Raw genomic sequence first — 215,397 nt, 5'->3', positions numbered from 1 at the left:
CAATTTCTAGCCATAGAATAATGGCGCGATCCCAAATCATTGAGGCCAATTTCTAGCCATGGAATAATGGCGCGAGTTAAAAAAAACTTAATTATTTTTCAACCATTAATATGTGGTAGCATTGTGCAGTTAATATCACTCACCTTGTAACCAATACAACAAATAAAAAGTCCCCCAAAACAATTAAGTTCTTGAGTGGCGACCCTAGATAAATAATACTAGGGGTGACAGAAACGTAAACAAAAATGGCGGATCCGTTGAGTTTACTGCGTCAATACAATGTTAATAAAAAGGAAATTATCAAACGAGATGGACAGATTATATTTGGCGAATTTTCGTGGCCCAAAAACGTTAAGACCAACTACCTTATGTGGGGGTATGTATTAAATGAGGTACGAAAAACGTAATATAGTAAACAACCTAACCTTATGTTTGCAGTTCTGGCAAAGATGGAACCCCAAAAGAATATTATACGCTGGAATGTTTGCTTTTTATATTGAAAAACGTGTCTCTCACGCATCCCGTGTATGTCAGACAAGCTGCTGCTGAAAATATACCAGTAGTGAGGAGGCCAGATCGTAAAGAGTTGCTAGCTTATTTAAATGGAGAAACGGCAAGTTGCCCTGCTATCGATAAGAGTGCACCTTTGGAAATACCTACACAGGTATATTCAAGTACCAGTTTTAAATTCGGACCTACCTTGTAAAACTCTGAAACTTTATAGGTCAAAAAGTCTGCCGATTACGATGGGCCTGAAAGTCTGGCTAAAAAGCCTCGCTTTGAGGATACACATGTACAGAAGGTGTGGGAGAAACTGGCTGCGAGGTTGGATGCACCTAAAGAAGCTTCCGTAACAGTAGATAATATTAAGTACGTAGTCCAATCTTTAAAATAACTGTTCTCCTTAATATATTATTTTTAGATCTCTCTCGGAAGCTATGTCTGCAGAAAAAATTGCAGCTATTAAAGCGAAACGTTTAGCCACAAAACGAACCACTATTAAGGGAAATGATGATATTGGTCAAGAGTATGATTTTAGAGCTATTTTAGACTTGGATGTTGACATTACAAAGGATATTATAAGTCGTGAGAGGCAATGGAGAACGAGGACAACAATTTTACAGTCAACGGGAAAGGTAAGTGACTTTGCAATACTCCACAATCATCAAAATAAAATAAGAGTGATATTTATCAGTTAAGTCTTCAATTATCTGATTTACCGATATTGTGAAAATATTTAAACTAAAATTTCCCCTTAATAGTTAAGAATGTGAACAAATTTCTATTTGTGTAAATTGAAATGTACCATATGTTTTCTTTATTACTTTACAGATGTGTTAAAATTTATATGAGTGTTCCAAGAATGTTACTAAAATGGTCAGGAATTTTTAAAATTACTTTTTATCATACAGAATTTTCTATATTTCAAAGCCTAATCAAGCTTAATTTTTAAAATGTAATGGTACTAATCAGAAAAATTTGGAATTATCAGGGAATATCATAACTGCAAGTATCAGAATTTTTCAAATTTTGATGGACTATTTTTTAAATTCTAATTGCAGTTGTTCACAAAGTACCATAGGATGTCACATCGGTAAAATATTTATCAGTATACCACTAAAAAACAATTTTTATTAATTCCTTATAGTTTTTTTATTGTAATAACAATTATTTCTTTTTAAATACAATCCAACGTCGTCCATAGAAAAAAAATATCTTCACAAAGGTATTGGTTAAAAAAAATTGATTAACTGCACCAGTAAAAAGCATACAAATAAATTACATAAGAATAGTTCATGAATTTTTTTTAGTTCTACTAATAATAATTGTCTCAAAAATGCTCATAAGTTTTTCATATTTTTCTAACAAAATTCTAAAATTTATGAAAATGGAAAGAAAAATAATTCCTGTGTTTCCAGGTGAATACATTACGGTTTTTTCGTGCTTGAACATTTGCCGATGTACTCAAGCACAAATTGAGAACATTCTCCCATTTATAACATTATTGTCAACACTTGACTCGTTTATAAAAGTTATCACTAAATGTGAGACAAAATGTTCATTAATATTTTTAATTTTAATTCCCATTTCATATTCTTTTAATTTATGTTTATTAAAAGTTTTCATAAAGTTTTATAATCAATATAAAACTAGATACATTTACAACAAAATTTAAAAAAAAAACATGAAAACAGCAAAGATTAGGAGCAGAAGATTAAGAAGAAATAAATTTTAGCATCAATACTGCAATACAATACAATAAATTTTAGCATCAATACTGCAATACAATACTTACAGGACCATCAAATATATTTTTTTTAATTTGAGGATGATCATTTTGTTACTATACTAATGCATTGCCAAAATTTGTTAAAAAGTACTTTAATTAAACTTGAAAGTAATGCCTAATCTAATTAAGTATAGTTTCTCCTAAAAACTGTGGTTTTGCATGATAACATAGAGGCTTATTTTTAATTTCTGTAGTGTATTCGTTCCAGTTAATACATTAATTTTTCTTAGACTTTTGCGAAAAATATTCTCGCCATGCTGCATAGCATAAAGGCTAGGGAAGAGGGCCGCCAAAGACCTCCTCCACAACCTGTCATGGTGACGCCCCGCCAAACACCTGTTAGACCTACCACACAACCGTCGGTATATAACAGATACGATCAAGAGAGATTCAATCGGCAAAAAGAAGGTAAATTCTGACATGTTCCAAAATGCACCATATGAAGGTTATTCACGAAACATCCTACTCCTTTTATCTTAGTTGCTTTCGTATTTAAAAAAAAATAGTAGCGGCAGTTGTAAAATTTCAAAACTGCTTAGAAAAACTATTTAATTATCATTTCGGATATACAGTAAGACCCCGCTTAACGCTGTTTCATTTAGCGTTGTTTCGGTTTAGCGCTCTTTTATTTCAACCCGGGGATTCCCCGAAATTGCTCGCAGCATTACGGGGATTCCCGGAAATTGTGTGCAGCGCTAGGTTTCCAAATATGTACATAACCTATCCGAAACAGTGTAGTTGTGTTTCTTGTTTGGTGCGGTGCTGTACAGACGCATTTTTATCTGTTGATAAACTATAACTGAAATTATGGACCAATTTGTTGAAAATGATCCAAATTTTGACAGGAGTTCAAAAGCAAGACGGGGGTGTTATAGATGCTTTATTCACTTATCAATAACTTCTAACAGAACGCAAGAGGAAAACGCAAACTACATTAGATGCCTTCTTAACAAAAAGGCAGAAAATTGGAAACACAGAATAGACTGAATGATCTGACTGACTTAGAATTTTATTTGTTTTTATAAGTAATATTCGTTTATATTGTTTTTATTTTTGTAAGAAATAAATGTTTGGTTTTATTTTTATTAAAAAAAACAATTATTAAATTTAATACCTAACCAATTTTCTGTCCATCTTCCCCTAACCCCATTATTTACATGTTAAGATAGCCTTGTTTAGCGCTGTTTCGCATTACGCTCTACTTTGATGGAACGTATCCTACTCGTTAAGCGGGGTCTTACTGTATTTATTATACCTGTGTTATAAACTAGGACTGTAAATTTTATTTTGAGGAATTTATTTAGTAAATTCAAGGCGAAAAATTGTGTACATTATTATTTTTCAAAGTATTGTCCATCGCTATTATTTTTCCACTATTCTTTCTGTCAGCATACGGATTCCGCGTCCAAAGAACAACTCGTCTATTGATACTATTCACCAATTGATCCAATTTTTTGTATCTTCGTAAGATTGGAAGCGCTGCTTAGCCAGGTTGTGACATGTGGTCGAGTGTTATCATGCCTTTCCTTGAATTGCAACCATTTTTCCTTCAGAGCTCGGCTCAAACGCATCAGTTATGTTCAGTAGCATTCATCAGTGATGATTTCATTTGGTTTAAGCAGCTCATAGAACACAACATCAAGCTAGTCCCACTAAATACAGAGCATGAGCTTCGAACTATGAATATTCGGCCTGGCCTTCGATGTTGATGCATGACTAGGCAACTCCACGATTTTCTACGCTTAGGATTAGCATATCCATTTTTCATTGCCAGTGATGATACGATCCAAAAAAGTCCTTTCTTTTTTGCTGTTGAAGCAATTGTTCATGTGAAAAATCACTGTTCGGCATCTCTCGGCTTCAACTCAATTTTCTTGCTTTTAAATCATCCTGAGTGCATTTTAACGTTTGGAAACTGTTGTATGAGCAACATTCAACGATTCATCAAGTTCATCTTGCGTTTGACATTAATCTTGGTCGAGTAATGCTTCCATTTCTTCGTCTTTAAACTCTTTCGGTTGACCAGGTCGTTCTTTGTCAACTGTATTGAAATCATCACTTCTCGAACATCAAAACCAATACTCATACATTTTTATCGATGGAGTATGATCACAGAAGGTATCCAACAGCACTCGATGACTTTCAGCAGTACTCTTTGAACTCGACAAGAAAAATAAAACTTCCTTTGACGTCTTTTAAGCTGAGAAAAAATATGTTATTTACACTTCAGTAAAATGACATATAATAAAAAGTAAAGCTTAATGACAGAGCTTTGACATGAATATGGCTACAGAAGTGTCCAATGAGATATAGCATAAGTTATGCCATCTATTGTAAATCCCTTAAAATTATTTCACAGTCCTAGTAAAATGTACAGGGCGTTCTGCCAAAAAAAATATTAAGTTCGTCTTGTACGTGTAACATTCAGTGATTTTTCTAAGTACAGTTTTTATATCTTTTTTTTTAAAGTAGGTAAAAAAGAGAAGAAGGTAGAATGTTTAGCGAATAACTCTTCACTTTGAAGTATCGCAGATTCTTAAGGTTGGAGTAAGTCGATTAAACCAAAATTACTTCGTTTAGCCACAACAATTCGTCAAAGTTGGATAAAAAAATTAATTTTTTCCGAGTCCTGTCCGAGCATAGAACTTACTTTTTTGAGATTGGGAGTACCACGAACAATTGTTCTAATTTTGCCCCCTAAATTAGCCGTTCGACAGATACCAGTTTGTGTTTGACATTTCCTAAATATTGCGTTGCAATTGTATCCTTTTTTTTAATTTAGTTCCTCTCAAAAGACTACAAATTTAATTGCCTTTCCTTTTTTCATAAAATTTAGTTACAATTTAAATAAGAAATGGGGCATTGTGTGTAAAATTTTTCGTAGATAGAGACGGACGAGAATAAAATTATTGTTTCAAAAATAAGTTTTCTTTTTTTTTATATTGACAATAGGGATTTCGCCCCAAAATGATGGGGTGATTGTAGTGATTGTAGTAATTGCTCATATTTGTTTACAACTTATCTGATCTTATTTTGCCAAAAATACTGGAGCTTTTTGCAATTGTTTTTAATGCTTATATAATTATTAATTATTTTATTAGTCATCACCTACGACCTACGCATAACCAACACATACCTGATTTATCTTATTAAATTTGATTTATTTGTTAATAAAAATTAAATAATGTAGGAATCTGTCTGCCTTTAAGATATATTTCTTATTTCTGCAAAATAAATGCAATTTTTAAGTAAGTGACATCTATACACAAGTACTGGCATACCAAATTTTATTTAAACCATACATCGATATGTAGTCACTTGAAAAATCCAAATTATTTTGCCGACTTTAGTCCCTTTAGCAATTAAATAAAGCAACTTTGAATATTGCTAGATTTAGTTAAATCGTCTTATTTTAACCCCAAGAATTTGTAACAGTTCCATGTATTTGGAATATAGAAACACCCTGTCTATGTAAATGCCACCTTACGTTGTCTAACTACTACTATTTTAAATTTTCCCACAGAGACTGAAGGATTCAAGATTGATACCATGGGCACATATCACGGTATGACCTTAAAATCTGTAACAGAAGGTTCCGCCAAGGTTAATAGACCTCAGCCGGCACAACCGCAGACTCCACTTCCGGTCAGTGCAGCAAGACCACCTCCGGGCGGACTCCAGAAGAGGGTATCACGCACTCCCATAATTATCATACCGGCCGGTACGAACTCGTTGATTTCGATGTACAATGCGAAGGAAATTCTTCAGGATTTAAGGTAGGCAATTCTGATGGAATTTTTTGTAGTAGTGTGTTATGCTGAGTGTAACATTATCTTATAATGGACATCTTCCATTTTATTGTCTATTTGGTAGCTAGAAAAATGGGTAGATGATGAAATATAGGATGTAATAATCTTTTATTTTTTTTGGAAGTTTTCTTTCTTTGAAAGTTGCACTCCGTCGAATTTTTTTTCTAGATTTGTTACTCAAGAACAGAAGAAAGCGGAGGGTGGAAAGAGGGACAACGAAGTTTTGATACAGAGGCAGAGAAACGGACAGACGGTTCCGTATCGGGTGGTCGATAATCCGGCAAAGTTAAGTCCCAGCGACTGGGACAGGGTGGTGGCGGTATGGGTCATGGGCCCCGCTTGGCAATTTAAAGGTTACCCCTGGGACACACCCGTTGAAATTTTTGATAAAGGTTCGCTGGTATTTTGACTTAACAGAAATTTATAAATTGACTTGTAATCGTTGTTACAGTTGCCGCTTTCCACTTGAAGTATGACGAAATGAAGACAGATCCGAATGTAGAGAAATGGGCCGTTACCGTTATACAGTTATCGAGAACTAAACGACATTTGGATCGGGCAGCTCTCATGATCTTCTGGGAGAGACTCGACAAGTGAGTTCTTTTTTAGTTGGCTCTTTATTTTTTAGTTGTTGTTTTTAATTTGTCCTTAGTATTTGATTTTGTTTAGTTTACATAACATAAAGAATTGCTCAAACTTCTCCAGCGCTAAAATAGTAGGCTGTGTCTCATTCTCGGCATGTGTGACTATGCAGTGTGTAAGGCGAGCGGAGAACGCGATTCCCAAGTTGTGTCATTTAATAAGATGTCTTTCTTACTTGTACGCTTATGACACACACAGACATCACATCATCTGGGAACTAAGATACGGTATTTAAAAACATCAAACGGTACAGTCTCATTTATTTCTTTTTGTACATGATTAGCAAAGGTAAACACTTGTAACAATATAAATGTACAGAAAATGCGCACACGCAAAATAAACGGCACATTACAAGGGCCAATGAATAAGTATAGTTGTTACGATATCAATTGGAACCTTTGAATCTTAAAGCACAAGACCGTCTGCACTTCTCTTGAAATTTCTTCATATGCTTTAGCCATGATGTGTCTCCTAATTTATACTCAAAGGTCGTCAAAGCAAACCTGTATTGGTCCACTAGGTCGTAAATAATTTTTTACATGGTATTCTATAATTAGTTTGGTGTCAAATGCGGTTTACTTGGCTTTGTCAGTACCATAGAGAGCAGTGCTTGGCGTGGTATATTTATTGTTGGTATAATACGTAAATCCCCTAATAGTCGAGCAGGTTTTTGTCCAAAGCGTCGAAACAAACTCGTAGTTTAAAAACAAAGATTTACATGTACTAAGTCAATGTATTATTTTAAATATATATGAATTATATGTTTGAAAAGAGAAACTAGTGAACAATGTGATAAAGAAATTAGGAAACAGATTAGCGAATTAACTGAGATATCAAAAACGTCAATTTATCGCGTAATTAAAGGAGACGTTATTAATCACGGTACAAAGAAGAAATGGAAAAATACAAAATTAAGGAATATTGACGATTTTACCGGAGATGTAATATGGCGCACAATTTATATGTACAGGGTGGCGCAATGGGTATTGACGATTTTTGAGACACCACTGTCCGAATATGAGTAAAGTGAAGGGGATATTCAACCACTTAAAATATTCTGCATGACATTTAGTAGCCATGGATACGTGGCCAGTGAACCAACGCAGCTTTTGCGTTGGGACGTATCACCGATCGGAGTCTGTTATTGAGGTGAAACGACAGTTTCGGTGTGGATATAACATTTCAAGGCGTGGTAGAATTTCTTCGCGCAAAACAATTTTGCGGTGGATTGCAAAGTTTCGTGATCATGGAAGTGTAAAAAATGAATTTGTCGTTTCTATCAAAACTGTGCATACACCGGAGAACGAGGAGCGAGTACAGCAAGCTGTAATAAGGAGTCCAGTTCGTTCAGCAAGGCGTCAAGCAGTAGCATTGAACATTACACGAAGAAGTTTGGGTCGAATTTTACACGAAGACCTACGATTTCATCCATACAAAATTCAAGTTGTTCATAAAATTTTACCTCAAGATTTACCAGCACGATTGCAATTTTGTAGAATATTTCTTGATGAACTGAACCCAAATNGAGTCTGTTTTTGAGGTGCAACGACAGTTTCGGTGTGAATATAATCCAAGGCGTGGTAGAATGTGGGTTGCAAAGTTTTGTGATCATGGAAGTGTAAAAAATGAATTTGTCAGTTCTATCAAAACTGTGCATACACGGGAGAATGTAGAGCGAGTACGGCTAGTTCGTTCAGCAAGGCGTTCAGCAGTAGCATTGAACATTACACGAAGAAGTTTGGGTCGAATTTTACACGAAGACCTATGATTTCATCCATACAAAATTCAAGTTGTTCATAAAATTTTACCGCAAGATTTACCAGCACGATTGCAATTTTGTAGAATATTTCTTGATGAACTGAACCCAAATATTTTAAATTTGATAATGTCTGATGAGGCGCATTTCCATTTATCAGGATATGTGAATAAACAAAATTTTCAATACTGGGCTGCTGAACAACCTCAACAAATTCACGAACAACCTCTGCATTCCGAAAAAGTATGGTGCGGTGTGTCTGCATTCGGAATACTAGGCCCGTATTTCAAAGCAAATGGGAGGAAAGTTTAATACCCTGGAAAGGTGGAGCCTAGTATGGTTTACAGATGGCTCCAGAATGACCAGAGGGATGGGTGCAGGAATATATGGACTCAGACCCAGATGGAGTGCAAGCTACAGTCTGGGGGAGTTCCCTACTGTATTCCAAGCAGAAATCTTCGCGATAATGGCGTGTCTGGCAGAGAATGTACGTAGAGGTTATAGACGTAAACTCATATATATATTCTCTGATAGTCAAGCTGCAATTAAAGCTTTAGCCGCACACAAGGTAAGTTCAAAACTGGTGTGGGATTGTTTACAAATGCTGACTGAACTGGCCACCAACAATACAGTCAGACTGTGTTGGGTGCCAGGGCACAAAGGCATTTGTGGAAATGAGAAAGCGGATGAACTTGCTAGGAAGGGATCCGAAACAGAGTTCATTGGCCCGGAGCCCTTCTGTGGCACATCTCCCAGTGTGGTCAGGCGGGCTCTGGGCAAATGGACTGAGACAGAACACAGGAAATACTGGACTTCAAGGCCAGGACACAGACATTCTAAGGAGCTCATGGAGTATCCTTCGAAGGAAAGAGCGAATGATTTACTGAGCTTGAACAGAATCCGGCTCAGGAGAGTGACAGGTCTCATAATGGGACACTGTCACTTTAGGAAACATCTACATAAGCTAAAGCTTGTAGACAGTCCGGTCTGCTGAGGATGTGAATCGGCGGAAACTTCTCTGCATATCCTGGGCGAGTGCCCAGCAAGGAAGCTTTTGGACTTTGTAAAAACGACAAATCTACTTGCTGAATAGGACTAGCAGTGGGACGCACAATAGGCCTAATCAGGCCGCAGTGCTATGGGACTTATTAGGACCAACCACTAGAAGAAGAAGAAGAAGAAGGCCTGTACTTTTTTGAAAAAAATGACCGTACAATGATTGTAACTTCTCAACGGTATTTAGAGATGCTTCAAAATTTTTTATCTGCTGAATTGCAACGACTGGGGGTAGAAAATAACGTCTTATGGTTCCAGCAGGATGGAGCAACAAACCATACTGCGTGAATTTGCATGGCTGGTCTAAGAAACATGTTTCCTGGACGACTTATATCCTGTCATGGTGATTTTAATTAGCCGCCAAGGTCACCAGATTTGACCAAACGCTACAAGCTTTAAAAGACAACATTGTAAAACTGCATTATATATGTAATAAAAATATATCTTCTTGACATTGGTCGTTTTATTGGTATATCCATAATAACACTATAAAAACCGTCAATACGCATTGCGCCACCCTGTATAAAGAAAATAAAGTTCCTACTTTAAATATGATTCGGGATAAATTAAGCGATTATCCTGATTATAATTATAAATCTTTAGATACTTTACCACATGTTTTATTACAATGCGGTTTTAAACAAAAAAAACTTGACAATCGTATGGTAATTATGGAATCATGACGTTTAGTTGCACTTCGGGAAGATTATTTACAAAAAATTTAAGAATATCGTCAACTAAATAGGAATATAGCTCGGAATATAGTATATCTAAACAAGACGGGACAAAAGTTTTCAGGACGTCTATGGATTCCGTAGAGTTTATGAGTTAAATGTTTTTATGCGGTTCCAACTGATATCGTAACAACTATACCCATGTTAGGAATGAAGAGGCAAGTTTTTCACATTTTCTTTTAAGTTTTTCAACAATAATTTAGATCGATATACATATTCCAACATTTCTGTCATTTATTTGACCTCTCTAAAAAATACAATTTGTCAAACTCTTCAAAATACGCTCATCTCAGCGAATTTTTATTTTTTTCCTCCCGTTCCATATTTTCATGCTGGCGAAGAAAAGTCGCAGGGTGATAGGTCGGGCGAGTACGGTGGGCACGGCAGCAGTTCATAGCGAAGTTCATGCAATTTAGCCACAACAATTGCGGATAAATGTGCTGGTGCGTAATTATGGTGAAGTAGCACATTTTTCTTAGACAAATGAGGCCATGTTCCTTCAATTTCGTATCGAATCGATCCAATAATTCACTGTAGTACTGCCCCTTACTTTCTGCAAAAAGCCCATGAGTATTATTTCCTTCAAATCCGAAAAAAACGTGGCTATGACCTTTCTGGCTGATGGCACTGTCTGTGCCTTCTTTGGAGCAGATTCACCCAGAAAAATCCATTGTTTTGACTGTTTTTCATTAATGATGACGACTCGACACAAAAACTCCTGTGAATTTTTGCTTAGAGAGGTCCAAACACTGCTTCGACCATTGACAGCCGTATCCGCTTGTTGTCCACCGTGAGCAATCAAGGCACCGCTCGAGCCGACAACTTTCTTACACTTGCCATGTAAAATGTTGTCACGAAAATATTGATGCAAAATTTTGATTTTTTTTTAGGCACATTGTGCAATTCAAGCCACATCTGAGATGGTAAGAAAAGTAGACTTTGGATTTTAAACGGTGGATGAGTAAACGGCGAAATTGATTGCTACATTTCGGTCAAAATTCAAATTGGACAAATAGGAAATGGATAAGCATAGGAATAGAAATTGTACAGAATTAGCTGTATGTTTATAGTTTAATTTCAGTGATCGTTATTTTTAAGGTTTTACTTGAAAAACTATTAACACGTAAGTTATATACAGAGCATAAAAAAGTAACACACAAATTCGATAGATCCAGGTAAGCAGAAATATACACTTTATTTTTAATGTATTTTTTATAATTTCACATATACAGGGTGAACCATGTCAGGGTATTAAAAATTGTTTTTTTTTCGTAGCCTTTCACTCAAAACTTTTTTTTTCTAATTTTAAGAAATTCGGTAGTTGTCTTGATTTCAATAACAGTTTTGATCCGGATGTGGTAATTTCAATGTGAGAGCGAATATTAACAAATAAAATTAGGTAATAAAAATAATTTATAATTTTATTAATCTATTAACAGATGGCAAAAATATATCGGAAACTGACTTCTTGGTGGAAGAGATCTTAATTTTTCAAATACAAGTTTAAAAAATATACATTTTGACCCCACCGAATTTTTTGGAAATTTGATTAGTTCATTTGGTTCCTAATAATTGTTTTTCAAAGGAAACAGATCTTTTGAATTTTATCTGACAAATGAACTGTTTTCAAATTACTATTTTTTACTTTTTAAGGATCAGTATCCCAAAAAAGTTAAATTGTAAATCTATTTATTCGTCTTTGTGGTACCTAAGCAATTTAAAATTAAAAAAATATAGAGCGACTTGTTTTACAAATAAAATAGAAGTGGCCTTCTTTTATTGAAATACAATTCAGAATCAAATGCACTTGCATTTCTAATTATATTTGTATATATATTCAATAACTTTTTTTTTACCTTCACTTGGTTAAGACCCTACATCAAGTTTCGTTTAATCTTAATTTTTGACAGATCATATGGGTAATAAAAAAAAATGTCGTTGATGATGCATTTGGGCCACCATGAACGCCCATATAAAGGCTATGCATTAAATGTTATTTTTTTTTGTCAAAAAAATTGCCCAAATCTATCGAATTTGTGTTATATGTAGACACTCTGTATATATGGAAACTATAAAAAAATATATCGCATGTATTTATAAGATTTATCTTGAGTTATTGTAATCATTTAGAATCATGTTTTGTAAATAAATTCTGCATATTTTAAACTACGGTTTTATTTCACCGTCACCTAGAAATGAGTAATAAAATTTTATCGCTGAAGAAATTCCACAATAATGTCAATCATAACTTTTTATTGAAAACTTGTTTGGAGAGTTTAAGGGTTAACATTTTCTCATTTTTCTTCCACTGCAAGTTCTAGTCACAGGCCAGTCTTTGAATATGCGACAGAATGCAGGGAGTCTGTAGGATTATAGAGAGGTGGTGCGAGGAGATGGGGCTCTCAGTCTACGAAAAGAAAACTGAGATGATCCTATTTACAAGGAGGAAAATAAGCGAATCCAGGGCCCCAAGCATGTCCGCGGAGACCCTAACTGTGGCTTGGAAAGTCAAATACTTGGGTGTAATCCTGGACACTAAATTGTCTTGGAGACAAGTCGAAAGGATCATCTGGAAATCGGTGGCAACCCTCTGGCAATTAAGGAAGATATTGGGCAAAAAACTGGGGACTCAATTCAAAAGTGCTTCATTGGGTGTACAAGTGGTGGTCAGACCAAGACGGCAGCCTTAGTCTGGTGGCCGGGTGACGGTAACCAGGAAGCTATCAGGGATCCAAAGGCTCGCCTGCTTAGGTATTACAAGTGTAATGAGGATGACTCCAATGACCGCACTAGAGGTCCTTCTGTGGTTGCCGACCCTCCCTACATGGATTGTGAGGGAGGCGATGGCGACATATCTAAGGATAAGGGACACAGGTGGTTGGAAAGCAGATGGATGGGTACAGGGTCATGTTACTATAGCCCGCAGGGCAGGGAGGGAAATTCCAATATCTGTCACAAGGGTCGCTTCAATGACCGGTTGACACTAGGAAGGAAGTACGTCACCACCTTCACTTTGAGAAAGCAGTGAGGATAGGAATATGATTACTACCACGACTACTACCTCTGCCATGACTACCACCACTACCACCACCACCACTACTACTACCACCACCACCACTACCAGAAATCAAAACATGGCTTGAGTGCAAACACCGAAATGTGGATTACCACATGACTCAGATCTTAACTGGGCATGGAAGGTTTGGTGTTTATGCAAAGAAGATGGGAAAAAGGGACAGTGATGAGTGCCGCTATTGCGGAGAACAAGACACAGCGGAACATACGTTTTTCATGTGCCCAAAGTGGGAGCAAGATAGGCAGCAATTGTATGTAGCCGTAGGGAAAAGGCTGATAGTAGAAAACCTTATCCAAACAATAGTGGAGCAGAAAAAGGCCTGGGACAAAACGAAAGAGCTTATGATTAAAATAATGAAGGAGAAGGAAAGAGAAGAACGAGTGGTTGGACAAGTTCAGGAACCACCAAATGTAAATGCACAGCGGGAAAATCCCTATAGAAATCGAACTCCTAATCCCTGTACTCGGGGGAGGGGAGAAGTAGATACATATAATAGATCAATATTAAAGACATCCATTCACCTTGATGTTATGTCCACGACGGTTCCAAGGTGTAAGGGAGAGGAGGAAAAAAAACTGCTACTCCTCCTCCTCCTCCTCCTACCCCTACCACTACTATGCCGCAAATTATCATAATTCTTGCCTTATTTTTTTTACTATTACTACAGTACTTATATCTGTAAGGTAGTTGTCTTTTAGATAGAATGCGATACAATAAATTTAAAATAATTCATTTCAGAGCATAGAGGGATGAGGAGAAGGATATATAAATAAAAAACACTTATTTGGATGTAATGTATATTAAATATTTCAATACATTTTTCTGTATATAGTCGATAGTAAAAAGTGAGTACAAAAAGTATTAGGGCTAAAGCCACATTGGATGCGGCTTTCGAAGGCCACCCCTTTAGTCTTAAGTTTTTTTTTTTTTGTATAAGGATTGACACTGGTATACATTGCAAATAAATTTAAACGATGTATAAATAACTCTGTGTATAAAAAAATTTTAGTACGAATTTCGAAAAAACAACCATTAATCCGATAACAAGGAAATATTCTTAAAAACGTCGCCATATAGCATTATAAAATTTAGATTTTTATCTCTTTCAAAAATAGCTTCAACACCCGACGTGCCTCGGCCAGATGTACAGGTGGTTCTCCATAAATATCACTATCTATTTTCTCCCCTACTCTCTGGCACAAGAAAAAAGTTGAAAGATAAAACTTGAGTGAACTCGTTGAATTTCCTTTTGCCCAAGCTGCGATAACAACTGAGCATCGTTTTACGGAGACACGTGCCTAACATAATTTTTTTAATTAAACACCCAGTATTTGAATTGAATAGAACGATTTCTTTCGATTATAGTTATATCCAAATGTGCAAAAATATACAATGTGTTCCCTTTAAAAAAATGCATGTTGAAAGTACTTTTCTGTTTATGATAAAAATGATCTAATTCCAAGAGCTAATTTACAGGGTGTCTGAATAAAAAAAATGCAGATGTCACTTTTGCACGACGCCCAAAATCTAGAGATTGCCCATCATTTCCTGGACACCCTCTATATTATATAACCGATGCTCGATTAATTTTGAAATTTGTATAGTAATCTAAAAAGTTCAGATACCTCGATATGTATGATGCAGAAGAAACAAAGTAACTGAAATTCGTTAAGACATGGCTTAAAAGGTTTCTATTACAGATAGGCAACCAGCAATACATTTTTATGGATTTTATTACACAGTTTGTCTAAATATGAGTTAATGCTCAAATAAGACTTTCTTCCATTCTAACACAGATTTTCCATAAAATGAAGTTAGTTTGAAACTGAAATTACTTTATGTTGTAAAGAAATTTGTAATTTGCCACTTTTGAACAAACGGCATCGTAAATTACAAATTTCTTTACACCAAAATGTAATGTAAGTTTCAAACTAAGTCCATTTTATAGAAAATTGTGTTAAAATCGGGGAAAGTCTGTTATTTGTGGATTAATTCATATTTAGACAAACTGTGTAAAAATGTATTGCTGGTTGCCTGTTTGCTACAGAACCCTCTTAAATAAATTGAATTTTAAAACGAAATGTAACCAAACATAGAGAAGACAATTGCGTTAAATTGAAAACGCAGAAATTGAGTCCAGTTTTTTCAATCCGACCGACTTCAAGGCATTAGTTCGTTCTTCACATTGCTGCCGTTATTCGACGTTTCCTATATCAACCATTTTATGTCCAAATTATCTGCCGAGGCACATCTGTGAGTAAAGCCCAGATGCATTTGAAAACCTTCACAATTTTTTGTATTTCATAAACCTGCAGCATGTAGTTTTTATAACGAAAAATCTAGAATGCTGCCCTTTCGTTTCGATACAGCTTTCACCGAATCCCATTCTAACGATCGGTGGTGGGGCTCGAGAGATGATGCTTTTAAAACAAATTTCGGCCCACTCCTCCAAATCCCAAAGGAAACAATCAAAACATTGGCACAATATAAAAATAAAGTTCTGATTTACACGATATTGAATAAATAAAAATCAATATTAGGACTATTTACAACAATAGTCCCCTTTCCGCCCCGCAAACATCAACAGGGTAGTTTTCAACTACCGACAACTCCAAATTAAAATCCAAGTAGAAAAAAACGGATTCCGATTCTTTCCCATGAAAAGCTGTAAGTTTCAACCACTGGAATGGTGCAAGATTTGTATAAAAAAACATAAAATTGCAAAAAGTGCCCATACTTGTATTGGATACAAGTGAACTATTGAGCATTAACCTACTCTAATACTAGTTAATACAAAGCGAACGCCCTTACCCACTTACTCCCCTTACGTATAAAAGAAATAAGTGGGTACGACCGAACACCGTACCTCATATAAAAAAAATGATCAACGTCTAGGCAATCTCATAAATAGCCTCAGTGTATAATAAAAAATATCAAAATAGAAACTTAACTTAAAAATATATGTACAAATCCGGTTGAAACAGTTTCTAATTCTAGTCTGGAATTTCCCAAAAACCCCCGAATTTAAAAACATGAAAAAATGAATTTTAACTGCTCGTTAACATTTACTAATTTCCAAACCTGCCAAATAGAGAGGGGGTCTGTGGAAAATTCCCTGCCATCGTTTTTTGTGTCCAGCACGGTTACTAAGTACGTAAAGTTTCACTTAAAGCTAAAAGAGTAATAAGCAATACTGTCTGTAGTATATGAGCCCACCACCAAAGCTATTTAAGGCACATTTCAGTGGTCCCCCCTCAGGAGCTCCATAAGGAGGTTGAAGCTAGGTCCGTCTCCGTCCTTCGATTTTATGGTCAGCATCTCTTTTCCGACCTACGGGCAAAACAACCGATATTAGCGAATTCATGTACGGCGTTGATGCAATTTTAAGAAAATGTTAATTTGCCAATTAAAATATATACCAAATGCATAAAACAAATCAAGTGATGGTGCTTATATCGGGTGTCCAAAATTCATGCAAGATTTGAATTTTGCACCATTTGTGCGGTAAAGTGTTGACAACCAAAAAAAAGACGTGTTTTCATTGTTGGGCAATATTTTAAAAATATGAAGGTTTGGTAGCTACAGATCACAATTTTCGTACAAAATATGGTCTGAATAGTGAAGAGATTAATTGAAAAATTCAGGGAGACCGAATCAATCAGTGGTCTTAAACACTCTGGCCGTCCTTCAACGAGTCGTTCAACACAAAACATAGAAGCAGGTCGTGAGAGTGTTACTGAGAGTCCAGAAACATCAATTTGGTACCATGGTCACGAATTGGACATTTCGAGAAGCTCTCTACAGCATATTCTCCGAAAGATTTGCATTTTTATGCTTACAAAGTCCAATTGAGTCAAGAATTGAAGTCTAGTGACCACAAAGAGCGAAGAGAGTTCGTTGAATAGATTGTGGAACAAATGGATGCAAAATTTTTAAACAAAATAATTTTCAGCGATGGGGCTCATTTTCATCTTGACGGCTTAGTTAATTGACAAAAATTGTCGCATTTTGGGTTCAGAAAATACATGAGTGATTGTTGAGAAACAAATGCATCTAAACGTGTCACTGTTTGGTGCGGATTTTGGGCTGGAGGCACCATTCTTAGAAAATGCAGTCAGTTAATAGTGCTCGCTATCATGACATGATAATCCACTTTTATGTGCCTAAATTGCAACATGTGGATGTAGACAACGTAGTTTCAACAAGACGATGTCACATATCATACAGCCCGGGAAATAATTCAATTACTGCATGTGTCATTTCCTGGTCATGTAATTCCCTGTTTTGGTGATCGGAATTGGCTGGCCAGATCATGCGATCATGCCGTTGGACTTTTTTTTCTTCGGGGTTATTTGAAATCTAGGGTTTACGCCAACAAGCCCACGACCGATCACGCATTAAAGAAAAAAATTGAGCACTATATCAAGGAAATTCAGCGGCATTTATGCAAAACGGTCATGAAAAATTTCAACAAAAGAGTACATACAGAAAAACCGTGGATGCCATTTACCCGATATGCTATTCCATACATAACTTTATACTGCATTCTTTATGAGTCAATGAAACATTTATAAGTTTTAATTAAAAACTTGTGTTTTCCATTTAAATTACTTCTTCTGTAAAATTTGGAACACCCTTTAAAAATTTAACATCTTGAAAACTACTGGAAATTGAAAATCAAATCAAATTGCTTTCTTTGTCCACTAGCTGGTGTTAAATTCAGCAAAACATTTTTAGTTTTTTACAAATATTTTATAATGCTCAGTACTTGAGTTTTGGTTATGTCACTTCTTGACATAACCAAAACTATTACAGTTACAGAAAAATACCCCCAACCTTAAGCCAACATTAAGAAACTACCCCTCAGGTTACAATACTGATTGGTCAATTAGAATAAAATATTTTTTTTACACAAGCAAAAATAAAATTTTTCAAAAATTGTTAAAAAATATGGCAGTACTATAATTTAAAATTAAGTAAGGGGATATATACAATTAGAAGGAGGAAAACGAGTAAATTTTTTGTAATTTTTTAAATTAAGAAATATTCATTCTACATTCATCGGACTGTAGGTGTTTTTTAATAGAATATTTAAGTATACAATTTTTTTTTTTAGTTCATTCATTGTCAAAATGGGGGAGCTGTGGTAGAGTTACAGCAAGGTTGCGGCATGACTTCCAAAACGGTGTACAGCCTAGTTCCCCGTGAAATTCAATCTTCAACAAAATAATAAAATTTTCTTATTTAAAACGTGTAGTTTCTATGTGACATTGAGAAAAATGGAAAAAATGCAAAATTGAAAAAACGGTACGCATTTAAAGATGAAAATCACATTTTCATGCGAAATTTTTGCAGAATTTGTCAAAAAATGTTTCCAATAAAAAAAAATTATCAAAATCTTCATTGACATACAAAAGTTCGATTAATTAAGGAATATTGACATAACTGCATACATAGAATACCACAAAATACAATGTTTATTTATTACTTTTTTGAACTTCTTTACGCTTAATTCTAAAAAATAATTAGCGTTGTAATAAATTTAAAATTCGATAAAATTCATATTGAGCAATGTGACAAAGGCGCGGCGGATAACACAAGGTACTAAGCTGTCAAGCAATATGCAATTCAGATGGTATCTGGAATTGGACCGTGTCTGAGTGTTTTTTGCATACCACTATTTCCTTTTGAGGTGTTTTCCAGCGAGGACGCATCGAAAATGGTGGTGGACATTTTGAGCATATGTTGTAGTTTGTTTTGTACTTGTGTGTTTAAAAATTACTGAATTTGCTTTTTAGTAAGTACCTAAATTGAATCTTTGGGTATTTTAATTACATATTTTTCAAATTCCTAATTTGATTAAAAGTTAAGTTCCTGTTTTAAGGGACTCATAATTACTAAAATTCGGGCTAACATTTAAGCACAACACTATCTTCGTACTACAAAATTGTCAAACAATTGTCTTGAAATTTATTAAATATTTCACAATAATAGTTGTTTACTCCCCAATATTAATACTCACTGTATTTTGAAAACCGTTAATCTTACGTCCCTGTAATATACAACTTTTTTGTTCATTTAGGATTACTACACCCTGTAGAAGGTAATAATGTCACCAACATTTCTACCAAGGGAGAACTCTATCGGTTCAATAGTTTTTGCGTAATCGTGTACACCACTTTCAGAAATGTAGTTTCAAGAAAAACAGTAAATCCCCCTTCCTATTCTATCCTTTGCAGACGGAGTCGTTCGACAAACAAGCGTCGCTGTGGACGAAGGGTAAAAGGGCAACTATAAACTGTAAACAAACTTAGGTGCCTATTTCCTGAAACTCGTCCGAAAACGATTAAATCTCCTACAAACTTCTGATCGACGAGTATACCTGTCCCTGTGCGCTCCGAACCCAAGAGGACATGAACAATGTTCACAGGCTGTAACTTCCGGAGTCTTTCGAATTTCTCTTTCAAACAGAATATCAGAACATATTCTTCACATACAGTTCTATCGTTTAATATAAAAAATCAATTTTCTCATCGTTGTAATTGTATACATCCCCTTAAGAAAACTTAATGACCTGAAGCAGAAGTTTGTTAACAACCTAGTATATTTTGCTTAAATTTTCAACTTTGATTTATTGACGAAATTGTAATTTTTAAATGAAAAATAAAATGCCCCCGCTAGTAAACTTTCAACAAACGTTAGATGCAACCCTTACCTGGCAGGTTCGTTGTAATTCAGGAATACGAAGCAGAAGCTCCCCAAATTTGGCAGGACTCTCGGGATAATGCGACAACGTATAATCCTGTAAAGCCTTCAAAGCTTTCTCTTGTGACATTCGCACTTTCTCAGCCTCTCTAAGTTCCGAAGTATCTACAAGGAAAATAAACAACGATAAAATGAACATCCGCGACACACTTTTTTCTTAAACTTACCAGACGTAAGCAGTACGATAACCTTCATGGCTATGTACTCGTACTGGTCCACCCTAAGTCTCCTAAGCTGCTCTGTGAAGTTCAACATCCTCTCTATACATGCTTGCATGCCCATTTCTCTGGCCTGCGCCAAGTTTATGCTCTTCCCCAGGGACACCCTTATCTCTCCCGGGGTCGACATGGATCGGAAACAGCACGAAAAGAGGAGGAGTTCACACCACGAGTTTATGAGCAAACATATTTGATCGTCAATCTGAAAAACGAACAAATTTTGTTGCATCGGGTAAGCAATTACTTGTACTTAATCTGAAAATAATAATTTTGTGTATTCTTTGCTTGGAAATTGTAATGTGTCGATTTGTCAGTTTCCAACTTAGGCGTTTCCTTTCATGTCATATGTGTGCAAGTGGGAAAAACCTGTTATTATTTTCAGTTTTGGATTGTTCAACTATTGCAATAAAATTTACTTTTAAAAAGTTTGCATATTTCCAGTTTCCGAGATCAAATTCGATACACTTTATATTAGTAAAACAAGTGCAAAAACATTTAAACTGACACTAACTGTGTCACATACTCACCGATATATTCTTAAATAACGGAAGACTTTTGCACCACTTCACGATCTTGTAAAGCCTGTGGTCCGCTATGTTGCAGAGGTTCGCCACAAAGTCGGGGTTCGTGTCTGTGGACCCAGCCAATGCGGTGCCGGCCAGTAACGGGTGAGTGGAAAGATTGTGCACAGCACCGCTGGAACCCTCCTTGCCCAGGTGACCCTCAGTGCTCAATTTGTTCAGTTCCATTTCGTTGTAATGCCACAGATGCTCCACATCCATTATTTCCTTAAAAATGGGAATAAATTAAAAAGCGTGTTACAAACTAGGGCCTTTATATTTCTCACTTGCAATAATGGAGGGACACCTTTCGATCCTGGCAGAGTATTTCTCTTGTGATGAGGAACTCCCGAATCGGGAGGTTCTAGCTTCACGGTAAGGCCGGGGTGGGTATCACCCATCCCCTGCCTTAGATCAGTCGAACTGGCCCTTAATTCTGCGTGGTTAGTCAAGGAGGGGGGCAGAGAGTAAGAACACTGGTACGTGGATCGACCTCCGCGGGTTCGGTCTTCTCTGATAGCTGGAAGTAAAGCGGAGAAATATTACCTTTACGTTCTTAATGATTACTGGCTACAATAAGTCTGGAAATTTAAACAAATATGTTTTCATGATGTCAACAGAAAAAATTAGTTTTGGTACTTGTTTTTTTAAGAATGAAATAAACTTTATCAAATCATGGAACGTTTGAACTACTTTTTGTCTAGTTCCTTGAGAAATACAAGATCTGCCAAAAGTGTGAAAATTGGTCCAGAACTGCCAGATTTATACACATTGCAATTTATATTAATGAACTAGAAAGGTAGGCAAGTCCGCTAACACGGACTTGGCCTTTCTCTCGGGCCTTCGGTCCTCAGACTGCCCTACAAACAAGACTATTAGAATAATCACTTTTTCTCTTACCCTCAAGTTTCATCCCGCACTGCAAGCACTTATCGAACCGACAAGCGGGACATTTCTTCCTAGTCGCCACCGTGACGGGGCACTGAGCCCCCCGCAGGCAAACGTAATTCTTCCTATTTTGCACGGTCCTCTTGAAAAAGCCTTTGCACGATTCACAGCTGAAGATGCCATAGTGGAACCCGGATATCTTGTCCCCGCATATCGGACAGGGGCTGTTGATGAGTTGCTGCCTCGATATTCCGGGCTGAGCTGGCAGTGACGAGTGTAGAAGGCCCGCCTTGTCTTCGGGTTCATCGAGAGCGTCGTGCTCTGTAGCATACTGGATTGTGGGGTCCTCCTGGAGGCTACGGTAGAGGATATTGTGATGTAGGGGGCTGCTGTGAATACTGTGCATGTGGCGTCCCTGGAGAAAACGAAATATGTAATTTCAAAGTTGTTGTTTGCAGATTTATTTCTGAAACGGTCAATTTAATTTTAAAAGGTACTACTGATGTTCTCGCTGAGACAAGCTTTACAAAAAAAAAATTTTGTACTGGAAATTATGTATAAAAACTATCACTTTTGATAGGATCGTTGGTAATGATAAACAGTTTAGGAGGGGTAAGTTACAAACACTACAGAAATATGGCAAATAAATTGACATTTTTATAAAATACCAGCAAAAAAACAAAGAATTGTTTTTAGTACTTATAACGCTTCTACAGCTAAAAATAAGAAATTGTTCATTTCTGTCTACCTCAAAAATTTTGTATCAATATCTAAAACGACAGTGTTAACTTAAAAAAAATAAATAAATAAATTATCTAGCGACGCCTGTAATTTTCAAGGAAGGAATTTGTGCTAAAGTAACAATATCAATCAGTTTATTTTCATCAAAGAAAGCTTCTCCAGAAGAATGCCTCGAATGTAGCTTCTAAACACAAAACAACCTTTTATCTTGTTTTTTATACCAAAATTAGTCTTATGTAATTCGCTTCGTTAATTTCTGAATTAGATAACACAAATTATTTTTCTAATAATTCAACTGTTAGTCAATTTAATCCTTGAAATTGTGGAGATAAATAAAGGCAAATTTGCATTAGAATGATGTAAACGATTTAAGATGAATGAATCACACGGCAATCTTGTTCCTAAGGAATTTGAAAAATTGACCATAATACATTATTTATTTTAAACGAATTCTTAAAGATGTTTGTAATTCGCCCAAACGAATTCAAAGAAATCTAAATATATATTTCTCATAAATATATCATAGGAAGCGCTCAAGGCTGCGCAGGTACAACAGAAAACAATAATAGAGGTCTCGGAGTGTTAAAAATGGAACATGCGTAACGTAATATCCAGGCCTCCGACAAATTAACCGACGTTAATTATTGAAATTAATGATAATTCAATGCAAATGTGGCTCAGTAAAAATCTTACCCAATAAAATCCTCCTAAACGGTTTTAGTGCTACAGAGCTTTCTCATTGTAGTAAACAAATACGCGTGGGCCAAAGTAAATTCGTTAAAAACGAGACAATAAACTGTGGCACATTTACATACGCATGTAGGCAATGCCCATGTACTAATTACTTAAGATTTCAAGTCGAAAGAAGTTATGGAGAAATGCTTAATGAATTCGTACATTATGAATCTTACACAAGAGGACTAACTCATGAGGTATACCACCATTACCACCTATATTGAAAGCATGTTTATAAATAAATATACAGAATTCATCTACGAAACGAAACAAGATCAACTACTTTAAAACAATATGTATTTCAAATACGGTAATCTAATACCAAAATGTACTTCATACAGAATACTTCTATATTTTTGCATAAGTACAGATTTAACAGAATGACTACCTACGGTTCGTTTACCACCTCTCAAAAAATTCAACTGTCAACGGATTAAACACCAGCATTAAAAGTTTAACGTCTGGGTAGGGACCACACCTGGAATAATCCCTTTCTGAGAATCAATTTACAAGTAAAATGTTTCTAACAGGAAAATAAATAGATGAATCTTATAAAACCAGTTGTACAAAAAAACAAAATTTTTATAATTCGGCGGTGGTGGTGCTGTGAATCAAAGGAAATGATAAAGTTACAATGCGGAAATGTAAATATAAAATATGATTGTAATGAGAATGAAAGACTTGGTAAATATTAAAAATTTGCCACTGGAAACTGTATGGAAAGTTATGTAGAGTCCCATTATTGAAACGAAAACAAAGGATTCTAAGATTGATGAAGATTTATATTATAGTTTCAATAATAATTGTTGATAATGAATTGATTGATTTTCTAAAAATCAACAACTTATTGAACTGATATACAGGGATAAGTATTTTTTGTTTGCTTTTTTCAGTGTCAGCAACAGGCAAACCTATTTTCATATAAATAACCTTTCGGAGAAAGGGTTTATTTCACTAATTTTAAATTTTTTTCACAGGTGGCAAAATACCTGAATAAAGAAAATTGGTACCAACATTGGATAATTTATTCGGCAGACTTGAAGGAGATAAAACGGAAATTACTTGTGGTAAAACAATGCTGTGAAAGCATTTTCAAATTAAAAAAGTTGATAAAAACCAAGTTATCATGGAATTGAAACATAATATACAGGCTGTTCGCTTCTCACTGCTGGGATCTTCGAAACAGTAAGAGATAAGAACCAGCTTAAATAGGGGCACAGTTGCGTAATCAGGGGACCAACATTATGCCCCTAAAAAATCAAGGCTAACATGATTAGTTTTTGAAATATTTGAAAAAATAACTAAATTTTCGAAATCCGTTTTCGTTTCATTTCAGCCTTGTTTGAAGTGATATTTAAAAAAGAACACTTTCTCATGGCAACTTTTTGTCCTCTATCGAATGGCATAATCAATTTTTATATGCAACTTTCCGTCTTTTCAGGACCATCATCAACTTTTTTTTTTAAATACGGCCCTGGTCATGACCCCCAATACTGTACTGCCTCAGACGTTTTGTCTCGAAAAATTCAACCTCAATGTAATCGTTCCAAATTTATCTAAATTTTTTTAAGTAATTTCTATATTTACTGAATTATCGTATGCTCTAAGTGTCGTTAGACCTGTAAAATCCACCTAGTTATTTGAACTATTATTACCACCACGTGTTACAATAAAACATTATTACAGTTTTAATCCCGTGCCCGTAGTTATTTCTAGGCTTCTCAAAATTCAAACAAATTCTAAATGTTTTACACTTATAGTTTACGATAATTCAATAAACATAGAAATCTAAATAAATATAAATTTACATAAATTTGGAACAAATACATTGAAGATAAATTTTTCGAGACAAAACGTCTGAATCAGGTTTGAGCCGAGGCAATTCAGTATTGGGGGTTATGGTCCTGTAAAGATGAAACGTTATATATAAGATTGATTATGCCATTCGATAGAGGGCAAAAAGTGGCCATGAGAAAGTGTTCTTCTTTTTTCAATATCACCTCAAACAATGCTGAAATGAAACAAAATCGGATTTCCATTTCTGTTTTTTTCAAATATTTTGAAATCTAATCAAGTTAGTCTTGATATTTTAGAAACATAATGTTGGTCCCCTGATTTACACAACTTTGGCCCCATTTAAGCTAGTTTGTATCTGTTACCATTTCTGAAATCCCTGTAGTGAGATGCGAATTTGTAACAGCCTGTATAGGAATGTACAATGTATTTTCCTTTTTTAAATACATTATCATTATAATTGTTTTTAAAAGAAATTTAATTATTGACAGGATACATCTAGTATTTTTAGTTGTACCCTTCTTTTAATAGATTAATTAAAACAGTCTAGTCATGATTGTTTGTCAAATTTTATATATATTTTTAAATTGACCGTTTAATAATGATTTCAAACAAAAATTAAAAAATGTGTCATGGTTTCTGTCCTATTATATTATTTTAAAGTAATATCTGAAAAGGTGGAAATTAGAAGCTGGTAAATCTATTAAAGCTATGAATGTACTTTACATAAAACTACTACTACTTAGTTTTTTTTTTCTAAATGACTGTGAAGTAAAGTTTAGAAATTATAATAAATGGACATCACTGTCAGAAATACATCATTCAATTTAAAAAAAAAATGTATTGCACTCATCTCATTGTCAGATCTTTTCAAATCTAAAAATTCTAACGAAATTTGAATGTCTGCGATTACTTTCTTTTAACTGAAAATTTTGATTTCCCAATAATTTTAATGAAACATGTTATCAAATAAATTAATGTTTTTACGAAAAATTAGATTTGTATCAAAAATCTGTTACTTTGGTAATGTTTCAAAACGAAACTAAACATCGGTTTTTTAGCACAATGAAAAAACGATGTGAACAATTAACAAGCGAATTCAATCAGCAGAAAAACTAGAAATTAATTAGTGTTTTTGTATGTTAACTAATACCGAAAGAAAAAAAGCAAAAAGTAGTGACATTCGCAAGGAGCAGTGCTAACGGCTGTGTTTACAAGAATTAATACGACTAGAAAATAACAGAGAATTGCAAAACTGTAATCACAACGAGGTACAGTTAAGAGCTTAACAGTTTTTTTTACACCCGTCTAATGACGGCAACAATTATAACTTCATTAAAGAATGCAAAATTCACCCAACTGTGTGATACCAAATTAATAGTTGCAATTTTTTATAGGAATAAAATTAATTATATAACATACAATAAATACTGACGTAGATTAGTATAAATCAGCAATCCTTGACAATTTATATTCATTGATTATACAGTTATTTTACCTTTCTAATTATCCTTAAACTGTTTCACAAATTAAATGTTTTATATAATTTATCATTTATCAGTACCTATTTTTTTTAAATTTATTTATAAAAAATAATATTGACTAGCCAAAATAAAGAAAAATTTGCCTTTCCCTAAAATTTAATGAAAAACAATAATTAATAGTAACAAAGAAATACTTCAAAATGAAAATAACTGATAGAAATAAAGAATTTTAACATTTCACGTAATTTTTATGGTGTTGCGTAAACAATACTGGTAAGATAAAATAAAAAAACGCACTAATGTAGAAATAAAGAAAAGTAACCTTTAGTGACAAACATATAGGGTGAATTGTCAGTGTTGCGAGAAACAACTACTCCGAGAGCTATATGCCCCTACCGGCATTGAATTATACTCTCAACACCTAGTGCAACAGCTAGGATTGTTCGTCAGTTTAACCCACCAGGCACAGACCGGTTTCAGACTTATAATTCAATGCCGGTAGGGGCATATAGCTCTGGGAGTAGTTGTTTCTCGCAACACTGACAATTCAAACATTGTGTTACGCCCTCTGTGGATGGCAGTAATGCAACAAAGTACCTGCAGTTAGCAGGTCGCTTCCTACTGTAGCCATTTGAATGGCACAGTTGGGAGTCCGCACGACAGACGGAGCCATTTGCGATCCCGCGTACAAACATATAGGGTGTTTATAAACTTATTAATTCATTTACAGTAGGAAATAGGTCTTGATAAAAGAAGCCGATTGCCAAAAATTTAGGTTCGTAAAGTTTGTTTAGAAATAGCAAAAAACCATATTTTTTTATAATATCCACTGATCGAGAACCGCTGACTTATTTAAAGTGTAACTGAATCTAGCAATGTGACCACTTGTTGCCAACTATTACTATTTTACGAATTAAGGCAAAATTCATAGTGCACTAACAGAAAAAATACATGTTTTATGTAATTTTTAGAAAAATAATGCTGATAAAATAACGAGAAACAAAATAATCGATACAGAAAACGAAAAAAAATGTCCATCTCTAAACCTTAATGAACAGCAACATAACTTCACTTCACTTCAATTGTCAGGAAGATTTCAAGAAAAACATAATCATTAGGAATAATTAAAAAAACAATAGGAATAACGTGATTTAATATAATCTTCAAAATAAATAGGTCGTTTTGCGTTTTACGCAATTTCTTACTTTGTAACTCAGAAAATACAATTAAAATAACTCACCTGTATGGGACTGTGAGTGGGAGAGAACTGCTGAGTCGGCGATACAGAGACCGACACGCTGCTGTAGCTGCAGCAGCTGGAATGCGACGCATCGCTGTTGTTCCTGCTCAGGTTTGGCGTGAGAGTAATGTGTCGTTGTGTCAAAGGGCTCTGATTTGGGGAGCTGAAGACGCTGTATGCTGAGTGGATGGCCGAGTCGGGGCTGGGGGTCGGAGGAACGTTTAAAGCCTTGTGCATGAGATCCTTATGGCTTATGATTGGCACTCCTGGAACAAGATGCGATAGGATGCAATTTCGCTAAATCACACATTTTTGCATATGTTTCACTAAGTGATAATATTTGAAATTGTTTTTCCTTATTACGTTAATGGACTGTACACCTATAAATTGGTAAATTATGCTTCCTATACTCCAATAACAAAATAGTAAGTAGTGACTCATTGACTCATGGGGTGTTGGGGGTCAGTTGTTGTTCCGCATTTGGAGACATTACATCTAACTGTGAATTTTAAGTTTTTTAATGCAGAGACTAGTTTGTGCATACGGGCACTAAAGCACGCCATTATTTGAGGTTACACTAGCTTGTCCAGCAGCGAGGTACGAAAATAACTAAAAAGAGGATAAAAATTAAGTTTTCACGGCGGAATTTGAAAAAATATACTATTGATATGTATTTCTAAAGGTCTGTATAAATATGAGCTCCACTCAAAGTTACACCCTATATACAGGGTGTTAGAAGTTTGACTGCCTCAATTTTATAAGAATATAATAAAATAAACAAAAAAACTTTATATGACATGGGTCCTAAACTCAAACAATTCCGAGAAAAGAATTATCAAAATCTCCAACTTGATGTACAAAAGTTGGATTAATTAAGGAATATTGACATAGCTGCGTCTAGAGAATACCATAAAATACAATGTTTACCACTTTTTCGAACATCGTTATGCTTAATTTTAAAAAATAATTAACATTGTAATAAATGTAAAATTCGATAAAATTCATATCGACCAATGTGGCAACGGCGCGGCGGATAACACGAGGTACTATGCTGTCCAGCATTACGCAATTCAGTTGGTATCTGGAATTGAACTGTGTCTGAGTGTTTTTGTGTACCATTACTATTTCCTTTTCTCGAGGTGTGTTCCAGCAAGTGCGCAAAAATTTGATTTGAAGGCGTCATGTGTGCATTGAAATTGGTGATGGACATTTTGAGCATATGTTGTAGTTTGTTTTGTACTTGTGCGTTTAAAAATTACTGAATTTTGCTTTTTGGTAAGTACTAAAATTATTTTTAATACATATGATTATTTGGATGACGTGAATCTTTGGGTATTTTAATTACATATTTTTCAAATTCACAACTTGTTTAAAAGTTAAGTTCCTGTTTTAAGAGACTCATAATTACTTAAATTTTCGTACTACAAAATCGATACATTTTATTTTATTTATTTAAAAACTGGAAAACAATTGACTTGAAATTTGCTAAATGTTTCACAATAATAGTTGTTCACATTTTTCCATAGGACAAGTCTGCTGCATGCACACGTAGTATGCATCAGCTGTGTAGCACTAGGTTAAACGTTGTTGTCATGTTGTGATGAAACTCCCCAGTATTAATACTCGCTGTATTTTGAAAGCTGTTAATCTTACGCCCCTGTAATATACAACTTTTTTTGTTCATTTATGATTACTCTATCTCATACTGAAGTAATGGCCGTCAAACTTCTTACACCCTTTATGTTTGGTTTAGACAATGAGTTTTAATTGTTGGTATATGAGATGATATATTGTTATTTTTTTCTACTGTTTTCATCGTACTATAATTTTGTTTTTTTCTATTAGCTTGGTTTTTCGATTTCGTCTTAAGTTGCGAAAGTTCTTTTAAACATTTTTTTTATTGGTTACATTTTATACTCAATTTTAAAGGTAAGATTTTTAAAAAATCTATCAATCTTCCTACAGATGGCATATTTAGTGTAATTTTCAATTTCAATTCTTTTCCTGTCACAGGTATTTCGCTTTTTTACACTTTCACCACTTTTAAACACATGGTGAACACTTCTGATGGACAGTTTTGTTAACAGACTGAACATTTCCACGGCATCACTCACTGACATATCTGCATTTTGTACTTGAATTCCCTTATACACATTGTTTATCATAAAATGTTCTTGACATGTTAAATTTAGTCATTTTGAACTGCCCTGATTACCAAATTGGCCACTAACACCCACACAGAATTATATTTTTTTGCAATTAATTAAATGTGAAAATAATTTCTTTCCATTTGTACGCTTATGACACACACTGACACGCTCGGCTAGAAACTGAGAGATTTCAAAAAGTCAAATCATGCAATCTTTCTTTTTGGACACGATAAGATAGAAATGGGCATTTCAAGTGTGAGAGTAATTTGAGCATATTATTGGAACACAATGCAAAAGGAACGGCACAATCAAATTTCTATGAGGAGAATACGCAAATTTATTTTATTATATAAAGAAAGAATAAAAATAGTAGTTTGATTTATTGAATTTACCTGAAACAAATCTGCAAAAGGTTGTAATTGTAAGGTGATAGAATTGCTACGTATGAAAGATTTTGTGTTTGCATATTTCCTTGTCCAGAATACTATAAAACAGTGTACGAGTAGAAAGTTAGAACTGGCGTTAGATTACCAAAACACCTACATTTTATTACGCCAATAAAATACAAGCACAATACATGGAACAATTGTATTGATAATTTAATGTCAATAAAAGTGCTTTTTCAAGTTTACGACACATTAGCTGTATTGCACAACGGATTTGAATTAAGTTTTGTAAATGTGACAAATTTGCAGTGAACCGTGAAGTCTAAAATGGATATAATGTCAAGAGATAAATCAATAGATAAATAAGCAACGAGCTATCACATTTCATAAGGTTTTTTTGTCGTGTACTGATAACTAACGAGAAAAAAATTTAACGAGCAGGTTACGTCATAAAATTTGCGTGTTATTAATAGAATTTTACTAAGAGATGACCTAATTTGTATCGGCACGCTAAAAAAACAATTAAGCAAAACAAATTCTTACTTGCGCTAGTCTTGGAAACTACTGAATTGGTTTAGAAATTTCTTCGATGAAGTGGATGAACTGAAAATTATATGAAGAAAGACCATTGGTCACTACGAAATGCTTACCTGTTACAGGATGACGTTGGCTAAGTAGTGGGGAATTGCTGGGTGTACTGTGAAGTGAGTAGTTACCCATAGGGGGTTGTTTCAGTCGCAGGATTGGACTCTCTTTCGAGTCCGACGTACAAGATTGCTTGGATTGTGATAGCGACAGGTTTTCGGGAACCTGTAATAAAAATAATGCGACATGTGGAAGTGTAGATAATAATCGCTACAATTTCAACTCACCTGACTCGAGACGCCTTCATCCACGCACATACCATCTCTCTCTCCGTCTGACAGCTCACCCTCCCAACTCATGGGCCTCGGTATGTCGTCGCGTTTTTTCTTGGACCTCATATTCACCGCCTGAAAGTCTATTCTGGCAACTTCGGCATCGGAACTATCCAGGATATCAGTGGACCCTGAATAAAAAAAATCTGAAATTGCCCTTTTAACAAAATAGTACAAAGATACAGGGTGCGAAACTAAAGGAAGATTCCGTAGCTCTGACAATATATTAACCTTACAGACTTAATAATACAAAAAAGTGTAAAATTTTCAAACATACTGGGAGTCCCATTTCTTCTGGATGTTACCGCATAATTTTTTCATAAGGAGCCTTCTGTATATTATTGTATTTTTTAATTTCTTTAATTTTCTAATAAACAAATATTACACCACAGTATAGTAGGTACTAATTTGAATATATATATATATATATATATAAACGAGTATATGTCTGTAACCTCTACGTACATTCTCTGCCAGACACGCCATTATCGCGAAGATTTCTGCTTGGAATACAGTAGNNNTTTATTTCAATATATATATATATATATATATATAACTATGGTTACCGATAACAATTTTATTAACATAGCCCTAATCCACTTCTTTAGAACAGGTATAAAGAAACATAATATCTAAGATATTAAACAATTCTATCACACTTGTAGATCACAGAACAGAGAAGGGTATACATACTTCCTTTTATAAAAACTGACTTGCTCAAGATCACAATTTTGTATTCCCTAGAAATATGTTTATAAAAAAGTGTATACAGTATGGGTATATCTTGTTCAAGATTTACAAATACAACTGGACAAATTAAAAAAAAATAACTTGGTACAACTATTTGATTGAGGCATTTTTTGTGTTACTCATATTATCAGAGCCATGGAAGAATCCGTTTCAAGTGGGACAACCTGTATAAAGTTTATATAATAAGTATTTTGAACATAAAACATTTTAGATAAGATTACACCGATTAAAAGAGACATACCATTTGTCATCAAGGCGGCTGGGTGGGGGGCACTCCTCGTTCTCTGTGGGGGTTCGCTAGGAGGGTGGTGGTCCCCATTGGAAAGGACCTGGGGCGGATAAGGCTCCATGTTAATTGGAGTAACGGATACGTTGGGTGACCTCATGTCTGCGGCCATGCTTAGCCTGAGATCAGCTCACCCCGATGGCCGGAATGGTGGTGGTTTTTGGCATTGTTTGAGGCGGTGGCGATTTAAGGGTGGCCGAGCATTCACTGGAAAAGAAAGAAGCGATAAGTTGCAAAATCATACAGTGAAAAAAGTTATTTTAATACGGTTGTCTCTCTTCCGGTTTAATTCAATGTTACTTTCAAAACATCAGGATAAAGATTTAGGAATTTCAAATTTTTTTAACCAATCAGAGACGTCAGCTTCTCCAGAAGGTATAACACTTTTTTTTGTGGGTAATAAGGAAATAACAAATTTTTTCAAGAAGCTGACATCATGTGCAGTGATGTAATGCGAAAATTAGACAATTTGCTTCATACGAATTATCGCAATGGTTTTAAACTGAGTCAATATATGATTGTGCGTCCTAGCAAACAAGTGTATTAAATAATGTGACGTATATGTCATATCATATGATTTTATAGCAATGTCTGATAACAAATTAGACTCCAGGTTATCTAATTTTTCAAAATTCCCATATTATTTTCAAAACGAAATGTTCTTCTTGAGGATGCAGCACCCATTATAGAAGTATTCTTTTTTAATCGACTATACAGATCTTTTGCATACCTACCTAGATTTTTAGTATCAAAGAACACTGTTTGACTTTATTTGATAAAATTTAAAGAAAAAATGTAAAATTTATTTGATTTAGCTCATAGAGTAAAAAATTCGACAGCAAATATTCTTAATTAGACTATTCAGTTTTTTCTCGTGTCTCAAAAACCGCTTAATTAATAGGAAGCTAAATCAGTTTTTAATGTTTGTTGTAATTTTCAAACAAATGACGAAAAAAGAAAAAAGGAAAATATACCATTACAGTTTTTGCGAAGTGTTTTTTTATATTGAAAATTTTCCTTTAAAAATTTGTACTTAGGAAAAAGAACTGAAAAAATTCTAGATTACTGGACTTTTTGAAGTCAATTACTAAAATCTCCTTTTAGTAGTGTTCGAGGAAATAAGACTATTTTTAAACAATAAAATTGGGCACGTTTATCTTCAAGTAACTGTAAATTTCGGAACTAAAAATATCTCCTACACAATCATGAAGAACTCATGTTTATTGATTAATAGCATAGATATAACTAAAAATAGAATTATCTAATGTCCTAGTCAATTGTTGGAAAAATTAAAATTCGCGATTTACAAGTACCTACTTAATAAAAATATGAATGAAATAGTACTTGATCCTGCTAAAATTTAAAGTAATAAATGTAATTTTAAGTCTAATCCAGATCTACAAACAATATTCACGTACAAATGTTTTTAAACAAATGTCCTGTGAGTACACATGTCCGCAAGTGGCCCATTTTAAGTATTACGTCAAGAGCGCCAGCCTGACGTAAGGACAAAGGGTTTCAGGAAAAGGTCCACCACAGATTGGCGCCAGAAACTGAATACATATACCTGCGAGCGACTCCACACAAGGACTCTTCAACGAACGCTCGCTCCGACAATATTTCTTCTCGCTAAACTTTGTTTTCAATAAAAATACTTTTATTTTACCATTTAGAGTTTTATTTAGCTGCATGCCGAAAGCAACCCTCAGTGCGTTACAAAAAAAAACATTAATTCTTGTTATTTGCCCCTCAACAAAAGTTTAAGAGCGGAAATAGTCCATATCAGAAAATAGTATTCATTCCATTTCAGTATTTCAAACCATATATGTTTCAAGAAAGTTAATTGAAAAGATCGGTCTATTTATGCGCATACAAAATATTTAGAATTGCAATATTCTGAATTTCCCGTCTTTGTAAACAAACATGTCCACACTATTTTTATGCGGGCAAATGTTTGTTTAAAACTTTCCATCCTCCACAGAAAACCAAAAACACAGACACATTAGCATAAATACTTACAAACACTTTTAAGTAAATAGTTTTTATAGATGTTTATGTATGATTACCGGAAAAAGTATGAAGTATGTAGATCTGGACTACGCTTTATAGACCAGGCGGGATCTGTTTTGGCGTAGATGTTTTATATGTATAGTATCGTTAATTTTTGCTTTAATAGCTCCAAAATGATATAACAAAACATAATTTCACTATGCGCGCGCTTCAAAACGTGTGCTAAACTTATTATTAAAAATATAGTGAAAAAAATTGGAAAAAAATCAATTTTTTTTGTTTCTTTTTTCAACACAGTTCAAAAACTATTCATTTAAGAGAAAAATTGAATAGGAAAAGATTCGTAATTAAATTTTACACAAGATATACCTATTTTCAAATAAAAAATACAACATAATTATTGCAAATATAGCAAAAACAACAAAAAAAGTGAAAAAAATTATAAATTTTTGCGATTTTTTAAAAGTACTTATATTATAAGTAGGATCTTCATACTTGGCCCAAATCTTTTTGATATAATAAAACATCACACCAATTTTCGTTAAAATCGGTCCGATAGTTTTAGAGTAATAATTTTGCAATCCAGATTTTTGAAAAAAAATGGAAATTTTTGCAAATTTAACCTCAACTTTAAAATGCGTCAAGAAAAATTGAAATCCGTTAATTAGAAGAGCCGTGGTAATTGTTTAAAGATATGCGTAATTTTTGCGCTTATAAACAAATAGAATAACTTTACAAATTCATTATAATAATTATTTTTTTAAATTATGCTTTCAAAGTTCTCGGAAAGACGCTACTTTAAAAAAAGAAACGTGGTGATTCGTTAATTGGTTCCAGAGTTATAGTTGATCAAAGTTGACCGGCATTTGTGGCCTAACTACGAGGTCTGGAGGGCTGTTTTTTAAACAAATACTTTTGTCATTCCGAGTACTTTCCTTGAGTGAATTTGCAAAACTTACGCCCTTGTGCAACCCATATAAAATGTCGATTTAAACTATTGGACCGAACATGAAATTCACGAAAAATTTATGAGAGGTAGTGGCGGGGGAAGTCAAGACATCGGCTACTCCGGCCGACTAGAAATTGAAATCGCGCTTTCAAAATAGCGGCGCACTTAAAAATTTTGATTATCGGCTTCTAGTGGTCCGATTTTGATGTTTTTTTTTTAAATCGATGTTTCACGAGCTGAAAAGTCAAAATATCGCATTTTCAAATGCGAATTATTGTTAATTATCGACCTATTAACATATTGATAATTACTACCTTTTAATTTGCTTTACTTTTCTCGTATTTTTCTTTATTCTATTAATGAATATTACTCAAATTTATGTAGTTCTTATCCATACATTGTATTCAATTTGTTTAAACATTCAAAATTTGATCAAGCAATAATTATAAACAAATTTTTAAAATCAAAATTATCTTAGAAAAAAAAGCATTATACTACATTTTTATTGAATATAAATTAATTTTAAGTGTTTATATACATTTTTAAAAATTAATCAATACTTTAATCAGTTAATAATTTCATTTTATTTTAAATATAAAGTTTTTAAAATAAAAAAATTTAAAAAATGGTTTTTGAAACAGATCCCGCCTGGTCTATTACGAAAACAAGAAAAATACATTAATATGGAACTTGTTTTAACACTATACTATAAAACAGTCAAAAATCAAATAATTTGCTAAATAAAACATTCACAGATCATTAGTGATGTGAGTGAAAATATATAACAAATTGATATATATCAATTTTTGATACATATCAGCTATTATATTTATGTTAATAGCTGATATATATCAATTTTCCCGCCATTTCATGAATAAAGCCAAATTTCAAACATAACCTTACATTTTAAAACTAAAAACGTGGTGTGGTAGGCTTGAGTTGGACTGTAGTAGCTCTTGGGTACCTGGAATATCTCCGTCAAAAATGAATATAAAAATCTGAAATTTTAGGGGTGTACTATAGATGGGAAGAACTAAGAGTGCACGTAATTTCAAGTCACCCCTTCCACCCTAGGGGGTGACGGGTGGTTTTTTTAGATGTACCCTACTCATTTTGCGAGTTTCGGATTCTATGCGTAAAACTACCCCCGAAAGCACGTTCTTGCCGAATTCGCACAAAAACCAAACCACCACCCTCATATGGATTTTGTCGTTTTTTCGATGAGCATTTTTCTCCTTCAAAAATAAATATAGAAATCTGAAATTTTAGGGGTGTACTATAAGTGGGGAGACCTAAGAGCGAACCTGATTTCAACTGGCCCTTTCCACCTTAGTAGGTGCAGAGGGGGTGAGGGGTGGTCTTTTAGACGTACCCCCAAGAACGCGTTTCTGGGGGTAGTTTTACGCCTACAATCCGAAAATCGCAGAATAAATAGGGTACGTCTAAAAAAAACCTTTACCCCACACCCTAGGGTGGAAGGGGTGAGTTGAAATTACGTGCGCTCTTAGGTATTTATAGTACACCCCTAAATTTTCAGATTTTTAAGTACTACTTTAAAGCAGTTTCTTTATTATCATAAGTTTTTGATAATTTTTATTTCAATTTTTATCTTTAATTTTTTTTAAGTACGTATTGTGATATACAAAGACTAAATTTTCTTGTTCTAGAAATTTCCCATTTTTTATTTCTGGGTTGATAAAACTAAATTGCTAATAAACAGCGTACTTGCTTATAAACAGTCAGTAGCACGCAACAAAAATTAGAAGTCAGTATGATAAAAAAAATATAAAATTCCAATCTAAATATGAAAAAAAATAAAGATCACTTGATAACTTTTCTTAAAGTTCATATATATGACATGTATTTGGTGTCAAATTAATCAGCAAGGCATTAGCAATATAAAAAAACTAATTTGAATATAGTTTTTTTTTAACAAAATTCATCTGATATATATAATGATATATATTTTGATATATATCACCCAAAACTAAATAGCATGCTATTTTACATCACTAGATCATAATAATTATGATATTGGGATATTAGCAACATAAAAATATCACTATGAATAAAATGCAAAACTCAAAACTGTGGTTATATTTGCTGGAATTTATAGCGTTGTTATCTTATAACGTAACTATATAGTACCTTTCCATTAAATAATGTAAATGCTCCTTTCATCAAGTATTTGAACACATTTTGAAAACATCCGCGTTCCACAGCGTGAGAAACAATACGTTTTTTGTACAAGCGAATTTTAATAATACGGTTCTGACACCATTCCATAAATAAAAAATAATAATCTATTGAAGAACAATGAAAACAACGATGGATGTCACATATGTAGCGTAGCAACTCTTTTGATAAAATTCCTTCTAAAGAATAAAAAATGTGCCATCACGAATCAAAATACAGGTCTTCGTTCCTTTCTCTAGCTCCACAAATCAAAAATTAAAAATATATATGAACTTAGATGCAAAAACCTTCCCTACAAAGTTATTTGCATATACATACTTATAACGTGCTTTTATTATTACTTACCATTCCAAAACAGACTATAAGTGACGACAGTACAGGCAGAAAGTTAAAGCACTAAACTGTAGTTAAAGCAAATAATTTCGACACCGAAATCGGTCCAATCGAAACATTAGTAAAAATGTTACGGGGGTTCTTTGGCACCAAATACAGCACAGCACATTATTCATTGTTGCAGAAAAAGCGAGTACAACCGTAAATCTAAAAATAGCGTTCCTACAGGCCACAATAATCCACCCACGAGTTTAAGTGCAAGGTAGATTAGCGATAACGGCGCCAGATCTGAATCAAAATATCACACGGTGTGTACTTAAGAATTTATTTAAGCGTGAGTCAAGCTTGTGGCAGTCACAATCGTCAGCCGAAATTTAAAAAATTTCACCTTCCGAACAAAAGACGACATAAAAAATCAATAAGTGATAAGGTCGTTGCTGGATTAGGGAATGTGCTAAGATTAGGTAGCTGTCACGATCGATCACACGAGATAAATGGCCTGTTTGCAGATAGAGCCGCGGCTAACAATAAAAGGATTAAAACGAATGCAATCAGACATTCTCCTGTCTCACGAAATATGCCAGACACAAAAAAGTTAATGAAACAATTTTAATTACACGAATTTTTTTCTAGTGGTAAATAAATTAAATGACGTTACAGACGGAAAAGAAAACGAATTTTTGTTTTTTTTTTTGTACAAGATAAGCTAGGTACTCGTATACAACAGAGTCGTTTCTCACTTTTTTATTGATTTGTTTTTCTAAGGATTTGCGAAAATGCAGGATAAGTTAGATTGTTCAGAAAATATCCGAACATTACTTTTTTAAAGTTTGCATGTTCAATTTTTCAGTCAAAATGTCATGGCATGTCCCAATTGAAATGCCAACCTCTTCTGCAATTTCTCAATCGGAGATTTGCACGCACCAGATCTTTGACTTTCTGAACGTGGGAGTCATCAGTTGAAGTCGGAAGAATTCAATAATTTGTGGTTACACCGGACGCAATGCTGTCAACAGCATATCCCCAACAGCGAGTAATTCAAAAAGTTTGGTTATTTTCTGAAGAGACCTCGTAGATATATATACTCTATTATGGAAGCGTGCTCAGTTCACGCATACTTAATTTTTAATTATAATGACTTTTTTAAATATAAGCACACGGAACTGATGTATAAAATAATTGACGACACGTTTTCGAGTTCGATTTTCAAGACAAACTCAACAGTTCAGATATTTAATATCTTAAGGTGGCCATATTCCTGGCCGAGAAATAGTGAAATTTCTGTCTTTTTTAGGTACTGAAATCTTTAAAAGTAAGACGTGTAGAACAAAAGTAAGCACAAAAATAAAATCCTTGATGTTTTGTTTATTCATTGTTACCATTTAAATTTACTCAAATAAAATAATAACTAAAAAAAAGCGTTTGTGAAACATGCGTTTGCTGTTATTCTAACCCCACATTGTAAGAATTATTTTCACGTACTTATAAATAAAAGTAAACAATTTTATATGTAGGACTAAGCAAGTAAATGTTATAAGAATATTTACATGTGGAATTATATATAAAAAAATTAGTATTTTCGTAGATTTCAGTACCTAAAATCTTGATGGTTTGATCGTTTTTTGCACCTGTTTATTCGTTTTACTGCGGCGTCTTTGAAAATACTCAGGTGGCCTGACATAACATTCCTATTATTTGATAAGCTTTAGATTATTCAGTTATTAAATGTTTGAAATTATTTGTCTTTGCGGAAAACACTATTTAAAGAATATGGGGCCCTTAAGTTGTTTTCAGTAACATGGCAATACTGATTTTTTAAGTATTTTGGTCAGTTCTGCTAGTTAATTAAAATTAAAGCAATAACCGCTTTATATCAACGTTTCTGTGCATAATCTATTAATGATCTTAATTATTTAGTATAGTATTTCCGAAGTCAGTTGAACATGTAAAAAACGCCTGGCAATGACTTACATAGGCCTCCCTAAGTTTTCAGCTAAAGGTAAAAAATTATAATAAGTTGTATATAATGTGTAGATTAGTAGAATTTCATTTGCCCAACATATTTAAATATGTTTGTCCTTAAACAATTTTATTATATAATTTTGTTTTGTTCCGTTTCAAAAGGTCTCCAAAATGCCATGTTGTAATAATATTATTTTTCCCTTTCGCAATTGTAATATCAATGATTAATAGAAGGTGCCTATAAAAAATTTAAATTACCTGAATCACACCAAATTCCGCACTGCTGCACTGCACTGCTGAGTAATTTGTCAACACTTATCAACAGCTGAGATTTATTACCCAGTGGCAAAATGCAGCTGTGTTAGATTTCGTTTGCCCGCGCTCGCATTCATCAACTGGGCGTATACATTTCTACCACCTCCACGATTAGTTGGACCAGATATAGGTATGGTTAAATAAATATGGTTGGAGTTGCTGCGTCTGCAACCGAACCTGGTACATACTCTCAACGTCTTGGTTTTTCACGATTATGAAAGTATGAAACAATTTTTTTAAGGCAAGTGTAGTTTTGCTACGATCTAATTTTTTTTCTGTTTTTTATTGATGCAATATGCCATAGATACTTCAACAAATATAGATAGCAGATACAAGATATTTTATACATAAATAGTTGGAATAGCCACGGCAAATGTTATATGTATATTTTTTTGCGATGACACATTTTCTTCTTTTCACTTTTGTGATTGTCGTATTCAGTTACTGTTAATTTCTATATATAGCAAAAAAAACATCTAATTAAAAAAGTTAAATACAGTAAGTTTGGGGGCTTATTCTACTATTTTAAAATTGAAGTATTTAAGTGCGTTTTCCCCAATTTAGCCTTAGTTACGTTACTATTTGCCCACAGAACTGACGCAAAATGTTAGAGAAATATTAAGCCAAATTAAAAAAACATAATTGTTTTAAAAATCTATAAATGTTTGAAGTACAGAGAGAATTGTATGAATCTGAAAATAAAAGCGTCTGCTTTTTTTCTAACTTAGTATGGGCGTAGGGCAACAACAACAAATCAGCTAAATAATAATCCATAATTCATTAAAGAAAATTATAAACAAATATCTCTTATAAGTTTCTTTGTTCCTTTTTTCTATATCTGTTTTCTGGTACGAATTTTATTGACAGGTTCTAACACTAACGACGCCTGATTATTTATTTTTGGGGTAATCACCCAACAACAAATTTTTTAAAATATACTATTTTATTTTTTATGCTTTCTCAACTTACGGACACTTGCAGACAACAATTGTTACCTTTCTTTTTGTCTTCATAGGATGGTATTATACGAAACAATTAGAAAATGAGGCTTACCGTTTGCTGATAACGATATTGTTTATATATGCCTGTTGTCGATTCAATATGCTAATTCCAAAATAGTTAACAGTACAAAGTTCAAGCAGAGTCAATAACACTTTGTAGCTCGCAGGTATGAATACCCGAGGAAGAATTACAAAAATTAGTTATTATCGCATATTCTGTTGGCGTAATATGTGCTATAAAACAAACATTAATGGCTACAAAACTACAAGTTCAGATGTTCAAATGCTATAAACGAGGTTTCCGCCACAAGCATACATTTATATTTCACTGAATTTACAATTCTTCTATAACTAAAGTGACATTAAATTCCTTGAAGTTAAGTAATAATACAATAAATGTATCGAAACAAAAGAATTACATTTCTATAAAATGTTTAATAATATACAGGGTGTTTTTAAAGGGTCTGTACAACGCTCCGCCAAATATAGTACGGCTCAAAATAAGTCGATTTAACTAAAATTGTCTTAGTCCAAAAATTGTTAATAACGGAGCTACAGGGTGTCAAAGTTGAAAAAATAAATAACATTTTCTTTAATATCTTTCGACTACTTGGAGTGAATTTCGTGAATTTCATATCCGGTGGTTTTTTGGGATGAGAAATTCGAATTTATCGGCGACTTCGTTTTATATTCTAGGGGGTGTCACAAGCGACGCATTTAAATCGTCAAAACTTTTTGTGCTACGATGTATTTCATTTAGGTCTTTTCTGCTTAAAAAAGGCATACCTTGCTAATATCTCTAAAGCCAACCGTTTCCAACAAAAAGGCATTTAAATGACCCCGCAGGTTCCTTATGGAAAATTGCTTCCAGCCGATAGTTCTGAAAATTTGGATTTGAATAGTTCTCGAAGCTTGGATAAAAAATTGTCATAGGCACTAAGCTGAGAAAATTATATTTTTAGGGGTTATAGTACCGCGAGGTATAAATTAAGGAAGACTCATTGTAAGGTCAAATGAAGAGAAGCCGTGCAATCTGTCCAAAACACATATTTCTTAGATTGTCAGGGTTACTGAATCCGAATCAGCCATACATTCGGGTATACAGATGCTATACAGGGTATACAGTATACAGAAGGTGCTTAGGGAAAATGATGATGAATTTCAATTGGATGAACATATAGATGAACCAGGACTTCTAAGAGTACGAATTTTCTCAAGATTACGAAATGTTCGGATTGAGTGACCCCGATAACGTAAAGAACATGTGTTTGAGACAGATTGCACTTCTTTTCATTTGACCTTACAAGCTAAGAGGCTTCTTTAATTTATACCTCGCCGTGCTATAACTCCTAGCTTTCATCGACTATATCTCGGAAAATATAATTTTCTCAGCTTAGTGCCTATGATAACTTTTTTTCTACGCTTCGAGAACTATTCAAATCCAAAGTTTAAAAACTATCGGCTGAAAGCCATTTTCCATAAGGAACCTGCGGGGTCCTTTGTAAATGCATAAAAAAATTTGTTTAAAAGTTCTTACATATTCATTGAAAAACATATCTTTTCAGACAGATCAATAAAAATAATTAGTCATTTTTTAGATCGTTTATTTTAGTTACATTGTTTAGATTGTGTTAGATTGATAGATTGTTTTTAGAAAGTATGTCATTTGCTCTGACAATTCTGTTTGCAGTAAAATTGTTAAATAAACGAAATTTAAAATTGTAATTGCAGTTTCCTTTAAAGGCATATTTCTTGCTAACCAACGATTGCTCCTAATTTCGTTTATCAGTGGAGTTGAAAATAACTTTTAAACAAATTTTTTTATGCATTTACAAATAAACTTTTTGTTGAAAACGGTTGGCTTTAGAGATATTAGCAAGGTATACATTTTTTAAGCAGAAAAGATGGGGGAAGATATTTTTCCAGCCCAAAGTGAACCGTGACACAAAAAAGTTTTGGCAGCTTAAATGAGTCCTAATTGCCGCCTGTGGCGTCCTCTAGAAAATACAACGAAATCGTCGATAAATTTGAATTTCTCATCCTAAAAAAAACCCTCGGATACGAAAATTCACGAAAGTCCAAGTAATCGAAAGATATTAAAGCCAATGTTATTTATTTTTTAAACTTTGACACCTTGTACCTACCTCGGTTATTATCAAAATTTTCTCGAATTTATCCAACTAAATTAATAAGTAACAGCTGTATAGAAGACTTCTTTGTTGTATCTTTTAACGCTTAGAAAACAAACCTAAAATGTCAACGTTCTACAAATTTCGAAAAAATATTTTTGTGAAAATTTCGTAGTGCGTTCTGCGCACGCCAATGCAACCGTGATTTTTCTTCCCGCAAGTTGAATTGTCACATAGTGGTCGCGACACAACTAAAGCAAAATGGCCATTGAATTCAAGGTGAACAGAGCTCTGGACTAAACAATGTCACCACTACGGGAATATTAATATTATGACGCCAGGCATCTGCCGTGTAGGAATCAGCATAGCTCCGTGCGTTTCAAAAACACATTTGTTTTCAGCAAATAATCCATAAAATTTATTGCCCTTTACACCCTGTACATGTATTCTTACTTATTATATTATTCGGAAATCGGGACCTCGTCTATAACATTTTTTTGTTAATCTTATCAAAATAAAGTCAAACAATGTTTTCTACATCAGAAATCTACGTATGCAAAAGATAACTAATCCCGCAAACAAAACTCCTAACTGCTGATATTACGGGAAAAAATAGATGGGCTACATGCACCCAACTAGCATTGAATACCACACCACGACAATGCCTAGTAAATTAACTCGGCTCAATCAAAAGAAATAATGCCAGGCAAATATTTTACTTTTTTTTTCAAAACTGCCCATAGGCTCAGAAAAAATTTTTCTGGCTTAATCAATGCCAGGGTCATTTAGCTTTATTACTCAGCTTTAATTTGTTCTGTACGATTATTTCTCTTTGAGATATCGGCTATTGAGTGAAGTCACCTTTTTTTTATCATCGATATCCCATGAACTAATGATCGTACATCCAACGGAAGGTGGATTTTGGAAACTTGAATCAATCCTCTTCGAGGGCCTTCTTCTATGTTTCAGATTTTTTTTTATACTCGGTATTAACTTGAAAAAGTGCAAAAAATTACTGTTTTGGAAAATCAACGACTACTTTGCGAATATTGTACCAATGTTTGTAGTTTTTTTTTTAGCTCAATACATGCCCATGAGGCCTATAAATTTTGAAATCGATTAGTCGAACCGTTTTCCTTTCTGAATCGTCAAATTTATATAAAAAAATTAAAGGAGCAGGTTTATTGTTCCTTAAACGTAGTTAGAGCCTTTGAAAAATCACTGAAAAAATTTGAAAATTAATAAATAATTATCCAAAATAGAAAACTAAAATTAATACATATATATCGCAATTTTAAAATATAAAAATAAAATTAATAAAAAAATAACAAAATTGTGAAATATATAGAAAAATTCAAAGGAATATCCTAATGACAGTCAGACAATGTTTCTCGATACCAGAAGTCAAACTTTGACCTCATTTGATAAGATTACATTAAAAAAAATTGAATTTAAGTTAGCTTAATATGGAGGACTTTCAGTGAAACACACTATATATAAAGTCATATTTTTTTTGTTTACTATGTTTCAGTCGAGATTATGTCATATTGGGGAATGGTCATTTCTATCTAAAAAATATTTGCAACCTTTTACAATTTTTCTTTTAAAAAATGCCTCTACATTTAGGATAGCGTTGGCCGATTTCCAAAATTCTTTTTTTTATGTAGTAGTACTCAAAAAGGCCTACTTTTTGATATTATATTTTTTGACATGTGATCTTTTCTACGGGTTACTATCATTAAGACCATCAAAATTATAAAACATGTTATTAGGCATTTTTTTAACAAAGAAATGGATAGCATTTTGGGTTCTAACTACAATTTGAAGCTATTCGAGGGACCTAACAACCCCAGTTTCCGGAACTAAAATAAATTTCTTCATTTCGGAGATATTGGCAGCGGGAATGTTAAATGGCACACCCTGTATATTGTGAGCATCCTCTATGAGTGAAATAAATGAAACTGCATGGATATACCTACGGTTAATACCTTGTAAATATATTCCACTGTTAATACAAGACACTCTACAATGAGTGAAATTTTTCGAAGATTGCACCTATTTTGTGAACACCCTGTAAAAGCTATAATAATGAAACACTTTGTATTTACGGTTTCGAGGAGTGATCAAATCGAAAATGCTATCCATTTCTTTCTTAAAAAATGCCTAATATGTTTTTTTAATTTCTGAGGGTCTTTTCTTAATGATAGAATGCCGTAGAAAAGATCACGTCAAAAAACAATAACATAATATCAAAAAGTAGGCCTTTTGAGTACTACCATATAAAAATAATAATTTTGGAAATCGGCCAACGCCATCCTAAATATGGAGTTGAAAACACTGTACATAATTTACATTTATTACATTTTATTCAGAATCTCGCTTATGCAAACGATCCCCTTTGGTACAAGAATAGAAAAGTACCCAATCTGATTTAAAGTAACTGATTTAAAGATAATAATATGCTATGCACTCATGCAACATGACCATAGCGACACTATTATCAACAACTTTGGAGGTTATCCAGTCCAGTTAAGAAACCAGCGTTGAGGAAATGGATTTTTTAAATTCACCTTGTCAGGTCTAACGTTACTCAGGCGGATACAATTCCGTAGTTGACATTCCTATTGACACGACAATCAGATAAATAATAATTTAATATTACACCAATAATTATCGAGGCAAAAGCGGTGTTTCACGAACTGTTAATTAAGCGTTCAGGAAGGCATTAAAATGTTGCAAGATCTGGAATTTCCTATTTTATTATGTAAAAGTTGAGTACACGAGTTCACTAAATAAAACCAAAGGCGAATTTTAGATAAAATGTTGAGTTGTTGGTACACAACCATGGTACAATATGATTAGAAATGGTGCTTGGTAAAATGCAAGTATTAAACTCCCTCTAAATAAACTCATATTAGATTTAGATTGCTTTAAACATTGGCTTTGCTTTGTTTGTAATTTCAGCAAGTTAAATACTGTCATAACGCATAAAATTGTTTGTAAAGTAAGTCTGTTAAATATCTCAAAATACTATTTTCAAAGTATCAGGTTCTTCCGGTTGTTATGCCGAAATCAATATCGGGGCGGGTTTAGAGATTCTGATAATTGACTCGCCCCCATAGAGCCTAGCTCGAGAACCAGAGCAGGTCAAAGCTTCCTGGCTAAGACTAAGAAAGTGCACTGTAAGTCTGTAAGATGTCGAGCACTTGGCCGAGGACATGACCATGGCATAGCAACCCGAAAAATCATGGTGCTTTTTAAATAACAGTACGGGTTATGACAATTTTCTGTCTGATGAATCAGTTTACTACGCAAAAAAATTTGAATTATACTGAAAATTGTTGTAAGGTACTTTTGTATTTTTCACAATGCGCGGAACTAAATTTTGTGTAGTGTATAATTACTAGTGCTAATTGTACTGGTCTTTGCTGTGGTATGGTATTAACGGTGAATAGTTGATGTATTTGTGTAGATTTGTTATTTTCGCGGGCGCTGTTTTTCTTTTAAATATATTTTTAGTATATTTCATTAATATATTTGTAACAAATATCAAGGAAAGGGGTTAAATCAACATGGAATCCCTCAGTAAAAGCTCAATATTATACAGGGTGGCCAAATGAAAACGAAACAGAGCCATTTTCAGAAACTGCGTCAAGATTGTAGAAAAACGCTCAGACCCGTCGATTTTAGACTAAAGGGGGACATTCTATGCTGGTATTTTTGACTCCGCCACTTTCACCCCCAAGCAAGGGTAAGCATCACCCCAAAATATTTAAATGGCATTGGGGGTTGAGTAATGTTTCTTTTGGAAGCTCTTACAATTCTCTTTACAATAGACTTTAAATTTTATAATTCCGTCCAATACTTTGAAAAAAATTTACATTTTAAAATTTAAATCATGTTTAGCTGCTTACTTACTACTTAGTTGATTAAATGTTCAAACTGATGAGGTATCCCCAAAAAAATAAATCAAGAGGCGATAAATCCGGTGATCGTGGAGGCCACTCAATGCTGCCTCTTCTCCCAATCCAATTCCATAGAAAACGTTGGTCCAAATACTGATGGACAATTAACGCATAATGCGGAGGAGCACCGTCCTGTTGAAAAATAAAATGATCTTCATCATACTCTGGAACATATTCAATAATATCAGTCAAGGCAGGGTCAATAGCGTCTTCCAGTTATTGCAAATACATTTGGCCAGTCAAATTACCAGGTAGAAAAAAAGGACCCACCAGCCGGTCACCGAAAATTCCAGCCCACACATTTAATTTTATGCACCTCGTGAAAAACTCTTGGGTTTGAATCGGACCAATAGCGGCAATTGTAATGATTTACCGTCCCGTTCAAGAAAAAACTGCATTCATCAGAAAAACAGATGTTAAAAAGGAACTGTGGATCGTTCCCTGAATCCCTGCTCGCTCACTCATTATTTCGCAAAATTGCAAACGGCGGTCATAATCATCCTCCATGAAGTTCCTGGACTAAATGTATTTTGTACGGATGGAATTTATTCTTCTTCAAAATGGTTTTTATGCTAGTTCAATTGATCCCAGACACAGATGCCAGCTGCCTCCTACTTAATGTAGGATCAAGATGAACTTGTCCCAAAACTGCAACTTCACTAGCTTCATTAACTTCATTAACACAATTTCTCGTTTTTTATTGGCTACGTTCCCTGTCTCTTGAAATTTTTTTACTAACTCTAGATCTAAAACATACTTCCTCCTGACATGTCGATCTTGATTTAAATAGCTGAGCTGTTCTATTCGCACATTTTTTGTTCATAAAGTAAAACGAAATGATATCTACCCTTTCCGGAATGGAATAAACCGTAGTGTTTAATTTTCAAAAACAATTAAATAAACTACCAACCAACACTTCCAAATAATACTAGAAAATAATTTGAAATACACTAATTTTACGTTCATTATGCGTGTATAACATTCATTTCTGTTTTTTACAATTGTGTTGTTTCTTACGAAAGTGGTAACAAATCGCCAAAAACCAATGTAGCGCAAAAAATATTAAATTTATACCATTGGCGTACTTAACTCAAATGACTGATATTTTTACCGTTACTAATTGTTTGTACATACATTTCAACTTTAAAATCAAAATTCTTAATAAGTATTGGGCGGAATTATAAAATTTAAAGTCTGTTGTAAAGAGAATTGTAAGAGTTTTCAAAAGAAATATTACTCAACCCCCAATGCCATTTAAATATTTTGGGGTGATGCTTACCCTTGTTTGAGGGCCGAGTCAAAAATACCAGCAAATAATGTCCCCCTTTAATCTAAAATCGACGGGTCTTAGCGTTTTTCTACAATCTTGACGCAGTTCCTGAAAATGGCTCTGTTACGTTTTCATTTGGCCACCCTGTATATTAGTTAGGATTTAAAAATTCTGGGTAACACCGGCAACACTGACCTGACAGGTATACCAGGGTAAATTTAATGAATGTTCCTAATTCTGCAGCTTTCACTAGATATCTTTATTCCCTCACATTAATATTATTTCGAGGAATTCTAATAAAACATAATAATCAAAAAGCTGCATATTAATTAACCAATGATTTGATGTTTACAATACTATTTATTCAACACATCTGAGCAAAGGGTATAGATTTGTCACCCTTATATGTAGTAGGCGTTTCAATTATATTTATAAAATGTATATTTTACTACACCACTGACTCTGGCCTTAGAAACATTCGGAGAAATCGCGAGTGCTGATTCAGCTCTGGGTGCTCATGCACCTACATCTCGGTTTTAAGTCTAATAGGTGTGTGCAGCATGCATACCTCACCAATTACTTACTCACACGATGAATTATTAATTACAAACAACCACCAAACTTGAATTTAGATAATTAGAATAATGACAATGACACAGTGCCAAGTTATGTTTACCTAATATTATTCGGAAGCCATGAATCAGTCCAATTAAAATCAAATGATACGTTCCACATCGAATAACACAACTGAGTATGAGTAGGTATGAGTCCAGGTGATTTTTTTCTTAGAAATCTATTATTTTCCTAAGGTTTCCATGATTAATTTAAAAAAGTGCTCATGCCACTTGAGAAAATAGGCATGTCTTCTAAAAAATATTTTTAAATTGGTAAAATTGGTAAACACCAAATATTCAGGAAATTTTCTTGTGGTCTCCAACAAATATGTAAAAAAACAATCGAAACCGAAAGATTTGAACATGTAATATACGTGTTTTTATAATTTGCGCAATAATTTGTTTTATTTATTTACCATAAGCAATGGATAATGCAAGATTGCCATGGAAACCGTGGGTATTTATACAATATTGTTTTTTTATGTATTTCTTTCAAATTACAAAAGAAAACCTAAAATTTTCCTCTTTACATTTCACAACTCCTAATGTGTAGCAGTGAGAAAATACTTATACGTCAGAGTTAATAGCAATAATTACTGACCCAATTACTTATCGTGACGGCACGTAATATTTACACAATTAGATAAGATGATTAATACCAAATCTTTATTTCATTAACAGATTTGAAATAATGCAGTGATGCCCCAATTTAACCCATTAATCCTCAAAATACGATTTTCGAGGGGGTATCTCTGAACCACAGGCACCACTGCATCCGGGCGAGGAACGAAATCAAACCTTCTAGACCTTATTTTGGTGCCCACAGAATTTGAAAAAATATATATTCATACCACGAAAACTTCCAAGTTGAAAAACACTGCAATTTTTTCATATTTTCAATGCTTATACCGTGTTTTGAAGACTTTATCGCTAAGGCACGTACCTAAAACCAATGGAAACGGTGCATAAAATCTGTCGACTTAAAGGATTCATGATAGGCGCATCGATTTAGTCACTTGATGAACCAAAATGGCGGCTGAACCAGAAAATAGTGCCGTTAGATTTTACGACGGTTTTATTCGAAACAGGCGGTTTTTCTTGGAAAATCTTAAAAGACAAAAAAGTCTGAGAGTAGGTCAAAGAAAACGTTGGAATTTTTTGGACCAAATTTCAAATTTTCGACTTGGCTAATTTGGACCAAATTGATCAAGTATCAGAAGAAAACGCGGAAACATTCTTCCAAATACGAAAATTTCGGATGGTGATAAAATTCCAAGAAAATCAGAAAATATTGTGACGTGACCATGTAGTAAACATGTTGCGGTTAGACAAAATGGAGTGGATACGACGGATGAGCGTGTTATAACTTTGAAAATTCATTATAATTACGAAGAGTGTGTAGCTAAGACTATGCGCAAATTATATGGAATTTTCGGTAGAAGGAACGCCCCGAATTAAACAACTGTGAAAAGATTAGTTGCCAAATTTGAATAAACAGGTTCGGTTGCAGACAATAAAAAAAATACTCAGGCCTCGAACTGGCTGTTCAGTTGAAAATATTGCTACGGTCCATGAATTTTTCCCCGTTTTTTTTCTCAGACTTTATCAATTTAAAATTAAAAAAAAGGCCAAATAATAATTTTCAAATCACAACATAAAGATTGAAAATAGGAAAAAATGGCGGTGCTTTTCAACTTGGAAGTTTGTTTTCGTGAACTATATATTTTTTTCAAATTCTGTGGACACCATCTGAAAGAGCGTCCCCAAAAACATAAAGTTTAGTAGGTTTGATTTGATTCCTCGCCCGGATGCAATGGTGGCCGTGGTTCAAAGATACCCCCTCGAAAATTCGATTTTGAGCGTTAATGGGTTAAATTAATCCTCAAGCTTTCCAAAATCACATGAAAAATTTCCCGAAAATAAAAATCTCTATAATAAAAGAAGTAAATTTCAAAGAAACAACTTTCTATGAACATATGTATGTCGAAAACAAACCTGTTTAGGGACAGCTAAAAACAAAATAGTTAAAGGATCATTTACTTTATTATCAGAACATGTGTATAGTCTTTCCGATATCAATTGAAGAACCAAGACGTTGACAGTATGTACCAGGTTCAGTCGCTGACGCAGCAACTCGGCATTGAAATATTTGAAAAACTTGTCCCCATATTTATTTAGCCATACCTATATACAGGTCTGGTCGAAATAAACGTGGAGGTGGTAGAAAACACAGCTGTATTGGGCCACTAGACAATAAATCTCAGCTGTTGACAAATTGCCCAGCAGTGCAGTGCAGCAATGCGGAATTTGGTATGATTCAGGTAATTTTAATTTATTACAGGCACCTGATCATTGATATTACAATTGCGAAAGGGAGAAATAATATTATTACAACATGGCATTTTGGAGACCTTTTGAAACGGAACAAAACGAAATTTAGGTACCATCAATATAATAAAATTGTTTGAGGACATAAATAATTAAAATATGTTGTTGGCCAAATGAACATATAATAGAAATTTTCTACACATTATACACAAATTATTATAATTTTTTACCCTTAGCAGAAAACTTTTTTAGGGACACCTATGAAAGTCATTAAATTTTATCGCCAGACTTTTTTTACATGTTCAACTGACTTCGGAAAGACTATACTACTATGTATAACTGCTTCGTCTGTACAGATATTAAGTATCACTGGAACCTGTTTTTTTTTCTTGAAAACCTTCATGAATTGCTAGAAAAAACGTGAAAAAGGTGATGTCCTATTATGATTGTATTTTAGCCGATTCATTTTTGACACTTTTTTGCAAGCTTTGGGGGCAAGGTATTTTTATTTTCGAAATTTTTCACCTATTTTAATTTGGAAGATTAAGAAGGTATTCCGAGATCATATAGTTAAAGAAAAGGTGCATTCCTGATTAAAACCACAACCAAAAACATTTCTTCCTGATTAATAACAAACTTCATATTATTGAATGTCTAAAAGACTGATTCATTGAAAGATTTAGAGAAAGTCAGACCGAAGAACGTAAATAAAATGTTCCAGGAACAAGGCTATTTCCATTAGAAAGGCAAATTTAACACATGTGCACTTCTGAGTATTTCGAATTATAAACAATTATTATTTGTTAATAAATAAACATTTCAATTAAGACGCGCGCTATTCGAATAAAATTTAAATCAAATTTTGTTCACACCTAACTCTAATTATGTTAATTTAACGCGAAAAAAATTGAAAAAAACACACTTTTAACAGTTTTCCGATTCGATACAGCTAAATTACGGTCTCCGACTGCATATTGATATGAAATTCAAGCGCTGTTAATTATCATACGCGGTACTAATTGTCTTAAAAATAATATAGTCACGGTTGATCAGCTACCATAATCGGCTGTAATGATAATTAAAAAAAAAATGAATAGGTGAGTTAAAACACTGCGGTGAGAGAAAATTCCAGTCGGTGATTCAATGCAGAATAAATTCGTACACAAGGTAATCTAGTGATTTTTTTTCGTTATTATTATAAATATCCTTATAACATTATTATGTTGGTCGGTAATACGGCTACTCACTCACATGAATTTCAATTACAACATATTGTCAAAAGTGGTTCTTGAAATAATTTAGACTCGCAAAAAACTATGCGATATTTATAATTGAGTGAATCATAACCAATTAGATTGTCTGTAGTAATAAAAAAATATTCGAAAAAATAACAGCAAACTTTGGAGACATTACTGTTTACCGGTGTTTATTAAAGATATAAAGTTGCGATTTTCGTTACCTACTTTTTTCTTCACGTTAAAACAGATCTTTTTATAGTTTTCTAGTTATAGCCAAAAAAATTCAACCTTGAACAGTTTAAATTTAAGCACAATCCGAGCCTGTTTCGAACGCTTACGAAGGACAACAGAGATTAGCCTCCGCTGTGCAGTCAGAAAGCGGCTACTGCAGTTGACTTCACACGTGGTATGATATGACGGGATGGTAAATGGGTAAAAAACAAACTGCAGTTAATTCATTGGAATGGGAATGGCCGCATACGTTAATAATGCTTCATTACATTTCTATTTTAGTTTAATGTAAATATAGCGCTATCCAAAAAGTTTGCGTCATATGGGAAAAAGATTTATGTATGTATAAATTTAATCAAAATAGCGCCCATCGAACCTCATAAAACGTGTGTTATATACGAGGGGCAGACGAAATCGACTGCAAATCGGTCCAAGAGTAAAGTACCTTTATTTTCAATCCTAGGGGGAAATATTATATAGAAAAGTTATTCCCCTCTAAAAGATTAGCCCGATTATAAAGTTTCAGTTCATTATGTTGAAAAAGCGATTCCTGCCATATTTGCAACTGTCCCTCCTACTATAATTCGAACGAAAATATCCGTTACTAAAGTCACGTTTTTTTATACGCTTCTACAAGAAAAATACTATAATTCCTGAAAACAAGTTGAATCAGAAACTAATAAGGCCGCTATAACAAATTTGGTGCAAACTTTATTTTATGTTCAAGAATAATATAAAAACTAAGTCAAATGGTAAATCTAGTATACACCACATATTAAATTAATAGTTACAGTTCATTCGTAAACAAAATATTAATCCTGGTTGCCATAAGGTGAAACTATTTTTATTTTACAGAGCAATACCAAAAAAAAAAACAAACAAGAAATACAAAAAGAAAACTGATATCATTAACAATCTACTTTTTGATTATGGAAAGCCCTACTTCTAGGTGAACCATTGTAGGCGATACTTCTTGAATAATATTAAATTAACATTAACATTTATATTAAAGGGTATTCTTGAGCCGATTTGAAGTTTTCGTCTGCCCCTCGTATATGTATAATAAACATTCTATACTCCGCGGTCGAAATTAAAAAAAATGGTGTACAATATAAGAACAAATTTGGTGCAAACTTTATTTTATGTTCAAGAATAATATAAAAACTAAGTCAAATGGTAAATCTAGTATACACCTCATATTAAATTAACAGTTACAGTTCATTCGTTCACAAAATATGGTTGCTATAAGGTGGAAACTATTTTTATTTTACAGAGCAATAAAAAAAAACAAATAAGAAATACAAAAAGAAAACTGATATCATTAACAATCAACTTTTTGATTATGGAAAACCCTACTTCTAGGTGAACCATTGTAGGCGATACTTCTTGAATAATATTAAATTAACATTAACATTTAAATTAAAGGGTACTTTATTCTTGAGCCGATTTGAATTTTTAGTCTGCCCCTCGTATATGTATAATAAACATTCTATACTCCGCGGTCGAAATTATAGAGAGTGACGCTAGCTTTTGGACTAGTAAGGGGGATGAAGCGTGCCGGGAACGAAAATCCATTGGCGTGTCTGCGTAAAAGGCAACAAGATATAGAAAATATTGAAAAAAGATAATAAAACATAACATTTAATATTTTTTACGGTTTGCTATAACCGGCACTTTGATCCATTTTAATTATTACAGCAGTTTAAAACGTCCCAGTTGTGTTTTTTTAATTTATAAATTTATTATAGCCATGGAATTAGACCCCTCGTCTACGCTTACGCTATGACGTTTCTCAGGACGGGTAAATCGAGTCCGTTTACACCCAACTAAAAAAGCATTTCCCTATTCCCTACCAAGTGCAAAAGACAGAGATACAATATAGATCGACGTTCAGTGTAACTCAGTCTATAGACGATTATAGATTCTATCGATGTGCGTAGCGAGCGGCACAAAGATAAATAATATTGAACCGTATAAAAATCATTTTATATTTTATACGCATTATGGTAATAGTGTTTTTATATTATGTCTGAGTCACTCTCTACAATTTCGACCGCGGAGTATAGTTCAGTAATATCTAGTTAAAAAATTCAAAATTGTAAAACACAAAAAGTTAGGCATATTTTTACATGGATAGGGCAGTATAACTAGCGCCCCCTAGACGTAACCCCAACACTGTTGGCATATTCGTATTTGCCACTTCAAAAAACGTATATCTACCAATTTTCAAAACAATCGGTTCATACGTACTTAAAATATAGCAAAAAATCGGAAATATTTATTCAACTTTAACACCCTGTGGAACGAAAAGGAGCAACAATTGATTAAGGTATATTTGGCTCAACCGCTATATTTTGACGTTAACAATCTGCCACTAAGCTGTGTACCATTATTAATTACTCGTCCTGTATATGTTTTCAGCCACGAAAATTGAATAATTCCAAATATTTCGAATTTTCACCACCAAGAACGGCGCACTATAATTCATTTGGACTTAGGTATGGACAAAATTAAGTAGCGCTCGTAGAAAAAAGATAAAAAAAAAATAAAAAATAGCGTTTTAAAGGTTAAGTGGAACGGATTAAGGGAAAAATAATCACATTTCACCAGCACTCCATTTACACCCTCAAAATTGCGCCCCAAAATTATAATTTTGGAAAAATATTTACATTTTTTGCTCTCGTTTAAAAAAAAAATTTTCAATTAATACAAAACATTATTTTATAGTTTTTGAGATGAGGAATAAGAATCCATTGTTTAAATTGAGCTAAAAAAAATTAGAACCCTTAAATTTACGAATATTTCAGTTTATGATATTTTTATATCAGAATTCCGCTCTTATGCATCGATTTGCTTGAAATTTGGATATTAGGTGGGGAATAGCTCAAGAATCAAAATACAGCCTATGCTGATATATTTTTTTACCCAGGGAGTGGTTTCTATCCCTTTGAAGGGGTTGAAAATAAATTGTCAAAATATATCTATAGAGGAACTAATTTCAAGCAAAAAATGTCCCATACAATTTCTTTGATAAATCGATACTTTTTGAGTTATTTGCGATTGAAAACTCAATTTTCCAAATGAAAATTCATTTTTTCATAAAAAAATTATTATAAACAGAACTGAGATCATATCCGAAAAAATGAATTTTCATTTGGAAAATTAAGTTTTCAATCGCAAATAACTCAAAAAGTATTGGTTTATCAAAGAAATTGTATGGGACATTTTTTGCTTGAAATTAGTTGCTCTATCGATTCCAGGGATTATTTTGACAATTTATTTTCAACCCCTTCAAAGGGGTAGAAACCACCCCCAGGGTAAAAATATATATCAGTATGGGCTGTATTTTGTTTCTTGAGCTATTCCCCACCTACTGTTCAAATTTCAAGCATATCGATGCATAAGAGCGGAAATCTGAGCTAAAAACATCATAAAATGAAATATTCGTAAATTTAAGGGATCTAAAATTTTTTTAGCTCAATTTAAACAATGGATTCTTATTTCTCATCTCAAAAACTATAAAATAATGTTTTGTAACATTTGAAAAAACATTATTTTTCAAACGAGAGAACAAAAAATGTAAATTTTTTTCCACAAGGCTGTTTTTTAAATTTTTTTATCTTTTTTTCTACGAGGCGCTACTTAATTTTGTCCATACCTAAGTCCAAATAAATTATAGTGCGGCGGTGACAACATTTTTTTCATTAAGGTGATGTTTCGCATTGTATTGGCTATGATCCAGTCCAAATTTGGTTAGTGCAACTCTCGGTTTCGAGAATTGAATACCTATATATGTTTTCAGCCACGAAAATTGAATAATTCCAAATATTTCGAATTTTCACCACCAAGAACGGCGGTGACAACAATTTTTATCATTAAGGCGATGTTTCGCATTGTATTAGCTATGATCCTGTCCAAATTTGGTTAGTGCAACTCTCTCGGTTTCGAGAATTGAATACCTATATATGTTTTCAGCCACGAAAATTGAATAATTCTAAATATTTCGAATTTTCCCTACCAAGAACGGCGGCAGCATTCTATTGTCAAACGGGGACAGGCAAACTGATCTTGGTGTAGTGATTTGTAATGACCGCTCTTGGTTAGTTCATATAACTACCATTTGTAATAAAGCTCAACGCTCGTTATTTCTTTTCAAAAAAATATTATCTACTCCCTCAATTGAAACTACTAATTGCTTATATAAATCTTACATACGTCATCGAGTATGGTTCAGCTGTGTGGTATCCAAATCTGGTAAGAGACCAATCTTAAATTTAGTTGTTACAACGTGCTGCCACCGGACTATGGTATCACTCGGCCTTCTTATGAAGAAACACTAAATATCTTTAAACTAATCCCTGAAATCGAAAGGCTTAAGCGTGGCGATCTGATCACCACATATCGCATTCTTCATAGTACATATTCCACAGATTTATCACATTTATACAGGGCGATTCATTAACAATAGGAAAATCGAAAGCTGAAGATACTACACGTGAAATGGTGACCATTGGCGAAAACATGCCTTATCCGAAAGTTGATAGATTTGGAAATACAGGGTGTTGAAAGTTAAAATTTTAAATCGTTATTTTTGCGATTATTCTGAAAATAAGTAGGTTAGGAACTTGAAAATTTGTGAAACTATATTTTTTTTAGACGACGAATAAGATGCGTGTTGTAATTTCAGCATTGCTCATAGAGGGCGCCACTTACGACCAATTTTACCGAAAATTTAGTTAATAACTTTTTACCCTGTATATCTAACATGAAACTTGATTCAAAACCTGAAAGAGCAATCATTTTTCCATTAATTATGTATTCTTGTTTCATTTCGGTATCTCGATCCGTTTTCGAGAAAAATCGATTTAACGAACACTATGTTTTGATAATACGAGAAATTAAAAGCGAAACAAACCAAGTGTTTCTTCGTGTTATTACAACAATTAACAATAAAACAAATGAAATTCGTAATAATGATTTAAAGTCAGTGTTCGAAGAATCCACCGTTGACATTTACACACTTTACACAACGTTTTCTGAGAGATCTTCGAGTTTGAAACAACATATTGGGATTGCGTTTGACTTCGTTGGCAGCGATTTGTATTCTTTGCCACAACTCTTCACACGAACCAATAGATTCTTCCAAATAGAAAAATGAAGAGGATTGAAGTCCGGACTTCTGGGTGGCCAAGTAAAAATGCTTCCACGGCTTGAAGAAGTTCCACTTTAATTAAGAAGAGACATGTGGTTCATGAACGACGGAGCTCCACCGCATTTTTCTTGGCCAGTGCGTGCATATTTAGATGCAGTTTTTCCAAATCGCTGGATTGGCCATGTAAGCATTTTTGCTTGGCCATTCAGAAGTCCGGACTTCAATCCTCTTGATTTTTCTATTTGGTCTCGAATGAAAGATATAGTTTACAAAAAATCTATTGCCTCGTGTGAAGAGTTGTGGCAAAGAATACAAATCGCTGTCAGTGCCAACGAAGTCAAACGCAATTCCAATATGTTGTTTCAAACTCGAAGATCTCTCAGAAAACGTGTAAAGTGTATCGGTGCCAACGGTGGATTCTTCGAAAAATTACTTTAAATCATTATTAAGTATTTTATTTGTTTTATTGTCAATTGTTGTAAGAACACGAAGAAACACTTGGTTTGTTTCGCTTGTAATTTGTCATATTATCAAAACATAGTGTTCGTTAAATCGATTTTTCTCGAAAAAGGATCGAGATACCGAAATGAAACGAGAGTACATAATTAATGGAAAAATGTTAGCTCTTTTAGGTTTTGAATCAAGTTTCATGGTAAATATACAGGGTAAAAAGGTATTAACTAAATTTTCGGTAAAATCGATCGTAAGTGGCGCCCTCTATGAGCAATGCTGAAATTACAACACGCATCTTATTCGTCGCCTAAAAAAATATAGTTCCACAAATTTTAAAGTTCCTAACCTATATATTTTCAGAATGATCGCAAAAAAACGATTTAAAATTTTAACTTTCAACGCCCTGTATTTCCGAAACTATCAACTTTCGGATAAGGCATGTTTGCGCCAGTGGTCACCATTTTACGTGTGGTATCTTCAGCTTTCGACTTTCCCATTGTTAATGAATCACCCTGTATACAGGGTGTTAAAAAAAGAGTGTAAAATATTTAAGGAGGTAATAGCACAGATTAGATACAGATGTGCCAGTAAGACAAAGAAGCGAAAATTAAAGAGAGATGACGTGCACTTCCCATTTAAAGGGCCAGTTTAAATGTCCGGTGCACAATGCGCGTGTTCGTAAATACGTCGCGTTAACAGGATCCACAATTAAATATTCAAGTGAAGCTCCTTACTCATCAATCAAAGCCTGCATCGGTATTAGTCCGATCAACCACTAGAAAGACGGTTAGTGGGCAGGTGGACTTTTCTATTGGTGTAACAGAATACGCGTCTACGCATGAATTGGTACGAGTAATGTGGTTTCAGCTTAAACATTTTAACCTTAATCATGGTTTCTGCTGTCAGAAAAATGTATTAGAAAATTGTTTTTAGGTCCCGTTGGTGGGACTTCGCAAGTCGTAAAAGTTTTAAGACGGCTGGACTATGCTATCAATATCGAACAGTGTCATTTACATTTACTTTTGTCTCATTTCACCCACTGTATTAAAGTTCTAATTAAACAATTATCAGTCAACAAATCAGTAATACACAGTTAGCCAGAGACATAAAGGGTATTTCAACAATTTTTTTTTATATTTCAATCCTTAAGTTAAATAAATATACTAAATTTTTTATTTTATATTTTTTATATAATTATATTAGTTCCTTATGTTTTTAATTGAACTAATTTACGTCATAAAACTATTACGTAAGACAAAAATGAATAAAACCTCTAGCACAATTATTGCAAAAAACCTAAAAGATTGTCAACACATAAAGATTATAAAAGTCAGTAGATTTCGTATTTCCTTTTTAACAAAACTTTGAAATAATGTACGTCTCAACGTCTCACATATTTAAAGTAAGTGCTGTATAGTTCATTACTTTTCAGGAACGAGGTATTTGATACTTTTTGGTTGCGGATTATTGTTTACCACCTCTCTCTGATACACAAACTTTATTTGAAAAACAGTGGTGAAACTAATGGCGATAATTATAATTATGTATTACCTAATAATAGTAATATAAGTAATAAACTATTATATAAATGTAACTATTAAAAACACAGTTAAGGTATTTTGCTCTCATTATTAATTAGTTTGGGCAATTAATATAGGTGTGTCAAATATTCCTAAATATAATGTGAATTGGAATACTTTTCCAAAAATATATCTTTCTAAAGTACACCGCAACATCACTCAATACGTAAATTTAAAAAAAAAACAAAGTAGGTAAAAGGCAACATTGCTTCTAGGGAAAACAGAAAGTCTGGCAACATTGCCCACTCCCCTTTTAAAGGGACAAGGTCAAATTAGAGAATGTCCAGACATCAAAGGCATTCCGCCGGCCGTCTCCTCTGTATTACTTACTCTGTGGTAATAGTATGAACCAAAATAAGCAGAAAAGTCTCAATAAACATGGGTCCGCAAAGTAACGGTTGCGGAGATATGGAATGTGTTATCTATGCATACTCGAGTTTGTGGCCACAATTACAAACTTACCCATCAGAATTATATACAATTATATACCAAATATACACAATTTCTTTGTGCAACCATGTATTTCATGACTGGAATTCTTTACCAAACAGTTTTGTAAATGCTCCTTCTATAAATTCTTTTAAAAACAAACTTGGCAATGGACTTAATTTTTAATAATTGTACCTGTTTATAACGAGCGTTCAAATAAAAACGTGGTGAAGTTGGTTCTGAAAATTTGGACGTAGGGCGTAGCGTATAGCAAATGAACTTAAACGTCATCTGTCAAAGCGCTATATCGCCGCTATCAATTTGAATATTTTCGTTTTAAAAAGCGTTTAAAATGGTGTTTTCTCAAGAACAAAAAGTGTTTATCATAGAGTCCTACTTTAGAAATGGACGCAAGATTGATGGAATATGGAAGTATTCTATTGAGGAATGTTTCATAGAATTTCAAAATCAATTTCCCGGCGTTGTTGAGTACAAAATTTTTCAAAGTGCAGTTCAGCGTTGTGTTAATGTTTTTCGTGAAACGGGCAGTGTAACAAGAAAAGAAGGAAGCGGCCGACCTAAAAAGCGGACTGAAGAATTAAAAGAAAATGTCCAACAAATAATGGAAAATGCGCCAAGAACTTCTGTACGTGTTTTATCACAAATGGTGGGAGTATCAGTCGGTACCTGCCACACAGTGTTAAAAAAAGATTTGCGTTTGTTCTCCTATCGTTTAACTTGTCAGCAAGAACTTCATGAAGTTGATTTTCCGCGACGGGCTGTATTTTGTGAATGGTTTTTAAACAACTACGGTGAACTTCATAATATCACCTTTTTTTCTGATGAAGCCTGGTTTCATTTAAGTGGTTACGTAAACTCACAGAATATGAGAATGTGGTCTTCTGAAAAACCAGATAACTTTTTTGTCGAGGGCCCTCTACACGCTCAAAAAATTGGAGTTTGGTGTGCTCTCAATCGAAGGAGGATTTATGGACCTATTTTTTTTAATGGTACTCTTACTGCGCAAAGGTATAGAGAAGAAATTATCGCTCCTTTTGTTAACCAGCTGGAAGAAAACGAAATTACAAACTTTTACTTTCAACAAGATGGCGCAAGGGCACATACGGCAGGCGAGACGATGAATATGTTGAGGGAAGTTTTCCAAAATCGACTAATAAGTCTCAATGCTGAACATGAATTTCCACCGAGGTCATGTGATATTACGCCGTGTGATTTCTTTTTGTGGCCTTACCTTAAAAACACTATTTTTGAACTGCCTATTCCTGATTTAAACCATCTGCAGGCTCGACTTATAGACAAGATTCGTGAAATTAACAATACCCCGAGCATCTTAGAAAATGTCTTTAATTCTTTGAGGAACAGGTGTGAAAAGTGCTTGGAACAAGGAGGGGGACACTTTCAGCAGCTGCTTTAATTTATTGTTATAACAAGGAGGGGGACACTTTCCGCAGCTCCTTTAATTGTTTGTTATTGTTATCACGATTATTCTTTAAAATAAAGTTATATAGTCATTAACGTTATTGAAACTGACAGCTGCTATACAGCTCGTTGAGAAATGAGGTTAAGTTGGTCGCTATAAGCTACTCCCTACGTCCAATGTGTCAGAGCCAACTTCGACCACGTTTTTATTTGAACGCTCGTTATTTGTATTTTTTCGCTCCACATGATAGTTATTCTCTTTAAATCTGTTGTATTGTACCAATAGTCCTGTTTTGTTTTATATTGTAGGTATGCTTATAATTTAGATTTGTTTTGCTCTTGAGTTATAGGTTTTTACCTTTACTCTTATAATTATTATTACTATTACTAATAATAATTATTATTATTACTATTTATTATTATTATTTATTACTGTTCGAGTTATTTTTTATATTATTTGTTAGGTACTGTTTCATAATTTAATTTACTTAAAGTGTTTGTAAGCCTTTTACTTGACTGTGGCTATTCATATAAAAGTATAATATTGTCTCAGTGGAAAATAAAGACTATGATTAATAATTTTGAAAAAAATATATTTGCTCTGGTCGTGACGGGTTCAAAATTAACCGATTATTATTACACACGCGCACACATAGTAGATCCGCCCGTCATACGATCGTCTCACATAGGAAATTATTTTCACTATTACTCAGAACCCGGCGGCGGTGATTCAGAGCAGCCCATTCATAAAACTCTAACCCGGTTATCAACGTTCCCTTCTCTTCGGTATTTTTTCCACAAATCGTGCCAATTTACATGAGTGGAACCGATAGTAATTGCGCAAACGTAAGGTAACAGGCTCTCGCAACCATCTGCTTCGTATTACAAAAAAAAGCGATCTTTTCAGCGCGGCGGAAATGTCAGTCTTGACTAGCGGTTGAAAAATCTCATTCCCGGCTATTTTTAAGAGTAAAGGCAGATGCGGCGGCATCAAGAATTTGACCCTCTTAACAGTGTTGGGGAAAGGTCGGTGGCGTGTGGCTGAAATGTGTGAATTCAGTTGCTCAACGATGTTACTTAATACCATCGAACGATTATACCGCATTCTGCGAATAAGAGTCGAGGTGTTTTACCTCGGCACATACTGGATGTCCAAAAATAGTCGAATATTAGATAACGCAGCCAGACAAAAAAAAGGCCAAACCCAAGAGAGCCGCACATCATTTCCGAAGGAATTCGATGCGCTGAAAACGATCCTGTAGTCAAAATTCATGAGTTCACTGTAAATTACGATGAAAAGTGAAATTTTTGGGTGAAACTGGTCCAAATATGGGTCAAAACTGATTTTTTTCTAAATTTTGTTCAAATATATTATTTTAATAGTATTTTGAGGCGCTTAACACGATATAATTAGTAAAATTTACCCATGATGTATTTGGTCAATTTAGGAAGAAATCAGTAATCTGAGAAATACGGGGTGTTTGGTGCATCATTTACCAATAAGTCACTCTTGGCTCCATGGGTTTTTTTATTTCAATTTTTTCATTGTTGTTTTGATAATTCCCAAAATTCAGTAAAATACTTAATTTTCTGAAGAGACAAATGATGAATTCTACTGTGCGAGAGTGAAATAATATTATTTTTATTGTGCTATTGACGCAAAAACAAGTCTTCAACCCGAACATATGTCCCGTAATGAACGTCCTCTCCTTTTTTTTTAAGACATCGATATTTTTGAAGACAAGAGTAAGACCTTTTTTTTTTAGGCATCAATTATACAACCCCGTAGTACGTCCCGATTTTGGACGAAAGAATCACGCTTTTTTATTCAAAAAGTTTCAAAATCCCGCTTTTCTCGAAAAAAAATCTGGCAACACTGGTCCCGATATACAAATTAAGCGAATTAATGAAGTTATTAAAAGGTTGCATATCGTTGCAAAAGGGATAGACTAGAGACGTTTTTAAAGAATTTGAAAATCACGAGCGCTTTTAGTTTTTTTTTATTGCAACGTTAAGTCGAGCTTCAAATTTCTTTTCACCTCTTTCAAAAGATTTGTCAGTTAATAAAATGAATACTAGATGTTACTTGAAAGTAATTTTGAATTTGATAGAACCATACAACAGTGAACATAAAAATTTAAATTAAATTTGGAGGCTATACCAATAGCTTTTTTTTAATGCAAGTTTAAATACTGAATTTTGGGATGTTTCAAAACAACAATGAAAAAGTTGAAATAAAAAAATCGATAGAGCCAAGAGTGAGTTATTGGGGCTGAAGAGATAGCAAATCACCCCTCCTTTCGACCAATTCAATTTGACAAACGATGCACCAAATACCCTGTATTTCTCAGAAAACTGATTCCGGTCGATTGGTACGAAACTTTGCCGGATAATAGTCCTCAATGTGTCGATCAAAAAAGTCCATGGGACCTAGGTCGGAAAAACTGCTGTTCTGAAGCGACAGCCTTCTAAAGTTATCGAATCCACGTGCTCGATGACCATCAAGTCAAGATATCTGAAAGTGCTTCAGCTATCTTCTAAAGACAGAGGAATGCTGCAGATATACTGATGACCACCATGCATGCGTAAAAACATAAGATGTCGCTCAAGCAGTACGTGTCGCTATCGCTGTTCTTCAGTAGGTGCTTCACAGATTTTCTGAAGACTGACGGATGATACAACTTTTGACCACGGATTCGCATTCTGCACGCGAATATACATCAAGAAACAGCCAGCTTGGTCACTTTATAAAGAAATATTTGCTTTTACTCGCTCGTAAATCATTGGACTTGATGGTCATCGAGCAAGTGGATTTGATAACTTCAGAAGGCTGTAGCTTCAAAACAGTAGTTTTTCAGACCTAGGTCCCATGGACTTTTTTGATCGACACATTGAGGACTAGCATTTGTCCAAGTTTCGTACCATTCGACCGGGACCGGTTTTCCATAAGGATAGTGGCGGGGTCCTTTGACCAAATATATCACTTTCGTTGTATTTTGGCCAGTTTTCACCCAAAAAGTGGATTGTCTGTGAAATATCGAGGTCATGGGTAAATTTTACTAATGGGATCGTGTTCAGCGCCTCAAAATACTACGAAAGTGATGTATTTGGACAAAATTTAGGAAAACATCAATATTTGGGTCAGTTTTCACTTAAACAGTGAATTTTCTGAGAAATATAAATGTCTTGGGTATATTTTACTAATAGCACCGTGTTCAGGACTTCAAAATACTACGAAAAAGATATACTTGGACACAATTTAGGAAAAAATCAATTTTGGCCCATACTTTGGACCACCTAAAAATTTCACTTTTATCCGAAATTTATAGTGAAGTCATGAATATAGTGTTCAGCGCATCGAATTCCTTCGGAAATGATATGTGGCTTCCTTGGATCTGGACTTTTTTGTGTGGCTGTGAATCGTTTTAAGGAAATGATACCTATGAAGGGTTTTTGATTTCTTAACACATTGAGGTATTATATTTTAATATTTCCAAGTTTTTCAGGAAAATTTAAAGATTGTTCGACCTTTCAACGTTATAATCTCTACATCGGCTTCCATTCGTCAATCATCACTATTTTCTAAATTTTGTGTAGATATCTCCAAGTAAATATTTAACAAAATATAATTTCAAAAATTATATATAGTAGCGGCCATAAAATTTGCAACATATTTGCTTATCTGTGTACCAAATAAGGACAATCTCGTTATACAAATATATTTTAGGAGAAAATTATATTTTAATTAGCTAAAACTAAACAACTACAGATATTTCATAAATGATTACGAGTCACGTGACCAGTAATTTTGTGTGAAAGAGTAAGTTCAAGGTTACACAACGTTCTGTTTTACCGGCTGTGACTTTTCACGCGATTCTATTTTCAACCAATCAGCGATCGCATTATCCCGAGCGTAGACGTAACAGTTTGTCATTGTAAACGAGTCAATAATATTGATGCCGTCAAGATCTACAGAATTTTCGTTACCAGTACCAATAATACTGTACATTTTTCGAATATGTAACTCCAATATAATGTGGAATTTTTAGATAATAATAACAATGCTATACAAAATCGGCAAATTTTCTTTCTTTGCTGAAATATTAAAGGCGGTATTACGCTTAATATTTACTCCATTAATAATTCTGATAAAGTTGTACTTTAGTTAAAATATCTCTAAGAAGTTCAATTTAAAAATAAAAGCACCACCAAAAAAATTAAAAAATATAAAAAAGTGACATTTCCCTTTTTTTATATTGGCTTGGTTAATAAGGAAATTCAAATTTAGGCGAAATAAATCAAAGCTATTACCTGTCAATAAATCACTGTATTTGTTTACAAATGTAACTGCTATTTTTAATTTTGCTCAATTAAAATAATGCTGTTTTAAAAACTGATAGATTGGGTTTATTAACTATTCACAAAAACAAGTATGCTTCAGTAAGGTTTAAAAAAAACGGAAATGAAAATATCATAAACAAATTTTTAATGACAGTCGACCAACCATACGACACTTGGCGGTGCAGATAGATGTCGTAAAATTAGTAGTAGTAAAGTGACATCTAGTGACTACACATTGTAAATCAAAACTGATTAGTAGTTACACCAAGGTCGTCATATAATTTGAAATTGAATATTCTGCAAATTCTCCAAATGATTTACAAGGACACAAAAAAATTCTGAGCTCAAAATCGGAAATAAAATTTTGCACTCAAAAAAATAGGATGTTGGGGCACCCTGTATATATCTAAAGTACATTCGATTCATGTACAATTTCGAGTAAGTTAAAGTTTAAATCCACGCTTTTTAAGCCTCAAAAAATAATTTATAATTAGTAATTATGTTTTATTTCTCAAGCTTAAGACACCCTATAGAACGATTCTGTAGCATTAGCTTTATTAAATAAATCCATGTGATCTTTTGAAGAGAACATCGAAAATATTTCATATCTTAATTCAAAATGTCACTGTTATAATTTTGAGATTTTTCATTGATGTGACTCATGACATTAATTATTATCAAGAGCCAAATGCCAAAGATAATTGTTAATTGCAAAATATCCGAGCCGAAAACTTTTGAACAATTTAGTTAGCTATATAATTATTGTAATTATAATAAAAAAAAAATGAAAAGCGGATACCACTTACCACCAAGTACGAGTAACAGCTAAGGTCAAGAAACTGGTATAACTAAGAGGCATTTTGCACATGTTTTAGCAATAATTAAAAAATGCGCCAGGAATGTCGACCCAGTTGACATTCCTAACCGGTAAAATGTTGCAGAGGCAACGCTCAGCCATTACGAAAACACATGTTTACTTATCGCACAACGAATATACAGGGTAGCCCATCGAAAACGTACCGCAAGGCATTACAGGGTAGTAATAAACTTTTCGGCAAAATCCAAAAACAGGTAAAGTTTGCTTCTGAGGGGGACAACTTTTGGCGCAAAAAGCATAGCAAAATCTTCAACCCCCTAAGTGGGGGTCAAGTGGGGGGTCATTAGAAAGGGCTTTTAATTCTCTATACATCGATTCTTACCTTTTGAAAATCGATCCATTATTTTAGGAAATATGCAGCTTTGATAATACGAACAATATTTTTGACGAGAAATGCGAAAATCGATTTAATTTTACTTCAAAACTTACGGTATTAGCTTGGTAAATTCCTTCAAAAGAATTCGCTGTTTTTTTTCTGATTTGCGAATTCTTTAGCCTCATTTTGATAAGCAAAAAATTGTCCGCTTTTAGTTTCGTATTTAGATAGGCCACAAGAAGTTGCTAGATAACTGTCTTGTGACTTTTAATTGAAGAGTACCAATACTGCCGAGTCTTTTAAATTGATTAATTATGGTGTACTCAATTCCAGAAAGAGTAGAAATTATTGAGCTTTTTTTCAAAAACAATGAATGCGGAAATCGATAATTTCCTCTTTGATGTGTATTTTTCGGACGAGTGTACGTTCTTCTTGAATGGTTTAGTGAATCGCCATAATTGTCGTTACTGGGCTGATACCAATCCAAGAATTTTCCATGAGACACACTCCCAACACCCCCAGAAGTTGAATGTATGGGCAGGTATTTTTGGAAATTCAATTGTAGGTCCTTTTCTCCTTCCTGGAAATTTGACAGGCGATATGTACTTGGATTTACTAAAAAATGTCATCGACCCAGCTCTAACAAATATCATAGAGGACGACTTTGCTTACAATTAACACGAACTGATTTTCCAGCAAGACGGAGCTCCTCCACATTACTCGCTCAATGTGCGCAATTACCTAAATGAGACGTTTCCAGGACGCTGGATAGGACGAAGAAGTGCAATTGAGTGGCCCCCTCGGTCACCCAACTTAAATCCTTTAGATTTCTTTCTCTGGGGGCACATTAAAAGCAAAGTTTACAGCACTCCACCTGATACCTTGGAAGATCTGCGAGGACGAATCATTAATGTGTCGCGAAGTAACACCGCAAGTGCTCCAGAATGTTCGACAACGGTTTGAAGACAACCTGTATCATTGTATGCAAGTTGGCGGACAACATTTTCAGCATTTACTTGACTAATACCGTAAGTTTTGAAGTAAAATTAAATCGATTTTCGCATTTCTCGTCAAAAATATTGTTCGTATTTTCAAAGCTGTATATTTTCTAAAATAATGAATCGATTTTCAAAAAGTAAGAATCGATGTATAGAGAATTAAAAGCCCTTTCTAATGATTTGAAAAAATTTAGGGGATAACACCCCCCTTAGGGGGTTAAAGATTTTGGTATGCTTTTTGAGCCAAAAGTTGTCCCCCTCAGAAACAAATTTGACCTGTTTTTGGATTTTGCCGAAAAGTTCTTTACTACCCTGTGATGTCTTGTGGTACGTTTTCGATGGGCTACCCTGTATAAAGTGTTCTTAGCTCTCGACCCAAAACACATATCTCATAAAATTTTGATTGATGTGATGTAATCACATAAAATATATTTTTCTACAATTCTAAAATAATTGTATTACTTTCATTGCGAATTGCAAATTACACGAATTGTGCGTTTGCCAAGTCATGTGTCAAGAAAATCATTTAGAATACGACTTGATTCTTTCAGTTTCATACTGCAGCTTAAATGTACTGTGATGGAATCTAGTTTAAAAGATAGTAACTGGTTCTAAGAGCCAATTAAAATTAAATTGTGCAGTAATCTTAACCACAATTTTAACCTCATATTAAAGAAAACCACAGCACAGTTTAAAACTGCCCTATTTAAAAATCTAATCTGTGAAATGACCAAAGAATAAAAACAAATAAGCGATTACCAAATCATTGGAAAATAAGGTGCTTTAGTCAACAACCCTGCAAGTTAAAGTTGTCATAATTTTTCCATCTGCATGTACGTAACTGGTACACTGGTTCTGATAGTAAAATATAACCTCTAGCAATAAAAAATTGATTTAAAAAATAGGTTCCAATACTCAAATAACGAATTTTAAAGAGGTGAGAGATACAATAAAACACTTCATCCTAATAAGGATTTTCAATGCATTGAAGTTTTAAAATTTACCGCAAACCACAACGCTCGTCTCGAAAATCCTGTGAACAATTAAACGTGAAGCTTGTAGGCAACGTTGCTGGATAGGAATGTCAGTGGGAGGACATATTTTAAAATTTCTTTGACAGAATAGACAAAATATGTTACGCGTAAATTATGACAGTTAAGTCAGAGATGGTTAAAAAGTTTTCTATTAAAAAGTCATACACATTTTGAATTTCAATTTTTATTCCTATTTAAAAAAAAACTATTAATTACTTGATGTACATAGTACCGCTGTTTAAATTATATGTGTACACCCTGTATATAGTGAAAATATTTAAAATAATATCTATATTTTGGTGAATTTTTACAAATTTATTGTATGCATCAATCTCGGCATTAGTCTATCACATAAGCAGATGTGTTAAGTATTCTGCGTGGTATTTTGTTAGTTGTGAATCATTTTATGCAAAACAAAGTACAAGAATGGGATCTGCTTGAAAAACTGTAAAATATATAATACACAGTTCAAACTTCTTAATTGTTAACAGTTATTAACTGCAGAACGTTAATAATATATATACAGTGCCCTAACATTGCGTCCGGAAGAGGAAATATTTTTTTATTTATAAATTTACGAGAAAATATTTTTTTATAAAAAATCCTGCTTGTTTTCAAATTCTTAAAAATAAAACTACTTTCTTGGTTCTATGTAGGTATAGCGTTATTATTATTTTTTATTTAAAAGTAATCCAAAGCAGTATCCAAATTCTTTTAAATGCAGATGAGTCTTACTAAAAAGGCGGGTATCCATTTGTGTCAAATGCCCCGTAACGTAAACCGAACATGTTACGTTACAGCTAGTGGAGACGGAAAATTGTTGCATGGTACGTGTAACAAAGACACGCGTAACTAATCCGGGACGAACCATCAGTTGTCGATTTTTGGTCGTCGCATCAAAGGGATGCAACAGTACTTTCTGCCACATGTTGAGACGGGGTTACCATTTTGGCCGTAACGTTGTCTATTGCACATGTGATTTTGTCTTATTTTTTGTTTCTTCAGTCTTTCGTTTATGGTCTGGGGTCAGTCTGTTTTGTGCAGTCACTAGGAAGAGTGTGTTTTTCTGTGTTTGTGCCACGGAGTGGAGTAAAGAAAAGATTTCCGGAGATTTCCGTTTCTTATTCTTTAAAATTGTGTGATGAATAAAAATATATTATGCTGCAGCTAACTGCAATTGCAGTGACGAATCCATTATTGCAGTCAGGTTCATACTGCGATTTTATGTTCCTATGTCGTCTCGTAACCTTATTTTGTTATGTTACGGAATGAATGATACGACCAAAACCACACATACTTTCGCAGCGAACCGTGTCACCTTTTGCAACAGGCCGTAACATGTTCGTTGTTACGTTACGGAGCAATGCCACAAATGGATACCCGTCTTAAGAGATATTCTTAGGAAATCCCAAAAGGGTTACAAATACGAAGTTTCAATTATTGTTTTCCAAAAAAAAGTTAGCCTTATTTCAAATCAGTAAATCGTCTTGGATACACTCAAGATTATCGTAATTAAGCCGGAAACTGATTAACAAATACTAATTAATTAAAATTCAATGAATTCAGATTTTGACTTCTGGGAAATCCTTTCCCAATATCTGAACACCCTGAAAGAAATATAAAAAAAACAATACTATTTGCAATGTTATAATACTAAGCAAGTCCCAATATTTAAAATAACTAAACTAAATGCAATACATCCATAATCCAATAATGAAAAAGAAAAATTCATTAAAAATTAAAAATCTTGAAGTTTCGATCTGATTTCGATGGATTTTTATTAATTCTGATGTGGTATGAAATAAGATAATTATTTTTTTACAAAACAATAAATTACCTTTAATAATGTTTTCTAAATTTGTGTGATGACTGCATTTGAATACTGTTTATTTATTTGAGTTGTACTATTTTACTACCTTTTTCAACTTAATTAATATAAACAATTTAAATACAATGTAGGTGTAATAATTTACGGTACCATATATATTTTTCCGTGCTCCTACAATTTTCATGAAATTTCTGACATTTCGAAAAATTGTAATGAAGTTAAATATATGTACAATACACGTTTTTGGAAATGTGCGACACAAACTGTACCCAGTCTTATTTTCTATATAAATTGAAGTCAACACCCCGTATAGCGGGATACGCCGCACGAGTCTATGCGTGCGAATACTTACTTAGGTGCCTCAGGGTTCATACGGAGGGCCACTCCTGTGATTTGCTAGCGTTGTTGGCACTGGAACAAATGCATAAAAGTTAGTCGGACGATAATTACTGTATTTACGGATTTATTAGCTATGCCAACAAGGCGAGAAGCAAGTTCATTATACGTCGGCGAACGTACGTAAATTATAATGTGCGGATTGGTATGTGTGGGTAATGAAATTTAAAAATGTATAAATGTAATATGCATTTGCGGAATGCGTGTTACGGATATGTAATTTAGAAGTTCGCATATGTGACAGATGGTGATATAAAATAATGCATTAATAGGTAAATGCTAATGCGCCCATACAACTTTAATAGGAAACTCCCCCTAAATTAAAAAATAATGAGCATTTTCAATGAACACGTTCAAATTTAGTTTTACAATTTTTTCGGTTAATACAATTTCAACAATTTTTTGTTAAAATTTCAGTAAACTTTGGGGCATTCCACGCCAAATCGCTGAGGTCCCATTTAATACCCATTTAGAGTAGCTTTCTTGATTTTTTTCAAATTTTTATTTCAACCCCTCAAGAAGTTATGAGCATTTGAATATTTTGGGTAAACATTTTTCAAAAAAATTGTCGTTAATAAGCATGACACAGATTCTAGAGTGCGATCTATTTTACTCAATTTTTTTTCCAATTAGTTTTTTTTGTTTTTTATTTTTTTACAATTAAAGTACGCTATTAAACCAAATTTCATTATAGAAGTAAATTGCGATGCCTAATTACTAAAAATCCCATATTTTTAAAACTACTTATGCTAATACTGTCATTAAATATTTAAATTATTATTTTTTTCAATATTAAGAAGTTTGTTTTGCATGATGCCATAATACTTATTATATTTTTGACCATTTGTACTTAGTAAAAACATTTATATATAGACAGATTAACGACAAAATAGAAAAAAATGAATTTCTAGAACGGATTCGATTTCGTCGTTAACATATCCATACAGGATGTTTCATAATAGTATGTGTTTATTCAGGGGGTGAATTTGCGCATGATTTTAAGTCAAAAAAAATCACTATAAACATATGTCCATAAATGCGTCGTTACTATGGTACAGGGTGTTAAAATTTCAATAACTTTTATTTTTATTTGTATCTTCCACAGTTTTTGAGATATGTAGCTCAAATTTGGAATGTATGCTAAATTAGATTACCTGCATCATTAACCCTTCCTAATAGTTGTCACGATCTATAATAGGGTGATATTTTCTCTGGGGTCGGGCCTCTTTTCAGCCCCCAATACAAAGAATAAACAGAAAAATTATTGAAACTTTTAACATACTGTACCATGGTAACAAGCATTTACGGACTTATGTTTATATCAACTTTTTTTACTTAAAATCAGGCGCAGTTTAATAGCGTAGGTACATTATCTGTAAAAAAAAATAAAACAAAAAATAATTATTCGAAAAAAAATAGAAAACACCACTCGTAAATTTGCATATTGAGAGATGCTTATTTTGAGGATTTTTTCTAAGAAACAAAAGCACTCTATTTCAAAAAGCACTTTTTTTGTTTAAAAATCAAAAAGCACCTCAAAAAACTAAAAATGTATTATTTTTATATATATTTTTTTTTTATAAAACTGCGTCTCAAATTGAACAAAATGAAGAAAAAAGTTTATTATACATTTAGTTTTTGCCAAGTTACAGAATACAGGTGCATGAAAATGTTTTACCCAAAATATTGAAATGCTCATAACTTTTGAAAAATTTGAAAAAAATCATAAAAGCTAAAAATTAAAAATGGTTCGGTCATGACCTCAGTGATTTGGCATGGAATGTCCCTCATAACCGAAATCAGACGCCGTTGACTATTTTCCATTCCGCACAAAACGTTATCATTGAAAACAACCCAAAATGAGATAGAAATCACAGATTTTTGCGGAAATCTATAAACGTGGGTTTTGATCACAGCCAAACCTTATACTATTTGTGTAATCATTAGTAGCAAGGATTTCTACGCCTACATAAAAAGTACGCGTAATAAGACAATTTCGCCAGAACCCAAAAATCCCGTACCCCCTCGATAATTGTGTAGTTGTCAGAGTTATTTCAAAATGCTCGCAGGAATGCAGAACGAACCTGGGTGGAGTCAGCTCGGTCAAGAGTCAAGACACCGCTGTAGTCCGTACGAGGGGTACCCGAAGCCGTCTCGCTAATGGACCCTTCGCATGCGATCTTCAGAGGCGAGATAACACCGTTGGAGATAGCATCATCCGGCAGAAGGTGCGCCCCACTTAATATTTTAGCGAAATAGAGTACAGCTTACTCGAACGGACAACTTGTATATATATTTTTAAATGTTTAGAAATAATCTATACTTAACTTTATGTAATCATGTAGGGAAAATACAAGAAACCTCTGAGAGCCTATTAATTATGAACTATTACAGTTTGGCGCGAAAAATGAATATTTCAAAGAGATGTTTGCTGCCGTGCTAATTCGTGACGTCATTTAGTGCGATCAGCAATCGAGAAGAGACAGGTGCAGGACAGCTCGACAGCATGAGCATAGTAAGCAACAGAAGTAACAGCAAAAATAGTTTTTACAGTATCTTCTTCTTAATAACTACACCTGACGTTAATATGTTCAGTTTTGTTTCGTATTTCGTATTACAATGATATTACCAATTTGACTACTTTCTATTTGGAAGCTGGTAACAATGAAAACTAATAGTAATTGTTGAAATATTTTATAGTCTAAGCTCGATTCCTAATTTGTTTTCTGTTTTATTGTATGGTTTATTTATAATATGTGATGATTTATCAACGTTATGTTACGAGTAAAAGAAGTAAATCGATCATGGAATCATGGATGAGAAGTATTCTCTTCCGTTTATTTACATTCACATAAAACCGAAACTGTGATAAAAAAATGCCACTGAAAAAGTAAACAACGTATGTTTGAATCTGAAATTTCTTTCACGTAATGTAAAAATATTTTTGGAAAAAACAAAATTCACCAAGTTCAATTCATATTAAACTTTCTACACAGATTCGGAAGAAATTTCAATTCTGACGACAAATTGCATTTTTTTATAAACTAATTAAGCTGTTCCTACTTCTTTTCAAATTACTGAACATTTTCTTAAATCTCGCACATTTACTAAAAATCTGGTACATTTTTGTCACAGTTGTTCACAAAGTCAAAATCGTCTGGCAATACTCACCTAGAGTAGACGGCAGAGGACCAAGAAGCAGGTTGTGTTCTCGATCACACTGAATGACGTCACAATGCGCTTTTAATCACGTGTGACAAAATTTAAATTTTTACAAAATTTTAACATCTATAATGAATTTGTAAATAATAAATGAATTGGTTACTCTGTTAGTTGTTAAACTACAAAATGCAGAAATTAAATTTTCATACAAGTTGTCTAATAAACATTTTTATTGTTATTCACTCATAGGCGCCTTCAATAGCTAGTGAATGGGCAATTTCCCATTATAATTTATAAGAAAGGCAGAATATTGAACTCGAGAGTATATTGCCTACATGTATATGCCCGAGCACAACCACATCAAGCTGTCAATTTGACGATTTTTCTTGCAGTTCTAGGGTTTCTCAAGCCAAAATTCTACAGTATATGTACGAAATTTCGTCAGGGAGACGTTTTTTGTGTCAAATTTGTAGGTATTTTTTTTCCAGTAAACAAGAGTAGGTATAGTTTTTCCGAAGTCAATTGAAGAACCAATAACTTCAAGGTATGTATCAGGCTCGGTCGCTAAGCAGCAACTCGACATTGAAATATTTGAAAAACTTGTTCCCATATTTATTTAGCCATACCCATATACAGGTCTGGTCGAACTAAACGTGCAGGTGGTAGAAATGTATACTACCAGTTGAAGAATGCGAGCGCGGGCAAAGGAAAACAAAGACAGTTGCATTGGACTACTGGGAAATAAATCACAGCCGTTGACAAGTGGTTGATAAATTGCCCAGCAGTGCAGTGCAGGAATGCGGAATTTGGTGTGATTCAGGTAATTCTAATTTATTATAGGCACCTTCAATCATTCATATTAAAATTGCGAAAGGGAGAAATAAGAGGAATATTTTGTTTACTAATATTATCACAACATGGCATTTTGGAGACCTTTTGAAACGGAACGAAACGAAATTTACCACCAATATAATAAAATTGTTTTGAGGACATAAATAATTAAAATATGTTGTTGGCCAAATGAACATATAATAGAAATTTTCTACACATATACAAATTATTTTAATTTTTATACTTATTTAGGGACGCCTATGAAACTCATTAAATTTGATGCTCGTTTGTTTTATACATGTTCAACTAACTTCGGAAAGACTATACATATTAATTTAAACGAAAAAAAAACCAAATGCATTTCTGTGTATTCAGTTCAAAACTTATTTTTTTTTAATTTACTAGAATTATCGCACTGAATTATTTTTAAATTTTTAATTTTAATAAAGTACAATGCAGAGCAGATCTAGCAAAACAGACTTCACAATTAATATTGAATTTTTATGTCACACAGCATTCCAAAATGGCGTTTGATTCGAACATTTTTATATTAAACGTTAAAAAAAGGATTTCGGCTGAAGTATCTTCATAAATTTTAATAAAAAAAAATAAATAAATAAATAACATTGGTCGTTTTTAACAGCGATCGATTCCTTCAATATTTGATTAAAATTTTCCAAAAAAAGTTGTTTGTATTCATTTAAAAAAAGAATTTACAGAATGACAATAATTTCGATTATTTTTTGATTTTTCACATTTTCCGTTTAGTTTCCGATAATATAAATAACATAAAAAAAATAAAAATTCCAACCTTATGACTTAGATCGAGATATTTACGTTTTACTATTCGCCGTTGTTGGTTTTGTGGTGACAATACAATGAAAATGTTTAATGAAAGTTACAAATTTTTAGTAAAAAGTAGGAATGATATTCCCTCAATTTAACATGATCCTTTAATAGAAAACTTGTTAAGAACTGCTGACTTCACTGTGGTATTTACGCATAATATAATTAGTCTATTTTGAAAGGGAGATAAACTAGGCAGTGTTGTCGATATTACAAAGGACTCTTAAACTTTTAATTTTTGTTTGTCATTTATATGATACGTCAAAAACATTTTTGAAATATTTTCATAAAATGTAAATGGCCGTCTGTATTTCTATCCAACAATTGTGTTATAGTCGTTCCGTTTCCGAAGCCAGTTGGATATGTAAAAACACGCCTGGCAATAAAATTTAATAAGTTTCATAGGCGTCCCTAAAAAAGTTTTCTGGTAAAGGTAAAAAGTTACAATAATTTGTATATAATGTGTAGAAAATTTCTATTACATGTTCATTTGGCCAACAACATATTTTAATTATTTATGTATTCAAACAATTTTATTGTATTGATGGTAAATTTCGTTTTGTTCCGTTTCAAAAGGTCTCCAAAATGCCATGTTGCAATAATATTACTTCTCCCTTTCGCAATTATTGTAATATCAATGATTAATAGAAGGTGGCTATAATAAATTAAAATTACCTGAATCACACCAAATTCCGCATTGCCGCACTGCACTGCCGGGCAATTTGTCGACCACTTGTCAACGGCTGAGATTTATTGCCCATTTCAATGCCGAGTTGCTGTGTCAGCGACCGAACCTGGTATGTACACACTGTCATCCTCTTGGTTCTTCAATTGATATCGGAAAGACTATACCCAATATTATCACTATTATTTATTTCATACTAGTGGGGAGTATTTTATTTTATTTAAAACATATTTGTGCAAAAGCAAAATTAGTATTTCTCAATAATTCATATTTAAAATTTTGTTATTTGTGTATTGCAAACTATTTTTTAAATTAATTTTTAATGCGATGTAGTTAGAGGTGTTTTTTTTTTGTTTATTATGTAAACCAACAAACTGATGAACTGATGACTATCGTGTTATATTTTATACCAAATTTCAATTAAGGAAATCACCCTATCTTGTTTGTTAAAAAAAAAATTGGTGAAAGGGTTGTCTATGTATGGTGAAAGGAAAATGAAAATCCGAAAAAATAATAATCGAAAGGTTAACAAACCAAGGATGCAGCTTATTTTCTGTATTTGCTTTAACCCGGACAATGATTATATTTTTCAATTAAGAAGAACAATCTTTCTGTGACGCACTCCCGTAGCAATTCATTTCAATTAACAAAGTGCATTTCATTTTCATCGAGTTATTTTTCTACGATTCGTCCTTCACTTGATCTTTCACCGCAACGTTTGTCCTTTACATTTAAAAGTATGTCACTTACACTAATCGGCTACCGCTGAAAGGAATAACCGACAAAAAACTGATAATACACCGAGAAAACGTTTTAACTACAATAAAAAAAAACATACTTTATTTGTATATAAATAAATGACTAACGTATTTCAAAGAAATTAACAAAATAAACCGTTTGGTTTCTATAAAGTGACACGTGGTTGCCTCTATTCAAATGCGGACAAACTAAAAAAAAAAAAACAATTTGCGTTACCGGAATGAAATTGTTTTTTTAGCGTAGCGCTGCATGATTACTTGCCGAGGTATTAATACATTGAGGAACTCGACACAAAATTAGAACGATTAGGTAGTCATAGGTAACAGATCGCAGTAGTACGAGTAACGGTTGTGCAAGTTTTAATATTTCAAAATTGGAAACGGTTGTGAAACTAACTCAAAAAGTTATTCTAGAATAAAATGGGCTCGGTTATTAAAATCGTTTTAACTAAATTTAGATCCACGTTTCACTAATTAATATTTCTTAGGTAAAGTTAGACATTTAACATTACTTACAGGGGCTTATAAACTTTTGATAGATTATTATGGTGCCAATTCGGTTGCCAATACCTTATCAATGGGTAATGTATACTCAAATTGCCGAGTTTCCATTCATGGGATATTAGAAGACTTTTCAATTTATTATTTTATTCCAACTTAAAACTTTATGAAAACATTTTTGGAACTTATTTAATATTGTTAATAAACAATTCTGAAAACAAAAATGACATACTTCAAATTATTAAGTTGTTACAATAACAATATACTATAAACAATAATATATTCATTTTAAGGCAAAACACAATTCATCGGATATTAAGACTAGTAGCAATTTTATCGATTTTTTTGTAAAATCACTAAAACATTTAATGACAACTCACACAAAATTCAAGGAAAGTTCTGAAAATATCTAACCACAATAAATAGAGTAACTGTAATAATGTCAATATTTTGAAATTCAGTTCATTGAACAATACCCCGTTAGTTATTATTTTTTTAAGATAAAATTAGATGCTAACATCACTGAGATTGTAAAATTTTGAAGTTTGATTTTTGATGTTAAATATCTTATGAACGGTTAAGTGTAACATATTTTGATGAGATATTAGAACACTTTTCAATCCATCAATTTATTCCAACCGATATTTTTTAATTGTACTACTTTATGAAACGTTATGATTAAATACATTTAACGTTAAAAACTCCACAAATAAAAATAAATTCCCTAAAATTATAAAGTTATTGCGATAACAATATCCCATGAACAATAAATTATTTACTTTAGAGCAATGCACATGTTCATCGGATATTAACAACAATGGGAATATCGACTATACAGGGTGATTCAGAACTTATTAAAAAAAAAATTTGAATGTACAGGGGCCTCTTACAGATCCAATTTAAAAAAAAATATCAAAAAGGTCAGTTCGAAAATGACTTAAAAATACACTCTGCACGGCACTGGAAACTGGTCCACTGTAAAACCTGACCTCGCACAATTCGACAATTCGACCGGCATGGCGTCAAAGTGCGATAAAAATCGACAAAAACTTGAAGAAAGAAATAAATAGAATTTTATAGCACCTACTTTATATCAGCAGATTCAACTGCTTTTGTCGTGATTGTTATTACTAATTAATAAAATTAACGTGTGGTTTTAAATAATAAAATAATTTGACATACCTAATGTTACAACAACTGTTCAAAATTTTTTCCACCGACCGACGTGTAAACGTGGGTCCGTCTTACTCAGTTTCTACGAACTAACACAAATGTTGTCTTGCTTCACCATAACACAAATGCTTCACCATAAAACAAAATGTTGTCTTGCTTCGCCATAAATTAAAACAATATCCATCAACTCCGAGTTGCTATACAAGCAAGCTATTTTTGACACTATAACTACTAAAACACTATTGTAAACACCACAGATAACAGGTAAACACTAAGGCAACGACGATTGTAAAAACGTATTACAGTATTCGGAGTCGCTGAGGCCACGTGGCACTCTACGCGTATTGCGAATGACGCTAGAGACTACAGTTGTTTAGCTATGTAATGGTTGAATGTACTACAACTTCAATAATTTCAGTATCGGATTTCAGTATTCGAAATCACTTGGGGCCACGTGGAAAGAGAGCGCATTGCGCACAACGCACAACGTGAATGACGCTAGAGACAAGCCCAGCGATGTAAGGGTTGAAAATACTACAACTTCAATAATTTTTTTCTCGGAAACTATAAGGATTTTACAAAAAATTTTTTAAGACATTGACTCCATTTCTCGTGCCGCATCTACTTTTTGGATAAGTTGTGAATCACCTTGTATCTGTTGTATTACAAAAATGTAATTTGCTGACAGCCCATGCAGAACTAAATAAACATACTTCAAATGAAATAAAAAAACTTCTGGACCGCAATAATAATGCAGTGTTTGTGTATTGCGAATTTAATTTTTGTTTTTTTTTTAATAGTAATACCTTAGGAAGAGTAACAGGTCACCTAATTTTTGTATTTCCCTTCATCTTCTTCAGTTTATTTAATTTTTTTAAGGTCATATTAGAGAAATAATATCCACTTAATAGTAAATATTGGCGAAGCTTTATCGTAGACAACTGGGTGTCTAGAGTTAGTTCGTCCCGTTACTCAACAAATTTACGGACGCGATTAATGATGTGCCACGTTGCCAAGCAGCGATTTGCAATAGAAAAATTCGCGTTAAAGTTAGTTGCTTCGTAAAAATTGCCTGAATTGGAAAACGGAAAATAGATTCGATTATTGCACTTACGAAAACATATTTGTGTGGTGTCATTTTAAATAGGTAGGTACTCATTGAAAAGCAATAAGTCACACAATAAGGTATACGTTAACAATCTTAAAAATACTAAATTGTATAACCTAACATAAGAAAACAACTATTATCCTTACACATTTGTTTTTATTAACAAATAACTAATACTTGGTTAATATTTAAAATGTAAAAAATCTTATTCATTCATGTGTCTAGCTAAAAAGCTGTCTTTATTCGATATAGCTACCTACGGATTAAAAAGGTATTAAAAGCTAGGTTAATTATCACATATTAGGATAGGTCAAGATTCACTCTTGATAAACCATTATGGGTCAGCGGTCAGGAGCTGTGCGAAAAAGGGGTTTAAATAATGATTTGAAAATATTTTTTTCAGCGTAAATATGCATTTTTTAATAGCATATTCGTATTCTACTCGTTTGTCCCTATCTTCCCTTAAAATTAATGGCATTACGACTGAATCACCCTGTATATATAAATACTGTTAAATTTGGCGAAAAAGAAAGTAAAAATGTTGACATTTACTATAAATTAATTTGACATTTATAGTAGAAATCAGATCAGTTAATCAAGTGTCTCTTTGACAATAAAGAAATAAAATTAAAATAACATTTTATGACAGTTTTCGAAAAATACATTTTATCGGTGTATTTGTGCCTAAATATCTTGAAAACTGTTGCAATTTGATCTTGAACTTTTTATTCAATGTCTAAACTGTTCAGAAAAACTACACATTAATTATTTTTTTAAATTAAGCAATAAAAAAGTCACTACCCTACCGCGTGCGGTTTGAGGTAGACGCAGGTCGTGTTTCGCGATAAATCCAGTCCTCGGCGACTTGGCAACGCCGCGCGGAGCACCTAGAGCTCGTCGCCGGCCGAGGATGGGCCGGATGAGGGGGCGGCGGCGAGAAGAGGAGCCGTTAGAACGGCATGTCCTCGGAAGGTCGGACGCGGTCTCATTAAACATGCTAATTACGTAGATACCAGCAGGAAAAACATCGCCGAGGCCGGCCATCACTCGAAACGCGCATTCTTCGCTCCCCGGGCGATTGCGAAACGCTCGTTTAATTTTGCGCTCGGAATGTCCGGCTCTTCGTCGAGGAATTTTTCGGTTTCGTCAACGGGTTTATTATTATCGTTTCTGGGGATGTTCTGAATATTCGTATTCGCGCGTTTTGTTAATAAGGATTTTTAGCGAATATGTAAACAAAAAATGAAGATATTTCATTGTAAAAAAGAATCTTCACTTTTATTTTGAAACAAATTGTATTTTGATAAAAATATGGAACTGGCGATACAAAACAAATATGGTTTTCGTTTTGTTTAAATAAGGACTATACATTTTTAGTTGTGATTTATTTTCCCTTTATATAAATTACGCAACAAGACCTCACTAAAAAAATGCACCAATATTTTTCATATACACTTATACAGGGTGTTTTAGAAAAAGGTACAACAATAGAACAAAATTTGGTATAGTAGGCAAGTTTCCAAAAATTCTAAATGCATTAGTATCGTTAGTTTTCAACTATTTGCTAGAGTTCGCTCTGACCGTACCTAATGATGTTTTATGTCATAAGTTTATTGACAGGTACTTATTTCATCATATTTTGATTTTCTACTATTTTGCTCAAAAACAGAACTACAGCTGTGGACAAAAATCTACTTAAAAAGTTTAAAGTTCAGTGCCTCCATAAATGCCCGAGTCCCACGTGACCAGATTTGTGTTGGCGCTCAGTAAATTTGATTTTCTTAAGTTGGTGTTTCAGAAATTACCAAGAAAAATTACCAATTCAAACGCGTTCGTAATTTTTCGTGTTATTGTTTGTGTAATTTGACAGGGTTTACTAGTATTTCTGTGCTTTTCTACAAATTAACCATTGTCTATCGAGTTGAAAAAAATTGTTCTTGTCAGCAGTTCAAAAATTCGACGTTAACTGAATATTTTAAAGTTATGTTCATTTTTTACATTGTCGCAGATTTATGTAAAAATGCCGGTTACACCGGAACAAGACGCATTTATTTTGATGGCACATTTTCGCGGTGGTATACAAACAAAAAAAAACTTTTTGTATTTTATTAACATTATTTTCATTACCTCTGAATGAAAGTGGATTACAAAAGAGCTTAGATTTTTTAAAGAATAACAAACCAGAAAATACTTTTTCAATATAGAATACGATAAACCTTCAAAATATCTTAGAGGGGTATAATTATTTTGTAAGTAAAAATGTAAAGAATTATTTTTTTGTATTGAAAAAGAAACATATTTTGCAGATTAAAGCTGAAAGTTTGTAAAGAAATGTAAAATGTCTGGTCTATCATCTGTCTCTGAAATTTTGTGTTAATCTCCGACTCCATTGTAAGTTTGATTGCCTAACTGCCGCGGTCACGTGGGATTCGGGCATTTATGAAGTACAGGCCCTCCCTACAGAGATATGTGTCTTTGAAGGACGCCACTGAAAATCAGTTTTTCTTGAATAACCTTTAATGTACTAAATATAATTTAATAAAAATATTATGTGATGGACACTAGTTAGGACCTCTTAAAATAGTGTATTTGAAACATATTTAGCTGTTTTAGTTTACCAGGGACGGGCTAAGCTTTACAACTTAATGCCTAAATATTTAACACCCTGTATGATAAAGACTTTAAAATAATAAATCTGGGTAGCTTCAACCTTGGACTAAAAAAGGGTACTCTTGTTTATTGTCGATAAAATGAACCGTTATTTAAAAAAAATAATAAACGAATTCAGGTTTTATTTTTAATAAAAAGGGCCATGATTTCTATTTTTTTCTCTCGACAACAAAGTGACATCGCTGGCACATTGATCCTTTACTTCGTTATTAATTTACCGATTTTTGGATTTCGTTGTGAATTTAATTGTAAAATTATTCAAGCAAAACCGATTTTCAGCGGCGTCCATCAGGGACACATATCTCCGTAGGGAGAGCCTGTACGAAAAATACGAATCTGTCATCTTATTTTTTCATGTTCTATATGAAGAGAACTTCCCACATTTTCCCGGACACCCTGTATAATGACGCAAATTGGTTGAAGTTTACGTATTAGAACTATGTTTCGATAGTAACTATAAAGACAAATGCATAATTGATTATATAACTCCGACAGACATAGAAAAACGTAAACTTGTGATTCGTCAATAGAGAGATATTTGCGTTGGCCTTCCATTGCAATTAAATCTAGAATACTGTATATTTACACTTTTACACTGGCGACTAGCCCCTACTACTGGCCATTGTTGATACTACCACCACTTACATCACGAAGTAAATAAACTAATATTACATTGTCTGGATACAAGTGCCTAGCTCTTGGCCTAGCTTCAAATTACACCCTGTAGACTACATTTTTAACTGAATCATTTTTGTGAGCCCGTATAATGTATAAGACCTGATGCTCTTGTTGAGGTTACCGATATAGAATGTCGACCTTCATGACCAATCCACCTAGTAGGATTAACATCCTTTATATAGGCCTTGCTTGTTGACTAAAGTGAGAAGTTTACGAGGTGTATTAACATATAGATATATTGCCACATGCTTGGACATGCTCTCCATGGCTATAATTCACTTAAAGGCCTTATGCAAAGCCTTAAGGCTTCGACGTTGTGTAAGTATATATCTTTCAAAACAATTTCTAAAACAGGAATAATATTACAAATATAGGTATAATCTGAAATAAAATAAATGAAACAACAAAACTGAATTATGTACAGTGTGTCCGGAAAGGTCATGTCAAAAATGAAAGGGTATACAGGGGAGCTCAAAATAGTTGCAGTACTTCATAAAAAAAAAATTTCCTATCGGGCTTCGTTGTGGAGTTATTCGCCTTCAAAAAAAGAAGTTTGAAAAACAAATTCCAATTATAACTTCTAAGTCGTTACCATGACAACAATGAAATTTAATAATGTTCATTTCGAAGTTTAAACTGATATTCAATATGCCTGAATCATACAGGAGCATACAAAATGATCCATTTAAATTTATACACCTTTAACAGCGTTGCCAAATTTGACATTTTTCTTTCACAGTTCGATTCCTCTCTCACTTTGTTAAAAAAAGGTATGCCCTACATCAGTCGATATCCTGTACCGTTTTTGAGAAAATCAAATTTTATTAACAGCATACATTTATTGTATCAAAAATGTGATACTAACATGTTTGTAAAAATCTTGATTTCTATAGAATAAAAGAAAAAGGAGAACTATTAAGTAAGATGTTCAATATGTGCACCTTGAACTTCAATGCATTTTCTGAAATTGCTCAAACACCTCTGCTGTACTCAAAATAACATGTGATCATTTCTCATAACGTCGGCGTATGTAACTATGCGATTTAATAATTCTTCCCTACTATTTAGAGAAGTTTGATAAGCAAGACTTTTAAGGTGGCCCGAAAGACAAAAATTGAGAGAATTAAGATCGGAACGCCGATGCAGCCACGGAAAAGGACTACCTCGACCGATCCATCGATCGGGAAATTTGGTATTATAATAAGCCCTTACTGCCCTGCTAAAATGGGGTGGTGCACCATCGGGCATAAGCCACATGTTATTTGAAATATTTAAAGGGACGTCTTCCAAAAACGGGTTAAGGTGTTCTTGCAGTAAATGTAGGTATTTATCCCCATTTAAAGCGTCATCAATGATATGTGGTCCCAGTAGGTAGTTTCCAATTATTCCCATCCATGTACTAATGACAAATTTTTGTTAGTGTTTTGTCTGAATAATAGCATGGGGGTTTTCGTCACTTCAAATATGCAAATTCTATTCATTTGCAAACGGTTGGCGTAAATCCGAACAGCTTCAGAAGCACTACATTCTGTAGATTCGTACATTAGATGAATATCTCCAAATTCTTCATAGCTAAAATCCTCCATGATGTTGAATCAACAAATGGTATCAAAGTTATTTCTAACAAATATCTAACTGTTAATTATAGGTACATACTTGTTGACAGTCATATCAATTTCCAAGATTTTGTAAAAATGTTAATATCACATTGTTGATACAATACATGTACATATGTTGTTAATAAAATTCGATTTTCTCAAAAACGGTACAAGATATCGATTGATATATGGTATACCTTTTTTTAGCAAACTGAGAGAGGAATCGAACTATGAAAGAAAAATGTTAAATTTGGCAATGCTGTCGAAGATGTCTAAATTTAAATGGATAATTTCGTCTGTTCCTGTATAATCCAGGCATATTGACTATCAGTTTAAACTTGGAAATGAACATTACCATGAGTTACTTTAATTGTCCAGATTTCATTGTTGTCATGGTAACGACTTAGAAGTTATAATAGGAATTTGTTTTCAAACTTTTTTCTTTGAAGACGAATAACTTCACAACGAAGCCCGAAAAAAAAAAAATATTATATATAATTATGAAGTACTACAACTATTTTGAGCTCCCCTGTATATCTCTTCATTTTGACATAACCTTTCCGGACACCCTGTATGTTCATACAGGGTGTTCCTAAATAAGTGTCGCAACGGAAAACTGTATATTCCTCTTGAAAAAAGATACATTATTTTCCTCTTCCATTTTTCTCTCCGGGCTTTCGTTTTCGAGATACACGGTGTCAAAACTTTAATTTTTTTTTAATTTTTCGCCAATATCTTAGGAATCGTTTGAACTACAGGACTGGGCATTTGTACACATATTACTACTATTAAAAGCTACTTTTTCGCACCCTTCTCGAATTCATTGGACGTGCCAGTGGTGGAGATTTTAAGGTATCGTAAGGGTTTTTCCCCCTAAACTTTACGCCAGTGAAAAAATTTATTTTTGACAGCAAATTCTAAAGCGCCAATAAATTTTACACAATAAGAGTTCTCTTGGTTCATTGCTCTAAAGTCAACCGTTTTCAAGAAAAATGACTTTTTATGAACAAAAGCAAACATTTCAAATGGTTTTCATAAACGATGCATTTCGTTCTCCGGATGTTCTTGCAATTGCAAAATGTTCAAAATGTAAAATGTAAAAAATTTTCGAAACGTTAGCAAAATGTTTGCTTTTGTTCATAAAAAGTCATTTTTCTTGAAAACGGTTGACTTTAGAGCAATGAACCAAGAGAACTCTTATTGTATAAAATTCATTGGCGCTTTAGAATTTGCTGTCAAAAGTCAATTTTTCCAGTGGCGTAAAGTTTAGGGGGGAAAAACCCTTACGTTACCTTAAAATCTCCACCATTGGCACGTCCAATGAATTCGAGAAGGGTGCGAAAAAGTAGCTATTAATAGTGGTAATGTACGTACAAAAGCTCAGTCCTGTAGTTCAAACGATTCCTAAGATATTGGCGAAAAATTAAAAAAAAAATAAAGTTTTGACACCGTGTATCTCGAAAACGAAAGCCCGGAGAGAAAAATGGAAGATGAAAAAAATGTTTCTTTTTTCAAGAGGAATTTACAGTTTTCCGTTGCGACACTTATTTAGGAACACCCTGTATAGTAGATTATCGTGTAAAATGTTCGCCACATAATTTGTCAATTTTTTTTTACTTAAATTCACTGCTTTTTGTACGAAATTAATTACAAAATTGTTTAGATGTCACAATTTTGTCATGAAATACGAGGTATGTTGAGAAAATAACCGAACTTTTTGAATTACCTACCTTCACAGCTGGAAAAAGTGTGAATAGGGGAAACACTTTGAAGGAAACAAGAACCAATAATGTATAAAATTAATAATAAAGATTAACAAAATAAAGTTTGGTTATTTTATGAACAGACCTCGTAATGGAGATATGAGTCATATATTCTATCTAAAATCAGTCGCGGTATGACAAAAGTAACAGTTCCTTAAATATTATCCAGACAAGTCAGAATCGAGCATAGCAACAATAATTAGTCACTTTCATATTGCAGGGAACTGCATATTAAGAAATAAAATGACCCCAAAGACTATTACGCCGTTCAAGTTTGAGTAAAATTTCCTGTAAGTTGGTTCACCCACGGTTTTGACAGTGACCCAATGAATAATTTAATATATGGCACACACGGTTGCTTTAATATTTATATATACAGAGAAGCAAAACAGACATTTTTACTTGTCTTCATTTAAATATAGAGCGTGTTCCGGATGGGTAAATCCAGAATTCCCGCATTGAAACACAAATCTGCTAGTTTTGATAAAAAAAATAACCAAATTTGTGATATATACAGGGCCTTGCAATTGTATTAGTACAACGTCGATACATAGGATTTTACAGGTCTTCTTGAACCTGTTACATAGCCACTTTTTCGGACATTAGAAAATAACCTGATTTTTCTAGAAAACTGTTAGAGATAAGTATAGTATTTTGCATTCACCCATGACAATTAATATGGGTCATTCCATTTGAAAAAAAAGTTTTTCAACTCGTAAGATTATTAAATGTAGGTCTCAGTATTTCCGAGTCTGAATAACGTACATGTTTTGCTCACAGATGACAAGATAGAGTAATTTATGATAAAACGAACTATGAAAACTACAGGTTTCTAACTTTTACGGTTTAGACGCTATTTAGCCTCCTTTAAAGAGCTGAAATTGTGATTTTTTTTCAAAAACAACTGATTATCTCGAAAGCGGTAAGTTTTAAACACCATGTACATTTAATAAACTCTACTTACGTAATATTAACCAAGGAAATAATAAACACAATTCCGTTTAAAATAACAAAGTTATGTAGCGCCCACGCGAAATCGAACACCCTGTAAAGCTAAAAATATTTTCTTTACATGGCCCACATGATTGCAGACAATTTTAATTCAAATCATTTCTTTATAAAATTTAGTTACAAAGTTACAGAAGAATCCCTCGTAGATGGAACACCCTGTATAACTAAAATAACTGTTTACTAGACAACGATAAAAACAAATTTTAAATTATCCTATGACGAGATTTTTAATTAGTATTAACCAATTCGTGCAAAAATATTTTTAAAATCATTCCTCAAATTATTATTATTAGTAGCTAAATTGTTACAAATTTTCTCAACAATGTTTTCTGGGTAAAATATATTGAAGTGCTATAATATATATCAATTGTTAATGGTTTTGGACATATACTTTATAATTATTGGTAACTATCTTTACAAAATGTCATAAATCTTCTCTCAGTATTTAATTATTGGCTGTCACAATACCGTAATTTTTATTATGAGTCAATAACGAAAATAATTTGTAAAAAAATATATTTGATCAATCCTTAACTCCCACTTTCAGGTGTTACATTAAATTAAACCTCATTAACACACGGAATTCTTTAAAAAAATGTAGAAAAAATTAATACGTATCGATTTAAAACAATTTACTTTTTAATTTAAATTAGTGACAAAAATGTTTGTGAAAAAAGTGTTTGCGTATCACAGGTTGTACTTGAAAGTACATACCGATGTATGCTACCAGTAAAGCGCATAAAGGTGCGGTAGACTAGAAGAAAATAAGAACAGATCTATGATAGCATAATAGAACACAAAATACAGGGTGATTCATTAATAATGGGACAGAGCTTAAGGGCATGTTGCTGACCTCAAAATAGAGCAATTAAGCCAAATATGCCGTATCCGAAGGTTGCTCCTTTTCGATCTACAGGGTGTTAAAGTTGAAAAAATATTTTCGATTTTTTTAAATATCTTGAGCATCTTTGAACGGATTGTCTTGAAAGTTTGTACACATATGTTTTCTTAGGTGGTAATTACGAAAATGGTAACTATTTTGCAATCACATCTAGGATGCGCTAGTTGTAGTGTTCCGTCGGAGTAAACATATGTGAAACTTTTTTGTCCTTCAAAAATCTGAATTTCCAATAAGAAATTATTAAACTACGTTCAATTCTAACTAAAGAAGATATACCTGTTAAAAATCGATAAACTTAATCGTTTTCGAAATAAGAACGATTTACTATTTCTTTACAAAATTATTTGTTTGAACGTACGCCTTTAAATAAGTAGGCCGCTGTCAATGAAATGTCATGTATTATTTATGTTAATTCTAAGCAATTTATAAATACTAGACAGTTTAGTTCTTCTTCGTTTGTGATTTTTATCATTAAAATGCCGCGTTATAATGATTATTCGTTTGTTGCAATGAGAAACATGGTATGTGTGTATGCCCAAGAAAATTATTATGGTCGTTATGCAGCAGCGAGGTACTTGGAGTTACATCCAAATAACAGACAACCTAACCACAAGCTTTTCAAGACGTTGTACGACAGATTAGGAGAAACGGGATCATTTCGCCCTAAACGAGACGTTGGAAGGCCTAAAGTATTAGCGGCGGAGCAAGAAGAGGATGTTTTAGTGCGAATTGCCGAAAACACGCAAACAAGCACACGCCGAATTTCATCAGCTACTGGTGTAAGTCAGCCTTCCGTCTTCAGAATACTCCACAAAGAAAAATTGTATCCTTACCATTTTCGTCCGGTTCAACAGTTGATGCCACAAGATCCTCCTGGTAGATTTCGGTTCGCACAGTTTCTTCGTCGGCAACAAAATGCTGACCCTACATTTTATAATAAAATATTGTTTACGGACGAAGCTACATTTACCCGGCGCGGTGTATTTAATTGGAGAAATAGCCATTCCTGGGAACTGGAAAATCCTCACTTGCCACGAGAACAACATTTTCAGCATGAATTCTCAATAAATATTTGGTGTGGAATACTTTCCGATAACATTTTGGGACCATTTGTGTTACCCCGTCCACTTAATGGGGAAAATTATTTAAATTTTTTAACAAATGACTTGCCACTCGTTCTTGAAAATATCCCCTTAAATTTACGGCAAACCTTTTGGTTTATGCATGATGGTGCTCCCGCACATTACTCCCGACCAGTAAGAGAATATCTTGATATAAGTTTTCGAAACCGTTGGATTGGTCGCGGCAGCGAAGTGCCTTGGCCTGCGCGTAGCCCTGATTTAAATCCCCTAGATTTTTATTTCTGGGGTAACGTTAAATCTTTAGTTTATAAAGATGTTATACATACTCGAGAAGAGCTGTGGGCAAAAATACAAGAATCTGTTAACATTATCAGAGACCAACAAAGAAGTCTATTCAGTGTCAGACAAAATTTTAACGAGAGAATAAAAAAATGTATTGAAAACAATGGTCGCCACTTTGAGAATCTTTTGTAATTAGACTTAAGCATAATAAAATTTTCAGTTGTTACTGTGTTTGTCTTAATTCGTAATTAAGTCATCTTATTTAAAGGCGTACGTTCAAACAAATAATTTTGTAAAGAAATAGTAAATCGTTCTTATTTCGAAAACGGTTAAGTTTATCGATTTTTAACAGGTATATCTTTTTTATTTAGAATTGAACGTAGTTTAATAATTTCTTATTGGAAATTCAGATTTTTGAAGGACAAAAAAGTTTCACATATGTTTACTCCGACGGAACACTACAACTAGCGCATCCTAGATGTGATTGCAAAATAGTTAGCATTTCCGTAATTACCACCTAAGAAAACATAGGTGTATAAACTTTCAAGACAATCCGTTCAAAGATGCTCAAGATATTTAAAAAAATCGAAAATATATTTTCAACTTTAACACCCTGTAGATCGAAAAGGAGCAACATTCGGATAAGGCATATTTGGCTTAATCGCTCTATTTTGAGGTCAGCAACATGCCCTTAAGCTCTGTCCCATTATTAATTAATCACCCTGTATATGCAACGAAAATCGTTTAAAATTGGGCATTAGGCCAAGGCGGTGCATATATATATGTAAGCTACTTCCTGTGAGAAATCAGAATGTCAATCAAGAATATACCAAAAAGATAATAACTAAAAATATTTTACTTCCTTGACAGTACCCTGTCTAATATATTTTGATTTGCTTAAATAAACACCATCCAATGCTTCTCAAAAAATCTCCTAAAAAAACCAATTATCTTCCTCGCCCTATTTTTTATATTCGAACGTATACAATACATTAAACAGATTCAATGGACACGCACAGACTTTGACAGTACTTTAATAGTATCATTGAATTAAATAATATTTTAAACAGTACAGACTTCTAACAATGCCATATAAAGTAAGACCAGTCAATTCAGACCGTCCACTAACAATTTAAAACCTTCATCTACGATGGAAGGTTTGGTACTATTTTCGAAATAAAAATGTCTAAAGTTGTTTCAACATATTTAAATAATTGCCCTCAATATAAAAACTTTTCGCGAGGTTAAAACTTTTAAGGAACGCCACACACGTTCAGTCCGCCACTCAAGTTAACCACACAGACAAATCATACCGTGTGTGTCCTATGCAAGGTGCATCTTTGAATGGGAATCTTATTTATTTACAATTTTTTTTTGGATTTTTCCCAGCACTTTTTCGTTAATTTTTGGTATTTTATTTTTTGAGGTTAGGAAATTGCTGTATTGTGATAGCTCAATTCCGACACCGGATTCGTGATCAGGAGGCAAAAATACTGCGGATAATATATGTCGCATGAAAAGTACAGACAACTTTTTTTTTTGTGTGGCTGGCTGTGTAATCATCTTCTCGCATACCGATAAACTGAAAACTAAAAGAAATGTAATAAAATGAAACGGTGACATATTTATTCGGCTATTCTCGTTTCGTCGAAATTAATGTTGTTTGTCACATCCTACCAGGTGGATTAATATTATGTAGCTCACTTAAACTAGGTTCGTGTCAGAGGTCACAGAGATTCACAGTGCTTTAAAAAGTTGGGAACATCTTTTGATTTTAAAAAGGTATTCGAAATCTATCAATAACAAATTACTTTACTTACAATTAGTAACATACTAAATTTAGTTAATATTGAGGTCAATATTCAAATAAATCACGCAAAAAATATGAATTTCTTACATTTTTTTAAATATTCGGTGCTGACATCTAATAATATGGTAAAATATTGTCGCAGTCATATAAAATTAATCTGTTCTTGCAAAATTATTTTTCATTGCTACTTAGTTTTCTGCCACTTGCCACTTTGTTAGTTTCATAGAGTTGAGTTACAGCTAACACTGTTGAGCACGCGCATACAACTGAGATCGGGATCTGGTCAGTAATGGCGTAGACAGGAATGAACGTGCGGTTTAAAAAACGAACTGTAAACTCGATTTTTTATCTCTGTAAAATAATTATTTCTAATAAACCCCTAAAATACTGATCCCCACTTGAAATTACACACATAACATGTGGTACTGCATAAATATGCATGAGAAATCCGAAAGTGCGTACATATATGTAAGTAATACTACGATTCTAGTGACATATAAAATAGTATTATATAAATTATTTCGCGATACATTCTAGAGTTTGTAGACCCCGCTTGTGTTACTCAAAAGCTATGAACATTATCTGTGTCACTATTCAGCTGTAACACGCCGTATAATATAGACCTACGTTTTGCTGGAATATTATTTTCTCCAATTAACGTTTACATTGCACCTTTATTATTACGTACATACCTTCGAGGTATGTACTTAGGTGTGGTTCTCGACTGACAGTTACCACCGTTCTCTGCAACGATGCAACAGAAATGAAAATACGATTTAATGAAACTGTAGTAGCCAGAGCAAATTAAAAAAAATATGTATTTTGCCTGTAACTCTAGATTTTTTAGTGTCTGTTCACTGTATCTAGTCCATAAGGAAGTCAACAAAAACTTTACGCATACCAGAGAACACCACAAAATTATATTCTCCTATTGAAAGTGACATTTACATTTCTATTTCCTCATTTTTAGCAAGGACACACGAAGTGAGGTGTAGTGTAAATTATTTACAGTCGTTGCCCCAAGGCAAACAAAGATTTTATAGGTCTGGTGTATGAGATAAATGAGAACATCGTAAATTTATTTGTTGTTATTAAGCAACCAACCTATTTTTGAAGGACGTATACGAATTTAACTTTATTGGATTATTACAAATAACCGATATTTACAATAAAAAAATAAGTACCATTTACCATGAATTTATGTTCAACTCTTCATTAAAGAAAGAATTAATAATTTCTATAAGTTGTAAACTAATGCAAAAAATTAAAGGGCCAAAAGAATTTCCGAAATTTTTCCGTGATTTTTGACAGACTGGAATTAAAAATTTGAAGCTCCAAGATTCTAATTTTTAGATTTTTCGGTCAAAATTTTTTAGGAGCTACGGTTATCATGCAATTCTAAGAACAAGCGCCACAAAAAAATTTTGCAAATTTTCTTTTTTTTCAGCTAAGTCCACGGACTTGGAACATTTTTTTTCAGCTAAGCCATTACATGGACCAGATAGCTTCTTTATTCAGCTTCAATTTCCTTTTTATTAAATTTCTATACGACCATTTTTCATTGAAATATCGGACTGTTAATGGAAAAGGATCCTTTTGTCTTCAATCATCGATATCTCGGCGACAAATGGTCGAACAGAGAATTGAAGGGCAGTTTTGAAAACTGGAATAAATTTTCTATAACATCCTGCCGCAACTTTTCGGATTTTTTTTTTGTCTTTTTCATCAATTTATACGTGATTTGCGGTAAAAATATAAGAAAACGTCAAAAAAAATTTCTTTTGTTGCATTTTAATCATGATTATGAAGTGTTTAAGCTCAAAAAACGTGACTCTAATTTTTTTCAAAAGTTTGACTGATTGCAACAAAGAAACGGTTCGCTAGATCGAGATGAAACTTCACAGGGTTGTTATGGGTATATAGAACTGTAAAAGTCATGCATAACATTAGTCATTTCGTGGATATTTCTAATTTAGCCGTAATTTTCTAAGAAACCATAAATTCCCTTTTTTTCTGTTTTTTAAAATTCGTGTAAAAATTGCAAAATTTTTTTGAGGCGCTATTTCTTTAATTTTTAATTTTTTGCATTAGTGTACAAAAGCTGGTGTTTTATAGACAAGATATTGCACTTTTAGTAAGACAATAGAATAAGAAAATCCATCTATAGTCTGTTTGGAAATGAAAGAGAGTAATAAAACCCCGAGATAAGAAAAGGCCATGGGCGTGGTAATATTTCGTTTCAGGTAATTATCGGGTAACACTAATGCTAACAGGTAATGGGTGTACATTAGTATATTTTACTGGATACATCATAGGGCAGGAGCCAGTGTATTGTGACAGATCAATCCAGTCTTAGAGCTGAATATATGAAGACGTGCTACTGCAGTAGAGTAAAATTCGACTTGTGTTTAGTGACTATTGTGCCAGTGGATATAATATTGTTTGGCTCGAGCTTATCAGATTACGTACCTGCTAAACGCGTGAAAAGATGTGCGCTGTCTCAGAATATTTTGATAATAATATTGAATAATTTTATTTGAATTACTAAAAACCCTCTCAACCCGCTTATGATGCTTAAAGTAGCCTCATGTTTTGAAATGCTGTTTTTATATTGTTTACTTATAAGAGAAATGGACCGAGAAATTGAAGCGGCATAGACAAAGACGGATTGTCGGGGATTAAATTTTAGCTACCTGCTACAATTTAGTACAACCCGGTCACACAAAGTTTTTTTAAAAGTACACCTCATCTATACCGATAATACATAATATAAAAATATTGAATATAAGCACCAGTACTACATTTATTTACGATTTGCATACATAATAAGCTTTTGTTACTCTCTTTCATTTCTAAACAGACTATAAACTATAAAAATGTTGAAATATAAGGATTCCTTTAATTTTTCGCAACAGATCACGAAAAACATTGGCACCCAAGTAAACATAGTACATTTCCTGTTTCGTCGAGAATTTTTAAAGAAATATTTCTGTGAAAATTACGTTTAAAACAAAACACTATTAATTATTTTTCCCTCCTTCAATCACATTTGAAGAATAGTCATATGAAAAAAATCAAAAGTCTTGAACCTAGATTTTGAGAACAGATTCGAAAACATAAAAACATTTATACATTTACATCCGTTCCAGCATTTTTCATCAATCTTTTTCCTATAAATTAGTTAACAAATCAAATAAATTCGCATTAGATTTCCGCAAACTTGTAACCAGAAATAAAATATTTAAAATTATAGCTACTTGTCAAATAGCTTCTACAAAGGACCCCGCACAAATCTTATGGAAATTGGGTCCCGGTCAAATTCGCTGAATTTTTGATATGTGATAGAGTTCATCATACTGGTCAATTGTCTCAATGGCCACAAAGCTCAAAAATGGATAGTTTGGCCGGTACAGAGCTTTAAAGCTCCGAATATCCTCCACGGATTTATGTATATGCGCAGTGTGTATAGACTTTTGAAATAGCCTATTTCATTTTTTTTATTATCTAGGTTTATATTTTTGAGGTTGCTGAATTCAGATCTGTTGTTAGATTTTCAAAATTGACAGTTGGCAGCTGTCAAATAGCTGTCAATGTGCTATAATAAAGCCAAAAACTTGTTTTTTTATGTTTTATCTTTCTTTTTTTTTAGTTCGATAAGTTCAAAGACGATATCAAATCAATAACAATGACTATCGGCAGCTGTCATTTAGCTGTCAACAATTCTTCAAAGTCCGGTAATAAAGTCAAAAAATTATTTTTTGTTTATAACTTCAAGTTTTTTAGATAAGTGAATATAAATATGATATAAAATTATGTAGTCATCAGCTTACAGCTGTCAACAAGCTGTCAACTAACTGTCAAAATGCAATAATAGAGCAAGTAACTTATTTTTTGTGCTTAACTTTGTGGATAAGAAATCAAACATGATATAAGTTTATGACATCACTTTTGAACTCAGTGATCTAAGCAACTTAAAGCTTTTTAAAAAAAGTAACTTTTTGACTTTATTATTGCATTTTGACAGTTAGTTGACAGCTTGTTGACAGCTGTAAGCTGATGACTACATAATTTTATATCATATTTATATTCACTTATCTAAAAAACTTGAAGTTATAAACAAAAAATAATTTTTTGACTTTATTACCGGACTTTGAAGAATTGTTGACAGCTAAATGACAGCTGCCGATAGTCATTGTTATTGATTTGATATCGTCTTTGAACTTATCGAACTAAAAAAAAAGAAAGATAAAACATAAAAAAACAAGTTTTTGGCTTTATTATAGCACATTGACAGCTATTTGACAGCTGCCAACTGTCAATTTTGAAAATCTAACAACAGATCTGAATTCAGCAACCTCAAAAATATAAACCTAGATAATAAAAAAAATGAAATAGGCTATTTCAAAAGTCTATACACACTGCGCATATACATAAATCCGTGGAGGATATTCGGAGCTTTAAAGCTCTGTACCGGCCAAACTATCCATTTTTGAGCTTTGTGGCCATTGAGACAATTGACCAGTATGATGAACTCTATCACATATCAAAAATTCAGCGAATTTGACCGGGACCCAATTTCCATAAGATTTGTGCGGGGTCCTTTGGAGAGGATTTTTTTATTGTAGGTAGAATGCATTAATAATAAGTATTTTCAATAATCAAAATAGTTGAAATTCCAAAACGGTGTTTAAAGTTACAAAAATTAAAACCGTTAAAACATATTGAGGACCTCTGGAATCCTCCCCGACTTGCAACTACATAAAAAGTGATGTAGTAAACAGAACAATTGATAATTCGAGTTTATTTATCAGTTTTACTTTTGTGTTCCGTTGAAAAAATTGCATAAGAATCGTTTACACATTTTTTTATGTTTATTATAACAACGAAATTATTACGGGTCAACAGAAATCGGCCAACTTAAAGAAATTGATTTGTTGAAAATTAATCGAGTTATCCAGAACCAACCACAAATTTAGTGCATCATTTTGCATTAATACTTGTTTTTTTTTCTGTCACTGTTTAGGCTTCGCCCTGCAATCCCACCAAAAGTGGGCAACCCTGTAAGCTTTCAGTAAAAAATTTCAAGGAGACATTAAAATCTAGTTTTTCGCAATTTGTTTTACTATTTTGGATCCATTTCGGTGGACACCGTTCATAATATAATGACCCAACTTGATACATTTACAAAATAATTTTGCATAATTCTGCGGTGTCTCGACGAAATCCGAAAGCGAGGCAAAAATATATTTTAATAAAAAGTAACCTTCTCCGCTGCCCCAAAGCTATAATCGGTGGTTGAAAAGCGTGTAATGCGAGCGGCAAAACGAAATTTTCAGCAAAACGAGGCATCTTCCACACAATAGAGATAATTACATACTTGAAAACCGACGTCTTGATGTCAATTACTGACTATAGTATCCTCTAAATAAAGAACGGGTTTTTTTGTCGGTACACCATGAAAATGTAATTCCTATGCCGAGTGATTCACTCATTGTTGAATTACCCGTCTACGTTATTGTTGATTTTGAAATAAATTGCCGTAGTCTCGAGCAAAATATTCTAGTTGAATACGTTTCGGTATTTCCAAGTGCCGAAGAGCGTGTCTGGATTCCGATTTCATTAACATTCTGTACAAACTCTTCAAAAATAACTCGAGTCGACTAAAAAATGCAACGCTTTTCAATACAATGTAATTATGGAAAGTCCAAAAAAATCATTGGTGTGGGAACTTTACATTTTTAAAATTGCTATGCCATTGGTTTTTTTTGACTTCTCATGGTTACATTCTACGGTAACTGCATCAATAATTAATTGCAATTATAACATAAATATCGTCTACAATGGCTTATGAAACATTGAATTTTAGTAGAACAAAAGAACTGTTTAAAGTCCTCTACCTAGTAAAATCTGCACTACTGTATGAGATATCTATAGATATATATAATACATACACGCTGTCTTACGGTAACGACCCATTAGCTTCCAGAACGAAGAAAGATATAAGAAATTTTCCTCGGAATTTTCGAAACGCTTGTATCTGTCAAAATTTTTATAAAATCGATCGATATCGATTAGATATCTCGAAAACAGTTAAATGTAGTTACAAGGAAGCCTCGAAGAAAGCTTTAACGTTTCCTACTTTTCCATTTAAAATAACAAAGTTGGCAGCTACTTTCGGTATAACCGGAAGTGCAACAATACCTAAATTGTCAAAATTAACATCGAAGCAATCTCTGAAATATTCTAATGGGCCGGTACCGTAAGACAGCATGTATGTGTCAATTTTTTTACTATGGTCTAATTCACCAATAATTGCCATTATACAGGGTGTCCCTGAAAAGGATGAACAACGCTTGACCACAGGTTCCTTGGATGAAATTAAGACTATTTAGCCTAATTTACCCATATACAAAAGTGCACGCCTACTGAGATATAGCCCTTCTAAATATAGAACAAATTACCTAGGTTTTTTTTCAAATAATTTGAAAACTATTTTTCTTAGGAACTTCAAATTAAAATTGTTGTTAATTTATACTTCATTTTCCGATAAACACCATGTTTTTTGCAGCTGTGGAAAATAGTGTATTGGAAAAACGTCTTTGCATACATTTTTACCTGTACCAATAGTTGCCACTATTTTTAACCACTAATTGACATGTTTGAGGGAAGGTGGGAAATTCTGAATACTTTAAAGATATTTTTAACCATATTTTTTTACCACATAGGTATAATTTATACTTTAAACAATCAAATAAAGTCAAATTAAGGATATACCTATTGAATTATTTATGTAATTTTTGCCTCGAATTAAGTACTTAAAGAAAATTGTTCCTTTCAAGTAAATATTCTGAACTTATGAACATTCATAGGCCAGGAAAAAGAGCTGGGAAATGACCATTTCGCGACTTTTTGTTTCGGTAAGCTGAATTTATCACTATAGATGCTAAATATTATGTACAATAACATATTAGTTTACACAGTCATAAAAATGGGGGGAAGTTTGTTTACAGGGTGGTTAATTGTATAATTTTTACGTAAATTCACGTTTTTCGCTTATAACTTTTTTCAGTTCATTCCCACGAGAAAACAGTACGGTATTTTTTTTCGTCTTCAAAAGACCTACAAAACTAGCCCTCGAGCCTCAAAAAATATTGATTAGATCAAAAGTTATAAACAGATGAAGTTTATTTATGACTTTTGAATTAAACATTTATAAACGGCGTTATTATTACCAGAACGTTTTGGCATCGCATCCTCTCATTCCTTATCAATGTCTAATAACTCACTCGAAATCTGGGATCGGTAAGTTGAATAGTTTACAAGTTATGGCCTTGTAAACAAATTAACTAATTATTAGTCCGGACGATCCCGAGCATCTTCCACAATCGCATTGATTTTTTTCATGGTAGATTTCATAATAATACATTGAAATCTATCATTTTTTTTTTAATTTCAAATTTGCAACCTGGAATTTTTTTTGCAAAATGAAATATACCACGTACGCGCGTGATATAGTCATATAATATTACATATTCGGAAAGCTTCTCAAAAGAGCTTTAAGTTAAAAAAAAAATCGTCAAGATTCGTTGAAAAACAACGGAGTTACACACTGTCAAATTTATTATTTTCAAGCGAATTTCGCTTTTTTAACGGCAGGACTATGAATATTATCGTAATTTTCTTCGGACTTGCTGTCGTTCGCTTCCACCACCCTTCCCCCGCGTCACGGCTCGCCAAAAAATCAAGCTACCCTCTGACTTTTAACAATATTTCTTATGCACTTAACATACTTCCACAAATAAAATATCTTTATCTGGGAAAGTACTCGGGTTGCCGGTTATGTCAGTATTTTTTTTGCCACTACCAACCGTATTTGTTTAACTATAAGCCGTCAACTTTGACAGTCTGTAATTCCGTTGTTTTTCAACGAATCTTGACAATTTTTTTTAACTTAAAGTTCTTTTCATAAGCCTTCCGAATATGTAATAATACATAACTATATCACGCGCGTGCGTCGTATATTTCATTTTGCAACTAAGGTTAAAGAATAAAAATAATTTCCAGGTTGAAAATTTGAAATTTAAAAAAAAAAATATTGATTTCACTGTGCTATTATGAAATCTACCATGAAAAAAATCAGTGCCATTGTGGAAGATGCTCGGGATCGTCCAGACTAATAATTAGTTAATTTGTTTATACAATAAGCCGTAACTTGTAAACTATTCAACTTACCGATTCCAGATTTCGTGCGAGTTATTAAACAGTGATAAGAAATGAGAGGTTGCGATGCCAAAACGTTCTGGTAATAATAACGCAGTTTATAATTGTTTAATTCAAAAGTCATAAATAAACTTCTTCTGTTTATAACTTTTGATCTAATCAATATTTTCTGCCGCGCGAGGGCTAGTTTTGTAGGTCTTTTGAAGACGAAAAAAAGTACTTTAGGTACTGTTTTCTCGTGGAAATGAACGGAAAAAAGTTATAAGCGAAAAACGTGAATTTACGTAAAAATTATACAATTAACCACCCTGTAACCAATCTTCCCCCCATTTTTATGACTGTGTAAACTAATATGTTATTGTACATAATATTTAGCATCTATAGTGATAAATTCAGCTTGCCGAAACAAAAAGTCGCGTCCAACTCTGCAGGGTGTTAAAATAAAAGAGTGTAAAATATTTAAGGAGGTAATAGTATGAATCAAAATAAGCAGAAAAGTCTCAATAAACATGGGTCCGCAAAGTAACGGTTGCGGAGATATGGAATGTTTTATGTTTTTTAGCCCCTTTTTTTATTTTGCAAAAACGTTGTGTATTTTCTTATAATAGTTGGTTGATGTTTAGTGAAATAAACAGTACGTATTTGACAGTTGTTCTCAGTGCACAAGTTTTCTTTCGCTATGGCTGGTTACTCTAACGCAGAATTAACAGACATGCATTTCATGTATGGTCGTGCTAATGGGAACGCGACGTCTTTATGTTGACGCTTATCCAAATCGCCAGATTCCTTACAACGCATGTTTGGAAGAATTCACCAAAGATTGCGTGATACCGGTTCCTTGAGCAAACAGTGCCATTTATCCGGAAGACCAAGGTCGGTATCCACTCCTAATCCACTCCTAGAGCAGAAGAAGAAATTCTAGCACTGGTAGAGCAGAATCCAGGTACGAGTGTGCGGAGAATATCAGCCGAGGTAGGAATTAGTGGTCCTCTTGTTTGGAGAATCCTTCAGGAGCAACTGCTTTATCCATACCATGTGCAACGAGTACAGGCCTTAAATCCAATAAATGATCATCAAGCACGTTTGTTTTTTTACCGCTGGTTTCTACGTCATGATGCTGAAGACCCTAGTTTTCTTGCAAACATTCTTTTTACTGATGAGGCCGGGTTCACAAGAAATGGAGTGTTTAATTTTCACAATACGCACATTTGGGCCGACGAAAATCCTCATGCTCTAATAGAATCTGGACATCAGGCACGTTTTTCATTAAACATTTGGATGGGTATTGTAGGTGACAGGTTTCTAGGTTCTGTTGTTTTACCAAACCGATTAACAGGCGCTGCTTACCTCAACTTTCTGCAGAACACACTGTATGAGTTTTTGGAAGACATTCCTTTGAATCAGAGGCAACAAATGTGGTTCCAGCATGATGGTGCTCCAGTTCATTTTTCCATGGCCATTAGAGAGCATTTACACCAAACTTTTTCACATAGATGGGTAGGAAGGGCCGGACCTGTTTTATGGCCTCCAAGATCGCCTGATCTGAACCCTCTAGATTTCTTTGTTTGGGGATATTTGAAGACAGTGTATGGTACTCCTGTAAATAGCCTGGAAGAGCTGCAGCTACGAATTAATCAAAAGTGTCAAGAAATCCAAACCAAGGAGGGTGTTTTTGAAAGAGTTCGAATATCGTTGAGACGAACATGTCGTGCCTGCTTGGAAATGGACGGAGGGCACTTTGAACATCTTCTGTAACTTTGTTTTTTGTTTGTTAAAAGCTTCCTTTGTCGGTTTATTCCTAATAAAATAAAATGTTTGAGAAACGAATAGTGGTCCATATCTCCGCAACCGTTACTTTGCGGACCCATGTTTATTAAGACTTTTCTGCTTATTTTGGTTCATACTATTACCTCCTGACATATTTTACACTCTTTTTTTAACACCCTGTATATTTCCTGGCCCATTCAGGTATATTGCTAACATTAACGATAAGTTTTCACAGTTACGAAATTAGCTATTTTCTATAGCAAATTTCGTTTTTATACTTATATGTTTTTTTATGATACTCCCAGAATGCGAAATTTATTTTGATTGTTTTTGTGACGCCTCTAGAAAGTTAGATTTTATTTTACTTTTCGCGACAAAATTTCAGCATTCTAACATAAAACTAGGTGATCATTACAAGGATTTTGCATCTATTTCTTGTAAGAGAGTTTCAAACTGACATGAAGTCAAATGATTCAAATGATTAACTGTAGGTGTTACTTATACCCATTTCTTTTATTAAATATTTGTACTTAATATTGTTCTTCGTACAAACAGATTTTACTAAACATTGTTTACTTTTGTAAAGTAAATATGAAGCAAACAAAATGCTGATTTTGTAGTATCAATAAAAGTATTACTGATTTTTCTAGGTCAACCGATTTTTTTACCAAACACACAAACCACAAGTGTTCTAGATTTGTGACTGATATCAGTAAAAATTAAACTGTTTCTCTCTCCAAAGTTAAGATTTCCCTGCTAAACAAACAGCTTAGCTATGATTATTGTACAATTAAAAATATCTTTAGGTTGTAATTTTTCTAAATGGCTATACTTTAGATTTCAGAGTACTCACATATTTGGTATATGCGAAAACAGAAACCGTCCCGACAAAAGGAAAAGACAACAAAGCAGTCGCACCCGCCTTATCGTTCGCCCGGCTGAGAGGCTAAGGTCAAGGCCCTTTGATCACGTGTGCAACCCCAAGGTCAAACGGCAGATTAGGCACAACGGCACTAGACCAGAACCCACACTTCCAAATAATCCACGGAAGAAGGGCAAGGCCGTCGTAGTGGCTAATAGTAAAAGAACACACGATTTTAGGAGGACGGCCTCCACCAGGTAACCACTCGTGGGACGAGACACCGAAATTAGAAAAAAAAAAAGGGAACAAAAGGCACTTCACGCGGCCGCTGCGTCGCGTCGGAAAAGGCAGGACACCTAGGTAGGCAAGGCGCGTAGTGTCCGGAGGTATACGAGATCGTAGCCCCGCTGTAACCTGCAAGCTGGAGGTTTGTATACTGTTTGAAAAGAAGGCAATCCCGTCTACTACCGCCGGTTGAGAGATGTTTTATACCGGCGGCGTATTACCAAAGCCGACTTGTTTCTCAAAGCCGCAGGTGACTCAGGGCCGGACCCCAGCGAACTTTCATTCCGACAAGTTTCCAACTGCTGCCGATACAGACAAATTCAAGGAAAATAAAGCTTACAACACACTATTATGTTTTGATGCTTTAAATGCATTTCAATAAAAATACATCGCTGAAAAAATTCAGTACCGTTCCGATTTTACCCAAAAGAAAATGTTAGGTACTTGCCGTGTACCGATTTAAAAAAACATACATTAATACTAATAAGCTCTCACGTTTTTTTATTCTATTTTAAAAGTACTAAGATAACTCAAACAAATTTAAAAAAATATACATATTTTGAAGAATGTTTTCAAAGTCAAATAATGTTCTTCGATATCAGAAATCTATTAATAAAAAAGATATCCAACTCTATAGACAAGACTGCTAACTGCTGATATTACAGAAAACAACTACTCTATGGGCTATACGCCCCAACTAGTTTTGAAATCCACCATGCTAGTACCGAGGCAAAATAAATACTACAAATAATATGTCTAAATGTAGTTCACACCAAAACATATTGAAATTGTTGAATAAAGCAATCATCTCGGCAATCATTCAAAGATACAATAATTGTAGCAGTTGTTCAAAGATTAATAGGTAATTCTTGAAGTTGAGAGTTAAAAATCTTTCTTTGATCTTTTTATTATAACTTTTTTGATTTTGATTACATCTTGGCAATTTTTTGGTCGTAAAATTATTAATTTAATATATGTACACATAATTTGTGAATAGTTGGGAGATTTAATCTTTTTTCAGAACAATCAAATTATTAAATTAAATCTAAAAATGCTGCTAAATTTCGGTGCGGCGAAATTTCGGATTATGGCTACTTCCGTGTAAAACAAAGAAAAGCAGTAAAAATACAAAAATAAATTATTTTCGGGGATAATTTTTAATCAACTGAACTAAATTATGATTTTAATCATGAGACTTTCTTATTTAAATTATAATTTAAATCAAGTCATAAAATCCAGGATGATCGATGGTTGGTCACCATTACAGAGAAAATGGAAATGCAAATAGGAAACCACAAGCGGGAACCTTTATGACATGTTCAAAGTATATGACTTAAAATTCCATCTCGGTAAGTTTACCACCCTAAGAGCTGTGACGTCATACCAAAGTTCTCATTTTTCTCTACAACTTATTAAAACAGTTTTCCGACATATCGTCCCACTCAAAAAATATAAAATGATATGCCCGTACAAAGAAAATCACTGGTTCGATAAAGTCTGTTATAGTCTTTCCGATCTCATTTGAAGAACCAAAAGGTTGGCAATATGTACCAGGTTCGGTCGTTGACGCAGCAATTTGCCATTGAAATATTTGAAAAACTTGTTCCCATATTTACTTAGACATACCCATATACCAGCCTGGTCACCCAGTTGAAGAATGAGCTCGCGGGCAAACGCGGCACAAACACAGCCGCACTGGTCGACCTGGCCATAAATTCAGTTGTCGACAAATGGCCTATCAGTGCAGTGCAGGTGTGATTCAGGTAATTTTAATTTATTATAGGCACCTTCTATTAATCATTCATATTACAATCGCGAAAGGGAAAAAGGATATTTTGTTTACTAATATTATTACAACATGGCACTTTGGAGACCTTTTGAAACGGAGCAAAACGAAATTTACCATCGATATAATATAATTTTTTGAGGACAAATATTTAAAATGTTGTTGGTGAAATGAACATATAATATAAGTAATAGAAATTTTCTACACATTATATACAAATTATTATAATTTTTTACCTTTAGCAGAAACTTTTTTAGGGACGCTAATGAAACTCATTACATTTTAGAGCTAGGCTTTTTTATACATGTTCAACTGACTTCGGAAAGACTATACATTACCAGCGTTAAATAAGATTATTTCGTGTTTATATTCATTACTGATTATTATTGATAAAAATATTTTGCCTCTATAAAACCATACTGCTAATATTGAATAGTTCCGAGCTTCTCAAAAAATCAGAACCGAGTATAAATGCAAATTTTCAAAAAAAAGATACAATATGATAAGTAGTAATGAATATAAACACAGTAATGCTAACAAAATAAGTACAGACTTGATCTGCTGGTGTTTAATTTCATTAGATATATCGTCTTATCGCTTTTGGAAGGAAACACATATCCAAAAAACTTTTTTAATAAAATGATTAAAAAAATATTTATGAAAAAATAATTTCGATGACATCGCAGCACAGCACAGATAAATTTACCAAATGAAATTTTAAATAAAATACTAATTTAATATTATAAAGGCTTGTGCCCTTTTTCAGTACTTAAACATTTTAGATGCAACGGAGTAGATACTTATTTGTGGCACATTTTTAGTTTTTTCTTATTTATTTGTAAAAAAAATATGAAATATACCCTCTCGCCAAAAGGATCAGTAAAGAATTAGTTTTAAATTAGTTTTGCTTTAGAATATAAGGTATTTTATATTCTAAGAATTTTGCCTAACAAAAAATCTCACACTGAAAAAAGCATTCAAATAAAAAATAAACATTATATAACGTACTTACTTCAGTAAGTTGTTAACGTTTCGAAATTCAATATCTTCATTTTCAGAACTGAGAATGTTGTTTTTAATTGGGTTTTTAATGGTTTTAATCGATCAAAGCCAATTAAAAACAAAATATCATTCTTATTTATAACAGCGATAAGAGATTGATTTTTGAAACGTTAGTGGCTGTATATTTTTTGACTTGTCTATGTGAGATTTTTGATTAGGCAAAACTAATGTCATGAATATAGCCCTTAATTGATCCTTTTGGCGCAAAGAAATACATATTTCATTAATTTTAATTTTTTTTAACATAACAAAAAAAGTTGAAAACACTATATACACTAAACCTGAGAAAGCTACAGCATATAAGTAGTACTTAGTAGTTAAGTGATTCTTTTGAGATTTATACTAGTCATTAAAAAAGTCTTCATCAAACACCGCATTACTGAAAGGTATAGATCTTTTACTAGTAGTTATTTTATTACACTCTGTATGTGACAAAAATCTATGCTTTGTTTACTCGTTTGTTTAATATTCCACATATTTTAAATATATTTCATTAACACAGTGCTGTGATGACACATTATTTATAACTAGTAAAAAATTAAACGTAAATCGATATGAACACAGAATAAATTTTATTCAAGTTCGATAAAAGTCATTGCAATAGCATTGTAAAAAAATTGTTGTATTACTGTGAAGTTTAATAGACAACTTGACATAATGATCACCTTTTTGTAATATTTAAACATTTTAGAAAAACCTGATACACTTACTTTCCTGGTTAAACTAAAATCATGTAATTCAGTATGCCTACAAACTGTGCTTTACTTACTTTTTCACGAGCTTTTTCATTAATAATTTAAGTGAATCCCCGATCTTCAAGAACAAAATTTCAAATAAATGCAAACTAGGCAGGTACTCGAGAAAAAATAACGGATGTATCATCATGAAACATCACAATGTACAATAAGTTATGGACGTCAAGGGGAAAAACGAATAGAATTTTTACAACTCATTAAAAATAAGACTGATTAGGAACAATTAACAATAATTTTTATCATGACATGATCTTAACTTTGATATACTGCTGCTATTTGACAAACTTGGCTTGAATACACTAAAATGAGCTCAGTTCTTTAAAAAAATATCCAAGTATTTTTATGACACCTGTATTACCTAAGTAGATACCTAATATAATGGTCGAATACAAGTTTTAAAATACTTCAATGCACCCGACAAGCTCGAGAAACTTGGCAATGCTCGCGTAAGCAACGTCAGACGCCAAGCAGCTGTTATTTACAAAAGCCCGTCTATTTGGGGTTCCGCGGGGTGCTTGAACGTCCTTGGGCCGGCCCTGTCACGTCACGTGACAGTCCAAGGCGCGACCTTCAAGCTGTGTACAGTACACTCGCCATACCTGTCACTTATAAGGTTTTTCAAATAGGCAGTGCGAGAGAGACAGGCTGCTTAGGTGAATGACTGTACTTATATATGCTTACCTTGGGCCAAAATCACAAAATACCTTCTATTTTATAATTAACATTTAAACGGGAATTCAAATGCAGTTCCGCTAATAAAAAACCGCATACCTTACTACTATTTGCATATTCAATACAACATACCGTTCTTATCGTTGTCGATTTGTCATCCCTTCAATATTTTTAAGCAAAACACCACCAGATACCGAAATCAGCGAATCGATTGAGAAACAAAATGCACATTAAGTAATATCAATTTTCACTTTCACGACGTCCATTTAGTTTAGTTATTCATGGCACTCCTCGCGAGAGTTTATTGACTTCGGCTCAGGTAAAACCATTGCCGATTGCTGCAACCAATTTTTATACACTTGCACATTTAATTACACTATAACAGGACTTTTGTCTCATATCTACGACGTTCGCGGCTGTGCTCTACTTATTTTCGTGCATAAATATTGTCAAAACCACCTATTAATATCTGCGAATGTTACGTTTATTCCGAATCAAAAAAGAATATAAAAAATAGTCGGTTCACAATCGTACCGTCTGTAAAAACAATGGAAATTAAAAATTGGTCCCCGACGACACCTGGCTACAAAAGGTGGAACTATCGAATTCCCCGCCTTCATTCAAATCGCTGCGTACAGGCTCAGACTAGACATACGCTGCATTAAAATAAGAATTTTATACCCTCCCAATCTATACATTATGAATGAATTTAAATACAAGTTCTGACCAAAAACTTTAAATTTTATTAAATTAAATAATATTATCTGTCCTTTTTTACGCCTTTTAAGTATATAAAAATATATAATTAGTTATTTCCATTGATTTTATAAGCTGGTTCTTTATATCTAATATCTGTGGTTATCATTGATTTTATAAGATCCAACATTCCAAAGTAAGTATTTATTTCCTCCGTTTCATGTTCATATACCAACAAATGCAAATAATATTTTTTCCAAAAGAACGATCAACGTACCACAAATCTATAATAGTTTTATTCCTACAGTACAGTAATCCAAAACTGTTTCCAACAGTCAGACGCATGCGCATTCCGATATAATGGTTACATTAAATTCTCTCTGGTTTGGAATCAAAGGCGCTGACTGTAGGAAGTTGTTTCTAATAATTCTAATGCACTAGGAACAAAGCTAAAAATCTGTGTATGTATATTCCAGTGGTTCCGTCTAATTACTGGAACGCAAACACCAAATCATCTCGTTTTGATTCTGAAACTTCAATTTCAATTCATTTCTTTTGTTGCACGTTTGTTTACTGATAATAAAAAAAATAATAATATATTTGATACCAAAATCATGTAATGCAAGAACAAAAAATAAAAAGAAAAAGCTTACTTTCCATAGAAATCTAAGTATGTGAGCAACGTTAGTACTATATTTTCTATGGTATGTGAGCCCGATAGAGATGGGTAGTATCCGTATGATTCGTATAAACGATACGAATCTTTGTTGGGAGTCAGATGATACGACTCTCAAATGGAACGAAACTTTCGTATTTCGTACTCGTACTGGATACTAGAACTAGACAGCTGGTAATGCAAAGACTCCGTACGCAGGTGCGCAGTGTGCTAGTATTAAATACGGTATGGTACGCGTACGGTACGATAAGTACGGGTTAAGAGCTAAGAAGGATTCCGTTATGTTCAAATCTCGTATTATTTAACACAAGCTTCACGTTTAAAATTCGTACAGGCGATTCGGTGCGCGCGCTCGTCAGTTATCGTTCACGTTCACGATATAATTATATCGAAAAGGCTCTTAAGGGCCCCATATTCTTTAAATAGTGTTTTCCGCAAAGACAAATAATTTAAGACAAACATTTAATAACTGAATAATCTAAAGCTTATCAAATAATAGGAATGTTATGTCATGCCACCTGAGTATTTTCAAAGACGCCGGCCGCAGTAAAACGAATAAACAGGTGCAAAAAACGATCAAACCATTAAGGTTTTAGGTACTGAAATCTACGAAAATACTATCTTTTTTATATATAATTCCACATGTAAATATTCTTATAACATTTACTTGCTTAGTCCTACTTATAAAAAGTAAACAATTTTATATGTAGGACTAAGCAAGTAAATGTTATAAGAATATTTACATGTGGAATTATATATAAAAATACAAACGCTTTTTTTTAGTTATTATTTTATTTGAGTAAATTTAAATGGTAACAATGAATAAACAAAACATCAAGGATTTTATTTTTGTGCTTACTTTTGTTCTACACGTTTTACTTTTAAAGATTTCAGTACCTAAAAACGCCAGAAATTTCACTATTTCTCGGCCAGGAATATGGCCACCTTAAATAATCCTTCCTAGAATAACAGAAGAACACTATCCAATACGAACACGAACCTCTGTTGCGTTGTAGCTACATCGGTCCCATCAGAGAGAATTTTTTCAAAATGTGGGCAAACTATTAATGAAAGACGTACCAGGTTAAGTCGAAATAAGTTTCACAGTTATTATTTATAAATTTTAACTCTAATTATGTTAATATTTCAAAATTGTTTTTATTATCCGGTATACCTATATGCTTTACAATTTTTATTAAGAAAGTACCAAAGATTTAGTTCTTTTTTTAATTTTTTATTTATTTATTTTAAATAACATAAATATTTATTTTTAGTAGAAAATATTTTTTAGTTAAACATTTCTTGTATATTTTATATATTAAAATAAAAAACATTTTATAACTTTACTGTTGTTTATACCGGAAAGTTACTAATTTTTATACTTTTATCACACTAAACGAGAAATGGGAGCTAAGACCAGTAAACCAGTTTGCGTATGCTTGCGTATCTTATTATTCGTATTTGTATTTTGTATCAGTGACACGGTGTATCACGCACTTGTACAGCCCAGGAGTAGTGATACGAAACATACGAATCTTTCAGTACGACTCCCCATTCTTAATGGAGTCGTATGATACGAATCTCCGAAAAGAGTCGTTTTGCCCATCTCTAGAGCCCGAGCAGTAAACGCCAAAAAAGAAAAGTAGAGTACTGCGATGTCTCACTCTTCTTTGCACTGTAGAGCAAAAAAGAATTACACTGGAGCAAACTGGAGTGAACCAACTGATACAACAGAAAGAAGTTTTGTTTCAAAACGTACCCCAACTAAATTTTAATGACATTATCGACGTTTGACATTTGACACTTGACGTGTTGTCAAAGTCAAATATAACAAATATTCCTTAACAAAATGCAGCAAACCACAGTTAATTAATTAGTGAAAATTATATTATCATATTTAATCAACTAAAAGGTAAGAAATTATTTTAACGTGGAAAATTAAATAAAAGTTGCAGCTATGAGTCATTCTAGTCAATATTAGCTTAAATTTGATAAATTCTTATTGTTTGTAATAGGGGGAAAAACTTTTTATTATGTGATCTGCAAGTAATCTCAAAACTTCTACGAGTCGACTGAAAAACAACATGAGGTCTGCACACAAAAATACTTTATTAAAAGTAGTGATTTTGGGTGATGGGGGAGTTGGAAAGAGTTGTTTAATGAACAGATTTGTCTCAAATCAATTCGATGAACATTCCTTTCACACAATAGGAGTTGAGTTCCTGAACAAAGATATTGATATTGATGGAGATACCTACACTTTACAAGTTAGTATATTTTTAACAACAAAAACAAAATGTATAATATATGCATATATTCGACACACCACATCTTGGCCTTGTAGAATTTATCTCACATGTCACATTTAATCAGAAAGCACTTAAAAAGTACAATAGAAATTACGCACAATATAAGCTATTTTTATCAATTCAAATTTTTAGATATGGGATACAGCAGGCCAAGAAAGATTCAAGACATTGAGGACGCCTTTTTATAGGGGTAGCGATATTTGCATGTTGACATACGCTGTCGACGATAAATCAAGTTTTAAGAATGTAGAAATGTGGCAAAATGAGTTCTTGTATTACGCAGATGTGAAGGATTCCAGCCAATTTCCATTTGTCTGCATTGGAAATAAAGTGAGTTTTCCACTTTCCACACAATGGGTTACTTTCGTAATAAATTAAATTCTTAATATGTAGGCTGTCCTACAAGGATGTGCACGAACTTTAACAGGAATTCCTTATTTAAAAATAACTTTTTAAACCTAGGTTTGGAAATACACCATTTCCGAGATATAGGCCTTTTGTTTTCGATTAAAAAAATTTTATTTTTATATTTCAAGAACGAATATAAAACTTTACAAAATTTGTTACGGTAATGCCTAAGTACTTACAGAACAATATCATATATTTTAATTACCAGGGCCTTAGATTTGAGGGTTTATCCCCTTTGGTAGTGTAACTTCCATCATGGCTTTTTATTAATTAAATTTTACTTTGTCAAAACAACAAATTTATTAAAAAAACATTTATTTTTTTATTTTATTAAATCTAGGTGTAAATTGCATAATAATGATTTTATGCACTTTCTTTTGGTTTTACAATAGAAACACCAGTTTATCCAAAAGATTTTAAATTAGTATTTTAATAGAAAGAAATCACTACCTGTAATAAGTCTGTTTTCATTTAAAAAAGCCATTTACCTACCTTCATCAGAGCTTATTTTTTAGTCCGACGTCCCGTCGGAAGAGCGAGAAGTGTCCCAACTGGAAATGGAAACCTGGTGCAATGAAAATTCGATAACCTCTTGCATAGAAACCTCGGCGAAAAATGCGAGTAACGTGCAAGAGGCGTTTAAGATGGCCGTGCAACAGTGGTTGAGGCTTGAGTCCAGAGCCGACAGAACGGAACCCCTTATTAACGATACCGTGGATTTGACCAAGAAGCAATCCGAAAACCGGACATCGTGCTGTATAGGAGCTACGGACGAATAAGTACTTTGTTTATTTTTACCTGAAGTATTTTTTGTTTGTTATTTATTGACGCAATCTTTAATTCAGTGGAAATGTATTTTGCTTAAACCATCATTAAATTTATTTGGTTTGTGAAATATTTATTGATTGTGCACGAGTATACTGTTATCGTTTAAATACATATTTCTATGTGATTTATAAATAACGGGAGCAGCCTCGTAAAAATGCACATATCAGTGTTAATTAGTGGCTCCCTCTTTGATATTTTCCATTACCGAGCAACTTTTTTCAACCACAAAACAAATTTTACACAAATGTGATATCGTGATTTGATTTATGGGATGTAATTTTACAGCAATTAGCAGTATTCTTTTTACCAAAAACGACACTATTTATTTATTTTTTTAAATACTTTTATTCCCCTAAAATTTTGTGCATTGTTATTTTGTTAACTATGATTTATAATTTAGCGTAACTTTAAAACATTATAATGTAACAAACAGTAAAACTTATAACAAAATGCTAAAAATATTGCTCTAAACTTTGAATAACTATAAATTTGAACGCTTGGAATATTTTAGACGTTTTTTCTACATATATTTTTAATTATTTGTTGTTTTAATAGATTTTTACAAAAACATGATTAACATAGTGAAAGAAAAGACAATGATATTTTCGATTTATTTTTAAGGTTTTTTTCAATGATTTTTATATTATATAAAGCAGGGAAACTTAAAGATTCACAAAATAAATATCATCGTCCTCGTGTTGTACATTCCATATTTTTTTAAATTAAAAATGGTGCTACGATACAATTGAACAAATTTCACTTGAGCCCTGAAATGCGTAAGTCAAAAAGAGAGCACGCATGAACTAGAATTAGATGAAAGTGATCTTTACTAACTACTTTACCACTGCGCATCGTACCTCAGGGCTCGAATGAATTTGGTTTACCTGTAGATGCTTGTTATTTTTTTTAGGTAATAATTGTAGGACGTAATTATTAAATATTGATTTAAATGAACAAAGTTTATTGCATAGATATAGACTAAAAAATTACATTTTTTCTTAGTCTTGGTATAAATATTGGTGACTGGTAATGAAAGTATGTATTTAATAATTACGAATTATGTTAATTGAATTTAAAGATATCATGCTTTGAATAGTGATTTATGTTTTGAAAATACATAATCATTTTTACATAAAATTATATACAGGGTGTCACGCTTAAATATGATACAAGCCTGTAACTTTTTTATTTTTTGGCCTGTTTCAAAAAGTTTTATATGGGAATGTAGGGTAGAAAAAACTATCTAACTGTGATATTGCTGTTTTTATTAATGCAATTCACGGCCAACTAAGACTTGGACATTAAAACAGCTGATTGGTATTAGCAATTTTTTTTGGAAAAAAAATCGCTAATACCATTTAGCTGTTTTGACGTCAAAAAAACGCGTCCTAGTTGGCCGTGAATTGCGTTAATAAAAACAGCAGCATTATAGTTAGATAGTTTTTTTATCCTACATTCTAAAAAAATTTTTTTGTAATTGGTCAAAAATAAAGAAGCTGCAGGCTTGTATCACATTTAAGAGCGACACCCATACTTAACAGCAAAATAATTTTTATAAGAAATCCTTAAAAATTCTATTGATACTTAAAACAAAAATAAGGACTTACTATATATGAAATGAATTTAGATTTGTCTTTATTTTTAATTAGTTTTAACAGTATTTTTGACAGAATAACTTTTGGTTTGATATAACGCAAGTATAATTTCCAAAAAAGTAATAGATAGTACTGTAGGCAGATAAGTAGTCACAAACTGATAGAATAGACAATGTTCTTTAAAATCTAAATTTAGTAGCAAAAAATATATGTCTAAGATGTAAATTATTTTGAATTGGAAGCAAAGGGCTATTATATTTAAGTATGTTCCTTTATATTTGCTGCATCTTGAAAATTAATAACAGTTTCATTCGCAATTTATAGATTTTCTACTGATGCAAAACTGTAAGAATCACACAGCAGTCTACTTATTTGCAGTGGTGGCTGGCAAAAATTAAAGTGGTTATAACATACAGGGTGTTTCTAAATAAGTGTCGCAACGGAAAACTGTAAATTCCTCTTGAAAAAAGAAACATTATTTTCCTCTTCCATTTTTCTCTCCGGGCTTTCGTTTTCGAGGTACACGGTGTCAAAACTTTAATTTTTTCCAAATTTTTTGCCATTATCTTAGAAACCGTGTGAACTACAGGACTGAGTTTTTGTACACGCATTACCACTATTAATAGCTACTTTTTCGCACCCTTCTCGAATTCATTGAACGTGCCAGTGGTGGAGATTTTAAGGTATCGTAAGGGTTTTTTCCTTCTAACTTTTACGCCACTGGAAAAATTAACATTTGATAGCAAATTCTGAAGCGCCAATGAATTTTACACAAAAAGAGTTCTCTTAGTTCATTGCTCTAAAGTCAACCGTTTTCAAGAAAAATGACTTTTTATGAACAAAAACAAACATTTTGCTAACGTTTCGAAAATATTTTGTAATTTAAAAGTTGGGTAGTAATAATTTAGTAGTAAAAAATAGTAGTAAATAAGTAAAATAATAGTAAATAGTAGTAGTAAATAAGTAAAAATTTTAACGAAATTTAACAGCATTTGCAACAAGTAGCTATTAATAGTGGTAATGTGTGTATAAAAGCTCAGTCCTGTAGTTCAAACGATTTCTAAGATATTGGCAAAAATCTGAAAAAAAGCTTTGATACTGTGTATCCCGAAAATGAAAGCCTGGAGAGAAGAATGGAAGAGGAAAAAAATGTTCCTCTTTTCAAGAGGAATTCACAGTTTTCCGTTGCGACACTTATTTAGGGACACCCTGTATAGGAACTTTTCTGAGAAAAAAATTGCAGTATATTTTTTTGGCAATTAACTGATAGACACGAATAGGTGTATCCTAATTTTTCACAAAATTTTCATTTTTTGTTAAAATTATAAAATTTGAAAAATAAAATAGTACCAAAATTTAATTTTTGTGAAAAATTAAAAGCCACTTGATTGCATCAATTGGTTACGAAAACAATATTTTGCCCTAATTTTAACATTTTTCTTTGAAATTCTTTCAACATAAAAGTTTCTTATGTGAATATAGAAATCATCTAAAAACTAGTTCATTACCAAAATATGACCACATCTATTTTCACTGCCAGTCACCACTGCTATTTGCTTATTTGAATTCCAAAGACTAAAATAACATTTTACTCGGTATTTGAAGACAATTTTTTATATGATGAAAGTTACCATGAGCAAAAGGCGATATGCAAAATTATGTTTTTTTTCCCCAATCGTAACTGTAGCAACCTAATTTTAATCACATCAGATAGTCTGAGAGAATAATTTTCCTCCTATTAGTGATAGTATGTACGATCTATAATTTCAGATAATCAATGACATTTTCTATTTTCCACATTTATTGGTGCATCAAGCCCGTCATATTGGGTAAAACTTAAAAAGTACTGTATATTTTAATCTTTTTGCTGCCTTAATTCAAAAACTGTTTTTCACACGGCACGAGTAGTATTTTTGAATTGCGGCAACAATTTTAGGCGAACCATTTCATGTAGTTCCTCAAAAGTTGGCTTGTAGAAAAACAAACTGTAAATAGTAAGATATTTAGCTATGTTAGCTTTTGTACTGCAATGTGTCTTATTTAGAATAAATTGGATGTATATCTTTGAATATTTTTTATTTGCGTTGTTACCTTTTACCAGAAAAAAACTAACATGTCCTACAAATGTCGTTAGCACGTTTAACAACTTAACGTCTCAATGTGTTACAATAAATACAAAGAAAAGTATTTGACAGAAGTTATGGAAGTAGTTTTTGTGTTTTGATTACCGTCGATCAGATTTGAGGCAAAAGTTTGCAAAACTACTCCAAAAATGTCTGATTCTGAAGAAAGTTTACCCTCGCATATAGAGGGGGTTATAAACTAAGCGATTGCAAGTCTAATTCCTGAAATTCTTCAAAAAGCGACATTTTCAAAAGCCGTCAATGCTTTGGACACCCTGTCATGATTCTGTAAGGAAAAGTAAGATGACTGCAAGTTTTAGAGTTCATCAAATGATGAATTGTTTTTTCCTCTTAAAGTTAAATAATCTTATAAAACTATTTTTAGACTAACTGACCGTAAGATAAATGCAATTCTAATGGATGTACAGGCAAAATAAAAGTGCTAGGATATAGACACTAAACTTATATTACAGATATCAGTCATATGCTTACATTTTTCATATTCATATAAAAATTGGCCATACAATCAAACATATTCATCATTCTTCGTCTATTTTTTTTTTTAGTTTTAGTTTTACTACTCCAGGGTTATGATGAATTTGTAGAAAAAATACTAATTTTTATTTTACTCTAAAAATTTCTTTTTCTACCAGCCTAGAAATACTTTTTTTATTTAAGATGTAATTTTTAGTGGAGGCTGGTGAAAGTTACAATGATCATATTCCGATAAAGAACAAACTATACTTATTCTTTAGACATTATTTATATGCTCACAATATAGAGAATTTTTAACAAAAAATTTAAAATGACAAAAAAATTAAAACTGAGGTTGCCCCCTCCATGACTTCAAAAAAAGTGCACAAAAATGTGCAAGATGCATACTTTTTTATTTCATAATTAACTGATAGTTTCAATTTATACGTTTTTATTCACAAAATTCAATTTTCTTTGAAGTTACACCTATTTGAATTTTAATTTGATATACAGGGTGTTTATTAAGTATTTGTATAAAATTCAAAGGGTGAATCTTTGATTAATTTTAAGATTTGGTTCTTGAGATTGGGGGCCAAGAAAGTTTTGTTTGGTATTTTGATAATATTTTTGTTCAATACATGGCAAATTGACGAAATTCGGGGAACTGGTAGTGTTGACGAGAAACTCAAATATTTACTTCGTTTTTTCTTTTATGTTAGAAGGCGCCACATACAGTGTTGTACCTGGATTTAAATAACCATAATTTTTTTGTCGCACTGCATGTCAATTTTGACTAAACATACCTATTCTCCACTCAATTTTATGTACAAAAGATACTCTTAGTTTTTGTCGCTGAAAGCAGCCAGTCTGTAAAAAAACGGGTTTAAAATTAAACCTGCGTTGAAATTTTGTTAGTTGAATCATTAAAAGTTTTTGAAAAACAAGTGAAAAGGAGTCATGTGCTATGTTACTCTATCACTTTACGAATTACTATCACCAAATTAGTGAAAATTTGAAAAAAATAAAAATTCACAAAAAGCGCGTGATGAAATTTTTTTGGACACCCTGTATCTCAAAAACCAAACCGTTGCAGACCCACGTTTAAAGTTTGTTTGCACAAGTATTTGATAAACACCCTGTATACTAACATTCCTAAATAAAAATTTCATGAAAAATAAAAAAACTGTCTTCATATCTAACAGTTGATAATGATTTGAATTTTCCCTTAAAAAAAATATGGGCGTCACACTACATTAACAAATTTGATAACTTTAATTTTCATCAGCCACCACTAATAATTATTGTTAAATGTATTATCTCTTCGTCGATGAAGTAAGATCTAAATCATAAATGAAACTAGTTCAATGTGTATAAAATAAAACAGAATTCAGTAGAAGTGACAAAAGTTATGAAAAAAATAACACATTATGATTTGATTTTAATAATAATCAGCTCTCAGCACTTAGTCGAAAAACAATTAAATTCTTGTTAAATTATGTAAGAAAACAAAATAAATAATATGTAAACTGATATCAAGTGACTTTTGATCGAATGCATTTAAAGATTAATTTCTGAATAACTGAATTTTCTAAAAACAATTTAAATCTGATCTAGCTCTACGTCTATCAATAAACAATACTATTTTGAAACTTTAAAATGTCTAAATTGAGCACTATTTATTTTGTTTTTCATTATTAATATTTATCACACAATAGCCAGTCCATAAAAATTTTTGTAATATTTTACATGACTACTATATCTCTCAAATGAGCCCCTTTAAGGTGCGGTTTCGGTGGTGCGTCTGGCGGCTGCAACTAGCGACTGCAACTGGTCGCAAATTACTGCTTTAATGCATATTAGATGCACGTGGCAACTGTGAGGCGTTCCAGCCGCGAACGCTGGCGATTGAGTCGCAACATCGGCGACTCGACTGCCTATGGGACCAGTCTAGCCGCAGTCGCAGTGAAGAAATGGCACGATTTTCTGCACATGAAGATGAAATATTAGTAGAAGAACTTCCAAAATATATCTCTCTTTTTAATTATGAAGTACTCCCCAAACAAAATTAAACTGTTTAGGATTTAATCGACGAAAAAATCACTAAACTTTATTTCATCTTCTTTTAAATGAGCATTAAGGGTTATTGAAATATCCTTCCCTCTTACGTTGTTTGTATATTATGGGCGTCACACCTCTTGTGCAATAAGGTTTGTTTTAACTATTCTTCATAATCTTCTTTTTCTAATAAAATCAGATATATAAGATCTTTCTCATTCATTTTCCCTATTTAAAACAAATAAATAAAACAATGAGAACCTATTATATTAACCACCAGACGTAGACTAACAAGTCAGTCACACTTTTCTAGATGCTCCAATGTAAACACCCACCCCGCGCGACTAGCAGCTGCGCTCAGTCGCAGTCGCGAGCCGCAGCCGCCAGACGCACCACCGAAACTGCACCTTTAGGCCAACCAATAGAGCGAAAAAAGAGGCTGTTTTTACACTTACTTACTTTTTTACTTACTGTTTAATATCACAGCAAATTTCATGTATTTTCTTTTGAATAATACTTAGTAAATGAAAACCCAAGTGATTGCCCCATCAAAGTCGTGAACAATTTTTTTTTAAACAATAAAAACTGCAAAAAAGTTAAATTTTTTGTTTTTTTTATATCTCAAAAAATAATGATGGAACCGTCTTAAACTCAATACGGTTTTTGTAGAGAATAAAAAAACTTATAAAATGTTTTTTTTGTGCGACCCGATCAGTCCATTTTTTACAGAGGAAATCCGGAAAAACCTCTAAAATAGACCTTTTTTCAAAAATTCAAAACGCCGTCAAATTTGAAGCTGGAAAAACAATCTTGTGGAAAATAACAGATATGTAGATTAATCGTGCGCAAGATGGTTTCTGTCGGATGCATAGTTTTTGCACAATTGCTTTATAAACAAATTTTTTTTTGCACAGCGTGGCGATTCATCAAAAATGATCCGATTTAAATTCTGAAAACGGCATCTGAAAGTAGACGACAAAATCTCCAATTTGTATATCTCGGATTTTCGCCTGGGTGATGGGAAATATGCTAAAAATGCCCTTGAAAGTTGCCCCAAACGATTGAAAGTATGCTCGAGCCAGTGTCGGGTAGCGGTAGTGGGGAAGCAGCAAGCGGAGGACTCTCAGACTTTTCAGAATTTAAATCGAACCATTTTTGATAAATCGCCACACTGTGCAAAAAAAGACTAATTTGTTTATAATGCAATTGTGCAAAAACTATGCATTGGACAGAAACCATCTTGCGCACGACTAAACTACATATTATTATTTGTCATTTTCCGCAAAATTGTTTTTTCCAGCTTCAAATTTGACGGTTATAAATTTTTGAAAAAAGGTCTATTTTAGAGGTTTTTCCAGACTCTCTCTGTGAACAATAAACCAATCGGGGCACACAAAAAACCATTTTATAGGTTTTTTTATTCTCTACAAAAGTAAAACAATTCCATAATTATTTTTCGAGATATTGCAAAAAAACCGAAAAAATTTCATTTTTTTGCAGTTTTTATTGTTTAAAAAAAATTGTTCACGACTTTGCTGGGAAATCACTTGGGTTTTCATTTACTAAGTATTTTTCAAAAGGTAATACATGGAATTTGCTGTAATATTTAAGTGTGCCAAAAAATCTCTATTGGTTGACCTGTTACTTTAAACGCTTACTAAAAAATAAACTAAATGTTCCAATTGAACAATTTTGTCATATTAGCAACTGTTTTATACGGTATACTGAAGATTTAATTAGAAAAATTTACAAAAATACAAAAAATGTTGACAATTAATTTCACTATCACGATTACTTATAATTTTGATGTTTTATGGTGTTTTTTGCAAAACGAAGAACTAATTCCTTCAGTTATGGGAAAAAACATTGAAGTAATATAAAATTTTGCTTGATTATGATTTCCTTCTAAACCAAACATCTCCCAGTATAGCTAACTTGCCTTATTTACTATTCAGACAAGTAAAAATTATTAGTTTTTTTTAAACCAAATTTTTCCGATTTGGTGATAAAACGGTGCAAACTTTATAGCGGTCATTGTATAATTTTTAAAATATTGATATAGGAGATACAGCAATAAAATTTGGAAAATGCTAGTTACTGAAAAATAGAAACTAATATAAAACATTTCTTTCTGTCTGCAAAAACATTTTGGTTAAAATTTAAAATATATCTTAAATTACACATTTTTAGATATCGTAGAACAAAGTATGATTTGAAATATTTCCTTAAAAGAGAAAGTGTTGGCACCATTATTCAATATCCCATTTATTTTTAAATTCATGTTTAAAATGAAGAGTCGATACATTTGAAACTTATAGTAGTTTTTATTACAACCATTTACCTGAAATAGTAAAAATCTGAGGTGCCTACTTACATAATCACCTATTAATCGTAATATTTTACGAAACAAGGTTATAGTTTCTGGAGCAAGCCGAGTTGAACAACCACAATTACTGTAATGAGAATGTCAAAAAAATTATACACTGTACAATTTATTTCGGAACGTTTGTCCTAGGCTTATTTTATTCAATTTTCTCACTTTTTACAGGTTCCAAAAATAAATCCATACGGATCATACACAAATAATTATTACAGATACTGAATGCATTTCAACAGCTCAGGATATGAGAGACACTCATTAAATATAAAAAGTGCTATACAATGCGATATTTAGCTTACGGTATGATATGATACACTAAAACGCTACACTTGATGAGAAACAGAGGTGACAAGAAATGTGTGTGCCTCGTCAAAGACCGACACACGCTAGATAGTCAATTGTTTATAAAAATGCAACACAGGCCAAATTGAAAATACTCATCATTAAGGAAGTTACATAACCGCGAAGTACTTTTTTAAATTAATATTTTGCCATAACTTTGTCGTGGTTAAGAAATTTTGTCGATTCAAGTCACCTCTTAATGGCAAACAGTAGGCAGCCGAGTATTTTCTTTAAACACAAGGTCTTGTCTGTGCGTTTTCATAAGTATGTGTGACATTCTATCAACTATCGACAAAATAGTCAGCTGCTGATTGCCATGGGTTGCTTTGTTTATTAATTAAAGTCGATTATTAATTACACATGTAACAATTTATGGCTCGAAGTTGATTTATGTTAACATGGTATGAAACCATCAGAATTAACAGAGACGGACAACCAATGACCATTTTGTTGATGGAAATGAACATAACAAAAATAAACATGCGCAGCTGGACAATAGTTCCGACAAAAGAAATGCAACACATTCCATTTTTTGACCGACTTAACTGTCCATTTAGAGAATAGAGCATATAGTGTCGCAAAATATGAGGCATATTTACAAAGTACGACACTGATGCTATGTGGTTTTTGTTTTCGACAAGGTTGGCAATACTGCATTCAAGGCTAAAGTATTGAGAATAAAACACGGGCTCATTGCTCTTAGTTAGTTGAGAACTGTTGTTGTAGTGCTTCTTAAGATGAATGCAGCTATTTCAAATCCCGCCAACCGCAAGGTAAGAAGCATAATTCAGTTTCTTCTTGCAAAGAGAAAGGTGCCATTCCACATTTTTAACTAAATCAAAACTGTTTATGAGGAAGGTGTGATGAAGCTGGCAGAACGAATGTTCATGATGAACAAAGCAGAAAAATCGTGACAACTGTGTTTAGGGACCATAAAAAAGTTCTCCTCACTGACTTTTTGCCCCAGAAGAAAACAATTAATGCTACGCAGTACTGTGAAACACTACAGAGAGCGATACAGAACAAAAGGGGATAACAAAGGAACTGTGCCTGTTTCATGACAATGCACATCCCCACACAGCCAACATCACAAAGCAACTCTTGGATTAATTCGGTTGGAACATGATCAACCATCCCGCTCACAGCCCTGACCTGGAACCTTCTGATTTTCATATTTCCTCTTCTCCGAAAGCAGTAATGAGTGGAAAAAGGTTTTCTACCGACAATGAGGTCCATAGAGTGAAACAATGCACCCAAAAGACAGCGGAATATTTTTTTGACAAAGGTTTCAGAAAGCTCATCCTTCGACTCACAAAGTACATTGAGGTTGAAGGCGACTATGTCGAAAAGTAGTGTTTGAAGTACCTTTTTGAATATGTAAATTGTTCATAAATATACTGCCGTTCCGATTTTAAAAAAGTTGAATACTCTTACTTTATGGATAGGCTTCGTATTGTAAGATATTGTTAGACGAATTAAAATCATGATCATTTTTCTAGTCAATAAAGGCAACTTTAACCTTTTAAGCCTTCACAATTTTGAAATTTTTTGAAATAGTAAAGGAATTTTTCGAGAAAAAATTTACAGCCAATTTTAATTAAAAAAATATAATGTAGGGTTATGTTGTGGCGTTAATTATGAGTAATTTCTAGATGCCCTGTAAAATTTTTCAAAAAAATAAATTATGTGAATTAAAAGAAAAAAGTGCAATATTTTTTTTTACAATGAAAGGGAGTTTAGTGCTGCAGAACTGTAATACCTAGTAAATATATTAGACGATTTATAAAATATTATTTTTGAGGTTATAATATATAACTATCGTTAAATTTAATGTAAATGTATTACTTACTTTACATTTATTGTTAGATACTGTCGTGAAATTTGGCCTAGGTGCTTTGCTTTTAGATCTGTTTACTTATTTGTATGATGTTTCTAGAATAAATTCTGTTTCTATCATGTTCTTAGAAGTTTAGAGATTGTTCTATACTGTTCTTAGAAACCCATGGGAAGTTCAAGAGACAAATAATTCAACAACTTGTAGGTACTAAACACTTAAAACATATACACACTATTCAACAAAATTTGAATTACACATAACCTCAAATAAATGCATCAACTTCATTGAGCAGTCATACCAATATAGTAAAAATTTTGTTTGTCGGTTTCAGGAGGGAGAATCAAAGTTTGAATCCCAAGAGTTGGCTTCCTTTGACGTGAGCAGAGGGTTTTTTGTTTCTAAATTCTGTTTGCAAACTCAACCTCCGAAGGTAAATTTTTACTTAGGCCACTATTTTGTCTACGAAATAAAAATGGGTGCGAGATTGACTATCTAGTGTGCGCTTGTGTGTCTTTGGCCTTGTTAATATTACGATTATATGAGTTCACGTTAAGTAATAAGTCTATTTCATGAAAGTAAACAGAACGATCGTGACTAAACCACATAACGGCAATTAAAAAAAGTAAATTATAAAATAGCACATCTATTTAACTTTTATATTACAAATTATTAACTGATAATTATGATTAATATTATAAATATAAATGATTAGTATAATGAGCTTATATACAGAATAGAGAAATTATCGCTGCTTTAAATTTACAATAACATGGATTTAAACAAGTAGCAGCATTTCCTTACGATAAAAACTTGATAAAAAATTGTGCTAAGCAAGAGTTCTTTTATATATAACACAACATATCGCTTAAGCAATACATTCACGTGGGCGATCCTATAATTTGTAAATACGGATTTGTTCTTGTGTGTATTTGTTCTGTAATCAAATTAATATCGCTCAAAAGGTGACGTGTACCTCGACGAAAGTGAGTAATTTTGATTATCGCGTAATATAAAAATATAATATAAATGAAGATAACAACAAAAAATAATTCCTATTCTTTTAAATATTGCATAAATAATATACAAAAATATATCGTTAAACCTAAATGTTGACACGATTTTGAGGGTTCACACAAGACAAGGTTCCCTTTCGGTCGCTTAGGTGTTAAATAACGTACACTCAATATACGATGTTGGCACGAATCCCTCTTCATTGTCACCTAGCATTCGACGCACCCTTGTCCACCCGTCGCCCTGGTCCAACTCTATCAAGTGGAGGTCTTCGTCTTGGGCCATGGGTATACTGCCCTCGCTAGTTGCTGAAAAGTGTAAATTAAATTAGCACATTCATTATGGGTGTAACGAAAGGGTTTTTCAATAAGGGGTCATCCATTAATCACGTGACGTCCAAATACGGGTGGAGGGGGGCTTTGGATAACATCACTATTGCTCACAATGGGAGAGGGCCCGTCGCCCCGTCCGAGCTGGCTGACAACTGCCGCTGATTTTTTGCTGTTTTTATTTATTTATTTTCATAAAAAATATTCTGAAAATATTAGTTTTTCAAAAAAAAAAAAATACACGTGATGTTAGATAGGTGAGAAGGGGGGCGTAGCTTACAACCTCACCACGGATCACCAGGGAGAGGAAGGGTGTAAAAAAGTGGCCTAAAAACCTCATGTGATTAATGGACGACCCCTAAGAGCTTCTGGATTTTGTTAGTAAATAAAAAAAATGCAGAGAAAATGAGAAAATTGTAATATCTTTGTAGTAATACTTAATTATGGTCTATTACAATTAAATGTGAAAAACAATATCTGTTAAATAGCCACCACGGCTTTTTTGGCATGACATAACCCTTTTAGCAAAATGTGCGATGACGTCTAGTCTCATTTTTCAAATCGTAAATGGTTTGTGGATTGGTCACATATATCGTACTTTTCACGTAGTCCCACAGAAAGTAATCGAAGGGCGTTAAATCACAATCTTGACAGCCAGTTGATTTCACCGTTTCATGAAAGAATTCATTGACCGTAAGCATTTGACCGCCTTCATTTTCAAAAAAATTAGGCCCGTTTATGCCTTCAGCCCAAAAAGCGCACCAAATAGTGACACTTCGCCAGTGCATTGGCTTTTTATTGTCCCAAATGTGACAGTTTTGCTTATTAACATACCCATTTAAATGAAAGTGGGCTTCATCGGCAAAAATTATCTTCTTGCAAGAATCGTTAACAACTGTTTGGTTTTCGAGCACCAAATTAACAAATGTACGTCACTGCATATGATCGGCTGGCTTTAATTCTTGTGTGAGCTGAATCTGGTATGCGTGGCGACAAATATTTTGTTAAAATCCATCATGTTGCAGTCTGGGTAAGGTCTAGTTGCTGCGAACGGGGCGAAATAAACGTTTTTAGATTTTCAGCCACATTTTCATGAACCGTGGCAATATTTTCATCTGAACTACCTACACAAACACATAGTGGTGTGTGCTTTTACATCTTGAATGGACCCTGTAATCTTAAACTTATGCACTATACTACAGATTGTTTTTTCTGTTGGGCGGTTATGCTAATCAAACTAATCACGAAGTCTGTGGAATGTTTTTATTACAGAAAAGACGTTTTCATAGTACGTTTTAACGATATAAACACGTCGCTCTATTATGTATCGCTCCATGACTAAATCTGTACTAACCTAAGAGATACAAAGTAGCTTAAATGGGGGCAAAGTTGCGTTGTCAGGGGACCAAGATTATGATTATAAAAAATCAAGACTAACATGATTAGTTTTCCAAATATTTGGAAAAAAAAACGAAATTTTAGAAATCCGTATTTGTTTCATTTCAGCCTTGTTTGAGGTGATATTGAAAAAAGAAGAACACTTTCTCATGGCCACTTTTTGCCCTCTATCGGATGGCATAATCAATTTTTATATGTAACGTTTCGTAACCATCATCAACTTCATTTTTTTAAATACGACCCTGGAAATTTTATTACATTTTTTGCATGCCTTCATGACCCCCAATACTGTACTGCCTCAGTCCAAACCAGATTTAACGTTTTGTCTCGAAAAATTCATCTTTAGTGTGGTCGTTCCAAATTTAACTAATTTTTTTATTTGGATTTCTTTGTTTGTTGATCGAGACAAAACGTCTGAATTGGAGGTCATGAAAGCTTGCAAATAATGTAATAAAAATTCCAGGGTCGTATTTAAAAAAATGGAGTTGATGACGGTTAAAACGTTACATATAAAAATTAATTATGCTATTCGATAGAGGGCAAAAAGTGCCGCGAGAGTGTCCTTCGTTTTTCAATATCACCTCAAACAAGGCTGAAATGAAACAAACGGAATTCTAAAATTTCCGTTTTTTTCAAATATTTCGAAAACTAATCATGTTAGCCTTGATTTTTTAGAGGCATAATCTTGGTCCACTGATTACACAACTTTGCCCCCACTTAAGGTAGTTTATATCCCTAACCATTTCCGAGATCCCTGTAGTGAGAAACGAATTTGTAACAGCCTGTATGTAGGGGTCAATTTTTTAAGGATAATATTATGTGGTTCGAATATTGATTTGAAATTAGTACTGCCCGTTATTATCTTTTTAAACTAACTAACAAAGTGGCAGAGAATGAAACCATAATGGAAAAACAGATTGCTTTACAACATCAAGATCAGTATATTTGTTTCGAAGTTAATGAGAACGAAACGCTAAACATTAAAAATAGTTTCAATTGTTTAAAAAAATATATAAATTTTTACCATGATTTATTGAATATTTACTGGGCGTACAGTACAAACTCAATTATCCAAACTAGATGGGACCAATGGCGATCCTGATAATAAAAAATGTGGATAACAGAATGATATGTGTATTTGGAGTATTTTATTTCATTTATGATGTTTTTTTTATATAATCAATCGTAAAATTGATAGATTTGTAAATCTGTTTCTGAACAGTTTTGAAAGTTGATAAATTTTCAGTAAAATCAATTCTCATATGTAAATTTTAGTTATCAGACCTATTCCGCGTTTAGCGAAATTGACTCATTGGATTAATCACGCGTATTTCTGTGATCAACCTATCATCTTGCCGATTCACAACAATGCTCTTAGATTTAAAATATTTTTTAAAATCACATCAAAGTTTTTAATACAATTTGCTCCAAATCTTTTTAAAGCACCGAGTTCAGTTTGTGAATCTCAGTGTTATGACCTCTGACATTGACCTAGTTTAGGTGATCTACATGATATCATAAATCAATTTACTTGATGTGGTACTATAACAGGGCCTTAGGCGAGTAAAAAACAAACGGCCAACGTTAAATCACCGAAGATAGAATGGCTGAATATGTCACCACTTCATTCTGTTACATTTATTTTAGTGGTCAGGTAATTTAACGATATTTTGCATGAAGAATTAGTTTTTACTAGAATCGAAATAGAATTTGTATAGTGCAGATAATAAAGATTCCTATAATGTTACTACATAGCCTTTATAAATATTTACAAGCCACGTGACTACTAGTGTGCGGCTCCCGAGGAAAGACAATGGATATGACATTTTTAAATGTATGTGATTCTTTAAATTGTCGAGCTCGTTTATAAGAATGAAAATATCGAACATTTACTGTGAACTATCATGTAAGAACGTGACATGTCATTCCTTCTCGACATCAGCAGTTCTCAATAATTTCCTACATTTCTGTTAAATAAGGTATTAGTTTTATGTAACAAGATAACTATAATTAATTTCAAGTTTATAGACTCCTTGTATACGTCTTACATCGCAGTAATAGAATATCATTAAAAATAGTGACTGCAGTAGACATCCCCAAATAAGTCATACATACCTTCGAATGGGTATAAAGCCCTACAGGTTCCTATGGACGGCAGCATGTCAGCCTCGTAATACTCGCTCTCTGGATCGACCACATGTCCGTCGTACTGATCGGGGTCCGAATCCGCCCCTGGTAGTGACGTGTGAGAAGTGCCCAAACCACTTTCAGGGCTATTGGAACAACTATGTCAAAAATGTAAGCAAAATTTAAATAAAAGATAAAGAAATTAAGCATCACAAGAAAAAAAAAGCAATTCTGTTAAGAAGGACGCAGTTACTTTTTAATAGGATTAGCCGAGTCGATTTTCATGTAAAAACTAGATAGCAGTACATACTTGACCTTTTTCGAGTGCAAGGAAACTAATAAAAAAAATAACTACCCAGTTTTTACTGTAATATTTCAGAAAAACTTAAGTACAGTTAACCAGACCGTCACCCACCCGTGGTTAAGTTGTGGAGTGCCGGGAGCAGACTGTTTATTATGGTTCAAGGTGGGATTCGTGACGCTACTGTCACTGGCAGACCTGCTGAGGGACTCCTCCTCCGCAGCACTTCCGCCGGAGTTCCTATGATGCCTCGAACCGTTGAGTAGCTTGGGGGAATTCGTCAGAGAATTAGTTTGTCCCGACTGTATCCCCTTTATGGCATCGTCTAGGTAACCCTGGTACCGAATTAGTTCCTGCTGCAGCTTCTCTAACCTATGGCTGCACTCGTTCAACTGACCTGAAAATCAGAAGCGAGTTTGATGAAAGTCAGAAGGGGGATGAGGAGAATCAGTATTTTTTCTTGAAAAATGTAACTTGCTTACTTTCTATTGTTCTGGGGTCTCCTAAAGCGGGATTTGCTTCATATACACCTTTCATCTTCATAAGGCCGTCTCTGGCTGCGGCCTCTTGAGCTACTTTGTTCCTTAATTCTTCTACTTTTATCAACAGTTTCTTCCGCCTTTGATTAGGTGGCAGTTCGCTTAAATCCTCCTTTCCGTCAGAAATTGTAGCATTCTGCATGAACACAAAAAATTTATAAAAATCAATAACCAACAAAAAAATTTTGAATAAAAAAGCATTCCTGTGAAGTGCTAATATTTATTTATGATATAAAATATGGAACGAACGCTGTAAATTTTAACATGATCTGTACACTGCACAAAACAAATACACAGGGTGTTTCAAGAGAGGCATATAATATTTCTCATTTCAAACCGGTTTTGAAAAAATTGGAACAAATTCGCAACTTACCATATATTGATCATAAAACACCATGTATATCTGGATATGTAATTAGAAAAAGTAGAAAATTCAGGCGAAAAAGATTAACAGTTGTGAACATAAACTTATAGTTAAAAAGCGAAGAAGCACATACCTTTATTGCCATACAGACTTCAGAAAGCTTCTGTACGCATGAAAATATAGTAAGCATTAACCGACGTGCGTAAGACATACATAGTATATAGTTATATGTGATTTTTGATACACCGCCAACTTAACTTGTTACAGATACCGAGAGATATTTATTCACAAATGTTAGTAGCGATAAGTGTAAAATCAACTTTTAAAAAATATCTCTGCAATTAGTTTAAGTTCAATATTAAAAACATAACATAAAGTTGCATTTTTCTGATCTTTTAGTTAGTAGATAATTAATACAAACGAAAAAGAGAGGAATTTGAGTTTATTTCTATCAATTTTGCAGTTTATTTCTCCGATTCAAAGTAAATCACAACTGTATTAGTTATTAATAAAAATCATTGTTACAATCTTCATTTGGAGGTGTATTTTACAAACTTAAAATATGTTTAGTGTCTTGTGTTAAGATTGAAATAATAAACAAATGAAAACGTAGTGAAAAGCCTGAAATTAAAAAAGTATAGGATTTAAATCAAAATATAAAACATACCTATCAGAAAATCAATGAAACTTATTTACAAGTGAATATCACACAAAATTATGCAGCAAACAATGAATAATGCCACGTGAAAGATATATACAGCACACAGACATGACAAAATGGCATGCACAGTCCCAGTATCAAAAGTTACTTACTAGTTAAAGAAAATTGTAGTGCCGACGAGACACGCAGATCATCACCAAAAAGAGAGTTAGAAAAATAAAATAAAAAAGTTACTACTAAAAAAATTGAGACAAATTGTTAGGGCCATGAAATAATTATAGAATCAATCAAGAACAAAATACGGAAGAGGAAATTTATTTCTAATTGATTGAAACTTAAAAAAAAGGTACCAAAAAATGTCAGAAAAGCTTCCTAGAATTATTGTTTAAATAATTAATTAAAATAATTGTATAACATAAATTGTTACAATGTAGAAAATTTGAAGCTTGTCAGAAAATTTTCAGTCTATAATGTAAAAAAGTTAATTTCTATATAAAATTTGCACAAATATCATCTAAAGAGTTTTAAAAAACATACTAAAACAAATTGTAAGACTTCCATGTAATTAAGTTGTTAAAGTCTTAACAGTATTTACTTTTCCAATATTCAAATAACGGAGCAAATACGTGTGACTAATACATTTATTCTTATGAGAAAAGATAAAAAAAATTACTAGTTGCTAATTTAAGTACTTTAGAAAGTGGAAACACCAGTATTGTAAATTATATTCCAATCGAACGTAATTATTATGGAATAAGTTACACAAATAAAATAATATTCTAAACTAAAACAAATAAAGGTAGCAAAATTGTGAAATTTACTGAGCGCTGAACCATTTAAATTTCATTTTATTTACGTTAATGTGAAATTTCATAAACATTTTAATAAACAAATAAAAAAATTTAATAACATGGATAATTTTGAAGTTTTTACTGTTATTTGTTTAAGATGATAAAATATTTTTACCCATTCTAGAGGTTCTACAACTTTTTTTAGGAACTTTGAACTTCAGAGAAAAGTACAGATATTTCAATTCACTTTGTATATAATATTCTAAAGTTTACTCAAAAAACAATTTACATATACGTATTGACATAAACATACAGAGTATTAATGAAATACTCCACCAAACAATAATAGCTAATAAAAAATTCCTATAAAATATGTCCAGATATGCCTCATATTCAAGACACAGGGTGTTGGAATTAAAAAAAATCAATCACATCTTTTAAGAAGTAAACTAATGCATAAGCCTACGACATATTGGAAGTTGAAAATTACTCCAATAATATTTCACAATAAAAATTATACAAATTTTTAATTGGAAATACTATTTTAAATGTAATGAAATTATGAAATGTCTGAAGAACCAGTGCCATAGCAGTTTTTAATTTTCAGAAGGATAATAACTCCTAAAAAAATTAAAATTGCTACGCTGACGATGATTTTAACTTCTGATGATCACATTGCATTTGTTTTTCTAACAGAAAATTCCTATAATCTTTATTATTTTGAGTTAGTTTGATTTATTTAACTATGTCACAGGCTTATTTTATTTTTTAAAATAATAATTCAAGAATGGCTCGCTTTTTAGATAAAATGGATGAAAATTTTTTGTTGGAGATACCAATTGGAATTAAATGTTTACTTAGTGGCGTAGACATTTTAGAGTTCTTAATAACGGTGCCTTTGCATTGATTGCCAAATTTGTGGATCAGCTCAGCAAATTATTGCTCATAATTAGTTAAATTATCAGTCCAAGATTTTCCAATCTACCTCAAGCATCTTAAGAGATTTTTAATTAATAAATGAGAATCATTTTAAAATTTCAATATCCTATATCTTGAAAACGAACCATTTCTGGACACGTTTAAAAGAACTTTTTTGATTTGTGAGGGTATATGATTAACACCCTGTATACTAGGGAGGTTTAAAAGTCATCCACAAGCTGGCAAGGAGTAATTGTGCGACCCATGATTAGCCAGAATCACTAAATTCGATTTTAGTAAATGTTTTTCGTGAAATAGACTTTTAAATTCTCTAAAATTACTACATGTTTTTACATGTTTTAATGTTTTTACAATTGTTAACACCCCACTTTGATGGTAAACTAATTTGATTAACTTGTTATGTAAATTATTCAAAATACTCTAAATAGAAATGAAAAACAATACCTACATAAGATACATAACAATAGAAAGAAGCATATTCATTGAAATTTAATATTTTTAAAATAAAGTCAACATGAGCTACTTTTCTAGAAATGAACATTTTTTTAAGTCAAAAAGGGCAAGTTCATTCATTGATACAAAATGTGCATTAATCAAATTTCAATAAATGTTTTTAAATAAATCATTTATAATTCGGTGAACTCATATAACCATTTTTACATAATCCACTCAGCTTGGAGGCCAATGGCGGCAATGAAAAGTAAATCTGTGGAAGTTACGATATGGTTGTTTTGTTGGCAAACGCTTGTCAAGATCATGTTAAAAATAAGAATTTTCTGGAAAACTTAGAACTTAACGATTTTAAAAATTATTTTAGGCAAGGGAAATACTGAGGTACATATGTAAATGAAATTATTGTATAAAGTTGTTTATTTTTATTTAAATTTTGTACTAGGTATTTGTGAAAATAATGAAGTTAGAGAAAAATAGGAAAATAGTGGGAGAATTTTTTGATTCAGCATTAATTAATCATGAACCATTTCCTGACGAATTTAAAAACTTGACCAAGGCCAGTTTGATCCAGTACATTTTTTTTTGGCAACAATAATCATCAAAGTAGGGCGATAATTATTTAAAAAACCTCAAAACTGGAGGGGAGAGGGACGTTGAAAATCATAGTGGTTAATGAGCATTTTTTTTATTGGTTCCAATAATGAGATTCTTCTGCAATATTTGGCTAAAAACAGAATCACAAAATACCTAATTTTGTAGCTGTGGCATCCGAAACAATTACCTATGATACGAATTTCAATGAATTTAAAAAAGTGCCTATATCTCAAAAACTAAGACACTTTTAATTATGTCAAATATAGTTATTTCAATCTAAGCTTACCACTCCTTGCCAACACTGAGTTTTGAGATACCCTTTATACTTATAAATTTTGGATTCGCAGTTGCGCACATTTCAGGAATCACTGATCTAAACTACCTAAATATTATTCGAGTTAAATACGACTTTCAGGAAAAAATTATTCACGTGAAAAACTAAACACCGCACATCACTACTACATCAAAACATTGCTACTATGTAAATATGCGACATGTTTAAAATGTACAAAAGACTAAGATTCAACGAAACTACCGTTCATGTAACACAGGTTAAAACGAATTACTTTAAAATTGACAATAACAATAATTTGTTATATCATATTGGAGGTTTTTTGTTTTTATTTAAAATTAAGAATTAATTTCGAGATTAATTTACTCAGAGTATCGTACAGGGTGCAACTTTTATTGAGGGGTCAGTTTTTCAAGAGGAATGGTATGTGTTGCTCATAATATTAATGTGAAATGATTTTTTTTCAAAACTAATAGTTCAGTTTTTAGTAATGGTACAAAGGTGTTTGTGTGTCTTCATTGTCAAATTGTGTGTGATATTATAAAAACAACATGTAACTCATGTGGTGGGTTAAGATTTCACTAGCCTGTCCAGCGGGGGGTATTAAAATTACAAAAAAAAATGTAGTAGTTGTAGTCTTTTTATAAATGTGACCCCTATTCAAAGTCACACCCTAGATATATGTGTATATATTTTCTTAGTGTAAAAAAGTACATACCCCTCGGCTTCCGAATATGTGGAAAAGCCCCGTCCTCTTCTTCATTGCTTTACTCGTAATAGTCCCTTTCACTGTATAACCACCGTCTTTTAACTTCCCACTCACTTGTATATTATTAATATTATTAGCACTACCAGAGTCACTACCGCCCTTCGATAAGTCCTCGAACGGAAAATCTTCCGGCGGCTGGAACCCTGATTTGTATTTCTCTATCACTAGGAGGGTGTCCTGGAAGAGTTTAAGAAAAATTAGAACAAAAAAACTTCCAGACAAGCTGTACGACTTACTTCTTTCTCGTTTATTATATCGGCGGCTTTGAGGATGCCGTCTAGGCATTTATTGATGATAGGAAACACGTTACGTTCAATGTCCACCGAAGCACGGATGAAGTTCTTTATGTTTTTGATCCTCTTCTCGTCCAGTTCCTGTAACTGCCTGAATACCTCTGGCAATCCTGACCTACAAGAAATATTAACGATATATATATTGACAATGTACTAAAAAATTTGAGAGCACTGAAAATTCAGGCAATTTTTTTAAATGTATGCAAATTATTATACAGGCTATTACAAAAATAGTAAATCAAAATGTTAACAAGATTTTCTCTGCAGATACCACCGTACTTTTTGTGTAATTTTGGTCAGAAAGTTTGGTTCGTTATCAAGATATTGCAACTTCTTTATATGTAACACGAATTTTTTTGTTTACGCATCCTGTATCTTGGAAAAAATGTAATTAAATGGAAAAATGGCATAAGGATTATTCCACTTTTGTCGCTCAAAGAACCCTTTGTTAATGCCTTGCACTTTTTTTGTAACACTGTGTATACTACTAATATCACAGCAAAAATTTCCACATACTATACTTTATAAATCACGAGATAATTTTAAAAAACTTTCCCAAAGTCGAAATTAAAATATTCACATATTTTAGAATTCATATCTGTGTAATATAAATTAAATTTCGAAACAAATACATTCTATAAATCCATCTATAAAATATACCACAGCAATTATGTAAATATATGCTATCAAAACTAGATTTATTATTGATTAGCAGAACATTTTTTTTTTTATACACGACAAGCCAAAAACTTACCTAAAATGTTGCCTCTGCAAGTCATTCGTCCTCTGCAATTGCTGTGCGTATTCGTTCTTCGCCGCATCGCAGGCCTGCGTTTTGTGGGACATATTCGATCTCTGTTTCTCCACCTCTGCCCTAGACAGATTGAAATCAGCGTCAGCCTTTTGGAAACTCTCTATGGCCTTCTCAGACTCTTTAAATGCTTTATCATAGGTCTTTTTCGCCCTCTGTAGAGTTTCTATCTGTGCCTGTAGTGTCTGTGACAACCTAAGACCTTCCTGAAGTTGTTTCTAAAATAATACAAAGTGTAAATAGCTGACCTGGGCATTAATTAATTCTTTCAAAGTGTTTTTATTGGGACTGACTTAAGGAAACGCAATTAATGTTAGGAAATCCAATTAATAGTTACGTATTTGCTAAAGAACATCTTGAAAGTCTCTTAATATGCAAATTGTTGTTGTAATTATTATTAATTACGATGGAAAATTTATGTATATGCAACGCTTCTATCGGTTACTAATTTGTTTTTTCATTAGTTAACAGACATTTATACAGACAGTAAAATTTAAAAAACTCTTCTCTATTTAACGAACCCATGCGTAAAATTGAAAATTGACTGATACTGAAGAATATTAACTGAGATATATAAAACATTTTAATGCAAAGCATAATAAAATTAAAGAAGAAAAAGTTCTGAAACGGTATTTTGATATAAAATCTACAAAAGACGGTTAATTGTTTAATTATCAGTTTTTGATTTAATAAATTGTTTAAGAAATTATAATTCGCTTTATTTGTGGCCCCTTTTTTTTATTTTACAATAAATTGGCCAATTTATTGGTCAAATTTAAGGCTATGTACCAATATTCCTAATAAAAATCATTTCTTTAAATATTTGAAACAAGTTTCTCAACTGCACAATTTAGGACTAAAGTTGATAGAGACTATTGCATATATACACTCTAAGTCACTAAAAATTTAAAAAATTAGCCAATAAATTAGAACCAGTTCTATCATCACCAATTTTTTTGGACAATTTATTGAAGGTTGATCTTAACTTGCCAATTTCTTGAATTAAAAATGAAACCTATAAAATATCTATGTACTATTTTTTTACAGTTTGTTCAAGGAATTGTCATAGGCGTAGCTACAATTTGCTTGGGGTGGGCACAGGGCTGCAAGCTCTATAGAGGCCTCTAAAAATAAATAAATAAAAAAGCTCTCGCTCGCAATCAAAAAACTTATTGATATGACAAAGATGATACCATATTAGATATTTTTTTCTGAGGTGGGCACCAACCTCTCTGGGGTGGACCGTGCACACCCCTGCCCCCCTAGCTACGTCCATGGGAATTGTTATTATTTATTTAAATTGAGTTTTTAAATAGTAGAATTTAACTAAAACGGGTAAGATAGTGTTATCGGTGGAGTAGCTTTAGTAATTAATAATTAAATAAATATAATTTATGACATGCTTTACCTACCTTTCGTTCCTCCCTTAAATCTTTTACTAGAGCAGTCAGTTCTTTTATCACATTTGCCTGGAGGTCTTCCGCCACAACCTCATGCTGTCCTGCCAAGTCATTTATCTCGTTCATAAGAGCCTTAAATGCTTTGCAGGATGTAAATCTGCAAAAAATATATATTTATTTCAAGAAGCTAAAGCAAATCGTTTCACAAGTTTTTTTATTTAATAAGTTCTAATATTGCCCGCAAAATACAGGGTGTGGCGTGTATAATCTATAAAAATTAAACTACAGGTTCCTGATGATATTTGTAATAGAAGTATTATACGAAAAAGTTCTATCTTCGCATTTTTTTGTAAATTAAAGTTCATTTATTCAAAGAAAATGAAAGCCGACCCTGTGTTATTCATTAAAAACTTTGAAAATATTTTTATGCGACCCGAGATGCAATCTTATAATTTAAGTCGGTATAATCTAATACTAGTAATACAAAAAGAAGGTTAGGTTACATTGTCAAAAAATTTGTGCAGTCAACTGATTTTGTATTTGTATTGAATTCATTATTCACTTAATTATTAAATATTAAACATCGTCCATCGACCCATCAGTGTTTAAAAGTGAAAAATTCCAAACAAAAGTTTTTATTTTGTAATTCCACGATAGTGACTGTAATTTTTATAAAGAAGTAAAAAATAAGAATAGCGTGCCGATTACATTAAAAACGAGATTCTTATTTCTTACTTTGCTTAATTTTTTAATTTGTGCATAAACTAGTTTTACAATGAACCAAGAAAACAATACATTTACTATTTTCGAACGTGTCGATATGGTGTTAGTGTATGGTGCAGCCGGAGAAAATGCGCTCACGGCGACTAAGTTGTACCAGGAACGATGGCCATAACGTCACACCCCATGTGCAAATACAATCCTACAGTGCGTTCAGCGGCTGCGAGATACGGGAAGTGTTATTCCTTGAGTAGAAGGACGTGGTCAGCAAGTGAACCTTAATGTTTAAGATGCAGTGTTGGAAAATCTTGACGAAGACTCCACAATTAGTACTCGACGACTCCCACAGCAAGTAGGTACCTCATCTCGTACCGTACATCGCATCTTAAGACGCCAGCTGTTGCATCCCTATCATCTGCAACCAGTTCAACAGATTTTACCGCCGAATTGTATATATATGCACATATGGGCCGATGAAAATCCTCACGCGATTAGGGAAACTCATTTTCAACATCGATTCTCGGTAAATGTTTGGGCTGGCATAATAGGCGATGTACTTGTGGGTCCCTATTTCTTTGAAGGACGACTTTTTGGAGAACCGGTTGCCTGAATTATTAGACAATGTGGCATTACAAGTTCCGGCACGCATGTTTTAGAAGATGGGGCTCCTCCGCACAGTACTCGAGAAGTAACGACACTTTTGAATGAAATATTTCCTCAGCGATGGATTGGACACTTTGGTCCTGTGCCGTGGCCACCTCGGTCACCCGATATAACTCCAATGGACTTTTATCTTTGGAGTCACTTGAAGTCATTGGTTTGCAATACCCCAATTGCTACGGTGGAATGGGGATCAATTTCAACATTTTTTCTAAAAATCGTAAGTTTTCTTTCATTTTGTTCCATATTTTAATAGAGTTTGTTTAGTACACGCAGTTGGCAACTACAGATGCTTACGGATGTGGTTTTGTTTGTGAACTCTTGCAGTAACAACAATGCATTTAAGATAGTAATTACTATTAATTATTATAATAAGAAAATATCAGTTTCTTTTTTTAAATATCTATTTTTCTTAGTTTGTACTTTTGTATTGAAAAACTCCCCAAAAATTGAGAAGTATCTTTCTATCTTTCAACGACGATTTGTTTACACGGCTGGTCTACAGCACGTAATTCATCGTACAACACACGGACAGAACCGTTCCAGAGAAAATATTTTGATCCATAATTGAACTTTAATTTACGAAAAAAAAACCGCAAAAATAGATTTTTCGTATAAGACTTTTCTATTACAAATATCGTTAGGAGATTGTTGTTTAATTTTTATAGATTATACACGTTACACCCTGTATATCCAATGTCTGAATAATAGTTATTTTACATCTCAGATGGAATAAGAAAATAAGGTTAACTAACAATTTCATGCTGTTGTTGGTACAAAAAAAAACGTAATTTAATGCTACATGGATTAAATTGCTGGTCAATGTCTTCTTAAACATACAATGTATGGAATTTTAGTATTTCAAAATTACATATTTGTGTACACCACATTTAAATAACAAACACTTCATTTTAATTTATGTAAGATATGTAATTGTTGATACAATTTTTTTATATTTGACATCATTAAATTTATTAATAATTTGTTAATGATAATAACGGCTGATTACAGCTGACTAATTCGAATCAACAAACTAATTTACATTGTGAACGGTATGGCAAATAAAGAAGTGTTAAAATCCATGTCTTTTTTTAACACCAATTTATTAACTGTACCTTCACAGTACCATTCTGAACAATTCCAGTGGCGTTTCTCCAATTTTTTTAACCATAAATGGTCGTATAATAATATAAGAGATAATTAATTAAGTACATACATCTTTTAATAAGTTTATTTTTTTAGTTTAAAAGTTTTAGTTGCTACACTATGGATGTTACAATTCTCTGAGGCTGATGATGATTAAGACAACTTGCGTACTAAAAAATCAATAGATGAGTCAGACTCAGACCTATTACTCATTCTGAAAGGATATCCACTGATAGACATGTCTTTTAAATTGATATTAACTTTCTGAGGGGACATATTAGTCGCCATAAGTAAAACATACATCTAAAACATATCACAGCTTTGAGAATACCTTTACCACACTGGTTTGCAAAACTTATTTTGTGACATAATAGGTGTTCAGTAAAAAATATATTTAATCTTCAATATGATTCATTTTGAGTTTGACACAGGGATATCCACCACATCTGCGATAAACCGTGAATCATTTCTTTGGTTAAAAATACATCATATTATATGTATACATTTTATCAGTAAATGATGCACTAGTTTATTTTCACTAAAGATCATTGACAACCCTGTGGGTGTCTCCTTCCGCTCAAAGATACAGTGGAGAAAAATCGAGGTCAAACTTCTATTTGTCCACTCACACAAAATTGATATTTCTTTCATAAATAATTTAGAACATTTTCTCAAATAAATCGTACTTGATACATGGTTTAATAATAAGCAAGTTTTTTTATTTTAATTATCAGGGTGTATACTAAGTTTTAACCAAAAAAATTTCCTGATATTTCCAGGTTTTCCCCAGGTAGATTTAAAATATGTTCGAGCTTGCGAAGATATAAGCTTTTCTATTTCAGAAAACAATTTTTGCATGTCTGCATGCATACGAAAAATGGGAAATCCCGATATACAAAGAGAAAGTGAATAAATGTTTCGATCAATATGTGGAATTTTTGCTAAATAAGTCCGTTCTATCCCGCAGCTCATTAAAATTAATTATTCGAGTGTTTGCAGAAAACGATTTTACTTGTTGAGGGTACATACTCAAAAACAGTTGCCGCTTTATTCTTAATATTAATAGCAGGCCGCGAGCGCATAAGAAAACGCAATAGACGATTACTTTATAAAAAAGAAAAATATGTACAAAGAAACGTGCAATTAAATTCGCTCGCCAAGGTTGCAAAATGAAAAGATTGGTTGTAAGCGTTCAAATCCGATATCATAATATTACACGCGTATTTACAAATCGCGATTTATAAACAAAAAGCGTGATTGAAATAATTTCATTCGTAATTTATTACATCAGCGGCACCGCGATGAAATAGAAGTTGGAAAAAATGTAATTCAAGAAAAAAAATAACACAATTATTGCTTTCTGTACATACCATTTTTTTTTCATAAGCAACTTTAAAATATTATACATAAAATGAGTATCAATCTCTTAAACTTCTTTTCTCCAGGTTTTTTATTTTTACTGGAAACGATACAAAAATGGCTGGCCTTCACGCGCGTAAAAATATAAACCTGTTGTAATGTAGGAAATGAAAATTACTGCACTAATTTGTCAATTACAAACTTGCATTGTACAGATCTCTAAAAATCGTACAACCTACGTAACTTGGATATAAAATATTAATAGCGTGTTTCCACATTTGTAATACCACATGTTAAGTTGTTTTTATCGTTTGTTAGGTGAAAATTATACACCTTTTCATAAATAACCTTCTAAACCGCTATAACAATTAATAACAATTTAATATAATAATCTTTAGGATTCATAAAGGACAATAATACGAGGCTTGTTCAGAAAATAACCGAACTTTACTGTTTAAATTTTATTATTAATTTTATAAATTCTTGGTCCTTGTCCCCTTTAAAGTACTAACCCCCCCCCCCTATTCACACATTTTTCCCAGCGGTGTTTCCAAGTAGTCCTGGATAACTTCATTTGAAATGGTCTTTAAAATCTGCAATGAATTTGCTTTTATGTCATAAAAAGTCTGAAAACGGCGTTAATTTAGGAAATAAGAAAAAATCGCAAGGAGACAGGTGTATGGCTAGTAAGGAGGGTGAGGAACAACAATAATCTGATGTTTGGCAAAAAACTGATGAATTGATAAAGCTGAGTGTGCGGGCGCATTGTCATTGTCATATTTTTTAAAAAAATGACGTAATTAAGTATGTTAATTGAGATGATTTTGTTTTAATTAAGGAGTGTTTGTTATTTTTGCGATTTCAAGCAAATACCGAGTCAAAGCCTAAAAAATCTGGCTCGTTTCTGAATCCAAAAATGATGTTCTAATTTTATGTGTTACTCAAATAGATTCCAAATTCCTTTAAAATAGTGTTAGACGTTTCTTACAGAACGGCTACATGAAAAAAAAAAACAATATTATTGGCTTGTCTGAACTTTCATTAGAAATAAGTATCGAACATCTATGTTAAGTAATTTGTCTGACCATGAAACTGGCACTTAATATTAAGCATAACCTAGATTTATCTTAGTGTTCTCGAATTTTAACCGATTAAATTAACGCTACGAGCATTTTCAAAAGGTGGACTGAATTTTAGAAAACACTTTCTATTTTTTTAGACTAAAAAATATTGCACCGCCCATTTACCTAAACATAACGATTATTTACTTAATATACGGCGCAATCATTTACTGATCTAGTTTTATGGTGATTTAAGCAAATTGCTCTTCTAAAAAATGCGTAAATAATATATTTGACAATAGTTTCCGATTTCATACAAGATTAGAATATACTTTCTGATTGATTGGATTATTTGAAAAATTAAAATTTCATTTTAAAATCCTTTAAAGTATAAAAATGTTCTCCTAGATCAATTTGGGGTCGTAGATTCCGAAGTAACCATTGGATTTTGCTTGAGATGTCTACTTGGCCAGCCCAAAACGTGTGCATGTTTCTTAAGTAATTCTTATTACATTCAACACACACAAATCAAAATATTTTTGTCGCTATCGTGAATAATATTGATTAAATACTAGTTATAATAAATTAAATACCGGCAAAATAACTTAATGCACTTTAAAAAATAAGACACCGATACTCCTAGATAAATACCAAAGAAATAAATATCCAAACAACAAATATGAAATATGATAATACACTTTGGAGATATATGTTATAAAGTATTACTGTCTCCTAAAAGCTAACTAATGACTAACGATAAGGCGACTGGAATGTTATTATTTTGTGTCTAGATCATTAACTTATGGTAGGATAATGATACAACGAAAATGATATATTTATGTTGTTTCGAATAACTTTGGGCGTGACCTTTTTTTGAGTTGCTTGCTACTAAAGAAACAGAAAAGCCAAGAAATAAATTATGAATATGTCTTACAATATTTAAATAAAAATTATATACGAGGCAAATCCACAAAGTAAGAGTATACTCCAGTCGAATTAGAGTTTTAAGGTGAAAAAATAAGTTGGCAAATTATAGATAAGTGACAAATTTACGTGTTTTTCACTTTTTTACTGCCCATGAAATCTACACGACCTATTGGAAAATATGGCAGTTTATTTGTAGGCAATTAGATTACCTACAATTTAAGGTATCTAGTATTTCACCAATTTGTTAATTGTAAAATAAAGGTCGAACGCGGAAAAATCAGTTTTAAAAATTGCGCATCACTATTGCAAAAAGAGATGGATGTTGATGAAATTTATGGAAGAGACGGTCAATCCAAAGACCAACATGTGTGCCAAAGGCCGATTCAATTGACCGTGAAATTGTTGCTCCAGATATTTGATAATTAATTTCGTTCATTTTTTGCAACTAATAATTGTTTAATTACTAAACGTTAATTATAGAAGTTAATATAGTAGATACAGGTTCTAATTGATCCAAAGAAACGTATTCGAAAAGAAAAATTTCAAAAAGTTGAAATTAAGTCGTTCTTTACAACTAACAGAGTAGCAAAACAGCGTTAGTTATAAACAAATTGTCCCAGGGACGGGCAAAAGCCGCTCGGGAATTCGCTCTTTTTGCATTAAATAGAGCTTACTTTTACGGTAATTTAAAAAAAGAGAAATCACCTATGCCTTTTTGCTCCCAAGATAGCTTTTTTATAACGTTAACTTTTAATCGGACGGATCGGACAGGGATTTTAGAAACAATTAAAGAAAGGGTCAAGTTTTCATTTTCAGAAAGTTTTACATTGATAGCTCATGTAATAAACGCGCTAGAAGCAGTCAAAGTTAACGTTAATGAATGGCGGAGGAGCGCCTGGCCCGCACATGCGCGTGAACGCTGCTCTAATCGCGCGCGAGATTTTTTACTTGAACGTTTCAAATGCGGTTAATATCTAATTCGACCGGAATCGAGACGGCAGTATATTTATGAAAAATTTACATGTTCAGAAAGGTACATCAAAGGCTATTTTCCAATGCACTTTGTGAGACGAGGGATGGGCTTTTTGATACATTTGTCAAAAAAATCTCCAGCCGCCTGTCGCACCCAGTGTTTCACGGCATTCTGGACCTCGTCGTCGGTGGAAGACCTTTTTCCACCTATGAAGGGAAAAAATGAAAATCAGGAGTCAGGTCAGAACTGTAAGCGGGGTGTTGATGTATCAATCGAATGAATCCAAGACTTGCTTTGTGGCAACAAACACAATTCCTTCGTTAACATTCATATAGAAAATATCTGGAGATATATGGAAACGTCCAAAGTCAATCGACGGTCGCCACACAAACGTTTCTTCGATCTTGTTCACTATCTCATCACTCACGATTGAGGGGCGCCCACTCCTTTGTTCATAATGAACATTTGTTCTGCCAGTTTTATATTCAAGACACTACTTGTACATATTTATACGATTCATTACACCATCTCTATCTGAATCGGCGCCTTCTCTTGTGCAAGAAGAATTTCAGAATAGCGGCACTCATTTCAACACGCTACTACAACAACAGTTCTCAACAAATCGTGCATCTAAATTTCCCCAAAAGTTTTCATAAAGTTTACATTTTGCGCTTATATTACCTTTCAGTTACAGACGTTATAATTTTATTTTTAGCAGCTTTATAGTATTTTTAAAACAACTGTTAGACTGAATGTTAATATATCTGTTAAAAGGTTATAAAAATATGTTTTATTAGTCATATTTTGCTAATTGATTTATAATGCTTCTGTTATTTATTTATATTGCATTGTAAATAAAACAACTACGTGGAAGTTCGCGATAATAATGTTTATTGTTCTTTTGTTTTAATTCTACTCGGATTATTCTCTATTCTGCTGAACAGTCGCTCGTCAAAAACTTATTTTACAATACACTGCCTCCAATTTATTATTACATAATTTTTTTTAGCTTCCACAATATTAACAAAAGTAGACACTTTCACAAATGAAAATCCCATGGTTATTATTTATTAATGATGCAATGATTATTCCATAGACGCCGTCTTACACTGTTCTTTTTATTTAATTAATTAACAACCGCATCAGCATAACCAATTAGCAATATGATGAAGAGGTACGATTATTAATATACATTAGTAATATTGCACCTTTGTAAATATTTTTATCTCTCTTATGGTATTTATTTTTAAGAACGCGAAATAGATGATCTCTTCACTTATCCCATATTAATAAAAGTCTACTGGTACTTATCAATTTATTGGCCGATTATATAAATTAAATATAACTTCAACAATTCACATTTATCGTTATCGTAGGTATTAATACCGTATAAGCTTCAACGTGCCGAATGCTGTAATAAACAAAGCCATATCACATATTTCTACGGTTTCATTTGCCAACAAGCAGAAGTGGGATGAAGATAACTGCAAGTTATCTACAGATGCTATTTGCTTTACACCTGTTGGATGATATTGCAGATCAGATAACAAATGAAATGTGGGAAAATTCACATGTATTGGGAGTAGAGATCAGTTAATGTTTTTTTTTTAAATTTGTAAACATAAACAACTAACTACTCTGTATATGTTTGATACAAACGATTATTAAAATATAGGACTATAGGTGTGATTCAACAGTCAATAAAAAAGCTTTATAAAAAGCAGTTAAATTATGTTTTTATTTTATTTTAAATCTGTTGTACGTTGTGAAAAACTACTCAGTGGACTATGCAATTATCCATATTTTCTTCATCAAAGAACGTTAATTATTGTAAAAAAGAGGTTGAAAAGTTTTATAGTCCTTAGTTTTCAAAACCATACTTGGATTTTTTGTATAATTATTACTTCCCAAGTAATTGATTGACAAAAACGCCTTTTTTGCTTTAATCGACGATAAGTCCGCGACAAATCATCGTCCGGGATGGCTCAAATTAAAGGGACTTAAATTATCTAAAAGAGCTTTACGGTGAAATTACCAAAAAAAATATTGTAGTCCATAGACCTTTTTACAGACAAGCGAAGTTTGTGTATTCATTGGATTACTCGAAAACTGCTGTGGTTAAAAAATTTTAAGCTGCAGATTCGAAAACTAAAAAGTTGAAGCTTCAATTTCCTTTTTTTGTTCTCTCTGCGACCATTTCCCTCCAAGTTACAGCTCTTTGAAAAATACCCAAAAATTTGGGATATATCCCTTAATTATTGTGACTAGACAATTTAAGTTGATCGAAAGAAGACGGGTGATATCCACATTTACGTATAGTATGAACTGTGTTAAAAAGTGAAATGAAGTATGTGGAATCTGAATGTGAATATAACCTTAAATGTATCAAGTTAAAGTATATTACAGCTTCTAGAAGCAACTTCTCATTTGTTATTCTGCAATTTCTAAACGGTGGCCGCACCAGATCCACAACAGAGCCAAACAAACACTATTCTTTAACCTATAGGATTATTTTTTTTGTATTTTGTACGTTTTTTGTGACGTGACAGTTTAATTTTAAAATTTCAATAAATAGAACCACAAAAATATTTAACAGAGGCAGACAATAATAGAAACTGAAAAATTAAAGTTGGTTCAAGTTCTCACAAAAATAACCAGGGAAAAATCATTTTTGAATCGATAATACAGGCTTTCAAAAAAAAAGGAAGTTGCCGAAAAGAAGCTACCATGTCATAAGCAATAAAATGAATGATGTAAAGGTGTTGAAGATGCAACAGTTCTGGAAATATGGTAATTATGACTTGATTTCGTCGGTTTCGTTCGTTAGTGACGTAACTATATGCGTGTAGGCAAACAACACTATATCTAACTTTTACACAAAAAAAAACACTATTTTACTAGGTCATGGTCAATTATAGCCTCCCTTAAAAAAACTAATTTTGATCTGAGGCATACTATAAAAATTAAATATACCATTGAATTTTATGGAAAAAAATTGGTACAACTTTACAGAAAATAGTCCAAATATAGCCTCTACAGAGGTCACTCAAACTATAAAAATTTTGACATTGGCTTAAGTCCAAAACTAAAAAACATATCGTAAATCTGTTCGACAGAAAAAGATTTTCTCAAAAAATTTCCATCTTACATAAAAATCGCAAAACCTAGAGTTACATCGAAACAAGGTGCAACGTAAAAAAGTGCAAAAACAATTTGTTTCGTGTGAACTTCTACTGAAGATTTAAATAAATCCCACACAAGAAAACTCCCATATTTGAACCGATTTTTATAGAGAATTTAACAAAGAGAAACGATTTTCAAGACCGTGTTCCCGCAAAACAACCCACTCTCGCCAATGCCAAGCAAGGTTTCAGCCCACACGGGCTAAGAATCAGTGACCCTCCTCAGCACCTATGAATAATCAAGTAGGGTTTAATACAACTTCACATAGATGTATCTTTTCTGCAATAAACGTTAAGTGTTCCAGTCCGTATATGTGATACGAGTAACGAGAATTTTTGCGGAATTTTCCACTACGACAATGAAAATTGTGGTCGGAATAAAAGATTTCGACGAATGTGGTCTGGTCAAACAACTTGCGTGCACTGGATGCAAGGTTTCGACCTACTCGACAAACAAACCAGTGACCCTCTAAAGACAAACATGGGTATGCATGCAGACGGTGTTTTGGGGGTCTCAAATTGTTTTTAAATGTTAATTCTTAAAACAGTTTAGCAAAAAAAAAACTTCAAAACACTCTTCGTATATGTCATTTAATTTTCAAGTATTTAGCAAAAACAGATATACTTAAATTCGTAAATGTTATTAGTCACAAAAATTACAGGATAAAAAAAATCGAAAATTTTTAGGTGATTTTTAAAAGGCTGTAATTTAGCAAAAAACGTCAACATTTTTTATCGTTGATCATAATCATAAGAAATGCAGCGGAATTTTTTTTCCTAAATTTTTGCTTATCTTTTGAAAGGTCCATGGGTTTCAATAATTTTTTTTGACAATCCTACCTATCACCTCTTTTAGTTTCATTCATACTCTTTAATTTGAGCTGGTCAAGATCTTTGTATGATTATTTATCGCCCAGTTATGATCGTTCAAAGCAGATATGAACTTTGTGGCTTTGATAATTCGATAAAACTCGGGAACTAATGACTGCACAGGAAATTTAAGCAGGGTTTTGACAACTTCAAAGCATCCTCTATAAGATACTATTATTGCCTTTTGATAAAAAATATTTTGATGAACGAAAAGGTAAAAACTTACGTATTTAAGGATTATCGCTACATTTGAGATACTTTACAAATAATGAACAGACTACCTAAGTATATTTTCGTTTTTCTTTTAACCTTAAAGTATTCCAAAGAATACCTCAATACAGTGCAACCTCCATTATCCGAAGTAATTATTGTAAGGTCTTGTTCAGTTAATCAATTTGTTCGGATAATCAAATTTAAAATGGAAACACAGTTATTTTTCTAAAAACCTTTTTTAATACTTACAAAAAAAATATAAAGACATAAACACTTATTAAACTACATATTAAAGTATGTATACATAAATATATGTACCAAAAAAAAGTTAATAAACTACATATTTAAACATATTTTATTTAAAAAAATCCGTTATTGTTCTTTGTGAAAGGGATTTACTTTCTAATTTTCGGGCTCTAATCTGCATCTCCTTTAAAAGAAATATGTTGTGAGACGTTTCGCCATTATCACTGGCCCACGTTATACATTTGTCAAAACATTGCACGGCTTCTCCATGAGTTATTTTGTTGTCGGCAGCTCCTTCGGTCTCATTTTCTTCTTCGGCTATTTCCACATTCTCTACATTGTGCAAGATGTCATTGTCAGTCATTAAATCTATCATATCTTCCTGTCCCACCGCGATTGGGCCGGGCGAGACGAAAACCCAGTCGCACACGCAAGCGCGGCAGCATATTTCGCATATCACCCGAGCTACGCGGTCACCCAGTTCGGATAAACGAGGCTCGTTCGGATAATGTCTTGCATTTTTTTCCGTTCGGTTAAGTGGATATTCGGATGTTTGGATAATGGAGGTTACACTGTAGTTCTTTCAGTGTGTTCTGAATGAATGAAGTTGTCACTTCTGCTAAAAATCAATTAGGTACAGAATAAATTTTGGATTTTTTATAAATTTTTTAAATACCCTATATAATCGTATACATGTGACCGAAAATGTCACAAAAATTAATATTGTCCTGTAACCCAAAAACAAATGAGGATAACAAATATCTGATTTGGAAATTGATTTGTCTTGAAAATCGAGCTCGAGAATATCATTAGTTTGTTTTTTTTTAGTAGTTTTTTAGATGCCCTCAAATCCCATTGAATTCGACTCACCCAGTATAAATAACACAGACCCACAAAAAAAAGCGTGTTCCAGAGAAGCGACCTATGTACTCCCGTGTATTCTTTCCCGCTGCGCTGGATCCATTCCAGTGGCCAGAATTGGCCTATCACCCTTTAATTTTGACATCGATAATTAATTTAAGGCTGAAACGATCAAAACCATACTATCTATATATTTTTTGAGGCACCGAAAAATACATATTGATGGTATGGTTGACTCTTTATCAACGATCATGTCATTTTTGAGCAAATTTTTGAGGTTAAGGGGTAATAGGCCAATTTTGACCTAGTATTCGGTATCAATACTCCAAAAAATATATAGGAGTATGGTTTGCTAAAGTTTTTAATAAACTTCTTTTTCGAAAATCAGGTCATTTTGAGTTATTTTTTGAGGTTATGTCAAATTTAATGAGTGATAAGCCAATTCTGACAACAGGATTGGATTCAGCAGAAAAAAATACATAGGAGTACATAGGTTGCTTCTCTGGAACACGACTTTTATTTTGTGGGTCTGTGTAGGTAATTATCAACATTGCGGTGCAAGAACGTATACTTTTAGTGCATTTTCCTTTAAAATAATATACAATTCCTCTACTTAGTGATTTTTTAGTGTTTTGATACTTACAACCAATTTTCTTTAAATATTACTTTGAAAACAATAAGTTGCTGAATCGCGTGTAAATTTAATAATGTTTTTTTACCTTTTTTAACAATAGATGCGATGCAAGCAAAACAGAAGAATTTTAATTGAAACAAGGCAGAAAGAAATTGTCCAGAAACGAAAAAAATATAATCGAACCTAGGTAATTGCTCTTCAGAAAGCAATGTCATCAATTCATGATCTTACACCTACTCTTGTGATTCATTTAAAATATCATTCCCACATATTCTGGCAAATTTTTCAAAGATCAAAATTCAAAGCCTACCTAAAACGGTATTCCAGTACTATTTTCCTCTTACTTTCGCAACACGGGTCGACAACCGAAAAACATAAGGATCACGTAGGTGTCCGCTGTGGATGTAAATTTACTTCAATTACCATAATATTCATTTTAATTTGGAGCTTTTGCAATGCGCTGTGTCAATAATCGTTAAACTTGAATTACGAAATTTCATACGACCTGACATTAACGTTATAGAATTAAGTATATACTTACTGGTAATCTTCTTCGTCTTTCTTCTTAGGTTGATAACTTTTAACGAGTCTCCTGCAACAAAAAATAACAGTATTAGAACATTTCTCCCTGTACTCACAACAAAATTTGTAAATTATCTTACAATTTTTCAACATTAAAGTGGTAGCAAAATCTTGAGTAGGTAATTATATAGAAAGTTTCGTTGAAAATCTATGAAATTTTAAGGTTTTATTATTATTTATTTAACAATTACGCAAAATAGAAGATGAATATTTTAAATCTCTTCAGAAAATAACTGAACTTTTTGAATGATGCGCTAGTAGAAATATTTAGTGATATGCGATTGGCAGCATTGCATTGAGCATAACCTCATCTGTAACCACATGTTCTTGGATTGTTGATATCTCATTTAGTTTTCGTGATATTGCTATTTGAGTGCAACGTGTTAGTGACGATTTTTAAAATGTACGATTTTCTGGAACAGCGATGCAACGTAAAATTTTGCGTGAAATGGGGAAACACGGAAACGTTTCAACTTTTGAAACGAGCTTGCCAAGATGATGCTCTGGGTCGTACGCAATGTTACGAATGGTTTTCACGATTTGACAGTGGTCGTCAGTCAGTTGAAGATGATCTTCGACGAGGATCCACTTCAACTGCTAGACTCTCACGTTCAGAAAATCAAAGATCTGGTGCGTGCAAATCGTCGATTGACTGTCAGAGAAGTTGCAGAAGAGGTTAGCGGCTTAATTTGTCCCTCGTTTGATGACCGAACAACAGAAAGAAAATCATGAGGACGTTTGTCGGCAACTCCTTGAACATCCAATAACATGCATTCAAAGGGTCATAACAGAAGACGAAACTTGGGTTTACGGCTACGACATTGAGACAAAAGTTCAATCATCGCAACCCTCCACGCCCCAAGAAAGCTCATTTTTTCGACGTTAATGGAATTGTGCATTTTGAATTCTTGCCTCAGGATGAAACAGTGAACCGTGTGTACCATCAAGGCGTTTTACAACACTTACAAGAAAAAAATCCTCAAAAAAAGACCAGAGTTGTGTCGAGACCGTTTCTTGTTTCCAAAAATTAAAATCAGTGCTGAAAGAACGCAGTTTTAAGACATCAAAGCAAATTCGTCACACACTAAAGGCTACTTCAAATAAAGGTATCCAGGACTGCTTCGCGAAGTAGAAACACCGCTGGGAAAAGTGTATGATACTTTGAAGGAGACAAGGACCAATAATGTGTAAAATTAATAACAATGTTTAAAAAGATAAAGTCAAATCATTTTTTGAACAGGCCTCGTATTTAACAAATTTGGAATAAAGTTATATACAACATTTTAAATACAGTTTGTTGGTTATGTGTGGCACAAATTGTAGTTGTATTTTCTACATTAATCCTAGTCAACTCTTCTTCTTCTTCTTCTAGTGCTACTGTCGCGAAACGCTGGCACTTGTTTCATATGGCGACATAGCCCCACGTTGGGCGCCATGTCGCGGAATGCTGGATGTGGTTTCGGTTTGATATGACTACCTAGCCCCATGTTGGGCGCCATGCCCTGCGGCCAGCATCGAGGACAGGTGAGATTTACGATTCGTTCAAATACTCTTAAGGAGATCTATTTGTTGTCGGCCGTTTGAGCACTACACTAATTATTTTTCACTTAGGAAGTGGTTCGGGTTTTTTATCCGCTGTCACCGGGGTGGTGATTTAAAAGGTGGGTGAAAATTTTCAGAAGGCGATTTTCTTAATTCGTTGCTTGAGGCCATTTGACGAGTGCGGTCTGGGTGTGTTCGTACAATATATTGAACGTCTTGCACGTCGTGGAAGACCGTTTGTCGCGGTTCCCTTTCAGGCATGTTTTCGAAACATCCGCGAATTTTCATGTTCCTGGTTGGAGGGCTGCTTAGACCTGCTCTGGCAACTTGCCTTTAGTGCTTTGACATGAAAATTCTGTGGTTTGGGTGGTTCGTTGGCAGATTTAAAACATGGGCGAAATCTGAAGTAAGTATCACGACACTACCTATAATCGTGTAAATTTTTAATACAACTTTTTACGCGAATGATATCCCCATTCAAATCAAAAGATTATACATTTTCAAACAAGTCTGTTTAAACCAAGAAAAAGTGTCATAATAAGTCTTCTTATAAAGGCTAGGAAAGTGCTCCTTATCTCAATACTTTCTTTTCCTGCGGAATGTACACAATAATTATTCGTTACTGTGTTACCTAATAAACCCACATAAATTTCACCCGGTATCTGTTCCTGAATACAAAGTAGATTGGTTTTATTTTCACTTAATTTCCATCAAAACGTGAAGGCGTCGGCATCAGTTAATTCTTATGTAAATTAATAGGTAATTCCGCAAAACCAAGCGACCCTCATCAAAAAACAATTATGTAGTAGTATTTACTAAATTTAATATAATAGTAGCAAGTATACATGAACAAAACACTATTTGTTTGATTTTAAATGTGTTTATTATAATCACATTCGAACATTTAAAAAAATTCTGCATTTTTGCAAAATAAAAGGACTACAATCACGGGGCGGTTTTTCTACAATCGACAATCGCAGGATGACACAGCAAATCTGAAGCAAATAATTATCCCTCAGTTTAAGTTCAATTTATGTTAAAACGCGCAAAGCATGTCCAACTTTCGTTAGAATCTAACCTGTTGACACGCTACCGAACGCAGTTTTTGGAATATTTTTAGAATACAAAGGATAACAAACGGTGATGTAAACAGCAGGGAACTGACAGGCACACATGGGCTGAAGGTAAACGTAAATTACAGTTTATTTTCGGAACCTCCCATTTAAGTTCACTAAAACCGGCTCTAAATGGAAACTACTTGTTGATTATATTTTTTTTAAATTAGAAAAGAAATGTATCGTTTAAAATCTTGTAATGCAAAACTGATCGATAAAAATTAAAAGTGACACTTTATTTCTTCAAACTACATTGTGGTTCTCCTTTTTAGGCAACAAACTATGACAATAATTGTAATCATGTATAAAAATTATTTTCCTTTTTATTTCACACGTATCAATAAAATAGTTTATTTTATTAAATTATGTTGTAAAAACTTAATTATTTAGAATACTATCTAATAAAGTGTCAGAAGTATTTCAGATAAATTATCTGAAATACCAGATCTGAATATTGTGAACATCTACTTTGAGTAATTTAAATTAACTTAATCCAGTTCTTCTTTTTCGACTAATCTTCAAAATTCATTTTGTAATTTTTATTCTTTTCGCGTTGTTTTCAACAAACCTGTCGTTGTTGACCCATTGTTCTTTAATTTTTTTTTTAATTCTAGAACTAGTTTGGAGCAGTCCTAAACCTGAACAAAATAGTAAGCAAGGAAGATATAAAAAACGGTTGTTCAAAACTACATTTATCTGGTATTTCTTATAAAAGACGTGGACACCAAGACACAAAAGTTATCTATGATAGTGGCTCATTCAGCAATTTTTTTTAAGTATGTGCTTAACGGAAAGATATTACCATTTTAAGGTTCTCTGCAAAAAACTAGAATTTCATATCACCTACAAGTCATTCAAAAAACTGAACCGGTGGGTGTGACGTCATCGCATGGGAAACTGCATGTTTTAGTTGACTGTTAAGTTCTGATTGATACCGAATTTTGTTAGCAATATGGAAGACACATAACAGGAAAAAAATACAAATCTTGTATTGTTCCCCAGTGTGAGAGCACTAGTGTGAATACACCTAAGAAAATAATAATAATGTCTGCGTAATTCTGTCGTGCGGATCTAAAATCAGTAGTCTCTACTTTCATCATCATTGTATTGCACGGACAAATATTCGCATTTTAAAAATCATATAGTTTGAAAACCGCTCACGGATTGAGTTGAAATCATGAGCAATACTTTGTGTATACAAAATAAGAACGTTTTTGACCCCATTTAAATGCACTGTAAGTATATAGCGCTGTCCAATAATTTATAGCAAATTTGCGAACAGATACTCCCCCATACCAAGTTTTATGTATTTACTACAATTTTTCCAACGACGTAAAGAAGCATTTGATTACATCAAAAAAAGTTTTTGAAGAATCCATCATTTATAGTGATAATTATAAACAACTTTTCAAATACATCAGGTCATCTCTGAACTCTAAAATTTCTACACCTCTTCTACGTGGAGAAAATGGTAAAATATGTGAAACTAACCAAGATACCTCAGAAATGCCCTCTCTTGCCTTCTGTAAAGTTTTTACCTCTTCATGAACCACTCCCTCCCAATATCGGGCCGCGTGTTATGGCCTGCTTAGAGCGTATTGATTTTACTCCAGTTTTAATTAAAAAACATTTGTTGAACCTTCGGAAAGACGCCTCTCCCGGTTTGGATGGCCTGTCGCCTTATCATCTTCTAAATTGTGTTGATGCTCTTGTCGTGCTGTTGTCCTTGATCATGTCGGAATTTACAAGCGGCGTTGTTCCGCCCCTGTGGAAGCAGGCTTCTGTCACACCGATTTTTAAGAAGGGAGACAAACTGGATCCCAACAACTATCGACCGATCAATCTCCTCCTCCAACAATTTGTAAAATAATGGAATCTATCATTGTAAAAGCTATGACAAACTTCCTACTGCACGAAAATGTCATACCGAATCAGCAACACGGATTTGTCAAAGGCCGCAATATACAAACTGGATCATGTGGGCATTCGGGATACTTTAAACCAATGGATCGAAGGCTTTTTAACAGACAGATATTTTAGAGTTAGAGTAGGTGATTTTTTTTCTCGCGAAAGACCAGTTCTTAGTGGCATACCACAGGGCTCAGTGTTGGGACCTCTACTGTTTTTAATTTATGCCAGTGACATACAATATCACGTCGTCAACAAATTATCTTTTTTTGCAGACGACACTAAACTATATTCCAACCCTCTGACTGACCATTTGTCCTTACAAGACTTAATATCTATTGCTAATTAGTGCGAAGAATGACTACTTCCGTTAAATATTGACAAGTGTGTCGTGCTTCATTTGGGCCGTAAAAACCCCAATTTTATGTACTCCTTACGAGGTAAAGTATTAACAACAGTAGCTTCTCACAACGACCTAGGTGTCATTATAAACTCGAACTTGTCGTGATCCGACCATGTCAACTCTATGTGCAAACGTGCCAACACCAAATTTTATCTACCACGGAAATCGTTTACCAACTTATCCTTCGATGCTTCGTGCAAATTATACTGCAGTTATGTGCGGCTAGTTCTAGAATATGCCGGTTCCTCTTGGTGCCCTGACCTCATCCGAGACCAACAATCCCTGGAAAACGTTCAACGATCAGCGACCAGACTTTCCTTTGGACGAGTTAGACCATCATACATGGAGTGACTTTCCATGGCTAAACTCACAGACTTTCAGCTGCGTCGCCTACGAGGTGACCTTATTTTAACATTTAAAATTCTTAAATATAATTTTGGCAACCTGTCATCAGTCTATTCGTTGAACACTGATGGCCGTCTCCGTGGTCATAAACTAAAGTTAAAAAAGAACATTTCAAATCTAGAGTAAGACAATTTTTTCTTTCTAACAGAATTTTTGCAGTTTGGAATAATCTTCCGGCGACTATAATTGGTGCCCCTTCTGTGAACTCTTTCAAAAATAGACTCGATGCTCATCTATTCAATAATTAATTTATATCAAAATGTATCAGTTGTCGCATACTCTTACTATTATTTCATTGTGTCTCTAAATTCTTTTTTTTTCTTTTTTCTTGTCTACTTAATTTCTGTATATGTAAAAAGCTGTACAATACTTGGTTATATTTTGGGCATAACAGGACATTGTCCTCTGCCCTAACTTATTTTGTAATAATAATAATAATAATAATAATAATAATAATAATTAGTAATGAAGTTTTTGAAGAAAAACTGATATAAAATTTTAACTTCAACGCCCTGTATCTCGGAAACTATCAAATGTTGGACTAAGGTAGTGTAATATTACTAGTTCCGAGTATATTTTAAGAAATTACCACAATTTCCGTTCCGGACAATAAAACCGGAAAAAAACCGCTCAATGCAGCTAAAACTACCCCGGCAGCAGCCCGCATCCCCAACAGCGCGAAATGAGGACCGCGAAGCCAATTTAGGTCAGAATTTCGGAGACGCAAAATTCTCCGAATTCTACGAAATTCGAACCTAAGGGAAGTTTACAGAAAACCTGAAAAAATATAGATCACCCAGAAGGTTACGTTCCTGAGACGCAGAAATAGTAGGACGAAAAATTCAGTAGGGTCCAGGGGGCCTTACTAAACCGGAACCCAAAAAAAGCCACTAGCGTAAAAAGTTATTTTTGTGATCGAACTTCAACCCTGGGAATTGGAAGAATTTTAACCAGGAACGGAAGCCAGAATGTGTACACGACCCAAATATTACTTGCATAGTCAGTAATACTCGATCCAAATTATTATGATTGTTATTGTTATTTTTATTTTTTATTATTATTATATTAAATATCCGGGGACGCTGTTGAATTAGCACCGCGAAACGTTCAAGAAAAGAATGCTGCAGAACGCTGTTCCGCTCAAACCAGATTTGCCGGATTTTAAAAAGATCAGCGGCCTTTGGCGCCTACGCGTCCCAGTACAACGTAAGCTGTCTTATTATGGTGTCTCCGAGAGCCGCGACTGACTGAGGCGATGGTGAAAAGGAAATTTCATTTTGACACTGTCTGTTAAAATAGAACAGATCACTTGCCATTTATTATTAGGTAACGTTTCGGGAAAGTTGTTACGAAACTTTGTGTACGAGCAACAATAAAAGATTAACTACTACATGCCAAGATTGAGGCTAAGACTTATTAAAAATAAGGGCAATAACGTCAAACAAATAAAAGAAATTATAAAGAACGAAACTAGAACATACCAGTATATTGTGTCAATGAACTAAAGACACTTCTTTGCACTTTGTGGTTTAAAACAACTAAAGTGATGTCTTTAGATGAAGTTGTTTAGATTCATGATAAACAGCACTGTAATCGACGAAATTCAATTTTTCTCCATTTGTCCTACTGAGAAAGAACCAAGGTATACGATTCTGCAATGTGTTTGCAGTAAAAAATACCACGTTTTATGTAAATACTCGAAATTCGTCGCCAAAAAAGTTTATTCATTTTGCAAATTTCGAATAACTGAAAAATTCTTACCTGTAAAAATGTAAATTGCTGGTGAATAAACTACTTTTAGCATAACTAGGAACAACGACATGGACATATGTAGTTTTCTGTTCCTTATGGGGTGCATGATTAAAATTACTTGTTTCTTAAAGTTATTCTTTTCTTTCTACGTTTATTTTGTGTTTTTGCAGTCCCAAAAAACACGAAGAAAAAATAACACAAACATTAAATGTGAACATAATAAAACATTTTTATAAAAATAATTTTTAACAACAGAAATAGTATCTTTAAAACATAGTACAAAACAATAGGTACGTATTCATTTGAAAGCAGATTTAATCGAGTACTCCGATAAGTCATAAGCGAAAGAAATCGCGTTGACCAAGTATTCCCAAAAAAACGCCTGTTCCTGGGTTATGATAACAGTACATATACCGGGTGATTCAGTTTGATATTCGCGGCCCTATATCTCTTTTATTTTAATAAATAGCTATAACAAGCCCTACATATTTTTAAATCGCCGCTCAAACACTATGAAATGACATTATTAGATCGTCTCCATGATAACATGTCAAAATTGCTATAGTTAACTGTTTTTGTTCAAATGGCACACTATATATTTTTTTATTAATTCTGGAACATATTTTATTTCTGCGTTCAGCTGTGTAACGAAATCTATAATTTCATTAGAAATATTGATAGAAAAGCAGCAAAAAAGATGAACCCTACTTTTCGAGACCTAAAATACTATCCCTAAAACAGAAACCACTGTGGCAGCTTAGTACTTAGCTTATGAGTTTAATACAATGATATTTAAATTAAAGTTTAAAGAGAATATAAACTAAGACTGAGTAAAAAATTATTCAATAATAGTTAAATTTAGAGAAAAAGTCAACTCTGAATTAGTTTTACATACTCAGAATAGAGTCAAAAGTCACTCACTTGATAGCAGAAATTCGGATTTGAGTAAAATTCACTCACTTCTGTTACAATAGTTTTACTCATAAAATTTTAGTCACTAATAGAGTGAATATTATCGGGTGTGGACAGAAATTGATACTTTATCGAGTAAATTTTTTGTTACAATGTACTTTAAGACTAGGAAGTAAAACTTAAAATAGCCTATTTAATCCACGGAATACAAATAGGTTGATTAATAACTAGAGAATTAAAATTAACACATCCTTAGCTTGTGAGGCACAAAATAAACATGTACAAGGGACTATAAACCCTCTTTTAATTCCAAGGGTGAACTTTGTTGTACAACTAAATTTAATATTCAATCCATCAGGAATTAAAATTGACATTTTAGTCTTAAAAAATAGAGCCTAAAGTAATATTCCAAGTCCGTGGAGCACAAAATAGAATACTATATGCAAAGTGCGTCTTTTACTGCCCACTCAAGGGGGCGTTTTTATGCGTAATTTTCAGTGAGTTTATAACAGCCTTTTGACGAGGATTTTAAAAAATCTAAGCAAGTTAAAAACAATATCTCTTCACGGTATACCAGTTAGTTTTCTCCAAGGTGTAGACAGTTGACTTGCTGACAATACATTCCGAATAGGGGAAAAAGGTATATTTTTACCTCTTGTTTATCATTACATTGCCTGAAATTTACACGCCTGTTAAATTTTGAAAATAAATCAATTTTCTTAATACATTCTCGAGTACTGTAATATCAAAAGTTTGAATATCCAAAAACTTATTTATAATAAAAATATATGGAGAATGAATATTTCTGGGTAGAGTAAAAATAGGAAGAATTCATTGCAGAACGCAATCTCCGGTTGTCGGTTTCTTTGACTAAATCAAAAGGATGCGCGAAAGTTTGTCACACTTCATAAAAGTAATTGGAGAGTTCCCACTTGTCTGCGTGAATCCTACAACGCTGGTTAAAACGAGAACAATTATTTTTTTCGCCATAACAGAAACAGTACCTCTTTCTCGACAATATTCAGGTTTTTCAAACTTTTTTGATAATCGAACTTTGGGACTGGATCTCGTAGCAAAATGGAGAAACATTTATTTACATCTTCAGGATATGGAAATAATTTAATTACGTAATTCAAAAAATGAATAAAACTCAGTTTTACATTAAAAAAATTATTAAAAAAAAAAATAGTTCTTTCAAAAACATTGTACGTGTTTAACTAAGAGCACTAAGCCTAAATAAAAATGTCTAAATTAAGGACTACGCCTACATCTTCATCATCTAACATCTAATTTTGTAAGTTCAATATCCTTCAAGTGAGTAAATAAACAAATGCATTTGACTGTAATCCTGAATTACCCAAATTCGCCTAAAATAACTTATTTCATGTAATTACTACTACTTTATCGTATCGCGGCGTAGCGATAGTTCTTTTCGATGTATTCTGTCGTTATTAACTCTAATTCCTTGCATTTATAATTAAAAAATAATGCATATATAATCGGTGAGTCCCACGGATGATATACCGAGGAAAATGACATTCTAACGTCACATAAATTAACGTAAAGAGGGAAAGCACTTATCATTTATAAGCGGTATTGTAATGTTAATACAAAGATGTCTGTAATTGTTCACACGATTTTTTTTAACTAATGAGAATCCTTGAAACAATGGGAAAACTGGTAATGTGATAAGCACGAACCAGGAATCACTTTCTCATAATTATTGTAATGATATATATGATTATGCTGATTATACAGGGTGTAAAGACGTTTCGGAACGAGCATTATTTTCAACAAAATAAACAAAAAAAAATAACAGTAACAATGGACAAGATATATTAAAATTAAACCACAAATATTTACTACTTCTTAATTTTGTCTCCATTTTTCAGTTTTCTACTTAGGCGTTTGCTTTCGTGTAATATGCGTGCAAGTGGGAAAAACTTGCTATTAGTTTCACATTTAAGTTATTCCAAAGAGTGAAATGAAAAATACAGTAACCAGTGAAATACGACCAAGAAGATAATTTTTGCTTTAATATTTCACAGGCTTAAACCGTATTTTTTATTAACAAAGTAAAGTTACTTGTTAATTATTATTGACTTTGTATTTTATGTTTATATAACATTTCGCATAAAATTCCACTTAAAAAAATGAAAATTTAATAAAGCACTAATATCAATGATGGGATTTTTCCGGTAGTTTCTGCAGTCATCGCACGAATACTAATAAGTCGGTTATTTTTTCGCGAGCAATGTCTCTCGAGTCACTCTCCAACCGAATCACGTTTTAAATTTATAATAGCGAAAATAGCTCCCGGCATAGCAAAACAGATTAAATGAAGCTTATACGCGCTTACAGTCACTATAAAGTCCCATCATGCATGGCAGGAAACTTAAAATTCTATACGCACTGAGACGGTAATAAAAAAAATCACACAGAACGCTATTATGGATTTTTAATCTCTAATCTGAAGCTTTATTTTAATTAAAATTTAATTTAATTGTATTGTCAACAATCTCATTAGATAGGACGTACTTTAGATACCTTTTAAAAATTAAAAAAAAAAATGAATTAGATAAAATATTCTATTGAGCAAATTGAGAATTTATGTGTATAACATTCGAAAATATCTTGAAACGAAGAAGAAAATTTCGTAGCTATAAAATTTCATGTACCGGATGGTCAAATAAGTGTTCTCAACTTTTTCCCATAAAAGAGTAGGAAATTCTACAAATTTATTGTATAATTTTGTTAATTGCGCGTATATCACCTGAGTTACAGATGTTATCATTACGACAAGTTATACAGGGTGAATCAAACTTTAACCACAAATAGAACTCAATAAATAATTCAGAATTGCCTTATAAAGCAAGGGTCTAATTGTAAGTCTCACCTTTTTCACTGTACAGGGTGGGCAAATAAGCGAGGTAAGCGGCTGTATCTCAGAAACTAGTGATCGTAGAGAGCTACGGTAAAAAATTTTATAGGTAAAGTGGGCAAGGGAAAATGCTGGAAATTATTTTCAAGTTTCCAAGATGGCCGCCAGTGGGCGTTTCCACCATCTTGAATTACATAAAGTTACGTTTCTCGCGATTTTCCCCAATGAATGTAACAAAAAAGTATTTGCGTTTTAATGTTAACTTAAAGTCGAACATTTTTTGTAAAAACAATTTTTCTCTATCTTTCGAAATAAAGTGGTGGGGGGTATTTGAATGTTGTTTGAAATAAATGCCTGTAACTTCGAAACGGCTTAATGGATTTGGATAAATTTGGTATCATTGAAAAGAGCATTTCTTGGGCTTTTAGGTTTCTCGTAATCATGACAGTTGCGACCTACACGGCCGCCGATAGAGGGCGTTATTCGATATTATAACCAAAATATTGGATTTTCTCAAAAAATTTAAATGCGATGATATGACTTTTTTTAGACTAGAAAATAGACAAATGACCAACCAATAAGCCTGCGCAAACCGCATCTTAATATCTTTTTCCTAACTCAAATTATTTAAAAAAATACTAAACCAGGAAAATTCATATATCCCCATTTAAAAATGCATCGGTTGCTTTCGATAAGAAGGCAAGTAGTAGGCCATGGACACGACAATCGCCTAACAAAAATATTGCCAAGTAACGTCAAACTTTTGTCACACGCAGCCTAATATTGTTGATTGCGTATAATTTGAGTACTTTTTAATCAAAATGCCTCTCACAAATAATGAAGCCGTTGACATGATTGCGATTTATTTCGAGTGTTTTCAAAATGCAGCTATAGCTGCAAGACAGTACGCGGCACGGTATCCAGATCGCCGTCATTACGGGAGAAGAATGTTTCCGCGCTTGGTACAGCGATTACGCGATACTGGAAGTTTTCGTCGTCCTAAACGTCGCAGGCGTCGCAATGGAAGGACCGAAGAAAACATTATCAATGTCTTGGCTTACATAGAATTTGATAGACATGTAGGAACTAGAACATTGTCTCTAGACTTGGGAATAGCACGAACAACTGTTAGAAATATTTTGAAAGATTATAGGTAAATAATTTTATCTTATTCCAAGTATCTTAGCACATACTCTCAAATACACAATTCAGTGTTATTCTGATTATATTATTTTTACGCATATGTTGTTTTTTACTTTTAGATTACATCCTTACCACATAGTTTTGCACCAGGCGCTAAATGAACAAGATTTCGATAATAGATTAAATTATTGTCAATGGATGCTAGGCATGCTTGAGGAAAACAGAAATTTCTTAACGGAAATTCTCTGGACCGACGAGGCTACCTTTAGTAGTGATGGTAGAGTAAACCGTCATAATATGCATTATTGGTCCGCTGAAAATCCGCATTGGTTAAGAGAAGTGCAGCACCAGGGACGCTGGAGCCTAAATGTGTGGTGCGGTATCATTGGGGACAGAATTATTGGACCTTATTTTTTTGATCAAGCTTTAACTGGTAACCGCTTCTTAGAGTTTTTGATCAACGACTTGCCAATTTTGTTGGAAGATGTGCCACTCGAAACTAGGAGAACTATGTTTCTGCAATTAGATGGTTGTCCGGCACATTATTCAATTAATGTCCGAAACCATATTAACGGGACCTTTCGAGAACGCTGGATAGGAAGGGGAAGCCTATTTCCTTGGCCGGCAAGATCTCCGGACTTGACATGTCTTGATTTTTACTTGTGGGGACGCTTAAAAGACATTGTTTTTCAAACTCCACCAACAACACGAATGGATATGGAAAACAGAATTCGAAACTCAATTCGTCAACTATCAGCGGTAGAAATCGAGGCTGCGGTTCTGTCGACTCAAGAAAGACTGGAACAATGTGTGGAATATGACGGAAGGCAATTTGAACACAGAAGGCATTAATCTTTTTTCAAAATCGGTCCTTTTCAGGACCACAACTTTATTTAAAAGGAAAATCGCTTATAAATACGAAAACGTGCGACTTAAAATCACAGCACTAAATAAACTGACATTTCTTGTGAATATTTTAGAGAGGAGTTTGTCTTTTATTTCCATGGCCTACTACTTGCCTTCTTATCGAAAGCAACCGATGCATTTTTAAATGGGGATATATGAAGTTTCCTGGTTTAGTTTTTTTTTTAATAATTTGAGTTAGGAAAAAGATATTAAGATGCGGTTTGCGCAGGCTTATTGGTTGGTCATTTGTCTATTTTCTAGTCTAAAAAAAGTCATATCATCGCATTTAAATTTTTTGAGAAAATCCAATATTTTGGTTATAATATCGAATAACGCCCTCTATCGGCGGCCGTGTAGGTCGCAACTGTCATGATTACGAGAAACCTAAAAGCCCAAGAAATGCTCTTTTCAATGATACCAAATTTATCCAAATCCATTAAGCCGTTTCGAAGTTACAGGCATTTATTTCAAACAACATTCAAATACCCCCCACCACTTTATTTCGAAAGATAGAGAAAAATTGTTTTTACAAAAAATGTTCGACTTTAAGTTAACATTAAAACGCAAATACTTTTTTGTTACATTCATTGGGGAAAATCGTGAGAAACGTAACTTTATGTAATTCAATATGGTGGAAACGCCCACTGGCGGCCATCTTGGAAACTTGAAAATAATTTCCAGCATTTTCCCTTGCCCACTTTACCTATAAAATTTTTTACCGTAGCTCTCTACGATCACTAGTTTCTGAGATACAGCCGCTTACCTCGCTTATTTGCCCACCCTGTACAGGGCCGTATTTGTCGGTTGTTCAAAATCATATTATTTACGAATTCTTTGGTATGCTTATAACAAATTGATTCAAATTTTGTGTGGTGTTAACATTTATAAATCTTTGTAGGTCAGTGGCGTAAGAATGGGTAGTAAAGTGGGATTTTTTTACCTCAACTTCTACGCCAATGACCTAATAATCATTTGGGATTTATTTTTAGATTCCGTGGACAATTCTACATAAAAAAGGTATACTTGTCGGTATGGTGTATCGTTTTACCGAAAATCTGAGTTGAATGGGAGATCGTTCTTCTGATAAGAAATTTAGTTTCTTAAGGATAGGAAATAAATTTTAAATTAATATTATTATAATGTCACGCATTAACTTAGAATTCAAAACAATATTAAAAATATATCTTTACATGTGCGATCTGCGAAACGACTGGTAAATTCTAAATATAATCTCTTGTGTATTATTTATTGCATTTGTAATGTGGTGAATTCTCCCTCTAAGCTCATTTTCTTGTTGCGCTACAGTGCGGTGGACAGCATATTCAATGGCACCTCCTCTAAAATTTCATTTGTGCCATTCTGAAGCAATTATAGGTATCTTTGTATAATAATGTATAATACCTTTAAAAAAATACACTTACATATTAATTTTAAATCCGCGCTGTGCATCCATAACAGTAGTACACAATGATTGCCATGAATAAACAACTAAGCAATAATATACTTATCAGTCATCAGAAACTGTCATTTTATTTTTTAGATTTGAATATTAGGTTTGTAAAAAAGTGGATGAATATTCAAGTCTTATCAGAAGAACTGTCTCTCATTCAACCGAGATTTTCGATAAAACGATAGACTATACCGACTTTCAACAAGTATACCTTTTTTATGTAGAATTGTCAACGCAATCTAAAAATGAATCCCAAATGATTATTAGGTCATTGACGTAGAAGTTGGGGTAAAAAAATCCCGCTTTACTGCCCATTCCTACGACACTGACCTACAAAAATTTGTAAATTTTACACACGTGTAAATGATAACACCCGAGATAACACCACACCAAAATTAAATCAATTTGGTATAAGCATACCAAAGATTTCGTAAATAATATGATTTTAACCACCGACCAATACGGCCTTGTACAGTGAAAACGGTGCAACTTAGACCCTTGCTTTATAAGGCAATTTTGAATTATTTTTTGAGTTCTATTTGTGGTTAAAGTTTGATTCACTCGAATTGAAACACCCTGTATAGGGTTTACTAACCTTACTTAACAAAATGGTGTAAACATATTTGAACACATTGGGGACTGCTGAAATCAGGATGAAATAACACTGGTATCATCAATACCTAATCAAACAAAGTGTACTATGCACAAATATTATTTTCTTATTATTTTCTGACATTTTTTTTATTTTCTAATTAGCGCAAGTGTTTATTTCATTAATTTAATCAAAATCAAAACATTGCCACAAATACATAACTTCAGACAATATTTTCTGGCATTATACCTTTTACACGTATACACCCTGTATATTTAGCAGCTTTCTTCGCATCGAAAGGAGGAAATTTGTAAACAATCAGACCAGAAGATAGTCAAGTGCGTGTTCATTTTACGATCAATAAATTCACCTACATCGTTAGTGCTTGGAAAAACCTATAAAAGTAAATCACCGTTTTTATTATAGTTTCAGTTTTATTGCCACGGAAAAGTGGCATAGTTGAAAGACGTCTAGAACTCTATTCTTGCCCAAACAAACTATGGCATTTATCCATTTTGCTGCAACAGTAGGTTGTTCCTAAAAGTGGAAACAATCTTTTGGTGTCTCATTCAATTGTTTATACTCATGCAGTTGTGAGGACAAAACAGAATTATATCAACTTGAATATGTATATCCCGGGTCTGTTCGGAAAATAACCGAAGTCTTTGAATTACGCGCTAAAGGAGATATTTAGTGACATACGGTTGGCAGCATTGCGTTGCGCATAACCTCTTCTGTAACCACACCTTTTTGGATTATTGATGTCTCATTTAGTTTTCGTAATATTGTTATTTGAGTGCAATCGTGTTTAAGTGTTAGTAACGATTTTTGAAATGTATGACTTTTACAATATTACGATTTAAAAGTAGTGGTCAGTCAATTGAAGATGATCCTCGACTAGGAAGGCCTTCGACTGATGACTCCCACTTTCAGAAAGTCAAAGATCTGGTGCCTGTAAATGGATCCCAAAGGATCTCCTGGTTCTAGATAGTCTCCCATGCCACCTCAACTCGGAAATCGGCACCTATACCCTGGCTTATGCAGATGACCTCACTATGCTGATTAGTGGAAAATTCGAAGGGATTCTTTGTCAAAGAAGGCAAATAACCCTAAGAACTATTGAAAAGTGGTGTGAGGACCATGCACTGTCAGTCAACCCCAGGAAGACGGAAATGGTTCTCTTCACGAGGAATAGAAACCTGGGACCAATAAAGGCACCAACTCTCTTAAACACTACGATAAGGCTAAGCATTGAATCGGACGTGAAATACTTAGTAGTCACACTCGATGCAAAGCTAACATGGAATCTTCATTTTGAAAGGATTGAAAAAGACGTACATATTTTATGAGCAGTGCCGCAGAACCGTTGGTAAAATCTGGGGAATGAAACCAAATTAGTCATGTGGATATACACTGCCATTGTGAGACCAATGTTAGCCCACGCTGCTGTCGTCTGGTAGCCGAAAGTCCAGCAGACGACAGCTAAACAAAAGCTCAGCCAGATACAAAGGATTGCCTGTCTGAGCATAACTGGAGCTATGCGAACAACAACCACCATAGCAATGGAGGTAATGCTGACAAGACAACCTTGATGAAGTTCGATATTCCTGAGGCTGAAAACAAAGAAGAATGGAATATTTTTAACAAACTTGATACACATGTTATATCATTTAATCGACCAATTTTTCCAGCAATACAAACATGCAAGCAAGCGTTAAGGTGGCCATATCCCTGGCCGAGAAATGGTGAAATTTCTGGCATTTTTAGGCACTGAAATCTTGAAAAGTATAACGTGTAGAACAAAAGTAAGCACAAAAATAAAATCCTTGATGTTTTGTTTATTCATTGTTACCATTTAAATTTACCCAAATAAAATAATAACTAAAAAAAAGCGTTTGTAAAACATGCGTTTTCTGTTATCCTAACCCCACATTTTAAGAATTATTTTCACGTACTTATAAATAAAAGTAAACAATCTTATATGTAGGACTAAGCAAGTAAATGTTATAAGAATATTTACATGTGGAGTTATATATAAAAAAGTTAGTATTTTCGTAGATTTCAGTACCTAAAACCTTGATGGTTTGATAGTTTTTTGCACCTGTTTATTCGTTTTACTGCGGCGTCCAGATGGCATGACATAACATTCCTATTATTTGATAAGCTTTAGATTATTCAGTTATTAAATGTTTGGAATTATTTGTCTTTGCGGAAAACACTATTTAAAGAATATGGGGCCCTTAATATATTAGTTATATCTACCTACACAACCATAGAAACAAACTCAACTAATATAAGCGGCCTAATATTTTGTATGTTATATACATTTTTTCCTGTCTATTGTTGCATGTAACGTTCCCTTTGACTTAATGTGCAATCGGCACGAAAGGAAAGTGCATACTTACGTGTAAATTGAAACAAAAACACTTTACGTGTACTAATGGCATCGATCACTGCTTTCGGAACCTTTGAACGTTTCAATAACTTCGCCAACCACGGAATACGAATGACCCAAAGAGTGAACTGAGTACTCGAAAGAATTTAACGGACACGTTATAAATGCAAAGCTCCTTCATTGAGTGCACGATAAAAGCAATAACACAACATTGATTTGAAAAAGTTGCAAAATAAAATATCGGACAGATAAATGAATATGTTGAAGAATTATGCAAAAATGACGACAAATTATGACTATTGAAATTATATTATTTTAATTTTTACTATTTCAGAACAATGTCAGATAAAAAAGAATTACAAGAACTGTTCAATTTTAGAGATTAAATGAACAATATCTAATAGATGGAGAGAATTTAGATGTCCTATTGTATAGCCTCCATGTTCTCCAAATGTGAGTTCATCGGAATTTTTTTGGAGATATCTATTCTGACAGAATACTTATACTTAATAGACCGTTTAGTAGTGAAGTGACGTCACATACGCCAAAAAATAGCCAATAGTGCATATTGTCATGAAGAATTTCACAATATTTTTACTAGATCGATTTTCGACATTATGTACTTTGGGCATAAGTGCCAAAAAAATGCCTTCTTTGTCATGATCTTAAATATTGCGATATTCTAGCAATATTGGAAATATTTAAGAAGTTTCAAACCTCAAGTGACAAAGTAATAGAATTATAGAATGTATGTATGTATTTAAATTTATAGAATATAGACTTATAATAATTAATAAATTAAAATTATATCAATGTTACTAAGCATGCGCATTAAAGATAATTTCATGTAAGCGAAGTAGCTTCACAACAGGATATTATTCAAGCAAAGTTTGGTTACGGTTAAGAATACGTCTATTATAAACCACTTCAAGAAAAAACACTCGATAAACACACTGACACAGTACAACACCAAGAAAAACAATAACGATACTTAGTAGAACTAGAAAATGCCAATATTAAACAAAACAAAAGAAACTACGCTAATGATGACAGCGATAACATAGGTATCAACAAGAGCTCACTTGCGTATGAGGCTATCTTTCCGAGCATCAGCATTAGGAATAACAGGGCCAATGTTAAATTTTTACTTTATTTGAATTTGGGAATATCTCTTTATATCATTTTTTGTAGGTTTTAAGCACATTAGTAAATCTATTTTACGAAACACGTGTTGATTGTTCTTAAATACTTCCAAATCCTCGTAAAAATAGATTAATTTGAAGGTGTTCATTTTTATAGTACTTTAAGTACTATATAAATAGTACATAAGGGTCAGATTCGGTCTGCACAATTTCAACTATGATAATTTGTTGCGAGTTGCCTAAATATGTGACATCACACTAAAAGAGTCTTTTCTTGTTCTGAAATACTAAAAGTTAAATATGGTGGTAGAAATGTATACGCCCAGTTGAAGAATGCGAGTGCGGGCAAACGAAATACAAACACAGTTGCATTTGGCCAGTGGGCAATAAATCTCAACTGTTGACAAATTGCCCAGCAGTGCAGTGCAGCAATGCGGAATTTGGTGAGATTCAGGTAATTTTAATTTATTATAGGCACCTTCTATTAATCATTCATATTACAATTGCGAAAGGGAGAAATAGCAGAAAACATTTTTAGGGGCGCCTATAAAAGTTATTAAATTTTATTGCCAGGCGTTTTTTTACATATTCAAATGACTTCGGAAATACTATAACTTCTAAACTGTTAATAAGTGGACTCGGGTTCATAAGACTCCACCTTTTTTATGCAGTTTATATCACTCTGTATAAGTGCATTTTATAGTAATCACTAATCAGGTTGCTATTACTAATCTATCTGATTTAGAACGCGTGGTATAACATGCAAATATCTTTCAAATGCGTACGAGAAAAATTAATACCTACAGAAAACTGTTAAACTCGGTAACAACTTTCTCATTACGAACGAAAATAAACGGTTGTTAAAATGGTATTTTAAAGATTATAGCAAACGATAATAGAGCCACAAAGTAGCATAAATTAGCCTGCGGCCCACGCCGATCTCGTGGGTGGAAACTATTTCACTGAAAGACAGCTCCAATCCTAACTACTTAATAATAATATTGACGTGCGCCCACTCGAAAACGAATGCAACACAAAAAAAGCGAAAATATATCACGGAATTACGGACTGGATATGATAATGAATACTTTTTTTATACAGAAGGAAAAGCGAGTTGTACCGAGTGAAACTGAATTGCCAGACATTTTCTTGTCTATCGGAGTGAAATATAATCAGTAAAATCGTTTTTACGATCTCTTAACGTGCTGGATCGGTTAATAATTAAATATTTGAATCGTTAATTTGCTTTTCTTTGTCTAAAGTTCTAAAGTAAAGTTAAAGGTGCATAATTTTTTTTTTCAAAATGGTTGTGGCAATTTCAGATTGAATCATGCTTACCTGATCTCTATGGGATTCTCTAATTACTTGCTTCAATGTGCAGTAATATTTTGTGGTAGGTCATAACGCGTTTTTATACAGGGTGTTTGGAAAAATTGGTACAAAATTTAAGGGGGTGAAAGTAGAGCCAAAAATAGTAAAAAAAAAGTTCCTATAAACATTGGTCCTCCAGAACACTGTTACCGAGATATGGCCCTCCAAAGAGGTCTTATCATTTGGATATTTTTGAAAATAACTTTCTTTCTGATTAAGATAACGGAATGAAAATTGTACATAATAATCATACCATAAGGGTCAACTACCATAATTCAAAGTAATAAAAAAAATTCGAAAATTTTCTGAAGAGTAGTTACAAAACTATCCTTATTTATAACATTTTGATGAAACTTATGGTAGTTAAAGACCCTTATGGTATAATTATTACCTACAATTTTCATTCCGTCATCTTAATCAGAAATAAAGTTATTTAAAAAAATATCCAAATGATAAGACCCCTTTGGAGGGCCATATCTCCGTAACAGTGCTCCGGAGAACCAATGTTTATATGAACTTTTTTTACTATTTTTGGCTCTAATTTCACCCCCTTAAATTTTGTACGAACTTTTCCAAACACCCTGTATATTTCATATTGTAAAAAACTTAGTTGGATATTAAAGAAATAATTGGAAATAATTACATAACAGAAGAACACTGTGTTTCCAAGAATAAATATTTTTTCCAGTTTTTCAACATCCAATAACATTTTCACTAATATAGCTCGTGCGTCAATTCACCGGATAAACTATCAAAAACTGTTTATTTTCACTTTACCGGTTATTTTAAAATTAATCAAACTAATAATAGTTATTTTCTAACTCGGAGAAAAATTTGATAGTAGCCCAAAAGGTGAACTAATTATTTTTTCCTTTTAAATACTACATATTTCAAAGGAAGACGATTTTTTTGTTTTGCTAACAAAATTGATGGTATTCCTTTTTGGTTTTGAGGATACTGATGATCAACATTATTCACCGCCACACGAACAAGCTCTTTGTGGCGACATGCGGAACCTATAATTAGAAGCATTTAAAATAAAATTAAAATTCTTTGTAACCAGTTTTTTACATTGTTTTTTCCCTCTAAAAAATCTTAAAAATAAAATATTTACTATCGGGAGTATTATTCAGACTTTTCTGAATATCAATCAGTCTTGTAATTATCTTCGATTTCTTCGACTTATAATCAATAGACTTTTTTTCCATAAACCATATTAGTTAGAAAAACTTGTTAAAGATCACATACCTTTAGCAAGTTCTTCTTCTTAGCTTAGCTTTAAAAGGTTGAAATTAATTATGTGTTTATAGCAGAAAAGAAATATGTATCAAAGATTAGGGATCAGATTTTGAGTAGGTATAATATAATCATAGAAAGATAAACAAAATATCAATAGTAACTTTTTATTTTATTACGGCAAATGTTCAATGTGCCCCCCATTAACCATTGCACAATGACCAATTCGGTGTTCAAAGTTATCAATTACATTTTGAATAACATTTGGCGTTATGTTTCGAACTTCTTCTCTGATACGATTTTTGAGTCCTTCGATAGTGTCTGGTATGTTCACACTTTCACTTTGCTTTTTAGATAACCCCACAAAAAAAATTTAGTGGGGTTAAGTCAGGCGAGCGAGGTGGCTATTCAAGCGACCCTGTTCTGCCTATCCATCGATTTGGAAAAACTTCATTACATCGAGGCGAAAATGTGGAAGGGCACAATCTTGTTGGAATCAGACATCACCATCAGGCATATCGAGCTCATTCAGGTTAGGAAAAATTTATTCCAGGGAAGTTGGGTCGTCTTTCAAATAAATTTCTAATTTCATCTGCCCTTAGTTCTTGTAAGACGTTAACTTTATCAGTATGCCACTTCTGACACTTCAGAGTTCTGTGAACTGAGGACTTCGACAAGTTGACGTTAGCTGAGACAGATCTAATGGATGAGTGATGATTTTTAGTAACGGCGAGCATCACATTTTGACGGTCATTTTCGCTTACCGTTCTTGCCCTTCCTGATCCAAATATTTTTTTTATACTTCTGGTTTCTTCAAACTTTTTGGATACTTATTGTAGGTCGACTAATTCTCTGGTCTCGATACTTATAGTGAAATAAGTCACATACCTCCTGTTGACTGCGGATCTTATCTACGCATCCAATCATAATTAAAATTTCAAATCTCTATTTTTCGCTTAAACGGGCAACCATTTTTCAAAATAATTTAACGAATGAATTGAAGCTAAAACGATTCACGTTATACCTAAGGTACTCTGGTGAATTTTATGTGTTTATGGATATTTTTTTTTGAGAAAAATAAAAGTTTTATTGTAAGTAAGTTTTAAAGTAACATGGCTCAAAAAAATAGAAAATATTGCAGAAAAGTGACAATTTCTATTTACTAATTGACCTCTTTCAACAATTTTTTTTAATTTCAACTGGAAAAAAATATGAATTTTGTCGCATCATTTTGGGACACAGTGTATACAATCAGAAACAAGTATAAATAATATTTGTTACTATACCTCTCATGTTGAGAAATTCTATACTTAAAAAAATGTTAAAATATTACCACCGAAGAGACGAAAAATATTTGCCTCATAACTGTAGATTTTTCATTAAATATGCTAATGGAAAATGTGCCAATCAAGTTGTTTGGTACAAAATAAGAAATACTCCTAGAGAAATCGCTGCAAATTTACTTGAAATTTCCGCATCCGATTGAATACAGGGTGTCCGGTAAGTACCTCCTAATCTCTCGGGAGTGTATAGGGGAGGTCAAAATAAAACTAGTCCTTCCTATAATTTTTTTTCCTAATGTGCCCCCTAACGGAGTTATGGGGGGTCAAAGGGGTACCTAGAAATTAACGTTTAGGGTTATAACTTTGAAACCACCCTGTATATTTTAATAAAATTTTCGTACGTTGTATTACACATGGAGCTCTACGATTTGATGCTAAAATCAACTTTTTGCTATTAGTTTCAGGGGTCCAGAAACGGACTGGCCCTATCACAATTTTTCTCAAAATTTTGACAGAAGTAATTTTATCAAACTGAAAATATTATTATTAGATACTCTGAAGGTTTTTCTTTAAAAATGGTACTCTTTATTTATTTCGAAAAAATGAACGGTTTGCGAGATAAATCGGTTTGATAAAATTACTTCTGTCAAAATTTTGAGAAAAATTGTGATAGGGCCAGTCCGTTTCTGGACACCTGATAATAGCAAAAAGTTGATTTTAGCATCAAATCGTAGAGCTCCATGTGTAATACTACGTACGAAAATTTTATTAAAATATACAGGGTGGTTTCAAAGTTATAACCCTAAACGTTAATTTCTAGGTACCCCTTTGACCCCCCATAACTCCGTTAGGGGGCACATTAGGAAAAAAAATTATAGGAAGGACTAGTTTTATTTTGACCTCCCCTATACACTCCCGAGAGATTAGGAGGTACTTACCGGACACCCTGTATACGGGTTACTGATTCAGATGTTCATCAGTGACGATTTTAGTAGATTTTGGGGCACATATTACCTCCATTGAAAGACATGGGGATTGAAAGTCTACTTCAGTGACGGAAACGAACACTATTGTGAATAAAGTTCAAGTTTCAAATAGAATAATATCTTCCAATGTGGTTGAAGTTTCTGATTCAATTCTTGCATTATTATTGGAGCTTCTGAACAAGATATGGTTGTAAAAGATTACGTAGATTCCATTTGCAAAAACAAGAAATTGGTGCAAGATTCCATTTGCAATTTTCGAATAAAAAACATAATGGTAGTTGATTAGTTTGAGTTGTAAAAGCTGTTCAATTGAAATAAATGAAATTTCAAAAAGAAGTAGTCATATTATCTGTACGAAAGAGATTTTTAGTTCCCAAAACTTTTGACAGTCTCGACCCCAAAAACTTTAATTTCTGGAAAAACCATTCTACAGAAACCGTATATTTATTTCATCGGTTAATATCATTCAAGGGGCTTATTTAAATGTTTCAGCCAAATAATATTTTATTATCTGACAAATCTATAGCAATATAAACACCGTTTAGCGATGAACTCATAATGTTATTAAGAACTTTAAAAAAGACATAATATTTTGCTACTACCTCTAACGAATGTTATGTTACCCACCTATCTAATGTGGGTAACTAGAAGCTGACCTTGGCTTGGATTTTTAATACACTTTCGTAAGGCGAATTGGAAATAAATTAAAACACAAACATGCAGCAGAACTTACCTTAGTTTAGAAGCGTATTCATATTCTATGGTAGCTCGGTCCCTGACGAAATGCCCATACCGCTCCAAAAAATCTATTCCTTTTAGGGTGTGCAGGGACAGGTTATCATACTGGTCCTAGAACAAATATAATTGTCAAGGATTTCCGTTTTTTTCTTAAAAATACATTAAGTTATACTCTGCGGTTTACTGTTGAAGAAAGAATCAGGAATTTCTTCATGTTTGAGTTAAAAATGAGGTGATTCTGCCGGAATAATTTATTTAATTACTAATATGAGTTTTTTTTTAAATAAATAATTTTGTAAACATTCCATTAAGTATTATTATGTAACTATTTTATTTGATAATGCAAATTTAACATAATCGGCATTCTAAAACTGAAATATCCATATGTAGATCAAAATGCCCATTAAAAAATTAGTTTATGGTCGCTGAAACTTTTAAACAAACTGATGATAAGAAATTCCACACTATACTTAGTGATTTCGACGACATCAATGCTGAGTTTTAAATGAAACTATACCAAATTTGAAGTCTAAACCTTCCGTGGTTCCTGAGTAATTGCTGAAAAATTGTTTCATGTTCCATCTTTGAAGAATCCTTATAGAACCCTTAAAAATCGTCTTAAAAAAAAATCGTTATTTTCGTTTATTTTTGTATATTTTGACACAAGAATCAGATCCGAAAAGTTTGCCGCAAAATCGCTGTTGGATTCTGCATACAATGCCACATTTGATAAGAATTCTTGTTTTTCTAACTTACACAATTTTTCAATGCGAAATAGTTTTATTATTTTTTAGAGACCCACAAAAATACATCTTACCATTTTGCCGCAAGAGCAATTATTTAATTATTCTTTTACCGGTTAATCATTCTGAGACAAAAAAAAGAAAAAATACTCAAATATACGTAAAAGGCGTCGTCTTTTAAGGCGAAATCCACCTTTTGCCAAGAGTTTTCCGCGATTCTACGTTCGAGGACGTGAACGTAAGAGGGTCAAACACGTCGAGGAATTTTGTCTTACCGGTCTCAACAACGGTTAGCCTTCGTCGGGCATTTAAATAGTAAGGACAAGATCGATAGGAATTCAGTTATTGTCATCTTGTGGTGTACAGTAGCCATATGGCGGCATAAGCTTATAAAAACCTCAAACAATCCTCCCATAAATTAAACTTTAATTTGAGGACATCAATTTACGCGTGTATTCCGAGTTGGTAAAATGTATTTATCAAATTTCAAAGTAAAAATAATTTAAAAAAATAGATACTATTTTATTATATTAGTTTACCAAATCGAATTACAAACTAAAAGATTACTTTTTTATTGACATCTCGAACTCGATATACAGTGTTAATTAATATAACTTTTTTGTCTCAAAATTACTCAAGAGCATTCATAAATGATTACAAGCCACGTAACCGCCGAGCTCATGCAACCAACATTGCTGGTACTCTCAACTAAAATTCCCTAAAACTTGACGTCACGAATATTTATGATTCGTTTCTATGAACAATGACAAAACGTTATGTCAACGGTCGAGATATACAGGGTGTCCCATAATTAGTGTGCAATACTTTAGCAGTAAATTCTACGATCAAATGTAAGATTATTTTTTCCTATAAACTAGTCGAAAAATTCTTCCTAAGGGAGCTACGCCTCTCTAAAAGGGGCTTCAGAAGATCATATTTTTCAAAATATTTCCAAAACCAGTTCACGTATCATTATGAATTTTGGTATGTTGGACATTCAATAAATGTTCTAACGAACTACATGAAAACTGTTTAAAAATTTGAGTCAGGGGTGCGTCAGGCAGGGGGGCTCACGGGTAAAATGCGCCCCCAATTTTTTGCATGTCAATATTTTCCAATTTAAACTATGATAGATATGAGCTTTTAACAAAAAAATGTACTCTTGATTTACTTCTATAAAATGCTTCGTCTTCGAGAAAAATCTATTTTAAAGTTTTATTACATAATCTCAAGAATGGAAAAGGATTACATGAATAGGTAGGTAGGCCATGGAAACAAACGTTTGTTTACTTGAATTAATTTGACAGTTTATTAACTCACATTTTTCCTTTCACTTTACGGTGCTGTATTGTATTAATCTAAAGAAAAAATTAAAAAATGCATAATTTTAATAAACGCGAGCTAGCGGACATTCATTTTGGGTATGGATTTTGTAATGGGAGAGCACTAGCGGAACAAAGGGAATACCAACGGCGATATCCGAATCGGAGGCAATCTGGACGTAGAATATTTTCTACGGTCCATAGATTAACAGAAAAAGGATCTTTTAAAAAACTGCGCGGTGAAGCAAGGCCACCAAATGATTATAATTTTGAAAATGCCTTAACCTAATTTGATGATCATCCTAATATCAGCATCCGCGCAGTGTCAAGAGCCACTAATATTCCACGAACAACAGGACACAATGAGAAATGTAAGAAACGTGTATTAAAACTAATCCAATGCTCGCATTTTAGCTTTCACGAATGGTCACTATCTAAGGCCTGTATCCTTATCATTATCAGAGGGTTACAAGACTTAAGAAATTAAAATTTTATGCGTAGGATCGAATTTTCTCAGTGGATAATTAATAATGAAAACTTACTTCCATTTTCTCTGAACCGATGAGGCGACTTTCACCAGAAATGGAGCTCTTAATTTTCACAATACCCACTATTGGGCTAATGACAATCCGAAGGTAGTTCGGCGTAATAATTTCCAACACAGGTTTTCAGTTAATCTGTGGGCGGGGATTATCGGTAACAAATTAATTGGGCTTGCTGAAATTCCAAATCGGCTAAACGGTGAAGCTTATTTACATTTTTTTACAAAATGAATTGTTTAATTTATTGGAAGATGTACCTCTGAATATTAGAGGAAACATGTACTTTCAGAACGATAGAGCTCCAGCTCATAATACTAGGAATGTGAAAAACTGGTTGAACGAATATTTTCCAGAAAGGTGGAATGGACCAAGCTGTCCCATTGCCTGGCCACCTCGTTCACCTGACCTTAATCCTCAAGATTATTACTTATGGGGATATTAGTATCGTTTATAACACCGAAATAGATACCAAGAAGAATTATTAGAAAAAAATAAATTTGGCCTTTAATATGCTAAGGAACAATGAATTTGAAATTCTTCGTGCTTCTCATGGAATAAGGCGTAGAGCTATGCTGTGCGTGCATTCAACAAAATGGCTGTTATTTTGAGCAATTATTTAAGGTGTTTTTTAGTTTTTAATAAATAATTTCTTTATTATCTGATTTATTACAAAACTTCAGTTGACTACTGTGTATATCAGGTTTGTTTCTGTAGTAAATTACTGATAGTTTGCAAACTATTTCTACTACGCATGCACGGATGTCAACAGTCTACAAACGGTTTGTGATTTGAACGATGCAAGAATGGTTTCTAAATTTCTAGTTTGAAGTGAAGACGAAGATGGACATGCGATATAACTTCTAAATCTAAATAGATATTTTTGGAAAACGAAGCATTTTATCGAAGTAAATCTAGAGTCCATTTTTTTTGTAAAAAACCCATTTCTATCATCGTTTGATGTGTACATTTGAAAATATTAGAATTATCATTAAATTGATTTAAGGTATTTTCAAAATTATTTGGTAATCCATTTTCCGTTAATCGTCTATGGACCGTAGAAAATATTCTACATCCAAGTTGCCTCCGATTCGGGTATCTCCGTTGGTATTCTCTTGGTGCCGCTAGTGCTTTCCCATTACAAAATTCATACACAAAATGAATGTTTATTAAAATTATTATAAAAATTCTGCATCTTTTCTTTAGATTTTACTTAATAGGTATCCAATACAGCACCGGAAAGTGAAAGCAAAAATTTTAGTTTTAATAATCTATCAAATTAACTCAAGTAAACAAATGTTTGTTTTCATTGCCTACCTACCTATTCATGTAATCCTTTTCCATTCTTGAGATTATGTAAGAAAACTTTAAAATCGATTTTTCTCGAAAATGAAGCACCTTATCGAACTAAATCAAGAGTACATTTTTTTGTGAAAAACTCATCTACCATAGTTTGATGTTTAAATTTGAAAATATTGACATGCAAAAAGTTGGGGGCGCATTTTACCCGTGAGCCCCCCTGCCTGAGACACCTCTGACTAAAATTTTTAAACAGTTTTCGTGTAGGTCGTTAGAACATTCATTGAGTGTCCAACATACCAAAATTCATAATGATACGTTAACTAGTCTTGGAAATATTTTGAAAAATATGATCTCCTGAGGCCCCTTTTAGGGGGGCGTAGCTCCATTAGGAAGTATTTTTCGACCTTTGTTTATAAGAAAAAATAATATTATTCTTGATTGTAAGATCCACTGCTAAAGTATTGCACACTAATTATGGGACACCCGGTATAAAGCAATTAGTGATTGGTTGAATAAAATCTTGCGAAATTACTTCAATCACAGCCGATGAAACATAATGTTGTGTTTTAATGTAATCTTGATCTTATTATTTTAATTTTGAATTTTACCGAAATGTAATTGCTAAAGTGGTTTGTAATTATTAATGAACGTTCTGTATAAATATTAAATATAAAGTTAAAAAATATATATTATATGAACATAAGCATCATATTATTATGGAATTATAATTATTCAACTTGGATTTTTCAACAATTATTTAAATGTGTTCAGAATGCTTAATAGTTTGCCACCCAAATATACCTCTCTAAGAACGAAATACCACTATACTATTAGTTATCAAGAAATTAAGATTAGATTGTTTGCCGAGATAACTCATCAAAATAAGTTGTTATTTTTACATGAATCATATCATTACCTATTTGTTTATATTATCAACCTGAGGACAAATATTGATAAATTGTAAACATGGTACCTAAGTACCTGAAAATATTATATACTTACGTTAAGTTACAGTCATAAGAGGTAACTATAATAAAGCAAACATTTTTTAAGACGTAAGAACTTTTAGACATGTTGCAAGATATATACAGTAAGCTTACATTGAATTGTATCGAAATATGTACGAGTTAAATTTGACGACGTATTTTTTTCTCAGTGCGAAACATTTCGCATCCTCATCAAACAAAAAAGTGGAAAAATCTTCAACATAATAAAAGTGTCACTTTTATCAATTCATCAATATATCTTACTCTGAGGATTAGTCATACTGTTCTACGTAGTTTTTGTTAATCCTTATATTTTAACAGAAAATGGGATTATAAAAACGTCTTAATTCGGTCTGATGATTTTTTGTTTCACATAAAAAATTTCTGCGAATTATTTGTTTCAAATACAATTTTAAATATTGTGATGATACGTCAAAAACATATTGCTGTAGAAATTTTTAGTCACCTTAGGAATAGCTTAGGTGCAGAGCTCCCGAAAAGAATTAAAATTTCTAGGCCAATGATTTTCTTTGTATGTACTTTTAATGATTACATAATATTTAAAATTGTATTTGTAACAATAAAATTGCTACACATTTTGTTTGTGCAAAAAATGGTTTCTTCTTCCAAATTTAGAAAACTTAAAATTCAAAAGCAACTAAGTTCTCGGATAAAGTGCAAGCGCATCGACATTTAACACGTCGGAAGGCGTCTTATTTCTTACATATAACGTTAGAAACTGAATTCACTATTTCCAAAACAGCAGCGACGTCGAAAATTTCGGGTTCTTCTGGCTGACATATCTGTACACCGATCCAATTAATGTCTACCTTTAATTCAATTAGATAAATTACTAGCACTACCTCAATTTATCTACATCAAAACTTTCAAAGATATCGAAATAAATCCGATATATTCTTTTAATTAATTAATTTTAACACCCTGTATCTTGAAAAATAGTAGTTTCAAACACTTAGTTCAATAAGGTTTTTAAGGCTAAGACTAAAGAAACCACTTTCTGAAGTCACAGAGATATCCTGCTTTTGCTGCAATTAAACCAAAAACTACAAATAAATATTTATTATCTCCTAAACCTTAATTGCATTACAAATCATTCTAATTAATTTATTTAAGTCATTTCAGGGGTGTCTCGATGTCCAACAACCACTTATCAACTTTCATTTTTGTCAAACCCATAGTCCTGCACATATACCTTGCGGTTAGTCCTTGAGTTAAACAATAGAAGATAATAGAACTGTCCCTTCTAATCTGCAACATTCTTAAGGAAGAATAGTTCATTACAGTGTTGATCACAGAAAATGTTATATACGAAATCATAACAAAGATAAGGAGAATATTTTCACACGGAAAAAGAAGAAAATTGTTACAAACGGAGCCGAAGATCGGACCAGGAAAAGTGTTGTCAACCTGATCCGTACTTCGCTTACTAATGTGTTTGTCACTATTCAATCGTTTCACAATATCACTTAACCTACTTAGTTCTAAGCTATTCAAATTGAGCTGATACTGGATACTGTTGAGATTATCTTTAAGTCGAGCATTCTCTTCTTTAAGCTCGCTTATTTCGTTTTGGAGTTTTCCAAGTTCAGGATTTTCCTTGCCGTTATCTACAAGATAAGGTTCTGCGTCGGTATTTTTAATTTGATGAGTGACAAAATCTTTCTGGACAACAGAAAGCACTAGTTCTCTACGATTGGTCCGCCACAGGTTTCTACCACAAACTTTTTCTTCCTTCATCAAACTCAAGGCAATCGTTGATGATCCATTATGAAGAACAACCAAGGAGTTACTTCCAAGCTGACCATCATATGAAGCCTTGTAAATGACAACTAGGTTCTTACACAAAGTGTCTTGTCCTTTCCAATGGTACCACTTGCGGATTATGTCATCGTAGCAGGTACCAGAGCTGTACTCACAAAAAACCCCAGAAGGAAACTTTACTGAATTCGTACTCAAATTGACTTCAACTTCGGTGCCATCAATGATGATAGGAACTATTTGAAACACTTCTATTACATTCATCGTGTTCTGATGAACTGAAGCTGCTACGATCGTAGTTACGAACCAAAAAGTAACACATATTACTAACACTACGTTCATATTAATACATAAAATATTGTATGATTACTGCGGAGTGTTTGTAACTTGAAACAACCTCATTTTTTAAAAGTAAGATTGCAACTAATCTGTTTACCGTTTTACCGAGTAATCTTATCAGTAGAAAACCCAGATATTCCATTTCGAAATGAAATATCCGAGATAATACTACAGGACTTATAGGAAATAGTGTTTCCATTACATTATATTAGACAGAAATAGAGTAGTAGGGCGCCTACAAATTTTCCCATCTTTGATTACATGTTTAGCTGATTTGTCTTATACCATAACTTTAATATTATTTAAAAATATGTATTTGAGATATATTTGGGTCCCCGGTAACAGTAACCATTTAAAATTTGATAGGAAACACAACTATAGTAGAATCATATTCGATGCAAAATAATAAATCATTGCCTGTCAAGGGATCCAGTGCCATACGGTTTTAAGGGTTTTAGAAATTGAATAATTTCTTAATACATTATGAAGGGACAAAGGGATCTTACAAAAATTCCTTTATTCTCATAAACTATTTATTTTAAACGTAATTTATTATAAATCCAATTTGTTTTTTAAATTCCACATATGTACTCTATTTTACCTCTGTACGCGCCACTGTTGTTTACTTGTTTTTTGGAGGCACTCTCTTTTTTACGACCAAGCTCGCCAGGTTAGTATTTGACGTATAACCGACCACTTCGTACACTCGATACACCTGGGCGACTACAGCTACTACCAGAACACAGTGCGTATGCAGCGGTATTTCAGATTTTACATTCAATTTCATTTTAAATTTGAAATGGTTCATCTTACGCCTCCTAAAAGTGATGACACGATTTTCCTTTGATAAAAGACCGACAACTTTTTGCTCTACTTCGCATCGAATACGATCCTATATAGTTAACTATTAAATTATTACATTAAATAGCAAGACATAAACAAGAAAAACCTGTAATAGTCCAGGGAACGAAGAGAAAAATAGGGTAAAACCTCCGAATACTTTCAGATAAATCCGATTTTTATGAAAATTTGGAATTACTTAAGCTTATTTCACCCTGTAGATGAAAAGCTATATATGAATGACATGAGCTTCTTATTTTCAGGGTATGAAAACCACCCCTTGTGCTAAAAAAACTAAATAAATATAAAATAGGTGTTATACACGTATAGACTAAAATCATATCTTAACATATAGAATAAATATTGTTTTATATTGTGGGTTATAATTTACGTTATTTTTATAAAGTTTCAACCCTTAAAAACCACCCTTAATGATAAAAATATAAAATTAATAGTTTCCTTGACCTTAAAATATTTTTATAGCGCATCTATTACAAATAGAAATCTTTTTAATAATTTATGGTATTATAAATAATTTATTACAATATTTCAACCCTTAAAAGCTACAAAGCTACAAGATATTAAAAGAAATAGTTTTTTACAGTTTGAAATGGTTTGATAGTAGGTACAAATAGAATAAATTAAATTCTTTTACCTGTTTATAATACAATTTATAGTTTATCGCATTGTTTTAAAACAACCCCCAATGACAAAATATTAAAAAATGTCTTTTAAATTATTTAAAATGAATTATAATACCCTGCCACAATGTTTATCAGATCACTGGGTATCTTAAAAATTACCCTTCATTATGCAAATAAAAACAATTTTATACATTTAAAGTTGATAAGTTGTAGTATAACAACCCTAGGTTCGACAAAAGTAGTTGTGGCCAAAAATATGTGTGATCGTCATAAGGACTACCTACGTTGTTTGTATCCATTTTTAATTGACCGGAAGGCGCTGGCTACTAACTTTGTAGAGGGGATGTATGGTTTAATTATATAAAACAAAAGCAGAGTAAATACACCTAACCTTTATTTACATACAATTCAAATTAAACATGTGACAAATAGAAAGAACAACAAAAACATTAACAACCATTTAACATCAAATGAGAGTGCCAGGCTCACCTAGAGCTCCTGTGGGGAAAGAGCATGGCAGAGAAACCCACGATCGTTGCTCTTACCACCCAAATATAAATACAAAACAACCGCTAATCAAAGGCATAAATTAAGAACCTTTGCTAATGATAATTAAAACAGGACTTATTTAATTTCTCACTAAATGTCATCTCACTCAAGTCTGACATACACACTTCCAAGTAAAACTGAAGAGGTTTTAGTAACAATAATAGCAACAACAACAATAATAATAATAGCAATAATAATAGGGAAGGTACTGGAGTCCCATAATACGGGAGGCTATCCAGCTAAAGTTGGGATTTCGGGAGAACAACAACAATAATAACAATAATAATAATCATGGGTGAAAATGTTAGTAAATTCAACAAAGCTCTTACATATGTATGACATTAAGTGAGCACAAGAAATCAAAGAACAACGTAATCAAGATAAAACAAGTTAAATGTAAAACAAAGAAGTTGTTTTGCAATATCTGGGCAGACACGACAATATACATACTTTAACATGTAATAAATAATGATCAATCTATAATAATAATTGTAACAATTTTATCTTAGAAAATTATACGCCCCTGAGCGTAAGACAATGAAGGCTAAACATATACAGAATTATTATCATGAAACATCTATGTTTTTCGAACAACGTTATCATGACAAAAACAAGTTAGATGTGAAACAAGAAATCGTTATTGTAATGTCTGGCAATCAGGACAATACATATATTTTTAACATGAAATAAATAATGAGCAAACTTTAAGTATAATTATAACAATTTTACCTTGGAAAAATATATGCCCTTGAGCATAAAGCAATGGAAGCTAAAATTACAAAGAATTATTATCATGAAACATCTATAATCATCACAATCATAAGATTATATAGAACAATTAACAACAAAGTACTTAAAGAATATTACCTGCTAACCAATAACACTTTAAACAATTAACTTTTCACTACTTTGACACACTGCCCGCCGATCGTCTTGCTACCTATCTGCCCACTGTTCTCACTTCAACTCTTTAGGCTTCCTTCCAGAATATGTCCCCCCTAAACGTTTTCTTTTATTTTTTGCACTTTCTTTTACCAACCGTCAATATTACTTTTTCATTGTTATACAACACCCATGTAGCAGTTGACGTGGAAGTTGATAAGATAAGTACGGTTTTGCACAAAGTGGAATTATTAAAAGATTAAAGGGAAAACGTGAAGGTATTCTATGTGCATATAGAATGTTCCAAAGTTGTGGATAACCAAAATATTGATATGCTCTGAAAATTGAAGCGGTAAAGTACCGTTGGTGTTGGTTTTTTAATGATAACTTCCTTCAATTTAAAGCTATTAAGACGATCCAAAAACAATTTTACGGAAAATTTAGGCAGTTAAAAGTACCGTAAAATTGGATAGGTATTTTTTAACGCGTTATTTTTGAGATTTTTGAGGTTAAAGGGTTTGAAAAATATGACCTTCGCCCTCAAATGCAAAAAAAAACAAACTAGCAGCGACATCTCTGTTAATTTTTATCCCACACAAATAAAAAGACCAAAATATTATGTGAAAAAAAATCTAAACTTTTGTACTCTTGAATATTTTTCGTATCTTTTTTATTTTAAACGTTATTTTCAAAAATATGTTATTTTTTTTCAATCACAAAGTAATATTTTTAAAAATATGCATTTTAAACCGCTTGAACTTGTATAATATATTGTTAACACATAAAAAATGTAAATTGTAGAAAAATTACCTTTAATTTTAAATCTCGTGAAAAATTTATAAGTTTTTGTACTGATTTTTTTCCGAAAAAGCGAATTAACAATTTTATTTTGATCATAACTGTTAATTTTTATGCTAATGACTTAAAGTCAAGTTCATTTTAAAAATTTTTTAAAGTATGTACATATCACATATTAATACATTTTAAACTGTAGTAGTAGGGACAATGTAAACGTCAATATACTATGTAAATTTCCACAACTTTTATCAAGGTGGCTGAAGAGATAAACATTTTTACTTGGCTACTGAATTATTCCCCAGATTATTCAATTTCAATAAATATACTTTTCCCCGATCTTAAAAAAAAGTTCAATTGCGTGGTTGTGTCCTCGACCGCTACAAAAATAGCCTCTGCACTGGTTTTATTCTACGTTTCACGAATATGAGAACGGCTCGAAATACACGTAGGACGTGTGTTTATGGACGTTCTTCCATTCAAGTACATAACTGACGTTATTTTTGCTAACCTCAAGTCTGTAGTTAATCCTTTTGTGGTTGTCAACGAGCACATGTTAGGTAAAAGTATAAAATAATTGCAATTACCTGAAATATATTTTTATAATTACCCACTAGTAATATTCAAATAGGAACTGTTGTTCTAACTGAAAACAATCCTTGGGACTCTTTAAAATGGGTAAAAAATAAACATTAAAACTGACAATGAGTATAAACAAAAAGGCCAGTCTAATAAAATACTGACGCGACCTTCAAGAGTCCGATGACATGAGAACCAGAAGGCAGAAACTACAAGCAGAAAATGGTGCAAGATCTGAAATTTGTATAACATAATATGTATGTTATAAATATTTATAACATACAAAGTGTACACATTTATACCAGGTTGCACATTGGTAAAACGCCTCTTTAGGTATCGTCTTGACCACGATGGAACGCTGGCACTTATTTCATATGACGACATAGCCCCACGTTGGGCGCCATGTCATGGAACGCCAGCCGTAGTTTCGGTTTCATGTGACGACATAGCCCCACGTTGGGCGCCATGTCGCGGTGTATATTTGGGCTGGCTTCAGGATTGTCTGCCTCTTGGACGGGTTCCGGCTGTTGAGACCTGCCAGCTTCTCCCCGGAGCATCATCAATGGGTTTATAACCCGTATGACGGGACGAGGAAAACCGTGTTCAGGGTCTCTTCTTCACCTCCAGTGCCGACGCGTTGGTTGTTGGCTCGGGGGCTAGAGGGCTTCCTGGCATCCCTATTCTTTCCATCGAGTTCAGGTGAGATTTACGGTTCTCCGCCATCGTTCTGAGTTCAAATGCTCTTAGTAGTGTTGGCTAGTGAGTGTATGTTTCGAATCAGAGAGTCGACTCTTGGCTTATATCATTTGAGTCGACTCCCAAAATATGTAAGAGTCGACTCCGATGATTCAATATGTAGATAGCGTTATCGTGATCGACCTGTGCCGACTTCCGTGTAGAGTGTCGAGTCCGTTTTAGTGTACAGCTGAACCACCAGGGCCGAGAGTCAGATGTGAGTCAGATCTAGGAGTCAGTTTCGTTTTGCGATTTGGATCGGCGTGTACCTGTGCCCGTGATCACTGATATTTAGTGATTTGCAACTTGCAAGTCGTTTGATACTGATAGGGAGTAAAGAGTGTGGGCAACAATGGCCGCAATCGATAGGGAAAAACGGTGACAAACAGTTTGCGTTTGTATTTGCAAACGTTTGAGGAGAATATATGCATTATCGTCGCATTTATTCGCATTTTTGTATTAAATACAAATAGGTACTACACCCTTAAGGGCCCCATATTCTTTAAATAGTGTTTTCCGCAAAGACAAATAATTTCAAACATTTAATAACTGAATAATCTAAAGCTTATCAAATAATAGGAATGTTATGTCATGCCACCTGAGTATTTTCAAAGACGCCGCAGTAAAACGAATAAACAGGTGCAAAAAACGATCAAACCATCAAGGTTTTAGGTACTGAAATCTACGAAAATACTAACTTTTTTATATATAACTCTACATGTAAATATTCTTATAACATTTACTTGCTTAGTCCTACATATAAAATTGTTTACTTTTATTTATAAGTACGTGAAAATAATTCTTAAAATGTGGGGTTATGATAACAGCAAACGCATGTTTTACAAAAGCTTTTTTCTTAGGTATTATTTTATTTGAGTAAATTTAAATGGTAACAATGAATAAACAAAACATCAAGGATTTTATTTTTGTGCTTACTTTTGTTCTACACGTTTTACTTTTAAAGATTTCAGTACCTAAAAACGCCAGAAATTTCACTATTTCTCGGCCAGGAATATGGCCACCTTAACAACAAATTTCAGTGAAAGAACTAAGTACGTAACCCTTGACTGCAGTGGAAGAACTAATTTCAATTTTAGTCAGTTTAGTCAGAAAATTTTATTTCCTCCGTCCTTTGTCGACGGTTGCAGGAAAGCTGCGGCGCAGGACGCGGTTATCGTCCGCTGTCACAGAGGGTGGCTACGCAGGCTTGGTGTCGTCCTATAGCGGCTCGACATTAGGAAATTCAAAAGGTGGGTAAAAATTTTCAGAAGGTCGGTGATTTTCTTAGCCGTCTGAGGCTATTCGACGGGTGTGGTGGACGTCTGGGTATCTTCGTACAATGTGTTGAACGTCTTGCATGTTGTGGAAGACCATTCGTCGCGGTTGGGGAGTTACAGGTATGTTTTCGAAACATCCGCGAATTTTCGTGGTTCATGGTTCAAACCCTCTTTTCCTCGTTGGAGGGGTGCTTGAGTCTGCCGTGGCAGCTTGCCTTTAGCGTTTTAGCATGAAAAATCCGTGGTTTCGGTGGTTCGCTGGTAGATTCAAAACATGAGCGAAATCTGAAAATCCATCCCTACGACAACGGTTTGCGATTTTGCCTTTATCTCATCTATTGTTGAAAACATCGTCCGTTGAGTAGTCTTTTGAGTTTGGGAAATAGAAAAAAGTCAAAGGAGTCATGTCCAGAGAATGGGGTGGTTCCGGCACTACAGCGGTGTTGTACCACCAAACGGTATTCGCCGGTGCGTTGTCCTGGTGCAACATCCACGGGTTGTCTCTCGTGTTCTTGTGTTTTCTCCTGATTGTCTCACGCAAAACTTGTAGGTAGTACCCCTTGCTATCTCTATGACCTATGAACTATTCCATTGTAAGTAGTTAAAGGAAACGGTTAGAAGGACCTTCACATTTGACCAGATCTCGCCTCATCTTCGATGTCTTCTTGACCTTCCTGGAAACATTTGTACCATTGATAAACTCGTGGCTGTGACATAGTATCGTCTCCAAAAGCCTTCTTTATCATTTTGAACGCTTCGCTGCCGTTTTTAACACAAAATATCAGACAAACTCTCTGATTCGCCACCCAAAAAATCCTCAAAAACATTGAGGTAAGTCAAGTATTACTCATTCGCTCGCTAAACACAAACTAGGTGTGGAGCTGTCTAAAAATTGACAAGTGCATCACTGACAGTGCTGCCAATAAATAACAGAAGAATCAACTCGATAAGATACAACACGAGTAATTCGTTAACGTATATTATTATCGCTTCCACTATTTGTTATTGTTGTGAAGATGGCGCAATTAACCGCAATATTCAGATCTTGTGATCCATTGTGCATGTCGCTAATGAAAGTTTCTAAAACAGGCAAGTGTTCCGTGCGAAGTCAACCAATAGCACTGTTGGAATTTCTGTAACGTTCTGAGAAAACAAAAATACTGCTCCCCGGTATTTATGTAAATTTTTTCGCTAATTTATAATATTTTAATTACAGCGTCCCAGAAAGGTTGAAGTACCACTCAACAACATAATCCTAGGATCAAAATAAAATGATTTCGACTAACTTATTTATATCAACTGCTACTAAGATAGTAATATTTAAAATGTATTTCTTATTTGCTGCAGGTCTTTATTTATTTATTAATATTATCGCTCGTTAGACAGTGTACAATTATAGTGACCATTTCAAAAAATCAATCTTTTTTAGTTGTCAAAGTTTATAATGATGTTCCTTTTTTAATTAAGTTTCTTAGTTTAAGTCCATTTTTGTCTGCTTCCATAATTAGATACATCATATGATGAATGTGGGCTAGCCACTAACGAGTGGTATGACGTCATAACTTGTACTTTTTTCCCCCGCTCCGTTTTCATTAATTATTTTGAGAGAAATTGTTGAAAAAATTTCAGATTTTTGGCACATTAAATTACTATGAATACTTTCTGAGTATGAATTTAAGAAATATGAACCCAATGCTTTACTTTAAGCCCAAGGGCCTTTAGTTAATTTTGGGACATTCTATACAATCGAGGTACAATAAATTTATACCGCGACAACCGTCACGACTTAATAGACACCGCGCTTGCTAGGAATTTAAAAAAGTAAAAATAGAATGGCGTCCGTTAAAAGAATGCCTCCGTTGCCTAAGAGCCCATAATAATTACCGCTCAGGTATTAAAATGTACGGGGTATTACGAGCCATCCGAGAAATTACGATATGAACATACATCCAAGGCGAATTGTTATGCGGAATGCGTGCATCTGTAACAAAAGAACCATGTCTACACGAGTACGCGCAGGAATGTACATTGTAATTATTACTGGGTTATCGGATGGACGCAGGTCATTAAGGGCATTTCAATGTGAACCGAAATAAATCATAAAATCAACCGCGAATGTCCGTGACACTTTCTCTTGTCAAAGTTGTAGTAGACTTCAAAGGTGCAGATCTTTGAAGATCTTCTGGTTCCAATTTTTCAAAACTCAAAAGGACTGCAACAACATCTAGTACCATGGGCGCCGTTTAGAGGTTTAGGGAAGCAAGGATGGGCAGTTGCCTTACTTATAAGACCGATGATAACCACAAAAAAAAAGTGGCAGGTCCGAAAGACAAGACCATGGTATCCATAAGGTTTTGGGGTCGCTGAATCCGAATCCGGTGTCCGTTTGACACGATTATCTCTGGTTTAAGATCAATTGAAGGTCAAATGAAGACAATCAATTGTCAACAAACTAAACCTATGTATCTATACGTTTTTGGGGTCGCCGAATCCAAATCCGGTGTCCGTTTGACGCGATTAGCTCTGGTTTAAGGTCAGTTCAAGGTCAAATGTAGAAAATCAATTGTCAACAAACTAAACCTACGTATCTATACGTTTTTGGGATCGCCGAATCCGAATCTGATGTCCGTTTGACTCAATCAGATCTGGGTTGAGGTCAGTTCAAGATCAAATGTAGTGAATCAATTGAAAAAAAGTAAACTTACATATTTGTACGTTTTTGGGGTCGTTGAATCCGAATCTGACGTCCTTTTGAACTGATCAGGTCTAATAAATAGTTTCTAATAGAAAAATGTCAATCAACATACGAAAAATGCTTATACAAATTTGTTGGTTTTTTTAAAGTGAAAAATTTGATCGAGTTCGAGCAGAGAGGAAAATTTCACCAAGATATTAAAGAAGGAGGAAATTTGGGTGGCAATGAAACTATCACTGATATTGCTAGTGATACTAGTGATGACGAATATATTCCATATCACGTTTTGAAAAAGACAGGAACAATATCACAAAAAAAAAAGTAAATGATGTTCGAGAAAAACATATAGATGTGTAAGTAGATATACTTTGTTGGCAATTGAATCTCTACATTTGACCTTGAACTGACCTTAACCCAGAGCTAATCGGATTAAACGGACATCGAATTCGTTTTCGGCGACCCCAAAAACATGTAAATATATCGGTTTACTACATTTGACCTTGAACTAAACTTCAGTGACCCCAAAAACGTAGAGATACGTAGGTTTAGTTTGTTGCCAATTGATTTTCTATATTTGACCTTGAACTGACCTTAAACCAGAGCTAACTGTATTAAACGGGCACTGGATTCGGATTCAGCGACCCCAAAACCATATGGATACCATGGTGTTGTCTTTCGAACCTGTCATTTTTTTTTTTTGTGGGGCTGTGTAATCAACTAAAGGCACAGCAGTAGATATTGAGTTATCAGTGTTATCACGTACGATAACAATAAATTCATCCGGCCCTGAGGCCTTCCAAGAGAAAAAACTTTAAAATTAAATTATTTGTCCAATGAAGCTGCACAAGCCATCAAAATATGGAGTATAAAAAAATACACGGTGAAACAAAGAGCGATTACCCCAATTACGTCATTGCATTTTATTGATATTCACTTTCAAACACGGCTATTTATTAGCATTGGTCGTGTGCCAAATTTGAAAAAAATATCTTCGGACATTTAGGAGAAATTAGTATTTTTACTTTTTTTAGTTTCAAATTTAAGGGGCTGTAACTTGTTAAGGGTGCATATTGGCATCTAAATTAGTTCAAACAGTCTATTGTGACCTCTAGTTTACGCCCTATAAGGGTGGCTACATATTTTAGAATCACCCTGTGCAAAATAATAACTGTGCTCTAAATTTATTGCTCCTTTACTTAACCTAAGTTCATGGGCATACCCGTCAAATATAATTTAATTAAGATCTTTTCACTATCAAAGCAGAATAAAGATATTGGAGAAAAGAGGAGCAATTAAAAAACTAGAAAAGAATCATGAATTTTTATAGTTCTAAAACAATGAGCTCCGGTGCTAGTCTGGTATCATTTTCAGCGAGCATCTGAAAGTGGAGGACAAGCACTCCAGCATGTCTGTATCCCGTTTGCCGAAATATATCGTGCTTATTTCCTAAGGCGTAGTTTAATTAAATAAAAAAACGTGTTACTGTGGAAAATGTATCAATTATTTCATTTGTCATATTTTAGATATGCTTTAGTTTTCTTTATAGACTGTAAACATATCAAGATCAATTAATTTTTGACGACGAAAATTAAAATTTCACTGCTGAACTCTTGTTAATTTCCTTTAATCCGTGGTTAACAAGTGGACATTACTGTATGTCCATATCCAGAAGAATAACCCTTATTGTTTTGTATACTATAATGCGGTCAACTAAAATTTATGGTGTATCATTTCTTTACACGTGTCATTTTTTACTTTACACCTAATAGGAGATTATCTGTTGGCGGTGTTCTTCAATTCTATCAATGTAATGTTATTGGTCTGTTTAAACAATTCTAATTTATGATTGCCGCTCCAGAATCCACGGCATCTAAATGATGAATAAAAGAACACGACCATACCGATGTTTTCAAATCGATCCTCCGCCCTTCGATTCCGTTTTAACGTTTTAACGGCGTCCGTGTCCAGTATTAGTAAACCCGGTACATACCTACTAAATGACAGAGCCATAAAGAAGGTGGTAATCAAACACACGACAAGGACTTGGAGCTATTAAAGAGTATACGGTTCGGTTGTTTACAAAATTAATTTATCGCAACGTGTAGTTCGTGCTGTATTATTAAATAATTAATAAGCAGCTGTTGGATATGTTAAATAAATTCACACCAAAAAAATGAACGGTTTCCAAGATAATTTAGTGGAGCCAATCACATCTTTTAGTTAAAAACAAGTTTTAGAAATTAATTTAAGAATCTTTCCAATGGGAATTTCGCAGAATATATGACACTGTCCAGAATCTAGATAACAATTTTTAAATACCCTTTGACCAAATGCTGGGAATGTCAGTTGTCCTCTACGCTTTATAGTTTGGTTGGAAATGCAAAAAACAAATAAAAGAAAGACTTACACTACAAGGGCAAATAGTATTACTTTCACATCGTACAAAAAGGACCCCGCACAAAATAAATGGAAATTGGGTCCCGCCAGATTTGGCTGAAATTGTATTATGTTATAGTTGTCTGGATAATTTCAGAGATATAGAAGGGGGAAGTGTGTGATTTTGGATGTAGGACTGAGTAAGCTTCATGAAGTTTCAAGTTGATGCATTCAAAAACTGAGGCATGTAATGAATTTTGACCAGTAGGTAAATGCTTTTGGGCTCGCTAAACCTGAATTCTTTAATAGCTTAGCTATCTAAGGTCACCTGGAGGTCAGGTAAAGGTCCTTTCAAGGTCAAACTGAAGAAAAGACTGAAGAAAAGTATTGAATTTTGACCAGTGAGTGTATAGGTTTTTGGGCTCGCCGAATCTGATTCTGGAGGTAGCGTAATTCTAAAGGTCATCTTCAAGTCAATTCAAGGTCATTTCAAGATGAAACTAAAGAAAAGGCTTGTACTGAATTTCAAGCAGTGCGTATATAAGTTTTTTTTGGGAGGGAACTGAATTTGGGGATAGCTTAGCCCTACAAGATCACATTTAGGTCAAGTCAATATAATTTCAAGGTCAAAGTAAAGAAAAGGCATTTCTCGAATGTTAACCTATAAGTATGTATGCTTTTGAGGTTGCTGAACCTGAATTCGGAGATAGCTTAGCCCTATAAGGTCACCTGCGGGGCTTGAATTGAGATTAAGTCAAAGGAAATGACTTCGACTTGATTTCCAGGTGACCTTATCCGCTATCCGCGAATTCAGGTTCAGCGACCTCAAAAGCATACATACTTACAGGTTAACATTCGTGAAAGGCCTTTTCTTTACTTTGACCTTGAAATGATCTTGACTTGGCGGCCTAAATGTGACCTTGTAGGGCTAAGCTATCCCCAAGTTTAGTTCCCCCGCAAAAAAACTTATGGTTGAAATTCAATACAAGTATTTTCTTTAGTTTCATCTTGAAATTACCTTGAACTGACTTGAAGGTGACCTTAAGGGTTACGCCATCTCCAGATTCAGATTCTGCAAGCCCAAAAACCTATACATTCACTGGTCAAAAGTCTTTTCTTCAGTTTGGTCTTGAAACGACCTTTACCTGACCTCCAGGTGACCTTAGATAGCTAAGCTATCCAAGAATTCAGGTTCAGCGGTCCCAAAAGCATTGTACCTGCTGGTCATAATTCATTACATGCCTCAGTTTTTGAATCCATCAACTTGAAACTTCGTGAAGCTTAATCAGCCCTACATCAAAAATCACACACTTCCTCCTTCTATATATCTGAAACTGAAACTATCCATAGGATCACTTTGGGCCCGTGACAACTTTTCATCAGTATGTCGAGGACTATAACATATCACAATTTCACAATCAGCCAAATCTAGCGGGACCCAATTTCCATTCATTTTGTGCGGGGTCCTTTCCACAATTGCAATCATAATAAAATGCATTTATATAATTCTATAAAAAATATATATATTCTATTGCACTAAAATTTATTACCGTCGTTTTGTTTCTGGTTTACAGAAAACTTTGGAATAAATCCGACTTTTAAGTAAGAGTTCTTTGTTATAATTGCGATTATGTACGCCTTTATTATATTAGTATTTGTCTGATTCAGTTGTGTCACATATGAAGACGTGTTAAGTGCTCTGCGTCGTATCTTCCTAGTTATGGATAATTATATATATACAGGGTGTCCCGAAATTAATGCAACAAAATTTAGTCACAGATTTTTAAGACAAATTAGGGGACCTGTATTTTTTATTTTTGCCCAGTAGCCCTGTCTTTCGGAGTAGCAATCCCCTGAAATCCGCCCCTAAGAATATTTTTTTTATATCAGAACCCTGTTGTACGAGAATCACTAAATTTGGTACACAGGGACTTTATGACATGTAGAATCTGACAGTGTTACGCTTTTTGGCGGGGAACCCTCTTAAGGCACTTTTTCGTTATAATTATATATAATTGTTATAAATATTTTTACTTAGATTTGCAATACGATTCGTATTTCTACCATTAAAAAATAGCGAACTGCCGATTATCATGTGCAGTTGAGTAAAATTGTGAAAGAACACGGACCTATACTTTAATTGTACTTCTCGTTATTTAGAAGATGATTCCTAAGAATCTACAAGAGAAATCATCTACTGGTGTTGAGGAAATCTATTTTTCTACACTTTCTATTCGAGCAATTACAGCGAATGATGTAAACAACATATTAAACGTTCTGATTTCCAATCTACGGCTTGCATAATTTTGTAAAATATCTGCTTGAGATATGGTTATGTAGGCAGATAAAAAGTGACACAATTTTAAAATCTCACAATTTCTATGTCGAACACACAACACTAAATCCACGTAAATATGTGTGAGTCACAAATTGTTACAAAATACATATGTCTATACACAGAAATGATTTAACTAACTTTAATTTTATTTCCATGAATCTCTATCAGTTCAATGACCTACTTTTTTTGTTATTTCTAATTAATACAGGAATTATTAGTAAGTATCTAGAGGTCGTAGATCTTTGATTCTACCTTTAAACACATTATGATTAGAATCAGTTCAGAAATAGTTTTTGAATTTCCTCTCCAAGTACTTTTTTATTTTAAAATAAGTGTTTCAGCAATTAATTCGTGCAATTTCAGCGATTTTTATGATTTACACCTTTGTACAAGGACGTCGCCAAGGGGGGCAGCTGCTCCCCCCCCCCTAGAAATTCGAAAAGTATAAAAATTTTCTTAAACCAAGAAAATACTGGAAATTTTTATTAAAATATTTTATTTAGTTAAACCTTCATTTTAACAATTAAAACACTAAATAAAAAAACAATGGTAGTAAATTAGTATAGTTATTTGTTTGAGAAAAAAATTTTCAAAATATTAAATTTTATGTTAAGAAATTGAATTTTAAATAAAAAAGAAAAAAAAATTATCTATCGGAATCAGAATAAAAGTTTAACAGTGTAACTAACTATACACGGTGTTTTTTAAGTAGAAATAAAAATTAATTATTGTATTATTTTAAGTAATGTAATGAGTATCGTAAGAAAGCACTTGATCAAATAAATCAATTTTCGGTTTGGAGGACAAAAAAGTGTGAAGAAACGAAAAATGAAGATGTATTATCTATAATGGATTATATGATGACCTATTTTATTTGTAATATTATACAGGCTGATACATTTTGCTTTTGACAAATAATGATCGACCCACACCTACACCACTGGTAAGTTTCTAAGCTGGTAATTTTTTCTCATACCTAAGTCATACTAAATATGCACACTCTGTATGTGTAACGCACCAATTTTGAAGACCTATGTATTTTGTAGGGGAAGCAAAACGTTTTTAATTTTGTAGGTTTATCCATAGATTTATTTTATATTTCTTAACTACCTATTTATATTTTTTTTTATAAATTTTTCTTGTATTAAAAGGGTTTTATTAAAAGTATTTCTACAAAAACTTAAATCATTGTACCTATTTGTAAATATAATTTGAATTTCTTTCATCCTCTCTTTTATCTTATCCTGGCCCTTTGGCTGGCGACGCCCTTGCCTTCGTACTCGCGGATATGTTTCTAGAATTTTGGAATACATAGCCACATACATGTTCAAAGATGCCGTCTTTAAAAATTTTACAGTCATAAACTGACGTGGAGTAAAAGAAAATAATCTAAATGAGACTTTAATTCATCATTAGAAAAACCAATCACTCAACTCCTTAACACCGTTTATTCACATCTATTCCGAGTAATCCCAGTTTATGCCTTCTTACGCTTACGTTTTTGCAATAATATAACAGGATATTGCTGATGACTAATCGCGAATAAATTCGTATAATATACATTATCCGTAGGAAGTCTGACCTACTACTTATTATAGACTAAATTGTGTATCTAGTATACGAGGTCTGTTCAGAAAATAACCGAATTTTATTGTTAATTTTATACATTATTGGTTCTTGTCTCCTTCAAAGTACTCTCCTTCCCTATGCACACACTTTTCCCAGCGGTGTGTCCATTTCGCAAAGCAGTAAAAACGCACATTTCAAAAATTTTCACTAGCCCTTAATATAAACACGTTGCATTCAATTAACAAATCACGAAAACTAAATGAGATATCAACAATCCAAGAACATGTGGTTACAGAGGAGGTTATGTGCAACGCACTTCTGCCAACCGCATATCACTAAATATGTCCATTGGCGTGAAATTAAATAAGTTCTGTTATTTTCTGAACAGACGTCGTATTACTTCCCAGAAAAGTCAATCAAGGGTATTTTAATACCTATTTTTATATGTTTAATACACATTTTCCAGATGGATTATAGAAACTATTAATTATATATTAAAATTATTTCTGTTACTCTGTTACAGTTGACAATTGTCTGAAATATATTTAGGTAATGTTTTTGAAAATCTATCTAATCGAGACTTTCTAATATGAAGTTGAATTATGTCTCATCAATATTTGCTGGAAAAGGTGTCGTTCTGTAGTTAAACCATAAATGAATCTAAATTTTAAAAAATATTGATCGCAAAGTTACCAGATTACATCACTTGAAGATCCTAAGGTATCTACCAGATATGAGATGTCATCCTCCAACTTACCTAAAAATAAAAATGATTATCATTAGAAAATTTACCAGAGACACATCCAAATATATCGCTTTTAAATATACAAGGTGGTAGGTTTAAAAGGGTTAAAGTGCCATCATAAATTCCTAATTTCCAAAATGAATTTCGACCTTCCCAAAGTTTGACTCAAAATTTTAAGTAAAAAACTAATTTAGGTTTATTCTAGCTCAAATTATATTGTATTCTATCTGAAAACAAAAACCTCGCTGACCAATACATATTTACTGTAGTCTGGAAACAGTTAAATTTAAAGAAGACGCTACACAACACTTACCATCCATTCTTTGAACACAATTCTATCAAACAGATAGATTTAAATAAAAACTACTAACTTGCATACAACTGCAGTTAACGGTTAATCTTGGTTGGTTTGGTCTTTACAATGTAAACAAAACATATTACCCGCAAATTCGGTCTTCCATAAAGAAACAGATGCTTAGAATAATTATGTACACTTACTACTTCCGGTTTTATTATACAGAGGTTCCCAGAAAAGAAGGTCAATTCAGTAACCACAAACTCCTGAGATTAATATAAGATGATTTAGATAAACTTACCTATGTACAGGGTGGTTGATTTATTGATACTTTTATAGTGTACAGCCAAAACGGTGATAAATACAAAAAATCTGATATCGACGTCCCGTCCCCTTCTTTTGAGTTTACTTCGGTGGTACCAAAAGATCTTGGCTTACTTGATTAGTTTTAGATAAACAGGGTTTCTTTGAAAAATCGACCATTTACATTAACCTCTCTATCTCCGTTATCATTAAATTTAGAAGAAAAAAGTTTGCACATTATTTTTTCTATTTTTTATGAAGAAGTCATTGGTGTACTCAGATTTTTTACAAATCACACAGTTTTTCCGATATTACATAAACATGATTTTTTTTTAAATAGAACACCCTGTATTTGGCCATCCCGTTGAATAGCAATTTTTTTTACCTTTTCGCCGTCTCAGCTGGACCCTATAAAACTATTGAAAATCAACCATCCTTTGATAAATACAGGTTGTTGGAATAGAATTTTCAAAATTTTCTTAATAACTACGATAATTTTCGAGATAGTTTCAAATTTGACAGGGATGTTGTTTGTTCCTTTGCAATTGTTATGACTTTCTGAAGATTTCGAACTATCAATGAATTACGGAGTTGGCCTGCCCACTTACCCATTTCAACTTTTTTGTAGGTACCTACACCTATTGGATATTTCTCCAGCTGAAATCCATATAGCTATTGTTGCAAATGGTATTTAAATTTTTAAATAATAAATAATTTCCAAAGCGCTGGATCGATCGAGGCTAAGAGTTCAGTGGCCACCACGATCCCCAGATTTTAATCCAATGGATTCCCTTTTTTGAGGTACTATGAAAAATAATGTTTTTATTGATAATATTGAGTATCAGAGATAGAATCCTCAGCGGCTACCAAACTTGGACAAAAAAAATATCCTTCGAAACATAAATGATTCTCAATAAGAAGAATTTGAGAAGAGTTTCCTTCGTACACGTCTCTTCTGCATATGAAATCTTTGGTATATTTTTTATTATTAGTATAGACTTCTACTAATAACGTATATTTATACAATTTTAGTTGAATCGTTTCTAGACGATTGCTTTAATGGTGTTTGCGATTGAAACTATTAATATTAGTTATTTTTTTTATTAAAACTATGAGTATGCTTTTTTCCTTTTTATTGGTTTTCAAAATTCTTATTAAACGTCTTTTTAAATGACAAATAACAAATTACATGCTCCTTAAATTCAGTACACCATAAAGAGGCTCGTAGTCTCTATGTACCGACTTAAAAAAAGCATTTGTCTTGAAAACTATGCTATAGATAAAAAAATTCTAACAGACAGAAAAATCGCAAATAAATTGTGTATATAAAATTCGAAAAAAAAATCAATAAAAGGTTGAGAAGGTTAAGAAGTAATAACAATTGCAATGGATTAAAATATTAAGAAAAAATAATTTTAAAAATTCTATTTCAACGCCTTCATATAAAAGAGGCATTTTTGTATATAGATAATTTTTTCTAAAACATCTTATTTTCATCCCAGGAATCTGTGGTTACCAGATTGGCCTTCTCTTCTTGGACACCCTGTATAACAATGTAAATAATGGTATTGTGTAAATAGGCTTGTATAAATTATAATTTAAGGCCATTAAATCATTTTAACTTTGAGAAAATAAATAAATTGTTTCATTTGATGTTTGTAGAAATATCCCTTAGACATTTCCGTCTAATTTCGATACCTGTATCCCTAAATATATACAATGTTAATGTTATTGTAGTTTTAATCTCTGAAACATGATCCTATGAGCAATAAGCCCTAATAGAATCATAAAATTTTGTATTTTATAAATAATGAGCAACATTTACGTGCTTATTTGGGTTTTCTGTGTATTATCGGATAATTTAAGGTGTACTTAGTACCTACTTCAAAAATACATTTTAGGTTTGTATATTTGTCTACTATAAATCAATTTTCAAACACGTTATACCCAAACACGTACTATCGTTGTACTACTGAGGATATTCAGGTATCTCCTACGTGCTTCAGGGTAAAAATAAATATAGACTTCAAAACGACTTATTTCTTTGTTCCCCGACCGCGTAAGAAATCATAGACTGTTATTTTTCAATGAAAACACTGCAATTCAAGTATTTCAAATGAATAGAGCAACTGTTTGAAATTACAACTTCTTCCATCTTCTCACTCGAAGAATGTAGTTGCTAATTATTACACGCACTGATTTAAACAATTCTTGTTTATAATAAACGAAACTGAATGAGTGGGAATATTGTACTCATAATAATTACTAAGCAAAGATCAAGAACAATCAACAATGGACTATTACTTTCAAAAGGCATCGAAGTCGATTTTCTCAAAGTGCATGATAACATATGCAACTTCAAACACGGGAAAATAATTAACTATAATTAAAAAAACCTAAAGCTACTTGAAATAAGCTTTACTGGAATGAGAAATCTGAATATTTCTAAGAACAATCAATTCATAAGTAAAAGTAACGTTTACGTGAACAGCTATAGTGAATTATTGCGGTTTTCCATGAACTACAATACTCATCTTAAAAGGTATAAATTATATGCAGTGGAAACCAGATTGTTTGGTGTAATTGTAAGAAAATTTTAAATGTTTCCGTTAAACTTTATCTGATGTAAGCAATAATAATCAATTTATTAGTAAGTAGGTACGCATATATAATTTTCACAAATACAATTCACATGAGTCATGATTACCTAGTATTTTATTATACAGCATGCAATATAAAGCTATCTTAGCGTCGTAAATGTAAAAATATTTATAACTTGTAAATTATTTAATCCAGTACTTCAATTTTAGTTAGGCATTCGTCCATCCATCAAATTAAAAAGTAAATAAATTAAATTGATAAACATATATCTATATATTTGCAGACGATTTAAAATTGATATTATTATTAGAGTTATTAATTGCATTTTCTAAAAATATAGTCTTTATTGTTCTATGACAAGTTAATAATTTATTAGTACAGACACACTTGTATAAAAAAAATTTCGTATAATTCCCCAAAATGTATTACTTTTACTGCAGCAAAATGTAATAATATTGTCCTATTGAATTTCTGTATCTGCAGTGAGAAGTAATTATACGAGGTCCGTTCAGAAAATAACCGAACTTTTTAAATTACGCGCTATAGGAGATATTTACTGACCTGCGGTTGGCAGCATTGCGTTGCGCATAACCTCCATATGTTCTCGGATTGTTAATATCTCATTTAGTTTTCGTGATATTGATATTTGAATGCAACGTGTTTAAGTGTTAGTGATGATTTTTGAAATATGCGATTTTCTCAAACAACGTAAAATTTTGCGCTAAACTGGGAAAATATTTCACGGAAACAGGCTTACGGAGATGATGCTCAGGGTCCTACGCAATGTTACGAATGGTTTTCACAATTTAAAAGTGGTTGTCAGACAATTGAAGATGATTCTCGATAAGGAAGTGTTCTACTTCAACTGATGACACCCAGGTTAATGTTAGGGAGGGAAATACTTTGAAGGAGGAGACAATGTATAAAATGAATAATAGAGTTTAAAAAAATAAAGTTCGGTTATTTTCTGAATGGACCTCGTATATTGTGATAATGTTTCCCAAAACATATATTACTACAGTAATGTTTTTATTTAAAAAATTTTTATAGGTTTAAAAAAAATGAGATAGATCTCACCTGTGAAGCACAATAAAGCTACAGCCTCACAGCATGCGAATTTTTATATTTTTGCATTACGAGCTTTGTGAAGCGACGAGTTCTTTGTTACACCTATGATTTTTACGATTAGTTAGCTTTAGTTTTGCCACATCTGTAGGCGTTTTAATTGTTGTTCTTGATGTTCATTCTGGTTGTGAATAATTGCATAAAACAAATTACTATACATGGATTTGCTTGAAAACTGAAACATATCAAATACGACGTCAAAATGTCTTATTTATTGGCACTTGTTAGCTGAAAAATGTTAGTGATATGTAAAGAAGTTGTAATCATCTTTAATAGTGTTTTCCAAATTAGTCTGTCTGACAAATACTGTTTGTATTTTATTTCAAGATTGTGATACTAATTGTAGTTAATCATATTTTAAAATAAACTACCGTTAACAGTGCAATTGTGTTAATTTTTTATATTTATTTTCCGTAAACCTGACCATTTGCAGATTTTGGGTAACAATTAAAAGTTAACAAACGTTAACAATATGCAAATTTGGGACGTTAAAATTCCATTAATTATTACAGAATTTGTTTACTATGTAAATATAAAACAATAAATTATTAACGAATGAATAGATGATGTCAATTTATTGGCTTTTTATTGTTCCACTAGCAGTTATCTATAAACTGATTAAAAACATAGAACAATGATTTCTTTAATCATACACAATTTAACTAATGCATTGTTATATATAATAAAATGACTGAACTAAAATAAATTTCACCTGTACTAACTTAAAACAGACGCTTATCGTAAGAAAACGAAATATTTTCAAAAAAATTAACTTGTAACTGTTACCAGACAATTTGAATCTTTGTTTTCCAAGACAGCAGCTGAACTAAATTAATGAAGTAACAGATGTAATTAAATATCCTGATAATATGAGTCATCATTCTTGGTAAGCGTAGTAAAGCAAATGCACCAACCATATTTTGAAGGATTTACAGAAAGAAATGCTAGCAGTTTGTTGCAAAATTAATTATTACCAATTCACGGTTAGCGTATTTTTATCTTGTCATTCAAGACCATTTTGAATGAAATATATTTTTATTAAGATGGAGATTAAGTTGTATATAAGTGCCAAATAAGGTCATGTCCTTAATAAGGCCATTACCTCGAGCTAATATATTGCCTAATAATAGGAATTTGTACAGAATACACAAAAACTGACATTTATTTAATTTGAGAGATTTAGGTCACCATAAAAGTTCGTTAGTATTGGTGCTACGTAAGATGGTCTGAAGAGTTGCTTTTCTTTCTTTTCAACTGAAAAAATGCGATTTTTTTTTTCAAATATTTGTCTTTCGATTTTTTTTTGGTTTTGAATATTTTATGGGCAATTTTTTGGATTACAAGTTCCTAATAAAGCCTGCTCAGTATGTATGTGACACGAAGATTTGTCCAAAAATAAAAAGTAGCCCAAAGAAAATTGATCTTGTTTTATTTGTGAATATAAAACCTCTTAGATGTGTTTAATAATATGCTACAAAAATATGACTATGAACTTACGATTTATGAAAAGGACTGACCCGTCAGGTCTACGATACTGCTCATTCAAATCTAAAATTAGCATGGTTTTGTAAGTATACTCGAATCTTGCTACAGCAGATCTGTACCGTCTGTATATGCATTCATCAGAGGGTCATAGAATAATCCAAGAGACTGCACGTATACACTATAAAAATATTGGTATGTGTGAAAGCACATGGAGGTACGAAGTGAAGCCATTGAGTGAGCTTATTGAAAACATTTTCACTCAATATTGAATATATTGACAATTTCACTCATTTGTGATATTTGAACTAAAACTGAGTACTTTCACTCAAATATAGATACCCGTTAAATAAATTCTGCTAAATCGAAGTAAATGTCCTCATTATTGAGTGACCACACCCCATTCTGTGGTTGTCGTGCGTTGTCTTTGTCTATTAGGTCATCTCGTGGCGTGGTGTATGGCGTGTGGTGCTGGATAAGTGTCCGTAAATTCGGTTATTTTGATGAAAATTATGTTTAAATGCAGTGGTCAGAAATTGATACATTATTGAGTAAAATTGAGTGAATTTGAGTGATTTTTTTTCACAGTGTACTCCGGTGGGATTTGCAAAACCTATCCTCCCTCACAAAAAAAAATTCGTCAATCCCTTTTTATCATTAGATCGCATGGATTTTCAAATTAAGTTTACGTTCTAAAAATAAACCTATGTTTATTTACAATAATAATTAAACTATGTTCGAGGAAACTATAATTTGGTGTTCTTAAAATATCAAAGAAATTGCTTTTTTTAAATGTCTCGGAAACGATGTATCTTCGAATCAAGGTTTATAAACCTTCTTTTCTCGGAACACCTTGTAGAATAGCGCAGCAAATATAAAAATTTAAATATGTCAACATCTTCCTATGTTCAACGAACCGTACTTTTCATTTTTGTACGACTTGATCACGATTTGCAGGATACGTTGGTTTATTTATCGACAGCCATTAAGCAAAATACATTCGGTGACAACGCGGAGACAGCTGAATATGGCGAAGGCTTCGGACGGCGTGGTACGAATCGGTATTTTTAGAAACCGACCCTACTTTAGCCATCTTCGATGACGACTTCGCGTCGAAGAAAAGACCTGTTTTCGTTTCGAAAAACCGGTACCGCCATAACTGATGGTATGGGTGTGCCGAAAATGAGGCAAAAATAAGGACTGGCGTGGCATTTTTATATGAATTGACTGCTATTGTGATAAAATCCATTGTACACTACAAATCACTCAGGAATTTATTTAATGAATAGGAATTGTATGAAAACTTGAACTCTATTTCAGCAAAATAATCAGGGAAGTTTTCTTAAAGAACGAAAACAAGGTACATTATTTAAAATATGGTCAACATACTATGTGATCTGTTTCGATGAAAGGACTTCACCATTGTTTTGGCAACTCCGAATCTGTGAACATTATAGCGAAAACGCAAACAGTACAGTAGAAGCAGTTGTTTGGGTTTTGTAGATATTTTGACAAAAAACTATGGAGAAATTAGATCTTGTCAATGGCATATTTTCTGATGACTGATTATAGATAATTCTGAGCTCAATTCTCTTAATGGTAAAGTCATTTTAACTTAAAATTATATTAATATGCAAGGTTCTTCACGGTAAGGGCCTATTAAACGTTTCAGAGAAACCATAAATAATATGACCCTGAAATTTTGTTTACGAGGGTTATCAGATATGCACTCTTACATGCAGTAAGTAGCTGACAGCTTCGTTATTTTAAATGGAACGCCCTATATATTATTGCATTATCGACAACATAAATTAAAAATGTATATCAAATTCCACTATCAAAATCACCTGAAGAAAATTATACCAAGTGAATAATTTTTTACGTTACATTTTGAAAAATTAAAACCAACATTAAATTCAAATGGAGAACCCTGTATTCTTTTGCACCACATTATAGAAAATTAAATGTTCGTATGACCGATAGAGCATTGTAGGGCTTACTGTTTCGATTTTCTCCGATATTTGCGGTTCTCTTTATTCTCAAGAATATTACATAAAAAATATTTATATCTCGACTTGAGGTGTGAATATTGGAATATAACTTTCTATATTTATTTAAAAAACTAGATCACAACATAACATACAACTGCAATATTTAAAACTCTTCCCAAAATGTTGTTTTATGTACAGGACCCTTTGATTTAATATTCCATTTATTGCATTAAATACACAATTACCTATACAGGGTGTCTCATAATTAGCCCCCAACCCACAGGCCGATTCTATGATCAAAACTAAGTAAAAAAGTTCATATGAACATGGGTCCGGAAATGCTTCCTAAGGGCACAGGGACCCATTGAAGAGGGAGGAATGGAAATCATTTTTTTGCAATATCTCTCAATCGCGTTGTGATAAATGAATGAAATTTGGTATACACAGCTAAATTTTGATGAGCAATTTGATGGACTAATCCATTTATTTCCACAAGGTCCATTGGGGTGGGTACGGGGGGGCCCTTGGTACTTTGCGTGTGTAACTTTTTCATCTTTGACTTTTTAACAAATTGGACAGCAAATTCCGTTTTCCCGAACTGTTTTACGTTAAAAAGGTACTCTTGTTTCAAATCGTTATCTTTAACGGTTTCTGAGAAAATCGCTCTTGAATTAATCCCACTTTGGTCAATTTCATAGTAATTTAAACAAAAAATAATAATAATAATTTAATACGTAATCAGTAATACACATTATTGATGTAGAACAATTATGATATGATGATTTGTTTATGGCTTTTGCGATGGTAATGCTGCGCGGCAGAACGCGAGTACGGCAGAAGGTTTCCAAACAGAAGGCTGACATCAAGGAGGACATTCCTCACTGTATTCCGCAATTTAGCTGCAACCGTCACTTTTCGAAGGGATCATAAGATGGAAACTTAATTTTGATAACAGACAACAAGCTATTTTAAAAACTGTTCAAAAAACCCTCCACCTTCTCTGATACAAAGTCTTGCCCTACGTGTAACACTTCTCGAAGCTATTAAGATGCTAAAACGGTTTTGACGAATTTCATTGGCTGCATCATTGATACGCTGCAGCAATTCCTCACGGGTATCGACTTCGGTGGCGTAAACTTTTTGATTTAGATATCCCCAGAAAAAGAAGTCCAGCGGGGTTAGGTCGGGAGAACGCGGCGGCCAAGCTACCGGTCCGTGCCTCCCTATCCACCGTCCAGCGAAATTTTCGTTTAGGAAATTTAGAACATTGCGACCACTATGTGCCGGGGCTCCATCGTGTTGAAAAAACATGTTACGTCGTAAATTTAGAGGCAGATCATCGAGAATTTGGGGAAGATTTTCTTGAAGTAAGTTTAAATAAAGATTTGAATTGAGACGTTGTGGAATTTCAATAGGTCCAATCAGAGTGTCGTGAATTATTCCCGCCCATAAATTTATGGAAAACCGTTGCTGGAAGTTTGTTCTCCGAACAACATGTGGGTTCTCTTCTTCCCAATAATGAGAATTATGAAAATTTAATTTTCCATTTCGGGTAAAAGTAGCTTCGTCACACCACAAAATTTTGGAAGCTTGCTCGTTGTCCAGCGACAAAATCCAGCGACAAAATTGCATACGTGGCGCAAAATCTTCTGGTATCAAGCCATGTACACGTCGATAGTGATAGGCATGTAGACCTTGTCGCTTTAATATTCTTCCAACCTGAAATGTTAGTAGCACATCTAATCAATTCTGTTAAGGAAATCTTTAAGATATGTAGTACCGTTGGCCGAGGAACATTTATTTGCCTTGAAATGTTCCGTATGCTAGTCGTAGGATCTTGTTCAATAGCGTCAAGGACCTCCGCTTCCCTATTAATCCTGGGACGTCCTTGACCCGGTGCCTTTCGAAAAGTGGCGGTTGCAGCTAAGTTGCGGAATACCGTAGGGAATGTCCTCCTTGATGGCAGCCTTCGGTTTGGAAACCTTCTCCCGTACTCGCGTTCTGCCGCTGCAGCATTACCATCGCAAAAGCCATAAATAAATATCATATCAACTAACTCTTGTCCCGTAAACTCTTCCATTTTTTTCGCTTAGAACTATTAAATTGGCAATCGGGTTGACAATACTTTGACATAAGAATACCTTGATAATTTTGTTTAAATTACTATGAAATTGACCAAAGTGGGATTAATTCAAGAGCGATTTTCTCAGAAACCGTTAAAGATAACGATTTGAAACAAGAGTACCTTTTTAACGTAAAACAGTTCGGGAAAACGGAATTTGCTGTCCAATTTGTTAAAAAGTCAAAGATGAAAAAGTTACACACGCAAAGTACCAAGGGCCCCCCCGTACCCACCCCAATGGACCTTGTGGAAATAAATGGATTAGTCCATCAAATTGCTCATCAAAATTTAGCTGTGTATACCAAATTTCATTCATTTATCACAACGCGATTGAGAGATATTTGCAAAAAAAGATTTCCATTCCTCCCCCTTCAATGGGTCCCTGTGCCCTTAGGAAGCATTTCCGGACCCATGTTCATATGAACTTTTTTACTTAGTTTTGATCATAGAATCGGCCTGTTCAGGGTTGGCAGCTAATTATGAGACACCCTGTATATGTAAATTTCGCATAAAACTAAATTGTCATCCGGTACTCTTCGGCACATCAAAATATAGGAACCCAGTTTACAACAAACTGAAACTTAAAATAAATTTTAATTTTTTTTTAGTTAATAAAATGTTTGACAATTTAACTGTTTCATGTGATACGTAAGAAATTAAAATTATAATCTTAAATGCAAATACTGTTGGTAACTAAATGTCTTCAGCCCATTCAATGGTAAGGTCCTCTTTCAATTTAATATTTTGTTAATGTACTTGTGCCGCTTTATATGAGCAAAAAAAAATGCAACTTAATTTTTCTCGAAAATGATACATGCTACCGAATTTCGACAAGTATATCTTTTTTTGTAGCATCCTTTAAAGTTTACAGAACCGTTTAAAAATATAATAAATTTTGACATTTAACATATTTTTTCTTCGATTGTACCCCTTCAATTACCTATATCGGCGACACTGCTTTTCAGATAGAAACCATTTACACATTATTCTTAACGCACAGTTGATGTTTACTCGTGTACAAATTTTGATATTTTAATTTTTAGCCGATTTAAAGATAATTAAGGAGAACCATTTGGAAAGTAACAACTTCAACACACTGTGTCTCGAAAACAGGGCGTCTAAGAAAAAAACTTTACATGAACTACCCCTATTATTTTCCCATGAGGAACTTGCACACAAGTTTTTTTGAAACATGAACAGGACACCCTGCATATCTTATAACATTTGTTCTTGAAATTTCTTTGAAATATTACATTATTTAATAAAAAAAATCAAACTTTTTTTTCACCTATGCTGATGTTAACACTTTCTAGCACAATGACGCTTGTGTCAAATAAACCAACACAATGCAGAGAAGAATGGTTCGTTAATGAATACCACAAATAAAATAAGCTCGTAGCAAAATGTAGTAGCAAGCAAACGAGGATAGACTTTGCTTCAGTCTGAATGAATAATAATGCTTTCCCTTTAATCCGTAGTAAAAACCTCAGATTCCCTGTCTAGTTAGTGCTACATTGTGGTCTTTATTGCTTCATAACTTAGGCAAGCGAACGCCATACTAATTTACTAGTGCATACATTCCTTTTGGTACAGTGGCACTGGAGACCAAAATATGTAAATAATCTCTGACGTGACGGTTTATTAAAAATCAAGCGATAAGACAAATATTAACTAATTACGAAATTGAAGACGCGCATATTTTTTAAATTTTTAATATTAAATCTTGTCCTTTTACTTTACCTACAGAAATGATTTAATTATTTTTCGTATTTCTTTGTTCAGAGTGATTTCATAGGTATTAAGGCGTCTTAAGGCGCATTAAGGGAGTGAATGCTCAGCAATCAAGCTGTCATTGTTTTGAAAGATCAGTTTTCTCCGAGAAAAATTGGAAAAAATTTAAAAATTCAAAAAAAAAATAGTTTCTTTTAAAATCAAGGATGTAAAGGGTTCTTACCACTTCCTCTTTAATAAAAAGATTCTGAATATGTTTAGAATTACCAATATAAATTACACCATGTGTAAATCAAATTTTGTCCATAAAATTCCACGATATATCCAGGTTTTCCACGCAAATTTGAAAATTTTTCAGGTTTTTCGTTTTTTAGGGACCAACATATCGCAAATTTTTTGTCAGTATCCTCCAAGGAAAATTTGCACCAAATGGGAGACTATTTATGGACTTCTTCCAGTAACTTTTACTTTTCTTAACAAATAATGACAATCTGCGATATTTTTGGTTTAGGAGACAATAACAATATTTCAATGGAAAAAAAAAATTCTGAAAAATAAACAATTCTAATTGTATTAATTTTAACTAATTTTTTTATATTTTTTGTAATATTGTATGTTAACTACTTTGGCATCAAAATCATGAAAATGAGGAAATATTATCCTTCTGATCCAAGAACTTTATTATAAGAAAAAACTCCATTTATAATGTTCTCAAATGTAGACACAGGTATTCGAATTAAAAAAATATGTAAGACATTTAAGGTAGGCATAAAAACAACATAAACAAATTTAAATTGGAATAATTGAATGTTGTCAATATTTTTTCAAAAACATCTGAACAACAGTATCGGTTCTTGATTTCCATAACAGAAAGGCGGAAAAATTTAGATACAAAGTACTGAAAAAGAAAATCAAATATAATTGGGTAGTTTTATTTTACGTACTATTGAAATATAAGGAAAATGTACTCAAGATCATTTTTTAAAGTGAAAGTCCGAAATAAACTTTTCAATTACTTTTTCATTAAAGTTTTGTATTTTTCGCACCATTGATTTTTCAATAGATAGCATTGCAAGTGCTACATTCAATTCAAACTTCTACAATTTAAAAAAAAAACACACAAGAAACAATATGTAAGTAAGGAAATTTTACACCACACTTGAACAAATTACGTTTATTAAGAAAAAAAGCGTTGATTAGCTTTTATTTGGTTGGTTTCAGTACTGCGCGATGATAACCATGACCACCACTGTAAACACTTTACAGATGTAGATGCGAGCTACGAGGAGCTCACATTTCCAAAGTTTTGAAAACGAATTTTGCAAGTCGAGCTAAATTAACTGCACATTATAAATTAAACATTAGGCTAACCTATTTAATTATGTAGATAACATTGCTAATTATTTTTTTTTACTATGAAAACTTCTGGGGGGGGGGGCAGCGCCTCAGAGCCCCCAACATCAGCCGCCACTGCTAAATAATATTCGATTCTGTCTATTCCCTACTCATGACCTAGGTGACCTAGGTTTAAACTAATTTAATGATAGTCAAGTAACAAACAGACTAAACTGGCTATCATAGTAACAAATTTATTTTTCAGAAAATTCCTGAAGCTTAGAAAAATTCATTCATATTTTCAGAACTACAAAATGTTCCAGGTTTGTCGGATTGGTTTACACTCTTCCAAGAGAATGTTGTTTTAGAATAAGAAGAAAATTGTCTTAATAAGTATTTTTCAGGTGTTTTTATTTCTAGATTCTTCAATCCAATTTTTTGTTTCGAACAGTAACGGAAAAAAAAATTTTCCGAAATTTTAAATCTCTAGATTCGACCATAACTGCAATTAAATCTAATTTTTCCAAAGTCCTCTAGTATATTGCTTTATCGACTATTTGACAGCGAACCTTGGCACAGTAGGAATGCACCTTTAGAAACAAAAGTCCGAGATATAATTCATGTTAGGTTTAAAACGGATATTGTCAAGTGTAAAATGTAAATGCACAGTAAAAATAATATATTTTCAGTAACAATAATATAAGTTTAGTATAGATTTATAGATATTTTGTTTAATTAAGTAAATATATAACTTACAATGTACAGCTGCACAGTGATGTATTACACTTAGCATCTGATATTTACATACTGAACAAATAAAAAAAAAATCTAATTAGTCGCTGCACATTTATTAAATTACATTACAAGTGCATTATTATACTTACAACTGACATTTACTTTGCAAATACAATTAAAAATTAATATTTGTACTTTTTCAGAAGAGTCTTTTTCTGTCGTTGCAGATCCGGTAAAACTGAACACCTAGGTCATAGTTAACAATGTCAGAACTTAAACATTAAATGAGTCGTCAAAAGCATATGGCAAAGTAGGCTATATGCGAAAGGTACAGAAATACGATGACTGTGACGCAGAAAAAGCCAATTGAAAAGTGAAAACACCGGACATGAAACATATGGGAAGCAACGAGTACCTCTAATGTTCCATGAAATAATGGCACGTTACATTAAAGACAGGAAATTTCTTATACTTCACATTTTACAGTCAAGAATTAACCTGAATGAATGAATCCTTTAATTAGAAGAAAAAAAAATAAACAGGGTACCAAAAATACGTTTAGGATATATTTTATTTAAAGAAATAATTTCTAATAAAGATTGAAAAAAATTAACAAGGTTGACGTGACTTATGGAACGTCTCCTACTTTAAATAAATTCTAGCAAAGTTACTACAAATTCAGGACTTATGGTAGTTAAGTAGTAGTTATAATAAATAATTCATAAAGTATCATTCATTAAAAAAAGTGTAATATTTAAAAAATCCTAGAATTAGCAGCACGAACTGGATGTGAAAGATATGTTTATAATAATTAACATAATATTGTATTTATTATTAACATGAACATATATTTTTTTATTTGATTTTTGAATATGTAACACGTATTTCGTCGTTTTCTTTTTATGCAAAAAAGAGGGACACAATACAGTGTGTCAAACGGTGACGAGACATTACGACATATTTCAGAGACTACTTCGATTTTAATTTTGAAAATTTTAGCAATTTTTTTTTAGGGCATGCCCTTCACACCTACAATAATGGCGTACACCTAACGCTTCCGGTTATACCGGAAGTTGACGTCATCTTCGTTATTTTAAATGGAATACCCTGTACATTATTGCAATTTTGGATTCAACGTCAATTTAATTTTTTTCAAAAAAGTTATCGGCTTTGTCAAAATTCTATGTGCAGAAATTGAAATTCTACCATGTTCTAATTGATTTCTTAAAATTCTTCGTAAAACGTATACTCGTTGGTGGTAAATGAGGATATCTCTAATTAAATACCCTGCAAGTCCTATTTATTATCTTGTGACACTCTCCATGAATAAATAATAAATTTAGAATGTCAGCATTTGAATAAACGTTAACGTTTTCCATTCTTTAACAATAAATAATACTTAAATAAACATTCACTGTATATGTTAAATTGACAACAATAAACTGGTGACAGGTTAGGTGCTTGTTTTGAAGTTCCACTAAAAACTTCACATCCATCCTCGCAAGAAATTATGCGATATCTGTTGACTGCACGAAAAACAGTAAATACCTTAAAAAGCAGAAGAGATACGTATAGGAAACCATTATACCATTCGAAAGAGAACAAAATTGTTCATCAGGTTGCGCAAAAATATACAGGGTGTTCCGTAAAAACCCTGTAAGTCATTTTGAATTTATGGCAGGGAAACTTAGAGTTTTAGTTATGTCCCCTATATATTTTATAGCTCTAACTTTATTATTACAAGATACTTGCACATCTTTTTGAATTAGGGAGAGCTTTTTTAATTTTCTTTGAAAAAATTAAATATATCAAAAACGGTTAACTTTAAGAACAGGAAACCTTTATTGAAAGTTCACATAAAAATTGACGTAGAATCCAAAATTGCAATAATATACAGGGTATTCCATTTAGAATAACGAAGATTACGTCAAACTCCGGTATAACTGGAAGCGTTAGGTGGACGCCATTATTTTAGCTAAGAAGGGCATGCCGAAAACACTATAGCCCAAATTTTCAATTAAAATCGAAGTAGTCTCTGAAATATGTTTAATGTCTCTTCACCGTGGTACACCCTGTATATGATGATGTAGATACTAAATGTTTATTAACACTATGTTTCTATAGGAACTGTAAAGACAAATTCACAATAATTGATTTTATCATTTTGACGAACATACAATTTCAGCTTACGATTTGTTAATAGTGTACCTAGTATTTGCATAGTCTTGCACTTTTGACCATTTTTCGCAATATAATCAATACCACAAGGTAAGACAACTACATAATTGAAGAATTTTATTTAATCACAATTCTCTGCATCTACGAATCCCTACGTCATCGCCAATTATTTCGTGGAACAAAAGAAGTGATTTTGCTATTTATTAACTTTATTTCATAAATACTTTATTTACATCGAATTTTATCAAAGGAAACGATTCTATTGCAGGACGTCACCGGCAGACAACCTCGTCTAATTTGCTGAGAAACACGTAAAAATGTGCACGGCAACGTCTTCTTGGAATCAAAATAAAACAAAGCTAAGGTAAGGGAGAAGGCGAAATTTCTCAGGAGGCCTTTTGTAGGTCACAGAACTTGGAGGTCACGGCCAGACGATGTCTCGGATGTCTGGCTACGGGTTGCCAACATATAATTTCACATTAGTAACAAAGGTGTTCTCTCACGTTGCTGTATCTGCTACCCTCGGCACTGTTGGATAGACCATACATGTTAAGTAATACAAGAAAAAAAAAATAAATAAATAAAGTAACACTTTTCTTTTTCTTTCGATAATTTTATTAATTTATTACACATTTTCTCATTCTATCTAAATATTTCTTCAGCTGAGAAAAGAAAGAGAATATCAAATTCTGAGAGCTTAAATTTTAGGTGCAGAGTGTTCAGATAACGGAAAAACAATTGAACACCAATTCAAAAGTATATAACAAACAAAAACTGTATTTTTTGTAGAAAATAATATAGGTTCTGATTTGATCGGAAATTGATTTTATCAGTACTTATTTGTGACTAACTTGGTATATTTTGGTCGCACCAGTTACTACATAGTTTTAATAACCTTGTAGACTTATGATTTTAAGGATGCTCGTTCAAATGGTGGCCACAGAATTTGAAAAAAAATATATTGAGACCACAAAAACGAACTTCCAAGTTGAAAAATAGCGCAATTTCTACCTGTTTTCAATCTTTATACCGTGCTTTGAAGGCTTTATCACTAAGTAAGTGCCATTTTCGACAATTTTAACAATATTTCGAAGCAGTTTTCGATATATTGGTTGATAACACAGTTATGAAGTGGCGTTAGCGTTTTGAATATTCTTTTACTCGCTAGAGCTTGCATCCTTGAATATAAAAATGATACTACGCAATCTAGAATAAAAAACACATTTTTTAAATCTCAAAAGTTAAGAATATGCAAAAATGCATATGTAATTCTATATCTGGTCTTTTTGTTTCATTAAAATGGAACTGTAATTAAATGTTCACTAATTTCAATCAGCTAATAGCAAATTAATTAGTAATTACTTAGCCAACAATTGGCGGGGCTATCGCGATAATAGGGCACAATCGCTATCGCCAAACCAAAATAAATCCTCGCCTGTAACCCACTTTGTCAAGTGGTCTAAATAAACTAAGACATAGCAACAAATTAAGCAATACAAACGGGTGTGAAGTTATCCACATCCACATTTTCTAGTAGGACTAGAATCGATAAAGCCGTCGCCTCAAAAATTTTGTAAAAAAAAATCATTGTTCCTTTATAATGTTTTTATTTTAGCATAGATNAGGCAGGATAAAGAGGGATAATCCCCCTCGATCCCAAATCATTGAGGCCAATTTCTAGCCATGGAATAATGGCGGGCGCGCGCGCGTGGCGCGAATAAACAATTACCTTCCTCCCCACCCCCCCTCACCTCCACCCTCCGCCTCACGCCCGTAAACACATTCCCACTGCATCCTTCACAAGTTGACAATAGTCGAACATATACCTTAGCAAAGCGCATCCCAGGCTGCATAGCCGCACTACCCTACCCAACCATACCACACACAAACTTGACACCACCCCCGGGGTTTACACAGACGAGCCGGCGAAGCAAGAAGAGCGCCAGAAGAAAGGGCCCTAGCCGGCGGGGCCCAGCCAGGACAAAAGGAGGTCCCACAAAGCGCCTACACCGGCCGCATTTGCGGTCGGGGTAGACGACGGATGGGGCCCACCTACGAAGGCTGTCCAGGCCTACACGAGATGAGGCAGGATAAAGAGGGATAATCCCCCTCGATCCCAAATCATTGAGGCCAATTTCTAGCCATA

General features: G+C 33.1%; 4 protein-coding genes across 6 annotated transcripts; 2 read left to right on the top strand and 2 right to left on the bottom strand.

Moving 5' to 3' along the window:
• Positions 1 to 234: 234 nt before the first annotated feature.
• Positions 235 to 12,439, top strand: LOC108911756 (parafibromin). Its single transcript, XM_018716767.1, has 9 exons — positions 235 to 376; positions 439 to 664; positions 725 to 870; positions 923 to 1,136; positions 2,521 to 2,698; positions 5,814 to 6,066; positions 6,268 to 6,491; positions 6,551 to 6,692; positions 11,178 to 12,439. The coding sequence occupies exons 1-9, from the start codon at positions 246 to 248 to the stop codon at positions 11,212 to 11,214; spliced, it is 1,551 nt and encodes a 516-aa protein (XP_018572283.1). The 5' UTR covers positions 235 to 245; the 3' UTR covers positions 11,215 to 12,439.
• Positions 12,440 to 16,081: 3,642 nt separating this feature from the next.
• LOC108911754 (nuclear hormone receptor FTZ-F1 beta) lies at positions 16,082 to 108,466 on the bottom strand. 3 transcript variants are annotated; one of them, XM_018716763.2, is made up of 12 exons: positions 108,063 to 108,466; positions 71,619 to 71,677; positions 32,233 to 32,484; positions 31,197 to 31,387; positions 30,975 to 31,134; positions 27,789 to 28,054; positions 21,807 to 22,209; positions 21,194 to 21,426; positions 20,874 to 21,134; positions 20,296 to 20,548; positions 20,079 to 20,233; positions 16,082 to 16,693 (listed from the first exon to the last, which is right to left on the bottom strand). In XM_018716763.2, the coding sequence occupies exons 3-12, from the start codon at positions 32,387 to 32,389 to the stop codon at positions 16,604 to 16,606; spliced, it is 2,169 nt and encodes a 722-aa protein (XP_018572279.1). In that variant the 5' UTR covers positions 32,390 to 32,484; positions 71,619 to 71,677; positions 108,063 to 108,466; the 3' UTR covers positions 16,082 to 16,603. The 3 variants fall into 3 exon arrangements, with proteins under 3 accessions (XP_018572279.1, XP_018572281.1, XP_018572280.1); XM_018716765.2 differs by having other exon boundaries at positions 31,197 to 31,372; XM_018716764.2 differs by lacking the exon at positions 108,063 to 108,466 and adding an exon at positions 103,362 to 103,803.
• A 2,637-nt stretch (positions 108,467 to 111,103) lies between these two features.
• LOC108911757 (ras-related protein Rab-9A) lies at positions 111,104 to 112,914 on the top strand. The gene is made up of 4 exons (XM_018716769.1): positions 111,104 to 111,214; positions 111,318 to 111,569; positions 111,744 to 111,941; positions 112,535 to 112,914. The coding sequence occupies exons 2-4, from the start codon at positions 111,387 to 111,389 to the stop codon at positions 112,796 to 112,798; spliced, it is 645 nt and encodes a 214-aa protein (XP_018572285.1). The 5' UTR covers positions 111,104 to 111,214; positions 111,318 to 111,386; the 3' UTR covers positions 112,799 to 112,914.
• An 11,430-nt stretch (positions 112,915 to 124,344) lies between these two features.
• On the bottom strand, positions 124,345 to 150,165 carry LOC108911755 (formin-binding protein 1-like). Its single transcript, XM_018716766.2, has 9 exons — positions 150,119 to 150,165; positions 136,738 to 136,882; positions 135,269 to 135,543; positions 134,458 to 134,629; positions 134,171 to 134,398; positions 129,302 to 129,494; positions 128,934 to 129,216; positions 128,507 to 128,664; positions 124,345 to 124,972 (listed from the first exon to the last, which is right to left on the bottom strand). The coding sequence occupies exons 2-9, from the start codon at positions 136,849 to 136,851 to the stop codon at positions 124,812 to 124,814; spliced, it is 1,584 nt and encodes a 527-aa protein (XP_018572282.1). The 5' UTR covers positions 136,852 to 136,882; positions 150,119 to 150,165; the 3' UTR covers positions 124,345 to 124,811.
• Between the last annotated feature and the right edge of the window lie 65,232 nt (positions 150,166 to 215,397).

This window comes from Anoplophora glabripennis, unplaced genomic scaffold (genome assembly GCF_000390285.2).
Source record: "Anoplophora glabripennis isolate ALB-LARVAE unplaced genomic scaffold, Agla_2.0 scaffold566, whole genome shotgun sequence".
Lineage (NCBI taxonomy): Eukaryota > Metazoa > Arthropoda > Insecta > Coleoptera > Cerambycidae > Anoplophora > Anoplophora glabripennis.
The sequence above is the reverse complement of the archived record's forward strand: the minus strand, read 5'-3'. Positions and strand labels throughout refer to the sequence as shown.

What these genes read in the sequence shown, in the direction of transcription:
- LOC108911755 (XM_018716766.2), bottom strand. Translation starts at nt 136,851, where the DNA reads ATGAACGAGATAAATGACTTGGCAGGACAGCATGAGGTTGTGGCGGAA. An exon ending in ACATATTCGGAAGCCGAGGG is followed by an intron (nt 129,495 to 134,170) that starts GTATGTACTTTT and finishes GTGTTCATGCAG; the next exon opens with AATGCTACAATTTCTGACGG. An exon ending in ACTCCACAACTTAACCACGG is followed by an intron (nt 128,665 to 128,933) that starts GTGGGTGACGGT and finishes TTGTTCCAATAG; the next exon opens with CCCTGAAAGTGGTTTGGGCA.
- LOC108911757 (XM_018716769.1), top strand. Translation starts at nt 111,387, where the DNA reads ATGAGGTCTGCACACAAAAATACTTTATTAAAAGTAGTGATTTTGGGT. An exon ending in GAGATACCTACACTTTACAA is followed by an intron (nt 111,570 to 111,743) that starts GTTAGTATATTT and finishes TCAAATTTTTAG; the next exon opens with ATATGGGATACAGCAGGCCA. An exon ending in TTGTCTGCATTGGAAATAAA is followed by an intron (nt 111,942 to 112,534) that starts GTGAGTTTTCCA and finishes CTTATTTTTTAG; the next exon opens with TCCGACGTCCCGTCGGAAGA.
- LOC108911754 (XM_018716763.2), bottom strand. Translation starts at nt 32,389, where the DNA reads ATGGCCGCAGACATGAGGTCACCCAACGTATCCGTTACTCCAATTAAC. An exon ending in CCAACGTCATCCTGTAACAG is followed by an intron (nt 28,055 to 30,974) that starts GTAAGCATTTCG and finishes ATCTTGTTCCAG; the next exon opens with GAGTGCCAATCATAAGCCAT. An exon ending in AATTACAACGAACCTGCCAG is followed by an intron (nt 16,694 to 20,078) that starts GTAAGGGTTGCA and finishes TTTTGCCCGTAG; the next exon opens with GTCGGAAAAGAGATGCTGAC.
- LOC108911756 (XM_018716767.1), top strand. Translation starts at nt 246, where the DNA reads ATGGCGGATCCGTTGAGTTTACTGCGTCAATACAATGTTAATAAAAAG. An exon ending in GTAACAGTAGATAATATTAA is followed by an intron (nt 871 to 922) that starts GTACGTAGTCCA and finishes TATTATTTTTAG; the next exon opens with ATCTCTCTCGGAAGCTATGT. An exon ending in GAAATTCTTCAGGATTTAAG is followed by an intron (nt 6,067 to 6,267) that starts GTAGGCAATTCT and finishes TTTTTTTTCTAG; the next exon opens with ATTTGTTACTCAAGAACAGA.